The sequence below is a fragment of the Cucumis melo genome, chromosome 10 (genome assembly GCF_025177605.1).
Source record: "Cucumis melo cultivar AY chromosome 10, USDA_Cmelo_AY_1.0, whole genome shotgun sequence".
NCBI classification, from domain to species: Eukaryota; Viridiplantae; Streptophyta; class Magnoliopsida; order Cucurbitales; family Cucurbitaceae; genus Cucumis; species Cucumis melo.
In genome coordinates this window covers 4,695,183-4,923,464 of record NC_066866.1, presented here as the reverse complement: position 1 = coordinate 4,923,464, position 228,282 = coordinate 4,695,183, and the positions used below count along the sequence as shown (strand labels likewise).

The 228,282-nt window shown below is 32.7% G+C and overlaps 26 protein-coding genes and 3 non-coding genes across 49 annotated transcripts; 17 read left to right on the top strand and 12 right to left on the bottom strand.

Annotated features, from left to right (window-relative positions):
* The first annotated feature begins 988 nt into the window (after positions 1-988).
* On the top strand, positions 989-5,356 carry LOC103488803 (pentatricopeptide repeat-containing protein At2g19280). 4 transcript variants are annotated; one of them, XR_007824442.1, is made up of 6 exons: positions 989-1,290; positions 1,670-2,427; positions 3,389-3,790; positions 3,946-4,187; positions 4,863-4,958; positions 5,049-5,356. XR_007824442.1 is itself a non-coding variant. In XM_008447699.2 (5 exons), the coding sequence occupies exon 2, from the start codon at positions 1,683-1,685 to the stop codon at positions 3,717-3,719; it is 2,037 nt and encodes a 678-aa protein (XP_008445921.1). In that variant the 5' UTR covers positions 1,000-1,290; positions 1,670-1,682; the 3' UTR covers positions 3,720-3,790; positions 3,946-4,187; positions 4,863-4,958; positions 5,049-5,356. The 4 variants fall into 4 exon arrangements, 2 of the variants coding, with proteins under 2 accessions (XP_008445921.1, XP_050947277.1); XR_007824441.1 differs by having other exon boundaries at positions 1,000-1,290; positions 3,102-3,790; XM_008447699.2 differs by having other exon boundaries at positions 1,000-1,290; positions 1,670-3,790.
* An 891-nt stretch (positions 5,357-6,247) lies between these two features.
* On the bottom strand, positions 6,248-11,382 carry LOC103488804 (SAC3 family protein C). Its single transcript, XM_008447700.3, has 8 exons — positions 10,855-11,382; positions 10,146-10,246; positions 9,129-9,350; positions 8,212-8,433; positions 8,024-8,109; positions 7,789-7,885; positions 6,784-6,876; positions 6,248-6,694 (listed from the first exon to the last, which is right to left on the bottom strand). The coding sequence occupies exons 1-8, from the start codon at positions 11,165-11,167 to the stop codon at positions 6,551-6,553; spliced, it is 1,278 nt and encodes a 425-aa protein (XP_008445922.1). The 5' UTR covers positions 11,168-11,382; the 3' UTR covers positions 6,248-6,550.
* LOC127151506 (U6 spliceosomal RNA) lies at positions 6,318-6,423 on the top strand. Its single transcript, XR_007824557.1, has one exon. It is a non-coding gene; the product is annotated as a U6 spliceosomal RNA (small nuclear RNA).
* Positions 11,383-12,863: 1,481 nt separating the features above from the next.
* Positions 12,864-32,177, top strand: LOC103488806 (probable serine/threonine-protein kinase PBL12). 5 transcript variants are annotated; one of them, XM_008447703.3, is made up of 10 exons: positions 12,864-13,013; positions 13,097-13,229; positions 13,805-13,856; positions 14,086-14,137; positions 14,948-15,043; positions 16,340-16,393; positions 16,567-16,632; positions 17,070-17,148; positions 17,233-17,324; positions 22,107-22,343. In XM_008447703.3, exons 1-9 carry the CDS (start codon positions 12,985-12,987, stop codon positions 17,308-17,310), a joined length of 639 nt encoding a protein of 212 aa, XP_008445925.1. In that variant the 5' UTR covers positions 12,864-12,984; the 3' UTR covers positions 17,311-17,324; positions 22,107-22,343. The 5 variants fall into 5 exon arrangements, with proteins under 5 accessions (XP_008445925.1, XP_008445926.1, XP_008445924.1 ...); XM_008447702.3 differs by lacking the exons at positions 12,864-13,013; positions 13,097-13,229; positions 13,805-13,856; ... (3 more) ...; positions 16,567-16,632; positions 22,107-22,343 and adding exons at positions 24,676-24,818; positions 25,548-25,645; positions 26,158-26,402; ... (3 more) ...; positions 31,252-31,401; positions 31,775-32,177 and having other exon boundaries at positions 17,091-17,148; XM_008447704.3 differs by lacking the exon at positions 22,107-22,343 and having other exon boundaries at positions 17,233-17,729.
* Positions 32,178-40,875: 8,698 nt separating this feature from the next.
* LOC103488811 (uncharacterized) lies at positions 40,876-42,405 on the top strand. The gene has a single exon (XM_008447710.3). It carries the CDS (start codon positions 40,977-40,979, stop codon positions 42,099-42,101), a length of 1,125 nt encoding a protein of 374 aa, XP_008445932.1. The 5' UTR covers positions 40,876-40,976; the 3' UTR covers positions 42,102-42,405.
* A 304-nt stretch (positions 42,406-42,709) lies between these two features.
* Positions 42,710-44,230, top strand: LOC107990789 (transcription termination factor MTERF5, chloroplastic-like). Its single transcript, XM_017044751.2, has one exon. It carries the CDS (start codon positions 42,821-42,823, stop codon positions 43,940-43,942), a length of 1,122 nt encoding a protein of 373 aa, XP_016900240.2. The 5' UTR covers positions 42,710-42,820; the 3' UTR covers positions 43,943-44,230.
* A 758-nt stretch (positions 44,231-44,988) lies between these two features.
* LOC103488809 (pentatricopeptide repeat-containing protein At1g11290, chloroplastic) lies at positions 44,989-47,785 on the bottom strand. The gene has a single exon (XM_008447708.3). The coding sequence runs from the start codon at positions 47,575-47,577 to the stop codon at positions 45,112-45,114; it is 2,466 nt and encodes an 821-aa protein (XP_008445930.1). The 5' UTR covers positions 47,578-47,785; the 3' UTR covers positions 44,989-45,111.
* Positions 47,786-49,058: 1,273 nt separating this feature from the next.
* LOC103488808 (transcription termination factor MTERF8, chloroplastic-like) lies at positions 49,059-50,180 on the top strand. The gene has a single exon (XM_008447707.3). It carries the CDS (start codon positions 49,059-49,061, stop codon positions 50,178-50,180), a length of 1,122 nt encoding a protein of 373 aa, XP_008445929.1.
* A 2,107-nt stretch (positions 50,181-52,287) lies between these two features.
* On the top strand, positions 52,288-73,114 carry LOC103488807 (nuclear pore complex protein NUP214). 4 transcript variants are annotated; one of them, XM_008447706.3, is made up of 16 exons: positions 52,288-52,647; positions 52,730-52,938; positions 53,095-53,263; positions 57,579-57,725; positions 58,348-58,472; positions 63,074-63,186; positions 63,397-63,533; positions 64,160-64,325; positions 64,490-65,342; positions 66,414-66,566; positions 67,643-67,700; positions 68,110-68,243; positions 68,319-68,443; positions 68,770-69,115; positions 70,553-70,724; positions 71,079-73,114. In XM_008447706.3, exons 1-16 carry the CDS (start codon positions 52,434-52,436, stop codon positions 72,944-72,946), a joined length of 4,989 nt encoding a protein of 1,662 aa, XP_008445928.3. In that variant the 5' UTR covers positions 52,288-52,433; the 3' UTR covers positions 72,947-73,114. The 4 variants fall into 4 exon arrangements, with proteins under 4 accessions (XP_008445928.3, XP_050947273.1, XP_050947274.1 ...); XM_051091316.1 differs by having other exon boundaries at positions 68,095-68,243; XM_051091317.1 differs by having other exon boundaries at positions 52,335-52,651; positions 68,095-68,243.
* Positions 73,115-73,763: 649 nt separating this feature from the next.
* Positions 73,764-74,885, top strand: LOC103488812 (transcription termination factor MTERF2, chloroplastic-like). The gene has a single exon (XM_008447711.3). The coding sequence runs from the start codon at positions 73,764-73,766 to the stop codon at positions 74,883-74,885; it is 1,122 nt and encodes a 373-aa protein (XP_008445933.1).
* A 5,570-nt stretch (positions 74,886-80,455) lies between these two features.
* On the bottom strand, positions 80,456-81,394 carry LOC103489537 (zinc finger protein 1-like). Its single transcript, XM_008448771.1, has one exon. The coding sequence runs from the start codon at positions 81,392-81,394 to the stop codon at positions 80,456-80,458; it is 939 nt and encodes a 312-aa protein (XP_008446993.1).
* Positions 81,395-89,255: 7,861 nt separating this feature from the next.
* LOC127151462 (transcription termination factor MTERF6, chloroplastic/mitochondrial-like) lies at positions 89,256-95,758 on the bottom strand. Its single transcript, XM_051091315.1, has 2 exons — positions 94,347-95,758; positions 89,256-89,362 (listed from the first exon to the last, which is right to left on the bottom strand). The coding sequence occupies exon 1, from the start codon at positions 95,622-95,624 to the stop codon at positions 94,497-94,499; it is 1,128 nt and encodes a 375-aa protein (XP_050947272.1). The 5' UTR covers positions 95,625-95,758; the 3' UTR covers positions 89,256-89,362; positions 94,347-94,496.
* Positions 89,513-90,640, bottom strand: LOC127151354 (transcription termination factor MTERF4, chloroplastic-like). The gene has a single exon (XM_051090887.1). The coding sequence runs from the start codon at positions 90,638-90,640 to the stop codon at positions 89,513-89,515; it is 1,128 nt and encodes a 375-aa protein (XP_050946844.1).
* Positions 95,759-107,750: 11,992 nt separating the features above from the next.
* On the top strand, positions 107,751-118,401 carry LOC103488815 (pentatricopeptide repeat-containing protein At1g71420). 6 transcript variants are annotated; one of them, XM_008447717.3, is made up of 12 exons: positions 107,751-107,860; positions 112,556-112,865; positions 113,387-113,441; positions 113,781-113,816; positions 113,921-113,965; positions 114,197-114,280; positions 114,475-114,540; positions 114,679-114,717; positions 115,515-115,614; positions 116,074-116,224; positions 116,976-117,091; positions 117,991-118,401. In XM_008447717.3, exons 2-11 carry the CDS (start codon positions 112,687-112,689, stop codon positions 117,010-117,012), a joined length of 792 nt encoding a protein of 263 aa, XP_008445939.1. In that variant the 5' UTR covers positions 107,751-107,860; positions 112,556-112,686; the 3' UTR covers positions 117,013-117,091; positions 117,991-118,401. The 6 variants fall into 6 exon arrangements, with proteins under 6 accessions (XP_008445939.1, XP_050947270.1, XP_050947271.1 ...); XM_051091313.1 differs by having other exon boundaries at positions 107,773-107,867; XM_051091314.1 differs by lacking the exons at positions 116,976-117,091; positions 117,991-118,401 and adding an exon at positions 116,801-116,966 and having other exon boundaries at positions 107,773-107,867.
* Positions 118,402-122,087: 3,686 nt separating this feature from the next.
* On the top strand, positions 122,088-125,723 carry LOC103489538 (uncharacterized). The gene is made up of 2 exons (XM_017044727.2): positions 122,088-122,289; positions 123,663-125,723. The coding sequence occupies exon 2, from the start codon at positions 123,680-123,682 to the stop codon at positions 125,600-125,602; it is 1,923 nt and encodes a 640-aa protein (XP_016900216.2). The 5' UTR covers positions 122,088-122,289; positions 123,663-123,679; the 3' UTR covers positions 125,603-125,723.
* Positions 125,724-126,791: 1,068 nt separating this feature from the next.
* On the top strand, positions 126,792-128,580 carry LOC103488816 (protein ELC-like). Its single transcript, XM_008447718.3, has one exon. The coding sequence runs from the start codon at positions 126,992-126,994 to the stop codon at positions 128,258-128,260; it is 1,269 nt and encodes a 422-aa protein (XP_008445940.1). The 5' UTR covers positions 126,792-126,991; the 3' UTR covers positions 128,261-128,580.
* A 4,108-nt stretch (positions 128,581-132,688) lies between these two features.
* Positions 132,689-140,030, bottom strand: LOC103488817 (type I inositol polyphosphate 5-phosphatase 12). Of its 2 annotated transcripts, XM_008447720.3 has the most exons (11): positions 138,824-140,029; positions 138,102-138,354; positions 136,514-137,321; positions 135,886-136,010; positions 135,646-135,730; positions 135,032-135,197; positions 134,889-134,929; positions 134,536-134,803; positions 134,237-134,360; positions 133,795-134,155; positions 132,689-133,420 (listed from the first exon to the last, which is right to left on the bottom strand). In XM_008447720.3, exons 1-11 carry the CDS (start codon positions 139,617-139,619, stop codon positions 133,151-133,153), a joined length of 3,297 nt encoding a protein of 1,098 aa, XP_008445942.1. In that variant the 5' UTR covers positions 139,620-140,029; the 3' UTR covers positions 132,689-133,150. The 2 variants fall into 2 exon arrangements, with proteins under 2 accessions (XP_008445942.1, XP_008445941.1); XM_008447719.3 differs by having other exon boundaries at positions 134,889-135,197; positions 138,824-140,030.
* Positions 140,031-147,218: 7,188 nt separating this feature from the next.
* Positions 147,219-151,667, top strand: LOC103488818 (uncharacterized). Its single transcript, XM_008447721.3, has 6 exons — positions 147,219-147,497; positions 149,730-149,802; positions 149,899-149,992; positions 150,232-150,345; positions 150,419-150,473; positions 150,789-151,667. Exons 1-6 carry the CDS (start codon positions 147,465-147,467, stop codon positions 151,266-151,268), a joined length of 849 nt encoding a protein of 282 aa, XP_008445943.1. The 5' UTR covers positions 147,219-147,464; the 3' UTR covers positions 151,269-151,667.
* Positions 151,668-152,748: 1,081 nt separating this feature from the next.
* On the bottom strand, positions 152,749-156,751 carry LOC103488820 (cysteine proteinase inhibitor 12). The gene is made up of 4 exons (XM_008447722.3): positions 156,129-156,751; positions 154,758-154,977; positions 154,203-154,348; positions 152,749-153,194 (listed from the first exon to the last, which is right to left on the bottom strand). The coding sequence occupies exons 1-4, from the start codon at positions 156,375-156,377 to the stop codon at positions 153,057-153,059; spliced, it is 753 nt and encodes a 250-aa protein (XP_008445944.1). The 5' UTR covers positions 156,378-156,751; the 3' UTR covers positions 152,749-153,056.
* Positions 156,752-158,180: 1,429 nt separating this feature from the next.
* LOC103488821 (2-hydroxyisoflavanone synthase-like) lies at positions 158,181-166,239 on the bottom strand. Its single transcript, XM_008447723.2, has 7 exons — positions 165,811-166,239; positions 164,460-164,659; positions 163,069-163,716; positions 161,606-161,756; positions 160,475-160,651; positions 159,684-159,847; positions 158,181-158,730 (listed from the first exon to the last, which is right to left on the bottom strand). The coding sequence occupies exons 1-7, from the start codon at positions 166,097-166,099 to the stop codon at positions 158,617-158,619; spliced, it is 1,743 nt and encodes a 580-aa protein (XP_008445945.1). The 5' UTR covers positions 166,100-166,239; the 3' UTR covers positions 158,181-158,616.
* A 122-nt stretch (positions 166,240-166,361) lies between these two features.
* On the bottom strand, positions 166,362-166,433 carry TRNAK-UUU (transfer RNA lysine (anticodon UUU)). The gene has a single exon. It is a non-coding gene; the product is annotated as a tRNA-Lys (tRNA).
* A 1,178-nt stretch (positions 166,434-167,611) lies between these two features.
* On the top strand, positions 167,612-173,470 carry LOC103488822 (65-kDa microtubule-associated protein 5). Its single transcript, XM_008447725.3, has 11 exons — positions 167,612-168,026; positions 168,329-168,535; positions 168,662-168,907; positions 169,037-169,252; positions 169,354-169,509; positions 169,612-169,771; positions 169,877-170,028; positions 171,383-171,470; positions 171,773-171,846; positions 171,921-171,995; positions 172,926-173,470. The coding sequence occupies exons 1-11, from the start codon at positions 167,958-167,960 to the stop codon at positions 173,172-173,174; spliced, it is 1,692 nt and encodes a 563-aa protein (XP_008445947.1). The 5' UTR covers positions 167,612-167,957; the 3' UTR covers positions 173,175-173,470.
* A 9,497-nt stretch (positions 173,471-182,967) lies between these two features.
* Positions 182,968-183,039, bottom strand: TRNAK-UUU (transfer RNA lysine (anticodon UUU)). Its single transcript has one exon. It is a non-coding gene; the product is annotated as a tRNA-Lys (tRNA).
* Positions 183,040-185,994: 2,955 nt separating this feature from the next.
* On the bottom strand, positions 185,995-189,724 carry LOC103488823 (WAT1-related protein At5g07050). Its single transcript, XM_008447727.3, has 7 exons — positions 189,413-189,724; positions 189,005-189,067; positions 188,384-188,500; positions 188,035-188,272; positions 187,727-187,888; positions 187,471-187,622; positions 185,995-186,392 (listed from the first exon to the last, which is right to left on the bottom strand). The coding sequence occupies exons 1-7, from the start codon at positions 189,625-189,627 to the stop codon at positions 186,173-186,175; spliced, it is 1,167 nt and encodes a 388-aa protein (XP_008445949.2). The 5' UTR covers positions 189,628-189,724; the 3' UTR covers positions 185,995-186,172.
* Positions 189,725-202,013: 12,289 nt separating this feature from the next.
* On the top strand, positions 202,014-205,823 carry LOC103488825 (uncharacterized). Its single transcript, XM_051091310.1, has 2 exons — positions 202,014-203,285; positions 204,146-205,823. The coding sequence occupies exon 1, from the start codon at positions 202,095-202,097 to the stop codon at positions 203,271-203,273; it is 1,179 nt and encodes a 392-aa protein (XP_050947267.1). The 5' UTR covers positions 202,014-202,094; the 3' UTR covers positions 203,274-203,285; positions 204,146-205,823.
* Positions 204,318-205,445, top strand: LOC103489539 (uncharacterized). The gene has a single exon (XM_008448773.2). The coding sequence runs from the start codon at positions 204,318-204,320 to the stop codon at positions 205,443-205,445; it is 1,128 nt and encodes a 375-aa protein (XP_008446995.2).
* A 3,540-nt stretch (positions 205,824-209,363) lies between the features above and the next one.
* Positions 209,364-210,506, top strand: LOC103488826 (protein MIZU-KUSSEI 1). The gene has a single exon (XM_008447730.3). It carries the CDS (start codon positions 209,489-209,491, stop codon positions 210,215-210,217), a length of 729 nt encoding a protein of 242 aa, XP_008445952.2. The 5' UTR covers positions 209,364-209,488; the 3' UTR covers positions 210,218-210,506.
* A 2,896-nt stretch (positions 210,507-213,402) lies between these two features.
* On the top strand, positions 213,403-217,465 carry LOC103488827 (carbamoyl-phosphate synthase small chain, chloroplastic). Of its 3 annotated transcripts, none has more exons than XM_008447731.3 (11): positions 213,403-213,532; positions 213,737-213,949; positions 214,040-214,172; positions 214,717-214,805; positions 214,891-214,951; positions 215,060-215,127; positions 215,244-215,372; positions 215,457-215,566; positions 215,690-216,037; positions 216,141-216,306; positions 217,192-217,465. In XM_008447731.3, the coding sequence occupies exons 2-11, from the start codon at positions 213,805-213,807 to the stop codon at positions 217,239-217,241; spliced, it is 1,299 nt and encodes a 432-aa protein (XP_008445953.1). In that variant the 5' UTR covers positions 213,403-213,532; positions 213,737-213,804; the 3' UTR covers positions 217,242-217,465. The 3 variants fall into 3 exon arrangements, with proteins under 3 accessions (XP_008445953.1, XP_050947265.1, XP_050947264.1); XM_051091308.1 differs by having other exon boundaries at positions 213,433-213,620; XM_051091307.1 differs by lacking the exon at positions 213,403-213,532 and having other exon boundaries at positions 213,666-213,949.
* Positions 217,466-217,936: 471 nt separating this feature from the next.
* On the bottom strand, positions 217,937-224,775 carry LOC103488828 (protein ZINC INDUCED FACILITATOR-LIKE 1-like). Of its 3 annotated transcripts, XR_537550.3 has the most exons (18): positions 224,257-224,771; positions 223,878-223,918; positions 223,551-223,611; positions 223,343-223,445; positions 223,118-223,220; positions 222,923-222,976; positions 222,723-222,785; positions 222,563-222,612; positions 222,400-222,475; positions 221,723-221,938; positions 221,153-221,240; positions 220,763-220,848; positions 220,551-220,658; positions 219,867-219,911; positions 219,679-219,767; positions 219,227-219,270; positions 218,544-218,819; positions 217,937-218,288 (listed from the first exon to the last, which is right to left on the bottom strand). XR_537550.3 is itself a non-coding variant. In XM_008447733.3 (17 exons), the coding sequence occupies exons 1-17, from the start codon at positions 224,408-224,410 to the stop codon at positions 218,728-218,730; spliced, it is 1,473 nt and encodes a 490-aa protein (XP_008445955.2). In that variant the 5' UTR covers positions 224,411-224,771; the 3' UTR covers positions 218,422-218,727. The 3 variants fall into 3 exon arrangements, 2 of the variants coding, with proteins under 2 accessions (XP_008445955.2, XP_050947263.1); XM_008447733.3 differs by lacking the exon at positions 217,937-218,288 and having other exon boundaries at positions 218,422-218,819; XM_051091306.1 differs by lacking the exon at positions 217,937-218,288 and having other exon boundaries at positions 218,422-219,270; positions 224,257-224,775.
* Between the last annotated feature and the right edge of the window lie 3,507 nt (positions 224,776-228,282).

Sequence of the window (228,282 nt, the reverse complement as noted above, 5' to 3'; positions counted from 1 at the left end):
CACCACACTCTCTCTTGGTCCGAGAGGAGTTCAGTTATAGTAGGACTATAATTATTGTTCATTAGAGGAATCAGTGGTACTTAAGGAGTTAGATGTAACTACAGTGGTGAAACGATAATTTTGGGCTTAGCTATACTTACGAGCAATTTGTGAACGGTCATTGTACTATTAATTGGTTATATCTAATGGACACAAAAATATATCTACATAAGATTAATTTAATTAAACATAAGATTAATTTAATTAAAGAGTTTAATTAATTAATCTCATATTATTGGAGTTTCAATCGGTAGGTCCATAAGGTTTCCTTGTTAGCTCCATAAACATAAATGAGAATCAAATTTATTTTAGTTTAATTTGAATTGTTCAAATTGATTAAAGGGAATAAATTGCATATAATACAATTAATATAGTATATTTGATACATTATAATATAGAAGTTATTTTACGTGCAAAGAGCGATGAAGTTATTTTGATAACTTTCTCCATCTCTTAAGATGATTGAGATATGCAGAATCACTTTGCATTCTCAATTCTCCGCTCCCTAATTTTTTGACAATCTCTCTGTTCCAAAAAAGAATTCTCTTAAAAATTTACCTCGCCAAAATATAGAAATCTCACAACTCTCTATTGATTCTTTCCTTGAAAATAACAAGAAAGATTTCGTGGTGTTTTTGAAATTCCTTGAAAATAACAAGAAAGACTTCGTGGTGTTTTTGAAAGATTCAAAGGAAGATTTTTTTGGCTTTTACAAATTGAATTCCATTTGCACAACACTTCAGCTTTGGGAATTATATTCCTTCATTATCAAATATATATATATATATATATATTTTTGACAAATTTCCCAATAATTATACAATGAACTATTTAAAACACAAAATTATTATTAGGACCAAATAGAAATTAATATATATTATTATTTAAAACACAAAATTATTATTATATATATATATTTTGTTCTTAATTTAAAATTTATTTTTAAAATGCAAAGGTTTAGTTGTCTAAAAGCATTGTCTTCCAATTGAGAGAGGCAGGTGCGGCTTAGCTTGGCTGCCGCCGGCGTCTCAACTCATCCATTACTTCTACTAACCTTCAACTTCCAAATTGTTTGTCTTTGAAGTTTGAACTTTACTTCCAAATCAGGGTTTCAGTTTGTTAAATCCCTAATAATACCTTCAAAACTCGTGTAAATAATCCCGAAAATCACTTCCACTTTCCTTTCCTCGTTTTGACCCTCCAACTTTTTTTCCCTTAGCTGCTTCATCTCGTCCTCTCCGCATGGTTCAGGTATTTCATTAATTTCAAACGCGTGTAATGTATTTCAAATTCTGAGTTCCGCTTGGATGTTATAAATTTGCTTTCTTTGTTTCAAATTTCCTGTTTTTGTGTTAAATATACTAGTGTTGGGAATGGGTGGGGGATGCTTTGCAATTAACTGATAAGAGAAATGTGATGATGAAAACAAATATTGAATTTAGATTGGTTTATCTGGATTCAATCTTGATTCAAATGGGGTAAAGATTTCATGCTCTCACCATTCAGTTTTTAAAACCAGCTTGCAAATAATGATGGCTATGTTCTTCATAAACAGCTTCTTTAATAAGAAGAGTAACGATGGGTCTTACAGGATATGGCTACTTTACTTATTTAGCTCGTTTGTTTTTAGTTTCCGGTTCTTCATGAAGAGTGCATTTTCAATTATAAGTTTCTGCTCCAAGCTCAACTTTAGAAGAAAAACACCATGTAGATATTTTGCAACAGCCAATTATGAATTGTCTTCTTTCAACCATATGGACGAGGACTGCACAAACTATGATGTTGACTCTGATGAACGAAGTTATTTTGGCAATGAAGTTGAAGTTTCTAAAGGTAAAAAAACTGATGAGGATAAAATGGAAAAGATAAAATTGATACTTGGGAACCGTGGGTTTAAACTTGGTTCGCGTCCGAAACAATTGGAGACCGTAAGGATTTTGGACATTTTATTTGAGGATAGTTCAGATCCCGAACTTTGTCTTTACTACTTCAAATGGTCAGGATGTTTATCTGGATCTAATCAGTCGCTGGAGTCAATTTGTAGGATGGCACATATTTTGGTTGCTGGGAATAAGAATCATGGGGCAGTTGATTTAATATCGCACCTTGTTAAAAATTATGGTTGTAAAGAGGGATCTTCAAGTATATTGCTGGAAGTTTTCTATGACACACATAATAAAAGAAAAACTTTGGAAACCACATGCGGCATGATGATTAACTGTTATATCAAGGAAGGAATGGTAACTTCTGCTGTTATCTTGATTGATCAAATGAGGCGCCTTAACGTATTTCCTTCTATATGGGTATACAAATCGGTGATAAAAGCTTTATTACAAACCAACCGGTTTGACATGGCCTGGGATCTTCTAGAAGAAATGCAGCGGCAAGGTATAAGTTTACATTATTCAATTAATTTATTTATTCATCATTATTGTTCAGAAGGTAATCTGGGTAAGGGATGGAAAGTGCTTTTGGAGTTGAGGAATTTTGGATCTAAGCCAGATGTAGTTGATTACACAACCGTGATCAACTCACTTTGCAAAATATCTCTGTTAAAAGAAGCCACCGCCCTGTTGTTTAAAATGATTACTTTTGGTGTTTCTCCTGATTTAGTTACAATGAGTTCTATTATTGATGGTCATTGTAAAGTAGGAAAGTCAGATATAGCTTGTAAAATATTAAAGTACTTTAAGATTCCCCTAAATATTTTCATATACAATAGCTTTATAACAGAGTTATTTATGGAAGGAGACACGGTAAAAGCTTCAAAAGTTTTTCTTGAAATGTCTGAGGTGGGCTTAGTTCCAGATTGTGTTAGTTACACAACCATGATAGGAGGCTATTGTAAAGTGGGAAACATAAACATAGCATTTTCTTACCTGAGCAAGATGTTAAAAAGTGGGATACAACCATCTGTTATTACGTATACTTTGTTCGTTGATTACTTTTGTGAGTGTGGGGATGTGGAAATGGCTGAAGTTATGTTTGAAAAGATGATTGTTGAGGATTTAAAACCTGACGTTGTCATGTATAATATATTGATGGATGCATATGGAAAGAAGGGCTACATGCACAAGGCTTTTCAACTCCTTGATATGATGAGATCTACAAATGTTACTCCTGACGTTGTGACATATAACAGTCTCATTCATGGTCTTGTTATGCGAGGGTTTCTTCAAGAAGCAAAGGATATTCTAGATGAGCTCATAAGGAGGGGTTTCAGTATAGATGTTGTCACATACACTAATATCATGCATGGATATTCCAAAAGGGGAAACTTTGAGGAAGCTTTTCTTCTTTGGTATCATATGGCTGACAACTGTGTAACGCCTGATGTTGTTACTTGCAGTGCTCTTCTTAGTGGGTATTGCCGAGCAAAGCATATGGATGAAGCAAATGCACTATTTTGTAGAATGCTGGACATTGGGTTAAAACCAGACTTGATATTGTACAATACTCTAATCCATGGATTTTGCAGTGTTGGTAATGTAGATGAAGGTTGCAATCTGGTAAAGAAGATGATTGAAAGCAGCATCATTCCAAACAATGTTACTCATCGTGCACTTGTCCTTGGATTTCAGAAAAAGAGAGTTATGGATCCAATACAGAGTGCCACTTCTAAACTCCAAGAAATCTTGATTGCATATGATCTTCAGATTGATGCCATTGGACATATCTAATGTTGGACAAACAAGATGATCGCACCAAGCATGTGATAAACTTCTCATATGCGTGCTGGGTTCTTTTATATGTATGCATTCTCTCCCCTATCTCATCAATCATTACCTTAAATTCTCTCCCCTATCTCATCAATCATTACCTTAATGATAGCACTAGCGGAATTTTCATTTCAGTTGAAATGATACGTTTCCTAATCTATGTCGATTTATGGCACTCATTGATCAGGTATTTAAAATGGCCTAGCTCATAATCCTGAAGAGGAAAGAAGCTAAATCAGAAAATGGCACTTTGCTCTTCTGTATCTACTCTATCTTCCAAGCCAGCCCTTGAAATCATACTCAAATATTTTGAATCGAAGGTTTCGGGAAAAAAATCTCAGTCTCCAGCTCCAAGTTGCTTGGGAAGTTTGATGAGGGGAAGCAACCCAAGGAGGCTGAATCTGGCAAGGTCTTCTGAGATTGAATCAGGTAATCTTGAAGGGATTTTATAACACTACTTTATGCTTATTACATGCTATAACTCTGAAATTGATATATCTAGTTTCAACTTTTAACGTGGCATGTCCCTTACCGGGAGCTGAATTTTTTTTCTTATGGATGAGCTTAGAATGCCAAGATACAAGGAAGCCTATTTCCTCCCTAAGTAGAATGATTGGATTCTTAATCAAATTTCAAAAATAAAAACAAAATTTTAAAAGCTAATTTTTTCTCTTAGTTTTCAAAATTCAGCTTGGTTTTTAAAACCATTAATAAAGATAAATATCAGTAAACTTTTAAATTAAATAAATATGTGTCTCCGGCTCCAAGTTGCTTGGAAAATCAAGTAAGCTTCCTGACTCCATTTATCTATAATTCCTATAACTCTTTCGTAGTTTGGACTCTGTTTAATAACCATTTGGATTTTGGCCTCCACCCATTAGTTTCTTTATTTGTTGTCTACTTTTTAAGAATGTTTTCAAACTCAAACCATAGTTTTCAAAACTTATTTACTTTTAGGATTTAGCTAGGAATCTTAATGTTAAAAACCATGATCAGAAAAATGGTAAGAAAACAAGCACGATCATAAGGAAACTCAAACAGGATTTCAGTTAACATCACTATGTGTAGACAATGTCAATGATTTAGCATGCTACACGTATGCAGGGTAGCATGGGCGATCCCACTGACGAAGACGAACAAACATGGCCATTCCGCCCTTCTGAACTGTTAAGTCTAGAAGCTGGTTCTCGTTTTGATCTGGTAACGTTCCTTCCAATCCACACAGATTGAATGTTTTTTTTAGGTTATTTTAATTCTCTCCATTCCTTCCTATGTTTCTTCTCTTCTCAGGAGGATCAACATCACGACAATGGAGAAAAGGCATTGAGGATTCCAGTGTTGTATTATGTTAAAGTTTAATTTTTATTTTAGTTCTAATCACCTTGGTTTTGGGTTAGCCTAGTGGTTAATGAGAGTCGCCTATTGATTTATAGAAAATAAATTCAAGTCAGAGTGATCGCTCAAAATTTAATATCTTCCTGGTTACTTTTGCAACTAAATAAAGTCAAGTAGTTTTATCATATACGAACAAATTGAATTAGAAACCCAAAGATGTAAAACAATAATTATAATATAATAAAATTGACCTGAGTTTGTTATAGGTTGTCTTCATTTTAATTAGATGAAGAATTCTCGAACTAGAAAATTAAATAGTTGGAGGAGAGTGATCAAGTTGTATCTCTTTAGCTTTTTCATGTTGTACTTTTGAGATGATTTACATAATTTGCCTTTCTCTTTTATCGTTCTTTTTCCTAGTTGAAATCATGTATGAATATAGTGATTGGTTGGAAAAGTTTACGTGGCATACTTGACAATATAATCACTTTGATAATAATAATTCACGACCGAGTCTTGCAAAATTAAATTATGAAATTTAAAGAGATAAAGTAATACGAGATATGGATCGAACAAAATTAAATTTAGGGAAATTTACAAAAGCAATTTGTTAATATCACAACCATACATTTTCAATTTCATTAATTAATCTCTTAAACATGCAAATTTTGCTATTAAACGCACGATGGTTGCAAGATGTACAAACTACTGAGTTGTAAGTTTAGTTTCAATAAAAGAAAATAATTTGATTTTAGAATTATACGAAACCAAACTTAATTACTTAATTTTTCTTTTAATAATTTCTTTCAAAATTTCCTTTCTCTTTCTTGTGCTAATTTTTCAAAAACAATTTCAGGTCGGGGCGACCTGAAGTGATGAATGTCTAATACATCCTAGATTTCTAAGATGAATGTCTAATACATCCTAGATTTCACCCAAAAATCTCTAAAAAGAAAAGAGAAAAACCAAATAAAGAATGTGTGCTCGATAAAACCACTCTAATATACTAAAAAATCACCATTTTTTTTTGTTCTTTGTTCCTTTTTTTTTATATGACTAATTGAAGCTGAAATTGATTTGTTTCAACTTCATCAAACTTAAATCAATTTATATCACAACTCATCAAACAAACATCTAAATGTAAAAAATGGTGATATGATACAATTTGTGAATCTATAAAGATGCTACGTGTAGTTCTCATGATCCCCGCAAAGCAACAATTATAGGATAATACAACTTTACTCGATTAAAGTGGGACGTTACATAGAAGATTAGCATGATTTCTGTGCAAGGATGACACAAAACAAATCGAGAAATGGTCCAAAATACGACTTTTCCAGATCCCTACTGTAGTAGAGTACAGCAAGAGGAGAAGAAAAAAATTCGTGCAGAAATTAAACTCTAGAAAAATGACGAGTCATTAACTCATTAGGTTGTTATAGAGAATCATGCTGATATTATATCTTGTTTAGAAAGTTGTATCTTTGAAAACCTTTGGGACTAGAAAAAGTTGTTTGCTTGGTAGGAAGTGACCTATTTCCTAATTCATCTCCACATGTTGCAAGACCACAAGCTTGGCAGAATGATTCTACCTCTGATTCCTGAAACAAACTCGAAAACTTTTAGAACAAACAATAGCAGGTATTTACATAACTGACCACATAGGTCGTCAAGAAAGATTATTTCATACCTCCATCATTAAAAGCATGGAAAGATCCATCAAGGGATAGGGATTAAGCTTGTAACCACCGTTGTTTATAAAAGACAAAGCTAAAGCTCGAACCTACAGAAGTGAACAATAAATGCTTTAGAAAAAAAACACTTGAAAGCCCTTTTTTTCCTAAGTTTCTAACCTATTGATGAAGTCACCGTGGAGACTTAAAATCCCTGACATTCACAAAAATTATATTCTTCAGTGGTCAGTTTCTTCCAAAGTCTGGCGTCCCTTCTCAAGCTATTTAACTTCAGTTAATGGGTGCATCCCTTGGGATTGATCTTTTCATCAGCTTCGTTTTGGGATAAAGTTAGAACTCAAAGGTCTAAGGAAGTTAGGGTTAGTCAAAGAACTTTTGTGAGCTTTTAACTAAAAGTCTTGAGAAATCTTTTTAATCCAGGCTTCTAACTCTAGAGGTCTTTACCTCAAAAATTTGTAGTCATTCCTTCCTTTTCTTAAAATGATGCTAACTTGAGACTGTCTTTATCTAATCTCCTCCTTTAACTAAAGAACCTTTTGAAGACTCCCTTCTCGTCTGGAGGTTCAGGGCAATAACCATTAAGAAGGGCGTTGCAAGTAACAACATCAAGCTTTATATCATCATTGTCAATCATATGCCAAAAAAGAAAAGTTTCCTCAAAGTTTCAAGTTCAATTTTTCTTTTCCTTATATTCGTGAGTGTCCGAGCAAGCTTACGCGCAACTCGTCTAATCTCACGGGACAATCAACCTAACTTTGGAATATTAAGGTGTCAAGGGAAGTCGTAGAAAATTAATTCCTAGGTGGGTAATCATAATAGATTGAATCCTTGACCTCTCAGCCAATTTTTGAAACTGTCTCCTTTTTTAGCACTACGCATCCCATGTTTGTTTAGTGTCAAGTTCTACTTTTGGAATATCCATATATGTTATTAGTGTATGCCACAACCTTTCATATATAAAATTTTCAGATCGGGATATCAACGGGTACAGGGAGAGTTACCTCATTAACGTAAGGTTCAAGTATGCAATATTGAAGGCTGGAAGCCTCAGCTCCTATGGTACAAAGGAAACCTTTATAATTACACATCCGAAAGTATCTGTTCAAATGAACAACAAAGGGCAAACAGAAAAGAAAAGTGAAATTTGTGAGATGAAGAAAGAAACTTCTCTTCAAACACCATTAGGCATTATTGGAACACAAAAAACAAACAAAACTTAATAACAAACTGATATACCTTAAAATTCTCCGAGCAAAACACATTTCCTTCGACTTGATCACTGGAGAACGTAAAGTACGAAACCACAGCGTCAGTGATTCCCCCTGACAAATTAGAGACAGAGTGCGTTACTCATAGGACACCGTTAAGAGTAGATTGTACTGTATGACTAAAAAATTATCAATGCTCTCAGTAAGCTCACAGACCGTTGTTTGGCTATTAGAACCCAGATGAAGCAGCACATAAAATGAATGGAACTCGGCTTCATTTTCAAATATAGCACCATTACTTCTGTTAACTTCATAAAGATTCAGCAGTGTTATCAAAGTCTTTGAGAGCTGCTGCATATTGAGGTGATGCATTGAGGAGGCATTTGAACTACTATCACCATTTAAAAGCTTCTGATGAGATATGATATGGAATCTAACCTGCAGAAGAAGATCCAAGATCCTTAAGAACACATGCGCCTAGTATTGCACAATAAGATTTTTATTTTCTATTGCAACAAAATTAACTAAAGAGTTTGCGAACTTTATGGTTCAAAATGTAGTTCTACATAAATGAATCCTAACGGGACACTCCATATTTGCTAGCAAAAAATAAATAATAAAATACTAATAATAAACTCTGCGTTTGATATTACATCTTTGAATGGTTGTTTCACTTGAATGTCGTAAAAACCCAAATAAGGGAAATGGGCTAATTAAAACCCACTTAGGGCTCTAACATTCCATGAATTCTCGTTATTTGTCTCCTAATGATTGTCAAACTCATTAGACAATTCCGACTTAGATAGTCAGTTTCTTAGAAGATGTAAAACGAAGTAAATGTGAAATTAAGGATATCTAATATCAAAAGAATAAAAAAGAGTCCTGCATATCAAAGGCCGTCAAGAACACAAAATTCCATATACTGCATAAACTAATTGGTTTGGAATTTAAGTTATGAACATATAAGGAAATAAACAATTGAAGACAATTATTGCAAAGGACCGAGCACACACACCACAATCAGATATATAGTTTCCTTAAACATTACGCAGAATCAAGTTTACGGATATTTTACTTCTAGGAAAGGGAGGAAGCGAGGAGCACGTTATCAAGAACAAGTAGATAATACCAACCATTTCTTCATACATGTAGATGGCCTTCTCATTCACAATATTCTGTATGCTGAGGTCTTGCCTTATAGACCTTGTTCTATCAAATACGAAGTCATGAATCACTTCAAAAGGGTGCTCTTTAGAATCCAAAAAGCTCAGAACATATTTCAATGTATTCTCCAGTACAGGTAGAGGCCGCACATCTAATGCTTGGTCACTCTTGGCGGACATTGTTCTGCAGAACTAAACGTGTGAAATGTTACCACAGATGATATGTAGCAAGAAATGTGGTGAAATAAAAAACCAAAATATCCACAATGATCGATGATGTTGCAAATTATTAACCTTTATACTTAAGAAAAAGGAGCCAATGACAATAACGGATTCAACTTTCAAGTAGTTGGGAGTTGCAAATGCCTAGCTAGTAGCTATAATTTTGTTTAAAATAGTGACACATCCATCCAACCATGCCTGATCAATTAACTCAATATTGAAAATTAATCCAAAAATTTCACAAAAGAAATATCAGCTCTCTCGATTTTCTTACCATAGTTATCATCTTTCTTAAAGAAATGTTGAATTTTTAGTCACAGTCCATTAAGGAGGGAAAAGTTTAAAAACACACTTTTGAAACAAATTGGTAAAAAGTGAAAAACAAAGTAAAGAAACTTATAGGTTGCAGCAATGATTATAAGCCTAATTTTTTAAAACAAAAAATCAAATGGTTATCAAATGAGCCTAGAATACTAATTGAAACCCCTGATTGACAGAGTTTTTTTCTTCTTTTTTTTTTTTTTTTTTTTTTCCTTTTAAGAAACAAAAAATCCCTACGAATAGCTTTCTTCATCTTTTTTTTCTTCCCCTTTTTCTTTTTAGTAATTGGTAATAACAATTGTACATTAATTTTAAGAATATGATTTACAAAGCACTCTCCCTCCAACCAAGGGAAAATAAAAGAAGAGGCCGGAGCTGTTTAGCGTTAGAAACCAAAAGAGAGGCATTAAGATGCAGCATAAAGCAACTATGAGTATACATTACCTTTTTGACGGCCAGACCTGGTGACGTTTTTCCAGGATTTCCATGTAACCTTTCAAATATAGCCAAATCTCGCAACCTTTCACGTTGTGCCCTTTCTGCCTCTGTTCACAAATATGAGAACTCGTGATATATATGATTTAGAAGAAGTGAAGTTAACATTCGTTTCGCAGTGACACCCCATAACCAAAATAGAATTCCAACAACAACGAACTAGTTTGGAGGATTAATCAAGTTCAAACCACGAGCAAAATAAACTGTGCTTTGTCAATGTCATATAGCACAGACTAACACGTTTCCCCTACCTTTTACAAGCTGTGACCAGATATACTCATTGGTTTAAATTCTCGATGTGACCAGCTTCAATTAAATAGAATCCCAAAATACTCATAAAAAGACATCGCAATTGAAATGAATATCCACGTTAGAGCTCTAACAACCTCGGGAGAGACATTGCAATTGAAGGTTAGTTTTACTTGGGTTTTAGGATGGTCCATCCACATTAGTACTTTTCAGAATTGGGACATACATACAAAAATCACAACAATTGAAATAGACAAGTGTCTGCAAGAAACTTCCAATAGTCACGCCACAACAAGGACAGCGAAAAACATATTCCCTCACAACTACAATGGAAAACAGAGTAGATAAACCAGAAACAAAGAAGACCAAAGAATAAAGAAGCTGGAAGAAATGGAGGGTTTCAACTTACCAGGGCACATGAAGGGACAAGTGCCGACAATTACCGGCGGAAGATCAAAGTGAGAACAGTCAGAATCATCCTTGGTCTCAAGTTTCTGTACAAACATTTTACCACCGCTACTTCTTTTGCTACGCCAGTCAGAAGAACCATCCTCAAAGCTGCGATTACTGTTGGTATTATACTTGGAATACTTGTAGTCGGAATTTCTACTGCGATTGGAATAATTTCTGCGTGAAGTGGAGCTGGAAGATCCGGAAGATTCAGATGGTGCAAAGGAACGATTGGGAGGATGATTTGGACGTTGACGCTCCGTCCTCTCCATTGATGAACTTGGAGCTGTCTTCACTCAATTAAAGCGTAAAATCAGATTTTCTGATCTTGGAACCCAGATTGAAAAATTCTCCATTGTTTTTGGGAAGAAAATATGGGTCTGATTAGGGCAAATGGCAGCAAGGTCTTGGACAGTCGACTCCAGTTTGGCCATTAGAGTGGATCGAAATTCGAACGATCGAGGTTAAGCTCTTTCTTTTTATCTTCTAGAGGTCGTCTTTTTAGGGGCGTTTGATGGCGGGTAAAAAGCAGCAATTTGGTAACTTATGATTACAACAATTTTCACTATGATTTGGTAATTTATTTATTTGGAATCCGATGATTTGGTTATTCCAAATTCAAATTTGGGACCTCTTGTTTTCGTTGAAAAATAATTATTTATAATTTTTTCATTTTAAATTTAAACTTTATTTTACTTGGATGATTTAATTAACACTTAAACTCTTTTGATTTGAAAAATTCATAAAATAACTTTGCTAAAGTTCCTAAACTTTCTCTCTAATCTATGCATTATGAGAAATTAGGTTTTTGATGTCAATACAAATAAAAAAGCATGTATGCATACAATATTTCATTAACATTTAATGTGTGTTTTAATTGATTCTTAAGTGTTTGTAAACGTTTTTTTACAATTAAAAATACTTTACTTAAAAGGTCAATCCAAACAAACCTAACATGATCTCTTAAGAAATGAAAAGCCTCGAAAAATTGATCAAATAAAAAATAAGATCATTATGTTAAAAAGACCAATAAAAAATGAAAGAATTTCAATACTTTCTTCTTCCATTACCCAACAAGGATGATCAAGTAACATATTGGGTGATTGTCTTTGTTTTTTAATTTATTTCAAAGCATTTGTGAAAAAAAAATCCTTTCATTGATAGGATAATTCTTATGGTATGTTTGGAGTATTCGTTTCAAACATAAGTTTTTAAAAGCATTTCATTCATCTTTAATGGTACAATCATTCCAAACACATTTTTCACTTATGGTATCAACCAAAACACATCAAAGTGACTGAATATCAAGTGAAGGTTTAATAAATAGAGTAGGACAAGAGTGAGCATCGATGTCCGAAAAATCGATTCGAATGATCGAAATCAAATGAACCAACACTCGTTGACTAGTTTTATTAAAAATACTTAATTAAAAGGTTTAGGAAAATGACCTAAAATCGTCCCAGGCCTAATGAGCCATTAAAAGTATATATATAAAAAAAGTGGCTAGAAAACTGAACAAACCAAAACGACCAACGATTCAGTCCATTGTCTGTTTCCATAGCATAAACCGATTAGGTTAGTTTTTGACCTCGACTTTTGTACACAATTGTCTCATCCAACTGATGATAACCCCTGTTTATTTGTAATTTTCTAATTGGTTTTATCACCATTACAATTTTCTTTTGTTACATGTCAATAACTCGTTATTTAATTTTAAAAAACCAACTATTTGTAAATATTATAAAATAAACTAAAATATTTATAACAAGAGTTTACGTAAAAGGACAAAATAATATTATCCATCTATTTTATCATTTCGTATATACACATTGATATTCGACTATATTTATAAATATTTTTAGAAGTCGTGTTATTTAAAATAATTTATTATTATTATTATTTTTTATCTTTGAAAAGTGTAGTAGTCTTATTAGTTGCTTGAAAAAACTAACAATAAGGTTAATTAAGGAAAAATCTATCTATATATATATATTTTACTTTTTTTTTAACTAAAATTCCCATTGATAGACATTGTCTCTCACATTTGATCATCTTCTCTCTCAAATGCTAACTCCACCCAAGCTCACCAATGGCAATATCCCTTGCGTCGCTTTCCCGGTACCGCCATATAAGCTTCTCTCGAGTTTGAAAATTCTGCAACATTTTACATTCCGAATGCTTAACCGTTTTTTATTCTTCAGGATTCGATCGAATTGCAGTCGAAGTCAATTTCCAGAGCTTCCCCGCCGGTTCTCTCCCCCCCAGAGCCGAATAAGGTTTTCTGTTAGTCGGAACCCTAGCGTCCGACTCTGCCTCAGCAATGCCAAAATTAGCGTAAGTGTTCCTCAGTGAAATGGCATAACAGTAACTCAGTTTAATGCTTTCATGCTAGTGTTTTATCCACTTGCTTCAAATTCTAGTGCCCTAATAATAGCGTTGGTTAGTTGTATTTCATCTGGTCTCATCAGTGGTTTCGTTTGAATCGTGTTACTATTTCTTATATACTTCAGAATTGAGCTTCTATATTACATACATGGCCGACCAGCTCTGTATTTTGAACATTACCGGCAAAGGAAAACAAAGGGAGGCATTTTGTACTATTTTAATTTGTTATTGGATACTATAGAAAAATAATAACAAATGAGAGGGAGAGACAGAGAAAGAGAGTTGGTTCTTAGCAGAGTACGAGAAGAGAAGAGGTGGTTTTTGATCCATTTGCCTGGTTGGAGCCACTGGAAGTTTGTTTCTATAAAGCTATTTGGTTGTTTAACTGTTCGTTTGCTTTTTATTGACTTCAGTTGTTTATATGAATAGAACGTGGGCAGTAAATGAAATTTTACGCACGGATGTTCTTGTATTTGGACAAGCGTATGTGTTCCTGATTAGACACTACTGTTGCATTGTCATAGGCCAATGATCCGTTGAAATCTGAGGATGACTTTTCCAATCATGAAACGGAAGGTATGCCATACAAAATCTAACCTATGAATATGTGGTTGAGTTTTGATGCATTTTTATCTGCTGATTTCTTGATCAAGAACTTGAGAATTCTTATCTGCTGATTTTTTGCCTTGTCACTCCTTTTGGAGTTTGTATCCTCGAGCAATATTCTCTTTTCATTTTCTTAGAAAAGTTCCATTTCTTGTTAAAAAAAAAGGATTCTCATCTCTTTTCTTCTCTCTCTTGTTAGGTTCAATGGAAAAGAATGAGAATCGGCAGAAACATCCCCAGAAATCAAATGAGTACTACACTACTTGCCTTGCATACATTTACTGAATTTTAAGGCTACTGCATTTTTCTGTTAATAATGCCATGGTGGTGGTGAGGCATTCCTTTTTCTGCTCAAGATTTCAGTTAATATTTGTACACTTAACCGGTAGAGCAAAACTTAACCTCCACGCTGAATAAGCTACAAAGATAGTCTATTTCATGTTCCACTAATATTTGTACTTTTTTGTTGGTTAATGTCACTGTTTACTTATATTGGTACATTTATTTTACACTTAAGGAAAAAATGGATCTCAGAATATACTTGATCCCCTAAGAATAAACTTAAATTTACACTTAAGAAAAAAATGGATCTCAGAATATACTTGATCCCCTAAGAATAAACCACATCGAAGAGTAAGTCAAGGATCTTTAGATAGGCAAATTTTCTTGTTTATTGGTTGAGACAGCTTTGTAATTCTAGAAATTTGGGTTACATAAATATTTATGTTGGGTACCAAGTTCATAAAGTTATAAATTGACAAGGAAACAAATTTTCCGTTTAGTAACCACATGAAATGAAACAAAGATCTTCTTGGCTTTATAGAAACGATACAAAGATCGTCTTGGCTTTATCAAAAGAAAACAAGGATCTTCTTGGCTTTCCCGAAACAAAACAAAAAACTTCTTGGCTTTATCAAAAGGAACAAAGATCATGTTGGCTTTATCGAAATGAAACAAATACCTTCTCAACTTTATCTTATTGGATGCATTCATACAGTCTTCATGTTAGGCATATATCAGTTTTGATGATATTACATTTCATGTACATGTTCATCTTGTAGGGTACTGGATAAATTGAGGAGATATGGACTTTCTGGAATATTGTCCTACGGATTGTTAAATACAGCCTACTATCTTACAACGTTTCTCGTTGTGTGGTGAGTCCTCTACTCTACTAACTACATATTTACTACTTCTATTATTATGTAGAAGAGGCACTTGTGTCTAATATGAGGCTTCCTAACTTTAGGAGGTTTATTCACTTATTCAGTATGTGTGTGTCGGTTATGAGAATTGGATGTTGAGGGATGATAAGATGGGAACTAGATGACTAGGCGTGGAAATTGTATAGAAAGATAGCTAACACTTAAGTTTTTCCAGGAAGATGTTTGAAAGTAATTCTAGGAACTTGGATGCTACCCCCTCTTCCCTCCTGGGCGAGTTCAAGTTTGAACAATCACAATGTTGACTACCTTCTCTTGTTGACCAACTCCTTTAGTCTAGTTACTCTCTGACACGCTACGCTGCTAATTACCAAATTACCTCTACTCTCCAATACTACAAATATGAAATAACTATTTCCAGAACTTTTTTTTTACGCAATAGTTGTAGCTAATGTTGATATTGGTCTTGTCTTTTTCCAATCGTGAACATGGGGTTCCAATTTCCATAACTTTGGGATGTATTTGGATAACATGGAGGGTGAGACATGGTTTCTTTTTTAGGATATCCCAAGGTTGAATCCAATGGAGACAGGGTACATTTGTAGAAGAGGATTAGAGCACGTGGTTGTGAAGTATGGATGCATACTACCTGCACCTGGATAAGAAAGACCTTGTGAAGCTGCACCATATGTGCTTAAGGGTTGAGATGCCAAGGAATGACATTTCAGCCTTTTGGACATGGTGGTTGTGAAGTATGGATGCATACTACCTGCACCTGGATAAGAAAGACCTTGTGAAGCTGCACCATATGTGCTTAAGGGTTGAGATGCCAAGGAATGACATTTCAGCCTTTTGGACATGATTTAATTCTTGCTTTCAATCAATATTGATGGTAGTGGGACAGATTAAAATACCTTTACTACTTGATCAGTGGGCGGGTTTATTTTATTTTAGGCTATTTTCAAATATATCAAAATGAATCAAAATATTTACTAAATATTGCAAAATATCACTCTTTATCTACGATGGACCACAATAGACTATTATCAATGGACACAAATAATAGTCTATCGCGGTCCATCATAGATAAAAAATGATAGTTTGCTATATTTGTAAGTATTTTCAGAAATTTTGTCATTTAAATAATTTCCCTTTGTTTTATTATTATTATTATTTTTTTTAAGATAACACTCCTTATGTTATAAACTTTCTTTGTCTTCTGTTTATTTCATCACTCTTCCATTAGCAGTCTACCCACTCTTGTTACCAAATTATTTATTTTCATTTTAGGTTCTACATTGCACCAGCACCTGCGAAAATGGGCTATGTTGCGGCTGCTGGAAGGTGAAAAACTTATTTCAGTTATTTGTGGGAACCCCTTTTTGTATGGCTAGCTGCTTTTTGGGCCCAACGTTTTCTTTCATTTTTCTTCATGAAAGCATGGCTTTTTGTTAGAATGAGATATATATGTGTGATGGAGCCTTATACTAAGACGATGACATGTTATTACCTTGTAGATTTCTCAAAATAATGGCTACAGTATGGGCTGGAAGCCAAGTTACTAAGCTTGCAAGAGCTGCAGGGTGAGCTCTTATATTTCTGCTTATTATCAAGTGTTTTTCTGATACATGTGATTCTGCCTGTCAAGTATCAAACAACCCAACTATATGAACTGTAAGGTCTAACTTGCTTACTGGTGGAAATGGCATTCAGCATATTCTAACTTCCACGGGCCCTGTTTGATAACTTTTTTTTAGGGTCATGCTTGATAACATTTTTGTTTCTGATTTTCTATTTTCTAAAGTTATACTCTAATTTGCCAATTTAGAGTCTTGTTCTATGCTTTCAAATCTATTGGAGATCTTTCTGAATAAGAAAAGATTTCAGATATGTTTGTGCTTTGAAATTTTCAAAAAACGGAAAACAAAATTGTTATCTAGTAGGATGTTAAATCTCACTCCTCATTCAATTCTTGAAACAAGGAAGCAACCTGTTAAATCAATGCTTCTCATTCATGCAGGGCTCTTGCTTTGGCGCCATTCGTCGATAGAGGGTTGTCATGGTTCACCGTCAATTACAACTTCGAGTCTCAGGGGAAGGTTGCTAGAAAAGAAACTTCTATTCATGTATTTTGTTTCTTGTTTCATTTCATTGATGTTATGCTAAAGTTAAACCATTTACAGGCATTTATGGCGATTGTTGGGTTCTGCTTAGGATTGGCTCTCTTGTTATTCATTGTTGTTACTCTGCTTTCAGCTTAAGACAACCTTGGAAAGTAAGTACTTTTTCTCTCACTTTATTGGCTTTTCTCTCTAAAGTTTAAGTGTGCTCCTTGTCTTCAATATGAAGCCTTTGATTTTCTTTTCCTTCCTTAATAGTTAAAAATTCCAATATTTTAACAGAGGTTTATGAATTAAATAACAAGTCTAATATATATCATAAAATAAGGATATTTGTGATACCCACATAGGATCTAATATATATTATATCACAAAAGAAAACAAAATGAGGATGGTGTTGAACCAAAAGGTCCAAAACGTTACTTTTTTGTCAATGAGATTGTCGTTGTTTTCTAGAAAATGTATAATGGTCCTATTTTAGGTTCGGATTCAATTTTGATGTTTGATATTTATAACTTTTATTTTCTGATCTTGTTATATATATTTCAATCATTACCCTTTGGCAATACAGTTTTTTTAATCTTTGCCTTATAGCTTTCAAAATCCGTTTTCTTGCTTTTATTTTTATTTTTTGTCTTGTTCTTCCCCTCTCTCTCTCTCTCTCTTTTTTTTTTTTTTTTTTTTTTTTTTTTTTTTTTTTAATTTGGATTCAATTTTCCAAAATAATAAGGAATGAAAACATAAACATATCCCCATTGGAGTAAGGAGCTGGTTATTTTAGTCCTAGATTATTATAGTTGGATTACAATACTTTACATATGTGATGTAGATTCCTTTAGTTTGAGCATAATAGTATGTGTTTGAGGAGATATAAACTATTTTAGTTTGAGAAGAAAATTGTAAACTCGCTATTTTCTTCTCCCAAGTTTTCAAAAAATTTGTTAAAATCAAATAAACAAATATCTTCCGAAACTAATTTTTAGAAGATATTTGTTTGTTCAAAAAATAGCCCAATTGTGAGATTACAGAATAGGCTAAACTTCTCTAAATATCTTTTTGGGCAAGAACTAAAGTAGCTCCAAATAGTTCTGCTATTGTACCTATCAAAGCTATTAAATTCATGATGTAAGTTATTACTATTATAAGCGGAAGAAGCCGAGCGACAAGAAAAATTCCTGTTGCTATCATGGTAGCAGCATGTATATTAGCCGAAATGGGGGTAGGACCCTCCATAGCATTAGGTAACCCTACATGAAGAGGAAATTGAGCAGATTTAGCAACTACACCTGCAAATAATAGGACATTGAACGAACAAATATCTTCCAAAACTAATTTTAAATCTAGCCCAATATAAAAATAGATAAAATTAAAATAAATAAAACAATTTGATCAATCTTAAATGTCAATTTCCTCCCAATTTGATTAATTTGGAAGGGTATGAATTAGAGGGTAAAAATTTAAAAGGAACGGGAATTTATTTTCCTATTTGTTTTCTTATCCTTTATTTTTTTGTTCTTCAATCTTTGCATTGATTCTTTCGTCCAATTCCGTTGTCAGTTGTCAGCAGTAAGATTCCATAGCGTTCCTTCGATTTTAGTCCATTAATCCTTAATTTCTTTAAAAAATCATTACTATTATCATCGAAATTGGTTAAATAGTAACAGAAAATATAATCTCTTAATACGTTTTGAAAAAAGGCAACAACAAATAAGCAATAGGATAGAGACTAAAAATTGGACATTGGAATCAAGAAAGTTGAAGAAATTATTTTAAATTTTGTGATTTGAAATCCAAAAAATAATTTTAAATTAATTTTTTTTTTGTTTGGAATAAAAAAGATTTGAAATGAATGTTTTTAAAACTTTTGGATGGTAGTTGAAAAGGAAAAGAAAATAAAAAATTTCCTAGTACATACTTTTATAGATGAGTTAATTGAAAATTAGTAACGATGAAGTCAATTATATAATTACTTTTAAATTCTATGAAATTGGAACATTTTAGCTTGGAAAGTAAAAATATGATTTGAAACCATTTTAGATTTAAAATTCATTCACTTTTATGCTGAAATATGCAAAATATCACAATCTATCTGTGATAGACTTAAATATACATAGATAGACTATCATGGTGTCTATTCACAATTTATCTCAAATGGACACAGATAATAGTTTGTGTGGATCTATCATTAAAGAGTTTCGAGTTGGGAAGTAGATCAACAAGGCATTAGGCCTTTCATTTCCCATCGATCGAGCATCAGCCCTCATCTCCAGAAACGAAAACAAAAGCTTAGGACAAAGGCTTGACGTTCTAGGGCAGTTACAGAGGTTAGACAATAGGAATGGATGAGGCAGCCTTATTGGAAAGTGGCACAAATAGAGAAAAGGGCGAGACCAGCTAGGTTAGATGATCCCCTAGAAGAAAGCTCAAGCAATAACTATTCTCGATTCTGGGAGAGGCGTAAGACCTAGAGCTAGTTTACTCAGTTGAATAGCTCTTCTTACTCGTTAGTCTCAGAATCAAGAGAATCCAAACTAGAAGTAAAAATGATCTATAAATACTGAAGAAACTTGTTAGATAGATTGTGATATTTTGCAATTATTTTGGTCATTTTACTATATTTGAAAGTAGCATTTTCTTTTAGAACACAAGAACAGTTTTTTAGTACTTTTTTAAGGTTAAGATATTATTTTAATCTCCACACCTTGAATTTTGTCCTATTTAAAAATGTTTAATGTTTGTTTATGTACTCACAATAAATGGTAAAACTAGTGTAATAGCTAGTTTATTCTTGACTTTTTTTTGAAAAAAAAAATATATATATATTGTCTATTAACATTTTATTTATTGTGAAAATATATCCATATAATGCTTTTTCTTAGTTTTACATGAAAATTGTAATTATGTTTTAACCAATTTCAATAGTTGAAACCAACTTTGGAGTAATAAATTAAAATTTATTGGAAAAAGTATAATTGTAGAAACAATTTCTATTGTATTTTAACACTTAAAAAACAATTAAAATATGGTGCATGAGTATTGAAGACATTTTTTTTAAAAAATAAAGTAGTTTAGATTTAAGAAATTTTGTGAAAACTAGTGGTTGTTTTTGCCGTTGTTTTTTAAAAGGCAATTTTATTACGACAAGTCACAAAAGACGACGATTTTAATGAGAGACAATTATACTTGAAAACAAAAAAGAGGCAATTTTGTGAAAAAATATTTTTAGTAGGAAAGAATTCTCATTTATATTTATTGTTTTCTTCAAATGGTTATTGGACATTTCTTGGACGCCATGTAAGATGTAGGATTTTTCTTGTTTAAATATTTCGTTTAAATGTAAATGGAAAGAAATCGATTGATACCTTATACTAAAATAATGAGGACTAACATAAGTTGTATCATCATAGATTAATATAGATGCACTAAAGTTAGGGGAAAAAGAACCTCATATGTTATAAAATCAAATCAGCTGCCATGTTCAATGAAACAAAAATAATTAATTTTCTTACAGCAAGAATCTTTGAAAATAAAAAACAATTGTGAATGAGAAACCTTGGGCTCATCAATTGGTGATGAGAGATGCCAGCCATCATAAGATAATTATTGAAGAGAAAAGTACAAAAACCAAGCTTAGGTACTTTCTAATGAAATGCTAGATTTTTTTTCTTTTTTTTTTTTTTGGGAGGGGGGGGGGGGGGGGGGGGGGGTCTTTTAATATACAAATATAGTTACCTATTTGAGTTTTTATCTTACTAGATAGGAGTGGATATTGGTTAAATTGGGTTGGAGTAGATGTTAGCTAGATTGGTCTCGATGCCAATTATTGATGAAAAATAGGTCTAAAAACACACCACATTAGGTTAAAAAGCACTCTTAGTTTTCAAACATTCATCAAAGTGACGGTCTAGTCTCTGAAGTCCAATATTGATGAGAAATAAATCTACAAATGTAAAATTTTAAAGCGAATGAATCTGCTAGACTGACCAAGTTAAAATGAAGGGGTTTCTCCTTAAAGATTTTTTTTTACTATGCATGTTAATCATTGGGCAACTGTTAATGAGCTTAGCTTGACTAGTTTGGGATGTGTTTGGATTGACTTTTCAAGTATTTAAATAAGTACCAAAAAATGTTTATTACTTGGAAAGATAATCCAAACAGTTAGTATCGATCGAGAGGCCAAAGGAACGATGTCCCCTCACTTGACAACTTATTTAACGAACCAAATAACAGTAGGGTTACTTCTAAACCAATATTGAATCTAAGAAAACTCAAAGAAACCAAATTGCTGGAATCAACATATTTAATATGGCCAACTAGATTCAAACTTATATTTATATTTTTCAATTTTTTTTGCTTGCACCCCTAACATGTTATAGACCATTTCATTAAAAAATGAAATGGTATAAACAATATATTATAATAATTAGTTGGTTCAAGTATATAGTTACAAGGGGAATTGTTAATGAAGTTGGAGGCTTTTCCTTTACTCAAACTTAATAGTATCCATCAGCTTCTCATTCAATTCTCAGGATATTCGAATATCCTTTCCACACTGATTCTGCTGCAACAAGACTTCCATTTAAACCATCAACTCTCCACCGTTCTTCTCTTCAAAAATTTGTTTTTGTTTTTCTCTTTCACTTCCTCAAATTTTGGTTCATTTTATTTCTTATATAATAATACTAGTTACTATTATAATTAAAACAAGAACTGAACGATTTTGCTTTAGTATCTTCTTCTCTTTTTTCTTTTCTTTGGGTTGGGAATTGATTTGATCACCATATAACTAACTACGTTCGTTTGAAGTTTTCTAAAATATATTTGAAATATTCTTCCTTTCTAAATCATGAATTTGTAAATAGTCGTACAATAGCTTTACCATTACAAGTATACTTAAAGATCTTGAGTTTCCATCTCTTTTTCATATTTTCTTACAGGTTGAATTGGTTTTGTCACCAAATCAAAACCATAAATACTTTCTTGTAGCCTATCTGGATAACTTTCATCGAAAAGTTCTCTTTTGAGATAATTCTTCCTTTGAAAATCACAAGTTTGTACATAGCGATACAATACCTTTTGAATCAACTCTTAGAAAACTACAAGTGTAGGGTCTTATACGTTTACTTTTTTCGGGGTTGGGGAAATTTTTGTTTGTTTTTGAGGGCGAGGATGGCAAAGTTGGAAGAAGTTGGAGAGAAAGTGATGGTAATCCAAGATGGAAGCAGAAAGTTCAGTTGGAATGCGGCCATGGGAATTGTATGGGTGCTGAGGAACTCTCCATTTAGAAAAGGAGATGAAATAACACTATTAGTTGTTCTTCACCAGGTTAATAATCCTAGTATGTATGCTTTGATGGAAGCTTCAATGTGTAAGATCTCAATTACACACTCTTTTATCTCCCTTCCAATTCTTCCTCAAAATTTCAAGGGAGTGTAATGATTCTAATCTCCGACTTTTTGGTCGTGAGTATATCCTTTGATCAGTTGAGCTATGCTCGATTGTTTTCTTACTGCACTAAAATAGCCAAGATATAGTAGTAAATCAACTAGTATGATTAAGTTTTGGATTTAGACGTTCCTCTTTATTATCAATGCTATTGTTTCTTGTATTTTGGGGAGGATCTATTTTCCAATTATTTCTAGTATTTGGGCAAATTATTTTTCCAACTATTCTTCAAGTTTAGGTTTTCTTCCAACTTTTCAAGCGTTTAAAAGAATAAATAAATAAATAGGTATATGTATATGTATATGTATGTGTGTATATATATATATATGTATGTATGTATGTATATGTATATGTATGTATGTATATATATTTGGGGTCTTTTCATATATGTATGTATATATATATATATATATATATATAGCAAAATGGTCAACTATTTCATTGAATGACCAACAATTTCTACTTTGTCAATTTGTCGTTTTCCTATATTTGAAAATATTTTTAGTGGTTCTTTTATTTAAAATAATTTCCCTACTTTTTTTCAATGTAAAGTATACTTTCAATTTGTTGTTTTCTTATATTTGAAAATATTTCTAGTGGTTCTTTCATTTAAAATAATTTCTCTACTTTTTTTCCGATCTAAAGTATACTTTCATTCTTGTGATTTTCATCTTCCCAGCTTTTATTTTTGAAAAGAAGGTGAATATTGTACTTTGAGGTTTGATTAATAATGACTTCCATGGTTGATTAAACAATTTTTTTTCTTTTTTTTTTTCTTTAAGAAAACTTCCTTTTTTCGTTGGTTAAATAAAACATTTTTTTGTCGGTTTAAATGCTATTTTGATTTGGACTATTACATTGGTTCATTCTGGTTATCTTACTTTCGAAATCTTCCTTTCGCTAATTGTACCATAGCCTTTTTCAACGTTTCTATTATTGCTTTCAAAACATCCTTTCAGGGACTTCTTGGCAAGAGATAATTATTTCATTTATTCAAGTAATACATGCTAATATTTTCGAAATGTAATCATATAATTATGTGTATATATATATATATATATATATTTTTTTTTTTTTTTGCTTAAACTTTGTGCTTGAAAACTCCTAACAAGGATCAAAATGGTTACTTTTTTAACCATTAAAGTATTAGTGTTTGTTTTGAATGGTACTTATCTTAAAATAGGATTTTAAAAGAGCGATACTTTGATGTATCCCAAGACACACCTATCTTTATACATCTTACTTACTGCGATCATATTACATACATAGTGAATTAAAATATTTTTTTAGAAGAAAAAAGGTTATTGTAATTTATCATGTGATATGTTATGATGTGACATGTTAGTGTGGTGCACAAAGAAAAACAGCAAAGTATTTTCAAGCCTTATGGTTTTTTTAAGTTCTAAAAAATTAGAGAAATTGTTAAAAAAATAAAATATTTGACAAAATATTTGCACTTCGTAGAAAAATCAAATCTAATAAATTTTATCTTCCAGGAGTTTTGTTCAGTGGACTATAAATAGTTTGTTAAATTTTTCTATTTTTGAAAAAAAACCTTATTTAATCCTTAGAATAATTTTTTGAAGGGGGTTTTAAAAATAATAATAAATAATAAACTATTTAAATTTTATAGAAAAAATTACGAAAAGACAAAATTTTAGTCTATTTTGTTACTTTTGACAATTTTTCTCTTTTTATTTTAATTCTTTAAAACGCTTTTTTTACACTTAAAATTTCCTTCTAAGCCCTCGACTAAATTTTCTTGTTTTAAAAACATACATTTTTTTAAAAAATAAGTTTTCTCGTTGGGAAGGAAATGAAAGCGACATCGAAGTATTACTCTTTTAATAATTACATGGCCGAAAGCAAACTTTTTGGAAGTTACAAGACTCAAACCATGTGTAGAGTGAAAATTTGAACGATCTTATTGTTTGGTTATCGATCTTCGAATATAACCAAAATGAGTTAAAGTTAAAAAAAAAAATATACCGTCCAAAATAGCATTTAAATACTTATTTATTTATTGTACTAAAATAATCATTTGTTGTTGGATTTCACCAGTGGGACACAAGCAGCGAGTGGATTCGAACTCTATGATAGGGCTGAACGAAAACCTGATAGAAAAGGAAAGTGCAAAGAAAATGGAAGAATATACTAACAATGAAGGAATGCATGAAATTATGGATCTTTGTGAACGCAAAAAGGTTAGCAATTTCAATTATGCTATTATGCTCTAGAAAATGTCTTTGAGATGTGTTATGATACATTAATGTTGATCCAATTCACATTTTTTATGGTAAAGAACTAGTTTGATAACTACATTCTTTTTCAATGCTCAATAACGGTTCGTTTTGTAGTTCTTTAAAACTAAGTCTATAAATATTCTTTCTACCTCTTAAATTTCTTACTTGTTGTCTACTTTTTAGTAATGATTTCAATAACCAAACTAAATTTTAAAAACTAAAAAGAGTAGGTTTTTTTTTTTTTTAGAATTTGACTAAGAATTCAACTCTTTCACTAGATGCAATCCATTTCAAAAATCAAATGGGTGTCAAATGTGGTCTAAACTTATCATAATCATTACTTTTAGGGTAATTGCAAGGTAGCTCTTTAGGTCGTATAATACTATAATCAATGATATCAAAATTTTTAAAAAGTTACAAAAATAATAAAATTTGTTAGGGATATACTCTAATCTCTATCACCGATATTCTTATTAGTAATGTAGTGATCTTCGAGGGTGGAAGATTTAAATTTTGCTATATTTATAATTTTTTTTGCATTTTGATATATCTACAAATACGTTAGGTTTGATCGAGTCCTGTCTCTAGAGTATAGAAAGGATCTTAATTTCAAATATACTTAGATTCTCTATTTTAGACTAATGAGTTCAATGGAGTAAGGGTTAATAAAAATTTTGTAAAATTTATTAGATAAGGTTCAAGGTGGAAGTTCATACAGGGTCTTCTGCGAAGAAAGTTGCTCTTGAAGCTGCTAAAAGTTACAAACCAACTTGGGTTATCCTTGATAGGTGAAAATCTCAACCCAATTCATCTTATTTTAGTCCTTCAAAATTTCTATCCATATTTCTCTCTTGCTTTTAACCCTTTCAAATAAGCACTTCATGTTAAAAAAATGTTTATTAGAAAAATCAATTTTAACCCCAAACTTGTATCCATTTTAATCCAAATCTTAACTTTAGGTTTAACAAGTTATCGTTGCATATACGTTTTATAAAAGCTCGTTTGTGCATTTATGAATTATAGAACAGAATTGACAAACTTTTAGATAAGGAAAATGAATGCATTAGAGTTTAGAAAGAAGATTATGAATTTTGTTCAATTTATTTTTATGCTATGGTTGGTTAAAATTAGAGGTTGTTTTTAGCAAATTCCAACCAAGAAGTAAAGATTGCAACACTTACATAATTTTAGGATGATTAGGGTCGAAACACTATTACCGTCTAAACAAATTTATAGTGCATGTAGTAAGATTCACGACGGTTAAGTCGTACACGAAATGATGCGAAATCGAAATGTACAGGCGTATGAAGAGAGAGAGAAAATTCTTTCTAAAGAGATTGAGTTGCAAGATATCAAGAATGAAAGGGGACAACACAGTTCATGAGTTGAGAGGGAAATTGGGAGTGGGAATTGGAAGTAATGAGGAGGAAAAGGATTTGTCAACAACTCCAACTTCTCCAAATTACTTCCCAAAAACCTCTCCTTCTCAATTTAGTTATGCTGAGATGATACCAGGAAGTCCTCAACTCCAACTTTCTTCAACTAGTAATTCTCCTTTTCCCTTCTCTTTTTCTTGTTTCGCTTATAAATATCATCTTGGTTTCCATATTTCGTTTTTGTTTCGTTTTAATTAGCTTATGTACTTTTAGTAAATCTTAAATCTATGGTGTTATTGGAATACGGTTTTGAAGGAAGCTAAGTTTAATTAACAAAATATTCATAAGTTTTGAGGTAGACTTTCAAAAACTTGATTTTAGGCTTTGAACTTTGCGTTGTTTTGATAAATATTGGAACCATTATTTACTAGGGTTAATTTGAAATATAGCGAAATGAATCAAAATATTTACAAATATAGTAAAATGTTACTATTTGTCAATGATAGACAATGAATAATGATAGACCTTGATAAACTATTATCATCTATCACCACATATTGACGGTAGTCTATCATTGATAAACAATGACATTTTGCTATATATGTAAATATTTATAATAGTTTTGTTATTTAAAATAAATAGACAATTGAAGGATGTTGTAACCTAGAGACAAATTGGTTCAATCCTCCATCGAGTTGTACTTAAGATTTAAAATATCGTTATTAGCAAAAATGCCCAGATCTTCATTTATCGAAATTTCAATCAAATATATATTTTTGGTAAAAAATTTAAAAATTAAATATGTAAATAAACATTATGGTTATTTTATGTATATTGTAGATTTGTTTAAGCTGCATAGTAAATATCAATTCATGAATATATAAGTTTTAAAGGGGCGTTTTTAGAAATAGTAAAATATAAAATTCATAAAATTTTGTATAGTATATTTGAAAATTTTGCTATATTTTATATACCGTTTTATTCTTTTTTACTATTTATTACAATTCCCCAATTATTTAAACTAAAGATTGAGTTTTTAAAAAACAATGAAAAAGAAAATATAAACTATTTACATTTTATTTAAAAAATAACCCAAAAAGAATTATTACATTAGTTTGTGGACTTAGTGATTTTTTGGTATTGACCTAAGAAAACATGATCATTTTTGGGCATTTTTATTAGAAAAAGGAGAAGAAGAAACGGACTTCTTCGAAACGAATTTAGAACGGCGGCATAACAACAAGAAACGGCCTACGCTCTGCAAATCATCCTCAAGCGGTAATGTAAATGAATCGAAATCTTCGGTTCTGCCAATTCGAACGCCGAAAGAAATTTCTCCAGGAGGAGGTGATTCGTCTTCCTCCCCATTCTCCATTTCCGATGACTTCAAAATCTCCGCCTGTTCGGTTTGCCATATACGACGCCCCTTTGTTGGATGGAGGAGGGATTTCACTTACGCAGAGCTTCATGCCGCTACCAATGGATTCTCCCAGCACAATTTCCTTTCTGAAGGTGGGTTTGGTTCGGTTTATAGTGGTGAAATCGGTGGGATTAAGATAGCTGTCAAGCAACATAAACTTGTGAGTTCTCAAGGGGAAAAGGAATTCAGATCTGAGGTTAATGTTCTTAGCAAAGTGAGCCATGAGAATTTGGTGATGCTTTTGGGTACGTGTAGAGAAGCAACTCGCCGGCTGCTGCTTGTTTATGAGTATGTTTGCCATGGATCCTTGGAGAAACACTTGTCAAGTAAGGATTACTTCATGGAGCCTGTAGTTATTGTTCTTTTTTTTTAAAAAAAAATTGAAATTTGGTAATATCTTTGCTTTTCAGAAATGTTTTACAAATCGTATTTGGTTCATGGGAAAATATTTTTGGGTTAATAATCACTTTTGGTTGTGAACTTCAGTAGAATTAACAATTTAGTCCTTGAATTGGAACTTTGATTTATAACGAATAATTTAGTAACTTTAGCATGAAAGGATTTAGTTTGTATACTTTTAAATTCGTAAGCGTTTAGTTCTTATCAAGGGAAAACCCCAAGTCTCAGCAAACTTAATTGTCAATTTATTACTTGGCCTGTCAATCTACTTGTTTAAGATGTTTCATTAATCTTAATAGTAACTTTTACTAGATTAATTAAATAGTTACAATTTGTAAAGTACAAGGACTTAATTGTGATACTTGTTAAAGTTTAGGGACTAGATTGTTGTACATCTAGAAGTTCAAAGACTAAATTGTTACAAATTAATGTTCAAGGAGTAAATTGGAACCTCTATGAAAGTTCATAACCAAAAGTGATTTTTGACCTATTGTTTAGGTTTACGTGTTTGGTAATTTGGTTTTAGAAAAAGTTGATTGAAGTTCTTTGTTTTCATTTCTAATCTTGCGTATTATTTCTTAGTATTGTGCATTGTGGATTCTATCTACAAATTAGGCTCGGGAGGATGATTTTACCATTCTTCTTTTAAGTTCAAGGTACTTGTGTATATTTGATAACCTTTCATGTGTCACTCTATTGGACATATTTAAAAATTGTATTAAATCGCTATTACAGAGTACTATGAAAATCATTGATAAATCCTAACATTCTACAAATTAATTAATTAATTATTAAAAGAAAAAAAGTTGAGCATAGCTGCTTTTATTATTATTATTTGTATTTTCTTATCTCTGTTTTTAACAAACTAAAGCGCAAGAAACCTAATGCTGTTATCAAATGAAATGTTCTCGTTTGCTAACCATTAGTTTTTATGAGCACAGTTACTTCTCCCTATGAGTTTCTTTGTTTTCTACTTTTTAGAGGTGCTTTCAAAATCTAACCCAAGTTGTGATAACTCAAAAGGTAGTTTTTAAAAACTTGGTTTTGATTTTGGAATTTGGCTATGAATTCAAATCTTTTCTTTGAAAAGATGAAAAATATGGTAAAGAATTGTGAAAAAACAATTCCAAATTCTCAAAATCAAACAAATATGTAGCCAAATGTTTGTTGTGTTGTGTTTATTCTTAGCAATTTTTTTTTAAAAAGGAAATGATTGCTATATTTTCTTATTTTTCTTTGTAAATAAACTGAAGTAGTCATCAAAAACAATCTTTTTGGTGGAATTTATGCAGGGACTGCCCGCAGACCTCTTAGTTGGGAAAAGAGGATGAAGATAGCTAGAGGAGTTGCTAGAGGGTTACAATATTTGCATCAAAATAACATCATCCACAGAGATATGAGACCAAATAATATCCTCATAACTCATGATTATGAGTCACGGGTAATAATTTCCTGCCTGAGCTGCCATGGTCGTTTCACAAGTGTAGCTGTTGAACTTTTTTTTTTTTTTTTTTCCTTTTTTCCTTTTTTCCTTTTTTCCAGAACAATTTGGAGCTATTGAACTCCTTTAAATTTATTAAATTACATTAAGTATTCAGTTTAGAATGACCTTTTCTTACATTCAGTTAGGACTTGGGAGAATTAATCTAGTCATTGTTAAAAACACCGTTGAAAAACCTATGTTTCTATTTGTTTAAAAATACTCTTAACTATTTCACGAATATTTAAAAGATACTAGAAATTTTTTTGAATTTCAGACGAAAATTATGACCTTGAATGTTGTGGTTGAGGCAGTGAACTAGAATGGCGTGGTGATACACTTTTTGTGGTAGGCCACCTCACCACTGCACCATTTAAGGGTAAAATTTCTGTCCAAAATGTTAAGGAATTGTCATAATCAAGCATAGTTTGAAATGTTTATAAAAAGACAAGGGTGTTATTGCAAATTTTGGAAGAATAGGTATATTTTCTAAGCAAAGGAGAAAGTTGAAGCGTACTTTTTGTAATTTAGCCATTAACCATTATAGAATTACAGTTTTAAAAAATCAGTAAAACGGTGCTGCTTTTTTCTTTCACAGCTAGGAGATTTTGGACTAGCAAGAACTCAGTATGAAGACTCTGGAGAGACGAGGGTTGTTGGGACATTGGGATACTTAGCACCAGAATATGCGGAATTTGGTAAAGTATCTACCAAAACCGATGTTTATGCCTTTGGTGTGGTCTTGTTACAGCTTATTACTGGATTGAGGACTACCGACATGATATTTGAAGGAAAGAGTCTTGTGGGCTGGGTAAGGAAAAACCTCTTTGCTAAAATGTTTTGATAATCTCCTGTGACTCATTCTCTAATAGGAGCCATCTTATTAAATCGCTAAATGTGACGAAATATAATTAAGCTGATAATCACTGTAAGTGATCATTATGCTGCCCTGATATTACAAACTAATGAGAATGATAAATAAGTAGGATTGACTGATTCTGAAAGCATGCACATGTCTTGTCTCTTGTATAGAAGCTCTGAGGCCATATACAACATGATCGACAAGGGAAAAACAACTAGAAATGAACTTGAAGAGGTTTTTACTAAATTACTAAAAGGATGTCAACAAAAAGTTGCATTTAGTTATCTTTTTCAATAGTTCAAAGTCCTAATAACGTTCAAGGTTCAAGTGAGCTTTCAGAACTTAGTACAATAGTCAATAACTATTTTATAAGATGAGGTATTTCATATTAATTAGAAAAAATATTAACCATACACTACAAGAAGCTATTGTATTCTGATGTGCTCTAATGTTAATTCACCATAAGTATTAGTGGAGTCCATTCTAATGTGCTTTTTTCTTTTGCATGGCTGTGTAGGATAGATGTCTTAATTTGATGTATAAACCTTACTTAGTGATTCTAAATTCTAATAGTGACATCTCTTTGCAATTTTGCTGAAGTCTTTTTCTTTTTGGCTCTTTGATAAGTTCTTTATACAAGAGATTCAATGGAAGATGATAAGTCGGCATAATCTTGATTCATATAAGATGTCAAATTACCTAGAATGGCCCAACACTAGGAATATGTTCACATTACATGCTTCAATCTGCTTGGCTCCTGAGTGCCAGTATGTGTGTGTATTAATTACCTGATACTTCAAAGTTATTAAGAATTTACTAAAGGAAGTTGTGCTACATGTGTTGTTTTGTTATTTTAGGCGAGACCATTGCTAAAGGAAAGAAACTACCCTGATTTAATAGATCCAAAAATAGCAGACTCCCATGATTTCTACCAACTATTTTGGATGGTTGATGTAGTAGTGAAATGCCTGAGAAAGGATCCTCGCAAGAGAATAACTATGAATAAGGTGAACACTCTCCCCATATATTTTCTGCTTCGTTGCTTCCAAGTTCGATAACCATTTGTTTTTTATTTTTGTTATTATTATTATTATTATTGAAGATTAAGCTTGTACTTTTTTTCAATTTTTTCTTTGTCTAGACTTTTAGGGCATGTTTTTTAAAATCAAAGCAAAAATTTGAAACTAAAAAAGTAGTTTTAAGCCTAGGTGAGCATAGTTGAATGGTAATTGAGATGTTTTCTTCTCTAGAGGTTGAAGGTTCTCGATTCTTCGTCCTTGCACTTGTTGTACTAAAAAAGTGTTTTTAAAATGAAAATCTTAATTTCGTCGTTGTATGTTGTGTAGTGATTCTTTTGTGCTTTACATGTTATGTTAATAGGTACTTGAATACTTCAATTACCTAATGGATGGTGATCCAACCGGCAACATCGGAGACCTTTCTCCTGCAGAATCATGTACACCGACCAATGAATAATCGAAATCTTCGAATCACTAGGTTCATCCAATAAATGACTGCTAGGTAAACCAAATCTCGCTGGAAACCACTGGGAAATTCAACTCTAAATAACAAAGAAAAGGAGATAATAGAATAGATGTTATGTGTTGTTTAGGAGATAGGATATATTAAACATGTTATACTTGAGAAAGTACATTTCTGTTTTGTTGTACTGTTTCGTTGTGGCCATTATAATTGTTCCAAATTGCTTCTGTATTTGATAGTTTATAGCTGTGGATATGAGGTTGCTCTGAATGAAAGTTGACATTGGATTTAAAACTTTCAACTCATTCAATTATTTTGACTACTTTTTTTCTTTTTCTTTTTTACTAACATGTGAAGAGAGAGGACATTTTAAATTCGAGTAAAGGCTCTCCTTTCTTTTGCTTGTTTCAAATTAATACAAAATCTATTTCTTCACATTAAAGTAGTTTGGATTTGTTTGTATGAAGTTTTGCACTTATGACTAGGGGGCATGCTTGAGTTTAACAACTGTGTGTGAGTGAACTTATCTTTGAGATAAATTGGAAACTATAACAATGTTTAGGTCAACAAGTTCGTAATAAGTATATAAGAGTTGAAATGTTATAAACGAATCGAGGTGTATTTACAACAAAATTGACAAAGTGAAAAAGAATACAATTATTAAAAACTAAATTTCATTGGTGTGCATTTCATTATGTGAAGATTCGTTGTGATCTTTTCTCCCTTCTTCAATGTGTGCGAATGAGAAAGAAAAAAAAAACCATTAGATTAATTCACTTACACAAACATAAGCATTAAAAAAATTGAAAAAATTATATATAATGAAAATAGATCTTTCTAAGATTCTCAAAAAGAAAAAAAAAACAATCTAAAAAATAGATGCAAGGAAATTTTTTAAACTAATAAAATAAACTAGTGATAATTTTTTAATCTTATTTTAATTATTTTTCTTTTACGTTTTATACTCAATAATTTTGAAAAATATAATCCTAATTAAAAAATATACATTCTTTTTGTCAAAAATGGAGATAAATAAGTTTTTTAATTATTTTTTCTTTTACTGTCTTATATTTCATAATTGGGAAAATGATTTATTTAATGATTTGGACTAATGAAATTTTGATTAGGAATATAAAGAAAATGATTACATGGAAGCCTAGAACTATTACGCGAAAGGTTGATAGAATGATTAATGCAGTGAAAAGGGTTAAAGAATTAGGCATTGAACCAAAGGCTCCCATGTTTGTTTATGCAGTTTTTGTAAGGCTTTCAATGAGTGATTCAACTTGGAAGAAGAAAGTAACTGTTATGAAGAGTTTAGGATGGTCTGAGAATGAGATTTTTACAGCATTTAAGAAAGATCCAAATTATTTAGCTTGTTCAGAGGAGAAAATGAGGAATGTTACAGATTTCTGTTTCAACACTGCAAAGTTGGATCCTGGAACCGTAATTTCTTACCCTGTGTTCTTCAAGTTGTCGGTCAACAAGCGGCTCCGACTGAGGTACAAAGTTCTCGAGGTTTTGAAGGTGAAAAATCTCCTCAAGAACAAAAAGGTTGCTCTTGCTGGGTGGTTTGTGCAAGGGGAGAGAGAATTTGTGGAGAAGAATGTTGTTAAGCATTTGGATGAAATCCCAAATCTGATGGATATATACCGGGGCAATGACGCATCTGAAACCAAATATGTTTCATAGGATTGGAAAGTTGTAAGTTAAAATGTTCATAAAGTCTAAATTTGAGGATCACGAGGGAGAGCAATTTTGTTGTTAGTGAGGTTACTGTTCTGTTTCAAAGAACAATGCTTCTTGAGCTTTTCAAGATCTCTCTGTGTGTTGTGTTTTAAGGTGGGAGAGTTGTGTTGTGTTTTTCTTCCCAAATTAAGGCAGTGTATATTTCCTTCTTAGACATGTTAAACTAGAAATTGGAGCTGTTTTTATTTTTCCCTTCCTAATCTTTTACTTTTTGTTTGATTTTTTGTAAGTTAGTACACTACTTTTGGAATCCAATGATCTTGAAATAGTGAGAGGTGGTTTTGTTCATTCATACTGTGAGATGAGAGACATGAGACTTCTAGATAAACCTTCCGCTTTGTCTTTTAAGTGGAGGAGATTCGAACATACCATCCCCAATTTGACTGTAATTCTTTTGCTATTCTAAATAACAATCTTGGGAGTTGTTTGCAGCCTTAGGTTGAGATAGAATGTGTAAAGTTCATATCTCTTTATTTGGAGAGTAGAGTTGTTTCGTATGAGTTGTGGTATCATTGTGTTTCTAGCATTGAGTTCATAAGTCTGTATATGGTCAAGTTTTTATATTTTAAAATAATATATTTTATATAGGTAAACTTTCGTAAATGTAACCAAATACTAAACTATTTATGATCCGTGTAACAAAACATTTTTATAATATTTTAGGTTTTGTCCTTCCATCTTTCTTCTCCTACTCCGATGAAACCGTCTTCCTTTTGCGATTTATTTGATCTTCTCTTTTTTCAATTCTTTATTTAAACAGTTCTGTGTACCGGAGCATTGTCCCAGCCGAAACCAGTTCTGTTCAATAGGATTGGAAAGTTGTAGTTAAAATATTCTATTAGTTTAATTTCAGCATCATTGATTCACTGTCTTCAAATGGGAGAGCATTTTTTGTTGTTATTGAGCCTTCTGTTTCAGAACACTGCTTCTTGAGCATGTCAAGATTTCACTCTCATTTCAAGTGGGAGAATTCTGTTATCTTCCCTTCCGATTTGAGACCAAATCTTTTGCTGTATATTTCTTAGAGTATTTAAGTATGTAGCCTAACTCTGGTTCAAATGATCTTGAAATTGAGAGGCCTTTTGTTTTTCCCTTCCTAATCTTTCGAACATGTATTGTAGTACCGTGACCAAAAGCAATGGCAAACTTCTCACTGTGGCTATTGAGAAGCTGCTCTGTGTCACAATCGTAACTTCTCAACACGATTGTGCGGCACTTGCTTAGCTCAATCAGCAAGTCAGCCGTTCAAAAATCGGAATCCGCAGTCAAACTCGCGGTATGACGTAGCCTCCCTTCCCGTTCTTGGAAAAATATTTTTATAAAACGGGAGAGAGAAAGTAAATAGTTGAAAACGTCATAAAGAAAGCATTGAAGACTGTCAATTGCAAGGAAAATAACTCAGCATGCAAAGAGTGCGACAAGGCTTGGGCGGGGGTCGGACTTAGTCATGTACCCCCTATAGTACATATTGAGAATTTTGGCATTGGCAGGCTTGCATATGAAAAAGCCGAAATGTCACACTGTGACTCGGCGACACCTAAACGAAAGAATTAACCTAAACTACTTTCAAGACATAAAGATAAAGTGATTTGGGGGTGTTCGGGCATACGGCCAACGGTAAATAATACGTTGGACAATTATGCCCCTGACATTCTCCCCCACTTAAACGGTTGACGTCCTCGTCAACTGGCGAAGCTGGAGCTCTTCGGTCTTCTGCATCCACGCTTCAAAATCTTCGACAGGTCTTCCACTGGTTACCTCCACGAGGGGCTTCTTCCGCTGCACCAGGAATTTATGTACCTCCCTCGTGGGCCTTCTACCAACCCTTACTCTGTCAGCAAGGGCTTGCTCGACTCCTCTGTCTTCCTCCAGGTCCAGGTTGACAGATAATCATACGGCGTTGTTGCACCGTCAATTGGAAGATTGGTCATCCCCTCGAACTCGAGAGGGCATCGCTTTTGATCTCCCCTCTCCTCCATCGGCCTTGAAGTTTCTTCTAAGCAAACTCGAGCGATGTTGGCCATCTGTTCACATTCTTCTCTCACTCGGTGGACTTGAGGGCGGTCCCCTAGCCAAGGACCATCAGCGACGGGCGGCAATACAGAATGCCTCTTATCTTCAATCTCAAACGGACTTCTCTTGCTCGGCGAGTCTGTCTGAGCACTATGACCGAATTGGGTTACCTTCGGCCGTTGAACCCAATTCTTTTGTCTGCCATCAACACAATGATGCAGGTGTTCTTCGAGCACACAGCTGAGTTGCTCGGCTTTGACTTCAGGAGTCTTGGTCGCATCGACGGCCCCAAGACTTGGCCCCTCGATTATGGTTTGCTTCGAACCATTGAAGGCGACCCGACACTCGAGGTTCTCGCTCCACTGAGTGTCTTCTTCTCTCGACGACCCACCTTGGTGGGACTCCCCCACATGAATCAGCGCGCTCACCTGGCCCTGCACAGAACAACACTTTCCTCCCTTGGCATCAGTAAGACCCAGCGGCGCCATGGGGAACTCGTATGCTTCATGCCTAGTGACACAATTTTTCTCGAGTCCCTTTGCCTTCGTTGTTCTTACTCGACATTGCCTCGGTCGGCCGTCTGACTTTGGGAGATGCTTCACTCCATGTGGGTAGTCCTCCCGCCTCGTGAGCATGGGGAGTGGACATTTACGCCGGACCGAGAGCTTACTCTGGGTACGACGGTCAATATGCTGTTGTGGGCTTCTATCCCTCTTCTTCAGGGCAGGGACATGGGCTCCATAGGGAGCTTGTACAGATCTACAAAATCCTGTATTCCACAGCATCTTTGATGGTTTCCGAAGTCTGGCTAACTCCGGCGGCGTCATGCGATAAGCATTCTTCGCATGCGCTTTTGCCTCTGACGGCGGCTCTATCCCATGGTCGGTCCTCCTTCGCCTCGACGAGGACTTGGGCCAACCACTTGGCATCACACCGTGGCACTTCTCTGGGACACACATAGTGTCCTTGGGGACTGTCTCCCCTGGCTTTTCCAACGCCCCAAGCAGGATCTCCACAGATGGTGGTTCCCCTTGGGCGCGACTCTCGTCTAGTTGCATGGTCGATATCATTCTGAATCCGTTAGGCTGTCGAATATCTTCTTGTACTACCGTGGGGAAGGATCCGATAATCGCTAGACATTTGGCTGACGGCAGTGGAATGACTTGATGTTCAAGGAGGAACTCCATTCCCAGCACTACATCAAAGTCGTCCATCTTTACAACCACAAAGTCTACGGGGCCTCTCCATCCTCCCAACTTTATCGTCGTTTGCTTCACCAATCCGACGATAGGTAAGGCAGTGGAATTCATGGCTTTCATCTTTTCCGAATCCCTCTCCCAACGAAGCCCTAGACGCCTGGCTTCTGCCTCTGTAATAAAGTTGTGGGTTGCACCAGAATCAACCATTGTGCTCTTAGTCTCTCTTTGATTGATCCAGGTGTCAACATACATTAGGCCCCCTTTTGTTGGTACATGTCTCTCCCCTGACTTTTTCTGGAGAGACGACATGTACTTTATGGCCCCAATCCGAGTCTTCTCGCCTCCATCTACCAGGTCCGCTTTGTCCTCAGCACGATTTGACTTATCGTCTGAATCCGCAATTAGTGAGGCCTGAAACACATGGAAGTCGACTTTGTTCGGGCATTCCCTTGCCAAATGGGGCCCCTGACATATGAAACAACTGAGGGGACGCTTGGTTGGGCTTCGATCATTCGACCTCCGCCATGTATTTTCGGTGGTTGACTGGTAAGGTTTGCGGTCCTTACCAGAACGTTTGTCTCCCCCGACAGCTTTGGGAGAGCTCGGGCGACTATCCCTGTTCCTTCTTGGTGAGGAACTTTGATTACGCCTCGCATCTTGAGAGTCACTTGTCAGGTCGAACAACCGTTCGGCTGCTGCATATGCTGACGTGAGGTCTTGGACCCTTTGTTCATACAACTTGGCCCTCGCCCACGGTTTCAGCCCTTCGACAAAGTAGAAAACTTTGTCTTTCTCTGACATATTCCGAATGTCTAGCATTAACCCTGCGAACTGCTTCACGTACTCCCGAATCTCCCCAGTGTGTCTTAGATCGCGCAATTTTCGCCGAGCCAGGATTTCCACATTCTCGGGGAAAAATTGCGAGCGAAGTTCTCTCTTCAGGGCGTCCCAAGTATCTACAGTGCAACGTCCTTCCTGTATGTCTACGTATCGGGACCTCCACCACAACTTTGCATCTTCAGACAGATGCATCGTTGCCAATGTCACTTTGGCTTCTTCGGTGACGGTGTTTGTAGCCTTGAAGTACTGTTCAAGGTCGAAAATGTAGTTCTCCAGGGTCTTTGCATCCCTTACCCCACAGAAGGGCTTTGGTTCTGGGACTTTTACTTTGCTAACCGAAATTGCTCCTCCAGCTGGAGCTTGGCTAGCCATTGCTCGCATCGTGAGGCTCAGTCTTGCGTTCACGTCTGCGATTTCATTCCTAACGACATCGAGGGTGACTCTAAAATCCTCCGACATGCCGTTTATCATCTCTAATAGTGTCTTCTAAGCGTTATCAAGCTCGCCGACACGTTCTTCCATGTGGGCAGCAAAGCCTGAGGAACCCTCCCCACGCTCGTAGTTAATAGTTCTTCTGACGTTGGTGTTTTCTTCTAGGGCGTCAACCCTTGCCAACAACTCTTGTATTGGCAACCCTTCGACACGGCCAGCTACCGCATCGATCATGTTAGCTTTCTCAGAAATTTCGTCGACACGAGACTCCAAATAGCGGATGGAGTCGGGAACTTCGACTAGGTAGAGCATCTGCTCTTCTATCTCTACTAGTCGGTCTCTCTGAGCCTTGCCCGATGGATTCGACGACGACATGCTTCGGTGTAATCGTCAATTAGCCAATTTGGCTCTGATACCACTTGTCACAATCGTAACTTCTCAACACGATTGTGCGGCACTTGCTTAGCTCAATCAGCAAGTCAGCCGTTCAAAAATCGAAATCCGCGGTCAAACTCGCGGTATGACGTAGCCTCCCTTCCCGTTCTTGGAAAAATGTTTTTATAAAACGGGAGAGAGAAAGTAAATAGTTGAAAACGTCATAAAGAAAGCATTGAAGACTGTCAATTGCAAGGAAAATAACTCAGCATGCAAAGAGTGCGACAAGGCTTGGGCGGGGGTCGGACTTAGTCATGTACCCCCTATAGTACATATTGAGAATTTTGGCCTTGGCAGGCTTGCATATGAAAAAGCCGAAATGTCACACTGTGACTCGGCGACACCTAAACGAAAGAATTAACCTAAACTACTTTCAAGACATAAAGATAAAGTGATTTGGGGGTGTTCGGGCATACGGCCAACGGTAAATAATACGTTGGACAATTATGCCCCTGCACAAAGCACCTTCTGTTTCAGAACACTGCTTCTTGAGCATGTCAAGATTTCACTCTCATTTCAAGTGGGAGAATTCTGTTATCTTCCCTTCCGATTTGAGACCAAATCTTTTGCTGTATATTTCTTAGAGTATTTAAGTATGTAGCCTAACTCTGGTTCAAATGATCTTGAAATTGAGAGGCCTTTTGTTTTTCCCTTCCTAATCTTTCGAACATGTATTGTATTACCGTGACCAAAAGCAATGGCAAACTTCTCACTGTGGCTATTGAGAAGCTGCTCTGCACATCATCTTCTACATTGTCGTGGTTCGAGTTAGTGTCGGGCACATAGCCAGATGCCTTGATTTTATCTCCAAGTTCTTCAAGAAAAGGCATATATATATTCTCTTGGATTTTGGATGAGTTGCGCTCCCTGATTAGAATGAATTTCGTTTCTCAATTTCACCAAGCTACCACCAGGAGTTTTCTGAAGCCTTTTTTTCCCTATTGTTTTTCTTACTTCAGCTAACTTACTCCATTTTAATGCAGAAGGATAAATATTTGCAAGCAAAACATGGTAGCCGCCTTCAGCAGGGTTCAACTCAAACAATTTGTTAGCTGCTTTCTCTCCCAATTCATCATTTTTGTGAATTTTACAAGCACCCAACTTGGCACCATTTTACATAGAAACAATAACATTGGATTTAAGTTGACATAATTAATTATCACCTTAATATATATCAAACAAAGAAAAAATCAATTGGACCCAAATCAAATTTTCTTTAATTTAAGGATATTCCATAATTAGAGTGGAAAAAGGAGATGTATAAACTAACTAAAATGAAAACGTACAGACACAAAAAATAACCCTAATTTGTACCTTTTAATTTAGGTATTATGATTATAATTAACCCAAAATGGATTTTATTATTATTGGTGTTTTTACCACATGCAATGTAGATTGAGTTATTTGGGTAGGGTAATGTAGGGTTGTAAGAAAGTAAAAATAGGATAAAATTGGATTATTTAGGGATTAGGATTATTTATCATATTCTTCCTTGAACCAAACACGGTTTGACCCCATTTCTTAATTCTTTTTCCTTAAAACCCCACCCCAAATACACTTTCAATGTTTTAAAGAGAAGAAAACTCATCCAACAGACTTATTTCAAATTTATTGTGTACAAATTCCAACTCATTGTTATTGTTTGTGTGGCTCGATAACTTCCCCTTGTATATATTATATGTGTAAAGAGAGAATGGAAAGAGACTGTGTTAAAAACATTATATAATTTAATTTTTCTCTTCACATATTCATCACAAATTCAAATAAACAATCGTTTGGATCATATCAAGCGTAGTTCTTTTCAAATGATGAAAAAGAGCTTCAAATTTAAAAGATCAGGTTGATCATGTCAAAATGATACTTAAATATTTTTGAATATGAGGAAGATAAGTAGGTTTAAAAAATCTTGTCGAAAATAGTGAAAATAAACGAGAAATTTAAACAACCAAATAAACCATTTAAAAGTAAAAGAAAAAATAAAAAATGAATAACTAGCGAAGGAGTAAGAGAATTCATAAATAGTATGCAATATTCAACGACAAATCTAAAAATTATAAAAATATTATATTACAATTTTTATTATTTTGTTATCTGAATCGTAAATATTTTTTCATTTTGTTATATTTATGTAACTTATAGTTTAATAATTGTTAATAGTATATAATATTGGTTAATTTTCATAAATATAACAAACGGTTGCTTTTCTCTTTTTTTTATGCGACTTCTTTCTATAAAAGAGTTAAAAAAACAAATCTAATTGTTAATAGTATATAATATTTGTTTTATATTATATAAATATAATAAAAACGGCCAAATTTGTGGGCTACGAATTCAAAATCAGACATAAATGGGGTTTCCGGTTCCCATGCTCTTCGTGGAGCTCAAAACCCTAACCACAACCCTTTCTTCAATTTCTTCATTCTAACCCCATAATGTCCAAAATTTCCTCCTCTTTTCTTCTACATTTCTTCCATAATCGTTTTCTCAACACCGTTTCTACTTCTACATTGCCTTTGCCCTCTGTCTCTACCATCCAATTCCTCACAAATTCATGCGGCCTTTCTTCGGGATCTCCTACTTCCGCCGGTCGAAAGCTCCAGTTCGATGAAAAACACATCCAGCAGTACGGAGCCGTTATCGATTTCTTGAAATCACATGGATTCGAGAATACACAGATCGCCAATTTGGTCTCGAAGCGACCTTCGATCCTTCAATCCAAAGTATCCACCAATCTGAAGCCTAGATTTGAGTTCTTCCAGGAAATCGGGTTCATCGGTCCTTTACTTCCTAAGTTAATTCTATCAACCCCATGGGTTCTTGGCAGCAGCTTAGATTCTCAGTTGAAACCATCATTTTTTTTCCTAAAGGACATTCTTGAATCGGATGAACAAGTAACTGCTGCTATTTGTCGTTTTCCCAGCCTTCTAGTTAGTGATTTGAAGGGTAATTTGAAATCTAACATTGATGTTTTGGCCAGTGAAGGAGTACCTTCTAGAAACATAGCGAAAATGATCGAAATGGACCCTAGAACTGTTATGCAAAAGGTTGATAGAATGATTCAAGTTGTGAAAAAGGTTAAAGAATTGGGCATTGAACCAAAGACTCGTAAGTTTGTTCATGCGATTAGAATAAGGGGTTCATTGAGTGATTCAACTTGGAAGAAGAAAATAAATGTTATGAAGAGTTTAGGATGGTCTGAGAATGAGATTTTGACAGCATTTAAGAAAGATCCAAATTATTTAAGTTGTTCAGAGGAGAAACTGAGGGATGTTACAGATTTCTGTCTCAACACTGCGAAGTTGGATCCAGAAACTGTAATTTCTTACCCTACGTTATTCATGAGTGCACTGGACAAGCGGCTCCGACCGAGGTTCAAAATTCTTGAGGCTTTGAAGGTGAAAAGTCTTCTTAAGAACAACATTAAGATCCCTCGGGCGCTTGTACGAGGGGAGAGAGAATTTGTGGAGAGATATGTAGTTAAACATTTGGATAAAATCCCAAATCTGATGGACATATACCGGGGGAATGTCGCAACCGAGACCAAATCTGTTCTATAGGATTGGAAAGTTGTAGGTTAATAATCTTCTTATGGTTTAAATTTCAGCATCAGGATCTTCAAATGGGAGAGCATTTTTGTTGTTATTAAGCCCACTGTTTCAAGGAACATTGCCTCTTGAGATTTTCAAATGGTGATCTCTCTTTTTCAAGTGGGAGAGTTCTGTTATTATTCAGGCTAAATCTATTGCTGTATACTTCTTAATGTTACTATGTGTAGCATAATTTTGCTTCCAATGACCTTGAAGATTTTGTTATATTTGTAATTTTTAAAAAAATTTATATATCTAATTATTTTAGTTTGAATTTAATTGTTATATTTGTAATTATCAATGTCTAAAACTAACATATGAGAAACATTTCTTTTGGTATGTTTTTAAGAATAATATTTGCTGATTTTACATTTAAACACCATTAAAATTTAATTATTCACCTTGATGGAAAGATTTGGGTATTCTTCTTGATAGATACCGAGATTTGGTAGAGATTTTGATAATTGGTTTCATTTTGGTTATTTTGATAACTGCTCTAAATTAGATTTTCTCTATGTCACAAAAAAAAAAGAACAAAAATATTTAAATTACGTTTAAAAAGAAAATCACAATATATAGAAGAGATAATCCCTACACGTGCGTGTGTGGGTTTTCCGGGTTTCCACTCTCTCATCGTTCACGGAGCTCAAAACCCTAACCCAAAACCTTTCTTGAATTTCTTCAATCCAATGTCCAGACTTTCCTCCTCTTTTCTTTTACATTTCATCCAAAATCGTTTTCTGAACACCATTTATACTTCTACGTTGCCTTTCTCCTCTGTTTCTACCATCCAATTCCTCAAAAATTCATGTGGCCTCTCTTCAGAATCTCCTTATTCCGCCGCTCGAAAACTCCAATTCGATGAAGAAAGCATCCAGAAGTACGAAGCCACTATCGGTTTCTTGAAATCACATGGATTCGATAATTCACAGATCGCCAAGTTGGTCTCGAAGCACCCTTCGATTCTTCAATCCAAAGTATCCACCAATCTGAAGCCTAAATTTGAGTTCCTCCAGGAAATCGGATTAGTCGGTCCTTTACTTCCTAAGCTGATTGCATCAAACCCTTACATTCTTCTCAGGAGCTTGGATTCTCATTTGAAACCATCATTTTTTTTCTTGAAGGAAATTCTTGAATCGGATGTACAAGTAACTGCTGCTATTTGTCGTTCTGCAAGGCTTCTAACTTTTGATTTTAAGGGTATTTTAAAACCTAACGTTGATGTTTTGGTCAGTGAAGGAATGCCTTCTAGGAATATAGCCAAAATGATTGCATTGCAGCCTATAGCTATTATGCAAAGGGTTGATAGAATGATTCAAGCAGTGAAAACGGTTAAAGAATTAGGCGTTGAACCAAAGGCTCGCATGTTTGTTTATGCAGTTCTAATAAGGCTTTCATTGAGTGATTCGAATTGGACGAATAAGATAAATGTTTTGAAGAGTTTAGGATGGTCTGAGAAGGAGATTTTTGCAGCATTTAAGAAAGATCCAAATTATTTAGGTTGTTCAGAGAAGAAAATGAGGGATGTTGCAGATTTCTGTTTCAACACTGCAAAGTTGGATCCAGGAACCGTAATTTCTTACCCTGTGTTCTTCAAGTCATCAGTCGACAAGCGGCTCCGACCGAGGTACAAAGTTCTTGAGGTTTTGAAGGTGAAAAATCTTCTTAAGAACAAAAAGATTGCTGGGGTGCTTTTACAAGGGGAGAAAACTTTTGTGGAGAAATATGTTGTTAAGCATTTAGATGAAATCCCAAATCTGATGGACATATACCGGGGCAATGTCGAAGCGGAAACCAAATCTGTTCCATAGGATTGGAAAGTTGTAAGTTAATAATTTTCTTATAGTTTAAATTCTAGCATCATGATCTTCTAATGGGGGAGCTTTTCAAGATCTCCCTCTTTCTTTTCAAGTGGGAGAAGTCTGTTGTTTTCCCTTCCAATTTGAGGCTCTTACCTAAATATTTTGCTATATATTTGTTAGGGCTATTTGAGTTGTTTTCCCCTTCCTAATCTCTTACTCATCCTTTGAACTTTTGTAACTTTGTACACTAATTTTTGAATCTAATGATCTTGAAACGGAGGTGGTTTTTTTCATTCATATGGTGAGATGAGAGACCTTTTTTATGCTTAGATTGAATATTCTTCTTCTATTCTGTCGATCTTACTTCTTTACTATTCCAAATATCAATCTTATCATGGTTCGTTTGGATTGACAAGAAAAAATTTGTTTATCAAAAAACTCATTTTTTATTTAAATGGTTTGAAAATACACCTCTAAAGCTTAAGTGGCCGACTGACGCTATAATTTTTTCAAATAGCTTATTCTGATAAACACCCAAAAATGCATTTCGAACCCATTCAGGTAAGGCTTCTTTTCTTTCTTTCTTCTTCTTCTTTTTCTTTTTCTTTTTTTTTTTTTTTTTTGCAATTATTGGGTTTTTAGTGACAACCCTTTATTTTAAGAAGAATTAGATGAGATTAGGTTTTTGACAAAATTGAAGGAAAAAATACATCAACCTTTTTTTTTTTTCTCTTTAATTTTTTTTACTAAAAAAGGTAGTTGAAAAAAAAAGGAGAGAATGAAACCATTTGATTTGTTACTTAAAACAATGATTCGACTTTACAAGTATATAACTTTTTGTGCCATTAAAACGTGTGGAGTTCAAATCATCCTATCCTTGATGTACAAAAAAATACATTTAGTAATTCTATTCTCTAACTTGTTCAAAGATGTCATTGTGATCAAAAACCCCTGCTGTATTATTTTGTTTAGCTTCGATTTAATCCAATGGTCTTGTTATGAAATTATGAGTTCTTGATGAGGTGAAATTTTAAAAAAAAATTAGAAGATTGTAATACCTAATAATAATAATATAAATATTAAGGAATTGAATTGGTTTAAACAAAAGAAATCTTTGCAAACCGATTTTACTTCTTTGCCGGTATAACTAACAAGGACGAGAACTGTAGGATGAGAGTTCACCAATAATCTCCACAAGAACAAATTCCATTTTTGAAATGATGAAATCTTTGCATATCTCTTACTATGATCTCTCTTCCGGTCACGAGTGAGATATATTTGGTTGCATTGTGACAATCACCACAAACTCGTAGGTTCTTTCGGACATGTATTGTAGTACCGGGACTAGTATTTAAAAGACCAAAAGCAATGGCGAGCTTCTCACTATGACTATTGAGAAGTTGCTCTTGCACATCGTCCTCTACGTCGAGAATGGAGTTAGTGTCGGGCACATAGCCTGCTGCCTTGATTTCATAGCCAAGTTCTTCAAGAAAGGCATATATTCTCTTAGATTGTGGATGAGTTGTGCTCCCTGAATAGAAGGAATGAACTTCATTTCTCAATTCCACCAAGCTACAGCCAGGAGTTTTCTTAAGGCCTTTCTTCTCCATTGTTTTTCTTACTTCGGCTACCTTACTCCATTTTGAAGTAGATGCATAAATGTTTGCAAGCAAGACATGGTAGCCACCTTCATCGGGGTTCAACTCAAACAATTTGTTAGCTGCTTTCTCTCCAAATTCAACATTTTTGTGAATTTTACAAGCACCCAACATGGCACCATACACAGTAATTCCTGGACTAATAGGCATGTTTTCTATAAAATCCCAAGCTTCTTTGATCCTGCCAGCTCGACCAAGAAGATCAACCATAGTGCCATAGTGATCCATTGAAGGTTCTAATCCATAGTCTTGTTTCATGCTCTTGAAATGGTGAAGTCCTTCGTCCACTAGACCTGAGTGACTGCAAGCAGAGATGACAGATAAATATGTAATATCATTTGGCTCAACTGTTCCCTTTTTCATTTTATCGAAGAGATCTAGAGCCGCTCTTCCAAGTCCATGTGTTCCATACCCATCTATCATCGCATTCCATGTTATTACATGTCGGTCATTGATCATGTCAAAAAGCTTCCTTGCCATATGAATTGCTCCACATTTTGCATACATGTCCACAAGAGCGGTTGTCACAAAAATATTTTTGTCCAAACAAGATCTAATAACTAGTCCGTGAATCCATTTTGCATGGCGAGTAATTGATAAATCTGCAAGAGCAAGTATCACACTTACCATTGTGAATGAATCCGGTTTCATACCTAGAGATTTCATTTCAGAAAAACAATTCAAAGCCTCACTCACTCTTCCATTTTGAGCATAACCCAATATCATGGCATTCCATGAGACATGTGTTCTTCCATTTAAGTTGTTGAAAATGTCAGAAGCTATGTCAGCTCTCTTACACTTGGAATACATAGAAATCAATGAGTTCATAACAGAGATGTCAGAACCAAGATTTAACTGATCCACAAACTTATGAACAAACTTCCCCCTCTCAAGATCACCCAAATCAGCACAGGCATGCAAAGCTTCCATAATGGTTACACTGGTTGGGTCTATCCCTTCTTCCAACATCTTCTCAAAAACTGCAATAGCCTTCTCTGGTTCACCATTTTGGACATATCCATCCATCATGGAATTCCATGACACAACAGTTTTTTGATCCATTCCATCAAAAATCAATCTAGCTGTCTCCACTGACCCACACTTTGAGTACATATCAGCCAAAGCAGTTGAAATATTAACAAGCTTTGCAAAGCCAGCTCTAATGGCATATCCGTGAATGGATTTCCCCACCATTAACGATCCAACATCAGCAGCTGCAGGCAAAACAGTAACCAACGTAATCGAATCAGGCCTTTGGCCTTCATCTTGCATTCTCAAAACCAACTCAAGTGCCTTTTTGGCAAACCCATTTTGAGAAAAACCAGCTATAATCGTATTCCAAGACACCAAATCTCTCTCGGGCATTCTGTCAAACATCTTGTACGCATCATCAATCTGCCTGCACTTAGCGTACATATTCACAACGCCGGTCATTGCAAACACATTAGCTCCAAACGAATTCGTAATCAGCTGCCCATGAATCTCCTTTCCCCTCTTTAAATCCGCGTTATCGCCACAAACCTTCAACAAATAAGTAAAATTATACACAACAGGCTTGACATCATCGTACCTCATTCGACAAAGAAAAGCCAGAGCAGTCTCCAACGACGAGTTCTTCGCATACCCTTTTAACATCGTGTGGTAAAGAGCGTCAAGTTTGTCATCTATCGGCTCGAAAACACGAGCAGCCTCGTTGATGCTGCCATACTTCGAGAATAAGCTGACGAGCTTGGTTTGAAAAAGGTGTTCGTTGTAGAGGCCATTTTTTATGACCAGAGGGATGATTTGGTGGAGCTCTTTCATGGAAGTGCAGAGCTCGAGAAGAACAGCGGCTGGGTGCTTGTAGACATGAGAGGGGATATGGGTTCGTTCTGAAAGAGTGTGAAATGGAAGAGGAGATGAGGGAATAGTAATGGAGCTTGATTTCAATGGGGTTCGATTGTGAGCTTTGACAATGGCGATGGGTGGAACAGAGGACGACCTCATTTCCTTTTCTTTCTTCTATCTATGATTTTTGCACAATTCTTCATTTAATTTCTTCCGTCCAAATTTTCATCCTATTTTTAATAATCTCTATCGCTCAAACCAAATTTCCATCCCAATTCTTAATAATTTATAGCTTTGAAACATTCTGAAAATATTTACTTTTCTTCTAAAACCCAACACATGTTATAAACATATATATATTTTAGAGATAGAGATCTGATTGAAGCAAACATATACAGTTTATGGATAAATCTTATATAGTTTATGGATAAATTTTACCAAATTCTTCTTCACAGGTGGATAAGGTAGAAAAGGGAAATTTGTTTGTGAGGTTGAACTAATTTGTTAAAAAGATTCAAGTAATTTAGAGATCAATAAGGTGAGAAGAGAGTGATTCACCATTTCTTTTTTGCTTTTTAATTTTGTAAGCTCACACCAATGAGTGAATTTATAATAATTTATTACTTTTATGTGCATTTGTATTTTTACAATTTCGTTCTAAATATACAACAATTCATCTATCGTATAATTTTGAAATAATATAATAAAAATAGTCATTTACTTGTTTGTTTTCTTATATGTGTAAAAAATATTTATTTATTTTATTAAATATAAGGTGAGTATTAAGTGTAATTATAAATTAGTTACACAACTTAGAATAAAACAATTCTAAAACAAAATTTATGGAGTGTAAATATTTTGTGAAATGTTTTATTTTTCACAAATTTTTAACTATGCATGTGTTTTTTTATTTTCAGCAATTTTAGAAATATCAACGGAGTATATAACAATATTTTTAAAAAATATTACAAATATAGAAAACTTTGTTAAAATCTATTCTCGATAGATTTCTATTATCGATTGATTCTTATAATTTATAAGAAATTGATTAATATTTGAAACATAGTTTATCAATGATATAATAGACTTTGAGAGTTATATTTGTAATTTTTTAAAATATTGTTATATACTTTGTTATTTTAAATCAAATTGTTATATTTACAACTATTTTTTAAATTTAAAAGAACGAGGGAGAAACATTTATTTTCCTGTGCTTTTAGAATAATTATGATAGATATATATGGTGATTTTACATCTAACACCGTTAAAATTTAATTAAAATTAATTAGATTTTAAGAATTGTTATTATTCACCTACAAAACTAAAAAAAATTTGATTGGAAGATTTGGGAATTCTTCTTGATAGATTTCAAGATTTTGGTTATTTTGATAATTGCTTTAAATTAGATTTCTCTATATCACATAATAATAATAATAATAATAATATCAATAATAATAATAATAAATAATAATAATAATAATAAATAATAAAATAATTACGTTTAAAAGAAAAAGGAAAAGAAAATCACAATCTAAAGAGAGAATCCATATACGTGTGTGGGTTTTCAGGGTTTCAGCTCTCTCATTGTTCACGGAGCTCAAAACCCTAACCCAAAACCTTACTTGAATTTCTTCAATCCAATGTCCAGACTTTCCTCCTCTTTTCTTTTACATTTCATCCAAAATCGTTTTCTGAACACCATTTCTACTTCTACATTGCCATTGCCCTCTGTTTCTACCATCCAATTCCTCACAAATTCATGTGGCCTTTCTTCAGGGTCTCCTACTTCCGCCGGTCGAAAGCTCCAGTTCGATGAAAAAAACACCCAGCAGTACGGAGCCGTTATCGATTTCTTGAAATCACATGGATTCGAGAATTCACAGATCGCCAATTTGGTCTCGAGGCGACCTTCGATCCTTCAATCCAAAGTATCCACCAATCTGAAGCCTAGATTTGAGTTCCTCCAGGAAATCGGGTTGGTCGGTACTTTACTTCTTAAGTGTATTCTGTCAACCCCATGGGTTCTTGGGAGCAGCTTAGATTCTCAGTTGAAACCATCATTTATTTTCCTGAAGGAAATTCTTGAGTCGGATGAACAAGTAACTGCTGCTATTTGTCGTTATCCAAGCCTTCTAATTTGTGATTTGAAGGTTAATTTGAAACCTCAGCTTGACGTTCTGGCCAGTGAAGGAGTACCTTCTAGGAATATAGCGAAAATGATTGAAATGAACCCTAGAAGTATTATGCAAAAGGTTGATAGAATGACTCTAGCAGTGAAAACGGTTAAAGAATTAGGCATTGAACCAAAGGCTCGCATGTTTGTTTATGCAGTTTTAATAAGGCTTTCAATGAGTGATTCAACTTGGAAGAAGAAAATAAATGTTATGAAGAGTTTAGGATGGTCTGAGAAGGAGATTTTTATAGCATTTAAGAGACATCCAAATTATTTAGGTTGTTCAGAGAAGAAAATAAGGGATGTTGCAGATTTCTGTTTCAACACGGCAAAGTTGGATCCAGGAACTCTAGTTTCTTACCCTAAGTTATTCAGGTTGTCATTGGAAAAGCGGCTCCCACTGAGGTACAAAGTTCTTGAGGTTTTGAAGGTGAAAAATCTTCTTAAGAACAAAAAGATTGCTGGGTTGTTTTTACAAGGGGAGAAAACTTTTGTGGAGAAATATGTTGTTAAGCATTTGGATGAAATCCCAAATCTGATGGACATATACCGGGGCAATGTCGAAGCCAAAACCAAATCTGTTCTATAGGATTGGAAAGTTGTAAGTTAATAATTTTCTTATAGTTTAAATTTGAGCATCATGATCTTCTAATGGAGGAGCTTTTCAAGATCTCCCTCTTTCTTTTCAAGTGGGAGAAGTTCTGTTGTTTTCCCTTCCAATTTGAGGCTCTTACCTAAATATTTTGGTAAATATTTGTTAGAGCTATTTGAGTTGTTTCCCCTTCCTAATCTCTTACTCATCCTTTGAACTTTTGTAACTTTGTACACTAATTTTGAATCTAATGATCTTGAAATGGAGGTGGTTTTTTTTCCTTCATATTGTGAGATGAGAGACAAGAGACCTCTAGATCATTTTTATGCTTAGATTGAATATTAGAGTTCCACAGTGTAATACATTTCAGTTTTACTTTTAATTCTTTTGCTATTCCAAATAATAGTCTTGCTATTTTCATATCTAGGGTTGGTTTGAATTGACAAGAAAATATATAAACATTTTCATTTTAAACATTGAAAATACCTCAATGACGTTGCTCGAAAATTTATTTGATACAAATATATAGAGAGAAAATTCAAAAAAACTAGCTTGTTTTTACGACAAGCTAATTATTGTTTTCAAACCGTTCATCTTTTTTCTATCTATGTTGAAGCTCATGCAATCATGGTTGGGATCAATCTTACGGTCTTCTCGAACTATGAATCTCTTGTCCAGTCCCTCAGCGGTGTGGTTGAGCCCCTTTTCTAGCGTGGATGAAATTTGTGATTTGTACAGTGTTGTCTAAGTGTTCATTCTATTTTCTTTTTTGCTTTATTTGTATGCAATGGAATACAACATGCATCTCATTGTTTGGTTGGACGTGGGATTTTTAGGCACTCTATTTTTTTTAGTTACTTATTTTCCTGAATGGCTTATTTGTGTGTTGTGGGTTTGATTGTTTTTATATATATACATATTTGAACACCATCAATATGATATCAGTAAATAAGCCAAACTTGAAAAGCAAAATGACAATTAAATTTGGCATATCATGAAAATGGGTGAATTTTCCTACGGTATTAAAAAGATTAGAAATTATGTTGAGTAGAACACCTCTTTTAACTATACGGGTGATACAAGGGTTCAGTTTGGTCTGATCTTTTAGTGTTAAAGTTGGACTTTTTAGTTTGTATTTGGAGAATACTAAAAAGTGGTTTGGATTAGTTCTTGGTTGGAAAACTAGAAACGGAGTCGAACCAATGGTATAAATATAATCTTAAAACTAATTTTTTATTAGGCATCTCTTACCATTTCAATTATTTATGGTGCATATATATATATATATATATATATATATTGATTTAGAAACAGGATCCAGTAGTAAAAAAATTCTAGAAAAGTGTCAAATTGCAATTTATTATAAAGAAAATAGACATTGTTTTAATTTAAAGTTAGTAACAAGGATCCTTTCAAAACAATGTGGGGAGTGAGAATAAAATTTTTGAAGAAAAAGTAAAATGTAAAAAAACAAGAACCAAACCAATAATAAATTGATTCAATTCAAATAAAACAAATCCATTGATTCCTTATTTATTTATTGTACATTGATTTAGATTTTTTTTTTTTTGCAAAATTGACTGATTTGATTTTTGGTTGATTCCAAAATCGAATCGACTGACACCCCAAGTTGTCAATACCGCTATACAATCTCACTTTGGCAAAATCAATACTACAATTGGACGAGATTAAATTGTTAATATAACTTTTTGGGACAAGTTACACAAACAACATCGAAGCAAAAAATCATTGCATATATAGCACAATGATAAAATTATATATAACACGAAGATTGGTAAAAGACTTATAATTCCATTTTTAATTACTATTTAAAAATTTTATTCCTGATTTTTTAAAATTTAAAGTTGTCAATCACTCATCACTAATAACTTTTAATTTGAGTAATGTGCTATCATTTACTATAACTAACATAGGATATCTATATTATTGAAAGACAGACTTGACATTTTGAAAAAAATTTAGTAGTAGAGTAGATTTTCGTTAGTATTTATAAATATTTTATATCTTAAATTTAGTTTGTATTTGCTTTAATTTTCATTTCTTTCCACCACAAGAAAATGTTAAAGAAAACGAGAAAGAGAAATTCATTTCATTTGCTTTCCGGTTACCGCCCAAAGACACTTTGGAGTGCGATGCTCCTAAAACCCCAGGTGGAAGAACATCTGTTGATTCCAAAACCCTTCGGGGCAGAGCTTCTCTATCGATTCAGAGAGGAGCATTTTGCAATTCATGGCTTCCGTTGATTCGGGTTCTTCACCCTTGATTCCACTAGAAGACGCCGGCGAAGGAGAGCAAATTGTAAGGAATGATTTCTACTTCCAAAAGATCGGCAAACCTGTTCCCGTCAAGCTCGGCGACTCCATTTTTGATCCCGAAAGTCCTCCCTCTCAACCCATTGCTCTTTCAGAGAGTTCCGGTCTCATCTTCGTTGCCCATTTGTCTGGTTGGTAATTTCAATTACTTCCCCCATTGTTGTGATTTCCATTGATTTTTCTATGATTTTAAAGAAAATATTGCTTGTTAAGGTTTTTTTGTGGTGAGGATCAAGGATGTAATTGCTTCGGCCCAGGAGATAAAAAATGGGGGAACTTGTTCTTCTGTCCAGGATTTAAGCATTGTGGATGTTTCCATTGGAAAAGTTCACATTCTAGCAGTTTCCACTGACAACTCCGTTCTTGCTGCCGTCGTAGCTGGTGATGTTCATATTTTCTCAGTCCAGTCGCTGCTTGATAAGGTAGTTCTATTCGCTGGAGCTTGTCGTAGACCCTAATATCATAGCGTAGTTTATTTGAAACGTCCATTCAGATATTTACATCAAGGGGTAAAATGTGGCAGTCATTAGTTATGTCTCTTGCCCGTCATTCTCTTATTTGTCATTGCTATTATGCAGGCAGAAAAACCCTATTCTTCTTGTTCAATAACTGATTCCAGTTTTATTAAAGACTTCAAATGGACCAGAAAGTTGGAAAATACTTATCTGGTTCTTTCAAAGCATGGACAGTTATATCAAGGATCGGTGAATGGGCCTCTTACACATGTAATGCACGATATCGATGCTGGTATGCTATATACGAATATGGTAACTTGTGTATAATTCTCAGCTACAATATCAAGTGGTGTTTGTTAAGTTTCTTATGTTTTATATTAAATTACCATATACTTCAAGAAAGTGGATCTTTTTGTAACATATTTGCATGGGGAGATGCTGTCTTTCCCTGCTCAACTTTCTTCCATAATTCTTCATTTCGGAGTGCCTCTTCACAAAAGTTAAACGAGCTCTCTAAAACCTTTATAGTCAACTCTTACAGTTACTACATCTATTGTGAAGACCTGTTGCCCTTGTATATTTCATTTAATCATTTCAACTTTGTTTCTTATATAAGGACCTTTTGTTCTATTTTTAATTGTAAGGACGGTGTCTTGTAATTGTAATTTGTACATGAGGAATCATTACAACCTAGGCCTGTGGTTGTTATTAGCATTAGGCCTTAGGGAAACAACAAAGGACCGTCATTGAATTGAGACTCAATTCAGGGCTTGGAAATTTTGGAAGGATGACATGGGAACTGTGAGACCCGTGTCTGGAATAGAAGGGTCATTTTGACTAAGTGTGAAGAAGAGGCATTTTGAGAAGAAGCATGCTTTTTGAAGTTGGCGTTGAAGTGAGGCGACACGTTGAAGGAATACACGTTTAATACAAAGAATTAGGTGTTTTGAAGTTCAACGTGAGATGAATCCAGCAAGGAAACATCTAATCTTAATTTGACAGCTGTTTACGTGTAAGATTTAAGGTTAGCATGGTTTGAAACGTGAATAAGTTTACACGTGTAATACTTCAAGCAGGAGCTGGCAAGCTTAAGAGGAATTAAGGCTGACTAATTTAATTTTTGGAATAGTATAAATAGGGGTGGAAATCACTAGAAAAGAGGTTATGCTGAAATTCTTAGGGTGTGTTTGGGGTGGGGTTTTAGGGGGAAAAGGATTAGGAAATTGGGCCAAACAAGGAATATGATAAATAATCCTAATCCCTAAATAACCCTATCTTATCCTATTTTTACTTTCTTACAACCCTACATTACCTTACCTAAATAACCCAATCTAAATTCCATTATTATTTTTAAAATTACTACAATCATAATCTTTCCCCCAAACACATATTATTATAACACTACTATCATAATCTCTCCCCCAAACACATACTATTATAATACACCTTTTATATTCTTTCCCCCAAAAACATATTATCATAACACTAGGATTATCATAATCCTAGGATTATTATAATCCTTTTCCCCCATAACTCTTTCCCTCTCCCAAACGCACTCTTAAAGTTACTTTGCTGGAAAGAGGAAGCATTGGGCGAGGAGAAGGTTTTGGGGGAACTAGGCATTCTAAAAAAGGGATTAGTTAGTGAGTGATTTCCTAAAATTGTTTAAAGATTTTAAAGCTTTCTTCTAGTTCCTTGTAGACTTGTAATGTTGTTTCATATGCTAATGTTGAAAGGATTTCTAAAGAAAGATCGAGTTATGTTTATGTTTGATAATTGTATACTATGTTTTCAAGAAAATATTTAGTCTTATTACATAAATGAGCTAACTATTATGTGCACATAAAGAGTAAAAATAATCATGTCGAAAAGGCCTGCATGGCAGAGTGAAGCTGGCCAATGCATAAAAGATGTGTATTATGCTCAGCAGCTTGAGCAACTAGAAATGAACCAGGAAATTCTCCAGGGGATGCTGTTGTTGAAAAGGCCGTCACAGTAGTCTATGTGTGGGAATGGTTCGTGTTCCTGGCGAAAGGAATAATGAAAGGCTAATGTGTGTTTTATGATTTACTGAAATGAGACGTTGAAACCAGTTTAATGAAAATGATTGATGTAATCCAAATAGCATAAACCTATTGTCCTATTATATTTTGTTAATAAGCTTTTTGTTATAATAGTTGAAGCTGCTTAGTTAGTTACTACATAACTAATTTGTATACATTTTCCTCGGTAAATAAACATCATCTCTCACATTGAGAGGAAATATTTCACTCAAAAAAGAAAAGTGTAGTCCATGGTTTACACCAATATGAGAGCACCATAAAGTTTCTGGGTCCATGGCTGTCCAATGAGTAAATCCGGCATTGGCGGAGCAACCTGCTCAAAACCAAGAGGCGAATGTAACTCCCTTGTCTGATATAAGAAGGCTAAGAGTTAATTGGGTAATTAGGTAATATTCTAGGTTAATTCCCTTTTTACCCCCAATTGTAATAAAACTCTATAAGTTGGAGTCTTCTCCACTTTCCCTTTTTACCCTCAATTGTAATAAAACTCTATAAATAGGAGTCTTCTTCTCTTGTATGAGGGACATTATTCATTCTAATAAAAGATCCACAATCTTGGTTCTTAGAGGATTTCTTCTTGAGGTTACTTAGGCTACGTCATCCTCTCTCCAAAAACCAACTCATGACGCTTGCTGTCCTTAGAGGTTCCGGTGGAGGGAATACAAACAACACTGCAAGAAGTTTTGCAATGGCGAGAAACATTAGCTCATCCTCAAATAATGCACGAAGAATGTCAAGAGTTTGTCCAAGATTTGTGGCAGCGGGACATTCGAGGGGCTGGAATACAAAGAGGTGGGCAAAATCATGAAGAACGAAGATTTGAAGTGCAAGAAAGGAGAAGAGCAGTTCAAGATTATCAAGAACTCCCTTCAAGAATTCAAGAGTACTACCAAATTCATCAAGAAAGGAGGTTTGAAGCTAGAACGTAGGAGACCTAATCAAAAGTATCAAGAAGTTTCCCCAAGATTTCAAGATTGCTTTCATGATTTTGCAAGAATGGACTACTATCGATCAAAGAAGATGTCTAAGAAAAAAAACCAGCAGTAGGTATAGACAATAAAATCAATTTTACTTCCATAAACAATGCTGGAGTTCTAATTCAAGTGATTCGGAAGAAGAATTTCGACATTCAAATTTGGCCATGCTTGATTTTCTCCAAATACCTACCATTATCCAAATTGAAAATTTGATTCTAGTGATTCTAGTGACTCCAATGATGTTTCTAAGATAGTTCGGGGACGGAATAAAAAGGTGACAATATCAAAAAATGGCCCAACGATCCAATCAAACCCATTTTCCAAGAAATCAGCGTTCATTGGGGGAAATGACTCAAAATATAGATCAACTATCAATTCATTTTCAAAAGTCCAAGAATGGGTTGGTTTCATATTCAGAAGAAAAAACAAAGGAATCACGTTGGAAAATTTTCAAATAGAAAATCACGAAGATAAAATTGAAGAACAAGAATTTGAAAATGTTGATTTGGAAATGGTCACAAGTGAAAGAAATATCTGACAAAGAAGATGAAAAAGAAGTATCAAACATCGAGCAAAAATCGAATAAGAACGACACATTGGTTGTGGTGGAAATGAATCTTCGAACCATCGAAGAACTTGAAGGGAATGATGAAGAAAATGTGATTCTTGAAGGATTTTCTTTGAAAGTTAATTCTTTTGAAATTGATTCTTTGAATATGGTTTTAAGTGAGATTGAAGGAAACATCTTTTTCGAGCTTACGGCCGATGAAAAGGTTCATCTTTTAGTGTATATATTTGATTTTTTGTCTCGATTTTATCCCTTTGATCACAATATTTTTGTCCAAAACGTAGGAGGTTGGTTTGGTCATACACCATGCACCTGATGGATTTCAACTTACATAGCAAACCCAATTCGAGGATGAGTTTCATGCTCGGGGTTGGAATGATGTAATCCAAATAGGATTAACCTACTGTCCTATTATTTTCTGTTAATAAGCTTTCTGTTATAATAGTTGTAACTGCTTAGTTAGTTACTACATAACTAACTTGTATACATTTTCTTCAATAAATAAATATTTTCTCTCACATTGGGAGGAAAGATTTCATTCAAAAAATAAAAGATTAGTCTTTGGTTCACACCAATGACTTACGTATTGTGTGCCCAAAAGGTTTTCAAAAGCTACCACTCACTAAATATTTGACTTACGTTTAAGCCCCCCCGTTTGAAGGTTGGGAGGCTGCACAAGATAGGATATTCATAGATTGTTGGACTTTGTTAGTTTGACTATTTATCTTAGAGATCTTTATTTGTTCAGGAATTGAAACTCATTTTTATTTTCTGATACTGAACAATTTTAATTATTGTATTTTTCCCTTTCTCTTGCATGTAGCCTGCTCCATCCAGTGTCTTTGGCATATATTTTCTTCTTCTTTTGTATTCCCTTGCCCCTGGTTTTCTTACTTTTTTTTCCAAAGCAATCCATTAAGATGAATTATTGTGAGCAAAACTTTGTACATGTAGAGCTACTATTTTTGAACTTCTTTTAAATCTTATTTTGGATTTTAGTTGAATGCAGTGTGAAAGGGAAATTCATTGCTGTGGCTAAAAAGGACACTCTTACCATTTTCTCGCACAGATTCAAAGAACGACTTTCCATGTCACTCTTGCCGAGTTTAGGGAATGGTGAAACTGATACAGACTTTACAGTGAAGGGTTCTCCCTCTCTCCATCTCTCTTGTGTGTGTGTGTGTGACAATGATATTTTTAGAATGTTGAAAGGTTTAACAATTTTCATCATTCATTTTTTATTTTGTTGGGGGGTATATTTCTTGTATTTTACCTTTGTGATGTGTCATGTGGGGTACGTGGGCTCAGTATTTTTAGGTTGGCTACAAGTTGAGTTTGTGTTGTTAGCTTGGACTGAAGTACAAGTTGAGTTTGAGTTGTTAGCTCAGTTTTTCTATAACTATGATAAACGAAAATTACCATTGAGAAGAGTGAGAGAATACTCATGAGCATATATATTCTAACACAAGGAGCCAAAATAAATCTCCTATTGTTGTGTTTTCGGTTCATCATGGCTAGTTTGGGAATTTGCCACTTCCTTCCCCTTTTGCAATTCTTTACAATTACTATATTATTCCTTTTCCAAAATAAAATCATAGGGAAACAATTTTTTTGAGAAAGAAACCAACAAGGGTCAGTAGGCGCAAATCATAGGGAAACAATTAAATGGGCATTTCAAAAGAACAAGGGATTCTAAATTCTTACATTGGTCATTCTAGAAAGTAGTTATGGTTACTATCTTTTAACTTGATTTATGGTGATTTCTCAGTTGACTGTATCAAGTGGGTCCGTGCTGATTGTATCATCATAGGATGCTTTCAAGTGACTGCAACAGGCGATGAAGAAGATTACCTTGTTCTAGTTATCAAAAGTAAAGATGGAAAAATCACTGACGTGAGTAGTTGTGATTTTTTCTCCTTTCCCCCCTGTTATTCCATTTCTATTTTCATGATAATGGTTGTGTTCTTTATCATGCTTGTACTCTTTTTCTTTTGATATCTGTGAGTGTTTGGGCCGGCTTATGCGTGTCTTGACTAATGTGATGGAACAACCCGCTTGACCCTAGCATTTGAGTATCGAGGAAATTTGTAGGATATTAAATCCTAGGTAGGTGACCTACATTTCTATTATCATGCTTGTACTTAGAGATAGGAGAGACAATACGGGGGACGATAAGAGATGCATTCGACTTGAGATGAGTGAGAAATTTTAGAGGCTTTAAGAGGTGTAGACTCATGCTAAATTTAATGTCTCTTCAAACATTTGTGATTTAGTGACCTTTGTAATTATCAAGTATCATCCTCTAGGCCTTGTTCTTTTAGACTCCTTTTTCTTGTTAGGTCCATTGTTGTTTGATTCAGTTTTTTGGTTGTTTTTTTAGAAGCCATTTTGTATTCTTTCATCTCTCTCTCATTGAAAGCTTGGTTTCTTGATGAAAAGACAATCTTGTACATGGGTTTTATTGATGTTTATGGATTCTATTGTGCAAATTATTCGTGAAACCTTAGTTTGTTTATCAATTGCCTTGAGTTTATCTCTTTGGCAAATCATTGTGGGATATTTAGGGTGGGGGGCAGAAACAACAAAGTGTTTGGAGGTTTGGAGAGGGAGAGAGTCTCTAATGCTTTTTAGTCCATGGTGAGGTTCCATGTTTCTCTCTCAAATTTGGTTTCAAAAACTTTTCATAGCTATCCTCATCTTACTTAGTTGAAAACCCCTTCTTTAAAAGGCTTTTTGCGGGCTTGGTTTTCTGTATGCTCTTGTGTTCTTTCATTTTTTAAAGCAATTGTTTCTATGTAAAAAGTTCTTTTTGGGAAATACAAACACTTTGTGGGGAAATAACTCCTTGGACATAGAACACGAATAATGAGCCTGATTATTGCATATTGTAATTTGCAGTTGACTTCACCAGATGTACAAGATATAGAAGATTTGTCTTTAAAAACAAACCATTGTTATTGAGGTTGCAAAAAACATGATACTAATGAGAAGAGACTAATACTCAAAATACAATGACATAAAATAAACAATAAAGAGACAAATCCTTCTACCATATTGTAATTTACTCAATGAATGAGACTTGTTTCTGTTTAAAGAAAAATGCTTCTTTTGTGTACATTCGTGGATCGTGCAAGGTTGTTACCAATGAATGTGGAGTGGTTCACTTTAGGAGCTTTATTGTTAAACGGGAGAGATTGGACGTTTAGGAACACTGAAAAACTTATGCTATCCATTCATGCTTATGAGTGGTGATAAAGTACAAGGAAACTGTTGCAAATTTATTTCATTCGAGACGAGAAGAATGATAGACCCCCTATCATCAAACAATACAGCAGAAGAAAGAAAAGCCAATAAACAATTCTGTTAAGTCTGTTAATAAATCTGTTAGAGAAGTCGGTTATGAAAGTCAGTTAGAAAGTTAATTAGGGAAGGGTAGTTTAAATAGCACCTTAGTCTAAGAGAATAGATGTGGAGTTTCATGTAGAGAGTCTTCAGTTCATTTTTGAAAGACAGAATAACCAAGAGAGAAGAATTATCCTTCTGTAACAAAGTTTAGCTATCAATAGTATACTTGATTGAATACAAGAATGGGTCCCATCAAAGAGTGGATGGAGATAACGGCTTCAATGCTTATATTCTCAACTTTTCTAGATAGAGCTTTACTTATTGGCAGAAAAGTGGAATTTCACGATGGTTCCTCGTTGACTGCGGCTAAAATTTTTTAAGGGTGGGCAGGCCAGGTCTCAACTTGATAAACTTATCTTAGTTGCGGCATGATGGAATCAGTCTCCCCACGATAAATTTTTTTTACAACCTTCCATTTCATACAAAAAGGACACGAGCTTTCTTGTTCTAGAAGGGCATCTTGTCAAAAAGTGCAATTTAAGGAGCCCTCAATTATTGAATTATATGTATTCCAATGTTTGCTAACGATCATGGAGCCCTCAACTCTTTCCCTCCTTTGAATAAAATTGTATGCCTTGCAAACATTTCCTCTTTTAAATGTCAATCAAGAGGGAAAAGTTGTTTAAACATCTCTTAAAGCTAGTTTCCCAAAGATTTTCTCTATCCTATAAAAAGCAAGCTTTGGTGGCAGAATGTTGGGATACAACTTAGATGGAACCTGGGATTTGGGAATTAGGAGAAGGTTGTTTGATCGTGAGATGTACGCTTGGATTTGGGCTGGCTGAGCAGTTGGAGGGCTTTCGGTTGGGTCAAAGAAACGATGAAATTAGATGGTTCTTTGATGTCTCAAGCTCATTCTCCACCCTAAGAAGTTGAAGGGTTTTCAGTTGGGTCTGGGAGAGTATTGAATTAGATGATCCTTGGATGGCTCAAGTTTTTTGTTGACCAAATCCTTGTTTTTTGAATTTGACTCTCGCCATATTTTAACATGACCATGACAAAGTTGCTTTGGGAGTTTGAAATTTCAAAAAGTGAAGATTTTCCTTTGGTTCCTAGCACATAGTAGATTAAATACTCAGGAGAGAATGCAAGCGCAAAGTGTCCTTGTACTGCCTTCAACACTTCTATTTGGCTTCTTTGTGTGGTATGTGCCTAGTCCTTGGACCATATCTTCTTACACTGCTCTTGCAAGTCAAAATTGGTATGTCTTTTTGGCCTTTTTGATTTGCATGTCTGTCTACCCAAGTGGGTGGATTGGTGGTTACCTAAATCCCTCAACAATTGGAGTTTGGAAGGAAAAAGTTTTAAATCAATCATAACTTAAAAGCTTAAACTGACGAATAAAGGTAAATTTAATGTTATTATCAACACTTCCTTCACTTGTGGGCATGAAATATGTTGAATACCCAACAAGTGGAAATCAATATTAATTGGAAAGGAAATGAAATTACATAGGTTTGAACACATGACCTTATGACCACCTTCTTTGATACCATGCTAAATCACCGGTTGAGCCAAAAACGTAACTAATGGGTGAAAGGTAAATTTAATATTATATCATCTAATAGAAAGACTTTATATGTAGATTACTTCGTGATCCTTTTTATGGGGTTTATGGCTTGAATTTAACAAGAGGATTCTCGAAGATCAGTCGACCTTTTGCTTCTTTCTTTCCCCACTTTGGAGTTATTGTATTTTGCGCGTTAGGCTTGTTTCATCATTTCGATAGAAATTTTTGTTTCCTTAAAAAAATGAAGATAAGTCCACTACTTTTTCTACATTTTGAGATTTTGTACAACTAGAGGCTTCCTAATGGAGTCATAGTTACGGTAAATTTATCTGTTATGGATCCATTCTACGATCCTTCATGATTGGAAGGCTTTTTGCCAGTTCCTTTCTTGAGTGGTGGAGCTTTCTTTTCCCGGCCTTTACATTGTTTTGTTTCCTCTTTTTTTTTTTGTTACCATCAAACCGTTAACTGAGGAAGAGATTTTGTGAGACCTCCCATTATTAATACGTATAAAAGAAGGGCAAAAAAGGGAACTCACATGACAGCCAGGTGGGAATGGGATCGTGGGAACATGCAAGAGTGGGCCTTATCAGGAGAATGTTTTGGTTCCTATAAATAGGATCTTTTGGGGATTGGGGTAGGGGATATATTTTTTGGGTTATCTTTTTAGAAAAGGCTGCTGAGCCCGATGAGCTACCCTAGCTTGTAGGGAGAAGGGTGGTATGTTTTTCCTTGTTTTTCAGCTGTTATTTCCTTTGTTTTGAGCTTGTGACTGTTATCTTTTGGCATTATAAGTATATAAACACAGAGTGCTGCCTCTGTTTTTGCCATTATTTTAGTAAGTATTGAGTAATATTAGTTAGAGGCCTCACAGATTTATCATGAAATATCCTATGATTCCTGCCAAACCAAATTTTGGAAAAGAGAGCTTTGATTGCGTCAATTATAGTTGAGTTTTATTAGATAAGCCATGGCGGCATTATTGGTAGAAAAGGAGTAGTTTAGGCTGGAACTTGAGTGGGATTGGCAGATGGTTGTGTGAGGGAACTTTAGCAGTCTTTTGTTCAAGGGAATGATAGTTAAGTTTTTTAATATATATATTTTCTTGTGTTCATAAAATCTTTCATTTACCTGTGAATCATGTATCATGTTATTATTATTAGTGCCCTATAAAAGTGTTGATTCTTGTTTCACGTGACATCGTATTTTGAGCAGTAGCCCTTTTCATTATATCATCGTACCATGTTATTCTTAAAAGAAAAAAAGATATTATTAGTGTCCTAGAATCAAGGTCAATCATCTTGGATTAAACCTTCACCCTTCTTTTTTTGGTTGTAAATTTGTTATTATTATTCTGATCCTCTGAATGAGAATGATGCAACTTTATCTAAAATTGACGGTGAAAGTTGAGAATTATCGCAGTTTTCACGTATTTTTCACTAACTCATGCTAAATGAATGTTATTAGTTTAACACAATCATAGAACAGTATCATAAACTGATCGTCATGATGAGTTGAATTTGTTATTTATTTACTTTATATGTTTAGTAAATTAATTTTTCGTAACCCTCTTTTGTAGGTTTCTTCAAACAAAGTTTTGTTATCATTCTGTGATATACATTCAGGTTTCACTCGTGACATTTTGCCTGGTGAAAGTGGGCCTTGTTTATTGTTGAGCTATTTGGATACATGGTATGCAGAAATTACTTGATTTGATTTAAGCTCTGAATGCTTGAAAGTGATTTTTTCTTGAAATTCCTTAATTTTTATTACTACTTTTTCTTCCTTTTAACTTTTGGTTATTATTTCATTAAATTTTCTTTCTTCTTTTTGTTACTGTTGGATTTTAATTATAAACCCACATATCAACTTTATTTGTTCTCTTTCTTGATATGGATGCAGCAAGCTCGCAATTGTTGCAAATAGGCTCTATGTGGAAGATCATATTGCATTGCTTGGTTTGTTGCTAGAGGTTGAGAATGAAGTTGCAGTTGTTAATATTGATAGGAATACCTCTCTCCCGAAGATTGAGCTTCAAGGTTAGCAATCTCGTGATTAGTGTTATGGAAGACTTCTGAAACTTTTAAATGATGTTGATTGCTGAATAGTGAATATGACCTTGAGTTAGCTATCTAAAAGCTACAGTCAGCCTAACAGCTTGTGTAGCTCAAAAAGTAACTAACCTAGCATATCTTAAGCTTAAATATAACCTCTGATTTGTGAATATAAATAGTAATAAATCAAAGAAACTGATCTTAATCCTAATAAGTTAGGATTTGACCATAATATCCTAATCCTACTACATAAAACAGATTGTTTCTGTAAGCTAGGACTACTCCATGTTTTTTGGTCAATGTTGGCCCTTTTGTATTTTGATTTTTTTTCTTAATGAAAGTTTGGTTTCTTGGTTAGAAAAAATAATGGTTACAATTTGGTAAATCTGAGTTATAATTTGAGACATTACATTTTGTGATTATTTTATGTTGATTCTTCTAATAGTTGCTTGCATTTTGTTTACTTTTAGGGTTTCTCTATCTATTTGAGTTTCCTGGTTTACTCATGTGTACACATCATGCATATGCTCATTGATTAGGTTTTTATTTCTATATTCTGCAGCATCTCTTCTTCTGTGAGATGATTCTATCTCATTCTTGTTTTGTTTCAGCGAATGGAGATGATAATTTGGTTATGGGGCTGTGTGTTGATCGAGTTTCTCTTCCTGGGAAGGTGATTGTTAAGGTTGGATTTGAAGATATGAGAGAAGTCTCTCCATATTGCATTCTCGTGTGTCTTACTTTAGAGGGAGAGCTCATTATGTTTCAATTTTCTAGGTAATGGCTTTTATGTTTTAAACCTTGTTTGTTATTGTACCAGAGGCCAAAGTGTATTTTTTCCTTGAATAGATGTTTCTATCTTTAGCTTTTTATAGCAGCCTGAATATTATGATTATCGCTCCTGATTCCCTTTTACTATGGGTGTTCAACTTTTCATGCAGTGTCAACGAAACTGAAGCTCCACATGAGACTGTTTCTGCTTGTGATGATGAGGAAGATGATATAACAGTGCCCACTGATGATCGTTCTGAATCAAAGAAAGAGTCTAGAGAAGCAAACGTAGATCTTAAGATGCAAGTTACGGAAAAAATCACAATCAGTAGTGAGATTCCTAGGGAAAAAGTTAAAACTTCAAATGACATTAAGTCTTCTAATAATGATCGAAGTCCAGTATCTAACATAGATGAGAGTGCAATTGTTAGCCCAGAGGGTAATACTAAAAGTCAGAAAGTGGATTCTTTCATTCATTCACAATCATTGAAGTCTTCGGCCCCGGAGAGACCACCTAACAATGAGATTGGGAATTTTGATAAGCCAGTTCTAAAATTTACCGGTCTTGGGTCTGTTTCTATTTCAGGGAAACCTGAGGATGTGCCTAGCCAGCCCTTTCCCAATGTAAAAGAATCCCAGAAAAGATTGGGGTCGACTGGCTTGGTGGCTGCTTCTGAGTTATCCAGTGAGAAAACAATGTTTTTTAAAAAAATTGATCCAGTATCTTCAGTCTTAACCTCAAATTCTCTTCAAAGCAGCAACACTGAGAATTATGGACCAAGTTTTGGTACAGCAAATGCTTTTACAGGCTTTGCTGGAAAACCTTTTCAACCAAAGGATGTTCCAAGTACATTAACACAAAGTGGGAGACAAGTAACAGGAGGTGCTGGAAAAATTGAATCTTTACCAGTGATACGTAGCTCACAAATATCATTGCAAGATAAGTTCTCGTCGGGGAAAATTTCTAATGAGAAACATGACGGTTCAGAGCGATATTACAGCAATTCCCCCCTGGCAAAACCAGTAAGTTGTGGACGAATTTTATTCAAACAATTTGTCAATGTGCAGGTACTCGAGTCTAATATAGGAATGGTTTGGTTTAAAATCGGACACCAATCCATCGTCTTTGGAAAAGAAATCTTTGTAAAGAAAATACAGACCCTCTCCATTTTTACTAGTATGAAGGGAAAAATGGATAAAACACTTGCATGAGCTTTCTGTTAGATACCTAGATTAATATAGGGTAGGGGTATAAAGATAATTAGTTAGGTGGTAGGAGAAGAATTAAAAATTAGAATATATCATATTGTGCACGTGTGTAATAGAGTAAGTCGGTTAGCATTAGTATAAATGCTTTTCTGTTAGGCGGGAAAGGGGAGGAGATTTCTGTTAGAATTGTTTAGGCCTTTGTAACTTCTTGAGAGAGAGAGAAGTACATTGGAGAGTTAAGAGAAGGATTGAGATTTCCTCAATCCTTTACTGTAATTGTTTCTGAATTCAACAAAGAGAAGAAAATCGTAAAGGAAATCAGTGTTCTATCACTTTCCTCTCCCTCTCCGTATATATACCTCTTAGGAACATCTTGAATTAGAAAATGGGATTTCCTTTATACATATTTTAATGCTTTGGTTGAATGATGGCCCCTGCGTGTGACTAACGAAATCATGAGGCCCATGTGTTTTTATATATGAGTTCATATTGTATTTTACCATATAATTAGTCAACGAACATCTCTCTGTTTGTGGAATTATTGGTTGCGACTAGGCAACTGAAAAACATCCCACCCCCATAGACTTGTTTTATTTTATTGATAGCTGTGTTCCCCTTTTGTTCAAGACATTTGTCTTAATGGGAATACCTTTATGTTTTGAAAATTTTTGTGTCGAGTTTTATTTTCTTTCTTCTCTTAGGATATTTTGTACTTTTGGGATAAGATTCTTTTCATCACATTAATGTATTTATTTTATTTTTTAAATTTATTTCTTTTTAAAAACAAGAAGAAAAGGTGTCCCACCCTCAAACTGCAGTCTCCAGCCAGCTTTAACATTGTTTCTTAAGAACTCTTTTTTGCTTCAATGTCCTTTTTCCCTACAGATGAAGGAAATGTGTGAAGGATTGGACACACTTCTCGAATCTATTGAAGAGTCGGGTGGGTTCATGGATGCCTGCACTGCTTTCCAGAAAAGCTCCGTTGAAGCTTTGGAGCTTGGCTTAGCCAGCCTTTCAGATGAATGCCAAATATGGAGGGTAACTGTCAATTGTTCTTTTATATTTTTCAGTTTGTTAATAGTTATCTCCTGTATTTTGTTTGACTGAGAATATGTTTGTCAATTAGTATAGCCTTATTATTTATTTTTTACTAAAAGTACTAGATTTAGAAAAGGGAGAAAAATGTAAAAAGGAAATTCATGGAGTAGAAAGTGGCTGTTGGCTCCTCATCTAAAGTAGTAATGGTCTTTTTAAGAGATTAGCAGTGGAAAGAACAGAGAATTGACGTTTGCTTGATGATGGAAGCATCTCATAAGAGAAATACTTGAAAAAGAAAATGTATGATATGAGAAAAGATGGCTGGGACTGATGGCCGTTCCTCAATACCAACTGAGAATCAATGAACATGTTAGACTAGAAAATTTAAGAAAGAGCCGAGAAACATTAGGTAATTGATTTACAAATTACTCAAATCTAGCAAACATTAGGTAATTAATTCAGGTTTCAAGTCTTTTCTAGGGATGTGACTAATCGAAGATTCATTACTTGATTAGTTGCTTGAGTTTCTTTATGATTGTTTCCTCAGATTTGCTATTTATGTGGATTTAATGGCGGTTTCTGTAGATATATGTTGGGATAATCGTTTTAACCGACAAAACTGTTGGAAATTTCAAATATATCAAAATGTCACCGTCTATCAGCGATAGACACTGATAGACAACCCTCGCTAGATTTCTCTCGTGTCAAATTCTTTTTGAAATTATCCTTTAGGTTTTGTTTTGCTTTCAAGGACTCTCTTTTGTGGCAATCCTCCTTTTTGTTGGCTTAGTTTTTTTGGATGTCCTTTTAATATTATTGATATTATTTTTTATTTTTGTACTTTTTTTTTCATTTTTTCTCGATGAAAGTTTGGTTCTTTATATAAGAAATGTGTTTAAATGCCCTCTCTTGCCTCCCTCAGAGTTTACATTTTTTTAACCCTTGCAATTGGAATCATATGCTTTTATTTTGGGTTCTTTGTTTAGGGCTCCTTTTCTTTTCTTCTTTACCCTAGTCTTTTCCTCGCTATCAATACAGTTATCTAACATGCGGATTTCATTTCCTTCTTTTCGTAGAGCACAATGAATGAGCGTGTGCAGGAGGTACAGAATCTCTTTGACAAAATGGTACAAGGTATTAGAAGCTCAATTTCTTGTTTGTTTATACATTTATTGATGGTGACCCTGTTGGTGTAGAACATTCCTTCCCGATCTATCTGATATTGGAAAAGAGCCTTTGTTTAGAATGCATTGAATGTTCGAACTCAAAGAAATAGAACTCTAGAGTTCCATGTACATCCTTTTCAACATTCAATCTAGATGTTCATAAAAAATCTTATTGGTTATCACGGGAATTTGATTGACATTTGCAAATAATAAGGCTGGAGATCTGGAGTACTGGGATTTTGTTGAAATAAGTAGCGATTATGTCAGTCCATTCATCAAGTTGACTTTGTGAAATATTAAATTGAAAATCATAATTGGTTAGTCTCTGGTAAAAAAGTTTCATATATACTTTACATTCTCAGTTTATTTGGTTTCAGTTTTGTCAAAGAAGACATACATTGAAGGTATTGTGATGCAAGCTTCTGACAGCAAGTATTGGGAACAATGGGATCGTCAAAAGTTAAGTTCAGAATTAGAGCTAAAGAGACAACATATCTTAAAGATGAATCAGGTAGGTCTATTCTTGTTTCAAAAGCCACTGAATTTCTCCAATTTTAGATGTTATTTATATTCTTCTTTTTTCCAGAATATAACTAACCAGTTAATTGAGTTAGAAAGACATTTTAATGGTCTTGAGCTGAATAAGTTTGGTGGAAATGAGGAAAGTCAAGTAAGTGAAAGAGCTCTTCAAAGGAAATTTGGTTCGTCAAGGTACTTCCATTTTTTTTTTCTGGCTCTTAGATGTAAAACTTTCGTAATCTTTGTTCTTTTGTTGTTCTTCAATTGTATTGCTTTGCTTCTATTCTTATACCTTTACCTTTTTCACTAGTTTCTGGAGTTTGTATCTTTTGAGCAAATCTTCTTTCATTATATCATTGCAAAGTTTTGTTTCTAATTTTGAACATATGAGCTAGAAAATCTCTTCATGATGATTGTAAATGAAATGAAGTAATTTAATATCTCTGTTGTCATTCACTTTTTAGCTAGTTTTTTCTTGAGTAGCTTGACACTGGTTTCTTCATCAAAATTTGTTACAGGCATAGTCATTCACTACATAGTTTGAATAACATTATGGGGTCTCAATTAGCAACAGCTCAACTTCTTTCTGAAAGTCTATCAAAACAATTGGCTGCACTCAATATGGAATCACCCCCTTTGAAAAGGCAGAGTGCCACAAAGGAATTGTTCGAGACTATTGGACTTACTTATGATGCTTCTTTCAGTTCTCCAAATGTGAACAAAATTGCAGATACTTCTAGCAAGAAGCTTTTACTTTCTTCTGATTCTTTTTCAAGTAAAGGTACATCGAGAAGAAAACAGCAGAGTGGAACTAAAAATTCTGAAGCAGAGACTGGGAGAAGGAGAAGAGATTCACTTGACAGGGTACTGTTTCATTCAACTTCTATCTCTCTATTCTTACCTTTGTTTCATACGGAATTTATTTTTGTTAATTGAAAATGAGATTTATATTACATGATTAAAATAACTTTGGATTAGATGTGCCATACACAGAATAAAATAAAATGATCAAGTTGTTCTCTGACCACTTTTCTTCATATGCCTGCCCATGGTCTTTTTTTATAGAATGTAGTTAGAACTTGAACCGTGGTTTGAGGATGGATATGGCTCACGTTGTGATGAGTTCCTGTATAAAACTTATCAGAGTGGGGATACTCTCGCTGACAAGAAACCCTTTACAAGACTGCTATTAACTATATTTTGGGCTTCCTCCTTTCTTTTATTTTTTTATTTTATTTTTTATATCCGTGAGTGTCCGGACTAGCTTATGCGCATCTCGATTAATCTTATGGGACAACCCGTCTGACCCTTTTTTGGGCTTCCTCTTCTAACATAGTCACACAAGACTTGAGAGAAGCAACTCCCTAAAGCTCTGAGCTACCTGTAAGAGTTAATATTGTACTATTATGGTCTTTAATTTTGCATTTGTCATTTTTTCATGTTTGAGTTGGTTATAACATGACTGAGTTGTTATATTATAACCAACGAATGTTCAAATTTAAAATATTTGTCTCTATGAATGGTCATCTGTAGTAGCAGCATCTACAAGAGGAATGATACTCTTGTACTTCCTCCATAAAAAGCCCATGGTCTCCGGAGTCGTGTACTGCACTCACACTCAGGATTGCACGAACTGACTGTTCTTTTTATCTCCATCCTCCAAAGTTGATCATTTATCTGTTTTTAACAGGTCCCATCTGCATGGTTTTGAGTACTTGTAGGATTATTAAGAGGGCTGGCTTCATGGAAAAGGCTAAAACTCTGGATAGAAAGAAATTTCTGCATTTTTTAAACGATACAAATTTGCAGTGGTTCTTTATTTTTTTGTTTGTTTGTTTGTTTTTTTAGTGGTACAAGGCAGTTGGAGATTTTTCTTTTATGTTTACTTTTGCCTGGACGAAGAATGTATATACCTTATCCCCTGGGACTCGTTCAAAATGTACTGATCTTTCCTTTGATAATATATCTTAATATCACAATTATTTAATCTTCTGAACTCCAAGATCAAAATGGACATGTGAGATTTGGAAGCATTCAACGGATCAGACATTTAGGGGTTCAAATAGGGATAGTTTATCAAGCAATTTCTCTTTCAGAGGATTTCCTACTTGTCGCTCAGTTTGTTTGCTTTCTGTTTGTTCAATTAATACTAACAAAAGAAACTTTTATAAGAAAAGTAACGTCAAGTGCACAATGGCAATCTGACAAGGCTGATTCTGTTTTGTACTCGGCAGTATAAGAATTATGCAGATTTGCTATGCTTTTATGTCCTAACATTTATTCCCTGTAAAATTTGTGTAGAACCTTGCTAGTGTCGACCCTCCAAAAACAACTGTCAAGAGGATGCTTTTGCAAGGAACTCCTTCCTCTGAGGAGAAACAATTTCGTTCTCGCACACCTGAAGGGGCTGCAACTGTTGAACGGCCTGCTAGTCGCATAACATCATCCATCTCATCGTCATCCAAAAATGCAGGTAATCTCTAAGATAAAGCTTAAGCAGTTGGTTTTTATAGTCATTTGCTTGCAACTCTCACAAATTCTATAAGATCTCCTTTTGAGTTTTGAATGTTTCAGTTTGAGGGTATTAATAGGAGATTTAATAAGGGCATAGTGATAATTAGCTACAGGTGCTTTGGTTGTAAATAAGATAAGTTATGTAGCTGAGGAGTGGGAATCATTTTGGTATCCTTAGTAGATTTGTTGAGGGAGAGGCATAGTCTTTTTGAATGGCTATTGGTATTGCAATAACGTTAATCTTGATGTTTTCAATGTATTTTCTGTGTTTTGGTTACCTAACATCCAGCTTATATTTATTTTACATATCCAGGACATGACTCTGAGAACCCAGCAACTCCTTTTATGTGGGCTAGCGTTTTACAACCATCTAATACCTCTAGACAGAAATCTCTACCTTTGCAAAAAACCAATGCGACAGCACCATCTCCACCTCCAGTATTCCAATCATCACATGATATGCTGAAAAAAAATAATAATGCAGCTCACAGTGCGACTTCAGAAAACAAATTTACGGACATGGCATGTCCTGAAAAGTCAAAAGCTTCTGATTTCTTCTCAGCCACTAGGAGCGACTCTGTCCAGAAATCTAAGATAAACGTTGATCAGAAATCATCCATCTTTACGATATCATCTAAGCAGACGCCCCCACCGGAAGATTCTATTGGTACCTCTAATGTGGACAATCAGAAGACTGCTAACGTAAAGGAGAGGCATACAACTACAAGTCAACTTTTTGGATCTGCAAATAAACCCGAATCTCCATTTGTTGGTACGATGCCTTCTCTGGTTCCTACTGTTGATGGAGCAAGAAAGACTGAAGAAAAAAAATCAGTGACAACAATTTCACAATCAGTTTCAGCACCGGCACCGTTAAATACTTCTTCAAGTGCATCGACTTTATTTTCAGGATTTGCTGTAAGCAAATCTCTTCCAAGTTCTGCTGCTGTTGCTGCTGTTGTAGATCTCAATCAACCTCAGTCGACATCAACCCAATTGAACTTCTCTCCGGTTGTTTCTGGTTCTAATTCCCTATTTCAGGCACCTAAGGTACCAACATCACCTACTCTATCTTCTTTGAATCCTACAATGGAGTCCTCGAAAACAGAGCTATCGGTTCTGAAATCAAATGATGATGCTGAAAAGCAAACACTATCTTCGAAGCCTGGGTCTCATGAACTGAAATTTCAACCTTCTATAACACCTGCAGACAAAAATCATGTAGAGCCAACTTCTAAAACCCAGACTGTTTTCAAAGACGTTGGAGGACAGGTTCCAAATGTAGTAGGGGATGCTCAAGCACAACAGCCATCTGTTGCTTTTGCTTCAATACCTTCACAAAACTTAACTTCTAAGATTTTTGCAAATAGTAGAAATGAAACTTCAAATGCAGTGGTTACTCAGGACGATGATATGGATGAGGAGGCTCCAGAGACGAATAACAATGTTGAGTTTAATTTGAGCAGCTTGGGAGGATTTGGAAATAGCTCTACCCCTATATCAGGTGCTCCTAAACCAAATCCATTTGGTGGTCCATTTGGTAATGTGAATGCAGCCTCAGTGACCACTTCCTTTAATATGGCATCTCCTCCAAGTGGAGAGCTGTTTCGGCCTGCATCATTTAGCTTCCAATCTCCATTGGCTTCACAAGCAGCTTCACAACCCACAAATTCAGTTGCATTCTCTGGTGCCTTTGGCTCTGCAGTGGCTACTCAAGCCCCTCCGCAAGGTGGGTTCGGTCAGCCTGCTCAGATTGGAGTAGGGCAGCAAGCACTTGGTAATGTTCTTGGTTCATTTGGACAATCAAGACAGCTTGGTCCTACTCTCCCTGGAACTGGTTCAGGATCCCCTGGGGGTTTTAGTGGTGGCTTTACGAATGCAAAACCGGTTGGAGTTGGTGGTTTTGCAGGTGTCGGTTCCGGAGGTGGTGGCGGTTTTGGAGGTGTTGGTGGTTTTGCTGGTGCAGCCTCAACCGGTGGAGGATTTGCCGGTGCTTCCTCTACGACAGGAGGTTTTGCAGGTGCTGCAGGTGGAGGCTTTGGAGGGACTGCAGGTGGATTTGGGGCATTCGGCAGCCAGCAAGTAAGCGGCGGCGGTTTCTCTGCTTTTGGTACTGCTGCTGCTGGTGGAGCAAGTGTGACTGGAAAACCTCCTGAGCTTTTCACCCAGATTAGAAAGTAGAGTTTATATCCACTCTTTGTTGATTGGGTTCATAAGCATTGAGTAGAATGTAGATTATTTTTGTTGTAGCACCTTTTTTCAGTTTTTAACTCACTTTTTGGGTCTTAGAAAGCCTTCACATTATTGATTAAGGCATATATATATATATATGTTTTTTCCCCCTTTCAATAGTTCAGTTTTTGAGACTATTTTGACTGTTTATCCATAATATGTACATTCAAAATGAAGTCATTTTTATTATTAGGATTTGTAGTACAAGGATGCAAAACCAAACAATTTCCTTATTTATTTCTAACTTTTAATTTATTTTGGAACTTAGATTTATTGGATTATTTACTAAAGTCTCCTTTTAATTCTTAAAAGTTGATCTAAATAATTTTAAATAAACGAAATGAACAAAATTAATGCAAGAGAACATCATCTTTATTATCTATTATTTCATAAAATCAATAAACAAATATCGGTTTTTTAATTGGAACCATTGCAACGATGGTGTAAATTAGAACTTGCAGTTAAATTGTAATTACAAATATTATACAATATTTATTTTTCTAAAATTAAGCAATATTTGTAATTAAGAAAAAAGCTTCTAGTTGGAAAAATATATTTTATTATTTTGAAGAATTGCTAAGAGAGTATATTTTCAAATTTTATAATGCACATTTATTTCATATTATATAAATATAATAAAAACGCCCAAATAAGTGGGCTTCGAATTCAAAATCAGACGGTTTTCCGGTTCCCACACCGTTGATGTTCGTGGAGCTTAAAACCCTAACCACAACCCTTTCTTCAATTTCTTCATTTTAACCCCGAAATGTCCAAACTTTCCTCCTCTTTTCTTCTACATTTCATCCAAAATCGTTTTCTCAACACCGTTTCTACTACTACATTGCCTTTGCCCTCTGTTTCTACCATCCAATTCCTCACAAATTCTTGTGGCCTTTCTTCAGGATCTCCTACTTCCGCCGGTCGAAAGCTCCAGTTCGATGAAAAACACATCCAGCAGTACGGAGCCATTATCGATTTCTTGAAATCACAAGGATTTGAGAATACACAGATTGCCAAATTGGTCTCGAGGGGACCTTCGATCCTTCAATCCAAAGTATCCAACAATCTGAAGCCTAAATTTGAGTTCCTCCAGGAAATCGGGTTTGTCGGTCCTTTACTTTGTAAGCTAATTGTATCAAGGCCTCGGATTCTAAACAGAAGCTTAGATTCTCAGTTGAAACCATCGTTCTTTTTCCTAAAGGAAATTCTTGAATCGGATGAACAAGTAACTACTGCTATTTTTCGTTATCCAAGCCTTCTAATTTGTGATTTGAAGGGTGATTTGAAACCTCATATTGATGTTTTGGTCAGTGAAGGAGTACCTTCTAGGAATATATCGAGAATGATTTCATTGCAGCCTAGAGCTATTATGCAAAAGGTTGATAGATTGATTCCTGCAGTGAAAACGGTTAAAGAATTAGGAATTGAACCAAAGGCTCGCACGTTTGTTTATGCAGTTGTAGTAAGGCTTTCAATGAGTGATTCAACTTGGAAGAAGAAAATAAATGTTATGAAGAGTTTAGGATGGTCTGATAAGGAGATTTTTACAGCATTTAAGAGACATCCAAATTATTTAGGTTGTTCGGAGGAGAAAATAAGGGATGTTGCAGATTTCTGTTTCAACACTGCAAAGTTGGATCCAGGAACTCTAATTTCTTACCCTAAGTTATTCAAGTTGTCATTCGACAAGCGGCTCCGACCGAGGTACAAAGTTCTTGAGGTTTTGAAGGTGAAAAATCTTCTTAAGAACAAAAAGATTGCTTCGGTACTTGTGGAAGGGGAGAGAAGATTTGTGGAGAAATATGTTGTTAAGCATTTGGATGAAATCCCAAATCTGATGGACATATACGTGGGCAATGTGGAAGCCGAAACCAAATCTGTTCTATAGGATTGGAAAGTTGTAAGTTTCTTCTTAATGTCTAAATTTGAGGATCATGATCTTCAAGTGGGGGAGCTTTTCAAGATCTCTCTCTCTCTTTTCACGTGGGAGAAGTCTGTTGTTTTCCCTCCCAATTTGAGGCTCTTACCTAAATATTTTTCTATATATTTGTTAGGGCTGTTAATCTTGAAATGTGAGGCCTTTTGTTTTCCCCTAACTGATGTCTTACTCTTCCTTGAACTTTTGTAAGTTTGTAGACTAATTTTGGATCCAATGATCTCGAAATAGAGAGAGGTGGTTTTGTTCATTCATACTGTGAGATGAGAGACATGAGACTTCTAGATAAACCTTCTGATTTGTCTTTTAAGTGGAGGAGATTTGAACATACCATCCCCAATTTGACTGTAATTCTTTTGCTATTCTAAATAACAATCTTAGGAGTTGTTCTCAGCCTTAAGTTGAGATAGAATGTGTAGAGTTCACATCTCTTTGTTTGGAGAGTAGAGTTGTTTTGTATGGGTTGATATCACTGTGTTTCCAGAGTGGAGTTCATAAGCTTGTATATGGTCCAACTTTTTAGATTTTAAATAATATGTTTTCTATACCTACTTTTGTTTTTAGAATTTTTTATTCAATAATTCTACCTATCGGATAAAATATGGATTACATTTCTTTCTTCTATTTTGGTAATGTTATAATAATTAACCTACCGATGATAATCCTCTCATTAGAGTCACTACTCGTTTTCTCGTTTCCATTCATTAAATGGTTTAACATAAGGTTGGAAATTTTGTATTAGGATGTATTCGTGGATATCAACCTTCATGAATGTACCCTTTTCTATAGTATATATAATAGCATGAATGGGCATAACTTTTTTGTTCTAATTTTGTCCTTTTATTGTAAGGATTTTCCTTACTATTTTTGTGGTAATTTTGTTTTTTAAATACAAAAATTAACGTAATTAATTGTTAAATTAAATAAATTATTTTCCATTAAATTAATTCTTTTTTTAGTTGTTTTATGAGTGATGTGGTCGTTTATATTTTACTTTTATGTTCTTTAATTAATATATTTTTTATTCTCTCATTTTATTATTTATCTTCAATATCTAAAAGAACTCAATTTTCTTTCTAAACTAATTTTCTTATTAAAACTTCTCTTTTTCTCGTACATTCTTTTAATCTTTCTCTCAATCTTTTATCTCTCAAATATTCACTTTACTTTCTCTCTTAATAACTCTTCTCCGTCACCCAACCTTTCAATTTCCTTCCTTTTAAATTTTTATTTCATACATATCTTATTCTTCCATTCATACTCGTAAGTCACGACAAAAAACTATGAATACATATGTATTGTTTTAATAAAATTTTTAATTTTAATTAGTTTTAGACTTAAAAGTTTTAGTATTTGAATAGTTTTATACCATAATATTAAAAAGAATTTTAAAATAAATTCTAATAAATTTTAGAATTTGAAAAGTTTGATGTATAATGTGCTAGAGCAAATCACATTTTTTCCATAAAAAGTTATATAAGTTTAGTTTTTCTTCTCGACAAAAAAATCTATTCATTTAGTGTACGATATGAGATTTAGTTAATTGCACTAAGTTTTTCTTGTTTTTTTTTTTCTTTTTTCTTCCTAGAATAAATTATATAGTAAATGCTTTAATAAAAGATTTTTTTCAAAAATAGAAAAATTGATAAATTATTTACACTACATAGAACAAAACCACGAAAAGATAAAATTAATTCTTTTTTTATGAAGCGTGAATATTTTGTCAAATTCTCTATTTTTAATAATTTTCCTATAAAAAATTAATCTAAAGATACATATTGTTATTTTAAACATCAACAATAGATGAAAAAAATTATCTCAAGCGCATATACTAATCTCTCCCCTCCCATAGATGTTTTCATGTTTTCTAATTTAATGAGTACATTCTTCTTACTACAATGATAAGAAATGATATATATTTTGAAAATAAAAATTGTATAATTCAAGAATTTAATATTGATTCAAATATTGTTTTTTAATGGCATTGTATCTAATAGAATACATTAAACATTAAAACATTAATATAAAATGACTTTTAGTCACATCTTCCGTTTTTTACTTTTGTTTTGGAATACTTTTTATGGAAACATCTTTTCTTTGATAAATTCGTTATCAAATAATTTTAACGAGAACAATAATGTATCTTTTATACATTTTTTATATGATGTTTTGTAGTTTTCGAAATTAAATTCGTTGAATTTTGTTGTCATGTGATTCTTTTTTATTCACTTCACATTTTCTACATTTATTGAACAAGCTAAAGCAGTTGCATGCTATGCATGTGGAATAGCTATCATTACATGCTTCAAATACGAAAGTTCATTGAAATATATTTTGAGTTAGATCACGATATTCCATAGCTAGTCAAAATTACACTCATACATGGAACAAACACTACTTATCGCGTAACCAATTCATTCTATTAGTCATAACGAGACAAATTACACCTTTACATTTTTTCAAGCTGATTTTGGAAATTGTTATCCATTAATCAATTATTAAAAAATTGAAGGTAAAATAAACCGAAGATAATATATAAAATGAGGTTTTGTTTAGTTTGCATTTGAGTTCATAAGTCTACAAACTTAAAAATTTTACTCTTCAAGTTTGCTTTTTTAGTAGCGCCCGATCCTTTTACTGGGATTTCAAATTTCACGGGTAAAATTGTTGACTTGGTGATCGAGATACAAATCTAAATCAAACTCATTTAAAAATCTAAAAGGATAAAACAGGCATGTAAAAATTATTTCGTTATATAGTTTTTGTTTTTATGAGCACGATTATAGATGGTAAGTATAGATTAATGACTCTTATCCTTGTTTAGATTAATTTAGAATATATGGATTATCATATACTTAGAGGAATTATACTATATCTTATTGACTAAATATTTTAACTTTTTCTGTGTGTCCCAAATCTGTTGTTTGTAACACAATTCATGCTCGACATATATACTATGTTTGGAAAATCTTAATTCTATTAGTCATTTTAAAGTTCGGTTAGCTAAAGAGTCGTGGTTATAATTCAATAACATTATTTAGAAAATCGTTCTTAGTATTGGTTTTGTAACAAATCCATCTTAATGTTAAGTTTTTTGAATTGAAAAAGTATATTATTATATGAGCAAATAAATATTAATATTTGAATATATGATCATGATATAAAACGGATAGCTCACGTTATTTAAAAGCATAAATTACAATGTAATTGTGTCAGCAACATATGCTATACATTCCGTCAAATATTGTGGATCTAATATGAAAATAATAATATTGTCATGTAGTATGTATAAATACACTCTAACTTTATAGAAAATCAATGCAATCCAATTTAATGATTTTGTTAAATTAAGAAAAAAAGAAATAAACAATAAAACAAATAGAACAAATATAATAAATTAAATATATTCAAATTTATACTTTTTTTATATTTTCCAAAAAAATATTTTCAAGTAGGTTAATGAAATATATTTGTTTACTAACCATAAAAATATGTATAAGTAGTTCAATAAAATATTTTGGATTAATTTGAATTTATTAACTTTTCGTAATAAATAAATAAATAGGAAAATTATTAGAACAAATTAAAAACTAAGAACATATTTTCATATATCAAACTAAAGGGTTGTTATGAAAAAAATACCAAAATTAATAAAATTTTAATTTCAAATTTCAAATTTGCACATTTCTCTCGACTGTGTTATAAAAATATTAATTAATAAATTCTAAATTTTAATTGTTATTAAAAATTTGTATTATCTATTATTCAAAAAAAAATTATAAATATTTTGGAATATAAGTTGTTAAATTTTAAATTATAACAATTTGAATTTTTAAATTCAAATTGTTATTAAGAATTTATCTTTGTCATTATTTTAGAGATATTATGTAAGATTTGAATTCAAATCGACGATTTTAGATGATGATATAAAAATAAATTCAAATTATAATTGAAAGTATGTATTATATATTATTTAATAAAATTTTGATAAATATTATCAAATATAAAGAATCAGGCAAACATCTATTATGAATAGAAATAAATGGTTAATTAATTGATTTAAATCTTAAGAATCAGAAAAACTAATAGAAATTACAAACATATTTTTTTGGAGGAGTTGATGCAATATTTATTCAGATTGTCAGATTATTCTTAGACTCGAGATTATTCTTACACTAGAATTATCTCGGAGCGTAAGATTAACCTGACAACCTAGACTATATGGGTTGGGTTAGGTTAGTTTAAAATATGGGTTGGATTGGATTGAAAATTTTAATTTATTTCGGGTTGGAGTGTTGAAAATTTTGAGTCAACCCAACCCGAATTAACATTATATATATATTTATTTATATTGTATTTATATGCATGTTTGAAACTTTGAATTAATGGATATTTGAATTTGAATTTACAACAACTTTAAACTTTTTTTTAGAAAAAAAATAATTTTGAACCTTACAAACGAAAAAGAAAAAAACAACACAACCTGACCCGAGCCATACTTTTTGGGGTTATTCAGGTTACCAACTTAACCAACTCGAAAATATGGGTTGGATTGAGAATGTATTCCATCCTAACCCATCTACATTCTAATTCTTACACCAAGAGGGTTATCTTTTAGAGAGATTCCTTTTAAGAGTTGGTTTTGTCGGTCTCCATCATATACAATGTTTTTATTATTATTAATTTTTTCATTTCAATGATAGGGAAATTCCTATACTACATAAAATTAATTAGCTAATTTCCACAAATTTTTTTAGATTTTAGAATATATATAATAATCTTTCGATCCTCATTTGTATGAAATTCAGTTTTAATATCTAACATGTTCACATAAATATGGATATAGAAAAATCTCAAGTAATTATAATTATGCTTTTAATTATTTATGAATCACATTTGAATTTTAAAAATCCTTAAAACCCTAATAACATCCCATTGAAGGCTTCTTTGTCGGATTCTCTTCTTGGTTTGAGACTTCATAAAGTATACTCGAATTAATCTATTTATCATTTAAAAATTTTTCCTATATTTATATGTACAAACAAACTACTATCAGTAGTTTTTGGCATGCAAACTTCATCTTTAGAAATCGAAAACTCGATCTTATGATTGTTTTTTATTGGAAAAAAAATTCATTAACATGTTAATTTTTTCTATTTTCGAAGAAAACCCTCAAAATTAATTAGTTTAATTAGCATCTTAAAGCTTTTGATTATGTATTCCAATTAAGTACATAACGGTTTGATTCTTTTTAGAGATTATATTTCAATCTTAGAGATGAAATTACCTTATTTGACTATGAATTTGGCTGACATACCTTTTTGGCTACATCATATTATATTTATTGAACGTGTAGTTGATAACTTTTATTTATATAAATCATGTAAAAAAGGAAATTACAATGACATTGAAACAATTTTTTTTTTTTTTTTTTTTTTTTTGGCAAAGGGAAACGAAAAACCAACACAACATTCTGTGTCAATTTCTTAAACACAAAGAAGATATGAAGATCAAACCCTAAGTTAAAGTTTGAGTGTTAAATCAAGTTCATGGTTTTCTGTTTCCACATGATGATCCATCTTCAACACCGGTGGCTCGGAATTACGATCCAAACTCGGTATTGAAATCGTTCCATCTTCTTCAAATCTTCTCGTTGATTCATTTGCATTTATAGCGGTTGACAATCGAAACCCACCGTTGTGAGCTTGAATTCCCTCCATCTTTAGTCTTTCAAATGTCAATAACTTTGAATTATTATTATTATTATTATTAGTATTCACGATCACCGGCCGAGAAGCCCAACCGCCGTCGACTCCAGCGTGGAACTGTAGCGTAGGAGACCCCAGCCACCGATACGAAGACGGTTTGTGAATCATTGAATCCATTCGTATTCCAAGCGATTTCCCGAGCGACGATCCGTAGAGTGGATGAGGCGAGAGGGAAGAATATGGACTGTAGTACGACGCCAAGTACGATGGCCCGGCAACGACATTGGCACCGCTACCGAGTTCCATTCCTTGACGGCGCTTGGCCATGGCTCTTTCTTGCTTATGTGCATTTTGGTGGCCTCCTAGGGCTTGAGAGGTGGAAAATTCCCTCTTGCAAAAGTTGCATGAAAAAACCCTACCTTTTGAATTTGAAGATAATTCATTTGATGTATGACCTTGAGAAGAAGATGAATTATTCCCCGCTGTCGTTGCCGGTACCGGTGTCATCGTCCTCTCCGCCGCCGTGCCATTACCGGAATTATTCTCATTGTTAGATAGCTTGAGATCCAACAACAGCCGTGAGTTCGACTCCTGCGACTGTCGATCCTCACTGCTGATTTCATCGGTGGCGACAACCATCTCCATCTTCATCGTCGCCATTGGTCTGTCACTGCTGCCACCGCCGTCCGACGTAGCGGAGATACTTGAAGCTTCAGAAGGGGAATTTTGTTTACTTTTTCCAGTTTCAGCCATACCCAACCAAAAAAAATAATTAAAAAAACCTTCAAAAACAAAAAAAAAATTGGGACTTAATTCTTCTTCTTCTTCTTCTTCTTCGTTCTTTCAAAAGTGTGAAAGAAAATTGAAAGAGAGGAATTGGATTTTATATTTCTGGTTGAAATTAATGCAATGAGATTTGCAATTAAGGAAATAAATCTCGAGTAGAAGTTATTACCATGCAAATAATATTATAAAATAAGATATTTTTTAAATTATTGTTATTATTATTATTATTATTATTATTTTTTTTTTTTTTTTCCAAAAGGCATGGAGCTGAGATGAATTATTATTTTAAAAATTCAAACTCTTTTTTTTTTTTTTTTTTGAAATAATAATTTAAAAGTAAGATCAAAACATAGAATCTGCCACTAAAGAAAAAGATTGATGAGTTTGATCTGAAAAAGGCATGAGATAAAACAACATCTCATCTCATTGATTAAACTTTCCTAATTAAAAACGATCATGTGGGGGAGATTTTTATTAATTTTCATTTTTCTTTTTAGTTTGAAAATTTTGTGTTTATGTTCTTTTTGTTAATTATTATTACTGCATATGTTAGGGATATGGTCATGGAGACGCATTCAATTTACTTTCCTTAAACAAACATATATGAATCTTAATCCACCTCTAAACTTATAATTATATCAATTTAAACCTTGAAATTTTGAGGTTTTATCGATTTAAACTTCAAAATAGTAGTTTTGTCATATCAATTTAAACATTGAATTTTTACAAATCCATCAAATTAAACCCCAAACTTACATAAATATTTCATGAGTTAGTATCCAAATAAAACATAGGAAAGAGTTTAAATTAATACAAGATTAAACTAAAACACTTACAAAAGTTTAGGATTTAAATTGATACAATCACTATATGTATATGTATGTGGCAAATTGATATTTTTCATAATATTGAAAATCCATTTTTAAATATAGTAAAATAAACTAAAATATTTACAATATGGAGCAAAATTTTGGATTCTATCCATGATAGGTACCGATAGACTCCTATTACTTGTTTATCAATATGATTGATATTTATCAGTGTCTATAGATATTTATCATTGATAGAATCTGAAATTTTACTATATTTTGTAAATATTTTGTCAAGTTTATCATATTTTACATTTCCCCTATTACAAATTGAATTGTCAATTAATATAGTCACACACCTTTCAAAAAGTATATATACACTAAACTTATAATTTCACCATAATTATGTTAAATCATATATAATATTCTTCAGTATTCAACAGGTTATTTCCTAACCATATTCTATTTTAAATATATTCTTTTTAAAAAAATTAAGATGTTTTATTTTCCATATCATTGTTTTATATATATATGTATGTGTGTGTATTATAATTAATTAGTTTGTAAAATATTCTTTTAAAGTTATAACGTTCTTTAAAAATCATAATATACATTCCATGTTTCATAAATGATTTTATTTTTAGTTTTTTGAGTTCTAATTCTTAAAAAAAAAAAACATATATTATAGAGAGATCTTAAGTAATAAGAATGGAAGACCCTAATGAAAGATATCATCAAAAACATTATTATCATAATTAAGCCTTCCCATGCACAAAAAATTTGAAAAATTTTGAACTTTTTTACAATAATTATGATCATAATCACAATTACTAGCTGGCTCTTTCCATTAAATTTTTCTACCCCTTTTTGATTCTATAACTGATCCTTTTGGTCAATTTGATTATTTAACCAAACTTATATAATGATTATTCAGTTTTGCAGTTACTAAAACTTCTATATGATCTTTAATTAATTAATTAATTTTAAACACAAATTATGATTTATGTATAAAGTATAAACTTAATCAATTAGGCCAGTTGTAATGATCTTCAACTTCCCTAATACAAACCACACTCTTTGTTAAGTCCACAGTTTTCATTTTCATAGATTAATATCTTTCATTTTCTATATATATATATATATATATATATATATATATATATATCTACTCTACCAACTTTAATAATAACTGTTTTCTATTGGCCATATATATATATAGATAGAGTATGTCCATAAGTATTTGAGCAAATTAGACATGCTTGGACTAATTTCACGGGACAACTTATTTATTGGAATCGAAATTATCTTAACATTTTATCAAGGTCATGTCATTTTATTTAATTACCACAAGATCGACCTATAGTGATTAATATTTCTTTATTTATTGGGATCGATGAAGATTATGTTAGTATTATCTTTTTTTATGGTCAATTACATATCAGTTTTAATGTAAACAAGGTTTAAAATGTTGACATTATTAAAAATGTGAAGATCATGGAGGAAAATATCAATGAAAAAACTACTTAAAATAATAAATAAATTTGTAACATTTTTATTCACTAGTCCAAAAACGTACTTATTATTTTTACTATTTTATTGTTAGAAACATTTTGTTGCATTATTCTTTTATATTGTCGATTTTTCAATGGTATAATGAGAATATTGACTTGACCCTTATGTTGAAGTTGAATCAATAAACAAGTACTAGAAAATATCGATCAAAATGTTAATAACAAAATTATAAAGATAAACCTTCGTTAAAAAAATAGTCGTCTCTTTCCATTCTCTCTTTACATACATACATGGAAAAAATCAAATTGAACCACACAAACAATAATAATGAGTTCGAATATTCATACAATAAAATTGAAATAAGTCAAAAAATAATATGTAAGACGAGATTTTTTTTCTTGAAAATATTCAATATTTTGAAAAAACATGTGGTAAAAAGACTAGTAATAATAAAAACCATTTTAGGTTAATTATAAAAAGATCCAAATACCTAAATTAAAAGGTTCAAATTAGGGTTATTTGTGTGTATTTTTTTCCTTTTAGTTAGTTTATACGTCTCCTTCTTCCGCTGATCTAATTATGGAATATGCTTAAATTAAAGAAAGTTTGATTTGGGTCCAATTAAGTTTGATTTGGTTCCAATTATTTTTTTCTTTATTTGATATATATTAAGGTGAGATAATTAATTATGTCAACTTAAATCCAATGTTATTGTTTCTATGTACCAAATTTGATAGCAATGAATTGAATGGCCAAATATGATAAACTTCAAACAAGTTGATGTTTTGAAAGCTAAATTAATATAGTTATTTTTTTTTTTCTTTGTTTAATAACAAAACGTGAATTAAATATATTTGAATTTTCGACTTTCTATTTTTAAAAAAAAAAAAATTGATTATATATGTTAATTAGACTAACTTACATTCACTTCCAAAAAAAATATCTAATTATAAAAATATATTTTATTGTCCCTTTTAGCAATTGAAATTGTGGATTTGGTTAAACTATATATTTGGTTTTTGAATTTTGAAAATTATAAATTTGGATACTCGTTTGTGATATTTCTTTAAACTCTTGGATACTATATTTAAGATTTCTTTAAACAAATTTTATATTTGCATTTAGTAAATTAAATATTTTAATTTTTAATTTAAAAAATTTGAAGATCTGTTGGCAACGTAATTAAGTTTGGGAATATTATCAATTAAACACTTTTGAAAATTTTGAAATAGGTTAAATATAGATATTAAAATTTAAAAACTAAACATATAATTTAATCAATGATCAGTTTCAATTAGCATTATATTCGAAGGAAATTCATTGCAACTCTTCGTATAGAAAGAATAGTTCACAACCTTTCACAAAAGAGTTAGAAAGAGATAAGGATAGGAATGAATTTTATTTATATGGTAGATGTAATGAATATGCTAAGTTCATAAACAATACACATGGAACAATGAGAGTATATTACAAATTACTTAATTAATAAACAAGGATAAGGTCATAAATCTATACTTTCCGTTATCTATAATTTTATTCATAAAAAAAAAACTATATAACGAAATAATTATTATATGTTCGTTTTATCCTTTTAGATTTTTGACTGAGTTTGCTTTAGATTAGTATCTCGATCAACAAGTCAACAATTTTACCCGTGAAACTTGAAATCCCAATAAAAGGACCGGGCGCTACTAAAAGTAAATTTGAGGAGTAAAATTGTTAAGTTTGACGACTTATGAACTCAAATGTAAACTAAACTCAACCTCATTTTATTTATTACCTTTGATTTATTTTACTTTCAGTTGAAGCTGTAATAATAGTTATTCCCTTAATTATAAGTAGTCTTTCAACACGTGTGTAGCATGTGACTCTTTTTAGCTTGTTCAATAGATATTGAAAATGTGATCAAGTGATAATAGAATTCAACAAATTTAATTTCAAAAAATACAAAAGATACATTATTGTTATTATTAAAATTATTTGATATGAGTTTATCGAAGAAAAAAATTGTTTCTATGAAAAGTATTCCAAAAGGAAAGTGAGACAAGTGGAACCCTATTGATTTGCAATGGAGCAGAGGTATCAAGTTGTCTAGCGAACTCCGTCGGCCCCTATTCAAACCCTAGTAGAATCCTAGAGCATGCCAGATCAGTTGTCAGCAGAGGCTAAACATTTGAGGGATTTCAGAAAATACAACCCTAAGACATTTGACGGATCCTTGGAAGACCCCACCAAGGCTCAGATGTTGTTGATTTTTGTGGAGACCAACTTTCGATATATGAGGTACCCTAACGACCAGGAGGTTTAGTGTACCGTATTCTTGTTGACGGACAAAGGCATCGCCTGGTGGGAGACTACAAAGAGGATGTTGGGTGATGATGTGAATCAGATCGCCTAGAAGCAGTTCAATAAGAATTTCTATGCAAAATTCTTCAAGGCGATATGACTGTGGAGCAGTATGATGCAGAATTTAATATGATGTCCCGCTTTGCTCCTGAGATGGTAGCAACTAAGGCTGTCAGCGCCGACAAGTTTGTTAGAGGTCTCAGGGTTTCGTTCAAGCCTTCAGGCCAGCCACCCACGCTGACACACTATGTCTAGTAGTGGATATGAGTTTACATGAAAGGGCTGACCCATCCATGACTGCAGGGAAAGGGTCAACCTCAGGTTAGAAGAGGAAGGTTGATTGTAGCCTACCGTAGCACCACAGAGGAATATGAGGTCAGTTTGTATTTTTCAGCAGCATCGCCAGGAGATTGCTGAAGCAGGTAAGACCTTTAAAGAACTACCTACCTGTCATAGCTGTGAGAGGTCTCATGAACGACGTTGCTTAGCAGGAAGTGGAGTATGTTATAAATGCAAGCAACCAGGGCAAATAGCTGACTTTTACCCTCAGAAACTATTCAGGCCTGCCTCGAACCAGACTTCCACTTCACAGCAAAGAAGAGTATTTTTCACTACTCGTCAAGAAGCCAAGCTAGCGGACACAGTGGTGACAGGTACACTCCCAATCTTGGGCTGGGGCACTTCGCATTTGTGTTGTTTGACTTTGGGTCTTCTCACTCTTTTATATCCTCAATATTTGTTCAGCATATGTGTTTAAAGGTAGAATCCTTAAGTAGTATGTTATCAGTTTCTACTCAATCTAGAGAAATCATGTTTTCAAAAGAAAAGATAAAAGCATGTCAAATAGAAATAGTGAACCATGTGTTAGATGTAACCTTGTTAGTTTTAAACATGTGAGACTTTGATGTAATTTTAGGCATGGATTGGCTATCTGCTAGTAATGCAATTTTAGACTATTCCAACAAGAAGGTAGTTTTTAATCCTTTTTCAGCGGCTAGTTTCAAGTATAAGGGGGCAGGAATTATGGTCCTACCCAAAGTTATCTCAGCTAAACTAATAAGCTACTCAACCAGACTCAACCAGGGTACTTGGGGTATCTTGGCTAGCGTAAAACTAAAATTTTAATACTTTTCTAAGAAAGAAAAATAAAACTGTATATCTTTTTTAATCTCTACAAAATCTCACTAATACAAAAATAATAAAGTTGTGAAAATTTTAAAATAAAGACAAATAGGTGTTATAAAGGGGAGTTATGAGGGTTGAAATGGGATAAGGGGGAATAGGCCTCTTGTGCTAACCCTCTCCCCAAGCAAAGAGTGGGGGATTATGATAACTCCAATCCTTCATAAACTCTCCTCAAACAAGTCCTTAATGTTTAATGTATTCTATATGATACAATGCCATTAAAAAATAATCTTGGAATCAATATTAAATTCTTGAATTATAAAAAAAATAATTGCTTTTTAACAAAACATGCTACTTACATTATAAGAACTATACATTTTTTTTGTTTCAAAATTTATATCATTTCTTATTATTGTAGGAAGAAGAATGTACTCATTCAAGAAAACGTGAAAACATATATTGGAGGAAAGAGATTAGTATATGCGCTTGAGATAATTTTTTAAAATCTATTGTTGACGTTTAAAATCAAATTAAAAATTATTTTTTCAAATATAACAATACATATATTTATATTTAACTTTTTAATAGGAAAGTTGTCAAAAATAGAAAATTTGACAAAATATTTACACTTCATAAAAAATCAACTATAATGAATTTTACCTTTTAATGGTTTTATTCTATAGAGTATAAATAGTTTGTCAATTTTTCTATTGTAAAAAAATCCCTTTATTAAAGCAATTACTTTATAATTTATCCCAGAAAAAAGAGAAAAAAGAAAAACTTAAATGTGATTATCTATTATGTGGTAGCACATTATACATCAAAAAACTAATTTTGGAGAAAAGAGTTCGTGTAGAAAAAAAAACAAATAGACATACAAGATTTTTATAGATAAAAAGGTACACATAGGTGATTCTATTTAATTTCTAAGAGTTAGAGTAATGTTGTTAAATCATCGAAAATGTCAAACTTTTCAATTTTAAAATTTATTAGAATTTATTTTAAAACCATAAATTTGTTATGACTTTTTAATATTATTGGATAAAGCTATTCAAATTCTAAAACTTCTAAAAATCTAAAATTAATTAAATTAAAAAATTTTATTATAACAATACATATGTATATTCATAATCATAGTTTTTTGTTGCGACTTATGAGTGTGAAAAGAAGAAGAGAATTAGATATTTAAATACTAAAAAAATTCAAGGGAGAGGAAATTGAAAGATCGAAGAGTTAATAAGAGTGAAAACTACGCGAATAGTTGGGAGATAAAAGATTGAGAGAAAGATGAAAAGAATGGACGAGAAAAGAGAAGTTTTAATAAGAAAATTAGTTTAGAAAAAAAGTGAATTTTGTTTAGTCGTACGGAAAGTTATTTTCTGATATTGAGAGAGAAATAAAGGAATGAAAGAATAATAAATATATTAATTAATTTAATTTAACAATTAATTACGTTAATTTTTAAAACATTTATCTTCATTCATGCTTTTATATATATTATAGATTATTTAAATGAGCAACGACTCTAACGAGAGAATTATTATTCACTCTTTGATAATTCGGTAGATTAAATTGTTATAACATTACCAAAATAGAAGAAAAATAATGCAAGTAGAAATGAATTAAAAAATTTAAAAACAAAAATAGGTATATGAAACATATTGTTTTAAATTTTAAGAACTTAGACCATATACAGACTTATGAACTCAATGCTAGAAACACAATGATACCACAACTCATACGAAACAACTCTACTCTCCAAATAAAGAGATATGAACTCTACACATTCTATCTCAACCTAAGGCTGCAAACAACTCCCAAGATTGTTATTTAGAATAGCAAAAGAATTACAGTCAAATTGGGGATGGTATGTTCAAATCTCCTCCACTTAAAAGACAAAGCGGAAGGTTTATCTAGAAGTCTCATGTCTCTCATCTCACAGTATGAATGAACAAAACCACCTCTCACTATTTCAAGATCATTGGATTCCAAAATTAGTGTACTAACTTACAAAAAATCAAACAAAAAGTAAAAGATTAGGAAGGGAAAAATAAAAACAGCTCCAATTTCTAGTTTAACATGTCTAAGAAGGAAATATACACTGCCTTAATTTGGGAAGAAAAACACAACACAACTCTCCCACCTTAAAACACAACACACAGAGAGATCTTGAAAAGCTCAAGAAGCAGTGTTCTTTGAAACAGAACAGTAACCTCACTAACAACAAAATTGCTCTCCCTCATGATCCTCAAATTTAGACTTTAAGAACATTTTAACTTACAACTTTCCAATCCTATGAAACAGATTTGGTTTCGGATGCGTCATTGCCCCGGTATATATCCATCAGATTTGGGATTTCATCCAAATGCTTAACAACATTGTTCTGCACAAATTCTCTCTCCCCTTGCGTAAACCACCAAGCAAGAGCAATCTTTTTGTTCTTGAGGAGATTTTTCACCTTCAAAACCTCAAGAACTTTGTACCTCGGTCGGAGCCGCTTGTCGACTGAATACTTGAAAAACACAGGGTAAGAAATTACGGTTCCTGGATCCAACTTTGCAGTGTTGAAACAGAAATCTGCAACATCCCTCATTTTCTTCTCTGAACAACCTAAATAATTTGGATCTTTCTTAAATGCTGTAAAAATCTCCTTCTCAGACCATCCTAAACTCTTCATAACAGTTACTTTCTTCTTCCAAGTTGAATCACTCATTGAAAGCCTTACAAAAACTGCATAAGCAAACATGCGAGCCTTTGGTTCAATGCCTAATTCTTTAACCGCTTTCACTGCATTAATCATTATATCAACCTTTCGCGTAATAGTTCTAGGCTTCCATGCAATCATTCTCGCTATATTCCTAGAAGGTACTCCTTCACTGGCCAAAATATCAATGTTAGATTTCAAATTACCCTTCAAATCACAAACTAGAAGGCTTGGATAACGACAAATAGCAGCAGTTACTTGTTCATCCGATTCAAGAATTTCCTTTATGAAAAAAAATGATGGTTTCAACTGAGAATCTAAGCTGCTGCCAAGAACCCATGGGGTTGATAGAATAAACTTAGGAAGTAAAGGTCCGACGAGCCCGATTTCCTGGAGGAACTCAAATCTAGGCTTCAGATTTTTGGATACTTTGGATTGAAGGATCGAAGGTCGCCTCGAGACCAAATTGGCGATCTGTGTGTTCTCGAATCCATGTGATTTCAAGAAATCGATAACAGCTCCGTACTGCTGGGTGTTTTTTTCATCGAACTGGAGCTTTCGACCGGCGGAAGTAGGAGATCCTGAAGAAAGGCCGCATGAATTTGTGAGGAATTGGATGGTAGAAACAGAGGGCAAAGGCAATGTAGAAGTAGAAACGGTGTTGAGAGAACGATTTTGGAAGAAATGTAGAAGAAAAGAGGAGGAAATTTTGGACATTGTGGGGTTTGAATGAAGAAATTGAAGAAAGGGTTGTGATTAGGGTTTTGAGCTCCACGAACATTAACAGTGTGGGAACCGGAAAACCCAACACCCATTGACGTCTCATTTTGAATTCGTTGCTCACAAATTTAAGCGTTTTCGTTATATATAATTATAATATAAAATAAATGAATATTAAAAAATTTGAAAATATAATCTCTTTTATAGAATACTAATAAACAAAAAATTATAGTTTTAACTTAACAACTTTCAACAATTATTTTAATATTTTAATATTTATATTCTTTTTATATTCTCATTGAAATAATAGATAACTCGAATATATATTTGAATTTGATTTGTTGTACAATTATGAAATATCAAGACTAATATTTCTTGCTTTACACATTTTATTGTCTTTACGTATACTTTATAAATTTCAACCATATTTACATTGTTTTAAAAAAATTAAAGTATAAGTCACTCATCTATTTAATTACAAAAATAGTTTTGAAAAAAAATTAAATGAAGAAAAAAACATGAACAAGATTTTCATGGTTACATTAAAAAAATTCTCAATATTACGTGACTTAAACATAAAGAGCATAGACATGTATATGTCAACCACGAAGTTGGTGATTCAAGTTTCCCCAACTTCTATTGTGTACTACAAAGAAACCCATAAGTGAAGGAATATACACAAGCATACTTTTATATACAAAAAAAAAAAAAAAGGCAACAAAATAGAAAAAAATTAAAAGAGAATAGAAAAACATGATTTGATTTCTTCTTTACCCTTAGCATTTTGTTGTGACTTGTGAAAATGAATGAAAAAATTGGGTATTTATACTCAAAGATTTTAAAATGAAGAATTTAAAAGGTGGCAAAAGATACAAAGAAGTTAATATGAGATAAGAGAATGTGAATAGTTGGGAGATGGAAGATTAATGGAGAGAGGAATATGAATGAATTTAATAAATTTAAATGACATAATTAATCGGAGAAAAAAATTTAAAATTTTGAGAAAAGTTATAATAAGGAATGAAAAGTTAACAAAATGTAATTTCAATGTGAAAATGACTACAAACATTAAATATATGTAAATGACAAAATTAACAAAAACATGAATTAAGTATATTTGAATTTTCAATTTTCTATAAAAAGAATGATTATATATGTTAATTACGACTAAGTTACATTCACTTCCACAAATAATTTAAAATTTCGTACAAGAAAATATCATATCTACAAAAATGTATACTATTGTCCCTTTTAACGAATTTGAATTATGGATTTCGTTAAACTATATATAAATTTAATCAAACTTTGTATCCATTTGGTTTTTGAATTTTTAAAATTATAAATTTGGTTATTGATTTGTGATATTTTTTTAAACTCTAATTGGATCAACTATATTTAAGATTTTTTTAAACAAATTTTATATTTATATCTCATTTAATTTTTAATTTTAAAAAAATTAAAGACCTATTGGCAACATAATTAAGTTCGGAATATTATCGATTAAACACTTCCGAAAATTTTGAAATTGGTTAAATATGGATATCAAAATATAAAAACTAAACCTGTAATTTAATCGATGAGTTTCAATGAGTATTGTATTCAAAGGAAATTCATTTCAACCCTTTATATAGAAAGAATAGTTCACAACCTTTCACAAAAAATAGTCGAAAGAGATAAAGATAGGAATGAATTTTATTATATGGTAGATGTAATGAATGTGTTAAGTTTATATATTACAAATTAATTAATAAACAAGGATAAGGTCATAAATCTATACTTATCATCTATAATCGTACTCATAAAAACTGTATAACAAAATAATTATTACATGTTCGTTTTATCTTTTTAGATTTTTGAATGAGTTTGATTTAGATTTGTATCTCGATCAATGAATCAAGAATTTTACTCGTGAAATTTGAAATTCCAATAAAAGGACCAAGCGCTACTAAAAGCAAATTTAAGGAGTAAAATTGTTAAGTTTGACAACTTATGAATTCAAATGTAAACTTAACCCTCGTTTTATATATTACCTTTGGTTTATTTTACCTTCCGTCTTTTAATATTTGATTAATGGATAAGTACAATTTCCCAAATCATCTTGAAAAAATAGTAAACGTGTAATTTGTCCCGTTATGACTAATAGGGTTGAAGTGGTTATACGACGAATAGTGTTTGTTCCATGCATTGCTGTAATTTTTAAATACTTCATTTTTTCCCAAATTTTTAAGAACTTTGTTTATTTTTACGATCCTCAAAAGTTACAAAAACCACCATTGTTATTCTCTCTAAAGCTTACAATCTTCATTCTTTTCACCTTGTCTTTGAGATAACTTTTCATTGTATTTTGAGAATTAATTATTGTGACCTTAAAATTATATACTCACTTTTTTAGATAGTTGTTCTTTTGTGTAATTTAAGACTTCAACATATTAGTGATGGTTCGATACTAACCCGTGGAAAGGTTTGGGTTTGCTCTTGAACCCAAAAAAAAGAAGTAAGTAGCGGTTCGAATCTAATATGTAGAAAGAGTCAAAAAATCTCCAAGATGTAGATTGAGAATGTGGATGTAAGTCGAGTTTGACTCTTCTTCTTTAACTCTTTTCTAATTATTTTTGCATTTAATTTTAGTTACATATTCTTATTGGTTGAGTTTGATTGCATACACAATTTCATACTTTTTACCAATCTTGTTATTTAACATAATTTATCTTTTTTTATTCAAAATTTATCTAATTAGTTTAAGTAAGGCTTATTTGTTAAAAAGATGATTCTTTTTAATGTATATCCATTAAACAAATTTAATATATTTATTTATTTTTATAAATCAGATTAGTAAGTAATTCCAGTTATAGAAAGTCATTTAAAAAAAATTCTTCTCGATTTTAAGTTTTGTTTTGCTTAAAAAAATCAGCCGTTCATTCGGTAACTTTCTATTTTCTCTTTTTTATTATTAAAATTATTTTTTTTTACAATTTTTTATAATATTTATTAAAATAAAATTGAAATTTCTAATTAAATTTTAATTCTAAAAATGAAAACCGTCTTTTAATTTTTTTTTTCTGTAGTTTCTCAAATTTTGATTCCATAAAACAATAGTAAAAAACAATATATGCAAATAATGTTTATCTAACTTAATTTTAATTTTAGAAGATAAATTAAAAAATCTTATTTGATTAATCATTTTGTTATTTTTGAAATTAAGTCCTGTTTCTTGACTACCAGAATGAAATTAATAACCAAAATTTAAAAAATAATAAAAACAAGTTTTTAACAACTCTATTTTTCTTCAAATTTCAGTTTAATTTTTTAAAATATCTGTAAAGTAGTTAACTAGTCAAAAAAATGTTCCCAAGCAAAAATAAAAACTAAATTATTATTTGCATGAAAGAATCTAAATCTTCTAAAAAATTAATTTTATAAAATTAATTTTCATAAGTTGTCCACCCTCTACTAATATTTTAAAATATAATAAAAAAATGAAACTAAAACTAAAATTTTAATACTTTTACAAGAAGAAAAAATAAAAATGTATATTTCTTTTAATCTCTATAAAATCTAGTTGATACAAAAATAATAAAGTTTTGAAAATGTTAAATAGAGGCAAAGGAGTGTTGAGGGGGTGAAATGGGAAAGGGGGATTAGTGTCTAAGAAGGAAATATACACTGCCTTAATTTGGGAAGAAAAACAACACAACTCTCCCACCTTAAAACACAACACACAAAGAGATCTTGAAAAGCTCAAGAAGCAGTGTTCTTTGAAACAGAACAGTAGCCTCACTAACAACAAAATTGCTCTCCCTCGTGATCCTCAAATTTAGACTTTATGAACATTTTAACTTACAACTTTCCAATCCTATGAAACATATTTGGTTTCAGATGCGTCATTGCCCCGGTATATATCCATCAGATTTGGGATTTCATCCAAATGCTTAACAACATTCTTCTCCACAAATTCTCTCTCCCCTTGCACAAACCACCCAGCAAGAGCAACCTTTTTGTTCTTGAGGAGATTTTTCACCTTCAAAACCTCGAGAACTTTGTACCTCAGTCGGAGCCGCTTGTTGACCGACAACTTGAAGAACACAGGGTAAGAAATTACGGTTCCAGGATCCAACTTTGCAGTGTTGAAACAGAAATCTGTAACATTCCTCATTTTCTCCTCTGAACAAGCTAAACAAAGTGGATATCTCCTAAATGCTGTAAAAATCTCCTTCTCAGACCATCCTAAACTCTTCATAACATTTATTTTCTTATTCCAAGTTGAATCACTCATTCCAATCCTTGCTTTAAGTGCATCAACAAACATACCCGACTTTGGTTCAAAGCCCAATTCTTTAACCATTTTCACTACTTGAATCATTCTATCAACCTTTTGCATTATAATTCTAGGATTCGATACAATCAATTTTGCTATAGTCCTCGAAGGTACTCCTTCACTGACTAAAACATCAGCGTTAGGTTTTAAAACACCCTTAAAATCATAAGTTAGAAGCAACGAATAACGAAGAATAGCAGCAGTTACTTGTTCATCCGATTCAAGAATTTCCTTCAAGAAAAGAATTAATGGTTTCAAATGAGAATCTAAGCTACACAGAATAACCCCAGGGTTTGTTAGAATTAGCTTAGGAAGTAAAGAACCGACGAACCCGATTTCCTGGAAGAACTCAAATTTAGGCTTCAGATTGTTGGATACTCTGGATTGAAGGATCGAAGGTCGCCTCGAGACCAAATTGGCGATCTGTGTATTCTCGAATCCATGTGATTTCAAGAAATCGATAACGGCTCCGTACTGCTGGATGTGTTTTTCATCGAACTGGAGCTTTCGACCGGCGGAAGTAGGAGATCCCGAAGAAAGGCCACATGAATTTGTGAGGAATTGGATAGTAGAGACAGAGGGCAAAGGCAATGTAGAAGTAGAAACGGTGTTGAGAAAACGATTATGGAAGAAATGTAGAAGAAAAGAGGAGGAAATTTTGGACATTATGGGGTTAGAATGAAGAAATTGAAGAAAGGGTTGTGGTTAGGGTTTTGAGCTCCACGAACATCAACGGTGTGGGAACCGGAAAACCAAAAACACATTAACGTCTCATTTTTCGTAGCTCACAAATTTGGGCGTCTTCGTTATACATATAATATAAAATAAATGTGAATATTCAAAAACTTGAAAATATAATCTCTTTTACAAAATATTATATACATATAGATATAGATATGAGTATTAAAAATTCCTAAAATAATAAAATATATTTTTTATTAATGATAATGTTAATGGTTTTACACATTGATCTCAGTTAATGTTTTAAAGTAGGAAATGAAAAGCCAAGAAGAAAATTGTAAACAAATTCTAATTATTGTATGATTAAATTAGAATTTGTGAGGAATATGTGAAAGAAAAAAAATTAAATTATAATACGTTAAAACAAATAGTCTCTCCTTGCACATATAATATAGATGAAACCTTGGAAATAGCAAAATCTCGATAGAAAAAAAAATAGCAAATCTCAAAATTATTTTAATTTATAGCAAAACTACCTGTCATATGAATTTTTCTAATTTTTTGGTTCGAATTTATCCCTCCACAAAGGTCAATTGTTCACATATAAATACAATATATATGTTAGAGATCAAAAAATCAAACAAAATATCACATATCGTGAATACATTCAAAATACACTCAAAATCTTAAGTAAATAAAAAAATAATATGTTGTTGTAAAAGAATGAACTAACAATCCTTATGACTTTAGTTTCGACGTTCCCTAATTATTAAGATTCAAAATCAGATAATTAATAAATTTGTATGTTTCATATTATTTATAAAAATATATATATATTAAATAATACATACTATAAATTTTTAATAACAATTTCAATCTACATCATCCCTTAAAATACATAAACAATACATAAATTTTATACATAAACAATTTCCACCCTATTTTAACGGTTAGTTTTAATTCAAATTTGTAACAGTATTTTTTAATCCAAATTTTATACCTCAATTTTAGATTGTTATTTTGAATTCCTAAAATCATGTCAAAGATAATGGTTAATCACATTTTTTATTTTTAAAATTATTTATGATAATTGTTCACACGAGATTTCAGGAGAAATTTAATTCGTGGAATCGAACTTTGTATTGATTTATGTATTGCGGATACAATCTCTAATATTTACTCCTTTGATTCTTTCTCTCGGATACAAAAAGTAAAATTTAAAACTTCGTGATCTTCAATCTTCAAGAAGTTGTAACTACAAGTCAATTCAAGCTTCAATCTTCTGGAATTCAAGGAAAGTTTGATCTTCCAAGTCTTCGATCTTTCAGAAGGTTGATTTTGAGGTTGATGATAACTTGCACGTCTTGAGAGTCTTTAGAAGTTTTTGTCTTCAATTCTTCAGAGCTTCGATTCTTCTCTTCCATCCAAGGTCCCCTCAAGATGAATGAGAAGGTCTCTATTTATAGAGAATCTCGATGGGCTTTAGGTGGGCTTGGGCCCATTTGCTTGTTGGGCGGGCTTAGGCCTGGGCCCATTTGCTTGTTGGGCGGGCTTAAGCCTGGGCCCATCTGCTTGTTGGGTTTGGGCTTGGACCCATCTGCTTGTTGGGCTTGAACTTGGACCTGTTTTCTTGACAGGCTTAGGCTCGGACCAATTTGCTCGATCGGTTTGGGCTTGGATCCATTTGCTTGGTGGGCTCGAACTCGACCCACTTATTTGCGCAAGCTCGGGTCCATTATTTCTTTGGCCCAATTTTTTTTAGGACCTTGAACTAGGTTGGGTATGAGAAAACTTGACTACCTAAATCCAATCAAATTATAATTATCTCAATTTTGCTGTGATGATGTGGCGTGATTTAATTGGTCAAAATTTCCTGTTCAACAAATGCCCCCTTTTCGAGATTTGTACACGTGTATGGGTGGATGAATCTCGAAAATGATAAGCTGAAACAAAAAATACAAGTGATCTTGTTCTTGACTTTTGCTCCAGTTAATATGTCGAATTAATCAAACTATGCGTTTGGACATAAGTTTGATTAAAAATGAAGTTTTGATACAGCCCAATATCAAGTTTGTAGTGAATTTTGATTTTAATTCACAATTTATTTATTTATTTTGGAATATAGCCAAAACTTGAATGAAATTGAACTTTTTCTTTTTTACCAATGAATTTAATGGAAGAATTGAGACTTAACATTTATAAAATTGGAATATTGCCAATTCATCAAAATATGAATTTAAGTCAAAGTTTTTTTTTTTTTTTTTTTTTTTTTTGCATATTCTCTTAATTTGAATTTTTAGCGAATTGGGATAAAATTTGAAAAGTTTGCCATTTTTTTTTACTTCATTTCAAATCCATTTATGATTTGGGATAAAATTTAAACATTTTTTTTTAATAGATGAGAAAAGAAAATCGGGGGATTTTTTTTTTCCAAGATTTGAGGTTTTTTTTTTTTTTTTTTTTTTAAGGTTTAATTATGAAGAGGATATGGGAGGGATAAGACTTGAAATTTTTTTAATTTTTTTAACGCTTTTAAAAAAAACATAATGTCATTTTTTTTTCTTAATTAATCTTTAAAAAAAACAATAGAGGAGTTTTTTTTTTTTTTTTTATTTAATAAAGGAAAAGAATAGAGGAGGTTAGGAATTCTCTCCTATAATCTCACCTAATCTAACTATTTGTTAAGAAGATTTTTATTTAGTTTGCTGAGAAAAGATTTGATTTGCTACCTTCCATCCTTTATAAATAGGGAAGAAGCTTGCAAACAAAATTCACACCAATTCATCTTCTCTAACTTTTTTCATCGCATATGTGTTTGATCCTCCAATTCTTTTTCTTTATTTGGGAGAGAAAAAAAAATCCGATGTGCTTCTTTTTTTTTTTTCATGATTTGGAAGAAGAGGTGATAGATGAAAAAAAAAACAGATTTTTTTTTTCATTCAATTGGTAAGAAAGAGCACAGATGAAGAAGAAAAAGGAGACAGAGAAGAGAGAAAAAACACCCTTTTTTTTTTTAATTTTGGAGAGATTTCTTTTCTTTTCCTTTTCTTTTTTTTTTCTTTTCTTATTTCTTTTTTTTTCCTTCTATTTCTTTTCTTTCCTTTTCTATATATATATATATATTTTTTTTTCTTTTTCATTTTTTGTTTTTTTTTTCTTACTTCTTTTTTTTTTCAATTACTTTTTCCCCTTTTTTTTTTTCACGTTTTCATCTTTTTTTTTTTTTTCAATATACATATATGTTTTTTTTTTTTTTTACATTTTTACTCCTTTTAGTTTAGTTTTGTTTTTCTTTGTTTACTTTTATTTCATATTCATTTTTTTTTCTTCCTGTCCTTTTTTTTTTTAACTTTTTTTTGTTTTTTTTTTGTTTTTGTTTTTTTTAGAAAAAGTTTTCTTTTCTCTTTTTTTTTAAATCGTTTTGTTCTAACATTTTTTTTTCAAGTTTTTTTTAGTTACTTTCTTTTTAAAACTTTTTTTTTCTTTTCTTGTTTTTTTTTTCTCTCTCTCTTTTTTTTTTTATGCGGCAGATGTAGTTCTTTTTTTTTTTTTTCTTTTTTTATCGTTTTCCTTTTCTTTTATTACCGTTTATCTTTTTCCATTTTTCTTTCCCTTTTTTTTTTTTATTATCTTTTTCTTGTTCTTTTTTTTTCATTTTTTTTTCAATTTTTTCAATTTTTTTTTATTATCTTTTTCTTTCTTTCTTTTTTTTTTCTACAATTTTGTTAAAAAGAAAAGTCAACCATTTTGTCCCCATTTTTCCAAACTTTTTCTTTTGCAATTTTTTTTTTACCCCAATGTTTTTTAACAATTTTTTTTTTTACTTACTTACCCTTCTTTTTCATAGGAGTGAAGCTAAACCTTTTTTTTTCCACAAATTCTTTTTTCATACGAGTGAAGTGTGTAGATGATGTGCTTGAACAAATTTGAGGATCGAGATGCCGCTTGAACAAATTTGAGGATGGATTGCCGCTTGAACAAATTTGAGGATGATTGTTCTATCGACTACACCGCATGGAGACGATGATGATTGTTCTATCGACTACACTGCATGGAGACGACGATGATTTTTCTATCGACTACACTGCATGGAGACGACGATGATTTTTCTATCGACTACACCGCATGGAGACGACGATGATTGTTCTATCGACTACACCGCATGGAGACGACGAGGATTGTTCTATCGACTACACCGCATGGAGACGACGACGATTGTTCTATCGACTACACCGCATGGAGACGACGACGATTGTTCTATCGACTACACCGCATGGAGACGACGACGATTGTTCTATCGACTACACCGCATGGAGACGACGACGATTGTTCTATCGACTACACCGCATGGAGACGACGACGATTGTTCTATCGACTACACCGCATGGAGACGACGACGATTGTTCTATCGACTACACCGCATGGAGACGACGACGATTGTTCTATCGACTACACCGCATGGAGACGACGACGATTGTTCTATCGACTACACCGCATGGAGACGACGATGATTGTTCTATAGACGATGATGATTTATCGAGTGTGCCGCATTGAAGATGGAGTTGATGATGATTTCGCTGCGCTGCCTTGAAGATGAAGATGATGATGGTTTCGCTGCACTGCTTTGAAGATGAAGATGATGATGAAGATCCTCTCGGCAACATATGTGAGATGAAGATGATGATGAAGATCCTCTCGGCTGCAACATATGTGAGATGAAGATGATGATGAAGATCCTCTCGGCTGCAACATTTGTGATATGAAGATGATGATGAAGATCCTCTCGGCTGCAACATTTGTGAGATGAAGATGATGATGAAGATCCTCTCGGCTGCAACATTTGTGAGATGAAGATGATGATGAAGATCCTCTCGGCTGCAACATTTGTGAGATGAAGATGATGATGAAGATCCTCTCGACTGCAACATTTGTGAGATGAAGATGATGATGAAGATTCTCTCGACTGCAACATATGTGAGATGAAGATGATGATGAAGATCCTCTCGGCTGCAACATATGTGAGATGAAGATGATGATGAAAATCCTCTCGGCTGCAACATATGTGAGATGAAGATGATGATGAAGATCCTCTCGGCTGCAACATATGTGAGATGAAGATGATGATGAAGATCCTCTCGGCTGCAACATATGTGAGATGAAGATGATGATGAAGATCCTCTCGGCTGCAACATATGTGAGATGAAGATGATGATGAAGATCCTCTCGACTGCAATATATGTGAGATGAAGATGATGATGAAGATCCTCTCAGCTGCAACATATGTGAGAAGATGAACATGCTGATGAAGATCCTCTCAGTTGCAACATATGTGAGAAGATGAAAATGATGGTGAAGATCCTCTCGGCTACAACATATGTGAGAAGATGAAAATGAGATAATGATCCTCTCGACTGCAACATATGTGAGAAGATGAAAATGATGATGATGATCCTCTCGGCTGCAACATATATGAGAAGATGAAGATGATGATCCTCTCGGCTGCAACATATGTGAGAAGATGAAGATGATGATTTTCTCGGCTGCAACATTTGTGAGAAGATGAAGTTGATGATTTCCTCCGCTACAACACATTGAAGATGAAGATGATGATCCTCTCTGTTGCAACACATTGAAGATGATGATGATGGTGAAGATCCTCCCAGCTGCAACATATTTGAAGGGACGACCTTCTCGACAGCAACATATTTGAGACGACGACATCCTCGGCTGCAATATATATGAGACGACGACTTTCTCGGCTACAATATACTTGAGACAAAAATCTTTTTGGCTGCAACATATTTGAGACGACGATCTTCTCGGTTGTAACATATTTGAGACGATGATCTTCTCTGCTTCAACATATTTAAGAACGGCAATCTTCTGAGCTGCAACATATTTTAGGGGACGACCTTCTCGACGATAATATATTTGAGACGACGACATCCTCGGCTGCAACATATATGAGACGACGACCTTTTTGGCTGCAACGTATTTGAGACGACGATCTTCTCGGTTGTAATATATTTGAGACGATGATCTTCTCTGCTACAACATATTTAAGAACGATAATCTTCTCAGCTGCAACATATTTGAGACGATGATCTTCTTGGTTGTAACATATTTGAGACGACGATCTTCTCAGCTGCAACATATTTAAGAACGACAATCTTCTCAGCTGCAACATATTTGAGGGGACAACCTCCTCGGCGACAACATATTTGAGACAACGACATCCTCGGCTGCAATATATATGAGACGAGGACTTTCTGGGTTACACGAGACAACGACATTCTCAGCTACAATATACTTGAGATAAAAATCTTTTTGGCTGCAACATATTTGAGACGACGATCTTCTCGGTTGTAACATATTTGAGACGATGATCTTCTCTGCTGCAACATATTTAAGAACAACAATCTTCTCAGCTGCAACATATTTGAGGGGACGACCTTCTCGACGGCAACATATTTGAGACGACGACATCCTCGGCTACAATATATATAAGACGACGACTTTCTCGGCTACAATATACTTGAGACAAAAATCTTTTTGGCTGCAACATATTTGAGACGACGATCTTCTCGATTGTAACATATTTGAGATGACGATCTTCTCAGCTGCAACATATTTAAGAACGACAATCTTCTCAGCTGCATCATATTTGAGGGGACGACCTCCTCGGCTGCAATATATATGAGACGACGACTTTCTCGGCTACAATATACTTGAGACAAAAATCTTTTTGACTGCAACATATTTGAGACGACGATCTTCTCAGCTGCAACATATTTAAGAGCGACAATCTTCTCAGCTGCAACATATTTGAGGGGACGACCTCCTCGACGGCAACATATTTGAGATGACTACTTTCTCGGCTACAATATACTTGAGACAAAAATCTTTTTGGCTGCAACATATTTGAGATGATGAAGATGAAGATCCTCTCGGCTGCAACACATGGGAGAAGATGAAGATGAAGATCCTCTTGGGCACAACACATGGAAAGATCCTTGTTTGCAACATATCAAAGAGGAGTAGAGTTCGCTGGTCAACATTTTGGAGAAGAGGCGAAACCGCACCTTACGAAGGTAAACAATTAAATATCTCTGTTGTCACAAAAGAGGCCACAGAGGCGCTAGCTACGGTTCAAAAGAGCCTGAACGCTACACGCGAAGAATTTAAGAACTTCAAGTGGAGGCTTTAACTTTGCCCCCTTTGCCCCCATTCTTTTTTTTTTCTTTAGTTGTATTCTTGTAAATACAAGAATTTGTTGAATGGTGATGAGAATGTTCTTATTCTGGTGTGACTGCTCCTAAATTTCATTTTATACTGTTTACGCATCATTTACTATGCGCTTACATCATCACAATGAAGAATAATATTTTTTTTTTACGTGCGACTGAACTTAAAGTGAATTTTAAGCTGCCTACGTACCCTTTTTATAACATAGAGATCAAGTCATAACGTAGTTCAATTTTTTTTTCTCCGCCATTCACCTTTTAAGCTCTTGTGGGCTAGAAGCACCATGCAGTTTAAGCTCTTGCGATAAGGAGCTGTGCATATTTAACAACTTTTATTTTCAACAAGAATTTGTTCATCTCCTTCGTTTGTAGGATTGGTGAAGATAATAAATCTTGGTTTCACAGTCAAGGAACCTTCTGTATTTATGTCAACAGACAACTTCCTCTTCATGCGTGACGGGACACAACTGTGAATCTTATCGTCATCATTTTCTTTACGAAATGGTTTTGCCTTCGAAGATTTCATCTCTCTTTGTTGTTGATCATTTGTCATCTTTAGACGATCAAAAGCAGATGTTGAAGGTCGATCTTTCTTCGATGTGGAGATACTCAGCCTTTTGAAAGTTGAAGTTCGAGTGTAAATAAATGTTGGACATTGGTTTTCCTCTTCTTTCGTGGCCATACTTAATCTTTGAAAGACTGAAGATCGAGTAGTTGAAGGCTTGATACGATCAAAGACAGAGGTCCTTTGATTAATTTCATTTGAATTGTTGACTTCTTTAGAAGATCCATAATTGTTGTCGACTTCTACTATGCTGGCAGCATGACATGCAGTGACTTCAAGTATTTCTTCTGGATGATCCTCAAGGAAACTTCTTGGGAGGAATTCTGCCAAAGTTATCGATCGTCGAAGTTGGAGGAAGTCCTCATCTTTTCCTTTTATGGGCTTAGGATTCCACATCTTCTTGTTCCTTCTTCCTTTCTTTTTATAGGAGATGCTTCCTTTTGCATACTTTTGATGGAATCGCGACTCCTTTTGAATGGAATTTGGTTGTCTCCTTTTTTGACGAATGACTGTTATCCATCCTTCGCCATCATCTTTACCATGCGCTTCTTTATTTTGGGAGTTTATCGCCACGATCCTTTGTTGGAATAGAACAAGTATAGGTGCAGAAGTCCCAAATTAAATCAAGCTTTTTCTTTGATCATCAAGTTGTGTTAATGGCGGAACATTTGAAGTCATCTCGATCGCAACATGATTCGTCTGAGCTACTTCATCAATATCTAGCTCGATCTTCTTTTCACGAGCCAACTTTAGAATTAGCTCTTTCAACACGAAACACTTTTCAACAGGGTGACTAATGACCCGATGATACTTGCAGTAGTTAGGATCATCTACTTTTCCTGCTTGTTCTGGTCGTTTGCATTCTGGCAGTTGAATAAGTTGGTTCTCTAGCAACTGCTCTAACATGTCTGCAACATCAGAGTCAGGAAATGGATAAACTTTTTCCTGTCTTTCTTTAAGAGTTGACTGTCGCTTTTCATCGCCATCATGCTTTCTTTCAATTTTTGTTTCTTTTCTTTTAGAGAAAGATTTCAAAGGAGTTGCATGAACAACCATTGACTCTTTTATGACACTATTTGCAATCTTTTTAGTGTCATCAAGTTCATTCTTGTCACTCCTCGATTTTGGAATCAAGAAATCTTTTGCTCCTCTATTGGCGATACTCAATTCCATATCATGGGCACGAGTCGCCAACTCTTCGAACGTGCGAGGTTTTATTCCCTGTAAAATATAAAGAAGTCCCCAATGCATGCCTTGGGTGCACATCTCCACTGCAGACAGTTCGGTGAGTCGATCCTTACAGTCAAGACTCAGAGCTCTCCATCGGTTGATGTAGTCGATGACTAGTTCTCCCTTTTGTTGTCTTGTGTTTGTCAACTCCATCATGCTGACGATACGTCGGGTGCTATATAAACGATTGAGAAAGTCCCTCTCAAGTTGCTCCCAATTATCGATGGATTCGGGCTCCAGATCGATGTACCAGTCGAAGGCATTTCCTTTGAGAGTTCGAGCGAACTGTTTGACCAATAAATCTCCTCGCGTACCAGCAGTTTCACATGTTTCGATGAAGTGAGCAACATGTTGTTTTGGGTTGCCTTTTCCATCAAACTGTTGGAACTTGGGAGGTTGGTATCCATTCGGCATTCTGAGATTGTCGATCCTCTTCGTATATGGTTTGGAGTACAAGGAGAAAGTTTGAGCAGGTCCACCATATTGCGTTTTGATGGAGCTTGCAATCATCTCTTGCAGCTGTTGGACAGACAACGATGCGATTGAGGTCGAATTTTGTGGTTGACTTTCTTGCATAACTGCCTTCCCTTTGTCAGTATTCTTGACAGTATGTTTATGACTTGATTCAGCAGCATCACAACTTTCAATGTGATTCTTTAGAAATGCAATCTCATAATCCCTTTCTTCCACCACCTTCATGAGCATGTTCACCTTCTTTTCAAGCTCTGCCATTCTATTTTCACTTGTATCCACGTTAGTTACCATAACTGACATTATATTTGGCTGTGGAACCTCCTCGTTTGAGCACTCAGACAACGAGTTGTGTTCATCAACCGCAGGATTCTCTTTGATTACAATTCCACCTTTTGGTGGCTTAGAGATTTGCTCCCAAATATTCTTTGCAACTTCAAAAGGAGGCATATCTTCAGATGACTGAATCTCCCTTGAGCGGCTACGGGTGTTTGGCCGTTTGCCGATGTCACTGGGAGCTTTGGAAGTGTCGCCTTCAGATGTCATGATTTTCTTTGGATGTTCTTCAAAAAGAGAAAGAGATGAAAGGTAGAGATGGTCCCACCGGGCGTGCCAAATTGTTCACACGAGATTTCAGGAGAAATTTAATTCGTGGAATCGAACTTTGTATTGATTTATGTATTGCGGATACAATCTCTAATATTTACTCCTTTGATTCTTTCTCTCGGATACAAAAAGTAAAATTTAAAACTTCGTGATCTTCAATCTTCAAGAAGTTGTAACTACAAGTCAATTCAAGCTTCAATCTTCTGGAATTCAAGGAAAGTTTGATCTTCCAAGTCTTCGATCTTTCAGAAGGTTGATTTTGAGGTTGATGATAACTTGCACGTCTTGAGAGTCTTCAGAAGTTTTTGTCTTCAATTCTTCAGAGCTTCGATTCTTCTCTTCCATCCAAGGTCCCCTCAAGATGAATGAGAAGGTCTCTATTTATAGAGAATCTCGATGGGCTTTAGGTGGGCTTGGGCCCATTTGCTTGTTGGGCGGGCTTAGGCCTGGGCCCATTTGCTTGTTGGGCGGGCTTAAGCCTGGGCCCATCTGCTTGTTGGGTTTGGGCTTGGACCCATCTGCTTGTTGGGCTTGAACTTGGACCTGTTTTCTTGACAGGCTTAGGCTCGGACCAATTTGCTCGATCGGTTTGGGCTTGGATCCATTTGCTTGGTGGGCTCGAACTCGACCCACTTATTTGCGCAAGCTCGGGTCCATTATTTCTTTGGCCCAATTTTTTTTAGGGCCTTGAACTAGGTTGGGTATGAGAAAACTTGACTACCTAAATCCAATCAAATTATAATTATCTCAATTTTGCTGTGATGATGTGGCGTGATTTAATTGGTCAAAATTTCCTGTTCAACAATAATAATTTTCGAAGGACCATCCAACGAATATATGTGTTGTTATTTAACTCCGAGCATAAATTTAAGTATTTAGCATTTTTTATTTTTTAAATTATTCATAAAAAATAGACATGAATAATACATCATACATATTTTATATTTTAACATTATTTTGCACCATAAACCATTAATTTTAAATCAAAATTTTAACACTGTTTTAAAATACAAATTCTACAAGTTAATTTTAGATTGTTAGTTTGAATTCATAAAATCATGCTACCCTAATTTTACACGTTAGTCAACCGATTTCTCTAGTTTTAATTCAAAAATTTTAAATCATTTTTAAATTAAAATTTTAAACCTTAATTTTAGATTTTTTTGTTTGAATCTATAAAACCATGCTAAAGATAATATATCATATGCTATGATAAAACTGAAAATCAAATATTTGCAATTCAATAATATTTTATCATATATCTATTCACTTAATTATTCCACACATTTTAAATAATGTTGCCAATTTAAAAATATACTAAACAATAATTTAAGATACACGCGTCATATGTTATGATAAAGCTGAAAATCAAATATTTGTAATTTAATAATATTTTAACATATATCTCTTCACTTAATTATTTCCACACATTTTAAATAATTTTGTCAATTTAAATATATACTTGACTATTCCGTAAACATGTTCCATTTGTAAACTGTAACAGATAATGTGCTGGACGAAGGAGATGCAAAACAGACGATGCGAAGGATGAGTTGCGGATGAAGTTTGGATTTTCAATTTGAAGTTGACGAAGTTAGGGTTTTCAAAATAAAAGAAGGAAATGCTTGAAGATTATTTGTTTCCAAATTCCAAATAATGGAATATCTGAAACGGTAGCCTACACAAATTCATAGGTTCTTTTCTGTTTTGAAGGGAAAGTAGTGAAAGTTGATTATTCAATTGGTGCAAAACTTTATTTAATTATAGAGTATTTTGGAATTAGTAAACAAATATATTTAGACATCACATTTGTCACTTACGTACGGGTATTTAAGAGATTGTTCCTCCAATTTTTATTTAAAATTTGTATGTTTTTGTTATTTTGTTGATTTAAAAATAAATTTATCATTTATAAACGATAAACCTCTAATTTAGATGGGCCTAATTTCAAGACGCCCAAACCAATTTACATCCGAAAGGCCCATTGTTTGAGTTCATAGAAGCCCAAAAGATCAACCGGCCCACATCAGCTCCCTTGTTTGCTCCCTCCCATTTCCCGCACTCTCTGCTCGCAAATCAATGCCGTTTTCTCTGCTAAAAAATTGGTAAAAGGTCTTCTTCCTACTAAACTCTTATGAACTCTTACCTTTGTTTCTTGCTTGCTTCTAAATGTTCTGGCCCACACTCTCGAGTCCATTTCTTTTCACTATTTGCTTCACACACTTCTTTCTTTATTATTGTTTATATCGAATATATATATATGTACACATGTATATATGTATGTGTTGCATTGTATACGTTTTCCACTCGTCAGTTCTACACCTGAATGTGTTCATGTGATGATCGTAAAGAAGGGAAGAATGTTTGAGATGGACTTTTCTTTTATAGAGTTTGAATTGATAAGTGGGTTATTGAGATAAGAGTGTCAGTGAGAAAGGGTAATTTGTAGCTTTATATTTTTGTTTGTGGAAGTGAATTTCTGGGGATGTTTCTTTGGAGGCTTGTAAGTGTTCTCTTTTTCGTTGATTAGTTGGCGAAATTGAGGTGCTGAGTTTTGCGTTCTAAATGTTTGTTGAAATGCCTGAGTGGTGCAAATAATGTTCTCTCTCTTTATTTAGGTAGATAGAATGAAACTCACAACAATTTATTGCTCATTTCATGGTATACGGAATTTGGTTTCATGCCCAAGTAAGCATGCTTTTGGTTTCCAATTTAGATGCTGGAGGTCGGCGGCAGAAGGTGATATTGTGCATTTTAGGACAGAAGATATTGATAATGACTATTTATTAGAAACTCGCACGATTTCCTCGCGCGGGCACCTTAGGCGGGCTCTTTCTCTGTTCTACTCCTCGAGACAACCTCATTCCCACCAGACCTATGCGTATCTCTTTCATGTTTGTGCACGCCTCCGCTGCCTCCAAGAAGGCGTGGGGCTGCACCGTTACATGTTGTCTCAAAATCCCATGGTCTCATTTGATCTCTTTGTTACCAATCATCTTATCAACATGTATTGTAAATGTGGTCACTTAGACTATGCCAACCAATTATTTAATGAGATGCCTAGGAGAAACCATGTCTCTTGGACTGTGCTTATATCCGGACTTTCTCAGTATGGTCATGTGGACGAGTGCTTCTATATATTTTCGAGAATGTTGGTAGATCAGAGGCCCAATGAGTTTACAGTTGCAAGTCTGCTTACCTCATTTGGTGAGCACGACGGTGAACGTGGGCGGCAGATACACGGATTTGCCTTGAAAAGGTCTTTAGATGCCTCTGTTTATGTTGCAAATGCTCTTATTACCATGTATAGCAAGAGTTACTCTGAAGATGGTACTTTTAATGATGGTAAAGATGATGCATGGACTATGTTCAAGAGCATAGAAAATCCCAGCCTTATAACGTGGAACTCGATGATTGCAGGGTTTTGTTTCCGAAAACTTGGATACCAGGCTATCTATTTATTTATGCAAATGAATCGTCATGGAATTGGGTTTGATCGTGCAACACTTTTAAGCACTTTGTCTTCCACACGTTTCTGCAACAGGGATGAATTTGGGTGGAGATTGGGCTTTTGTCATCAGATACACTGTCAAGCGTTAAAAACTGCTTTCACTTCTGAAATTGAAATAATTACTGCATTAGTGAAAACTTATGCAGAACTTGGAGGGAATATTGCGGATAGTTATAAACTTTTTGTTGAAGCTGGATATAATCGGGATATAGTTTTATGGACCAGCATTATGGCAGCTTTTATAGACCATGACCCTGGGAAAACTCTTTCCCTATTTTGTCAGTTCCGACAAGAAGGTTTAACTCCAGATGGACACACCTTTTCAGTTGTATTGAAGGCTTGTGCTGGATTTCTAACCGAGAAGCATGCCTCAATATATCATTCACTGCTAATTAAATCTATGTCTGAGGATGACACTGTCCTTAACAATGCCTTGATTCATGCTTATGGGAGATGTGGTTCAATTTCTTCCTCTAAGAAAGTGTTCAATCAAATGAAACATCATGATTTGGTTTCTTGGAACACAATGATGAAAGCCTATGCTCTCCATGGTCAAGCTGAAATTGCATTGCAGCTTTTTACAAAGATGAATGTGCCACCTGATGCTACTACATTTGTCTCTCTTCTTTCAGCATGTAGCCATGCTGGGCTCGTGGAAGAAGGGACCAGCCTTTTCAATTCAATTACAAATTATGGTATCGTTTGTCAACTAGATCACTATGCTTGCATGGTTGACATTTTGGGGAGATCTGGTCGAGTTCAAGAGGCTCATGATTTTATAAGTAAGATGCCTATAGAACCTGATTTTGTTGTTTGGAGTTCATTCCTGGGATCATGTAGGAAGTACGGTGCAATAGGATTGGCCAAATTAGCATCTTGTAAATTGAAGGAGTTAGATCCTAGCAACTCCTTAGCTTATGTGCAAATGTCAAATCTATATTGCTTCAATGGCAGTTTTTATGAAGCAGACTTAATTAGGACGGAAATGACAGGGTCTAGAGTGAGAAAGGAACCCGGATTAAGTTGGGTAGAAATAGAAAATCAAGTGCACGAGTTTGCATCTGGAGGACGCTGTCATCCACAGAGGGAGGTCATATGCAATGAGCTTGAAGAATTAATTGGGAGGTTAAAGGAGATTGGTTATGTGCCCGAGACAAGGTTAGCATTTTATGACGTGGAACAAGAGCAAAAAGAGGAGCAACTATATCATCATAGCGAGAAGTTGGCTTTGGTTTTTTCTGTAATGAATGATTATAACTTGGGTTGTGTCAATAATCCTATAAGAATTATGAAAAACATCCGAATTTGTGTAGATTGTCATAATTTCATGAAGTTAGCTTCAAGGCTACTTCAGAAGGAGATTGTCATTAGAGACTCTAATCGGTTTCATCATTTCATGGCTGGTTTATGCTCGTGCAATGACTACTGGTAATCAATCGGCATCAAGCATTCAAGTACCTGAGTTTCCACTGCAATCATCCATAGTTTGTAACCTCCAATATGAACAGGATAAAGTTGTTTTCAGTAACATTGCCACTTATATCAATAATCTCTCAGTTCCTAACTGATTATAAAATTTTAGGAGGTGAAGACGTGGTTGGTCCTGGTTTCTACTTCTTGTTGAAGTATGGTACCACAGCTTCTTAAGGACACACAAAAGTTTTGATGCCCCATGAAGGTTGCAGTCACAGTACCAAATTGAACTGCAAATGATACTATAAGCGGGTGATGTCGTAATGGTACCTGACTGTTTTTTATCTACAAGATGATACTCCTTTTCAAGCTCAACCTTAGATGATTTACTCCTCCATGGAGAGGCCGACGTTTTCTGACTCAAGTATTGATCCTTGTCCAATATCAGAAAAAAGAAAAAACCATACCCTGCAGCTTGTTATCATTACCAAGAAAAAAGAAGAAATAAACTCTCTCTCTCTCTCTAAAAAATAAAAAAGAAAAGAAAACCCAATACACAGAAAAGACCAATTCCAGACTTGTGGAAGTTGCTTTTACCAACTGCAAACAAGAAGCTTCTCCATTATAGTGACTATAAAGGATGGAAGTGCCAATCATTGTGCAACTTCTAATTCATTTGGGTTTCTTAATCATTGTCTTTATATTAACTAACCGGACTTCATCACACCTTTGATTTTTGTCCTTCAGCAGACTACCTCAAGTTAGGTTCAAATGTTTCTCAAATTCATAATATTTATGTAATTCCTCGTATATTTCTTGTTATTGGCATTATTATTTTTTCCTGCGGGAAAATACAAATATATATATATATATATTTGAAGAATAAAATACTACCAAAGAAGGAAAACAAGGTACTCCCAATTCCCAAACCTATCAATCAATCAAAACTTGTGGAAGCATTGCCCCTGTTGGTCTTCATCGGCGTGAAAATTTTTAAACACTCTTATCTAAGAAACATGATTTCGTGGTGAGAAATGTGTAAAATATGCAAAACCTTGAACCTCAACTTTCTCTTTAAAGATTCAGCAGTTTTAATTAATCCGAATTCTCACTATTGCTGAATTGCATTGTAATAGCGTCTTCTTAGCACATGACCCTGTTCTGTTGTGGAAAACGAGCTACATGAACCTGTGGAAATATTGTAGAGATTCAGCAGTTTTGAGAATTCGGATTCTCACTATTGCTGAATTGCATTGTAATAGCGTCTTCTTAGCACATGACCCTGTTCTGTTGTGGAAAACGAGCTACATGAACCTGTGGAAATATTGTAGAGAATGGGGAAAGAAGTCAAAAACAACAAGCAAAATCCTCCTTCCTGCACTTAAAAGAAGGCAATAAAAATTTAGAACAACTTTTAATTGATTACATGTCTGTAAATTTGACATATATTTGCTCACACTATTTATCCACGTTCGTTTTCGCATGGCTGTTTGAAATTTTTTACTTTATTTTCATTGTTTATTGTCTGATCACTTTTTTTCTTAAACGGTGTTTTCTTTAACTGCTTTTAAAAATATGTAGGAGCTTGGTTCTATTGTAATCCTCTTGTGCTACTTCACATTATTTTCATGCTAGAATGTTTTGTTGCATTTCACGTGCCTAAATGCTTTGCCTGTTTCCATATGAGCGTCTTTAGTTCAATCAATAAATTGGGATGGCAGCATTTCTTCCTCTGGTACATTTTCCTTAATTAAGCTCAAACTGTATGCAGCTTATAGACATATAATAGTTATATCAACTTTCAACTTACGAAAAACTTATTTTCTGTTAATATTTCGTTTATCTTATTCAATACTTTTCTTTCCCACTATGATAGATAGCTATTCCCTGGAATCCTCGATTGCTAACGTGACATCCGTCATCCGTCATCAATCATTATCAATTTATTTGATTGGCTGGGATAAAACACTGCTTATAAACTAACGACCAGAAGACTATTTGAAGTACATGTTGGTTTCTAGGAGCATCAGCATGTGGTCTTTGCCCACTATAGGGTGTTGGAACCCTTGTGCATTTGCTCGCTTTAGAGTTTTTTGTGCTTCTAGTCAGCTACCTGTGCCTTCCAAAGACAAGACCCTGAGAACAATTCACAATTCTGGAGTCATTGCCTGCCTTCGCGCTAGCAGGTAACCCATTTTTATGGAATACTTTCTGTCATTTAGAACATGGTTGTGCTGGATTCTCTTAAAACTCTCTGCTTCATGAGTTTGAATTATTAGTTCTTGATGGCCAGCAGGTAAACGCTAATATCTTTGTTTTATTAGTTTGCAAAAGTAGAATCTGACCTCAATTTTGAAAATCATTGCAGACTTTTTTAAGTAGTAAAAAAACTTATTGGAATTGGAATTGAAATGGAAATAGTGTACATTTAGATAAAACCTAAAGGAGCTAACTACAAAACCGAGTCATTTGTAATCAAAGATAGATTACAGACAGTGCTAATGATATCGGTCCAAAGAAAGGCATCAAAATGTGCCAAACTTACTGTGTCCTTCAGAGACCCCTCAAACCTTCCTTCATGTTTCTTTCTAATACAAAGAAGTCTAGGCTACCAATGTTTACTTGTGTTAAGAAATTTGTTGTCATTAGTCTAGAGTTATCAAGAGCCTTGGTATGCATCTTAACTATTTTTTTAAATTCACTATAGTGCAGAGCTGGCAATGAGTGCTGCTTGTGCTGCGCTAAATGGTGGAATATCAGTTGTAAGTACTCTTAATTTGATGTTTCGTTCATAATAAGTCTGTAAATGAAAATCGTATTTAAATTGGTGATGTGAGTAATTTTCATGGTAGTGTCAATTATTTTGTTAATATTTGATTTGTTAAATTGCTGATGCTTTCTAAATGATTAGTAGAATTTAAATAGGTTGAAGAAATTGCCCTCATGACGCTTTTGTAAGTGGTAAGTGCATGAAAAGTAATAACTATAGCAAGTGACTAGAGCATATTAATTTTACTGAATGGAATGATTTTTTTCTCCCATTCCTCCTGATGAATTGATTGATGGTTTCTATCTTATTTTCCTCTTTTGTCCGCATGCAGCTGGAGATTGTCATGTCGACGCCGGGTGTGCTTGAGGTTGTTGTAGAGAATATATCTTTTTTATTGTATTCCTTATTAATTTTAAGTATTTATCTCATTCATTGTTTTACCTTTTCTCTCTGTTATAAAATTTGAAACAGGTTTTACAACAGTTGCTGCAAGACTATCCTACAAAAACTTTGGGAGTAATTACTTTCTTTGCTTTTTTGTCGGTGTGATGATCTCTTAATGTTTGTAATATATCCTTGGCACACCTATGTCCAAATTTGTGAAGCTTTTTCCCTTGAGCCTTTGATAAACAAGGATGAACTATATCTGTACTCTAAATGCTTATCAAAATTCAACTTGTCGACCTCAAAAAATGATGGATGGGCACTTGACCTGAAGAGCTCTTAGGATTCTCAAATATTGTGCAGGTTGGGACAGTTCTTAATATTAAGGATGCAAAGAATGCTGTAAAAGCTGGAGCCAAGTTTCTAATGAGTCCTACTATGGTAAAGGTATGCGTTGAAATAGGACCAGTATACCACATTTACTTTTGCTTATGCGTTGCAGTGAACTTTAAATTTATACGTTGAAACCTTGCATCTTTTTTCATGTTTTACTTCTGTCGTGATTTTTCAAGTTTTGGGAGTCAAACTAAAGGAGACTATAAAGATATTTTCTTCATTCAGACTATTTCAACTGATTGTAGGGTATCATCATGGGTGATATTGAAGACGAATTCTTATATATACCTGGTGTGATGACCCCGACAGAAGTAATTGGATAAGACTTTTGGCTCTTTTCTATTTCTCAGGATTCCTCCTTTTTACATATGAAATCATAGGTTCTGCCACAAAAAACTTTTGGAACTTCTAAATTACCTTTGTAACTTAGTTGTACGTGTACTTTCCAGGTGCTGACTGCATATGAATCTGGCTGTGAGATTGTTAAAGTAAGTAAAGTCAATCTGTTTTCTTGTTTAGGGAAGTCATCGATAGTTGGTTATCATTTCCCATCACCATGTTCTCTCCTTATTTATCTGAGATTTATTGCTAGCTTGTTCACATAGAGCTTTCAAGAAAGGGAACTGTCACATTTCTTTGGAAGACTAGAAATTTATTTACAAAATTGAATTTTTTGAGTTATGCATTTATCGCAAGTGAACGTGATTAAAGTTGTACTTTACTTAATTAAAAGAGAGAGAGAGAACATGATTTCATATATATTAGAAAATAAAACATAAATGTCCGGCATAAATATACTTTTCATTTATATTTTGTTCCCATCATGTTTCTGTATGTAATAAATCTCCTATAAAAGTTCTAACCTGGGAAGCAATTATGAATATAAAAGGGGCATTTGCAAAAATAGCAAAAAAAGTTATAATAGTAAGGTCAACGTCACTACATTTTTTAAATTGCAAAAGTAGCAAATTTAAAACAGATAACCCTCTGATAGCTCTCTAATAGCCTTTTGATAGCCGTATGATAATCGTCTGATAGTCGTCTTATATCATTAATTATTTGTCATATTTGTCATATTCTCACTATGCAAGAAAAAAAAAGTGTTATGAGCTATTTTTTCTAAATTTTTATGTTATTTGATGCAATTTCCCTAAAAAAAATTTAGAAAACTCGTGCAAGTAATTTATTTTGCTTTGTATTCTTCGGTGCTTAAAATTTTTCTTCTGCTTGGTTCTTGTCTTGTTATTTTTCATGGATTTATTTTGATTCTTAGACTTGAAAATAGGTGTATCCAGTTTCTGCATTAGGTGGTATTAAATATATATCAGCCCTCAAGAAGCCATTTCCGCATATCTCAATGGTTGCTTCTCAGGGGATAACTATTGGTCAGTACTCAGCTTAAACTCTTTGCTCCTAAAGCGTCAAATCCTACTTGATTTTGTATTAGCATCTAGTAACTCTGTCTGTTTGATTTGCTATATGGATTTTATTTTATCTCTCCAGATTGACTGAATCAAATGTATTCGACAAATAGCTATTTGGTAGATTTTTTCTTACAGCTATTAGGTGGTATTCATGTAAGACCAACTCTAATGTTGCTCATATAATTCGTAATTTCTTCCATGACAGCTAAGACTTCATATGTATGCTCATATACTCCGAGTCTGAGGAGGAAGAGCATAGAAGTAACATAAAATGGCTGTTCGTATTATAACTCATGTTTTTTCTTCATTTTCTAGTTCAAGGTCTCTGTTTCCTTGGCTAGTCAGGTTTTGGAAGTTCTTTTTACCCGTTCGATATAACTTGAGCTGATTCTGATATTTATTTGTTTCTTTTAAATTCAGAGTCTACTGGGGATTATATTAGACAAGGAGCATCTTCGGTAGTTTTATCTGATGCAATATTTAATAAGGAGTTTATGGATCAAAAAAACTTTGATGGAATATTTCAACTTTCTAAGTTGGCTGCATCCCAGGCGATGGAAGCTTTAGAATGGTGAGGATTTCTAGTCTCCATGCCTATTACGAATCATACTTCATGCGTCACTATAACTTGCTTCGGTGTAAAAGGTATCCTATTAACAGACGTCCAAAAATAGGAATTAAACCTAACAATTTCCAAAGATCCTACCCCACAAAAAGTTAGACTTCCTCTCAAGCTAAATACCCACGTAAGATAAAGAGTTGCACAACAGCGACAAACAGGACAAACATGGTATTCGCTAGAAGACTAAGAATATAGAAACAAGAACCAATCCATATGAAGAAACAGAATCAATGGAGTTTTTTAAATGATAGTACTCCCGTACTTAGTAATAATAAGCCCAATCTCAACACCCATTATTACAAACCGACGCAACCCCAAAAGTCTTGAAGTAACGATTCCACCAAAGTTGACAAAACTACAATCCCAAAGCAAATGGTCCATATCCTCTCCCTTTCTCCTACAAAGAACAAACCATTATTTACAAATTCACCTATTGTGTGTTTTCTTTCTTTTGTTTGAGATGCTAGATAGAACACCATCAATAATAATTAACTTATTAGTCCTTGCATTATGCTCTCTGTCCAGACCACTCATTCCGAGAGAACAATCGTTTTAAATTTTTAAGCTTTCAATGGGAATTCAGAACCTTAGACCTTGCCCTTTACCAAATCAGAACTCCTTGGATGCCTCTCACTTCAAATTTGGTGCATAATTAGCAAATAGCCTTCATAGACTTCGACTGTTTTATGCGTTACTACAGGAAGCAGCAGTCTTTATTGACAGAATCATGTCATTAGTGGCCAATTACCCTTTGGCTACGAGCTGGTTCAGATGTATTACTGAAGCTTTCAACTCTTGCAAGGGTGAAAAATCAAGGTAAAAACTAATGCATTTGTCTCTACTTCATGTTATTCTAAATGGTAAAATTGGCTCCTCAATTGTCTACTGGCATTTATGATGGAGTTTTGTTATCTTCTAGTTTGTATGCACCTACTACTTAGAACTTGAAATACTTGCATGTAAGTTGGTCCACTTTTGTTCGACTGCAGCACAACTAGTTTGTGTCAAATTGGTAGGACTTATTTGATAACTTTTTGGTTATTAAAAATTATGCTTGTTTCCCCCAATTTGTTTACAATTACAATGATTTTATTCTTTTTTTTAATGAAACATTTAAATTTTTAGTCAAATTCTAAAATTAGTGGTTATTAATTGGGCCTAAGAAACTCCATTTTGACTCCTCCTGTATGAGATAAAGAGTAAAGTTGTAAAGTCGGAGGGCCCTCTGTAAGAGTTGATAAAGCAAAGAGTTGATGTCTTTTAGTCCTGGAGTCCACGAACTCTCAAGTAAAAGAATTGGAGTACCTAGGTTCCTATATTTCGTTGCCTTCGGAAAATGGAAGAATAGTGACTTTGAAAGTTTGTTCATGTGTGCGATAAACATTCATTCTTTTGTTTTTGTCAAGCTCTTTTAGAGAACATAAAACATGGAAAACGGTTTGGTTTGTTGAACGATTATGCGACATGTTATGTACGTGGTGACGTTTTTTTTTCTTTCCTGAGTATTTCGTCTCATAGTTTATGTGTTTTTCTACTTGCTTGATTTTGTAGTTAGGTTCAATTAATATTAGACTGCTTTGACCTACTGAATTTTCTTGCCGATTTAAACTTGTGTGTGATTTATGTTTGTAGGTTCATAGGTCATTATTAATGAAGGTTTTAATGAGCAATTAACTTTTCTACATATTAAGTGAGTTTCTAAGTTTCAAAACTAGGGCTCAACTGGATGGAGTGCCGTTTAGTTGACAATACAAATGTGTAAGTTGTAACTCAAGCTAGGAGCATCGAAGTGGCTGGAGGTTAGTTCACCCTATTCATAGGATTCTTAAAGATAGCTAAAGTCAAAACTTTTACTCGTTGTATAAGAGTAAAAGTGATTAAGATATGTTTAGGAGTAATCGAGGTAGTTGAAATCACTTTTGATAGACTAAGTACATACAAAAGTGATTTTAATCGGTTATAATTACTCTCTTAAACCTGTGCTTTATTCTCTAAAATAAATTCCTCTCTAAAGTTTTGAGATGCAATTATGGACACTATCATTGTTAATTTGTTTAATCCATGAGTTCATATAACTCTGGAGAAAAATTATCAATTTTGTATTAGTTAATTGTATATTTTCTTTCCATGTGTTGGCAATTAACTTGTAACTCATGATTGGGACGTGGTTCTTGAATTTGTCTTTTGTTATTTTTGTGATATTACGTCTAAAAGATCGGCCAAAATTTTAAATTAGGAAATTAGTAAGGCAATTGTGAAGTAAACTTTCTTTAGGGGAAAAAGGGAAGAAATTAATTTACGTTGTTTGTGCAATGAAGCAATCCTCATTTTGGCTCCTCTCCCTTTGACTATTCTTAATTTTTTTTTACTCAATAAGATTTTTTTAGGTTTCTTTAATTTTAAGTTAAATTATAAGTTTAGTTCTCTGGGATATTTATTTGTTTTTATCTTTTACCTTGAATTCTTAATTTCTTAGGAACTATTTCTTAAAATTAACTAAGCTTTTAGACAATGAATTAAATTTTCTATATACATAGATTTGGTTAGTCTTCTAGATGCAAAAATTTGAAGACAGAAATTAAATACTTAAAGGTATTTTTAGTTATAAATATAACGATCGATCTTTTAGTCTTCTATGATAGATCATATTGCTAATAGGAGATTATTATTGTTAAAGTCTATTAAGGATAAATTTTTTATGTTTGTAATTTCTTTAAAAAAAAATTGTTGAGCCCTTGTTTTTTTTTAATCCTTCTATCTCTAGTGTGTGTATATATATATATATTCGTTATTTATATTCTACCAATGGTTTAAAAAATTAAAAAAAACATGAAAACTAAAAATTTTAGTTTTTAAGAAGTTTCTATTCGTAAAATTTGGACTTCATACTTTCTATTTAAAAAGAATGCAAGTCATTGTAAGACGATGAATATACGTAACAAAAAAATGAAATAATTATCAAATAAAAATTTACAAATTATTTTATTTATAAAATTTTTTTTATTAGTGGTTGTTTATCAACTACCATAAGCTAATTTATGAATAATTTTTCTATAGTTATTATTTTACAATATCACTGTTATAAAAAAAAAAAGAAAAGAAAAAGAAAGAAATTATTTACACATTTCAACTCAACGAAAATTGAAATCTAATATTATACCAAAATAAAATAGAAAAGTAATCTTGCATTTTAAATTTCAAACATATGCAATTAAATATGAACTATAAGTGATGGGAGATGCCAACCAATTGCTTCAAAGACTAAAAAGTTCAACATACATATTTTTCTTTTCCCTAATTTCCAAAATCGATCAAATTTTATACAACAAAAAGGGGCTTTAAAGTCATGAAAATATTTAATTAGAACTTCTAAATGAATATTGAATAAAATAAATAAAATACAATATTGGTGGACTCTTCATGGGAACATCCGACGGCGGATTAAAAGGGGAAATTGGTCGGCTGAGACTCTTACATTCCGCCGTCGAACTCGGAAGCTTCCATACCTCTTTTTCCCCTTCATTTTTTTTTAATTATTTATTTATTTATTTATTGAAGAAAAAAAATCATTTTTCTCAGTGTATTTTAAACAAAATGTAAACTTTTGTTACGATATTCGATGTTTTGTTATTGAGTAAAATGGTTACGGTTTAATTTTCATATGTATGATGATTTAGAGATTTCACATTGTTGTAAAAAATAAAAAAGGTTTGTCCTCTTACGTGGTCACATTTCGAGTTTGTTCTGGATGGATTTTGGAAATCAACCGACTTACATTTACATATAGTGTTGAGCTATGAGATTTTATTCCTTGTTGTTTTGATTCATGATTAAACTTGAATGTTGAGCTTGATTTAAACAAAAAGATTGTCGGCGAATTAAATTAGAGATTCTTCTGGTTTTTTTTTTTTCTCTAGAAAGATAGTTTATTTCTTTGATTTTATTTAAAACAAACTAAGTGTAAACTTTTGTTAAGATATTCTATTCAACCTTGGTATGCATTAAAAGATTTCTTATTAGCTAATATAGCTCAATTCGCATATGTACGATGTCTCGGAGATTTCACATGTTGTGAAAGAAAAAGTTTGTTATTGTTAGTGTGTTTTGATTTAGAGATTTGGAAAAATTTTAATTTGGGAAAATAGGTACCTCGCACATTTTAGTGTATGCTTTTTTGTGATCTCATTTTGAGTCGTTTTTAATGGATTATGGAAATAAGCTAACCTACATGTACATATAATATGATTGTAATTTTAAGTTATGAGATTTTAATGAATACTTTACCTAATTTAAACAAAACATTGGCGATGACTCTTAATTTTTCTTTAGTATTATCGGAATTAGGGCAAGATTATAATTTTCCTAAATTTAGAATCAATTGAAATTGAACAAATTATATGTATTAAAATCATAATTTAATTAAAAAAAATGAAATGTTTTAATAATAATTAGATTAATTTTCTAAATGAACTTATTCATTTTCATAGTTTTTCTTGGATTATTCTTTTGTTGTTTTTTAGTATAAGTCATCAATCTTGTGCATGTTACCTACATAATTTTTTCACAATATATTTAAAATGTGAACTCACTTCCTATAATTGTCCTTTAGCATTTTGTCACATAATCAATAAATAATTATTGCATAACTGTCTAAAAAAACAATTATTCTATAATATAAAATTTGTAAATTTATTATATAAAAAAAACTACTTTCTTATTCTTGAGTTTTTTAAAATGAGTTTAGTAAGTTCGATCGAGTTTTAAAGTTTCGATTTTAATTCACATAATGATGACCCTTATTTCTAAAATGAAATAGAACAAATTTTCAAAAAATCGAAGATAAAATACTCATTTATTTATACATTTCAATTTTTGTTCGTAACATAAAAAATTAAAATGTTTTTAGATGAGTTACATTTTATCGACTCTACAATATTGAATATCTAATCAAAACCATGAGGTTAATCATCGTCTTGCTGTATCCAATGGAGAAATTTGTGATGGTGTTGGGGAATGGACCGAAAATTGGAAATGTAACCAAAAATTGTTTGATAAAAGACGATATTTAAAAACACAAAAATGGTAATAAATCTTCTAAAGAAATGCTTAGCTAAACGACTTGTATATATATACACAAATACATATATAAACACATACATGTATACCTATGTATGTATATAATGCATATGTATGTATATATATAAATTAAAAAATTCATTAAATTTTATTTTTTTTTAAAAAAAGTCTTCGATTAAGTTTCAATTAACTTATCCATTTCAAAATATTACATTTCTCATTTTCAATTTAAGTCGGTTTCAATTTATTCATAAGTTTGACGATTTGTTTTTATTTGGATAAATTTCAATAATTACGATGTTAGCCTCTATTTTTTTTTTTTTTGGTTAATACTCAACTTCGATGATATGTAAATTAATTACTCTTCAAATAATTTTGAATTAATGGAACATTGAATTCTTTTAATTGTAGTTCTAATATTTACATAAAATAATTTTTTATATAAAAATGAGTTGTAAATTCACCAATACAAATTAAAAAAAAAAAAGAGAGAGAGAGAAAACAAAAATGAATCTCATCCAAAAAGTTAAAAAAATTCATAAAATTTTAATTTTTTAAAGAAGAAAAAAAGGAATGAAGAAAAAGAAAAGAAATAATTAAAAATCTTATGAACGTCAAACCGACATTTAAATCCAGACGCCACCGTTCTGTCTCACACGTGTACGAAACTGACCCAAAGAAATCGTTTATTTATTTATGTATTTATTTTAATTCAACAAAAAAAGGAAATTAAAAAAAGGAAATTGTAAGAAGAAGAAGAACGTGAAAACAGTAAACGAAAGGAAAGAAAACAGAAAGGGACAAAGAAAGGTCGAGAGAGCTCAAAAAAGAGAGAAAGGACAACGAAGGCGACCTCAAACCGGTTGTCGTCATACACCATTTTTCGATCTCTCATCCCTCCTTCCTCTTCCTCTTCCGCCCAACGATTCTCTTAACTGGTTAGTTGTTTCTAGATCTTTTATTTCGATTTGTTTCTTTTTTTCTTTTTCTCTGTGATCTTCTTTGAATCCTAATGAATCTCCATGTTCTTTTTTTTTTCTTCTTGATTTTGGGGTTTCATTGTGTTTTTTTTTTCTGGGTTTGTTGTGAATTTTGGATTGGGGAATGGAGATCTCTTGTTGGGGGTTGAATTTTTGGTGTTTTTAGTTTCCTGATTGAATGGGGTTGTGGCTTGGTGTAGTGGATTATTGGATCTGTTCTTGTGGGAAATGATTTTGTTCGATAATTTTGATCTGTTGTTTTTTTTGTTGAAATAAAAATTTGGGTCTGATTTTGAAATGTGACTTCTTGTTAATGTGTTTTCGATATCTTTCCCCCCAATTGTTTGATCCTTATTGATCTGGGTTTTTTTGGCTCTTCTGTTTCTGAATTATGAATTCTTAGATTTGGATTTATTTTCTTGGTGGAAAATATTCGGATTTGAACATTTCTAAAGTGCAGATTGGCAATTCTTTTCATTTTACCTTTTCTGTAAAAGCCATCAAAACTCTTGTGGAGTTTGGATGCGGAGGAAGTGTTTGAATTTCATAAAAGATGTTAAATCAATGACATGCAAAATAAATAAACAATCATTTGTTGTATGTATGTATATTTTGTAACTCATTAAGTTTGATCACATTTAATGCGAGAATTTTAAGTTTTTGGTTTCATCCTGAATTGAATTGAAATGATTTTAGATTGAAGGAGAGATGCCATCATAATATTTTATCGATTTATACACACAGAATACTCTATATGTGAAGTTAATGGGCAACGTTGTTTCTCATAATCAATGGCATGAAGTTTTTCTATTTTGTAAATTATTTCAAACTCGTTTTTCTTAAAGTTCCTATGAGATTGCGTAGCTGGCTTGGTTACATCTTTGAGTGATGAAATTCATTACTTCTTGAATTTGTTTTTTTAATCTCTAATTCCTTTTGAGAGTTGGTAGTATGATAACCATATGCGATTTTTTCTACGGTTAATTTGTAACTTTTTTTTTATATCTGAAAGTGTCTGGGCCGGTTTACATTTGAGTGTTGAGGAAAGTCCTAAGATTGAACCCATGGCATCTTAGTCATTTATTGAGGCTGTCTATTTTTTAACACTAGGCCAACCCCTGATGGTTTACTTAATTTGCAATATGACTGAATATTTGTAGCTTTTATCATTCTGCGAATGTGACGAGGTCTTTGTTTTTCTTATTTGTACAATCAATCTGCTAGTGTAATCATATGTTATGCATTGGTTTGATGTGTACTGTAACTTGTTTTGTTTCTGTTTTTTACATTATTGATATTTGAATGATCGATTCTCACTTTCTTGTTAATAGTTACCTCATATTGGAAGATGCCGGTATCAAAATCCAAGTCTGCCTCAAAGGATAAGTCCTCTGCTAGGGCTGCTGCCAAGAAACAGCCGAAGGCTTCAAAAACCTCGGCTTCTAAAAATTCAAACAGGACTTCAGCAGCCACTACTGCTCAAAATCCAGTTGATGAATTGGTTCATACGGTTGAAATATCATCAACACTAACCACTTCCTCATTGCTCTCTGACAATGGTCACTTCCAGAATATGGAAGATATGGATGACCACTCAAGCAGTCCACGTGGTACAGTATCTGATTTTGATCTGTCTTCCAACAATGGTAGCTGCTCGGGTGAGTCAGAGGATCCAAAAGAAAAGACAGTTGATTCTTCAAACCAGCAGGAGAGGACAACTGGGTGTGACCATGAGAAGCGGGAGAAGATTCGATTAAAGAATGAGAAGAAACATCAAAGACAGAAAGAAAAACGGGCTCAGGAGTTGCATGAACGATGCAAAGGCTATCTAATGTCTAGAAAGCTCGAAGCTCTTTCTCAGCAACTGGTTGCTATGGGATTCTCTCCTGAAAGAGCTACCATGGCACTAATATTAAATGAGGGTAAGCTAGAGGAATCAGTTGCCTGGCTCTTTGAAGTAAACACGGAAGAGCCCCGAAACAAGGACACTGCTAATGTTACAAGTGGGAGTAACTTGAAGATTGATATTAGCAGTGAACTGGCTCATATTTCAGCTCTTGAAGCACAGTTTAAATGCTCAAAACAAGAGGTTGAACGAGCCATAGTTGCTTCTGGTGGTGATCTTGATAAGGCAGAAGGTATTCTAAGAGAACAAAAGCAGAAAGAATCCGTCAGTCAGTCAAATCATGAAGTTGGTGAAGCACATAGAATGGCAAGAGCTCAAGAAACGGCTGGATCTGCATCTGTCTTTACAATGCAATCGAGCAATAGAGAGTTCAGCAGTAATAGTGCGCAAATGACGGTGCCAGCGTGGTTAGAAGCAGGCAATAGGAGTACACAACAGTCTTTGAAGACGACAGATCAACCGAGACTGCTGAGGGGAGGGGAGAAGAGATGGCCTGCTGTAGGATCAGGCCTTTCTTCGTCAACCTCAACACCACCATTGCCTGTAGTTACGTCTCATCCGTATGCAAAGGCAGAGGCTCAAATTGGTGTTTCTAAAAGCGAAGCCATCCATCTTCGACGAGAAATACCTGAGCAGACAGTCGAGCCAGTCGTTTTTATTCAGCAGCAGCCTCAATCCATAAATGGGTTGCAAAATGCTGTCTCCAGCCCCATGCTTCCCGGAACAACTCCATGGTATTCAAACAATGCTCCAACTATTAAAAACATCATCTCAAGTGACAAATTGCTACACAATCATAGCAGGATGATCCTTGGGGCAGAAAATAGAAGGCTAGAACAGATTTACCATCAGGTTGTTCATAATCAACCACAATTCATGTCTGGTCCAGTTGAGATGTTATCATCGGGGCTAGATATACCGTGGGCAAAAGAGAATGTATCATCGTCGCGCTTTCCTTCCGAAGCGCAAAGTTTGTGGAAACCTGGTGGTGGAACTCTATCTTCCTTCACAGTCCCATCGTCTTATGGATCGAGTTCAAACCTCAGCCAAGGCTCACCTGCACAAACGACGGGGTTATTGTCACAGATGGACTGGAATCTCGGGGGGTTGATGCCGTATTGCGATTACAACAGAATAGACTGGACTCTGCATAGCCCAAGTTCACGATCGAGTGAGTTGTCTCCGGGCTTTTCGTCATCGTTGAGGAACGGTTCGGGGATGAGGCTGTGTGAACTTGGAATGCAGGGCGGGGGAGGTGTAAAAGATGTATCAGGTTCAGGTGGATTGCGCGATTGGACCTCTCCCTTTGCAGGAAATGATCTATTCAGTGCACCCAGGCAGCTTGTTACATCTCCATTTCCTTAGGTTTTGGGGAGTTTAAAAGTGTAAACAAACATGTGTGCCTGATTGTTACTATGGACTTCTCCTGTTGTTTATTTGTAGTTTGCCAAATGAAGAAAGGTGCATCAACTAGTGTGGCTAATAATTCTTTGTCTTTCTCCGCCTCTTCCCTTTGTTTTCCTTATCAGCTCCATAGTTTTCTTTCAATTTGACCCTATATTATTATTGCTATTATTTAGATTAAAAAACCTGCATTCCTTGCATTCCTTGATATACATCTAGTATGCTCGATTCACTATTAATATATACTAATATATCCATTTGATATAATATTCACTTGATACACTTTCAATAAACATCCGATAGATTCAACTGTAATAATAATAATATAGGTTATAATAACTTATTCTTTGTCTTAAAAGCCATTTAAAAAAGTGTTTTACCTTCTTTTTGTCCTAAAGTCAATAAAAATTAACTTATTTACAAAAAATGTCAAATTGTTTTGTCCATCCGAATGTTATTGGACATATTACTTAATTTTCATTAACTTAAAAGTCTATACTATTCGGTCATTTTCAATATTTACGTACATAAACATGTGTATCAAATATATATTAGATTATTACTTGAGTTGGACTTATTTTTCACTCCAAATGTTGTCTTTAATTCCTCTATCTTCAACTGAGAGAGAACCATTTGCATATTCAACACCTATAGTTGATGGAGTGCCTATTCTTAAGTTTAGAAATATAATATCAAATACATTTTGAATAATAAAAAGAAACTTTAAATCAATATTTAGTTATAAATTGTTTTAAAAAACAACAATAAAATCACAAAAAAGAGCACGAGTTTTCGTCATCACGAACGTATCAAAACTAGTAGAAGTTAAAAAGAAAAGAAAAAAATGACACAAAATGTCTCTAAAGTAGGATAACAACCATTACATCATTATACTTTCGATAGCGATAATTTAGTCTATAAAATTTTGATAGTGTTAAAATTGGACTATCAAACACACTGTAATCGTAAAAATTAAAATTTTCATTCAATCAACTCATAAATATTCATAAAGAAAGACTATATGTATTACGTAAATCAACAAATATATTATTAATTTCGAAAACTTTGTTTCTTATTTTAGTTCTAAAAGAAAGGAAAAAAGAAGAAAAAAAAGAGTCCGTTTATAAAAGAACCTAATTTCAAGGAGTTTACCATTTCATTTTCTTCGGCACTAAGGGTTTAGGGGCACGCGCCTTCTCGATCGCCCTCTCTTTCTCTGCCTTGCCGTATCATTTTCCCTTTACTTCCCCCAAGAATAATCAAAATCATCTCCGGTGGATCAGATCCTCCGATCAATCCAACCTACCCAAATCAATTTTCCCCAATTTCCCAATCCTCAATCTCTATGCTATGGTACCGTCGCCGTCCCACTCCGATCCCTCGCCGCCCAATCCTCAAATAATCCAACAATTCCTCAGCTCCGTCCTCTCTCAGCGGGGCCCCTCCGCCCTTCCCTACTCTGAAGACACCAAGTGGCTGATCCGCCAGCACTTGGTGGCTCTCACCACCGCCTTCCCCTCGTTGGTCCCTCGTACTGCGAGTTTCACTCACAACGATGGCCGCTCCGTCAACCTTCTCCAGTCCGATGGAACTGTTCCCATGTCGTTTCAAGGCGTTACCTACAACATTCCGGTTGTTATTTGGCTCATGGAGTCGTATCCTCGACACCCCCCTTGTGTTTACGTGAACCCAACTCGGGATATGATCATCAAACGCCCTCATCCTCATGTTAATCCCTCCGGTATGGTCTCCATCCCTTATTTACAAAATTGGATTTATCCGAGCTCTAATTTGGTTGAATTGGTTCGTAATTTGAGCGTTATGTTTGGTCGCGACCCACCGCTTTATTCTCAACGGAGACCGAATCCTAGCCCTAGCCCTAGCCCTAGTCCTTCTCCGAGTCCTAGTTCTAGTTTTGGGCGTAATAGTGTTAATTCTTCGATTGCTTCTAATATGGGGGTTGCCGCTTTCCCACGCCCTGCAATTCCGCCGAGGGCTTACCCACCGTCGCCGTATGGTAGCGGTAATGATATTGCTTCTATTGCGCGTATGCAGCCTCATACGGAAGATCCTAATGAAGTCTTTAAACGAAATGCGATTAATAAGCTTGTGGAGATGGTGCATAATGATATTGTGGGGTTAAGAAAGACTAGGGAGGCTGAAATGGAAGGACTTTTTAGTGCACAGGGAGTGTTGAGACAGAGAGAGGAGGATCTAAACAAAGGTTTGAAAGAGATGCAAGATGAGAAAGAGGCTTTAGAGCAGCAACTGCAGATGGTTTTGATGAACTCTGATGTTTTGGAAGCTTGGTTAAGGGAGAATGAGGGTAAGATTAGCAGTGATTTCAATGCCGACGACGCGTTTGAATGTGTTGATGTGCTTTCAAAGCAAGTGCTTGAGTGTACTGCTTCAGACTTGGCAATAGAAGATGCTATATATTCCTTGGATAAGGCTGTGCAGGATGGAGCAATCCAATTCGATCAGTATTTAAGGAATGTGAGGTTGTTGTCACGAGAGCAGTTTTTTCACCGGGCTACCGCTGCCAAAGTCAGAGCTTCTCAATTGCAAGCTCAAGTTGCTAACATGGCTTCCCGGATTTCTCAGTATTCTAATGGCTGAAATATTGTGGCAATTTTCCCCTTTAGAGCTCTGCTGCCTTTATATGGTGCGCAGCAATGCACTGCTTGATTTCTGCTATTTGGATGGCCTTTCAAGGGGGTATTACAGGAAGGTTAGAATTTTGTGAATTTTTCCTTCTTTTTTAGTTCTCCATTTCAAAGATGTTCCCTTTCTGATAAATATTTTTCTAGCATTTTACTGTTGGGGGGGTATGGGTTATTGGAAAAAAAATATATGTACCAAAGAATAATATTTGTGTCAAAATCATTTGTCTACTTACAATTTGATGTGAATGATAGTATATTTTTTTCTTCATAATTCATGTCAGGAATTTGATCTTTACAATGTCTCTTGGTTTGATTATTTAGATCCATTAATATATTGTGCTCATATGATGGATGTTTTCTCTTGAAAACAGTCACGGTTATTGATTGATGTCTTCTCTTGACCTATATAACCTGCTTTATGTTGTTGTTTGGTTCTGTCGATTTACTGATCTAGGATGATGAAGTACTAATAGTCTCAATTTGTATCATACCGTTATTATCGTGCCGATCTTTCTCTCTATTGATGGGATTATTTTTTATGAGATGGATGTTATCTTATTGTATAAGAAAATAACGAGGATGAATTGTAAAGAAATCCCATTAAAGATTTGCTCTATGCATTGACTTGATGAGCTTGACCTTTAAAAATTTCCTCTCTTTTCATGGATGCCCAGTGTTTTAAAATGCCCAAGGCACACTACGGCACAGTTGGCCCTCTGGAGCCCAGGCAAGCTTTTCTTTTGTGTTGCGCACTAAATATAAAAATATTATATTAAAAATAAAAAGCATAGTTGAAGTGGAAATATGGAAAAAGAAAAACCTAAAGACAAGAAGTTTTGTTCTTGTAGTTAATAACTTAATAAAGAAGGAAAACCCTTAATTTATAACTATTTTTTTTAAAAAAAATGAAAAAGCCCCAGAGCTCGGGGCTTTGGGCCTTGTGGCTTCACAAAAGGCACACGCCTTATTTTGCGAGCCTCACTTCGAAAAGCGAGGCGCTAGACCTGCTTGCGCCTAGGCGCATGCTCGAGAGGGATTTTTAAAAGGATGCCCCTCAGTAGAAACCTTGTTGATAAGTCAAAAAACAAAACTCTCTACAGGAAGAGATTAATGAGTCGGTATCCCTTGGTCTGATTTGAGGATGTGTTCTCATTCTTTACCTATTGACTCTAGGGTGCAGCGCTTAGAATCCTTTTGCTATGCCTTATAGATCACCCGTGCATGCTGCCTTGTTGAATCAATCGCTCCTCTTTCCCTTATTTCTTGTCACACTCATAGTTCCTAGTGGGACTACTCTACCAGTCTGACTCAATTACTCTGCGTCTTAAAGACGATCATGAAGGTTCTTCTTTACCCATCTTTTCATGAGAAATGGTTCTTGTGATAGGTTAGTTGTTTATTCCATTTGGAGGAGTTGGTGGTGTGAGAGATTGAATTTTTAAGGTGTAAAGCGATATTTTGTTGATGATTGTTCCCTTGTTAGATTCTATGTTTCTCATTGGGTGTTTCTTTGGGTGTTGGAGACTAGGTCTTTTCGTAATTACTTGCTAGGTCTCATTTAGTATGGATTCTCTTTTGTATATGACTTGGATCCTTTTTTTTCTTCTTTGTATTATCTTCCAACGAGGACTGTGTTTTACTGTTCTCAATGGTGCACTCTATACATAGTAACTTCGAGAATTGAAATCCTTAAATCCTAAGCTTTTCAAGGTGATATTTCGTTCAAAATGGTCGTTGATCTTGTCATTTAGGGAAAATGGTTTAGTACTTCATTAAGAGGATGTTTGTGTTGATTTGAGTTATGAAATTGGGAAGTTAATTGGAGTTGAGTTTTTATGTTGGAGTTGTAGAAGTCTATGGTTTAAGGTGCATAAATGTTTCGTTTGGCATTTTCCGATGGGGAAATAGAGGTAAAGAAGGGGAAGAGTGCATTTAGAACACAAAGTTGGTGAAGTTGGAGAGCCAAACATCCTCTTAATGTTTAATGCTTGTTTTGTTCTATGTATCTCCTATTTGCTTTCTTGTGCATTGTTATACCGTCTTGTACTCAGTGATAGAGTTTTGTTCCTGGATTAAGAAGAGTAATCCTCTTCTGGTCGTAGTATAGTTCATAAGCTTCAAGTAAATTAGATTATTGTTTTTCATATACTAGAAATTTATTGATCTTAAACAACATTTTTTTAAATAAGAACTAAACTGTTATAAATTTAATCGTACGTGGATTAAATTGATATCATTAAAGTTAAAGATTGAATCCTTACCCCACGGAGGAGATCAATTTGTTATGACGAATGAACTTTAAAAAATCACGATAAAACGAAGTTTTAGTAATTAAATGATTTCTGATCACAAAATCAACCACCAAAAGGTCATATTTTCCAACATCTGTTCAAACCATATGTTTATGAAACTATTTATTCTAACATTGATCATGCTCAAGTGTCTCATTGAAGTGTAAGCATGATAAGATGGGCAAGTAAAAAATAGAAAATTATATGCTTAAAGTAAAGCTTAGCGAAGTAAGTAACGTGCATCCCTTTCTCCACATTGGAGGTTCGATGTTGTTCAAGTTTGAACAAATTCAAATTATAATACATAAAATTGGCATAAGTTACTACGTTTACTTGATGATATAATTTAACTTAATCAAATCACTTCATCTAAGCTAAAAGCCAAAGTTGAGATTAAAAGGTCAGTTCTATTTGAGTCAGGAATAATTCACTTAGAGGCTCTTGCTTTCTCAATCATTGAACAATGAGTTTTGTATCTATTTGGTATTCAACTTTTAAACGTATCTAATGAATTTTTGAACTTTTAATCTTATATCTAATAAAATTATGAACTGTCAATTTTGTGACTGACTTATAGAGATAAATGTGAATTTAATGTCCAACGAAAACCTAATGTGAATTTAATGTCCAACGAAAACCTACTTTTGTTTTTATGTTTAGTAGATTTATTAAAAAAATTCAAAACTCACGGGTAAACTTAAGGGTTTAAGCACAAAATTATACCAATGTACTTATTTTTTAAAAAGAAAGTATTCCACTTAACACTTCGAAATTTTGTATTCGTCTAACGAGAAATTTTGGATCGATAACATATTGTCTTTATCATTTACCAAATTATTGATGAAATTATAAATAAATGAATTTGTGACTAATAGAAGTTGATACGTGCACCAAATTGAGATTGAAGACATAAATTGACAAATCTAAATAATATCATGTGTTTTAATTGTGATTGTTGGATTGAATGAAATTAATTTGGTCAAATTAAATATTAGCATTTGAGTTAAAGTTCATTGAAAATTAAAGGTAGGTTTAATTTGTCCCAAATGTCAAATAAGACTAAATCCAACTAATAGTATCTAAAAGCTAGGTAAATGAACCAACTAAGCTCAAGCTTACAAAAGGTTAGGTATTTTAGACTCAAAGAGAGCCTAGAGGAAATTCCTCCGACATTTAGAAAACTCTCTAACTTCTAAAGCTAAATCAACATGAAGTCTAAAGCTCCTTAGAATAGACATTCTTTTAAGACCCCAACTTCAAGAACGTCTACAACATCAGGCGGACATATTCAGTTTGGAAGAAAATTAGAAGATCAAGTACTAAAAATCGAACGCATTTACATCAAATCTACATCAACACAAGTTCAATTCTACAAAAACAATATATAACAGATACATCGAAAAAATCAAAATTCAAACAAAATTTTAAAAATTTGATAATGTGAAAGTTCAAGCACAAAATAGATTTCGATGTAATTTAATTCTTTTGCTTAAAAAAAGTTACCACTCAACACTTTTTATATTTCTTAAATAAATTAAAAAAAAAACAATGAATATATTTATAGTATATATTTTATAGTAAGGTGATATTTTTGGTCATTGCCCCATTCCCATTGAAGAAATTATTTGTTTGTAAGAATTCTACCTGTTTTTAGTTCTCTATTTTTTGAAAATTATGTTTGTTTCTCCACTATTGTACGTGGTAAGTTTTCCACCTCCCTTTAAATATACATATCAATTCTAAGTATACTTTCAAAAACAAAATCTTCAAGCTTTCTAAAACAACTTTTTCTTTTTCTTTTCTTTTAGTTTCTAAGATTTGACTTTGTTTTCCAAATCATGTTTAAAAGCAAGTACTAAAGCAAGGAAATCAATGTTTAAAACATCATAACATTACGTATAAAAAAATCAATGCCATCAATTGAAAGTACCATTTCTTATCTCTTTTCGGTTGAGAAATTGAATGGACTATGCCTCAATCTTCAGAAATAAAAGCAAGCAATTTCAACACCAAATATTTGCATGATATATAAGGGCCTAGATTGCAAATGAGCCATCTAATAGCTCTAACACATTTAATTGAGCCAAATCAGTTAAAATTTTGCTGTTTCAAAGAGCAAAAATGTGGAACATTGGAAGAAAGAAGAGTGGACGAGGGACTATGAGATATCTCACTAATTGAGATAAACAGTTCTAAGCATGTAGAATATCTCTGTACAATCTTTGAAGAAAATGATCTACAAATTACATCATATTTTAAGTGGAAAGAATCTGAGAATCAAAGTATAAGCTGATCATAGTGGCACCTGAACTAAGATGGCTAAAACAGTTGCCAGGCTATTTACATAAAAGTGCATATTTGTTAACTAAAATTGCAAAAGATTGCTCACAATTTTGATTTCCTAAGCAAATGTATAAAATATGCAATTACCTAAGTCGTAGTATCAATCATCGTTTGTTCTTTCGTACCTGGTTTTCAAAGACTTTTTTGAGCAAAGGAAGGCTTTATGGGACCAAATGGGAAAACAAATTGCCAAAGAATCAAAGAATCTTTTATGTTTTTTTAGTACTGTTGGATTTAGAGTCAGCACGAACTGTCTTGTTTGAGAAGCAATGGCGCACACGGACTTGGTGACTGAATGACCGAGTTGAGCAACTTCCTTCTACAATGACAGTTAACATAACTTCCTTGTCTCGTGTGTCTTCGCACCACCAGTTTTGTGGGATGCCATCAACAAACTCTTCCAACGTGTGGGATTCTTCGTGGTGTACCGATATCTCGATAGATTGTTCAGGTTTAATTATTCCTGCAGCTGGTGTTACCTGCAATTAGAAATAACACAAATGTAAGCCTCCTAAAATTACCAATCCAACCATATCTGTAGTTGGTATCATTAAAGCTATGTGGGGTTTAAGCCTCCTAAAATTATGCAATGTCAGATAAAGAAATGATGTGTTTATCAGGCACGATTATAAAATCCTTCACAAAATTCAGCGAGTTTTCCTTTGATCCTCTTGATGAGGAGAAGATTCTTCATCCTAAACAAATTTCAATCTAACAAGGGAAGATCAGTCCGAAGCCAAATTTCTATAAGCTGTTACCTTAAGTCGTTATTCTTTCTCTAAACAGACATGGTACCCAGGTCAGTAAAGATTTGCAAGCATTTACATTGAACCTGAAGGAAATAAGACAATACCTCAAGCCACCGAGGAAATCCAAAGGCGCCTCTAGGATGATAATCACGCGCTTCGCCTTCATCCTTGATAGAGGATTGACCTTCAGAGATTATTCTAAAAGTAGCCTCGTCTTTCAGGCATTTATTGGTAATGTAGAAAAGAGATGACTCCTGGTTTTGAAGAATTATAGTGTTGGTGCTGACGGTGGTTTCCGGAATGTATAATAATTCTTCAAAAATAGATTTCACTTTCTCGTTAGATTTAATAATGTCCCCGAACTCTTTTCTCCTCACTGACCTATCAGCATGGGAAATCTGAAGGTTGAATTTACATCTGACAGGTTTGTGATCACTATCAGTCACTTCCATGCAGGCCTCATACCTGCGAGTTCATCAAAATCTCAGAACCAAAAAGGAAAACTATGGGAAACAACAGAAAACTCCTCAAAAAGCACATACTTACAATAAAACAGATGATACTACAGGGCAATCTAAACTGCTTTCAGACACTGGAGCGGACCGATTGTCACGATATATTACTCTGTCACACCAAGCAGGAATACGTTTCTTCTCGCCAGCATCATATCCTGGATCAGGTATATAAAGAATGTTAACCACAGAACATGATGAACCTCTTGAGGGAATTACAAATCAGATTGATAAATATGAATGATAGACTGGCTAAACTTGTTCAAACCATGGAGAGTTTCCCGATCCAATAGTGATAGCTGGAAATATCTATTTCTTTTCTAAGCCATATACCTGCTAAACCGGGTCGATGCCTTTCAAACTTGTACGTAGGAGGGAATCTAATGAGTGCCTCACGCATGCCTTGAAAAACTTTCCCATTTTTCATTTCAGCCCTAAGCTGATCCTTTTCTCTAAGCCAGTCAAAGCATCTCTGGGAAACAAAGTCTCGTGCTTCATCATACGATATGCCAAAGAGCCGGTAATTGAAATCACCCAGAAACACAACCATATCTGCATCAGATAACTCAGGTTTTGGTTCTTCAGGATTGACGGCAGCAACCTAAATACCAGAAAGAGATAAGCATAGTGGATGGTAAAAAGGGAAGCAGGTAAAAAATGCTGCTGTATTATTCATCGAGACATACATTTGTAGCTCGAAGCGTATGAACAGAAGTTGAGACACCAGCTGCAACAGAGAGGGCCAAGGGCAAGCCAGAAGAGTAAAGCAGCCAAAATAAATATGTGGAGAAGGCAAGAGAGCAAGACAAAAACAGGTATGGCACCATACCAGCTGCATTATTTAGAAGGTTAGATGAGCGGTTGAAGACCATGTTTCGGTAAATGTGGTCAAAATCAGCATTACGACGGTTTACTGCTTCCAAGTGTGCAGCCAAGTGACAGTTCACAAAGCATATTATCCTATCATAGACTCTGATTCTCAAACCTACACCTCCCTGTTGGGTCAGTTTTAGCCGAGTCATATATTGGAAATCAGTGAGCACATGAGACTAAAAGAAGTCGTTCAATAATTTAAATATCTCATTGAACTGAAGCATTGCCATCTTAAAGGCAAAATGGAATGTCAAAAAATAAAATGATACACCTAAAATATTTCATTACTTCACCATTGTCATAGGACATCTCAAACAACATGCTCTCTAACAATAATCCCGATGTTTGAAGTTATTAACACATGTCAACTTGATACTTTTTCAAGGCTAATTAATTATACTTCTTTTGAAGTCCAAGGATTCCACAAACATTCAGTTTCACGGAACCTTCAAAGATGTCTCACGGTCAGATTTGATAGTTTTACAGCCACTTCAGGGTCACAAAAAGCAGATTATTCAAAATATTATGATTAAATAATTTTTATACACGAAAACTAAGAAATAAACAAACCTTATTACCGATTGCACGACCAAAACCACAAGGAACTGCTCCAGCATCGACATCTCCAACATGTGTTCTAAGATTTTTCTTCACCCTGACACAAAATATCAGCACATGCAATTAGAAATGATCTGTACAAGTATGATAGAGTTAACAGAAAATTCTACCAAACAGTATGGTAGAACAGACAACTTATGCTAGATGTAATAAAAGAATAATTACATCTAATGTTCAAATAACAGTGCTAACCAAAGAGAAATAAGCAAGCCAGCCAGTTGTCTGGAACCCATGCGTTCAAAAGTTGTCCCTTCATCCAAAGCTTTTCCAATAGTATCAATCCACCATTGTCCTACTGCACTGCCTTCAAGTCCTACCTGCAGTTGACGTAATATTGTTAGGCAAAAACCTTTTTTTCTTCTTCTTTTTCCTACAAAGGCGGAAAATTTTGAATGGATGGAAATGTATGCATATGCAACTTAATGATCTAGTGTGTGCTTTTGCATGTTGAATTCCTCAACAGATGCAGGTGAGAAACAAACATAGCTACAAACGGTATAGATTGTTCACAGCTAAGAAACATAGAGAAAATTGAGAGCAATACATACAAGTCATTACACTCATAAACAATTTGATTTCTTGGCTAACTATTGCATCATCACAAGCTATACCCAAAAATATATCGAAGATAACAAGCTTTCAGGAGCAAACAAATTGAGTTCATGAGTTAGTCAGTAGAAACTTGGTTCTAAACTCTTCCTTTTAGTGAAATTTTGGGTATTGATCCACCTAAATCCTGATCTTAAAAATATTGATGGTGAGAGATAGCTTAACAATAATCAGAAACTAACACACCATCAAAGAGTGCAGATGATCTTACAGTTTCTTTTGCAGCAGACATGGCAAGAAAACCTGCACCCATCTCTACTTCCTGCAATCCAACAACAACAATGCCGACATCCGAGACAGCAGAACCCAACCATGCCATCAAGGCTTCATGAGAGGCTCTTCCTTGTCCAACGTTCCATGTGCCAACCAGCATTTTGACATTTTGTTTTCTTGTGTATGACCCCTCTCTAGCAGCCAGTTCTGTCCGTACTATGTTATCAATAGGTCCTGGAGAAGTCATGTTCCAGCCACGAATTCCACCATGGTTAGCCAAGCTATAAACATATCCTCCGCCCACTGCCATTTTTAGCACAGGGCTACTATGAGCAACCCATCCTGCAACTAAGTTCCCCTCAAGATCCACTATCTGGATAACTCCACTCACATAACCCACATACATCCGTGTCCCAAAAGCACAGAAGCACTGAACAGCATAAGGGTGGTGGTTAAAATCTTGCAACCGATTCCCATTTCCATCCCACTGCACTAACATGCCATTTGTACATCCACTCCAAATCATGCCATCCGTGGCCAACATTATTGTCTCTACTCTCTTGATATCTTCTGTAAATGCCCCTGCTCCCTTTGCAACCCGACGAACAGCATCTGCAGCTCCCATTATGGCATTGCGTGACCTCTGGAGAAAGCCCTGTGGTTTTTCTTTTTTGGAAGTGGAAACAAATTTTACTTTCATCTCATCTTCCACTGCTTGATCTTGGGGGGGTGTTAGCGCATCAACTCGAGTCTCAGTCTGACCATCTACATTAAAAACTTTAACAAGCTCCCTTGTTCGAGCATCCCTGTAGCATACAAATTTCGAATGAAGTTCATTTCTTTCACCTCTTAGGCTCTCACACATAAAAGAAATGTGATAAAAGATCAGTTTTGGTTCAGCATGCTTGGTTCACTTCTAATATGCTAATTACTGAGATTCATGACTCAGAGCTATGAAGACTAATTTTGCAGCAATTAGGAAACATTAAAAAATAGCACTTCCCTAATAGGAGAAAGAAAGCCATTGGACAAATACTTAGTATGTTCATCACTCTCTCTCTCTTTCTCTCTCTTTTTTAGTGGTGGTCGTGGTGGGGTAAAGTGAGTTTTAAGAGTTACTTTCAATTTTCTCACCTTTTAATATTTTTAGTGTATTCCATTTAGACTCACTAAAATATACTAAAATATTCAGTAATACCCTTGCAGTCATGTGACACTTCCACTTGTAATAGTTTAGAGGGCTTTTTCTTTCTTTCTTATGTGCAAATGGAATTTAAATCTCTGATGTTTGAATGGAGGATTAATGTCCTACCAATTGAGGTATGCTTAGGTTGGCAATTTAGAGGGTTAGTTGAGGTGAGCTATATTGAAAAATGATGAAATATATCATTCACCTTGCAACACTCATCTGAATATGAAGGCCAAATTGATCACATTAAAGTCAACAGTATGAATACGATATTAATGCAAGAGTAAAAATTGCATTTCCCCCTAACCTCCATTGGTTATTTAAGATTATATTCACAGAATTTTTATATTTGATATAACCATTGAACTGTACAGAACAATCTGAAGTGAGTACCTACCACAATGAGAATGAAAGGGCCCCAGCACACCAAACTTTGGCTTTAACATTATCAGATAACAAGCACTTTACGTCTTGAGAAGATATGCTACAGACACCATTAACTGTTACTTGGCTCCTTAGGTCAATATATGACCTCTCTACAAGTAAAGCAGCCATATGCCTTTCCCCGGACGAAAGGCAAAGAGACTTTTCAATTGCTTCCCATGGCCAGACCTTAATAATACCACCCTCAGCACCTGACCACAAATCACCTGCAAAAACAAAATGAATACAGTAAGCCAAAATCAGTAGGGGCGACATTGCTTGTCACTTGTATACCTTTTAATCACATTGTTTGGTTAATATTGAAAAGTATTTCAATGAAAAAAAAATGGTAGCATTATGAATCTAATATCTTCAAACCCAGTCTTCTCCACAGTAAAAGTCATATTGAAGAAATCCCAGATGGGGTGTGGGCCCATTTGATTTCTCCTAATCCTGAATTCATACCATCAGTAACTTGCTTGGTTTTTCTTTATCATGGAATTTCTAGGACAAAGAAAATCATACCACAGTAACAAAGAGAAGATATGAACAGTAATTTCCTAGGATGGAGAGTTCCAAAACATTTAGAGTCAACAGTAGACTGCTAAATAGTTAGTTCAGTTAAGACTTGGAACCCTCTCCTTTATCAATTCTAACATGCTTCTTTTGACTTTTCTTGGGAAAAAGACAGCATACCGTAAGAAGTTATGGTCATAGCAAGAACAGGACCACGGTGGGCTTGCCATGAAAGCCCCTCCTTGAAAGGCATTTCATCCAAAGACTGATCCATCTTCCAAGATCTAATCTTCCCATCCTTATGCCCACTCCACACCAATCTATTCCCATTGTCTACAATCAAACACATGGTGGGAGAGGTGTTTGCGGATTCATAAAATGGAGCAGCATCCTCATCGCCCCTTCTCACCCTTCCTCCCAGTCCACTACCAGCTTCATAAGCATTCTCAAAATTCCAGAACCGAACCCCACATTCCTGCCCTGCCCATAACTGCGTCTCTGTACAAACAATATTTCTCAAGAATTTCCCTATCTGTGTCTCCCTCAATGGATGTGGCCTCAGCTCCAGGCACGTCGGCCGACCAGGATGAACCGAGGCACGAATCGGAACCTTAAAAAACCCAGTAGAGCCACCGCTGCCGACGAACTCCGCCAATGCCTGAGATTGGCGTGAATCATCGAGGCCACCACCGCCGTCCATACAGAGATTCTGGTCCAATCTCTGGGAGAGAAATTCCTCCCCACCAATGGCGGAGGTGGTCGAATAGGGAAGAAAATCATCATCAGAGGAATCATAATACCCCTCCATAACTTTAGGAATCTGATCTTCATCCAAACTATGCTTACGAAGCTGAAAACGCTTCTGATCGGAACCAGCTCGAAGCTGTTGGCTGTAAGAATGGGATTTCCGAGGAGGCGGGACAGAGCTCAACCCCGCCAAGGCCTCCCGTTCATCGTCTTCAATGCGATCGTCCATGAAAGAGATGCAAAGGAAAGTGGATTAGAGGAGAAATGGGGAAATGGGTATGAGGGAAAATGGGAAGAATGAATGAAAGATTGTTGTTTGATTGAGAATTGAGGAAATGGGAAAAGGGGGAAATGGGAGATGATCCGAAAGAGAAGGAAGAGAGAGAGAGAGAGAGAGAGATGAAGAAGAAATGTTGAAATACAACCATGGAAAATGGAAGAGAGAATTGAACGATTCTGCAGAAAAGGAGACGGAAAGAGCGGGAAGGAAGGTGAAGGATTAACAGAATCCTTTGGACATTATTGCTTTGCTTTCACCAACACAACGGAACCAACTCCATTCTTTGTCATCACCTTCATCCATCTTCATGTTCTTCCATTCCAACATTATTTTTATTATATATGCTTAGTTCACTAAATTTTTTTATTTGTTTTTATTTTAGTATGTAAAGTTTAAAGATTGATTTTAGCCAACACAATCATCACAACAATTGTATAAGCATATAGAATATCTTACAACAATATATGTTTTGAAAGTTGTATATAAACTGTTCTTATTTTCTTTTGCATTTTCTTTACAAACTTTTAAGTTAGAGAATCAAGTCTCGAACTTCATGATCGATAGCATACATTTCACACAATACCACCATCAAATTATATTGCAAAGTTTTTAATATTATTACATTATCAAGATGAACATTGGACAATGCATTTGACAACCTCTCCTCGTAAAAATGACAGATGAAATAGTTGCCAACGTTTGAAAAAAATGCACAAGCCAACTTTTTTAATATTAAAGATTAAAAAAAAGGGGTATTTAATCCTTAGATCTCAAAACCAAATTGAAACAAAACTCAAAACCAAATATATGATATAGGTATATTTCTTGAGTTATTTTTAAATATAGTCAAATAAACCAAAATATTTAAAACTTTTATACTATTTGTAAATATTTTTTTAGCGTTTGTGTCATTTAAAACCTTAAAAAAGTGTTTGGTGGCTCCTAATGTGATGAGTTTGTAATTCATTATAATACATGAAAATTCATGTATTGTTCTAAGGTCTTGAATTTGATTTATAATACAAAACTAATTTGGTTTCGATAGTCCAATCCGTTATTTCATATTTCACCGTTTCATTTATGTTTCGTCTTTAATTACTCAACATTTTTTTTGACAATTCTTTGATTTCTATTAATAATTCAGATCATCACGACTCTCCAAACAACTTCTTAAATTTTTATATAACGCCACATTTTCTCTTAAATTTTTAATTTTTGATTTTTGATTCCTAGGAAGATATTCAATTTAGCCATCTTTGCTTAGCCAAATACAAAGTATTAGTTCTTTACCTTTTTCATTAAAAAGAAAAAATAAATTAGAAAAAAAGGAAAATTATTATTAATAACATTGAAACATAATAGAATTATTTAACGAATATAGCAAAATTTTAAAATAAATTGATGAATTTTTATTATATTTCGTAAATAATTTCAGTATTTTGTTATTTTAAAAATTTTCTTGAAAAAAGTCGAATAGTTAGTAAATTTGACAAATACTTGAACTTTAGGTTTATCGATTGTCTCGAAAAGTTGAATTCCTGTAAATGTTTTCCTTTTCTTTTTTAACCTTCTTTGGAAGTTCCTGCTGAATTTTGTTTCTAATGTTTTTTTATTTAAAAAATAGGTAGATAAGGAATATATACTTTTGTATTTTATTTTAGTTAATGAAATTGATGATTTTGAATCGTAATGCAACCTATCTAATATGGTATTTTAACTACTCACGACACTAATTATAGAGATAAATAATCAAACCTTCGACCTATAGACTAAAAGGTCAAGTTAATTATCTTTAAACTATGCTCATTTTGACACGTAGTTTAACTACTTATTTTATTGTATAGTCGATATTTCAACTTCTTTGATGGTTTAAAATTTTAAGGTAATAATTAAGTTTTCGTTTGGACTTACTATACTAATAAAGATTTGGTCGATTCGTGTTACATTTTTAATAAAATTATTTTATTTAAAAGTAGATAACTAAATATTATTAATTATTTTAAATCACTCACAACTCTTCATTTCTTTTCCTCTTCTTCCCCTCTTTTCGAGTTTAAGAAAATTAAAAGACATTTCATACCCTAAACCTCGAGTTCCCCTCTTTTTAACTTAAGATGTAACACACATGCCAAAAATAAATACGTTTTTTTTTTTAATTTCCAACTAAATTAACACTTTTAAAATATATATATAATAAATGAGCTTACAAAAACATTGATCAGATAGATTCCTAAAAAAAATTGTTACGAAAAAATATTAAAATTCTAGATAAAGTTTCTCTTCGAGAGAAGGATAAAAATAAACATGTTAGAAAGAAATAATACACTCTCAAATAATATGCACATGCTACAGTGTTCACCACCGAATATGTCTTAAAAACCCTAATTAATAGATAGTTTCTTAGAAGAAGAAAAAAATTTATCAAAATGTATTAATATCTTAGTTCGAATAGATACAAAGGATACGTGTAAAGTAAAGGCAAATGTTAAATGATATGTGCAACTTAGGAAGACCATATTAACTTTACTAGGCACATAAAAAGACTCAATATGCTATGTGAAAAAATGTTTAGAAAAATAACGCTCTAAAAAACTAATGAGTGGTATGTTTATATGAAAAAGAAAAACCTCTTTTCATACTAAATAGCTTTTTTAAGGAAAAAAAAATACTCTACAAAACAATGTTTATATCTTAAACAATAAAAGTAACTTTTAAAAATGTAAACATAAATTAACAAAAAAACACACACAAAACTTGTAATCAAATCTTTGATAAGCAAAGTGTGTCTAATTATACCGTCGTTCAAGTAATCTCAATATATATGTTTATAGGTTAGCTACTTAGAAAACAGATTCAGCTTTGTTCAAATAGCCCTAAACAAATCAAGGTGCATAAGGCGAGCAGTAAATCCTTTGAAAAGAGAAGCTGAATCCCTCGGGATAGAGGTCGTCCATGCTTGCTTTCTGATCTTATGCTCTTGCATGCTCATTCGTCGGCGCCTAAAAACTCTATTTCAATCTCGAGTGAAATGCCTGATTTTAGGCCTTTCAGATCGTGATATTCAAGCAAGAGAGAAAGAATGACTGCAAGGGCCGTCAGCAAAGGGATGCCTCTCGCTTTCGAAGTCTTGGGACTAGCCCTCCGTGCAAAGACTTTTTTTCGTAGTTAAGGACTGGTATTTCTCCTAATTTCATGTGTTTCCCTCTCCTTTCAGTCGAGCCTAGGCTTTCTCTTGATTTTGAAGTTTTATATAACGAGAAGGAAAAAAGGGAATCAATCAATCCCAGGCACATGAACAACTAGAAAGAAAAAGGAAGAAGGAAGCAGTTTCGAGAAGAACGTGCGGGATAGAACAAGATGGACTACTATTTATATCTATCTATATCATGGTAGACACATAGAGTAGTCTATTTTGGTGCATTGGAATCTATAGCAAGCAAATTGTGATCATATTTTGTAATATTTAAAATTTATTTCCAAAATTTTTGTTATTTATACTAATTTCCCTATGTATATATAGTAAAGCAATATATATTTGGTCATATCATGCACCGAGTAATCTTTAATTATATGATTGAGAAATCTTCAATCAATACATGCAAAAAAGCTCTCAAATTATCAACAAACGCTCAACTCAACTGACATTTATATATGTGTTAATGATCAAGCGGTCTAGTTCAAATCGTTCACTTGTACTAAAAAGAACTCTTTAATTAAGACAAACATTTAACACGCGACAAAAGAATCATGCATGTGTCGAGGATCCATTTCTCTTATTATCCATAAAATTTGTGCATGTGTAACCGTTTAAACTTTTTCTATTGTTTTTCTCTTCGTGTTGTATTTTTTATGCTAAAAGTTACAAAAATATGTGAATTTCTTGACCAAAAAAAGTTTACAAGAATTTATTTTTGGAGGTAAAGAAAAAGAAACATATAAAATAGTATTGAAAGTTTTCCCATCCAAGTTCTTGCAAAAAGAGGAATAGCAATTACCAAAGTTAAATCATTGTCCAAAAAACTTCTTTAAATTAGTTCGCCCATTTTTTCTTTTTACTTTTTATTTTCGGTATAGTCTCTAAATTTTAGATCTAATTTTTATTTAGTCCATAGAATTTTAAGGCGTTATACCATTAAAATTTGAATTCAACTTCAGTTTGATTCTTAGATTTGAATGTTACAATTTTATGTCGAAGATAGTTTGATTTTTAAGTTTCAAGATTTACCTTTTTAACATTAATTGATATCAATTTGTTCGTAATAATTTTGAATTGATATCTTGGATTTAATTTAAATGGGGATGAAAAATAGTAAAGTTCAATTCATTAAAGGTTTTTTAAAATTAACAAAATTTAGCATTAAAGACAACAAAAGGTAAAGTATTTAATGGAAAAATCAAAGTTAAAGGAATAAATTCCGATTACCAAACTCAATTTTATATGTAAAATTGTAACATTAACTAAATTTATAGATTAAATTGAATTAAAATTTAAAAAGTAAAAATAAAAAATATATCCATTCAGATTTACATTTTTAAAAATAGTAAAATATTAAAACTATTTACAAAATTCGTCAAATTTTTATATTTAAATTTTTATTATATTTTATAAATATTTTCTTTTTTTTCGAAACTACCTATTACAAATGTAGAAGGTAATTCTAGAAACCAAAAAATATTTATTTATAAAATAAATAAGTGAAAGGAAACAAAATTTGATTTTATACGGAATGTAACCTTAGACATAGAATTAAACATTGAGCTATGGGTTATGTAGACATTTTTATCAACTTTGGTTGGACTTTATATTTGATCAAAATACCTTTTTAATATTACCTTTCAAACATAGTTTTGAACCTAAAAAGGAAACGTGGCTTACATTTTAAAAGGATTTTTCAAAAATAAAATAAATTATTTAATACGTTGGCATTGATTATATTCGATTTTTTTATTAAGTATAAATATTTTAGGTTTCTCTTAGAAGATATAACAAAACGGTCAAATATTGAACAATTCCGAAACTAAAAAGAATCCACAGGCTCATAATGGAAAATAACAAAAATGTCTTCGTCATCAACAGATTTGACTATTGTTTGGTACACCTTTAGATTTGTTCGTTTAGCTATCCAAAATTTTCAATTCTATCGTTTAATTTGGTTACATGATCTTATAGATTTGACCATAAATCTAAAAGTTTTTTTTTTCTTTTTAAAATTGCTTATAGATTTGGCTAAATGAATTTCTCTAATATTTTTTTATACACGATCGTTTATTTTTTCAAAATTCTATTATATACGATCATTTAGATTCCTTATGCACGATGTTTTACATTACCCAAATTTAAACGACATGTAAACAAAAAGAAGAAAAAAGAAAGACAATAGAAAAAAATAAATTTGAAGTTCAAAACTGAAATATTTTAAAAATGACTTTGTTTCGAGAAGTTTGTTATATTTATGAAAATTTCTCGATATTAAATCCATTTTCTTTTATTTTTAACTATTTTCGTGTTCTTTAAAAACATTTAAACTTATTTATTCGTTTAACCAATTTAGAAAACATCTTGGAAAGGAGAGAGAATAATGGAGAAATATATAAATATAATTTTAACAAAAACAATATATTAATTTATATGTGAACTTGAGTTGTACCAATTAAAAAATCAATGAACAACTATCTAAACTGGGATTTTTTTTTATTTCTTTTAGGTGTATCAATTTAACCATTCTTTAGCTTCTGTTTGGAAAATGTTGTATAAAGCTAATGTTGTATAAAGCTTATAATTTATAAATTATTTTTAAAAATTATTCAGTAAGGAACCAATTATCACATATGTATATTTTATATTTTTTAAAATGACATGTAATAGATGGTTTGACTTAGAGAAAGAGTCTAGCGAAGAGGAAGAGTCCGGGTTATAGAGGAAGACGATGACAAACGATAAGGAAAACGACATGAAGAGGAAGATAATGAGAGAAAGAGGGAAAGGATGATTATTTGGGGAATATGATTGAGATAAATATGAGAAGGAAGCCAATAAAAATAATTGAGAAAAAAGAAAAGACAACAAATAAAAATAATTGAAAAAAAAAGAAACCAATAAAAATAATTTAAAAAATGGAACCAATAAAAATAATTGAGAAAAATAAAAAGAAAACCAATAAAAATAATTGAGAAAAAGAAAAATGAAACAATTAAAAATAAATTGAGGAAAATGAAAAGTAAACCAGTAGAAATAATTGAGAAACGGAACAAAAAAAACAACTTTCTCCTCCAAATAATTTCTTATAAAATGGAAAACGTTTCTACTCTTCTTTTGGAACGAGAAACAATAAACGTTACCAAACACGTCCGTTTCTTAAAAAAATAAAAACAGGAAATAGAAAAACGAATGAACTCTTAAATATCAAATTAATAATTATTTCAATTTAAATCTGAATTTATAAAAGGGATCTTTTCAAAACTATAAAAAAGACAACAAAATATTTACACTAACAATTCAAAAAACGAAAAAAGCCTAGAAGTATATTTGCTATCGTTTAGATATGGTTATTATTTGATATGCGATTGTTTATATATGACTACAATCTATATGTTGAACTGCAATTTATCTTTTCAATTATATCGTTTTATTTTGTTAGACGATCATTTAATTTGGTTACACAAATCTAAATGATTTTTTTTTTCAAAATTTGGTACGCGAATTTTTTAATTCTTTTGGTACACAATCATTTAGATTTATTTACATGGTTGTTTACTTTTTTTTACACGATCATTTACATTTGTTACTTCAATCCAAATGATTTTTTTTCAGGATTCTTTATAGATATTTTATTTTTAAATTTTTTTTAAACGATCGTTTACATCAGCTACTCCAATGTAAATGATTTGATTTTTTAAAAAATTTTTATACACAATTTTTTTTTTATGTTTTAATTTTCATTTGACCACTCCAATTTGATTTTTCTAAAGAAATCGCAGCGAAAAAAAAAAAGAGAAAAAGTAAAAAGATGATGCGGTGAAAAAATTAAACGACGTAGATAAAGAATTGAAAAACAAGAAAAAATAAGAACGATGATGAAAAGAAATTACAGGAAAGAAGAAAGACGAAAGGACGAAATCGCAAGAGGGAGACTATGAAAGAAAGACGAATGGAGGATAAAGCTAGAATATTTAAAAAGTGGTTAACTTTACAACATTTAAATAGTTTGGTGTTTTTGTTACATTTAAAAAAATTCTATTTATAAAAATTTAATTAATCTAAACTTTCAATTACATGGATACGCTCATGAAAGTTGGTTAAGACTAAAAATTTAGAATTTAAATTAATTCATTAGAATTTAAATTGATAGAACATCCAAACTTTGGTATAATTATTAGTTAAGATCTAAATTGATAAAAATGGATTTATTTAATTATTTTCTTTTTAAAATAACCGGAAATTCCGAACCGTCAAAATAAGTCTGACCGATAAAAATCCCACTTCTCAAAGATGGATTCATTTTCCGTTCCAGGTTATAAATTTGGGGTATTATAGTCTTTTCGATTACTAATGTTGAGCTACTTCTACAAATTCTAGATTTCTGGGTTCGTTTTCTAATTTCTTGATCGTAGAGCTATTTATGATAAAAACCCTAAATTTTCCTGGATCTGAGATTGCTTCGATAGATTTCTGTGTTGATTGCCAATTGATCGGAATGGTAATCGAATTCTGCTGAAGTTTTGGCAATTCTTTTGCTGTTGTTTCTTCATTTTTCATATTTTTTAAATCCATTTGAATGTCTCGAATCTGACGCCATGAGGAAGAAGCTCGATACCCGCTTTCCTGCTGTAAGTTTGTAATTCTTGGTTTTTACTTCCGATCGATTTGATAATTCTGTTCTGCTTCTTATGAATTGAAGGATTAATTTGTTTCGTTTATTAATTTCTGCTATTACGAAGAGATCACGGGTACAATTTCCCCCGGCGATTTGTGCAATTTTTTTTTTCTTTTTATATCATTATTATTATCATCTGGTTGGTATCGTGCAACGTTTTGATGTATTCATGATATGAAGGGGTTTTTTTTAAAAGAAAATAAAATATATGTATTTTTCCGTTTCTTTGTCTCGGCCAATTAAGCTAACTATGTAGTTTTGTTCATCTGCAACTTGTCCTGCTCGGTTCATAGTATTAGATATTAGTTACGGATCTTTGTGATGAATTTAATCATTGTTGATGTCCTATTATTGGTTGTTTTAACGCAGCTTTAAAAGTTTAAATTTATGCCTTTTTTGTTCTGCGAGGGGGGTAATTCATAGTGATTAGGTTTGCAATAGTAGGGTTTTTTCTAATAAAAAAATAAATCTGTTGCCAAACAAAAGGAGCTACTAAGAAAGAGAGGGGATTAAGAAAGGGCACAATGAACTATGATAGAGAGAAGTACTTGAAACAAATTGAATTAAGAAGCTCAAAGGGAGGCAGGGACTTTTCTTCCTAAATACCCTCCTGTTCCTATCTAACCAGACATGCCATGACATATAGAAACCCCCATCACAACAATCGCCATCTCACCCGACGAATGAGATCAAATTTGTGAAAGGGAACAACAGAGGAGGTGATTGTGTCCTCAAGATAGTAAACCACAAAAATCAACCAAAAAACTCTACCCTTTACCTTTTAGTTTTGTGTGAATATAGGAACAGTTTTTTGAGACGACACTCAACATTCTTTATGGCAGTGAGTAAGTTGTAACGTTAAAATATTTGTTTTTGTCCATATTTTTATTTACTCACAAAAATCTGTTCATTGTACTGAAGCTTTGAAATCTTCTTGAAAGTGTTAACTAAGGTTCAATAACAAGACATACCTCTTGATTTTTAATTTCTAACTGCTAAACTAGTGGAAAATACTCTATTGGGAAACCTAGAGGTTGACCTGAAACCCGGGAGATGATTAATTTCTGGGGTGCTTGGTGGCGCTCCTACGATCTCTATAATTGCTTCTATGAACAATACTTTTTTATTTGTGCCAATTGAGTAGATTTTGGCTTTTCTTTAGGCTTTAATGATCTCTGTCAATTCGTTTGCCTGTCCTTTTGACAATTGACATGAATCATGCATATTAAAAGCCTCGAGTGTTTAAACTGGCCTTTTTCTCTCGCACACGTCAGCTATCTTTTTTTTTAACTTCTAGAATATGAGTTCTGTAGATAATTTGATTAGTTCATAAATGTTTTGATTGGAAGCTTTTCTTCTTCTTCTTCTTCTTCTTCTTCTTCCTTTTTTTTTTTTCTTTATAAAGATGACAAAGACTTTTTTTGTTTAGAATTTGGATGTAGGGGTCGTGGCTTTCTTACTTTAGACTTGTGAGGACAGAACATCTTGATAGTTTACATAATGGTTTTGTGAGGACAGAACATCTTGATAGTTTACATAATGGGATGTTATTTTTTGTAAGTCTTTTTGAATTGTTTCATTGGAAAAGTTTTAAAATAGAATATAAAAAATCTCCACATAGAATGCAAAGGAGACATGTATGCCCTTCCAAAGGGCGTTCTTGAACAATCTCTTTTTTGTTACCATTTACCAACCAACAACCATGGTCCGACATTCAATGCTACTCAAATGATCTCTTGAAACCAGGTGAAGAATGGTAGCTCAATACGTTGTGAATTGATTTCAAAGCACTAAACGAATTAATAGTCAATTCACTTACTTTTTGTTATTAGTGAATCTTACTGATGTGCGGACGTCACTTTTCTCTGCTGCTCGATATAAATAGTCTTGTGACTTCTTTTGGCAGTCATTGAGGATCATGATTAAGAGGCCCCCTTTCATACTTAAATTAGACATCCAATGGCTTGGATTTTGCTTAATGATTTTAGTTTCTATATGTTTTTGCTTTTTTGGAAGTTTAACATAATAACATGTCAGAAATTTTCAAAGACCTTGTGGACTCACTTTATTCAGTTAAACTGTGAGGAAGAATACATCTCAACTGAACATTGAACTTTCAAATGAATCCTTAACTTTAATTGGACATTCAGTTCATTGTTGTCTGATGAATGATTGTATTTGGCAGGCTCGAATTAAAAAGATAATGCAAGCAGATGAGGATGTTGGAAAGATAGCATTGGCAGTGCCCGTTTTAGTTTGTAAGCAAACGTTACAGATCGTTTAGTCATGTTTGATGTCATACTTTGTTCATGTAAGAAATACGATTGCTAATGTTTCTTCAACATTAATACCAGCTAAAGCATTGGAACTGTTCCTGCAAGACCTCTGTGATCGAACATATGAGATAACTCTACAAAGAGGAGCAAAGACAATGAACTCTTTACACCTGTAAGAACATATTTTAACCAACCCTTTTTTTTTGGTTTTGTGACAGCCATGTATTCAAGCTTCGAAAATTTACATTTCTTTTTGTTTTGACTCTTGTTTCAAATTTACCTTTAGTATCTAACTGGTTAATTCCTTGAGTGACCTACAACCTAAAATGAGGAATTGGTTAATTCCTCAAACTTCATTGCTATGTTTTTGGTTATCAATTTGTCTTAACGTTATTTCAATTTTTATTACAGAAAGCACTGTGTACAAAGCTATAGTGTTTTTGATTTTCTGAGGGATATTGTTGGTCGGGTTCCAGATTATGGTCATGGTCATTCTGATGGTGCTGTTGATGATAGAAAGAGGAGGTATGAAATGCTTATTTTCATGTTACTATTTTGTTAAGATCCATAGATTACTAAACGTGCTACATCTGATCAGGAAACCCCTTGGTGATGAGGGCAATGATTTTGACGAGCTGAAAAAGAGCAAGATGGTAATTATTCTTTCCTCCTAACGAATCAGCTTAATATTTGTTAAACTGCATTTTATTTGACTTAGACAGCAAACCAAGACTTAAGAATTAGTAATTATCACCCTAGCTCAGTGGTAATTGGCACTATCTTTCTCCTTAGAGATCGAAGTTTTAATCTCCCACTCAGTTGTTGTATTGCAAAAAGATAAGATTTAGTAATTGACGTTTTTGTGGTGTCATCAAATACATAACGAATTCACTGGACTGGAGAAATGAATTGAAAGTTAAATCACACTAAGAATGATAACATGATTCCTTTTCCTTTTATCTCCCCAGCATGACATGAGCCATGGCAGCACTGGTAGAGGAAGAGGAAGGGGACGAGGACGGGGCCGTGGACGACCTGCTCGATCAGCCGAAAGGGACAACTACCAACCTAACCCTGATGTCGACCCTTGCACATCCATAGAGAACAGGAACAAGAACCCCAACCCAGATGTGCACATGGAACATCACGTCGAGCCTGGTGATACACCAAAAGAAGTTAGCGAAGCCAATCAAGCTATCCAAAACTTCGATCTCAATGCCGATGTTAGCACCAACGAAGACTCCAAAACAGTACCAGCAGCAGCAGTTTCAGATGCGCCCATCGAACCAGCTGCACCTACAACTACCGAGTCCGAGACTAAAGCAGTTGATGAATTCCATGCTTGGCCTCTTTCTGATGTGGACAAAATGGCAATTGATCCTCTCCAATATACACATCTCAGCTCAAGAGTAGACGAGGAAGAGGAAGATTATGATGAAGAGGAGTAAACAGGCTGACCGACCAGGCCGGACCGGCCACAATCGCTGAGAAACATCTGTTACTTGAAGCAAACTACATAGGAAGGGGAAGGTCAGTTTTAAGTAGAGGAAGAAAATAAGAAGAATCAGAGATTGGAGTTCAATCTATTACAATATCCTATGTAGTTTATCATTTTCTGATTTTTTTTTTTAAATCTTAATGTTCTAAGTAAATGATTTCTCGATCTAACATTAGGTCTGTAGCTGTTGAAAGTAATAGCTTTGTTCATTATGTAATCCATGTGAAGAGTGTTAACCTTTGGGGTAAGGGTAGGGTTGTACCTTTTTTTCTTTTTCTTCTTTTTCTTTATGCATTTTCAAAACCCTAATTAATTTACTAAGATAATAGTATTTTAGTTGAGAGTCCAATATTGCTCTCTTCCATCTTACCATTTTCTTTCATTTTAAGAGGTGGTTAGTTGTTTAAATCTAAAGTGCACTATGATAATCTATAATCTGAACTAAGGCCCAAGACCTGCCCCGAGGAATGGAGGAATGAATCATTTTTTTCTCATTGACAATCCATGGTCTAGAAAAAAAATATACATCCATTTGTATCTGTTTATATTTAAGAAAATGTATTGTTAGAAAGAGATGGACTGAAGGAGATGGACTTGTGAATTGTTAGAAAGAATGTTTTCAAAAATTGAATGTTTTCAAAAATTGAATGTTTTAAGTTCAGTCCTTTGGTACAAAACTCAATTCATTAGATCTAACGGTAGATCATTTCCATGTCCAACTTCTTAACTACCCTTATTCTAAAAACAAATTTCCAATGAATCTATGTTTACAACCATTTCCTTTTTTCACCGATGACTCTTCAAGTGCGATACATTATCCTTACCATTTAAGACAATTTCTTTTCTTTTAACAAAAAATTTTAATGTGAAATTAAACTATTAGTTTATATTCCAAATATTTATTTTTAGCTCTTCAAGTGGATAAATTCTACTTTAAAATCAAGCCTCTCTTATCAAATCTACATTCTCTTAGAAGAAAAAAAAAAAAAAGAGTTCAATTTTAAGCATGTGATATTATTTTCAATTCTTTAAATGCCCAATCATTTCATGTTTCCAAAAGAAAATGATACCACAACTCATCATACATATAGAAAAAATAAAATTACAAATTAGCATTAAAATGAATTACTAATTCGAATTTAGCGCACAAAAAGAAATAGCATCACTTCTACTCACTCAAAATTAAAAATAGAATCCAATTTTCATAGTGGTTTCCCAAGCATGCCCTATAACGTCCAATAGCTAAATCACGCCAATCTGGATTATCATTTGCCAGTCGCCAAACAAGGTGATTTCTATGGTTTAAAATTAATAAACACACCACATGATACTAATTTACAATCCCAAATTAAGCTTAAATCCACATTAACTCCCATCTGTTTGCTGTTTTTAAACGAGCTCCTAACACTATGTCGAAAACAAAAAAGACCTCTAAGAAACCCTTCTAGGTTCACTTCATACGAAGCAAATTATAGTGTAAACCCAGAATCGAGAGTATACCCACGATCCCTACGTTTTGTTGTTCATACAATTCAAGAAAGGATTAAAGAAAACAGAAGAAAAGGAAACCACAGATCCAAAACCTAATTAAATAGTGGCTACATCATTTATCATGGTCTTTTTATGCATCAGCCGGACGACTCGAGCTTCAAAAGAAGTTATGAAGTATACAGCTTTAAAGGTTCTATCGTACATAAACTTGTATTTTATTTAATTATATTGAACAATCCAAACTCTTTTAGGAATGATCTTGCACCATCTGATTTAGAAGGAAGTTACCTTCATTGTTCTTGTGGACCTCCACTTTGAACTTCTCTTCTTTACTCCCTCTCTTCAGCTTTAGGAGCAAATCAAACTTCGCAGCATCTTCGATCACCTGTTCTCACACCATCGTCAATCTCTCCATTAGTATTATGTAAATTGATAAATAACATAATTAAAATGAACGCAAGGTATGCGATTTAGGATGTTGAGTCTTCACCAGAAGAAAAATTTCATAAAGTATGAACATGGGGTATGAATGAATGCCTACCTTCTCGGGTTTAAAATGTTGGTCATATTGAGTTTGATAGAAGTGGTAGATTAGAAGCTAAGCTAATCAAAATGACATTAACATAGAAACGCAGTGAATACTACAAAAGTTCAAACTCAATGCCTTCTGGGATGAATGCTACCTTTACTGTCTGGTCGATCATACATGTCTAAATTATAAAGGAACAAAGAATATAAAGATGTTTTAGGTAACGTTTTATCTAGTTGGATTGAATTTTGCAGATTCAGTTTTTTATATGCCCTTGTTTTCTTCCATGTTTCTAAAAAAAAAAAAAGAAAAAGAAAAGGAATAAATAAATAAAGATCTTTCTACGCGAAGCTAAGTCTTGGAGCTATTTCATTCTCTAAAAAGAAAGCCTCATTCCAACCTCTCTCTATCTTGATGTGTTTTTCTAACCCAGACATACACATGTTTCATGTCTTTTCCAAACATTTAGGATAATCACGCTTTCGTCTCTGTGGAACATCCTTTCCACGGTGGGGTTTGCCACAAACAAAAATTCCTTGGCCTCTTTGGAGCAAGAGGAATGGAAGAATTTAGCTTTGTGGAATTGATTTCATTTTATACGTTTTATTTGTATTGGTGTCAATGTAAACAGCCTTTTAATGACTAAAGTCTTTCTTTGTTGATTTCTAGTTGGAGAGCTCTTTTATGATTCACCTTTCAATAATTTGAGTTTAGTCCTATTTCATCATCAATGAAAAAGTTTCAATTACGCAAGAAAGAAAAGGACAGAGAAATCCTGATATCATAGATCAACTTCACAGTCTCGTGATAACCAACTTAAATAGAGGTAAAACATACTACATAAAAAGACCATAATCCATTTACCTCTGCTTTGGCATGAATGATCTCCAGCAGTTCATACGGGACTAGAGAATTAGATCTCTGCTGGATCGTTCGAAGAGCATGCTGTGCTGCATCCTGAACATGAGGATCATGTGGTGGCACTTCACGCCATCCCTGGGGATGATCACCTAATTTCTAACCGTGGTCAATAGTATATTAAAGAAAACAATCGCCCTCTGTAAAATCAGCTAAAAGACTTTCACATACATTTACAGCTTTATGACCTGTAAGAATACAAACGAACATACAAGAACTAATGAATGCTTATGCTCTATAATAGAGCTACTAACATTTGCTAAATAGTGGACGATGCAAGTTTGCAAGAATATCAACCCTTAGTAAATTAGAAAAGAAACAAAGCCACAACTTCAGATTTTATCAGCCTTCAAGAGGTTATGAATGACTTCAACAGAAAGTGATCTCCAAAAAACAGGAAGAATATGAGTCAACACATTTCCTTTGACATTGGTTATATATTCAAAGCTATTTTAAATTGTAATTGAAACTGCACTGCAGAAGTTAAAGAATGTTATCCACCTTTTTTTGCACCAAGATCAGAAGGAGAAATTGAGGGGACATCGCCTGCATGCTTAAACTCTTGCAATTCTTTAAAATTCATCCATGACTTCACCCAAACCTTAGCTTCATACAGCTTCTTTTTACCAGCCTCAACCACCTCAACAGTAAGATGGTGTAGTGTACCAGCAACTACCTGCTCTTTCGCCTTCACGACTCTCACAAACTCGAGAAGTGAATTCTGCAAAGGAATGGGAAGATAATTACGTCATACACATATATAACAAGTGAAAAGTATAAGTCAGCTGCACGAAAAGTGGAAATAAGAACAGGAGGAATTTTTAGTTGCAAAAAACTACAATACTTTGCTTATGTGTATCCAATTTGGAAATTTCCAACAAATTTATCGTGGATATTTGTCAAAGGAAAATTTCCTCCTTAATTATGGAAAAAGAGCCCGTGAAATCAAAATAGAACATCCACTTAAAAGTTGGAATAAAACTTCAATACAAATACTCAGAAATGAGAGAAAAATAACTCTTTTAAACTGAAATGCAGTTAGTATACATATACATTGGATTTGATAGTAAAAGGAATTGTTATACTAAAATAAAATCAATATACAATTAGTTGGAATTTCATAGAAAGAGTGTTTAGACTGAAATAAAATTAACATAAAACACTTGTGAGAAACGAAGAAACAAACTTCTTTTCTGAAGACATGGAAACGTGCATGTTTAAGTAACTAGAAGTGATCAGAAAAATAGAAATCACATCGTCACAGGGGCAAGCTAACATGGTCTCCATTAGCCTTGAAAAGATTAAAACGCCAACATGTTTCCAGTTATCATCTTATGGAGGATTGCAAGATTTACATAATCAAAATTGAATGTTAATCCTAACTATTTATAGCCAGAAAGACTGGTTCAGTTTTTCAAGCTTTTAGATGCGAATTCAAATTCTATGATCAATCTAAAGACACATTATGTGCATATCCACTGACCAAACCTGAAAACTATAGACAGTCAAGTTCCTTAAAGAAATAAGAATCACACCACAGTCAACCGATCCAATCTACCAAACAAAGAAAGACGAAGAGAATCGTGCAGTTTTAGTTCAACACACACCCTCATACTACTCATCGACACCGACAGACACCGACAGACACCGACAGCATCAAAATGCAGAACAAGTCGAACAAAATTCAACATCGCGAAATGAATTCTGACTGAAACACAGAAATCCACAGCACAACACACAGCAAGAACGAGATCGACAACAAAAGGCACAGACGCCATCAGCGAGAATCAACGAAACGCGACAGGATAAAAAACACCGAGTAAGAAACAAAATTCATTTAAACAGACGGATATCGAAGGAGAAGCTGTTTACCTCTTTCTTGTTGTGTTCCTCGACGGCAAAACGAGCGAGTTCATCGACATCGGTGGAGTTGGAAGCTCCCTGAGAATCGTGAACGCCTCCAAGTGTGGACGCCATAAGGAGTGGATCGTCCTGCTCAGCGCAAAAGTGAGCTGATGCGTTACCTGCAAGAACGATGATCCAAGAGAAAAACAGCAGCAACAACAACAACGACAAAGTAGATGATAGTGGAGAAAACGAAATGGTGGAATGGTTGTTCATGACAGAGGAGAGATTTCCAGAGTTCCTTTCATCTCTTTCGATTTTGTGAAAAACTTCTTCGCGGTGAGATATGAATGAGAATCGCTCTCTCCCTCTCTTGGCGCCACGATCGTAAAATGGGATTCGTGCCAACTAGGTAACTGCGCCACGAAGCGATGCGTTTGGTTTAAGCATTTTATTTATTATTGGGCAAAGAATCAAATTTCTTTTGGATTCTCAATAGGTTTAATTGAACTGTCAACGCATTGCATTCAAGACATCAACTCTATCTTCTGCATATCCGAGTTGATATATTAAAAAAGTTTCCAATGGAAAATTTTCCAATATTATTGATAAAACTAACTAGTCCTTGTATACGACGTGAAGGTCGGTTCGAACATTTACTAAATTGACTATTATTAATTCAGGATCGATTTTTGTTTTATAAGAAAATATTTCGATGTTTATCTTCAATTTTTTTTAATAATTTATGAATTGAACTTATCTTTTATGAATCTAATTTTAAAATTTTAATTTTATTCAACATGCACGAAGCTTTTTATTATTATTATTAGAAGAATTGTCAAATATAATAAATTAGACAAAATATTTATAAAATATATAAAAATGTAATATTACACTAATGATATATATTGATAGATACTAATAGAAGTCTATTAATATCTATTACTTAAAAATTCAAAAATCAATGTCTCATTTATAGAATTCAAATTTTTATTGTATATCGTAAATATTTTAATTTATTTTGTTATATTTAAAGATATTCTCGTTATTATTATTATTATTATATTAAATCTACTGTAGAAATACTGTATTTAAATTGGCCCATCTTTGTTATTAAAGAAAATTGATTACACCCAACCACCAACTCAAAGGGTAAGTTGAATAAAGTCATCATTTACTACATCTACTAGTAAAATAAAAGTCTCAACGTTGAAAAAAAGATGAAGAGAGAGATAGACCTTTCCCAACTGTCCAACCAAATGAAGACAATATATAAAAACATTTTTCTACCTAACGAGCTATTACTAATCGAATTAATCACGAGCTTTGTGCTTAATTCGATCTCAATGATGTTAGAAAGAAGAGAAAGAAAAAAGGTGATTTGAACTTTCAAAAAGTCGAGAACCACTTGCTCACTTGACTCATCACACTACTTTATAACGTTTTAGAAAACGACAATGTTCAACTTTCATTTGTTAATTCGACGCACTACTTTATAACATTTTACTTACACCTTGTAATAAACATGTTTTATTTATCACAATCTTATCACCAATCGAAAGTAAATCTTAATTTTATTTATAAATATTTTTACTAATTTTACCATTAAAAACAATTTTCCATCCAAAGATTTTCACTCAATAAATTTAGGAATAATAATCATATATATAATAATATTTTATACTTTTAAAATAATAATTAAATATATAACAATATTTTAAATAATCACAAATAGAGTAAAGTCTATATTACTTTCGAACCGATATTACTATGTTTATGTTTTTTAAATATTACTATATATACTAATATTTTCCAATCCAATGGTTATATTTGCAATTATTCCATTAAACTATGCAAAATAAATAAAAGATAAAACCGAGTAAAAAAAAGTTATTTCATTGTCACTCTTGATTGAAATATTTGTTGATATATTTGAAAATAAAAAGATTCGATATCAATATTAAAAACTAATCGAAATCGCCTATATCATAAGAAATTAAACGTTTCAATAGTGTTCCTCTTGGACATTAATGTCAAATAATGCATAAAAAAAGGGATAAGAGAAGATCAAGGAAAGCATGAAGCATAAACGTGGTCTTTATATAAATGGCATATTAATCAAAGATACATTGTGTAGCATTGTTCATTATACATTGCAATACACAAGTAACTCTCCCTTCTATGGAGAGAGAAAAAAAGAGGAAGAAACTTAGACCTTTGAGACAATTGAGAATCTAAAGATGGGGAAGTATACAAGGCCCCGCAGAATAATAGAACTCAAGCGCTTCAAAAACAAAGTGATAAAATAGCGAAAAGGCGGCGCTCGAGCTACTATAAAACACAGGGAGGGAAAAAACATGTGTCTCAGCCTCCCATTCGACATCCGACGAGTCGGGGAAAAAGTTACAGAACTTCCCCAGAAAAAAGAAGAGAACTATTCTGATAAAATATTGGTAAACTGACCTGAAGAAATACATACATTACATGGGGGTGTGAGCTTTTAGCTACCTGTTCTTCAGCTGTTCCTCCTTATGAAGGCCATCTTCGAATTGAGAAGGATTTGAGCTGTAGAGGGGTTTGATGACGACTTCGAGTCTGTTTTAGATTTAGATTCTGACTGAAGCTTTATCTGCAATGTAGTGAGAAATATAAGCAATGACCAATGAGATTATTCTATTACCGTTAAAAGTGATATTTGTTACGTCTGTTGGTCAAGATTCAGGCGCATTATCAACTACTTCACAAGTCACAGTTCGAAGAAAAAAATCCAATTTCATGTTTGGCTTTCATCTTTCTAGACCTTCCAGTAATCGGGTCTACTAAATCACAACTTAAATTGTTAGACTAAGGAGAATCCAATCATTTAGAGGTGTTTGGGGAGCTGAACTTGTTATAATCCACGGTTTTATAGTCTAGGTCAGTCTAGGTCATAATAGTTTGTAGGTCAAATGGTCCTGATTATTTCAATTCAATTTATTTTCGCTTTATTCTAAGGGAGAAAAGCAATAACATGTAAGTTTTTTTCTAACCAGATTGTGCAAGAGTGTGTGATTAGAATACATTCTCAAATGTTTAATTTGAAAAATAAGTCATTTTCGAAAAAATTAGAGTGTTCAGCAACGACTCATTTTAAACCATTTTTATCAAAAGAGTTTAAATAAAAACGAGTATTTTGGTAAACATTTTTTAAAGCCAATCTAAACGGGCCTCAAGTCAGCAGTCAGTTTAATACACCTTGACTATTCTTAAGTATTTTCAGCATCCCACAATAAATTGGATAATGGGTGTTAGTCAAGGTGCTATTCTACAGGTATGGATTGTCAGAATATTCCATTAACATATTTAGTATATCTAAATGCCGATGTTCTTGCGCACTATCAATGAGCTTATTGAGAGAGAGAAGAAAAGAAAGAATAGGCGGCCATGAAAAAACAAACAAGCCCACAAAAGGAGGGAACTCCCTCCAGAAAGAAGGGACTCCAACTGATGATAATCAGGTCTCCTTCAAATTTTTTAATTCCTGAAAGACAGTGTACGTGGAATCTAAACATGCAAACGCATATAGAGAAGCTAATTACCAACCTCATAGTTTGAGAGCAATGAGGCAAATAATGTTGCGAGTCCTTGGATAATAATTTTCTGACCAACACATGAACGTGCACCAAAGCCAAAGGGAAGAAACGCAACATTGCCGGTTGGATCGTTCAAAACAAATGAGCTATCCCCTTCATCCCCAGTATTTTCACCTACATCACAAAAAGCACATCAATGCGCAATCTAGATCATGTTATTTCAACAAATAGGGCTGATACGACAAATGTCCATAAAAATTTAAAATTCCACTGTTCTTCTGCATGCTTCTTTCTTAAGAAAGCCCCAGAGTTATATGATTAAAGAGAAAGGATTGTCTAGATGGACAAGGAACCCAATCCCCCAAGAACTTCTGACCCAAAATAAAAGGTAAAGGAACTCTACAAATGCATTCAAAATAATAATAATAATAAACAAACAGATGAAGACCAGAGCCTCGACTGTGAAGAAAGAGAGAGAATGAGGGAAATCTGAATCATTATCACAGTTCACATTGAGACAAAAAAATGAAGTTTTCTTCACTGCCACTCGTGAGTCCTATAATCCAAAAGTTAAAACATAACCAACTCCCAGTGTACTAATTATCCCACCCTGCTGTGGGATAAGTTATACCTCAAAGTTGAATGTTTTAGATGGTAAATATATTTTGAAATGGAAGGAACAATAACCAACAAAAATCATCTCTCTCTTCAAATAAAAGGGCCAAAGAGCTAACCAAAAGAAGACACTAAGTCGCAAAGTGGAATATTCTAGGACAAGTTTTTAAGCGTGGAGCAACATACCTGCAACTGATGTTCGCTGACGCATATCAGTCCCATTACAGGCCATTGATAGAAAACGGTAGGGACTAAACTCATTGGCATCACTTCCCCAGCTTGAGCTATCCATCTGTATCAACTTTATGGGTACAACAACTAGTGTTCCAGCTGGTATAGTTATACCAGTCTTTAGGACTAGATCTGGATGCGACAGAAAAACAAATGGGTGACTATGCATCCAGTGAAAAGTAATGAAGTCAGAAAGTAATCTACAATACTTGGTAGATATATGGCCTTAAAGCCGAAAATTATTCACAGGATTTAATACCATGATACAAAAGCTTAAACTATATGGATCAGGAAGCTGAAATGCACCCAGAACATAACCATATAAATATATAATTGACTGTCACAATTTCCAAGTATTTAACTATTTTTTTAAGATTTTATTTAAGTGATGGATCTTTTTTAAGTCACGTGTGCTTTGTTCTTTCCTGTTAAAGTCGTCGTAAGAAAATTGACAGCTGTCATACAATAGATTTTCCCAAGTAGTACGCTACACCTATTGTCCAGCAGTTTACTTGGATGAAAAGCGAGATGTGACAAGGTAAAGTAGATCTAAAATGCAACCATAAGTACATATATTTGCAACTCAAAATCTCAAATAAGATTATTGATAAGAAGCCATATAATCCAGGAAGGAAGTTTAGCAAACAACCGACCATTCATTTTCCTGTTTTTGAAGATGATTGAGTCGTATCAAGCACTATAAAACACAATAATACTATTATGCATCTAGAGCCAAGGTTGTTCTGGATTTTGATTAGGCATTGAAATGAAAAACAACATTATCTTGTACTTTTTTTTTTTCCTTTTTCCTTCTTTCTTGGATTTCCCTTGGAGGCCCGTGTAACAATTAAAAAACTTCCATAAACAATCATTAAAAGAATTTATGGGTTGAAGTGCTGTTAACTAAAAAATATGAGTTCGGCTATTGCCAATTCCTTGGCCCCTCATCTCAATTATCCAATCAAAAGACCGAAAAGGATCGATGCTGCTACTTCCCATAAAGTACCAACAAAGGAGCAATAGATGTTCCAACCGTGCTCACAAAACCTAGTGAGCTATAATAAAACTATAAAAGAAGTAAGATACCTTGTTTAAGCGAACATCTTTGTAACAGAGGCCCTGATGGCAGAAGACGAGCAGATTCATATATAGTTGCCAACAGAAGTGGCATGTTATCAACATTATTCTGGGGATCTTTCACTGAGTCCTTTAGTGCTCTATTTAGTTCCGAGTTGATCTGTACGAAGATGAATTACTCTAACTCTTTAGAATACCAAATATTCAGTCCATTGATGCAATACATACATACATAACATACATATATATGAAGACGGAGAAAGAGAGAAAAGTTTTTTTTTTCAATTCAATTAATTGAACTGTTTCAAAATATCAAACAGCATTTATGGAAAATACAAATGATTGATTCTACCTTTATATGAAATGGTAGGTGAATGGAAGAATATGAACAAAGATCATGAATTCTAGTTGATTTAGAAACAATCTTGTATTAAACATCATCTATTGTGTCCAAATCTAGTGGATTGAGTTTTTTTAGATGCCTATTTTCAAGGATAATTATCAGGTATTGTATGGAGAAAAGGATCTGTGCATTCCTAGTTTCTTCCACCCTCTCTATAACTTAAGGTAGAGTTACACAAGATCATTGATTCATTTGCACAAGAAGCTGAAGGCAAGGTAGTCATTTGTTTTAGTTTTTCTTCTCTATAAGCTTTGAGGGATTCAAACCCCGAACATCATGTTCTAATTTTTTGAGCCTCATCTCATCACCATGGTTGGTTTGACTCCACTCATTTCCACTTCAGCAAAGTCTTATCATATCTGATATGGAAGGGGAGTAAATAGCTCCATATTTTCCTTCATCAAGACTTGCCCTTCATGCTAACCTCAAATCACTAGAAAAACAGCTCAGTAGCCTTGCGTGTTCTCCTATAAATTGTTTTACACCCATCTTACTTCTTCCCACCAACCCTGGATCCCTTTCTTGGCCAGACTACAAGAAGTCTCAACACTGAAGAGGGTTTTAATCTTCTATGGTAGGCTAGGTAGTGCTTAAGACAATCAACACCCTAAACCTTACCTCCAAGTCTTTTCCTTAGTGTTGCTTTCTGTATAAGCAGGCGTTTAGGGAGCTTGGTCATTAACTAGGGAGGTATAGGTATGCGTCTCTTAGAAGATTCAATAACGATATTTTTTCAGGCTGTGGGGTGTCAGCTCCAAATTAGACTTATTATGTGATGATAGAGAAAGTTAATATTCACCCTTCCTTTCAGAAGGGTGGGAAGGTTCTCTAGCAAGCACGGTTCTTTGCCATTGTGAGGAGTATTCAATTAATATGAAAGAGAAGGGTTAACTTGAGTGTTGGGGGGTTTTAAGAACAAATTTGAAGTGCCACTCATCCAGACCTTTATGCCTCCCTGGTAGCTTTTTTTTGTCTAGCTCTGAGTAATCATCTCTCATTCTTCTTTAGCAGCAATAATAATGAATGAATAAATATCCTTTTATTAAAAAAAAAAAGAAAGACAACTTACCTTTTCTTGTATTTCAGGATTTGTAGCAAGCCTTTCCAAAATGGAAGCAATCAAATTTGCTGTAGTTAGGCATCCATGAAACATCACACCCATAATATTTCCATACGGTTCTTCATTAGAATTAACATGATCATTAGGACCAGAAAAGAAACAGCTATTACACATCTCGGCAATAGGACAGGGTGGTATATCAAATGCAACCTCCACACCGGAACTTTTAATTTCACTTTGAAGTTTTTGATTATGAGAGTGAGAGAAAAGGTTGTAATGTTTTTTATATTGCTGAACAATATCTTGTGTTAAGCATTTCAACTTCATGCACAAGCGCTGGTACCGCCAGAATCCTTGTTTCCAGAAAGGAGTAACTCTGTAGGAGGCCCAAATGTTGGCATCTTTTGCAATCATCATCAGAAGTTCTTCATAGATGGTTGCCTTAGACCAACCCAAAAAAGCATCCCCAAAAAGTGTGCACCCTAACAATGTAAAAGCCAAATGTTGAGAAACCTTATTACAATCTATACTTTCTTCGACCATAAGATCTTGTATTCTCCCTACGGAACAATCCACAGCCTTCGCCGGAATAACATTAGCCCTCTGAAATGATATTCCATCTAACTTTTCTGCTAACCATAGTCTTCTGCTTTGCACCTGCACTTGAGACAAAAGAAAATAAGATAATCAAACACTAATATATAATAAGAGTCGAAGAAACTAAGACAACCATGTCATGCATCACAATGAAACAATGATATGATCAAGAAAACACGAAGAAATTTTATTCAACCTAGTATGTTCAGCCTCCATGAACAGGCGATTACATGGCTGCTGTCTAGAGCGGCTCCTATGGACAGGACATGCAACCCACAACCGTTTAAGGAAATAAGAACTCAAAAGGCACATTATCACAATCTGCAGCCTGCAGGACTCCAAACTTATTTGGGGGGCTGTAATATGATGGGTTTGTTGTAATGGTTGTAATCTGATTCCACGTTTGGATTGAGAGTTTTGGGCCCGGTTTGTAATTCCTACTACATTCCCTTCCCACCGTTCACGTTTCACGTTTCCCGATCCTATTCCAACACTGGTTCTAACATTTCGTTGTAATCATGATTCCCAGAAATTCCGATTACATTCTACCCTACCAACACATACGCTACAATAGGTTTGCAATTCATAGTTCAAACATCCAGAAAATTTTAAATAAAGAAGAAACTACTTACTTTGCTCAAACAAATGACACAATTATTACTAATCTTTACTACTAATTAAATGATTGAATGAGAGCCAAATTCTCTTTCTGCTCCCACAAATCTCTCATTTATATACCATCACGTCAGTGACCTTGCAAGAAAATTAAATAAAACAAAAGAGAGAAAATACAAGTCTCGAACCTTCTCAAAAGAGGAAGCAAAAAGACTTGAACGCCCAAATGCCAATCTGAATGCCCTTCCTGTCAAAGGCAATTTATCCTCGGCCTTTACCAGAATTTCTTTGAGAAGAGCTGGCTCCTTTACAGACACTAAAAGCTGCATGGGACCCAACCATAGCTTGATGACTGATCCATATTTTTTATGAGAGTCATATAATATATCTGCAGAATAGAAGAGTTCAGTAATTTCTGAGGAAACATTTGTAGATATCAGAGACCATACCAGTTTGGTATATCAGATATAGGGGTCAAGAAAATAAGCAAAATTTACTACTGATACAAGCAAGTAGAAGCAGATCGTGATCCTCACTCATAATTTTTATTGTTTATCTTTCTTCATGCCTGTCAAGAAAAATAATAATAAATAAATAAGAGATATAAATCTCAAGGTAAATTCTTGTAGGACTGCGGGGCAAGTAACTGGAATCTTCTTCATTTTCACAGACATTTGTCTGGTCAGGAGGTGGAATACTAGCTTGGCCTCGTGATTGTTTTAGGAATAATAAAATCCCATAGGTCAGTATAAGACATGCTAGTGTAAATATTCATCTGGTGGATTTTCTAGTAAATCATCTCTAACGCGTTTGTACTGGGAGGATCGCGATAACCCAAAATCGTTTATTGAAGCAGGTAGAAAAAAAAAGTATCGGTTGAAAGAAAAAGCGTTCCCTTGAGTTCAGCAAGAGGAGGGTTAAATACTAATACTTCCATGGATCCAAACTAGACACTCAACCATCAGACTAAAACCGAATTGCCTTCAATGTCCAAGAGTGAAGCGACAGATCTTAATTCATTCATGTACTTGGCAAATTCAGACCTTACTGGAAATTAATTCGAATACTTGATTCGATACTGGTCCAAGGACAACCAATCGTGGTTTACCCTCTCTGTTTCTCCTGCCAAGGGATCCGTTCAAAAATAAAGAGAAGGTTGATTTGGTGCAAACGAGCTACTGAGAATTTTTGCTACTACTCCCCTACAATCTCTTCCCATATAGACATGCTATTTTTGTTTTCCCCGGGAGCATTCATAAATTTCATCTCATCAAATGAATTTCACTTTTTACGAATAACCAATCAAAGAACACTCTCGTTGCTCCAAATTCCACCAAACGGGTTACACTCAACTGAAAACTAGATTGAGTTTTATCCAATCCTATAAAAAATTTGCAGCATCCTAAGTAAATCAAGAGAAAAAAAAAAAAAAAAAACTCAATTTCCACTTCCATTCATTCTCCTTCCTCAATAAAAACCACAAACTCCATAATCAAACAAACCAAAAAACGCACAGATCAACTTCAATTCACAACTCACCAGTGAGATTCCGGCGCGAAATAACCTTGGAGTGACCATAAAAAGACGGACAAGGAGGTCCAGGGAGTAGCTTCGCCTTCGACCACAATTTGAAAAGCGCAACAACTTTGCTGATCAGAACCGCAGTGATAGCGATGAGGAAGAACCAAAGGAACGCATTGACTTCGCGAGTAACGAAATCTCTAAGAATCCGGGACTTCTGTTCGGAATTACAGTTCCGGGAAGACTCCAATCGGAGAAGGATTCCGATGACGTTGAAAGGAGTAAAGCCGTCGCATTCGGAGCTCATTTTCTCATCGGAAGAAGAAAAGGAAAGAGAAACGAAAATGTAAAATCAAAAACAAACAAACAAACTTCGGCACTTTGCTTTCTCTTTTGACTTTAAGCGCCGCCCTCGCGACTATGGCGATATTTAAGCCACCATGCATTGCCGACTTCACAAGTCGATCCTCTGCGGTGGGATGTACGAATAATATTTTGTTCACTGATTTATGTTGCGCCACGTGGATGAATTATTGAAAGAATAAAGAATAAAAATAAATTAATAGAACCGCCGTCTGTGGGGATCGAACCCACGACCACGTGGTTAAAAGCCACGCGCTCTACCACTGAGCTAAGACGGCTTACTTGGCGATTAAAGATTAAGATATTAAATTAATTTCAGTATAATTCAATTTCATTTAAGGCATAGAATTCAAATCATGTATTCCAGTTTAGTATATGAATTGAATTGTGCTCGTCTTGACATGGTAAAAAGGTTTTCATAATTAATAACATAAAGTATTAAGGTTGTCGTTCTTATATTTGCATAGTTTATAAGATAAATAAAATATGTTACTAAAACTACATTTTATTGTAGAAAAATCTGCGTTCGGTTGTCACGAGTGAAGTTAAATTATGTAAAGAGGAACAACAATGGACCATTCCGTATGTTATGTCTCATAAAACTAAAAAAAAAATGTTATTTCAACTCATTTAAAAATGCAAGGTAATGAGAGATACTTGACTCCATTTCAAATCCACTACTTTTGGACTGACTGGTTGAAATATTTAAGATAATTGGGATTGAACTTTAGGTCATTACAGTCAAGGAGATCGTACTGTTCAATGACTATTGCTTGATAAATTTGGAAAGTGTTCCTCGTAATTATTTAAGAAGCTTGTTGCAACGATCTCTTATTAAGCTATGCATTAGTTTTGAGAGTATGTAGTGGAATGGCCCAACATCGAGTTTTTTAATTTATAGGGTAATTAAAACGATAAAGGCACCTGAAGCTACAAGCAGATTCGAGAAGACTCTAGCCGAGTCTTTAAAATAATACTTTGAACATTAATTAAGCGGTGATTTTGTGAATTCTCCAAGTCTATCTAATATGGAAACTACACACGCCCCAAAAGGGTCGTTTTGGATCATATTCCACTGTTACTTAGATCAAATACTCACTAAAATAAACACTCACGCCAAAGTATAAACTTCGGATCAAGTAATCACATACACTAAAATCCAAACCTATAACACAAAGTATTTCCAAAAACCTCAAAAAACAAAAATTAATTAAGAGTCTTCAACTTATTTTAATATACGTGAAAAATAAGTTTAGGTTATCGGTAACTGCATACAACCGTCACTCAAGATATAATAAAAAAATCTACTATTTTTGTTGTTAATTATTTTTTATCATTTAGTAATTAAATATTTACAAATTCCAATACCCATCGGCATTAATGACTTCCCATAAATTGAAATTCTCATCATATGAATTATGACATTTCTAAACAAAATAATAACAACAATAAATAAAAAGATGAACGGAAATATTTGGTTCTTAAAAAAGAGCAAATCAAAATGAGCGGTTGGCGCCAAAACCTAGCCCAAAATCCGCACTTGCCATTTTCGAAAACGGGATCTTCCGATTCTCATTAGGGATCTTCACCATTTCCAGGATTGATGAACTGAATCAGTGGCCGATCAAATCCTCATTTCAGTGAAAAACAGCGCAATTTCATCTTCATCCGTTTCATTTTTCGATCGGATTCTCTCTCTCTCTCTCTCTTTTTTTTTTTTTTTCTCAACCTTTCCAAAGTTCGAATATTCTTTCTTTTGCCTATTTGCTCTGCGACTCTTCCACTGAATTTTGGTGTCGGAAATGGAGTCTGTGCCTCCCACTCTCTCCCCTTCTCGAACCACCTGCGGTTCTCTCCTTCGCGAATTACAGGTTTTCTTAGTCTCTCTACTTTCAATTGTTCATAAGCAACTTCATGTCTTGAATTATCGAAGCATGTTAATGGTTTGACTAGTTTTGTTGTACGGTAATTGTACTTAATGGGTGTTTAGTGGAGTTCGAACTATTAGTTTGGTTTGCTTCATTATCACTTTTGGTATCAGTTGAGTTACTTTTGTTCCCTTATGGAAACTTGAACTCAATTTTGCTAGTTAATTAACAGCTTGAACAGACAGTCCTTTGTCTTCTTGCATCATATTTAGATTTGTAAATATTGATTCTGTGTTGTCATGTAGATTATATGGGATGAAATTGGGGAGTGTGATAGTGAAAGAGATAAGATGCTTCTACAACTCGAGCAAGAATGCCTCGATATTTACCGTAGGAAGGTTGAGAAAACGAGAAAGTATAAGGCCGATTTGCACCAACAGTTAGCAGAAGCAGAAGCTGAAATTGCTGGGATTGCATCTGCTCTCGGCGAAGGCTTTTCTTCCTTTTCTCGAGTAAATTCCTGTAGCATTGATGGGTTTTAATCTTCTCTAAATTGTTGTTTCATATGCAAAGTGCTTACTGTTACAACTTCATTTAATATTTTGGGTTGCTTTTTTCTCTCGTTTCTGTTGGAGAAGGGAAGGGGCACTCTCAAGGAGCAAGTTGTTGCTATAAAACTTATTTTGGAAGAATTGAGATCAAAGAAACGCGAAAAATTGAAGGAATTTTCAGAAGTTCAATTGCAAATTGTTTCCATATGCTCAGAAATAGCTGGCAGTGGCCAATCAAAAAGTTATGTTGATCCGCAAATTCATGAGCATAATCTAACGGCGAAGAAGCTGGGTGAACTTAAACTACACCTCCAAGAATTACAAAATGAAAAGGTTGCCATCTCTCGTAGAATTTGTGCGTGTTTTGTCTTGTTTTTTTTTTTTTTTTTTTTCCCGCAGTACACAAGTTATAATCAGCATGGTTATTGTATTCATACGAATCGGTCCTCTCCATATTTGTAGCATTTACGTCTACAAAAGGTGAACACCAATATCAGTCTCATCCACGAGCTATCGGTGGTGATGTCAATGGATTTTCTAAAGACTGTAAATGAAGTCCACCCAAGCTTGGGTGATCCTAAAAGTGGGCCCTCCAGGAGTATTAGCAACGATACTCTTGCAAGATTGAATGGTGTAATTAATTCTCTTAAACAGGAAAAACAAGAAAGGTTTCAAAAGGTATTTGAATAGACAAGTAGCTCTTTTGATCTGTTTTCATAGTGTTGATTCTTGGACGTTTATCATCCATATTTATTCTACACTTCATCCACGTACTGTAGCTTCAAGATCTTGGAAAGAGGTTGACGGGGCTATGGAATCTCATGGACTCACCTGCTGATGAGCGAAAAAGATTTGACCATGTTACCTGTTTAATGTCATCTTCTGTTGAAGAGGTGTCTGGGAAAGGATGCCTTGCTTTAGATATTATTGAACAGGTTTTAGCCTCTTCTCTTTTTCATAAATTTTTTATTGATAACCCAGCAAAAGGGTCTGAGCGGTATGTATAATTAACAATTCCCAAGTTGAACAAATGGTAGGTTGAATTTGAAGTTGAGAGGTTAAATGTTCTGAAAACTAGCAAGATGAAGGAGCTAATTTTTAAAAGGCAAACAGAACTCGAGGAAATATATAGAGGGGTTCACATTGATATCGACGGTGATGCTGCTAGAAAGACTCTTACCAGTCTAATAGATTCAAGTTAAGGCATTTCTTTAATTCAAAATTCTAAGTTTAATTGGAACTGTACTAAATCACTTCCTTTAAATTTCGCAATAATATTTTTGTGTCAATTCTTTTTTTCAGGGAATGTCGATCTTTCCGATTTACTTTCTAGCATGGATGATCAGGTCGCTGAAGCTAAGGAGCAGGCTCTAAGTAGGAAGGATATATTGGACAAGGTAGAAAAATGGCAATTTGCATTGCAGGAGGAGAAGTGGCTGGAAGACTATGAAAGGGTACGTAGTGCATCTGACTATACGATTGTACACCACATAGGAATAACATTTATATCAGTTATCATACTTCAGTTGTTTATCACATCACTACAACTTTAGGAGCTGTTTTGTTAAGTGAAATCACTTACTAGTGGTCGAGAGTTTCCTTTGCTTGTTCACATGGGCCATGCTCTTCAAATGGAAAATTTATCTTTATGTACTTGAGCATGCTTTTGCATTCTCTACTCTTAGGAATTCCTCAGGACTTTGAGAAACAAGTCCTTAATACTTCCACATACCGTAGAGTTCATTCCACATAATATAGAGTTCTTCTGGTGACTACCCTCGGTGTAACTGATTTAACAGTGCGCATACTGTGTATAAGTATGTCCTTTTTACTCCTTTCTTTAAGGTTGCCAAGACTATTCCAATAACCAAGTGAATAATGAGTTCACAGCATTTGGGTAGGGGCCTGTGAGTTGTCCTCCATCCCATTTTCAAACCGTCATTCTGTAGGCTGTAGCTCTCTTCTTTAAGTAAAGATTGAAAAAACCAGGAACAAGGCTTGGCTTTACATATATGACCATGATAAAGAATACATGTTTAATAAGTTTTATCGTAAAGCTTAGACTTGTGTTTGCCTTTTCTTCTGGGAAAAATCAGTCATCAACTTGGAATTGATTAGTTCTATTGAGGCTGTAGCATCTAACTGTTGTCGTGAATACATATGCGAGTTCCCAAAGTTGATTAACTTGATCCTAGAATACAGGTGTTGTACTTTTTAAGATGATGGGACATTTCAGATTCTGATTTGTCTATCTGAGTTCGAAGCATTTAATCCTTCTCATTTCAACAAACATATATCTATAGTTAGACTTTTATTTATTTATTTAGGTTTGAGGCTACAGACCTATTTAGGAGAAAGTAACAAGTTTTAGAACTCTTTTTAGTCATGCACATCCGGTTGGCTCTGTGACTTTCTGGTGAAGTTTAACTAGTTTCCTTCAAGCCTAACAATAATCATACTGGTTTATTTTATTTCTATTTCTATTTTTATTATTAAATTTATTTCAAAAGTATTTTTAAGCGTTTTAGTTCAAGCAATGATATGAACTGAGAATATGCCTACTTGTACTTGCCCAGTGTTTACTTTTCCACAAATCCGTTCATTTCAACGTATACCATGACACTAATATTTAGTTGTCTGGAAAACTACTGCTTACCCATTACAAATTTACAACTCCTTATATCCACGTGACTGACTGAAATTAGGACTTCATGCATTCAGAAGATATTTTGTGGACTGTAATTGCAAGCTTCTGCCAGTGAGTAAAAATTCATTTTTATGGACATGGTTATGCTGTTCTTTTGCCAGGATGACAACCGTTACAGTGCGGGAAGAGGAGCTCACAAGAATTTGAAACGTGCTGAGAAAGCTAGGTTGCTCGTCACCAAATTACATTGTGAGCCTTTCATCACGCTCTTAATTTGGCCCTTCTTTTTTGGTTTTGAATCATTCCATATTGCTCCCGTATGGTATATGTTTTTTAGAACGATGCTTTTACCAAATCTGAACGAAATTTTTTCATATCTTCCTATGTTCATAGAATATTATGATTCTTCAATTTGTCTCATAATCGAAAGCCTAACATATCAAGACTAATATTCAAGGACATCCACAAAATACATTATACCAATGGATAGCCAAATGTTGGATGCATACTTGGTACCTCCCGTTACTAACTAAGCCGACTTTATTGTTTAGCCATGGTTGAAAATTTGGCTGCTAAAGTTAAAGCATGGGAATCAGAAAAGGGAATTACTTTCTCATATGAGAAGGTAAGAAACAGAGAATCGATTTTGTACTTGAGTTGCGCTAGTTATGGTTGTGACCTTGATTTTATAACTTGCAGGTTCCCCTTCTGCGTACCTTGGAGGAGGATGCAAAGTTGCGGCAGGAGAGAGAAGAAGGGAAGCGAAAATCACGGGTCAGATTTTGGCTTCTATACCTCTAGTATAAATGTGCAAATCACCATCATTCGTTAAACTTAAAACTTTACAAACATTTTTTGATCATTATCCTCCGCATACCTTTTGACAGTTATCAAAATACAATCCACCTCTGATAAGGTCCAATAACTTGCTTCATGTTTTGGAAACTTAGAAGTGCCGCCAGGTTGTGTGCTGAATAAGAATAAAAGTTCACAACCCAATCAGACGGAACCCAATTGAACCAATTGAATAGGTTTGATTGATGCAGTCATGCACAATCATTTAGTTCTATTCTAACTGAACCAAACCCCAACCGCACCTGTTTCAACAAATATTAGGTGGAATTGAATCAAACTGAACTTAGTTCCTAACTAATTAATCTGGGGCGTTGAGTTTATTATTATTAGTCAAAGAGTTATAATCGTATAATAGTCTGTTTTTTCATGTGCAAACTATTTTAGTATGAGTTCATGTTTAGAGTATAGACTATTTAGTCTCAAGTCTGAATAGGAAATAGTAAACACTACAACAAAAATAGATTTTAAATAGTATTATTTTAGTTAATTTTAGGTTATAAAAGTTGTAAACACCAACTATTATAATTGAAGTACTAAAGGAGTGGGACTAAAATAGGCCACTCTACCAACTTAAAGTTGGCAGCACCCAAACCCTTAGTTCTAAGTCTAATTGGCATTTTTGTTTTCTTAGATCAATCAACGACTTTGTTTTCAGAGTAGAAATTCTACAATTAAATTGTTAGATAACCTGAACCAAACCAACCAGTTGGATTTGGTTGGTTTGACCCCAAATCAAAGCAACCCTGATTCACCCTTACTCCATAGCATCCTAACATTATTTATTTGACAAAACAAGAAATCAGCCCCCTAGTATTCTAACATCTAACAAGATTTATTTTGGTAAAACAGGAGCAGAAACGGTTGCAAGAGCAACTCGCTTCAGAGCAAGAGGCACTATATGGATCAAAGCCAATACCTAAGAAACCATTGGGTCAGAGCAACACAATGTTGGGGACCCCCGGTCGCCGGATTGGAACTCCAGGCCGGTATGGTTTTTCCGGCAGCAAAGACCGAAGAGAAAGCGGGAGAGTACCTAACATAATTCCAGTCAACTATGTTGCTCTTCCAAAAGATGATTCAGCTTCCAAGGGAGCCTGAGGCAGAGGCAGGTTATACATTCTAATTCTCATTGTATATGATATGATTCCTTTGTTACTCATCAGATTCATCACTTAGCCTTTTCTTTTTGTTGCATTTCTTAGATTCCTTTTGCTTCTCTGCAAGGTGGTATTAATCATACTACAGTTTTATTCTCTTCTATGTGACTGATACCAACAATATTATTAGTCTAACCATGTGAGATCTTATAATTGTTCCTTCCCCTCCCAAAAAAATTGTGTAATTACTTACTCCTTATGAAGTGCCCCTTTGGCTTTGTTTTTCTTTTTTCTATATCCATTTATATATACATTCTTTACACGTAGAAATATGGGAGGAGAAATATAGTGTAGGTCGGTTTTTGGCAAACATTGAGGCCAAACTGAATTGGTACTTGTGATAGTACCACTTGAGTTTTGGATTAGACATGTTCTCCCAAGTCGAGTTCACACTATGGTGCTGTAAATCGAGCTTATTGGTAGTCCACAATAGTGATTTTGAAAAGAAAGATGTGACTTAAACGAAAGATTATAAAACATCAGCTCTACCATCATGGATTAAAACACTATTTTAGTCCGATCATTTGAACAAAAACCTCATTAATTAATTAATTAATTAATTAATTAATTAATTATATATATATAGTATATGTTCTTAAATAAATTAGTAAAAGAGAGAATAATTTATATAGTGTTTTTGCCGTGTGAATATTCTTGAGTGGGTGACGTATCATGTGAGTGGTATGTTACGTTTGTATATTTTCTTCTCAATATATGTGGTTGCCATATTGTATTTTAAAATATTAAAAAATATTATTTTGGTTTTTAGGTTTTTTTTTAATCTATTTTAGTAGGTTTTTTTTTTTATATACAATTTTAGTTATTGAATTTTTCTTAGATGTTAAAATTATTATTTTTATTTTTCTTGAATCATTTTAGCCTCTGTTAACTTGAATGAGCATCGGTACAAGTTCATTTTTAAATGAAATAACAACTGAACCATGGTCAGTTTAGCAAATATTCAAATCGACACCTCTCTTTCTCGACTAACCGACCAAATTGGTTAGGTTGGTCTAATTTGCAATACCTACACATAGTACTTCTTCTTGTATCATAATAATAATCATTATTATTTTACCAATTCCAAATAAAAAATATATGGGATAATTTTTAATTGAAAATTTGTAAAAGTGTAATGAATTTTTTTTGTGTAAAATATAAATAGTTTGGGTATTTATTTATTTATTTATTAAAAAACACCTTTTTAATTTAGTGTTTAATTGAAAATACTATAATTAAATTGAAATAGTTAAAATTACATGGACTAATAAAAATGTCAAAAAAAAAAAAAAAAAAAAAAATTCTACAAAGGGAAAAAAAATGATAAAATTTGAAAGTTTATTTATTTAATTTTGTATTAGTATTTAAATTTTTTATGGTAGATGGCTATGTTATATTGCTTTCAAATGGAAGAATAGCCAAAAATTTTAAATACCTCAAACATTCCCAACTAAATCTTTTATATACATACATAACCGTTTTACCAATTTTGCTACTGCTTTTATTTTCTAAAAAATAAAAATTATCTCATTTTCTATAATGATAATAATAAGACCGTTGAACAGGAAATTTTGACCAATTAAATCACGCCACGTCATCACAGCAAAATTGAGATAATTATAATTTGATTGGATTTAGGTAGTCAAGTTTTCTCATACCCAACCTAGTTCAAGGCCCTAAAAAAAAATTGGGCCAAAGAAATAATGGACCCGAGCTTGCGCAAATAAGTGGGTCGAGTTCGAGCCCACCAAGCAAATGGATCCAAGCCCAAACCGATCGAGCAAATGGGTCCGAGCCTAAGCCTGTCAAGAAAACAGGTCCAAGCTCAAGCCCAACAAGCAGATGGGTCCAAGCCCAAACCCAACAAGCAAATGGGCCCAGGCCTAAGCCCGCCCAACAAGCAAATGGGCCCAAGCCCACCTAAAGCCCATCGAGATTCTCTATAAATAGAGACCTTCTCATTCATCTTGAGGGAGGACCTTTGATTGAAGAGAAGAATCGAAGCTCTGAAGAATTGAAGACAAAAACTTCTGAAGACTCTCAAGACGTGCAAGTTATCATCAACCTCAAAAATCAACCTTCTGAAAGATCGAAGACTTGGAAGATCAAACTTTCCTTGAATTCCAGAAGATTGAAGCTTGAATTGACTTGTAGTTACAACTTCTTGAAGATCAAAGACCACGAAGTTTTAAATTTTACTTTTTGTATTCGAGAGAAAGAATCAAAGGAGTAAATATTAGAGATTGTATCCACAATACATAAATCAATACAAAGTTCGATTCCACGAATTAAATTTCTCCTGAAATCTCGTGTGAACAATTTGGCACGCCCGGTGGGACCATCTCTACCTTTCATCTCTTTCTCTTTTCGAAGAACATCCAAAGAAAATCATGACATCTCAAGGCAACACTTCCAAAGCTCTCAGTGACATCGGCAAACGGCCAAACACCCGTAGCCGCTCAAGGGAGATTCAGTCATCTGAAGATATGCCTCCTTTTGAAGTTGCAAAGAATATTTGGGAGCAAATCTCTAAGCCACCAAAAGGTGGAATTGTAATCAAAGAGAATTCTGCGGTTGATGAACACAATTCGTTGTCTGAGTGCGCAAACGAGGAGGTTCCACAGCCAAATATAATGTCAGTTATGGTAACTAACGTGGATACAAGTGAAAATAGAATGGCAGAGCTTGAAAAGAAGGTGAACATGCTCATGAAGGTGGTGGAAGAAAGGGATTATGAGATTGCATTTCTAAAGAATCACATTGAAAGTTGTGATGCTGCTGAATCAAGTCATAAACATACTGTCAAGAATACTGACAAAGGGAAGGCAGTTATGCAAGAAAGTCAACCACAAAATTCGACCTCAATTGCATCGTTGTCTGTTCAACAATTACAGGAGATGATTGCAAGCTCCATCAAAACGCAATATGGTGGACCTGCTCAAACTTTCTCCTTGTACTCCAAACCATATACGAAGAGGATCGACAATCTCAGAATGCCGAATGGATACCAACCTCCCAAGTTCCAACAGTTTGATGGAAAAGGCAACCCAAAACAACATGTTGCTCACTTCATCGAAACATGTGAAACTGCTGGTACGCGAGGAGATTTATTGGTCAAACAGTTCGTTCGAACTCTCAAAGGAAATGCCTTCGACTGGTACATCGATCTGGAGCCTGAATCCATTGATAATTGGGAGCAACTTGAGAGGGACTTTCTCAACCGTTTCTATAGCACCCGACGTATCGTCAGCATGATGGAGTTGACAAACACAAGACAACAAAAGGGAGAACTAGTCATCGACTACATCAACCGATGGAGAGCTCTGAGTCTTGACTGTAAGGATCGACTCACCGAACTGTCTGCAGTGGAGATGTGCACCCAAGGCATGCATTGGGGACTTCTTTATATTTTACAGGGAATAAAACCTCGCACATTTGAAGAGTTGGCGACTCGTGCCCATGATATGGAATTGAGTATCGCCAATAGAGGAGCAAAAGATTTCTTGATTCCAAAATCGAGGAGTGACAAGAATGAACTTGATGACACTAAAAAGATTGCAAATAGTATCATAAAAGAGTCAATGGTTGTTCATGCAACTCCTTTGAAATCTTTCTCTAAAAGAAAAGAAACAAAAATTGAAAGAAAGCATGATGGCGATGAAAAGCGACAGTCAACTCTTAAAGAAAGACAGGAAAAAGTTTATCCATTTCCTGACTCTGATGTTGCAGACATGTTAGAGCAGCTGCTAGAGAACCAACTTATTCAGCTGCCAGAATGCAAACGACCAGAACAAGCAGGAAAAGTAGATGATCCTAACTACTGCAAGTATCATCGGATCATTAGTCACCCTGTTGAAAAGTGTTTTGTGTTGAAAGAGCTAATTCTAAAGTTGGCTCGTGAAAAGAAGATCGAGCTAGATATTGATGAAGTAGCTTAGACGAATCATGTTGCGATCGAGATGACTTCAAATGTTCCGCCATTAACACAACTTGATGATCAAAGAAAAAGCTTGATTTAATTTGGGACTTCTGCACCTATACTTGTTCTATTCCAACAAAGGATCGTGGCGATAAACTCCCAAAATAAAGAAGCGCATGGTAAAGATGATGGCGAAGGATGGATAACAGTCACTCGTCAAAAAGGGAGACAACCAAATTCCATTCAAAAGCAGTCGCGATTCCATCAAAAGTATGCAAAAGGAAGCATCTCCTATAAAAAGAAAGGAAGAAGGAACAAGAAGATGTGGAATCCTAAGCCCATAAAAGGAAAAGATGAGGACTTCCTCCAACTTCGACGATCGATAACTTTGGCAGAATTCCTCCCAAGAAGTTTCCTTGAGGATCATCCAGAAGAAATACTTGAAGTCACTGCATGTCATGTTGCCAGCATAGTAGAAGTCGACAACAATTATGGATCTTCTAAAGAAGTCAACAATTCAAATGAAATTAACCAAAGGATCTCTGTCTTTGATCGTATCAAGCCTTCAACTACTCGATCTTCAGTCTTTCAAAGATTGAGTATGGCCACGAAAGAAGAGGAAAACCAATGTCCAACGTTTATTTACACTCGAACTTCAACTTTCAAAAGGTTGAGTATCTCCACATCGAAGAAAGATCGACCTTCAACATCTGCTTTTGATCGTCTAAAGATGACAAATGATCAACAACAAAGAGAGATGAAATCTTCGAAGGCAAAACCATTTCGTAAAGAAAATGATGACGATAAGATTCACAGTTATGTCCCGTCACGCATGAAGAGGAAGTTGTCTCTTGACATAAATACAGAAGGTTCCTTGACTGTGAAACCAAGATTTATTATCTTCACCAATCCTACAAACGAAGGAGATGAACAAATTCTTGTTGAAAATAAAAGTTGTTAAATATGCAAAGCTCCTTATCGCAAGAGCTTAAACTGCATGGTGCTTCTAGCCCACAAGAGCTTAAAAGGTGAATGGCGGAGAAAAAAAAAATTGAACTACGTTATGACTTGATCCCTATGTTATAAAAAGGGTACGTAGGCAGCTTAAAATTCACTTTAAGTTCAGTCGCACGTAAAAAAAAATATATATTATTCTTCATTGTGATGATGTAAGCGCATAGTAAATGATGCGTAAACAGTATAAAATGAAATTTAGGAGCAGTCACACCAGAATAAGAACATTCTCATCACCATTCAACAAATTCTTGTATTTACAAGAATACAACTAAAGAAAAAAAAAAGAATGGGGGCAAAGGGGGCAAAGTTAAAGCCTCCACTTGAAGTTCTTAAATTCTTCGTGTGTAGCGTTCAGGCTCTTCTGAACCGTAGCTAGCGCCTCTGTGGCCTCTTTTGTGACAACAGAGATGTTTAATTGTTTACCTTCGTAAGGTGCGGTTTCGCCTCTTCTCCAAAATGTTGACCAGCGAACTCTACTCCTCTTTGATATGTTGCAGACAAGGATCTTTCCATGTGTTGTGCCCAAGAGGATCTTCATCTTCATCTTCTCCCATGTGTTGCAGCCGAGAGGATCTTCATCTTCATCATCTCAAATATGTTGCAGCCAAAAAGATTTTTGTCTCAAGTATATTGTAGCCGAGAAAGTCGTCGTCTCATATATATTGCAGCCGAGGATGTCGTCGTCTCAAATATGTTGCCGCCGAGAAGGTCATCCCCTCAAATATGTTGCAGCTGAGAAGATTGTTGTTCTTAAATATGTTGCAGCAGAGAAGATCATCGTCTCAAATATGTTACAACCGAGAAGATCGTCGTCTCAAATATGTTGCAGCCAAAAAGATTTTTGTCTCAAGTATATTGTAGCCGAGAAAGTCGTCGTCTCATATATATTGCAGCCGAGGATGTCGTTGTCTCAAATATGTTGCTGTCGAGAAGGTCGTCCCTTCAAATATGTTGCAGCTGGGAGGATCTTCACCATCATCATCATCTTCAATGTGTTGCAACAGAGAAGATCATCATCTTCATCTTCAATGTGTTGTAGTGGAGGAAATCATCAACTTCATCTTCTCACAAATGTTGCAGCCGAGAAAATCATCATCTTCATCTTCTCACATATGTTGCAGCCGAGAGGATCATCATCTTCATCTTCTCATATATGTTGCAGCCGAGAGGATCATCATCATCAACTTCATCTTCTCACAAATGTTGCAGCCGAGAAAATCATCATCTTCATCTTCTCACATATGTTGCAGCCGAGAGGATCATCATCTTCATCTTCTCATATATGTTGCAGCCGAGAGGATCATCATCATCATTTTCATCTTCTCACATATGTTGCAGTCGAGAGGATCATCATCTCATTTTCATCTTCTCACATATGTTGTAGCCGAGAGGATCTTCACCATCATTTTCATCTTCTCACATATGTTGTTTGGTTATTAGTTAGAAAGGAGATTTTAGTGTGTTTGGTCATTGGCCATTCATCACCTTAATGATCCATTAATATTGTATTGTTTCATTTGGACAAAATTAGGGTTTTATTATTGCTATCCAACACATTCAATCAATTACCTATCAACCAAAACTCTCAATCAATCCATTACCCTCCATTTCATTTTTGTTATTTACACATTATTAGGTTAAAAAAAAAATTTAAAAAGTTAAATGAGTTATAAATAATCGGATAGTTTTGATATATTTGTAAATAGTTTCAATTAAAAAAAAACGATAAAATATTTAGAATAATTCGAAAAATAGAAAAAGCTCAAATGCTCGTAATGAAAAATACTAAAAATGCCAACTTCAACACACCGTTAATTTGACACTCGCGCGCGTAATATATTTAGTACACGATATTATAGGTTTAGATTTGGCTACCACAATCATTTAGATTTGATCTCCAAATCGATCTAAACGATTTTTTTTAAGATTCTTTAGTACACGATCGTTTAGATTTTGCTACCTAATTCTAAACGATTTTTTTTTTCAAGATTCTTTGGTATACTGTCGTTTAGAATTGACTACACGATCTTTTGGATTTGGGTACCAAATCTAGAATTTATCTTTGGTCAAATCTAAACGATCGTGTTTTTTTGCTCCAACAATTTTTTTTCGAGATATTTTATAATTGATACACAATCTTAAACATTTTTTTTCAAGACCTTTTATATTTAGTATACGATCTTCAACCAAATAATACAAGATTTATTAATTGAAAAAAATAATTATTTTAAAAAATATATAAAAAAAATGGCAGAAGAAGATAAGAAAGACGATGAAAAAAAATCGCAAAAGAGGAAGAGAAGAAAGACGATGAAAAGGAAGGTCAAACCTGAAATATTTAAAAAAAAATGGTCAGCTTCATGAGTTTTTTGATTTTGTCACACGGACCGTAAATATTTTGTCGGTTTGTTATATTTATGAAAATTAATCAATTTAAAATGTTCCTTAGAAAAATTATTTTGTTAGAAAATTAAAATGGAACAAGATTCGAAATATATATACGAGAATATAATATTTTAAGCTATATCTTTTTTTTTTTGGAAAAAAGATAAGTAGGAATATATCTAAAATTATACTACATCATTAAAAACCCTAATGAAGCACTTTTCAAAAAAGAAAAAAAAAATTATTGAAGCATTTTTGTAGAAGACCAATTGAAGCATAATTGGAAGCAATAGAGATGATAGGCAATTACTATTGTTTAATTACTTGGTTAAGATTGATATAATTCTTTTTTTTTTTTAAAAAAAAAAACACTAATGGTTTTTTAAAGCTTCTTTCATTTTCACACTTTTTTCCTTTTCTATAATTTTAAAATTCATGTCTTTTGGAATTAAAATGAAAAATAAAAAATAAAAAACTTGGTTGTATGGTACCATGTGATAATTTTATAAAATTAAAAGTTGCAATTTATTTACTAATTATTAGTAGACTTTGGGATTCACCTAATTAATTATGTTTGAGAGATTGGTTAAGTAATGGATTAGTTTTAAATATATATTCACATGGGATAATATCAATTTTAAATACTCTAAATTGAAATATGTAAAAATTGGTAGACAACATTTTTTTCTTAAAAAAAAAATCCATAATTTTCTAAAAAATAACATAGGGAAAAATAAATTTAAACATATATATATAAATTTTAAACCACTTAATATAATGATGTGTGTGTCTCAATCTATACATTTTTCTACCTAAAAAATATTGACTTGTCTTTCATTAATTCTAATGATTTTGCCATCAAACTATTACTATGGGCTACTTTATTTATTTTAAAACATATCACTCACTTATAATTAAGTTTAAGTGAGTTGTGAGGTTTTAAAAATATTTAAATGTCTATAGAATATTATAAATAATTTTTAATAAGAACAACAAAAAACATGACTACATAAATTATAAGGTTAATTAAAGACTTAAAATTAAAATAAGTAAATAAATACACATTTTTTAAAATGAAAAAAGTCCACAAGTCCATAATAAAAAGTATCACAAATGTCCTAGTCAGCACGCAATTACTCGACTATATGTGCTAATAATATTATTCTAAACAATCGTGTACTTTGGTGTAAACAAATAATCTACGATCGTTTAAATCATGATACACAATCGTGTAGTTCTTTTTAAATGATAAAGAAAAAGACTTCAAATTTAAACAATAGCATTGACTACGCTAAACGATCATGTTGATTATGGTAAGCGATCGTTTAGATCATGATACATGTTCGTATAATTTTTTAAAACGATAGGAAAAAAAGACTTCAAATTTAAACGATCGTATTAATCATGGTAAACGGCCGTGTTGATCATTTAAAACGATATTTAAACGATTTTGATATTCGTGAAGATCAAGAAGAATATTGAAACAATCGTTAAATAGCTTCAAATTTTTTTACCAAAAATGTTGAAGATGAAATAGGAGATTTAAAAAGCAGAAGAATAAATCATTTAAAAATATAAGAAAGAAAGTCTAGAACAAGGAAGGAAGAAATCGCAAAGAAGATGAATAAATCACAAAAGGAAGGAAGAAATCGCAAAGAAGATGAATAAATCACAAAAGGAAGGAAGAAATCGCAAAGAAGATGAATAAATCACAAGGAAGAAGAAGAAAAAGAAGTGATACACTGTCTCACAATATTCAAGAACAAATTTAAAATTTATGAAAATACAATGATACTTACCTAACTTTTTTTTTTTTTTAAACATAAACCGTAAATATTTTTAAGTTTTGGTATATTCATATAAATTTGCCTAAAAATAAGATAAAAATTTAAATTAACCTAAAATAAAATTGACGCGAGAATAAAAGCAAATATAAGCTTTTCTTTATAAAAATAATTTAGCGCAGACTTAAGAAAGTCGACTTAAAGAAATGTACATTTATTTTATTCATTCAATTATATATATATATATATAATTCCTCCCACTAGCTTTATAGTTTAGTCTTTCATAAATATTTGAAGGATTTTTATTTTATTTTATTTTATTTACTTTACCAAATTGCTTTAAATGCCACTTGAGTTTTTTCTAATTCTATTATTCGAATTAATTTTCACTAAAATAATTTATAAAATACAACATATTTAATTATGAATGCTTAGATTCTGAATTTTGGTAAGTAGAAGATAAGTGTGTCGGCGCAACCTCAAACACTACACCATTCTATTCATATTTTAGGTCCCATTTTTCATAAAAATTAAAGTTCTACTCAATTTCTAATATATATATATATATATATATTATATTATGAATTATTGAAAAAGAAGAAGAAAAAGCAATTTTATATTTATAAAACCGCCGTCTGTGGGGATCGAACCCACGACCACGTGGTTAAAAGCCACGCGCTCTACCACTGAGCTAAGACGGCGTAGTTGATATGGAGATAATTTAATTCTATATTAGTCAGAACAGTAATGGAGATTTTTTTAGGCATAAAATTCAAACATATAGTATTAAGGTTGTAGTTCTTATATTTTGTATAGAAAAATATGGTAAGTTTGTTTGGAAGATAAAAGGAAATATGTAACTAAGATTAAATTTTATTTATAGAAAAATCTACGTTATGTCATTGCAAGCGAAGTTAAATTGTTTAAAGAGGAACAAAAATGGACCATATCTTATGTTATGTGCAAGAAAACTAAAGAAAATGTTATTTCAATTCCTTAAAAAATTCAAAGGTAATGAGAAATACTTGACTCCATTTCAAATCCTCTACTTTGGATGCGACTAATTGAAATTTTCAAGATAATTAGGGTTGAATCTTAGGTCATTTTAGTCAATGAGATATATACCGTGCAATGACTATGCCTCCTTTCTCTGGACAACTTCTACCGATTTTTCCGTATCCATTTCCCCAGGTACGGCTGGTCGAGCGGGTGCCGATCCGAGTCTTCCATAGATTTGCTTGATAGATTTGAAAAGTGTTCCTCATAAATTATTTAAGAAGCTTGTCGATCGCGATAATCTCTTATTAAGATACACATTAGTTTCGAGAATCTCTTATAACATTTCAACATCAACTTTTCTAATTTATAAAGTCATTAAAAGGATAGAGGCACCCACTTTTGAAGTGTAGAAATTGAAGATCGATAGATGTTAAATGGGAGCTACAGACAGATTCGACGAGACTTTCAAAAAATTACTTTGACATTGACTAAACGGTGATTTTATGAATTCTCCGAGTCTATCTAACATAGAAACCACATGTGCCCTCAAGATGGGTTGATTTTGTGAATTTATATGTCAAGAAAACCCTATAATTTAATTTTTTATCTAATGAATACTTATTTTTAAAAAATAATTTAAAAACAAACTATATATATTTATATTATGACTGACACGACTGCTTAAAATATTTACAAAATTTAAATTTTAACAACCTGATTATACATTTAAAAATCTTTCAATTTAGATGTTTAATTAGAGACCCAATTAATCGTAAACGTACAATTTGATTAATTTATGCATGTAAGTTTCTTAAAATGTATGAATGATTGAAATATAAATCATATTTATTTATTGAAAAATGTTTTTTAAATATAGAAAAAAATGAAGCGAAACTTATTTACAAATTATGTATCTCAAAATATATATTTGATCATAAAGGATAACTAAATATTTATAACTTTACTTTTATTATTACAATAATCCGATCGAAAACCTTCCTCTTTGTAACATTTTAATTATCGTCGAACCAAATTTATTTTGATAATTAATTATACCTCCAATGATGTGAAAAGAATTGATTAATGTGGACACACAATTTGTATGGGACTAAATTAACAAACTAATTAAATGATCTACCTAATTAATTTAATTTGTGGAGTTCCTTTTCATATTTTGAAGGAATCAGATGCAAGAAATTTGATGCAAACTTGATAAGGCAATTGGTGCACTCAACAAAGGAATATCTATCTATATTAATGATCAATATAATGATAAATATGAATATGAATTAACATAAAAATTAATAATGCATATTTATATTAATTATTAAAAAATGTCAACCCCACTCTAACAAATTTGATTCTAGTGGGAATTTGCATCAATATTTTAAATATATATATATATATATATATATATATATATATGTCAGCAAATTCCACCACATGGATTCAAAGTGAATAAGAAAGAAAAGAAAAAAAATCCAAAAAGTATCTTATTAATTATATATTATAATTAATAATAAGAGGGGATCTTTTCAAAAATATAATCGAGCGGTAAAGTATTTACATTATAGAATAATTCTGAAAACGAAAAAATTTCACAGATCCATCGTAGAAAATACTAAAAATGTTTTGTCAACCACACCGTCAACAACGCGGACGTAATATATTTGATACACAATTGTTTAGATTTGACTATTGTTTGGTACACAATCATTTAGATTTGACTCTATTTTTTCAATTCTATTGTTTAATTTTGTTACACCATAGTTTAATTTGGTTACGTTTAAAATTTAGTTATATCGTTTAGATTTTGATCCAAATCTAAATGATTTTTTTTTTTAATTCTTTGGCTACACGAATCGGCTTAGATTTGGCTATACGATTTTTTTAATTCTTTTTGTACATGATCGTTTAGATTTGTTTATATGATGATTTATTTTTTTACACGATCGTTTACATTTAGCTACTCTAATCTAAATGATTTTTTTCAAGATTCTTTACACACGATCTTTTTTATTTTGCTATTTTTTGTACACTGTCGTTTAGATTTTTGTACACGTAAAAAAAGAAGAGAAAAAGAAGAAAAACGATAGAAAGAAACCACAACGCAAAAAAAAAAAAAAAAGAAAAGGAAAACAAGAAAGACGATGGAAAGAAGAAATCGCAGAGAGGAGAAAGACAATGAAAAAATCCCAGTGAGGAAGAGAAGAAAGACGGAAGGGCAAATCTGAAATATTTAAAAAATGACTAACTTGGATTTTGGTACTCGGATCGTAAATAGTTTGATGTTTTGTTACATTTATAAAAATTACCCTGAGAGAGTATATAAAAATATATTTTGTTTATATAATTGTTGATCTTTTTGATATATCATGTGTTAGATAACATAACAAAATATATTAGATTTTGGATTTTTTTAAAAAATTCATTCAAAAATTACTTTGAAAAAAAAAAGACAATCCTATAATTATTATCGAGGATTAATAAGATAATAAACGTCTAAAAATTAGAGTATTAGGTCATGAGAGATTTAAATCTCCTCTCGATTGTACTAGGAATAATCATAGTATAGTGTTCTAGAACTTTAGTCGTTGGACAAGACTTAACAAAATTACGAGACAAAATGTAATAAGATATGAAAAGATTACGAGAACTCATATCAACTATATATATATATATATATTTATATATTATTGTCATTAACTAATACAAATATATAATTACTACACAAAACCCAAAAGTTGAAATTACATGTGGAGGGAGAGCAATATGAAAAGACAAAAAAACCCCTCCCAACAAACCCTAATTTTGCCCTCAATTACATATATTCTCTCATGGGATTTGGTTGGGTTTGGTGGGGGTTTCAGGGGTAGGCATGGAAATAAAAATTGAGTTATTATTACTAATATTTGGTTGAGAATTATTAGAAGCCTTGATTACTTCTGGTATTTCATTATCATGATCAGAACCACTTTTGCTCTCCAAATTCTCTTTGTGCTTTCCCCAAAGTACTGAATACAGCCCAAACACTATCAAGATGGATCCTATTATTCTGTCACAATAACAATAACAATACAAATTATAATCAATTTTCAAATTAATGGGGATTTTATTATAATATTTGATGATGTAATTATTATTATTATTATCATTATATATATGTGCTAGAAAAGTACTTTTTTGGTACTATTTTTTTCTTTCTTAAAATATATATATATATTCCTAGTAGAGATTTTTATTCCAAAGAATGTGAAGGGTATAATGATTTATTTAATATATAATATATATATTGTATTAATTATTTTGTATATAGAAAAAGAAAAGAGAAAAGAATAAAGTTGTTTTTGGGGTGTGAATATTCTTGATTGGTGGTTACGTATCATGTGTGAGTGGTAGTTGTTACCTTCTTATTATTATTACTCTCATTCTATATATTATTTCCCATATAATTGTATTTTCAAATTTTAAAAATATTATTTGGGTCTTTATATTATTTTAACTTTTTCATTTATATTGAATTTCTCTTTTTTTTTTGTTAGATGTTAAAATTAATTATTTATTGTTTTTATTCAAAACACTTTAGCCTTAATCGTCAACATTCTCTTAGTGAGGGCTGATTTCTCAACCAAATTGTCCTACTAAAATTAGTTTAATAAATGTTTAAACAATCACCGATTGGATTTGGAAATTATCTCAATTGACACCAATAGATTCGGTTGAATTAGGTTTGTTTTGCTTGATTTTTCGATGTACCGTGCTCACATTTAATTAACAATACCTTCTCATAAGTTTTGAAAAACCACATAGTATTTTCTTTGGTTGAATTAAAATTATTATTATTTAGTTAATTTTGAATAAAAATATTTTTGGATAATTAAAAAAAAGTATAGAATAAATTTGAGAGTTTTAAATTGTGTCTCCAAACTCTTTTTTATTAATTAGGATGAACTTTTTTCCCCAATATTTTTATGATGTTTTTAGCTATATTATTATAGTATTTTTTTTTTCTTTTTAGGATATTACTAAAAAGATATTCCTTAAATACACTAAAAAAAAGGGAATATTAATTGTAATGAAAAGAAAAAAGATAAAAAAAAAAAAAAGAAGATGATAAATGATTAATTAATTACCCTCCAAGAAAAATCTTTTCAGCAAGGATGAAAGAGCCCATGATGGCAACAATTATCATCATCAAAGGGCTAAATGCAGTTGCAAACACAGGTCCTCTCTTTTTCATCACCAATCCTTGTACATAGTATGATATACTTGATGTCACAATTCCCTACAAAATCAAAAACCACCCACACATGTTCGGTATATATCAGTAAGGTGTATTTTTATCGCTGTTAAAGAGAGATAGATAGAGAGAGAGAGAGAGAGATTTACAGCATAGGCAGCAGCAAGAAGATTCATATCCCAACCAATTCTCCAAACAGAAGCTTTGTGTTCAGCTACTAAAGTCACAGCTATAGCTTGTATAGTTCCCATAAAACACACAAGAGTAGTGAGAGTAAATTGATGGTTTTTGTATGTCTTCAACACCTGATTCTGCACAGTTAGAAAGTGATTTTGAAGGCAGTTAAAATCACTTAAACTAAAACAAAAAATTGATTTTACCAAACATGCACTATGATTACAACTCGAGCCAGGCACCATATCCTTTTTTTTTAAAAAAAATATATATATATATATACCTGCAAGACAAAGAGAGAAGCCCAAGCAAGAGTGGCAATGATGAGGAAAATGGAGCCTTTGAACCAATCTTTGTTGTTGGAGGATTCACTAGAATTTGTGAGATGAGAATTCTTAGACCAAGGCATTTGAAGAGGTGGACCTTTGTATAAAGTCATTAGCATTGCTCCACCCACTGTCACTAATGTTCCCAATACTTTTGCTTGGCATCTCAATTTCTTCATTTCCAATTTTTCCATCCTTTAATTACCAAATAACAAAACAGAAAAAAGAATATTTATTATAATTTAGGGTTTTTTTTTCTAATAATTGATATATATATATATATACACACACACTTATCGTAAATACCTAAAGATCACAGCCATCACAAATGTCATTGCAGGCAGCATGTTGCTCATGGCACAAGAGAAAGTTGGCGAAGTATATTTTAGTCCAGCGTAGTAGAAATTTTGATCAATCACAGGGCTGCAAAAAGCGGGAAAAAACAAAAACTTAGTTATAAAAGTACAGTGTTTTTCTCGACATGATCTGTTTGATAACCGTTCTAGTCTGTTTAGTAAATAATATATAAATATTATTATTTACTATTGAATCATCGATTGACCCAAAAGTTTTAACCTCTAAATGGAAATAAATTTAATATTTATATTATTTGACACTCTCCTTACTTGTAGGTTATTTAAAACATGTAGAATATACTCATCAAGGTGAAATTCAATATTAATTGAAGAAGAAATAATACTGCGTGTTTAAACTGCCTCTAATACCATACTAAATCATCGATGGAAGGTGAAATGTAAATTTAATATATTATATCCACTGACATCGTTATTTATTAAATATATACATATAAAGAAAAGGTTTTTGATTTTTGATTTTCTAATATTTGTACAAGATTCTATAGGAATCTCAATATGTAGGGGAATAACCTTTACGAGGATATATTGGAGTAAATAAAAATTGACTCACCCAAGCAAAGCCAACACAAATATTTGTATGAAAACTTTGAATGTCATCCTTGGCTGTCCTCTCCTGAAAAATTAAAGTCAAAAGAGTCATTACAAGTGATACACTTAATAACCAAAGGGTTTATTTTTAACCCGTTTTAATTTTTAATAATTAAAAAAAATTATCAAAAATAAAACATTTGATAAAATACTTATACTTCATATAAAAAATAATTATGAAATTTTTTATCTTTTAGTGGTTTTATTCTATAAAGTGTAAATAGTTTGTTAAGAATATTAATACTATTTTTAACAAATATAATATTCTTGACAAATAAAACTTCAAACTTATTTTCTCTCTTTAATTTCTCAAAACAATTTTTAAAAACAAACTTAAGTAAAAAAGAGGTTCGAGACGGTCGAAAATTACCGTTCGAAGAAGAGAACAAAGGGGGCAATAGAAGCGGTAGCAAAAGCATGTCGATAAACGACGAGGACGTAATGACTCATCCCTCTACTAAGAGAGACTTTAGAAATGATGTTCATGCCAGCATATCCAAATTGTAAAGATATCATAGCAAAATAGGGTTTTGAATTCTCAAGAAAGCCATTGCAGCAGTTGAAAAAGCTAATAAGCTTTCCCATTCTCTTGGGAAAATATATGAAGAGAAATTTGAAGTGATTTTCTAGGAAAAAGTAGAGAGAGAGAGAAAGAGGAGAGAGATGAAATGCTTTGTGTGAATTTTTTTTTCCTTAGTGAAAAGTGTGGAAGCCTCAACTCATATTTATAACAGCTCTTGAGGGAATCTGCTTTCTGCTCAATCCTTTCTCTTTATGTTATATTATGAATTATGATATATATATATATATATATATATATATATATCAACTTTCTTCACATAATTAGATCAAATTACTTACAAATATTTAACAATTTTATTTTAGGAAGTTTATGTTTTGAATCCTTTTTATCTGCTTCATAGTTATATGACTTTTGAGAGTTTCTTTCCTTTTTTATTATTTTGGTGTGAAAACACAATTCTCAGAATTAAATTTTGTGTTACTAAAAATTTTATAAAAAATTTTAATTTTGAGCATGTAAATCAAATAATATATACTTTACTAGGGAAGTTTTTTCCATTACTAATTATTTTGATTTTTTCTTCAAATTCTTTGTCCAATGAAAAGCTTAATTAATTAATTAATTATTGAAAATACAAAATTATACAAAAAGGAAAAAGAAAAAAAACCCTTAATATATAAAACCATATGTTTAAGAGAATTTTGCTTTTTAGATAATCTTCCATCTCTTTAATTTATTCTTATTCTTTAATGAATTGATGACATAAGAGTTTTAATTATTTACTATGTGTGGAAAATAAGAAAGGAGAAATAATTTTTTATTTTATTTTTTTGAAAAGTTGAAGGAAAAGCATTTATATATATATATATAGGAATAAGAAATTTGTTACAATGAATAATGTTGGGAATCATGAGCAATAATATGTGGAGAATGAAAGAGAGAGATTATTATTTCAATAAACTCTTTTTTAATATTTATTCATATTCTGTCCCAAATTATATATATATATATATATATATATATATATATATATATATATATATATATATATATATAGTGGATACTAATTCATCTTCCTCTTTCTTAGATTCTCAATCCTATTTGCTTCTAATATGTTATTTGAATCTTCCCCTAACCAATTTTATTCTTCATCCATTCTCAAAATCTTTTGTCTTCTATTATGCTTTTCTAATAATAAGATTTAATAAGAGATAGTTGCAAATGTAGCAATTATATTCAAAATAATTAAGTATGTAGCAACATTTTAAAAAAATTGCAAATATAGCAAAATATGTCAAAATCTATCAATTATAGGAGTATATCATCGATAGACCATGTAGCAAATGTTGGTCTATCACTGATAAACCATAAGAGTCTATCAACGATAGAAGTGTATCACTGATAGATTTTGCTATTTTTGCAATTTTTTTAAAATATTGCTACATACTTAATAATTATTCTAAATATTGCTACATATTATAATTACATATTTAATAACCTATGTGTCGAGAACGTATATTAAAATATTATTCTTTCTTCTTTCGAGGGAGAAGAACTATATGACATATTAGATGAATTTTTCTCCTCGTATATATACCAACTAATAAAACTAGTTTGACTAACGTATATAATTTGCTACTTTAATTTAAAAGTTAGATGATGAATTAGTAACTAAACCTATAAATCTAATTTTTGATGCATTAAAATTTTAAATCATGTTTGATATAATCTATAACCATTTGTTATTTTAAAATTAATAATAATATTATTATTTAATCTCGAAAAATTTCAAGCTTTTAATTAAAACTTTGCTTCTTCAATGTGTAAGTTATAATTAAGCTTAGTTTTGAAATTTTTTTATGAATTTTTTTCCTAAAATTTATTTTGACTAATAAAAACCATTTGTATATTTGTCTCATTCTCTAGTGAGACATTGCTACAAATTTTGATAATATTCTTTTAGTATTATATTTGTCTAATAATATATGTTGATGTTAATACATTCAATTTTGTTTCAAATCAAAACACTATGGTGTGGGATTAATGTATTCCTTTGCTTGTCTCTAGAATAATATTATGCAAAAGAAACTTCTAATATTCATTTTAATAACAATATTATTATTATCGAAAAAGTTGTAAATATAGTAATTAAATTCAAAATAATTAAGTATATAGCAACAATATTTTTAAAAAATTGTAAATATAGCAAAATTTGTCAAAGTTTATCGACGATTGATAGAACATTTGTCGCAATTATTAGTCTATCACTATTAAATCATAAAAGTCTATCAGCGATAAGATAAATTTTACTATCTTTGCAAAGCTTTTTAAAATGTTGTTATGTATATACTTAATTATTATACCTAAAATTGTTATCCATTATAATTGTATTATTATTATTATTTTATTTTTTAACTATCGACGATACATCATTCGTCGTTAATTTGAGCATAATTACTCGTCCTTAAATTTTAATAAAAGTAACAATTTCAAAATCTATAAAATTTACTTAGACGAAGTAGTTCAAAATTTCTAATTAACAATCTAATCACTATCATAAAAAAGAAAATAATCAAAATGAAATGTCATAATTCTAGTCTGGGAATGACTTGATCTTTCTAATTTTTAGTCATATATAATGAGTGTCTAATTAATTTATGTACTCATTCTTTTTAGTTTATTGTTTTTTACAATAGAAAATTTAAAAATGGTATAACAATTGAATATATTTTTAAATATAAAAAATAAATACATTTATTTATGAATATAATAAAATATTAATTTTCCTTTATCGCTAATACACTTGTTGTTATAATGTAATTATCCTACTACTATTAAAAATAAAGAAAATTGTTATAGATAGCACAAAAATAAAACCATATATTTACAAAATATATAATCGAAAATTTTAATGTACTATGGATATTTCGATGGATTTTGCTATATTTTGTAAATAATTTCAATACTTTTCTATTTTTGAAAATTATTGATTAATAATAATAATAAAATTTAAAATAACAAAAAAAGAATTTAATCCATACAGAAACCAAAATTATAGTTATAAAACAAGTTTATAGAAGTAGGAGAGGGAAGAATTTATTTTCGCATTAAAATAAATAAATAATTATTTTAATATATATGATTATTTTAAATGGTAAAACTATTAAAATATTTAAAAATTATGAGAAATTATTCCAAACTATTTTTGATTAAATCACTATAAACTATCAAATAAATGAAGGTATATATATTATTATTTATTTGTTTTTTTTTATTATTATATAGATAACACATCTTAAATCATCATGAATAATCATGAGTAGATTGAGGTATGTTTTTGTTTTATTTTATAAATATTTTGTAATTTGAAAACATTTTGAAAGATATATACTGTCAATATGAAATCACTAATGTATAAATCATTATTATATTATTTAGTGTTATTATAAAAAGGACAAAAATTTCTAAAATAAAGTAGAGTTTTCCCAACATTTGCCTTGAGATGATTCAAAACCTATAATTGCTGCATGCAAAAAGTAATATTTTATTAATTAAAGCAATATGTATAATATAAAATTATATTTTTTTCTAATAATATAATATAGAGAAGGTTCCTAAACAACATAAATATATTTTAAAATGAGAGTGGAATTCGTGTCATATATATATATATATATATATATATATATATATTGAAGCCCTCATCCAACTCAACCTCAAGTTGGGTAAGAAAATAATTAAAAATATATATAAAAAATTATTTTACTATTAATCACGTAAAATTTGATCGGTGGAGTTGAACTTATGTTATTTTATTAATAATCACGTAAAATTATTTTCATAGTAAAAAATTTCTAATCCCCACAAATAAAGAGAATCCAACCACAATTATTTGGACTCAATTGCATTTTAGCATAAGTAAATAATATTTAATTAAACCAAAATAATTAACAATAGTCATAATAAAACAGGTGACATCATTCGAGTGAATGACGTGACAATTTGTGATTAGTTCCAAAATTTTCTATTTTGCAACTGTATTTATGATATTTTTGAGATTTCGCCATTTTAAAACGGTTTTTCTTTGATATATTTTTTTTAATATATAAATATAGTTGAAATATAACAAAATATGATGGATTTTGTTATGTACATAAGATTGAAATCTGATTGAATCCTTTTTGATAATAGAGATATATAAAAGAATGTTGGGGATGAGGGAAGGGGGAATTTGTAGCGACTCGACCCTAATTGAGATTTGAAGAATCTACAATTAAAAAGAAAGACACATGCATTACGTGGATTAACACACATTATCCACTATCTAATATTATCATCATCACATTAATCCTCTTTTCATATTTTTCACAATTATTTCCTTTCTTTTTAATTTATATACGTGTATATATATATATATATATATATTATATTAATTCCAGTTGGGTTAGATTGATCCGAATTTTTCAACCTTCTAACCCAATACCTAATCCAATTCATATTTTAAACTAACCCAACTCAATTTATATGATATGAGGTTGGGTAGTTCCGGTTGTCAGGTTATTAATTCTTACACCTCTAGTCTTAGGTCTTTTTACTAATTCATCTACAAAATATGACTTGTGATTTATTTGATAAGAAATATATGTCTCTTAACAAGTTAAACTTTATTGTAATGACCCGTTAAACTAAAGGGTGCTTGAGTGTCTATCTAGTAGGATGTTTGGATGCACATAGTGACCTGAGTGTCTTAACTTGTTAAATTAAAGGAGTGTTCACCTGATGGAGATGTTTGGGTGCACTTATTGACGATCTAATCATACATCTTTAAGAAAAATTAAGTTAAAGTTGACAAATCAAATATTTGTTAAGATTTCCCAAATTAAATACTAAAATGATCACTTTTGACTATTGTGTGATGTCTTGAAAAAATTCTTGCTAACTATTTTCTTGTTGAAAAACTATTGTCGAGTTTTAGTGGCACAAATAATTTAATATCAAAGATTATACTTTTAAATATGCATTTTTCTCATACTATCAAAATTACTTATAAACGATTAAACTTTCATGCATGTAGTAATTTTAAACATAACAAAAACGATTCTAACTGTTTTAAAACATGTTGAGAAACATCCATATCTCATCCGATTGGGTGTGGATTAGGATTAATAATTTGAGATTAGCTAAGTTTAATCAAGAGATGAGTTAGAATTGTTGGTTATAGTAATTCTCTTTCAATTAAATTATATATATATATACATATAGTAAAGCTTTGTTGCAAGTATATTGGCTACACACCCACATGTATTAATTAATAATATACAAATATGATATGGGTAACCTAATTATAGAGATTTGTAAGCTATGCCATACAGATAAGCATATGATCATAATTGATTAGTGAATTAGTGAAGTGTGATTCCATTCCTATTCTTATTCTTATATTCTTAATCTTAATCTTAATTTTTTTTTCCATTATTCTTCTAATCTCTTCTTCATTCTTCTCTTCTTTTTATATAATCAAATTAAACAAACTTCAATCATATTTTATAAATATAAAGAATCATATGAACAATTAATATTATATGATTAATCAATTGAGTTTAAGTTTAATGAATTCCTCAGTGAGTTTATTAAAAGTAAATAATTCTTTTATTTGATAAAACGATATCCCTAACAAAGAAAAGAAAGTTTGATATGAAATTATTAATTAAAATTTTAGTTCAAGCTTTACGATGTTTGGAAAAATTACGAACATTTAATTAGTGTGTATTGGTTAAACGTATATTGAGTTTATAAAAATTCGTAACATCCTAATACTTATTTCAATTTAAACTTTAATCTAAGAAGAAAATCAATCGATATTCTCTCTCATTTCCCACTCCTTATCTAATAAACATTTGTTAAATTAGATATGATATTGGGTGACCTATGCATATTCTTAATTGTGGATATATTATTTCAATGATGAATTGTAATTTAAAGAACAAAATGAAGTTCATTGGCATTCATATTGTTCCCCCAAAAATATACACACTATTATTTTGAAAAAAGAAATGTTTTATTCCCAAGATTTGCCCCAAAAGAAAAAGAAACCTATGAAGTGGAGCACTAAAAAGAACATTAATTTTAATACATGGATATCTAATCATCTCAAATAATTATTCATCAACTATATATAGTACCAAAATGGATTGTGACCTCATGAAATATTGTTCCTACCAATAATAAAGTTTTATTGATTAATTATATATATATATATATATATATAAAGTAAAATTGTTGATAATGATTTGAAGGGTTTGGAAGGTTTTCTTATTGATAAAATGAATTAAAATATTCAAACATTTAGATGAATGTTATAGTTCTTAAACCATTTTTATAAGAAAACTTTTTAAAAGAGTTGTTTTTTTCTTTAATTATTTACAACAATATTATCCAAACATAACTTAAATTGTTGCAACACTTTCTTTTATAAGTATATCTATAGAATATATCTCTAAGTAGTTTTTAAAATTTTTATCTATAAAAATTTGTTTGTAGTATTAAACAAAAAAAAAAAAAAAAGGAAAGTATGCTAACTTTTTTATATTTTACTCTATCGTCCATTTTTTATATTTCATTTCAATCATAATAGTTGTAATTTTTTAATTAATAGTATTTCAGCATCCACATATATATTATCATGATTGAAGTAAATAGTTCAAGAAAAAAAAAAACATTTTACGAATAAATTACCCAAGACCACGAGTTTATGTTTGACATATATATAAGTTCTTTGTGTGAGAAATAACACATTTTCTAACATAAAGAAATATTGTTGATCAATTTAAGTTAGGATGATTTTGAATCAGTCAAAGAGATAAAATAATTTAGGTCAAAAAGTGACAACTAGCACAAAAAAAAAATGTACCTAGTAGAGAAAGGGATTGGCCTAGACCGGTCTAACATAACCCAATATGCTCAACCATGACCAAGACCAAACTTCACAAAACATATATCGGATATCTTACGTCCAAAGAACAACTAAATTAGGAAGCCGCTCGACCAAGTAAAATTAAAGGATAAGTATCATGTATCTTTAAAACTCTAATTAGGAGAATATACTAGATCACTTATGCAGATTTTTTCGTTTATCTATTGTTTTATCAATTTTTTTAAAGTCGATGTTTCAATACATTAATTCCTAAACCTATATCTCACATGTTAAAATAGTTTGTCATAATTCAAAATTTTAACAACATCCATAGACTATTCTGAACTAACAATAGTTTCAACAAATATTGGCATTTTTTTTCTTTTGTTATTCTTGCAATAATATTCTCAATCCATTCAATCAAATCACAATTTGTTTTCATACCCAATCAAATTTATGATATTCTAGAATTTGGTACAACTTTCTCTTTCTCATTATCTCAAGTGATTGGATTGGGTATAGATTATGTTTTCATAGAAATTTGATTTGATCTTTAATTAAATTAAATAAAGAGCTTAATGGTAAATTTACATTAAAAAACGCTAATTTAATAAAATAAAATATTATTCTAAATATTTCAAACAACAATTTGATTAGATCATCCTATATAAAATTTATCCTATATCAATTTATAACTTAAAATTCAATTGTTAATTATTAAAATACATCTAAATTTAATTTCAAAATTTTAACTATCCCATTTAGAATATAACATTAATGTTAGTGTTAGTGTTTGTATTATATATATTAAAAATAATTTAGTTGTTGGCATCGAATATTTAGATTGAAGTAACATTTTCATTATTAAAATAAGAAAGGACATAGAGTTTGATAATTAAACCAACTTTTGTCCTCCTTTCATTACAAATTTAAAAAAAATGACATCATAATTCTTTTTTAGTGGGATAGCAAAATGCAATATATATATATATATATATATTTCTTTTTGTTTCCACTTTCCAATCAATTTGGATCTTTCAATATCTCTTCTTGAGTTGGCTCTTTTTTTCTTCAACCTCAAACATTTTTTTTTTGTACCATTAATGCCTCTAGCTAAAAGAGAAAAAGTTAGCATAATATCATCATTAATAATGGTTTGTAAAGTAACACTTTTAAATAAACACAAAAGAAATTCATCATCCTTTTTCAAGTTTCAAAGCAGATTTGTTGATAATGTCACTCAATCCAAGAGTTTTGATACAAATATATATGCAAATATATATATATATATATATATATATATATATTTCATATAACTCTAGTGCTTTGAGTTTTTATTTTTATTTGAACCAAACTCAAGGGGCTGTTTGGAAAAAGGGTTGGGTTATGGAGGGTTAGAGTTATGATAAACCTAAGATTATGACAAGATGTGTTTGGAGAAAGAGTTATGGAGGAAATATTATGATAAAATGTGTTTGGGGGAAGGATCATGAAGGAAGTGTTATGATAATGTTTTGATAAGATGTGTTTGGGAGAATGGTTATGTTGGTAGAGTTATGATAGATTAAGGAAGAATTGAAGAAGAGTTAAGGAAAAGTTGAAGAAGGGTTAAGAAGTATTGAAGAAGGATTGAGGAAAAGTTGAAGAAGGACTAAAAAGTGTTGAAGAAGGGTTAAGGGGCTAAAACTAGGGTTACATAACCCTTCCTCCAAACGAGGGTTGGATTACATAACCCTAACCTCCCATAACCCAACCCTTCCCTCAAACGCCCCCTTGTTTGAGATTTTTTTTCTTTTTGTGTTAATTTATATTAATATATGAAAAATATGAAAATGATTATAGTTACATGGTTTTAATTTAGATCCTCAACGACTAAAACATAGGAATAATGGACTTTGGCATTTGTAATTAACTTGATTTTATAAAAATAACAATAATATAAAAATAGGTTATAGTTATTGTAAATATAATTATAGATATTCATAACCTATATATAGGTTACCAATTTTTGTTTTGTAATTGATATTTTAAATGCAATACACAAATTAGTATATTTAACAATTGATTTAAACTAATAACTAGCAACATAATTTCATTCAAACGAAACGATATAGAAAGAATAAAATAGTTTCTAGAAAAGGAGTTATAAACCGAAGTCAATTACAATTCAACTATATCCCCTCTCGTTCTCACCATACTACAAAATCTCAAAACCTCATTGTTCCATTTGCAGCCTTCACTCATCTTTTTTTTTTCTTTTTTATCAAGTGTGAATATTTGTTGGTGTTTTGGGTAGGTTTTGGATTTGGGAACGGACGCTCTTTACTGTCATTGAATTAATTACGTATAGGAGTGTTTACATTAATGATTGAACGAACACAAATTCGTAATTTTTCTTTTCTTTTTTTTAGAGTTTTTAGAGTGAGATTTGTGCATGAAAAATAAGTAGTTATTTATAGATCAGAACAGAGGAAAAAAATTGAAAGAAACTATTTTGTAGTTGGAATTTCATATTGAGGAATTGAAATAGGGTATTGGAAGATTCAAATCATTCCTACTTGTTTCCTCTTTGTGTTTGATTAGAATTATTTCCTATTTTTATTTTCTTTTTTCTTAAAATGATCATAAAAATAAATATATGATTCAAGCTTGAAATTGGACGTTTTATGTTAACTTTGAACTTTGAAGTTACTAAACTTTGAGTTTAATTCATTTGCAATGTCTTTAATTTCTATAAGTTAATTTTGGACATTGGAGTCAGTAAAATTTGGGTTTAGTTCATCTGCAATGTCTTTAATCTCTATATGTTAATTTTAGACTTTGGAGTTAGTAAATTTTGGGTTTAATTAGTTTGCAATTTCTTTAATTTCTATGTTCATTTTGGACTTTTGGAGTTACATATATAGGATCACGTTATATTTCGAGTTCTTTTTTCTACCTAATCTCCTTATTTTGATGTGATTAATAAGTGAATTTAACTACTTATTAAATGCATATATTCTACCTCACGTTTAGCTTTGTTTTGGTATTGTTTGTAGAATGATTGAAGTTATATGGGGTTGAAAGCTGAGCAATTGTGTAGATAGCCAGACGATCATTGAAGGTTGAAGATTGAAGATTGAGAAGACGTTTAGAATTTTTCTTATTTACGTCTTGTATTAGGATCTTTTTTCATATACTGTTGTAGAATGTATATATAAACACAATATTAAGTTTTCATTTTGTGTATACAAATGTAAAAGATAAATATTATAGTTTCTAAAATAATATTTATTGATTCGTTGGAGCGAGAAAAAATATTTATCTATATGGATTCAATGTTGGTTTATAAAAAATGGACAATAATACAAGAATTAAATAAATATAAATTTCTAAAAATGGACAACAAGTCTTTAATGTCGGTTTTAAAACGACATCATAGCCCAATCGACATTAAAGGGCTTCAATAACACTATCAAAGATGTCGGTTTAAAACCGACATTAAAGCTCAACCGACATTAAAGGGCTTCAATAACACTATCAAAGATGTCGGTTGAAAACTGACATTAAAGGCCTTTAATGTCGTTTTTAAACCAACATTAAAGGGACCTTTAATGTCGTTTTTAAACCGACATTAAAGCCCAACCGACATTAAAGGCCTTTAATAACGCTCGCAAAGATGTCGGTTGCCAAGTGACATTAAAGCCCTTTAATGTCGGTTTTAAACCGACGTTAAAGGCCAAATTTCTTCTAGTGACTTAATTAATTTTGAAAGTATCATGTGTATTGTATTTAGCATATCAATTAAAAAACAAAGTATAATTTATTCGTACGTAACGACCTAACGTTGAAAATGAACGTGTCTTTGAAAAAATTATTGAAAATTGCTTTACGAAAACTAGAACGATTTGGTAAATTAAATATATATATATATATACACACATATATAATTTGTGTATTTGAGTTAGTTTACAAATTTTTTTAAAAAAATTAATTTTTTAGCATGAAACACTTGTTTAAAAACGTTGAGCATGGACATCGTATTTAAGAAACAAAAATATGATAATTTGGTAAATTAAATATATGAATATTTGTTTATTGGATTTAAAATATGAATTTAAGAAAAATAATAATAAATAATAATTTTCGTAATCCTAACCTTCCCCAAACACATGTTATCACAATCTTTCCTTTTTCATAATCAAGATTATCATAATCTTTTCCTAAATTTCATTCCAAACTCAATAATATATCATGTCATTTTTTCGTTAACAAACTAAAAGTCAAGTTAACTTATAGACCACTTAAAAATATTTTTCAAACATCGAAGATTAGAGTATTTATTTTAAAACTATTTGGGTGAAAAATAAAAACAACTAATTTCTTCCTATATATTAAACTACATGCAAAAGTTAAACTTACCTTTTGGGAGTCTAAAGCTTTTGAAATTTAGCAATTCTTTATTAAGTGTTTTACGGTTTATTTTTTTTTTCTTCAAAATATTTTATCGTGATTAAATAACAAAAAAGAAGATAAATATTAGGACTTTAGGATTTTTGTTTCATCTAATTTTCCACGTTAATGATAAATACAAAGTTTAAAAAGGGGAAGTTGTCTATTATAACAGTGGATAGATAATCAAATTTTACTATATTCATAAATATTTTAATTAATTCTATACTATTTGAAAAAAATTGGAAAAAAAAAGTTTGAAACTATTAAGAACCGTTTGGAGAAAAAGTTGGGTTATGGAGGGTTAATATTATGATAAACCTAGTTTTATGATAACATGTATTTGAGTGAAGAGTTTAAAAATGTAATTATGTGTTTGGTGAAAGGGTTTAAAAATGTAGTTTTACGAGAGAATTGAAAAGATAGGGCTATGGGGAATTGAAAAAGTTTTAAGAAGAAAGAGAGACACGGAAGAGGGGCTATGATAACCCTAAAATAAGGGTTATGATAATCGAGTTATCTAACCCTAAAACAAGGGTTACGATAACCTTTCTCCCAACATGTTGGTTTATCATAATCCGACCAAATAGTAATAATCCTTGGGCCAAAGGACCTCTTAAAAAGTCATAAACCAAAAAGAAAAAAAATAATTATCATAATGATAATAACTAAAATCTCCTTATATATTAAATTGTTTGAAAAAAATAAACACGCCTTGAAATTTGAGATCCTAAAGCCTCTTACTTTCTTTTCAGCTAATCGATAATCATTCAAGCTTTTTCCTCTTTCGATCGACGTCGTTTGATTGTTTCTATATGATGCGCTTTACAAATAATTTTATACAACAACAAAAAAAAATCCAAAGATGTGATAATAAGTTTATTTACGGAAATTTAATTTCCCTTTTCCTCTTTGTATATGGATTTCCTAATTTACTTTATATAACAAATAATATCTTATTTTAGCTTTCCTTTTTTATAAAATATTTTTAAGTTTAATTAAAAATAATGGTATTTTTGAGGATAGAGTAGTAATTTTACTAAATGGTATTTTTGTAAATAATGACATATTTTTCTTGTAGGTCTTCTGATTGAGAAAAGAAAAGAGAGGGAGTGTTTGTGTCTTTCCGACGGCCAGAAGGCAGACGACGTCCAACGGCCACGCGACGCTTTCATCTCTTTGGGGATGTTCACTTCCTGGAGCTCAAAACCCTTTCTTCAATTTCTTCATTCTAACCCCAAAATGTCCAAAATTTCCTCCTCTTTTCTTCTACATTTCTTCCATAATCGTTTTCTCAACACCATTCCTACTTCTACATTGCCTTTAGCCTCTGTTTCTACCATCCAATTCCTCACAAATTCATGTGGCCTTTCTTCAGGATCTCCTACTTCCGTCGGTCGAAAGCTCCAGTTCGATGAAAAAAACATCCAGCAGTACGAAGCCGTTATCGGTTTCTTGAAATCACATGGATTCGAGAATCCACAGATCGCCAAGTTGGTCTCGAGGCAACCTTCGATCCTTCAATCCAGAGTATCCGCCAATCTGAAGCCTAAATTTGAGTTCCTCCAGGAAATCGGGTTCGTCGGTCCTTTACTTCCTAAGCTAATTGTATCAAGCCCTTCGATTCTTAACAAGAGCTTAGATTCTAAGTTGAAACCATCATTTCGTCTCTTAAAGGAAATGCTTGGATCTGATGAACGAGTAACTGCTGCTATTTGTCGTGCTTCGTGGCTTCTAACTTATGATTTTAAGGGTGTTATAAAATCTAATTTTGATGTTTTGGTCAGTGAAGGAGTACCCTCTAGGAATATAGCGAAAATGATTGCATGGAACCCTAGAACTATTATGCAAAGGGTTGATAAGATGATTCAAGTTGTGAAAAACGTTAAAGAATTGGGCATTGAACCAAAGGCTGGTATGTTTGTTCATGCACTTAGGGTAAGGTGTTCAATGAGTGAGTCACATTGGAAGAGAAAAATAAATGTTATGAAGAGTTTAGGATGGTCTGAGGAGGAGATTCTTACAGCATTTAAGAGATATCCAAATTATTTAACTTGTTCAGAGGAGAAAATGAGGGATGTTGCAGATTTCTGTTTCAACACTGCAAAGTTGGATCCAGGAACTCTAATTTCTTACCCTGTGTTATTCAAGTTGTCATTCGACAAGCGGGTCCAACCGAGATACAAAGTTCTTGAGGTCTTGAAGGTGAAAAGTCTTCTTAGGAACGTAAAGATCGCTCGGGTGCTTGCACAAGGGGAGAGAGAATTTGTGAAGACATATGTTGTTAAGTATTTGGATAAAATCCCAAATTTGATGGACATATACCGGGGCAATATCGCAGCCGAAACCAAATCTGTTCTGTAGGATTGGAAAGTTGTAAGTTAAACTGTTCTTAAAGTTTAAATTTGAGCATCATGATCTTCAAAGGGGAGAGCATTTATGTGGTTATTGAGCCTACTGTTTCTGAGAACACTGCTTCTTGAACTTTTCAAGATCTTTCTGTGTGTTTTCAGGTGGGAGAGTTGTGTTGTTTTTGCATCCAAATGAAGGCAGTTGGTTAGGTAAATCTATTTGGTGTATATTTGTTCATAGACATGTTAATCTTGAAATTGGAGGCCTTTTTGTTTTTCCCCTCCTAATCTTTTACTCTTCCCTTGAACTTTTGTAAGTTTGTAGACTAATTTTGAATCTAACGATGTTGAAATGGGGGGCGGTCTTTTTTCATTCCTATTGTGAGATGAGAGACATTAGACTTCTACATAAACTTCACGCACTTTAACTGTACCCTCTCTCGTTCTCAACAGACTACTTCCATTTGCACTCTTCACACATGCTTTCTTTGTAATAATCATCATCTTCATCGTTCCCATCCCATCGTATTTCTTAGTTTCAAAACGACACTGTATATACCTTTTTGAGCCGATAGTTTTAAATTAGATAAGTTTATTTTAGGAAATTATTTTCCTTTTCCTCTTTCACTTTGAATCTCCTTTACTTGTAAATAAAGGATATGGAAAGATGTGATTATAAGTTTATTTAAGGAAATTAATTTCCCTTTTCCTGTTTGTGTTTGGATTTCCTAATTTACTTTACTTATAACAAATAATATATTATTTTCGACTTTACTTTTGTATAAACTATTTTTAAGCTTAATTAAAAATAATGGTATTTTTGAGGATAGAGTTGTAATTTGACTAAATGGTATTTTTGTAAATAATGACATATTCTTCTTGTAGGTCTTCTGGTTAAGAAAAGAAAGAGAAGGAGAGGGAGAGGGAGTGTTTGAGTCTTTCCGACGGCCAGAAGGCAGACGACGTCCAACGGCCACTTGACGCTTTCATCTCTTTGGGGATGTTCACTTCCTGGAGCTCAAAACCCTTTCTTCAATTTCTTCATTCTAACCCCAAAATGTCCAAAATTTCCTCCTCTTTTCTTCTACATTTCTTCCATAATCGTTTTCTCAACACCATTCCTACTTCTACATTGCCTTTAGCCTCTGTTTCTACCATCCAATTCCTCACAAATTCATGTGGCCTTTCCTCAGGATCTCCTACTTCCGCCGGTCGAAAGCTCCAGTTCGGTGAAAAAAACACCCAGCAGTACGGAGCCGTTATCGATTTCTTGAAATCACATGGATTCGAGAATTCACAGATCGCCAAGTTGGTCTCGAGGCAACCTTCGATCCTTCAATCCAGAGTATCCGCCAATCTGAAGCCTAAATTTGAGTTCCTCCAAGAAATCGGGTTCGTCGGTCCTTTACTTCCTAAGCTAATTGTATCAAGCCCTTCGATTCTTAACAAGAGCTTAGATTCTAAGTTGAAACCATCATTTCGTCTCTTAAAGGAAATGCTTGGATCTGATGAACGAGTAACTGCTGCTATTTGTCGTGCTTCGTGGCTTCTAACTTATGATTTTAAGGGTGTTATAAAATCTAATTTTGATGTTTTGGTCAGTGAAGGAGTACCCTCCAGGAATATAGCGAAAATGATTGCATGGAACCCTAGAACTATTATGCAAAGGGTTGATAAGATGATTCAAGTTGTGAAAAACATTAAAGAATTGGGCATTGGACCAAAGGCTGGTATGTTTGTTAATGCAGTTTTAGTAAGGCTTCAAATGAGTGATTCAACTTGGAATAAGAAAATAAATGTTATGAAGAGTTTAGGATGGTCTGAGAAGGAGATTTTTACAGCATTTAAGAGATATCCACTTTGTTTAACTTGTTCAGAGGAGAAAATGAGGGATGTTGCAGATTTCTGTTTCAACACTGCCAAGTTGGATCCAGGAACCTTAATTTCTAACCCTGTGTTCTTCAAGTTGTCGGTCAACAAGCGGCTCCGACCGAGGTACAAAGTTCTTGAGGTTTTGAAGGTGAAAAATCTCCTCAGGAACAAAAAGATTGCTCTTGCTTGGTGGTTTATGCAAGGGGAGAGAGAATTTGTGGAGAATAATGTTGTTAAGCATTTGGATGAAATCCCAAATCTGATGGATATATACCGGGGCAATGACGCATCCGAAACCCAATCTGTTTCATAGGATTGGGAAGTTGTAAGTTAAAATGTTCTTGAAGTCCAAATTTGATCATCATGATCTTCAAAGGGGAGAGCATTTATGTGGTTATTGAGCCTATTGTTTCAGAGAGCACTGCTTCTTGAACTTTTCAAGATCTTTTCTCTGTGTTTTCAGGTGGGAGAGTTGTGTTTTTTTTGCATCCAAATGAAGGCAGTTAGTTAGGTAAATCTATTTGGTGTATATTTGTTCATAGACATGTTAATCTTGAAGTTGGAGACTTTTTTGTTTTTCCCTTCCGAATCTTTTACTCTTTCCTTGAACTTTTGTAAGTTTATAGACTAATTTTGAATCTAATGATGTTGAAATGGGGGTGGTCTTTTGGTCATTCCTATTGTGAGATGAGAGACATTAGACTTCTACATAAACTTCACACACTTTAACAACTATACCCTCTAGCTCTCAACATACACTACAAAATTTCAAAACCTCATTGTTGGATTTGCACTCTTTACATATGTGTTCTCTGTAATAATCATCTTTATCATTCCAATCCCAACTATTTCTCTTTCATTAATCCTACAATTAATACGTTTACAACACTTTCGACCACGGTATTCTTTTTGCTGACATTGAAATCTTATACATTCCGTCATCTTATTTTTTAATTTCACTTTACAAATCTTCAAAAACTCAAGTTCTTCATCTTTCAAATTGGCTGCATACAAAACGACATTGTATACATCTTTTTGAGACGATAATTTTAAATTAGATAAGTTTATTTTAGGAAATTATTTTTTTCTTTTCCTCTTTATTTTAGTAAACTTACTCGTAAATAATATCTGATTTTAGCTTTCCTTTTTTAAAAACAACTTTTAGCTTTAATTTTGAAAACTGGAAATATGGGAGATTCAATGTTTTAATTAAATTATGGAAAGATTTTTGTTTTTCTGTTTGGTTTAAATTTTCGTTGACCTTCCTGTCAACATAAAACTAATTAATTTCACTTTTTCTTTTTTATTAACAAAATTTGATAGGATAGATAGCTAAAACCAACCATTCTTTTCATTTAAGTACGAACTAAAAAGCTTAATTACATTATGTATATATATATAAACTTCAACCTCACAATATATGCTTTTAATTACTGTACCCTCCGCTTCTCAACATATTACAAAATCTCGAAACCTCGTTCTTCCATTTACACTCTTCACACGTGTGTTCTCCATAATAGTCGTCTTCATCTTTCCAGTCCCAACCATTTCTTCTCTCATTAACCCTACAATTAATTTTATTACTGCAATATTTTTTCGACGATACTGAAATCTTATTCTTTACCCAAAAATACCAAACAAACTCCTTAACTCTCCGACGACATTCCGCCATCTTATTCCCTAATTTCACTTCACACATCTTCAAATATGCAAGTCCTTCATCTACCAAATCGGTTGCGTACAAAACGACACCATATACATAACAAGCATCCACGTACCCTTTTTGAGCCGATAGTTTTAAACAAGCCAATCCAGAAGCTTCGTTACAGTGAGTGAAAAATTCCAACATTCCTTTTCGATATAGACTCTCTGGATTTTTATTGTTATTGCAAGTTTCTACAAAGGACCAAAATTTGGGGGTGTTGTTCCATAGAAGGTTCCTAAAGCTTTCGTTTTTAAGCGACACGTGTCGGAATATGTATCTGTCGTTTGATGCATGGAGGAAAAGTTTGGTGGCTAATTTGGCTCGTACTAAGTCAACGTAAGAAGAAGCTGCGACTTTTGCAAGAACTTCGATTAATAGATCGTTCGGGAGTGATACAATGAGGGATGAAGAAAGGGGTTTGCACATCTTTTTTGTCGATCTTCTGCGTGAAAATAAATCAGAAGAAAAGAAAATTAACAATTGTATTAATAATAACTAAACAACTAATTAATTCCATAAACACAATATCGAAGAGTTAAACTTACGTTGAAATCTGAGAGTTCAAAACTTCTGATTTTCTTTTGTATTGGTTCGCCATTGTTAGACTGTCTTGAAGCTTTTCCACCCAACAGCGTCGTGTTTAATGTTATAATTTGTTGAAGTGATTTGAGAGAGTGAGTGAAAATCAAAAGAAGATGGAAGTTATTTATAAGTAAAAATGACAATGTGTTTCCTAATAGGAAAAGATATGGAAAGATGTGATTATAAGTTTATTTAAGGAAATTAATTTCCCTTTTCCTGTTTGTATTTGGATTTCCTAATTTACTTTACTTATAACAAATAATATCTTATTTTAGCTTTCCTTTTCTGTAAACTATTTTTAAGCTTAATTAATTTTTAAAATTAGCCGTCCTTATTTAATCGCTAATTATATTGTTTATTTTTTAAAAATTTGTGTATTTTGTAATAAATTTGAAATTATAAAAACAAAAAACTAATTTTGATTTCTTGACATTTCAAGAAGTAAATACTAATTTAGTCCTTTCTTCTTTTCACATTTATAGTGATTTTTAGTCAACATAATTTAATGAATACCAATTTAGTTCTTGTACTTTAATTTTTTTTTACGGTTTAATCCATATTATGAAAAGCCTCATCAAAATTAAGTATAAATTAAACTTTTATAATGTAATGGCTATGACATATTTGACTTTTTAGTTCATCGTTTTACTTGTACAAAATAATTTTAAATCTTAACATGATATCTTTTACATTAGAGACTAAACTTTTAGGTTTAATTGTTATTATTAAAATTGAAAAACTTAATTTTTTTTTTATAAATTTCTAAATAATAGAACTAAGTTAAGAGGAAAGAGGGGATTAAATAAAGGGCAGAAATGTCCTTTTTTGTGGAAATTAAAAAATTGTTTTCACAAAAGGAAAATTTCAAATAAAAAAAGATCAAATTAAAAGAGGAAAAGGAAAATATTTTTATTCTTAAAAATGAAACTAAAAAATATTAACTCTTTCCTTTGCCCATCAATTTAATTATGACAGATTTGTTATGTTCAACCCAACAAATATATTTTTGTGTCATTATTTGTAGTTTTTGAACTCTTCAAAAGTTTTAACATGAAAATTCAAAAATCAATTCATGTATTAAATATAAATAGAGATTTTATTTCTAATGAAATTAATTTGTAACTTTTTAAACAATTGAAAGCTTAAATACTAAATTTGTAATTTAATTGAAAATAATAAGGTACATTGCTTTAGTTTGTTTTATTTAAACAAAGCATAAAGTTAACAACAAAAGTCAAATGAAATGAGCATTTATATATATAATTTAATTGTATTCTCAATAAATATATATATATATATATATATATATAATTTAATTCCCATGTTTTATTTATTTATTTATTTATTTATTTTTAAATAATAATTCCCATGTTTCCTAAGACTTTAATTAGGACAGACATTTTCTAATAAAAATAAACGACCAAATTAAATTATTAAAATTATTATATTATATTTAATCAGATTTGTCGATTTAATGTCAAACAAATTTGAGTAAAATTTTTCCTACCATTAAAGATGATCGAACCAATATGATTCTTTGGATCGAATTGCTCATTTGAATATCTACTGAAAACAAAAGAAAAAAAAAAAATCTCTTATTTAACTAATTAGTTTGAAAAAAAGCCATTGTCCCTATTTGATTCTTGCAAAACTACATATTACTTTTCCAATAATCCAGCCAACAATAATTACCTCTCTAAACTTAAGCAAAATTTTCAAAACCATATTTACATCTTAACAACAGTTAGAGGAGGTTTGAAATGATACCAAATAGTGTAGATCAGGTGGTGGTGTGTATCAAAACAACAACTAAGTTGTTTAATCTACATTTTCATATTATCTATCTATCTATCTATCTATCACTCCCACACCCATTTGAAGTCAAAACTTATAATATAAACTTTTCTAAAATACTATTAAAGTTTTTTCTAATTATTTAGTTGTTGAAAGAAAAAACTAATTCAAACGGATGAATCGTGCATGCCACAACCAATTCCTTCTTCATATACACTCTCCTCCACCACCGCATTTTCATCCACATCCCATTTCCCCAATCCCTAACAAGAATCATGGCCGACCCCATGAGAAGATCCTCCTCCCCCTCACCGCCGCCGCCGCCGCTACCTTCGTCACCACCGTGCCCAGGCCCACCAATTTCACTCCAACCATCTCCAAAACGCTCAGGTTTTTCCAAGCGGCCTACAAAACTCCTCCGCCAAATACGCGCCGTCTTCCGCACACTTCCGATTCTCTCACCTGCCTGCCGAATTCCACTCAACGGCGGCAGTCGGCTCCACGACGTCCACGTCCACGGCGGCACTCGGATCACCGGGACGATATTCGGGTATCGGAAATCGCGAGTCAATTTGGCGTTCCAAGAAAGCCCTAGGTGTCTTCCGATGTTGATTTTGGAATTGGCGATTCCGACGGGGAAACTACTCCAGGACATGGGGGTAGGGATGGTTAGGCTGGCGTTGGAGTGTGAGAAGCGGCCATCGGAGAAGAGGAAGATTCTAGATGAACCGATTTGGACACTGTACTGTAATGGGAAAAAATCGGGATATGGGGTTCGGAGAGATCCGTCGAATGAGGATCTGAAGATTATGCAAACTTTGAATGCGGTATCGATGGGGGCGGGAGTGATTCCGGGGGAGGAGACGGGGGAAGGAGATCAATTGACGTATATGAGAGTGGATTTTGAGAGAGTGACGGGATCGAAGGATTCGGAGACGTTCTATATGATCAATCCCGATACCAACAATGGTGCTGAATTGAGCATTTTCTTGGTTAGAATTTAAATTCTTCTTTCTTTCTCTCTCTCTCTTTTTTTTTTTGGTTCATTTTCTCTTTAGCTAAATCATTATTTATTAATGTATTCCAATTGTAGCTTAGAATCTATAGTTTCTCATTATTAGGTCTTAATCTCTCTCTCTCTCTCTCTCTTTTAAAATTACGTTTGGTTTCATTTTCCTTTTTGTATATTTTTCTTTATTTAATCCTTGTTCATGAGTTTATCCAATATCAAACTAATATCTCTATTTTTGTATGAATCGATGATTTAAGACGGTATAAGAGAGAATTCTTTCATATTTTGAGCCTCTAACTTAACATAGACTTCTATTTGATAGATAGACGTAGATAGTAAATTGCAATATTTTGCAAATGTAACTAATAGATCCAAAGCTCCCTCTCCACTTTATAATATCTATATAAAATTGTATTATTGCTAATCGTAGAAGTTAATTTAATGGTAAGATTGTTTTTTAGCTTATTTGAAACTCATTTTTTACGTTTAAGGTTCATTAATATAGAGTTTAATTATTATCTATTAGACATTTTTCATGAGATGTTTACGTGATTCTCGAATAACTCACTCCTAGTTTAGGCTCTCTTGTTTTCAAATAATAATAAAAAAGAAAACTAAAATATTTACTAAATATTTGAAGAATTTTATTGTTAAAAGTATTTAAATTGATAAAATAAACATTTTATACTTCTGAAATAACTAATCGTGTTCAATGTTATTAGGTATTGTTGTTGTTATATAGTGGTGGATACAATTTTATTTTTCAAGTTTAATAAGAGTGTGATTTCGAAACTAATAAGTTCAATTTCTTAATTCACAATTGTTACGATTCATTGTCACTATAAAACAATAATACTATTTTTGTTAATTAATATCTTTTATGTATAAATGTTATTATCATAGCAAGAATGCTATATCTACGTATAGTCACGTATTTATGTTAGTAGTTCTTTTTGTTGTGTATTTTTTGTATTAGGTGAATCTTGTTACAATGTAATGAAAAAACAAATTGACTTATTTGTCATGTCAATTTTGAATTCATAAAAATCAAAAAGTAAACATGTGAATTAAAATATTAATTGACATCTCTACGAAGATTTAATATTATGCAAATGGAGAGTTGAGTATTAGATTACGAGTTTAAATACTATATTACTTATTGTCCTTTTGATTTCATTTCATTTAATTCTTATATTTTTAATATGTTCATTTTGATACTCTGCTGTTAATCTTGATTTATTTTAGTTTATGTACTTTGGAAATGTTAACTTTAGTTTATGTACTTTAAAAACATTGCTATTTCGGTACCATAATTTTCATTTTTTTGAAATAGTTAAACGATCTATTTTCAAAGTTAAATGAACTAAAGTTGAACGTACGGTGTTAAAATCAACAATTTAAAAGAGTGTTTTAGGAGCTTAAATGTAATCACAATTACTAGAAATTAAAGAAATGTTTGAATGTGTTGCGAATTAAAAGCAAAACAAAAATGAAATTATAAAAAGTGAAAATGATGAAAAATAGAGTTTAATTGAAAACTGCCGAAACGAAATGAGTTTAATATTGCAATTCGGGTTCAAAATACCCAATCCAAACATGCATTTTGGATTACATTACAATACATTCCAATCCCATTATAAAATACCCTCTAAAATCTATAAATACTAAAATAATCATAATCACATAAAAAAAAATAGAAAAATAGGAAAACTGTCAAAAATAAAATATTTGACAAAATATTTACATGAGTTATAAATTCTTTTCTTTTAGCGTTTTTCTTTATATGGAATGTAAATAATTTATCAATTTCTTTTTATTATTGAAAAAGCTAAAAAAAAACATTTTAAAAGTATAAGAAATAAAACAAAACAAACCAAAAAGAAAAAAAGCAAAAAAAAAAATCGTAAAAAATAACAAAATTGATAAAAAAAAGAACAGTTTTGTTATTAGCGGTCTTTTGTGATGGGTAAATATTTTCGTTTTTCTTTTAACTCTTATAAATCTAAAAAATTTATAACACTTAAATAAAAATAAACCAAAATATTTATAAAATATATATAAAAAAATACTATCCATAATAATTATTGATGGACAAAGATCCATATAAAAAAGTTTGAAAATTACTTCTTTATTTATAAATACTTTCTCTATATTAAAAAGACTCATAGAATAGTGAGGGTCGCGGCCTTTGGAAACCGCGAAAGCGTCATTATTTATTCATTTATTATTGCTTTTCGTTTTTATTTCTTTGGACATAAATCAACGTTACTTTGTAACAAAATGAAAAACAAATTACCAAAAAAAAGGATGGATTGGTTTTGCTTTCTTCTTTGTATGTGTAACAAAAAGACATTTTTATAATTGTAATAAATCCAAAGAAATAACAACTTTTTCATCAAAAGTTAATCATTAAATTACAAAAAGAAAATGTCAAATGACGAGAATGCCCTCCACATTTTAAATTAAGAATTTTCTAATGAGTATATACTAAAATACATGAACATGTCACAAATCAATTAATATAAAGTGTCACCTAATCAAAGTCTAATCAACATGTTAATCATCCCCACCTCACCTTAGAATTAATTCTATTGTTTATTTTCAAATTTCAAAGCATATTATGTCATGTTCTTGGTTAGAAGAATAGAAGTTGGAAAAAAAATATGAATTAAATAAATTATTAAGATCATACTTCTAAATGTCTAATTTGGTATATCAACTTATTTACTTTTATTTATTGCAAAATGCACTAGCGTTGTTTACCTTATCAAATTATATGACTGATAATTTTTTAGTACGATAATTGTGGTGACGAAAGTAGAAATAGAAAGTTATTACTTGGAAAATTATTATAAATAAAAAACCAGTGAAATTTTAACAAAATATAGCGAATTTTTAGATTTAATAACAACGATATAATTTTTTATTATATTTTAATTTATTTTACTGTAAGTTTCGAAGTTGGAAGATCAAAAATGATATTTTAATTTTTTTTTTTATTTTTGAAAAAGATGGGTTTCGAAAATTAAAAATTTCAAAAAGTCTTGTGGATGAATTTGAAATAAAATTATAAGTTAATGGCAAAATTTAAACTTGAAGGGTAGATTTGTAATTAAACAAATTCAAATTATTTGTGGAAAATGACGATAATACCCTCCACAATTTGAGTAATTGTCTCTTTCGGCAAAAGAACCCTAAACCCATAACTCAAACTCTCTAACGCCATAGCCATTAGCTCCTCCACACGCACCGAACCACAATCAGAAAAACCAAGCGAAAGCTTACAGAAGTTGACGCAATTTCATACGTAATCTCCTTTTTCGGATTTTTATGTGATTGTTTTCGCTATTTATATAATTCAGCTTTCCATTTTTCTAGTGCGCTTTGATGTGGATGTATGTGTTTTGTAGCGATTCGTTGTTGTGTTTTCAATTTCAATTTCAATTTCAACTTGTTCTTCTTTTGGATTTTAAAGTTTCTTTGTATTCTCCGTTGTTTTTTTTTCTCTCAGAAGGCGACCACCACTTTGAAGAAGCTAAACTTCTCTTTCTGCTAATCACTGAAGCACCCATTTGATCAATGGCGATCAGGGTTATGGACTTGGTTTCTGGAGCTTCCTTGAATTGTTTTCATTTCAAAAATCCTAAAGGATGTGTGAAATCTAGGAGTTTCTCTATTAGATGCTCTGTTCCTCTTTCTTCATCCCAGGGCGCTGCCACGATTGGTACTAGGAGGAGTTTCCCTTTTTTTGCATGTTTATTTTGTTTTTTAAAGATTTTTTGGAGTGATTATGGTTTTGTTTCATTGTTTTAAGATTTGGGCGAGCGGCCATGGAAGGTGTCGGATGCTCGCCTGGTGCTTGAAGATGGTTCAGTTTGGAAGGCCAAGTCTTTTGGCGCCTCTGGAACCCAAGTTGGTGAAGTGGTTTTCAATACTTCTTTGACTGGGTATGTATTTTTGTGGGAGCTTTCAGTACATTTCTACTCTAAATATCATGGCACTTTAGCTATTACAGTTCCGTTTATTTATTTTAGGTTTCATCCTGAATCATCGTCCCCTCAGGAACTTGTTTTGTTTTATTTTTTTTCAGAAAAAGAAAGGTGTGGGTGACCTACAACATTTGGATGTCAAGAAAATCTGTAGATATTAAATTCTATATGGGTGGTCATCCTAGATAAAATTCATTGCTTCTAAGTTCTTTATTAAACTCATGGCCCTTATCGACCACCAGACCATGATGGTCGTTGAGGATCCCAAATTTGGAAGTAATGATAGTTCGTGTTCATTTATATCACCTGGTCCAATATCAGTTAAATTGTTTTAGTTACAATCAAAAATTGAATATCGAGGTGGATGTTTAGATAGAACTTAGAAGACACTAGGGATGGCCATCAACACATCAGTTTTCGTTAGTTGATTTTGTTGGCCACCGATACATCAATAAACAATCCATGAAGTTTATTGATGCCTCCCAATACGATGAATCTGCAGGTATCAAGAAATTCTAACAGATCCCAGCTACGCTGGACAGTTTGTGCTGATGACAAATCCCCATATTGGCAATACTGGTGTCAATTTCGGTAGGTCATGCCTTAAAACTCCTTGTGTTGCCTTGTCTTGAGAAATGTTTAATAATATTGACTTTGAGTATCTTTTTCCAATTAGATGATGAAGAAGCTAGGCAATGCTTTCTCGCTGGCCTGGTGATCAGAAGCTTAAGCATCAGGTGCATTTCTTTCTTTTTTTTTTTACTGTGTTTAACCACATTATTTAAACAGGCAATTAGTGAAATCATGACTTATGGCCTCGTTTGTTCGACTAATTGTTCTTCCAGCACTTCAAATTGGAGGTGTAAACAGACGCTTGGTGATTATTTAATAGAGAGAAACATCATGGGAATTTGTAAGTAATTTTATCTTAGGATTTCTCTAATGACAATATGCGGAATCGTTTAAAATTCATCGATGCTGTTTTTTTCTCTAATCTTTAAACCTGTGGTTTGTTTTGTCATTGCGCAGATGATGTTGACACGCGTGCTATTACTCGCCGATTAAGGGAGGATGGAAGTCTTATTGGTGTTTTAAGTACTGAAAAATCAAAATCTGATGACGAGCTGTTGGAAATGTCTCGGTCATGGAACATTGTTGGTAAGGATTTGGTGCAAAAATGCAATATGTAACATTAGTGATATGCTGGAAGCTATGAGTTATATTCTTGCTTCCATTTGGCAGGTGTTGACTTAATTAGTGGTGTTTCATGCAAATCACCTTATGAATGGGTGGATAGAACAGATCTAGAATGGGAGTTCAAATCTGGTGGGCACAGTTCAGAGACCTTTCATGTGAGTGTGCTAAAACATTAGTATTATATTTATGTTTTATTTGTATTGCTACAAGCCTACGACCTGTTCGTATTTTGTATTATAGCAATGCACCTTTACACTGATACTTTATGTTTGAAAAAGGTTGTGGCATATGATTTTGGAATCAAGAGTAACATACTTAGGCGCTTGGCATCTTATGGATGCAAAATAACTGTTGTCCCTTCCACATGGGCGGCATCGGAGACCTTAAAGTTGAAGCCAGATGGGGTTCTCTTCAGCAACGGTCCCGGCGATCCATCAGCAGTTCCTTATGCTGTTGAAACAGTCAAACAACTACTTGGAAAGGTACCTGTTTTTGGAATTTGTATGGGCCATCAATTGCTTGGTCAGGCGTTGGGTGGTAAGACCTTCAAAATGAAATTTGGCCACCATGGAGGCAATCATCCCGTTCGCAACTTCCGGAACGACCGTGTAGAAATTAGTGCTCAGGTGTGGTTCTATCAAGATTTATCAACTTCATATCCATCATTCATGTTCTAATGGTTTTTATTGAGACTTCAGTGCATTCACTTATGTGTTTCTTTTCTGGCAGAACCATAACTACGCTGTCGACCCTGCATCCCTTCCCGAGGGCGTTGAAGTAACCCACATCAATCTTAATGATGGAAGCTGTGCTGGCCTTGCTTTCCCAAAGCTAAAGATTATGTCTCTTCAATACCACCCGGAAGCATCCCCGGGACCTCATGATTCTGACTCTGGTAACAAAAATTTTAGATTTACAAATGAAACTTCTATTCACTTTCTCTTTTGACATCCTACTGTTAGATTCTCCTTATCTTATCATCATTTTAGACATTAAATATGGAGGTGAATGACAATTGGGGACAAACCTTGATGTTACATAGCAAAAGGACAGAGAAATAACTTTAAATAAAAATTGTTATAGGTTTTGGCTAGAATTGAACATCAGTAGAAATTCATGGATATTAGCCATATTTAAACCATGAATGAATACATCAAAAGTTCGGTAAATTAACAATATTTGAAATATTAAAAGATATAGAAAGATTTAGTTTGTTGTGACTACTGACTAAGGGAGATGTCATCCTAATGAGTTACGATTGATCTAGAAACAAACCTTCAGTCTAAAGAATCTCTATTTTCCCCACTTATTTTCAGGGTAAATATTTTTAGAGCTATGTCCACTCATGTCCAGAATTATATATATATGTATGTATATATCAGACACGTGTCCTAAGTGTGTTCAGATATACTGCACATGGACAGTTTGCCAGAAAAAACAAAGTTCCCGTACTAACTTTAACTATTGGTTGTTACATAATTGGTAGTGGTACAGTAGACTTTGAGCTTGTTTGTTATTGGTTTTCAAATGGTTAAATTCACATTTATCATGTTCAAAGTCACCCCTTTAAATGTGATTTTGAATGGATAAAGACATGCTTGGGAAATGATTTTGTATATGACAAAAAATGATGTTAGCAATTTCAAAATCACTCACACTTTACATGAGTCATATAAAGGACTATTGTCAAATCTAATCAACAGACAAAGCTACAGCATGGAATTTGCAAGTTCTTGTAATGTTTTGTGACTGACCAAAACCAAAATTTGTTTGGTTTCAGTTTTTGGAGATTTCATAGCGATGATGAAACAAGAAAAGAGAAATGCTTGAGTTGATGTGATCAAATTTTGCTCTCAAAATGGGGGCGGGGTAGTGGTTGTTGCTGCTGCTGGTGGTGGTGGTGGTAGTAATTGTTATGAAAAGGGATTGTAATATATATTTACCCTTTGATAAACTGTTTCCTTCTGTACGATCAATTGTAGCATCTCAAGCCCGTATGGTTTGCTTGAAAATATAAAAATAATATCTATTTAAATGGAGAGATTTCATTGTTAGATCTCTTTCTTTTCTTTTCTTTTTCTTGAATTTTGAAAAGGAAATGAATAGAAAATATATGATGCTGTGAAGAAGGCAATATTCATTTGAACTGTTGTTGAGTGGGAAAATTTTTCCTATTCTTCTTTCTATATGACCAGTTTAATTTATCGATGGGAAGTTTATTCTAATATTCAAATTTATGTTACATTAGACTAAATTGTACAACATATCCTTAAATTTTGTATTCTTGTAAGAAAAATACTCTAAAATTGCATCAATCTTTTGGATCAATCGATGATTTAAGATGATATCAAAATATATGGTTTAGAGAGGTTGTGTTTTCAAGTGGTGATTTAACCTTAAAAAAAAAAGTTCATAAGATACTTCTTACCGATGAATTTCAATTTATGCTCGATTATTAGCCTCGTTTAAATGTTAAAAAAAGGTTCAAGAGGTCGAAGAAGGTAAAAAGATCAAGATTCATAATATAATTAAATTGCATCTTATGAATTTAAATTTCATCCAATAAAATCGTAGAAATCATCATTTAACCACTAATTAGATACAAATTGAAAATTAGAAGTCTATTGAACTTAAACTAGGATGCTCTCTCTTTTAAAAGAAAAGAAAATTGAATTATTTGATAGAGTTTTGGAAGTTGAAAACTTTCTATTAGACACAAAAAAAAAAAAGTAAAACTTCAAGGGCGTATTAGACATTGAAGAAGTATTTTAAAACCAAATTTAGATACCAAAATGATTGGGAAAGGACACACTCAGCACCATGGAAAATTGACGATTAGGGCAAGTTAAACTTGGCTTGCTTTCAACCATTAGGAAACTGTCATGGAAGAAATGAAGCCACTCAAACTCAAAGATTATGTAAAAAGAAGACAAAAGGCAGAAAGAAAAAAAGAACTCTCATTCTAGTGATTTGACAGAACGATGAAAATTCGAATGGTAAAGCCTATGGATCAACTAATAAAAATAATAATAATATGGTAATTAATAAGTGAAGTATACAACAATAGGTATTGAGGTTACATATAACTAAAATCAACTTGTACATCGTAGTAACTCAATAAGTAATGTATACCTTGATCATATGAGCTCCAAAAGCTCAAAAGAAATTGATATGATGCTCGGTTCGATTAGGAAGGTACGAAGAGTTTGTAGGTCCTTAATTGATTCTATGAATTGTTGATGAAGAATCGACAAAAGTTAGAAGATGAGATTTTTGTGCAGCTATTTGTTCGGATTGACATCGTGGTAACTTTGGTCTAGTTTTGACGTGGAACAAGAAACGGTTTGAATGTCATCACCACTGCAATCACTTCTATCACATTTAGGATGAAGAAAAACATGTGGGGACCTGGAAGAAGAGATTACCAATTTTAGCTACTAAATTTTATCATCTTTTCTTAAAAGGTAAAAATATGTCGAATCTTGAATCAATCTTCCAATACTTGTGTGAAAATAATAAGTGCTTTTAAGTTTGACATAGGTAGGAGGAGTCGAACCTTAATTTAGTGGTACTAAAAGCAATTTTTTGGTGATGGAACCATTAATCAAACACAACAATTTAGTGGGCCAAAAGCTAAAATTTGAATCAATAAATCCTCCACATGGACTACATCTCTTGAGAAAACTCGAACCTCTATTTATAACTGTTAATGGCATACCAGATAACATATATATATATATATATATATATATATATATATATATATATAAAACGAACTAGGATGCGGGTGAAAGAATAGGCAAAAAGAAAAGTACCTGGGAGAAAAGCAGCGTCTAAACGCTTCTGTGACCAAGAGAGTCTGCATAGAAGAAGGTTGTTATCTCAATAGCCATCACATTAGATGCAATAATTATTAGTAGTTTAATTCATCCGAATATAACAACATATTATTTCCATTTGCACTAAAAATGCATCAACAATTTAAGGTTCCATCGAAACATTCACATCTACATTTTCTTCAATGTTTACAAAGAACCAAATAGATCATTAGCATTTCCATGAAATTTACAATATCAACTTTTTTCCTCACATCGACATTCTCTGAAGATTTTAAGAGAAAAAGTAACACTTGGTAGGCGGTTACACGAAGCATCGAACATTCAACAATCGAACATCTTTCAAGACCAGTTAAAATAATACTGATTATCAAAGCTTGTATGTGTGTGTGTGTAGTGTTTAACATGCGCACAATGCGGAGTGTACTTACAATGCACCACCTGCAGCTGGACCAATTGCCTTGAAAATAGACATTCCCGTCATAGCAATGCCATTAGCAGCCCCCCTTTGATGTTGATCCTGTACATAGTTGGTCACATATATCAATCCAAGCTTTTATTTATGTACGGAGAGAATGAAAGACAGGAGGAAGCGAGGGGAAGGCACATATATTATTACCACGGCTCTGTTTTGTATGATGAACAATCCAGTTATAATGGAGACCTGAAACATATGAAAATTTGGTTAATTTCGATAAATCGTGCAAGATTAAATCCTGGAAATAATGAAGCTTAACTTTGGTTATACATTCAGATAAAATGATTAGAAAGCAAATTGACTGGTTTAGAATAATCTGTTACACACATACATACTATGTCTTAAAATTATCTACTTGCATTTCTAATTTCTAATCTCTTTCCTTTGAAAATGTAACTTAATTGATCCAATATGATACAATGGTTAGATTAAGCAAATATAATCAAAGTAAAAGATACAAGATATATTGAAACTGTATGAATGTAGTAAGGCGTCTACTATTTACCTAATGAATCAACTTCAACATATTTCAGTAGTTAAGAAATCTCTACCTCTAACTTCTAAATGATCTTTCTCTAAAGCTCCACCCCCTTTCATGATGTAATATTATATGTATATTTACGGAATGATGGTTGAACACATGGAATACACGGTTAAGATTATTTGTAAAGCTTAATGCTTCTACTAAAAAAAAAACTTAATATTAATTTTTCAACTTCGATCTAAAGATTTCACATTAATCCACAAAACGAAACAATGGAATCATCATCTTGTAAACTGCAGATCACTGGAAATGAGAGATTCAAGTTTTAGTACAGTACTCACAGAGAGAAGATTCTTCAAGACTGATGCAAGAGTTACGACAATGTGAAGGACAGCTCCTGAAAACACGGATAAAAAGGAATACATTGCCAGCAGGGGGATTGACAATATCTGCAACATATAATGTATTTGAATGTGAATTAAGGCTTGAGATGAGCTCCAATTGGGTTCGATGGTCAAAGTACGTATAATAGACTAAAACAATGGAAACTTACTCCACAAACACGAGATACCATTATGGGTCCAAATATCCTTTCCACATATGGGTAAAAAGCAGATTGAAACACAAGGAGGCTGAAACCTGTAAGCAAGTAAATAAAAGTTTGCAACACAATTAATTGAAACAAATTGCTTGTAAAATAAACTCCCATGCTTTTCACCACTTAACAACAGTTTTGGTAGAGTAATCTAATATATGGTTGTCATTACTCCAAGTAAATTTGGGTGTAAGATTCTTTGTTAATCTGAAATGTTAGCATAGCAGAAATTTAACTACATGTAAATTCAAGAATGCGTTTACTAATATGAAACTTCGAACAGGAAATTTTGTAAACTAATGGGAAAATGCATGCAAGAGGGTGCATTCTGCCAGGGTGGGGATCTACCTGTGATGGCGAGTACTTCTCCAACATCTCCAGATGTAAAGCTCAGGCCACCAAGCGTACGAGAACTGACAGTCCAGAGTGAAAATATCTACAGAAAAGAAGTTGGTCTCCAAATGGTCATATTGCGAACCTTAAAAGCTTTAATACAATCAAGTTAAAAGGATGCAAATAACAACTACAAAGGTTACCTTTCATAACATTTTCATTCTTTTTTAAAAATTGAACTCTTCGCTACTCAACTCTTTGTCAAGTTTGCCATCTTTTCAATTGATATCATGGTCAAATTTCAACAACAAACAAAATTTTGGAAAATACATTCTTTCACTTCTAAATTTAGCTATGATTTTGAAAGTTTTATTAAAATGTAGGTTAAGTAACTAAAAGATATTAGTAAACAAGCACAATATTTTAAGAACATTTTACTCTTTCGAAAAAAAATATTTTAAAAACATTTCCAATTTGGTTCAAGAAAATGAAAACGTGTTTCCGTTTCAATATAAACGTATTTTCAAATTTGAAACAGAAAAATAAATCACAAGTGGACAGACTATAGACTTAGAGTAGACATACCTCCACGTAAGCCATATCATGAAGTGAGAATACACAATAAACAATGATTGCTGACATTAACTCCCAATTCCTGAAGAGACTTGGCTTAGAAGGCAGTTCTTTACTTTCGGTTGTTAGTGTTGGTTCATTTCCATTACAATCACCGGGTTGATCTTCCAAGGCTTCATATGATATAGAATGTGATGGAACATTTTTATCGTGCATATGCAGTGATTCCTACAAGATGAACAAAAAGATGAGCATTATAACTAAAAATGTCAATAGGGAGAGAGAGAGAAAGAGAAGAAAAAAGAAGTCTCGGCATCAAATAAGATAAAAGGTAAACACTCTGTCAGGTTGGGCACCAGTATTTGAGTCCTCCAATTAGGAGTTGCCTATTCTCCAAAACTTTAGGGCGCGAGCCTCAACTAAATGCAGTTCTGCTATTTCCTTTTAAAGTTAGACGTGCAATTCAATAGATAATGATAATTATTACCCCAATTTCAAGAGATTTTAATTTTCCCTATTAATGCAGAATGATCAAACTTTTAAAGAAACCAAAACCCAAAATTAAATCATATTTGGTATGGACTTCAAAATACACAGATAGCAGATTATAGGCAGAAATTATGATAGGAAAAGAAAGAATATATAAAATGATAAATGGGAAGAAATAACTGTCCAGATTAAGGGCATACCGGAAGCCAAAGAGAGATTATTCCTGTAATTAGTGCAAGGAGTGATGTAAAAAGACAGGGCAGGAAGTAAGGAAATCTGCACCAACGATCCATGTCAAGAACACGTTACCGGACAGTAAACGCTGATGGTAGAACTATGAAAATAAGCGATCAGCTAACTAACCTCCCAAACAAACCCTCACTGGAGAAAATGCCAGGAAATTTCTCTACTGGCTGGTGATTATAAGTTCGGAAAAACATAATGAAAGAAATTAGTCTTGCACAATTGAAAGTTCAATGTTGATCGTTACTTCATTAAGTTGAGAGGATGTGACCAAAAGTACCTGAGCAAGAAACCCTCCTATAGCTGGGCCTACTATCAATGCGATTCCCCATGTTGTACTAATCTGAAGTTAAACCAAAGTCATCAGTGCCGATAGTAATTAAGCTAAACGCAATATATTTAGCAACTGATCATGCAAGATCATGACCAGAAAACAGGGGAAAGAGTAATAGAGAGTTTCTAAAAAAAAACAAAACTTACAGACGACATAGCGATGGCTTGATATTCTTCATTAACACTTTCACTTGCATATGCCTGGCAACAAAGTTCATACTTAAAAACACATAAAAACTAGAGAGGAGACAAAAAAGACTGAAGTAAGAACCAAACTTTCAAGAAGCAATATTATGCCTTTATTGGCCCTGGATTCAACTGAAGTTTTGTTGAAGTGATTACCTTTATTGGTCCAAGTATGCCATTCAAACTTCCAAGAAGAAACCTGGTGATAATAGCCATCCAGTAATTTAAACTAAGGCCAAATAGGGTGTTGAATGTAAACCTGAAACCAGTTACCAACAGAGGAAAAAATTGAAGTGGAAGAAGATTTGAACATTTAAGAGACAAATGAAACTCTATACCTAGATGCATCACTTCAATAAATATAAACGTTTGGCAACTAACACTATAAAAATTCCAAAAAGAATAACAGGTTTTCGACCATAGCGATCAGCCACTATTCCCCAGAAAACAGATGTTAATGCTCTGCCAATCATGAAAGAAGCTCCTACAAGTTGTATGAGGGATTTGTTAGGAGAACACGGAGAATTCAAGTACCCTATAAATGACAGAGAAACAGAATGATAATGTATAGTGTTTATAGCATTTTTACCGATAAAACCAGCATAGAATCCGATATCTTCTACATTTTCTGCAATATTAAAATCCCGAACCTGCATAAGATTGAAGTAACCAGATAAGAAATAAAAAGAAAAATGCAGTCTACATGGTACAAAAACTTGTTGGTGATGAACAACAGCAGCATGTAAGTAATCATGAGGTTTGAAATATTACAACACCAATTAACAGATTTACTAGAAAACTCCTTCAAATAATGGCTTTTGTGTGTTGATTTATTTACGATCAGTTCCTAAATATCTTAAACGGAAATGATTCAGTCTCCTCCGTCATATCCTACTCCATGAAATCGCAAACTTACCATGAAGTACAGAAACGGGAAAAATGATGATATCGGCAATGCTGGAAACAACAAAGAGGATAAGAAAGAAGTAAGAAACTTAAACCACTCAACAAAGAAAAGATCGACGACAAAATTTTGCAGCTAAAAACAAAAAAATGATACAGAACATAGCAACGAGAGTATTTTGAACGAGAATATAGAAATTCTGCTTCAGTTCATATTTTCCAAACACTTCCCATATATCTTTAACTAAAATGATACAGAACATAACAATACGAGAAATTCTTGATTTGCAAGAACCTTATTGTCAATATTTGCAACCATACTCTCCACTAATTCCATGTTTGAAATCCATATTCAAAATTTCTACAAAGTAATAAATGGAGAGAAATCGAACCAGTAATTAGAACAATAAACGAAATCATAAGAAGTTGGCGGAAAGGAAAACCACGGTGCACTTGATTGTATTGTTCCATCTTGCATCCAGGACAATTCTCGTAGTAGTAATAATCCTCTTCCTTCAATAACCTCTCCCGATTTTCGTCCGCCATTTTTGAACAAAACGGAAAGAAATCGAAGTTCTTCTCCTCCCTAAAATACAAGATAATCAACAATACGTTTTATGCGGATTTCAACCACAGCCACAAGAAGTTATTCGAAGAAGTTTCCTCCTATTGGCTTCCAGATTCTACGATCAATATTCCACCAATTAATGGCTGCAAACTGACACAACTGAAATCGTAGTAGTAGTAGTAGTAGTAGTAGTGTTTATGGGAGAGGTTTCCATGTGAAATTTTGGGTGTGGCCATGGGAGATGAGCGTCATTGCATGCGCCATATGACCGCACTTTTTCAATCTCTCCATTGGGCCTACCTGCCGGAGAAATGGTCAAGAGAGATGGCAGTCGGATTACGTACAACATTACAAGATTGGGTGCCTTTTTAATTCCCATAATATATATTAATTTTCTTCGTTCAAGAGAATGACTCGACGACAATAATGTTGTTTAGATGCATGTAGATGCCAAAATGAGTATTAATTTTATTTCTTTACGAAAGACAAAAAAGTAGCATCATCTCTTCTCAACTATGTTATCAATCTACCTCCTAGATTGTTATTTTATAAAATCATTTTAAGTTGCACAATTTATGAAAATATTAATATGAGTTTATATCGGATAGACAGATATAACAGTCTATCTATGTCTATCTCAAAGATATTTATTTATACTTAATACTTTTCTCTTAACTTATCTTATCTAGAAAGTTATATTATTTACGATTAGTGAATGGTGGATAGAGATATACAAAGATAAGCATCTATTTCTATCTATTTGTGATAGATAAACATTCTTTGTATCATTACATTGTGATTAAGATCATCATCTATTTTTTGTTCTTTAATGATAGAATCGTGGATAAAGATAGACATCTCTATCTATCTCTTGTTATTTGTCTTTTATAATCAATTATGGATAGAGATAGACAGAAATAGAACCTTAAATGTATATCTTTGTCTATTTTTTTTATTTGTCTTTTCTAATAAACTGTGTATAAAGATAAACAAAGATAGAAGTCTATTTCTTTCTATCACTATTGAATAATTAATTCACTTTCTTGTATAATCTTGTTTTCGGTTTACATAATACAATATAATGGTTATTCATATAGTTGTATTCAATTGAGATTGTTTGTTAGAATGAAGTTAGACAGATAGAGATAGTGATCTAACACTGTCTGTCCGAGATAGATAGCATACAAATATATGTGTTGAATTAACATTGTATTATATTGGAATTATTTGTTAGAATGAAATCAGATAGACATCGATAGTATTCTATCTCTGTCTATCCCAGGGAAAGAAAAAACATGCACGGATGAAAACGAAAAAGCGTGAAGGTTAATCACATGGAATTGCTAGGGTATTTTTGTAATTGTACATGATTAGGCATGAGCTTTTGTTGGAATTCTAAAATGTTATATAGAATGTTATTATTTTAGTAAATTGTTATATATTTTTTTAAAAAAAACAAAACCCTTGTATTTATTCATATTAATGATATTCTATTCTTTTGTGTGTGTGTTTTGTGAATTTTTTTTTTTATGATATACCAAAAATGTTGATCCATCCATAGTATCAATGTCAATAGAAGTATAGGATTTGAACTACAGATCTTGTCGCTAACACTAATATGTCGGTTGAGTTATACTTGTCTTACCTTAATTCTCATACAATGTCGGAAAAAAAAATGAAGCATTTGACAACCAGTCAAAATGGTTTTTTGAAACACCTAAATTTATTATAAACAGTTTTCATGAACAGTGTTCAAATAAAAAAAAAACTTTTTAATCATCTCAATTTAAACATGCCCTAAATGATTAAAATTGTGATTCACTTAAAACTAAGACATTGTTTGTAGATGCATAATGAAATAAGTTTGAAGCGTAAAGTAATCCAAAACTCATATTTGAGTTGAGCGTTTGAGTCCAATACTAAACTCACTCGATTTTCACTGTTTTTAAGCCAACATATTATTCTACCATTTTTACTCTCTTTCCATCCATCGTTTAAGCCTATTTTTAAACCTCCAACTACATAGTTATATACATAGGTACATTCTCAAATATAGCAACACTCTATATCAAAATCATCGATTTCTCTTTAGCTCGTTCGAGTTTTTTTTTTTTTTTTTTTATAATTTGTATATATATATATATATATATTGCTATTTACAATCATTTTTCATATATATTTTAGTGGAAGACAAAAGTTTGAGTCCATATATTAAAAGAAAATGAAAAGGAGAGAAAAAGTAGAGAAAAGGAAAAGAGATGAAGGGAAAAAGGAAAAGATTGCTTCCACATTAGCCATACAAAACAGAAAAGGAAAAGAAATGATATCTTCCTCTTCTTTCTTTCTTCGCCTCTCGTTATCCCTTTGGTTTCCATGGACAGCAATCTTCCGTATACAATGATGAGACCCCCTTTCCAAGCCTTCGTTAAGCTGCGGGACGAAGTCGTCCTTCTCTCGTTTCGAAACAAGTTACTTAGGCACGTTCCTTTTTTGTATATGTACCGTCGTTTTTACGACAATTTTCTTAACAACCAAATATGAAGCAAGACTTCGAATGATATCGTCACATCAAATCTAGTACAATATCATCATTAAATTGGAAAAACATAAATAACCAAATACCAAAAACATAAAGTTATATTTTTAAAACTTTTTATTAAAAATGAAGGTAGTTGAAATGCAATCAGATTACTTAGAGTAAGAGGAGGCTTAAAATACTATTGAAATAAAAATGAAATAGTAAATTATGAAAACGATGGAAAATAGAGTTTAATTGAAAAACGTACTATTGAAATAAAATGTCAATGTTACAATTTGAGCTTAAAATGCTTAATCAAAACGTTGCAATGAATTATTGTATTACGAGTCTCTACTCATCGTGCTTGTGTTTGTACAGAGGATTGAGAATTACGTAATAAAAGTAAAACATTTCGTTTTCTTTTTTTATTGTTTTATTGTGATATACACACATGATACTCTTCTCATAGACACTTGATACACACTTGACATACTAAATATTTAGATCTATGATAAAATATTTTGGACTATTGTTAAATGAGTAGGAAAAGAAAAATATACATTTCTCGTAAAAAATATAAACCACAAGAACACACATACTACTATAATTCAAACTATAATAATTTGTTCCTCGAACAAAAATTATAATAACTCGTCCGTTACCCTATCACTTTTTTTAGAGTTTATTATAAAATCCAACTATAATAACTCACTCATTTCACCTTTGTTTACCCTAAAGTTGATAAATATCAACTTACTTACAAAAACGTCACATTGCTTTATTTATCCGAAATATCATTAAACTTATTCACTCAATTGCCATTAAGATTAAAAATCTCCAAGTCATTTTTAAAATTTGTAAATATCGGATGTATCACTTGAATATGACTCGTAAAAAAAAGGAGAAAAATGTAAATTTTACATAAAAAGAAAAAACAAGAAAAGCAATGTTATGAGGATGAATGGTTAGATTTAAAATAATGAGGGGTTAGGTGATTGATCACGGGGCAGGAAGATTACAAGACTACGGCCAATTCAATTATGAGTCCATAACTAATTCAAAATAAATACCTAAACCATTGTCTTCTTTTATCCATCGTCGTTGTTGTTGTCTGTGTGTGTGTGTCTTTTTTAAGTCTAATCAAAATGCTTATTTTAATTAAGTTTTTCGAGTCTGCTCTTTATTTTGTTTTATATTTTAAAATGTTCAAACTTTATTCCCTTTTCATTTCTTTATTCATTTAGTTTTTAAGATTTAAAAATATATTGCATTTTTAATTTTGTTTCAATTTTATTTGTGTGTTTCCAAACTTCATTGATCTTTTTAATTTAA

Coding starts and splice junctions, on each gene's coding strand:
- LOC103488807 (XM_051091316.1), top strand. CDS start 52,434: ATGGCTTCCGTTGATTCGGGTTCTTCACCCTTGATTCCACTAGAAGAC. Junction 67,701..68,094: donor CTTTGACAAAATGGTACAAG/GTATTAGAAGCT, acceptor TTACATTCTCAG/TTTATTTGGTTTCAGTTTTG. Junction 69,116..70,552: donor GAAGAGATTCACTTGACAGG/GTACTGTTTCAT, acceptor AAATTTGTGTAG/AACCTTGCTAGTGTCGACCC.
- LOC103488825 (XM_051091310.1), top strand. CDS start 202,095: ATGTTCACTTCCTGGAGCTCAAAACCCTTTCTTCAATTTCTTCATTCT.
- LOC103488803 (XM_008447699.2), top strand. CDS start 1,683: ATGAAGAGTGCATTTTCAATTATAAGTTTCTGCTCCAAGCTCAACTTT.
- LOC103488816 (XM_008447718.3), top strand. CDS start 126,992: ATGGTACCGTCGCCGTCCCACTCCGATCCCTCGCCGCCCAATCCTCAA.
- LOC103488826 (XM_008447730.3), top strand. CDS start 209,489: ATGGCCGACCCCATGAGAAGATCCTCCTCCCCCTCACCGCCGCCGCCG.
- LOC103488827 (XM_008447731.3), top strand. CDS start 213,805: ATGGCGATCAGGGTTATGGACTTGGTTTCTGGAGCTTCCTTGAATTGT. Junction 214,806..214,890: donor CAATACTGGTGTCAATTTCG/GTAGGTCATGCC, acceptor TTTTCCAATTAG/ATGATGAAGAAGCTAGGCAA. Junction 215,567..215,689: donor ACAGTTCAGAGACCTTTCAT/GTGAGTGTGCTA, acceptor TGTTTGAAAAAG/GTTGTGGCATATGATTTTGG.
- LOC103488808 (XM_008447707.3), top strand. CDS start 49,059: ATGTCCAGACTTTCCTCCTCTTTTCTTTTACATTTCATCCAAAATCGT.
- LOC103489537 (XM_008448771.1), bottom strand. CDS start 81,394: ATGGCTGAAACTGGAAAAAGTAAACAAAATTCCCCTTCTGAAGCTTCA.
- LOC103488812 (XM_008447711.3), top strand. CDS start 73,764: ATGTCCAAACTTTCCTCCTCTTTTCTTCTACATTTCATCCAAAATCGT.
- LOC103488828 (XM_051091306.1), bottom strand. CDS start 224,410: ATGGCGGACGAAAATCGGGAGAGGTTATTGAAGGAAGAGGATTATTAC. Junction 223,612..223,877: donor TCCCGTTTCTGTACTTCATG/GTAAGTTTGCGA, acceptor AATCTTATGCAG/GTTCGGGATTTTAATATTGC. Junction 219,768..219,866: donor TCATACAAAACAGAGCCGTG/GTAATAATATAT, acceptor AACTATGTACAG/GATCAACATCAAAGGGGGGC.
- LOC103489539 (XM_008448773.2), top strand. CDS start 204,318: ATGTCCAAAATTTCCTCCTCTTTTCTTCTACATTTCTTCCATAATCGT.
- LOC127151354 (XM_051090887.1), bottom strand. CDS start 90,640: ATGTCCAAAATTTCCTCCTCTTTTCTTCTACATTTCTTCCAAAATCGT.
- LOC103488811 (XM_008447710.3), top strand. CDS start 40,977: ATGTCCAAAATTTCCTCCTCTTTTCTTCTACATTTCTTCCATAATCGT.
- LOC103488823 (XM_008447727.3), bottom strand. CDS start 189,627: ATGGGAAAGCTTATTAGCTTTTTCAACTGCTGCAATGGCTTTCTTGAG. Junction 188,501..189,004: donor TTTGTGTTGGCTTTGCTTGG/GTGAGTCAATTT, acceptor CGCTTTTTGCAG/CCCTGTGATTGATCAAAATT. Junction 187,623..187,726: donor TTCTTGCTGCTGCCTATGCT/GTAAATCTCTCT, acceptor TTGATTTTGTAG/GGAATTGTGACATCAAGTAT.
- LOC107990789 (XM_017044751.2), top strand. CDS start 42,821: ATGTCCAGACTTTCCTCCTCTTTTCTTTTACATTTCATCCAAAATCGT.
- LOC103488809 (XM_008447708.3), bottom strand. CDS start 47,577: ATGAGGTCGTCCTCTGTTCCACCCATCGCCATTGTCAAAGCTCACAAT.
- LOC103488806 (XM_017044765.2), top strand. CDS start 22,339: ATGGCAAAGTTGGAAGAAGTTGGAGAGAAAGTGATGGTAATCCAAGAT. Junction 24,819..25,547: donor ATCTTTGTGAACGCAAAAAG/GTTAGCAATTTC, acceptor AAAATTTATTAG/ATAAGGTTCAAGGTGGAAGT. Junction 29,494..30,130: donor CTCATGATTATGAGTCACGG/GTAATAATTTCC, acceptor TTTCTTTCACAG/CTAGGAGATTTTGGACTAGC.
- LOC103488821 (XM_008447723.2), bottom strand. CDS start 166,099: ATGAGCTCCGAATGCGACGGCTTTACTCCTTTCAACGTCATCGGAATC. Junction 163,717..164,459: donor TTGCTTCCTCTTTTGAGAAG/GTTCGAGACTTG, acceptor TCTCAAGTGCAG/GTGCAAAGCAGAAGACTATG. Junction 160,652..161,605: donor AAGATGTTCGCTTAAACAAG/GTATCTTACTTC, acceptor TGTCGCATCCAG/ATCTAGTCCTAAAGACTGGT.
- LOC103488817 (XM_008447719.3), bottom strand. CDS start 139,619: ATGGACGATCGCATTGAAGACGATGAACGGGAGGCCTTGGCGGGGTTG. Junction 138,355..138,823: donor TATGACCATAACTTCTTACG/GTATGCTGTCTT, acceptor TTGTTTTTGCAG/GTGATTTGTGGTCAGGTGCT. Junction 136,011..136,513: donor TGTCTGCTGCAAAAGAAACT/GTAAGATCATCT, acceptor CGTCAACTGCAG/GTAGGACTTGAAGGCAGTGC.
- LOC103488822 (XM_008447725.3), top strand. CDS start 167,958: ATGGAGTCTGTGCCTCCCACTCTCTCCCCTTCTCGAACCACCTGCGGT. Junction 168,027..168,328: donor CTCTCCTTCGCGAATTACAG/GTTTTCTTAGTC, acceptor GTTGTCATGTAG/ATTATATGGGATGAAATTGG. Junction 168,536..168,661: donor GCTTTTCTTCCTTTTCTCGA/GTAAATTCCTGT, acceptor CTGTTGGAGAAG/GGAAGGGGCACTCTCAAGGA.
- LOC103488815 (XM_008447714.3), top strand. CDS start 108,383: ATGAAACTCACAACAATTTATTGCTCATTTCATGGTATACGGAATTTG.
- LOC103488818 (XM_008447721.3), top strand. CDS start 147,465: ATGAGGAAGAAGCTCGATACCCGCTTTCCTGCT. Junction 149,803..149,898: donor GGCAGTGCCCGTTTTAGTTT/GTAAGCAAACGT, acceptor CATTAATACCAG/CTAAAGCATTGGAACTGTTC. Junction 149,993..150,231: donor ACAATGAACTCTTTACACCT/GTAAGAACATAT, acceptor TTTTTATTACAG/AAAGCACTGTGTACAAAGCT.
- LOC127151462 (XM_051091315.1), bottom strand. CDS start 95,624: ATGTCCAAAATTTCCTCCTCTTTTCTTCTACATTTCTTCCATAATCGT.
- LOC103488804 (XM_008447700.3), bottom strand. CDS start 11,167: ATGGAGAGGACGGAGCGTCAACGTCCAAATCATCCTCCCAATCGTTCC. Junction 10,247..10,854: donor TTGTCCCTTCATGTGCCCTG/GTAAGTTGAAAC, acceptor ATTTGTGAACAG/AGGCAGAAAGGGCACAACGT. Junction 6,877..7,788: donor TTGAACCTTACGTTAATGAG/GTAACTCTCCCT, acceptor TCACTTCTGTAG/GTTCGAGCTTTAGCTTTGTC.
- LOC103489538 (XM_017044727.2), top strand. CDS start 123,680: ATGCCGGTATCAAAATCCAAGTCTGCCTCAAAGGATAAGTCCTCTGCT.
- LOC103488820 (XM_008447722.3), bottom strand. CDS start 156,377: ATGAACAACCATTCCACCATTTCGTTTTCTCCACTATCATCTACTTTG. Junction 154,978..156,128: donor AGGAACACAACAAGAAAGAG/GTAAACAGCTTC, acceptor ATTCCTTTGCAG/AATTCACTTCTCGAGTTTGT. Junction 154,349..154,757: donor TGATCTTGGTGCAAAAAAAG/GTGGATAACATT, acceptor GTTAGAAATTAG/GTGATCATCCCCAGGGATGG.